At 42.5% G+C, this 244,819-nt stretch overlaps 5 protein-coding genes and 1 long non-coding RNA gene across 15 annotated transcripts; 3 read left to right on the top strand and 3 right to left on the bottom strand.

The window, feature by feature from the left end:
• Positions 1-7,928: 7,928 nt before the first annotated feature.
• LOC135524467 (gigaxonin-like) lies at positions 7,929-29,769 on the bottom strand. 3 transcript variants are annotated; one of them, XM_064952030.1, is made up of 13 exons: positions 29,298-29,769; positions 29,086-29,187; positions 28,540-28,737; positions 28,267-28,381; positions 27,643-27,993; positions 27,056-27,276; positions 25,165-25,286; positions 24,879-24,991; positions 24,343-24,492; positions 24,090-24,226; positions 10,923-11,057; positions 10,626-10,735; positions 7,929-10,427 (listed from the first exon to the last, which is right to left on the bottom strand). In XM_064952030.1, exons 3-13 carry the CDS (start codon positions 28,728-28,730, stop codon positions 10,246-10,248), a joined length of 1,827 nt encoding a protein of 608 aa, XP_064808102.1. In that variant the 5' UTR covers positions 28,731-28,737; positions 29,086-29,187; positions 29,298-29,769; the 3' UTR covers positions 7,929-10,245. The 3 variants fall into 3 exon arrangements, with proteins under 3 accessions (XP_064808102.1, XP_064808101.1, XP_064808103.1); XM_064952029.1 differs by having other exon boundaries at positions 29,086-29,769; XM_064952031.1 differs by lacking the exons at positions 29,086-29,187; positions 29,298-29,769 and adding an exon at positions 29,030-29,081.
• A 61-nt stretch (positions 29,770-29,830) lies between these two features.
• On the bottom strand, positions 29,831-33,299 carry LOC135524468 (uncharacterized). Its single transcript, XR_010452959.1, has 8 exons — positions 33,107-33,299; positions 32,491-32,542; positions 32,354-32,404; positions 31,955-31,999; positions 31,814-31,872; positions 31,641-31,699; positions 31,505-31,565; positions 29,831-31,150 (listed from the first exon to the last, which is right to left on the bottom strand). It is a non-coding gene; the product is annotated as an uncharacterized LOC135524468 (long non-coding RNA).
• A 16,703-nt stretch (positions 33,300-50,002) lies between these two features.
• kiaa0513 (KIAA0513 ortholog) lies at positions 50,003-98,836 on the bottom strand. 6 transcript variants are annotated; one of them, XM_064952022.1, is made up of 14 exons: positions 98,306-98,836; positions 90,172-90,696; positions 84,741-84,840; positions 82,863-82,936; positions 82,456-82,526; positions 81,885-82,089; positions 81,742-81,782; positions 81,450-81,531; positions 81,259-81,336; positions 80,782-80,811; positions 76,405-76,485; positions 76,176-76,270; positions 75,550-75,595; positions 50,003-50,156 (listed from the first exon to the last, which is right to left on the bottom strand). In XM_064952022.1, the coding sequence occupies exons 2-14, from the start codon at positions 90,573-90,575 to the stop codon at positions 50,024-50,026; spliced, it is 1,440 nt and encodes a 479-aa protein (XP_064808094.1). In that variant the 5' UTR covers positions 90,576-90,696; positions 98,306-98,836; the 3' UTR covers positions 50,003-50,023. The 6 variants fall into 6 exon arrangements, with proteins under 6 accessions (XP_064808094.1, XP_064808095.1, XP_064808096.1 ...); XM_064952023.1 differs by lacking the exon at positions 98,306-98,836 and adding an exon at positions 97,099-97,226; XM_064952024.1 differs by having other exon boundaries at positions 50,007-50,156; positions 81,450-81,513; positions 98,306-98,834.
• Positions 55,822-57,433, top strand: LOC135525292 (forkhead box protein O-like). The gene has a single exon (XM_064953001.1). The coding sequence runs from the start codon at positions 55,867-55,869 to the stop codon at positions 57,070-57,072; it is 1,206 nt and encodes a 401-aa protein (XP_064809073.1). The 5' UTR covers positions 55,822-55,866; the 3' UTR covers positions 57,073-57,433.
• A 9,744-nt stretch (positions 98,837-108,580) lies between the features above and the next one.
• LOC135525020 (beta-1,3-galactosyltransferase 2-like) lies at positions 108,581-111,139 on the top strand. The gene is made up of 2 exons (XM_064952801.1): positions 108,581-108,645; positions 110,089-111,139. The coding sequence occupies exons 1-2, from the start codon at positions 108,581-108,583 to the stop codon at positions 111,137-111,139; spliced, it is 1,116 nt and encodes a 371-aa protein (XP_064808873.1).
• Positions 111,140-113,625: 2,486 nt separating this feature from the next.
• Positions 113,626-217,344, top strand: zfpm1 (zinc finger protein, FOG family member 1). 3 transcript variants are annotated; one of them, XM_064952021.1, is made up of 9 exons: positions 113,626-114,052; positions 164,016-164,162; positions 169,789-169,917; positions 188,074-188,207; positions 208,468-208,573; positions 209,431-209,655; positions 210,544-210,774; positions 210,959-211,201; positions 212,338-217,344. In XM_064952021.1, exons 1-9 carry the CDS (start codon positions 114,013-114,015, stop codon positions 214,794-214,796), a joined length of 3,714 nt encoding a protein of 1,237 aa, XP_064808093.1. In that variant the 5' UTR covers positions 113,626-114,012; the 3' UTR covers positions 214,797-217,344. The 3 variants fall into 3 exon arrangements, with proteins under 3 accessions (XP_064808093.1, XP_064808092.1, XP_064808091.1); XM_064952020.1 differs by lacking the exon at positions 113,626-114,052 and adding an exon at positions 135,801-136,008 and having other exon boundaries at positions 208,471-208,573; XM_064952019.1 differs by lacking the exon at positions 113,626-114,052 and adding an exon at positions 135,801-136,008.
• Positions 217,345-244,819: the final 27,475 nt, after the last annotated feature.

Genomic DNA, 244,819 nt, shown 5'->3' with positions numbered 1-244,819 from the left:
ATCAATCATTCTACTTAATAAATGTTGCTGGAATCACAGGCGTTATGAATCATAAGAAGACCCGATAGGATACTGAGGGAAACATATGGCAATATTTAATATGAGGATATCCGCCTAATTGTCGGTAGGCTACTGTTTCAATTACAAACCGAAAACTGTTGTAGGCTACAGTTTAATTTTATTGCAAATTCTTTAGCGTTTTGATTCACATTATAATAAACATGAATCACTGACAGTTTCCCTTTAACTGTGAGCTCAATGTTGATACTTCATTCCCAGAATTGATTGATTAGCATCCACACGGTCTGTGATGGGGGACTGCACAACACATACCCATTAAAACTGTTTCAGCAATGGGTCAGAGACTCCCAGTCACATTCTTCACCCACAGTGACAGTATGTATTGATGTTTCCAGATTAAATCTAAGAAAACAGTTGTCACAAACCTACTGTATGTAACAGCCTTTGTTGACAATACAGTATGGGCATGCTGAAGGGTATACTGAGTAGGATAAGTATTGCAGAGACAGAAGAGGGACCTCTAATGCTGCGTTCATAACCAAGTGGGAAGTGGGAATTTACCACATATGACTGGCAAAAATCCACATGAACCGACCTCCAACTGGTAATTACAAGTGGGAACTCATATCATCATGAGCTCTGACGTCACCTTGCTAACAGCATTTTCGGTAGTTAAATGCAACAAAACATTTATAAAAAGCAATCTATTAATATGGTTTTTGAATGGAGTAACTTATTTACAAGCATGATAGCTGTACTTTTAATTTATGGTTTATGCAGCTTGTTGGCCATTAGCCAATCAGCGTTTCTAAATGAATTCAATGCAATGCATCCAACTGGTATTTTTACGGCATCACAACTGGTAAATTCCTACCTCCCACTTGGTTACGAACGCAGCATTGTCTTAAGTAATTGTGCTGGTTCTTTTCATTAACATTCGGAAATTATGTTTTGTTTGTGGGGAGGGACACAGCAGGTAGACCAGAGTTAAGCAATAAGGCCTGAGGAGGTGTGGTATATGGACAATACACCACGCCTAACAGCTGTTGTTACGCACAACGCAACACGGAGTGCCTTAATACAGCCCTTAGCCGTGGTATATTGGCCATGTCTCACAAACCCTAAGGAGCCTTATTGCTATTATATACTGGTTTCCAACATAATTAGAGCAGTACAACTAAATGTTTTGTCAAATCCGTGGTATACAGTCTGTTATAAACTGGGTGGTTCGAGCCCTGAATGCTGATTGGCTTACAGCCGTGGTATATCAGTCTGTATACCACATGTATGACAAAACATTTATTTTTACTGCTCTAATTACATTGGTAACCAGTTTATAAAAGCAATAAGACACCTCAGGGTTGGTGATACAAGGCCAATATACCACGGCTAAGGGCTGTATTAATGCACTCCGCGATGCCTCATGCGTAAGAACAGCCCTTAGCCATGGTATATTGGTCATATACCACACCCCCCGTGCATTATTGCTTAAATATACCATGGCTTTCAGCCAATCTGAATTCAGGGCTCAATCCACCCAGTTTATAATGTGAAATATACAGTACCTTGGACACTAAACTCATGGGTCACACTGTCAAAAACAAGCAGCTCTCCAAAGATGCACAATGCAGAAACCACTCCGCCATTTCCGGGTTGCTAAATTCTAATAGTTTGCCTAATTTCAGTTTATGACAAAAGAAGTATAGTGTAGAGAATCATTTTACCATCTAAACCGCTGTGAAATATATTTTACATAACCAAAAATATTGTATTTTCAGCGCTGTACAAAACTGAAAGTAAGATGCAAAACGAAACTTAAGAACGGGAAGCATAGAAATAGCGTACATAGAACATATCTAGCACATCTTAGATCTATAACTAACATTTCTGTAAATTTGGTCGGGGTCATCCACATATTGCTTCGTCTCTCCACTAAGGTCTAGATGCTCCCACTGGGAGCTGAACACATTTCTCTGAATGCTTTTTCAATTCCACCCACTCCCATTATGCAACTTGACCACAACATTGCAGAGATAGCACTCTTACCAATTGTGCTCCATATTTGCATCACACAATAGCAAGCCTTGGTCTGTCATGCCTGAACACTTAGTAAAGCTGAAAGTGAAAGACAATGTGACAGTTATTATGCAGTTTAGACATCTCAGATATAAGAGGAAGTTAAATAACCCCCTATGTAGTCTGTTCTTTAAATGATAAACCACATTCAAATGCAACAAACTTAAGGAGGTCCCAATACCTTAGGGCATAACAGATAGTTTCCTAATTTCTGATTAATTAATTCCTTTACAATCAGCATTAATATTTAAACATTGATTACACTCAACGTAAATCTCAAAACAGGTTTTGTCAAAGCAATGAGTGTAGAGTGCTGGTGGCTTTCTGTTATGCTTCCCTTCACATGCCACTGGTGGACATGAACAAGTCTCATCAAGTTGTCCGGCAGCACAGTCTCTCAGGTCTCAGTTTAACATTAGCTACTCATCAGTGTCCCAAGTCACAATATCTCTTGTTAAATTATGAGGACGTAATGAGAGCAGCTTGGTTTAAATTAATTAACTCCATCCTGATTATCTTCAGTAATACTGTTGTGTTAAAGGGAAACGATTTGGCAATTTTTTACAAGAAAATGAGTTCACAGCAGTCAAGTTTTAAAGATATTGGTCTTTCAAGAAGCAAAGAGTCACCATCCAAATCATCATCATTTAAAATGCACCATATGCCTGTTTTCTTTTGCTTCTTGAAAGTCCAATATCTTAACTTGACTGATGACATGAGAAACATTTTTGGACTGTATCTGACATACACACACTTCTGGAGAGGATTCTCTTGGTTAACTACTGTTTCCAAAAAAATCAACAATAACCAAAATATAATGGATAATTTGGGGAAATAACTCCTCAGTAACCCGATTATAAAAAATTAAAAAACATCCTGAATGTTACTTGATTTAAACCACTTCAAGCAGGGCTGAAGTCACAGAGGAATAACTACCCAGTTGACCACACAGAGTCATGTTTAATCCATTTTGTTAAACCAAAAGACACTCATGATTGAGCTCATTCCATGACACCTTCCTTGCTACTCCACAGAATTGAATACAAAATACAAATAGCTTTGAATTTGTGTTTCTCTCACATCCCTATTTTGGTTAACACCCACTTGATGGTACTATTGAAGAATTCCCAGAAGAACAGTGCTTAAGTGCATCAAAGTGTTTTGATAGCTACACAATGGGTGAATGTTTTGTGAAAGCACTGTTTCGACACTGAATGTGGATAGTGTTTAAACTGTGTGAGGGACACTGGAATGTTGAGTATCTCTCAGCAATACACTGTAACATGCTGCAAGTAAAGTGTTAAGTGAAGATTTTGATACAGTATAATATGTGTTCTTGGTGCTTTTCAGAGGTGTCCTGAGCTCTGTTGGCTGCATTAATAAGGCATTAAGTGTGTGTGAATGCATTCTCTCTAATACTGTATGTCTGTGAGTGCTGTAGTGTATAGGTGATGAGTTGCCCTTCTATTGAGACGGAAAGCAACAGCTGTAACTCACACAGAACAAATGGGGTCAACAGATGCCAAATTTGTCCACTGACTGAAAAGCCAGTTCAAAGGTCATCAGCCAATTACACCCAGCAATTTAAAATCCAATTTATGCTTGATCCAAAAATGTGGTCCGAGTCTCCCTAATGGAGGGTGCGACTCAATTGCAGAGCCTCCGGAGGCATAAAGCTAAAAACTAAAAACATTTCTCATAAGAAACTAGCTCCCTGGTACACAGAAAATACCCGAGCTCTGAAGCAAGCTTCCAGAAAATTGGAACGGAAATGGCGCCACACCAAACTGGAAGTCTTCCGTCTAGCTTGGAAAGACAGTACCGTGCAGTACCGAAGAGCCCTTACTGCTGCTCGATCATCCTATTTTTCTAACTTAATTGAGGACAATAAGAACAATCCAAAATTCATACGGTCGCAAAGCTAACTAAAAAGCAGCATTCCCAAAGAGAGGATGACTTTCACTTTAGCAGTGATAAATTCATGAACTTCTTTGAGGAAAAAATTATGATTATTAGAAAGCAAATTACAGACTCCTCCTTAAATCTGCGTATTCCTTCAAAGCTCAGTTGTCCTGAGTCTGCACAACTCTGCGTGGACCTAGGATCAAGAGAGACGCTCAAGTGTTTTAGTACTATATCTCTTGACACAATGATGAAAATAATCATGGCCTCTAAACCTTCAAGCTGCTTACTGGACCCTATTCCAACTAAACTACTGAAAGAGCTGCTTCCTGTGCTTGGCCCTCCTATGTTGAACATAATAAACGGCTCTCTATCCACCGGATGTGTACCAAACTCACTAAAAGTGGCAGTAATAAAGCCTCTCTTGAAAAAGCCAAACCTTGACCCAGAAAATATAAAAACTATCGGCCTATATCGAAATTCCTCTCAAAAATCTTAGAAAAGGCTGTTGCTCAGCAACTCACTGCCTTCCTGAAGACAAACAATGTATATGAAATGCTTCAGTCTGGTTTTAGACCCCATCATAGCACTGAGACGGCACTTGTGAAGGTGGTAAATGACATTTTAATGGCATCGGAAGGCTCTGCATCTGTCCTCGTGCTCCTAGACCTTAGTGCTGCTTTTGATACCATCGATCACCACATTCTTTTGGAGAGATTGGAAACCCAAATTGGTCTACACGGTCAAGTTCTGGCCTGGTTTGATCTTATCTGTCGGAAAGATATCAGTTTGTCTCTGTGGATGGTTTGTCCTCTGACAAATCAACTGTAAATTTCGGTGTTCCTCAAGGTTCCGTTTTAGGACCGCTGTTGTTTTCACTATATATTTTACCTCTTGGGGATGTTATTCGAAAACATAATGTTAACTTTCACTGCTATGCGGATGATACACAGCTGTACATTTCAATGAAACATGGTGAAGCCCCAAAATTGCCCTCGCTAGAAGCATGTGTTTCAGACATAAGGAAGTGGATGGCAGCAAACTTTCTACTTTTAAACTCGGATAAAACAGAGATGCTTGTTCTAGGTCCCAAGAAACAAAGAGATCTTCTGTTGAATCTGACAATTAATCTTAATGGTTGTACAGTCATCTCAAATAAAACTGTACTCTGACCCTGATCTCTCTTTTGAAGAACATATCAAGACCATTTCAAGGACAGCTTTTTTCCATCTACGTAACATTGCAAAAATCAGAAACTTTCTGTCCAAAAATGATGCAGAAAAATTAATCCATGCTTTTGTCACTTCTAGGTTAGACTACTGCAATGCTCTACTTTCCGGCTACCCGGATAAAGCACTAAATAAACTTCAGTTAGTGCTAAATACGGCTGCTAGAATCCTGACTAGAACCAAAAAATTTGATCATATTACTCCAGTGCTAGCCTCCCTACACTGGCTTCCTGTCAAAGCAAGGGCTGATTTCAAGGTTTTACTGCTAACCTACAAAGCATTGCATGGGCTTGCTCCTACCTATCTCTCTGATTTGGTCCTGCCGTACATACCTACACGTACGCTACGGTCACAAGACGAGGCCTCCTAATTGTCCCTAGAATTTCTAAGCAAACAGCTGGAGGCAGGGCTTTCTCCTATAGAGCTCCATTTTTATGGAACGGTCTGCCTACCCATGTCAGAACGCAAACTCGGTCTCAACCTTTAAGTCTTTACTGAAGACTCATCTCTTCAGTGGGTCATATCAAGTCTGGCCCAGGAGTGGGAAGGTGACGGAAAGGCTCTGGAGCAACGAACCACCCCTGCTGTCTCTGCCTGGCCGGTTCCCCTCTTTCCACTGGGATTCTCTGCCTCTAACCCTATGACAGGGGCTGAGTCACTGGCTTGCTGGGGCTCTCTCATTCCCTGAGGGGTGCGTCGCCTGAGTGGGTTGATTCACTGATGTGGTCACGGAGATATACTCAGCTTTGTCTCAGGATGGTAAGTTGGTGGTTGAAGATATCCCTCCAGTGGTGTGGGGGCTGTGCTTTGGCATAGTGGGTGGGGTTATATCCTTCCAGTTTGGCCCTGTACTGGGGTGTCCTCGGGTGGGGCCACAGTGTCTCCTGACCCCTCCTGTCTCAGCCTTCAGTATTTATGCTGCAGTAGTTTATGTGTCGGGGGGCTGGGGTCAGTTTGTTATATCTGGAGTACTTCTCCTGTCCAATTCGGTGTCCTGTGTGAATCTAAGTGTGCGTTCTCTAATTCTCTCCTTCTCTCTCTCGGAGGACCTGAGCCCTAGGACCATGCCCCAGGACTACCTGACATGATGACTCCTTGCTGTCCCCAGTCCACCTGGCCGTGCTGCTGCTCCAGTTTCAACTGAACCGCGGCCCTAGGACCATGCCCCAGGACTACTTGACATGATGACTCCTTGCTGTCCCCAGTCCACCTGGCCGTGCTGCTGCTCCAGTTTCAACTGTTCTGCCTTATTATTATTCGACCATGCTGGTCATTTATGAACATTTGAACATCTTGGCCATGTTCTGTTATAATCTCTACCCGGCACAGCCAGAAGAGGACTGGCCACCCCACATAGCCTGGTTCCTCTCTAGGTTTCTTCCTAGGTTTTGGCTTTTCTAGGGAGTTTTTCCTAGCCACCGTGCTTCTACACCTGCATTGCTTGCTGTTTGGGGTTTTAGGCTGGGTTTCTGTACAGCACTTTGAGATATCAGCTGATGTACGAAGGGCTATATAAATAAATTTGATTTGATTTGATTTGATAAAGATGCCAAATTGTCAGAAGGTGAATTCACCAATATGTAAGTCGCTCTGGATAAGAGCGTCTGCTAAATGACTTAAATGTAATGTAAATGTAAATGTAAATTGAGATCTGTACCGCATCGCCATGGACCTCCCAAATTTTGTAACAATGCAGAGGGCTCCAAAAGCAGTTGAAGTCAGAAGTTTACATACACTTAGGTAGGAGTCATTAAAACTTGTTTTTCAACTACTCCACAAATTTCTTGTTAACAAAAGATAGTTTTGGCAAGTTGGTTAGGACATATTTTTACGTAATTTTACCAACAATTGTTTACAGATTATAATTCACTGTATCACAATTCCAGTGGGTCAGAAGTATACATACACCAAGTTGACTGTGCATTTAAACAGCTTGGAAAATTCCAGAAAATGATGTCATGGCTTTAGAAGCTTCTGATAGTCTAATTGACATAATTGGAGTGAATTGGAGGTGCACCTGTGGATGTATTTCAAGAACAACCTTCAAACTCAGTGCCCCTTTGCTTGACATCATGGAAAAATCAATGGAAATCAGCCAAGACCTCCACAAAAATTGGAGACCTCCACAAGTCTGGTTCATCCTTGGAAGAAATGTCCAAATGCCTGAAGGTACCATGTTCATCTGTACAAACAATAGTATGCAAGTATAAACACCATGGGACCACGCAGCCGCCGTACCGCTCAGGGAGGAGACGCGTTCTGTCTCCTAGAAATTAACGTACTTTGGTGCGAAAAGTACAAATCAATCCCAGAACAACAGCAAAGGACCTTTCTGGAGGACGCTGGAGGAAACAGGTACAAAAGTATCTATATCCACAGTAAAACAAGTCCTAAATCGACATAACCTGAAAGGCCGCTCAGCAAGGAAGAAGCCACTGCTCCAAAACAGCCATAAAAAAGCCAGACTACGGTTTGCAACTGCACATGAGGACAAAGATTGGACTTTTTGGAGAAATGACCAAAAAAATAACCGTTGAAACAAAAATATAACTTATGCTTGGAGGAATAAGGGGGGAGGTTTGCATCCCGAAGAACATCATCCCAACCGTGAGGCACGGGGGTGGCTGCATCATGTTGTGGGGGTGCTTTGCTGCAGGAAGGACTGGTGCACTTCACAAAATAAATGGCATCATGAGGATGGAAAATTATATGGATATATTGAAGCAACATCAAGACATCAGTCAGGAAGTTAAAGCTTGGTTGCAAATGGGTCTTCCAAATGGACAATGACCCCAAGCATACTTCAAAAGTTGTGGCAAAGTGGCTTAAGTACAACAAAGTCAAGGTATTGGAGTGGCCATCACAAAGACCGGACCTCAATCCCATAGAAAATTTGTGGGCAGAACTGAAAAAAGCATGTGCGAGCAAGGAGGCCTACAAACCTGACTCAGTTACACCAGCTATGTCAGGAGGAATGGGCCAATATTCACCCAACTTATTGTGGAAAGCTTGTGGAATGCTACCTGAAACAATTTTAAACAAGTTAAACAATTTAAAGGCAATGCTACCAAATACGAATTGAGTGTATGGAAACTTCTGACCCACTGGGAATGTGATGAAAGAAATAAAAGCTGAAAGAATTCTCTACTATTACTCTGACATTTCACATTCTTAAAATAAAGTGGTGATCCTAACTGACCTAACACAGAGAATTTGTACTAGGATTAAATGTCAGAAATTGTGAAAAACTGTACTTGGCTAACATGTAAACTTCCGACTTCAACTGTAGCTCCGCATTTACATGATTGGTTGATGGTAGGTGGGGGCGGGAGGTCCTGTATAAACAAACGCACTTACTTGACAACAGCTCTGCGAAGCGCAAGAAGTATGGATACCTGGACTTCTACAGAGGCCGTATCACCGTAAATGCTGCATGGCCAATGCAGATGTTGGATTGACCATGCAGCAACTTTAAGAGCGACACTAGTAACTCTACATCTTTTTCTGACTCACGCTGTTTCTGGAGTGCTTGGTTGAAGAGAAACCAATGGCACTGCAGGAAAATGCTTAACTCAGCCTTACATTCATGTCATGAAGAGATTTCACTTAGGTTACAGTACCGTTTATATATACACACACAGTGCACAAAACAGTAGGAACACCTAATATTGAGTTGCACCCCCTTTTGCCTTCAGATTATCCTCAATTCATCAGGGCATAAACTACAAGGTGTGGAAAGCATTTCACAGAGACCCTGGCACATGTTGACGCCAATGCTTCCCACAGTTGTGTCAAGTTGGCTGGATGTCCTTTCGGTGGTCGACCATTCTTGATAGGCTGGAAACAGTTGAGTGTGAAAAACCCAGCAGTGTTGCAGTTCTTGACCCACTCAAACCGGTGTGCCTGGCACCTACTGCCATACCCTGTTCAAAAGCACTTAAATCCTTTGTCTTGCCCATTCACCCTCTGAATGGCACACATACACAATCCATGTCTCAAATTGTCTCAAAGCTTGAAAATCCTTCTTTAACCTGTCTCCCCCCTTCATTTACACTTATTGAAGTGGATTTAACAGGTGACATCAATAAGGGATCATAGCTTTCACCTGGTCAGTCTCTTGTGGAAAGAGCAGGTGTTCCTAATGTTTTATACACTCAGTGTATACAGTATATCACCAGTAACCATTGAAATATGTGCTATGCTCCAGCTTTTGGCATTAAGCACTATAAACTGTCTATTTAGAAAGTCTATTTTAAGTTAAGATTTTGAGTAAAGATTATTTTATAGGCCACAAGTCCCTTAGCTAAGGGAACAACTAAAACCACATGTTATTTTATAAGTCTCCTTGTGTATCTCTAGTTGTCATAGGCCAAAAACAGCATTTGTCCTTTTGTGAATCTAGTTATGCATCTGTAGTTGACATTCACTGACTCATAACAAAAAAAATACAGTGTTAGACATGGGTCTAGGTTTTCCTTAAAAATGACAGGCTAGGTGATTACAAATTACAGTACTACTAGGCGGCAGGGAGCCTAGTGGTTAAGTGAAAGGTCGCTGGTTTAAATTCCCGAGCTGGGCATTTGTAGATGTGCCCTTGAACAAGGCACTTTAATCTAATTGCTCCTGTAAGTGGCTCTGGATAAGCGTGTCTGCTAAAATGTAATTCTCCCTTTTCACCCCTTAAAAATAGTGTTACATTCTCTAAAATCCACCAAGCAGCAGCAAAAATGTAGTAAACATAAAAAGCAAATGGGGAATGTCAGTAAAATGTATTTACAAATCATTCCCACTGTTAAATTGCAATGAAATAAGGCCATGTTTAAAAAGTGATCCCTCTTCAAGCAACATCGCACATACAATAATACCCTCACGAACCCTAAGAAAGTCAGGAAAATATGCAGATAAATACTCCAAACATCCCCATTGGAGGGTCCCTTCTTCAACCTCCATTCTTATGTCCCATTGCTGTGCCCATAGCCAAAAGATGTGGAGACAATGCCACTCCTTTAGGTGCTTTCTATGACGATGGGACCCTGTGTCTAAACAGGCCCTGCTTCAGCTGCAGACGGAAGAGTTTGCAGTTAGCAATGCGCAGGGCTGCACAGCCCGTCTTGCACAGATCAGATGTCAGCATGGGCTTGGTGCGGTGCCACGTCCCCGAGCTACGACGGAATTCCCTCACATAGTCATAGGTTGTACCTACGCAGAGAGAGGAAAACATATACTGATATTGCCCTCAGGGGATTGCCAGCTGTGTACACCCTCCCCCTTTAGAGAATGTATACACACAGTAACTTGTATTTGCAAATGTTTGCCAAGTTGTTGTAATATGCTTCAGGAGTCCATTACATAACATATCATAATATTTACATTCTATTGGCACAGCTTTTAACTCACCAGTGTCTAGGTCTCCCACCACATAAATGCTGACTCCAATGGGGACAGCTCCATACACAAAGGAGGAACTGGTCTGAACACAGAGATTCTGGTCGTCCAGGTATATCCATCTGGACACAGTGTGGTTGGGCAAAAAAATAAAAAATATGATTGAAAGATGTTGATAATCTACAAACACGGTAAATATAAGGTCTCTTCGTCTTTAGGTAACAAGGATACACCCAGTCAATAACCGTTCTGGCTAAAGCATGAATTAAAACAAGGATGTATTTGATCAAAGTAAGCCCTATTATTGACCTTTTCATCTCATCATGGAAAAACTCGGACTTGCAGGTGGTCATGGTGCTGGATTCTGGATTGTCTGAGTCACGGCTCCTCACGCCTCCAAACACATAGAGCTCCTGACCCACACCACACGCCACTGAGCCAAACCTGCAGGCAGAGACATCCCCACCGTAATATCAGGTCAGGGGTCACTCATCAAAAGCATAACATTAATAACACCAACACTAAACAAATCCACCACAGGAGACTTTGTGTAACATTCATCTTCTGTGGTCTTTGAAGGGACGAAAAATATACTTCAAAAATATGAGTTCATCTGGGGACGCAGCTATGCTTCTGACCTTATTCTCAACCTCTTGGGTGGAAATACAACAGACAGAATGCAGTTATGTAATCTAACCTAATATATAGTCAGTATAATAAGTGCATGCAATTGTTCACTGTTAGTTTTTAATCACTTTGGTGCAATTTTTACAAGTATGTGGAACTGCTCCACAACTCTTAGTTCAAATAAAATGTTATTTGTCACATGCTTCGTAGACAACAGGTGAAAATGTTTACTTACGGGTCCTTTTCCAACAATGCAGAGTTAAAGATAAGATAGAAAATCAAATAATAAAAATGACGAGTAAAATTACCATGGTTATATACAGAGTAGAAAATACCATGGTTATATACAGTGCCTTGCGTAAGTATTCGGCCCCCTTGAACTTTGCGACCTTTTGCCACATTTCAGGCTTCAAACATAAAGATATAAAACTGTATTTTTTTGTGAAGAATCAACAACAAGTGGGACACAATCATGAAGTGGAACGACATTTATTGGATATTTCAAACTTTTTAACAAATCAAAAACTGAAAAATTGGCCGTGCAAAATGATTCAGCCCCCTTAAGGTAATACTTTGTAGCACCACCTTTTGCTGCGATTACATCTGTAAGTCGCTTGGGGTATGTCTCTATCAGTTTTGGATATGTTTATGAACTGATATCCATAAAAAGTGTTGTTTAAAGTTTGCCACAAGCCACCTGGGAGACACACCAAACATGTGGAAGAAGGTGCTCTGGTCAGATGAAACCAAAATTGAACTTTTTGGCAACAATGCAAAATGTTATGTTTGGCGTAAAAGCAACACAGCTCATCATCCTGAACACACCATCCCCACTGTCAAACATGGTGGTGGCAGCATCATGGTTTGGGCCTGCTTTTCTTCAGCAGGGACAGGGAAGATGGTTAAAATTGATGGGAAGATGGATGGAGCCAAATACAGGACCATTCTGGAAGAAAACCTGATGGAGTCTGCAAAAGACCTGAGACTGGGACGGAGATATGTCTTCCAACAAGACAATGATCCAAATCATAAAGCAACATCTACAATGGAATGGTTCAAAAATAAACATATCCAGGTGTTAGAATGGCCAAGTCAAAGTCCAGACCTGAATCCAATCGAGAATCTGTGGAAAGAACTGAAAACTGCTGTTCACAAATGCTCTCCATCTAACCTCACTGAGCTCGAGCTGTTTTGCAAGGAGGAATGGGAAAAAATTTCAGTCTCTCGATGTGCAAAACTGATAGAGACATACCCCAAGCGACTTACAGCTGTAATCGCAGCAAAGGGTGGTGCTACAAAGTATTAACTTAGGGGGCTGAATCATTTTGCACGCACAATTTTTCAGTTTTTGATTTGTTAAAAAAGTTTGAAATATCCAATAAATGTCGTTCCACTTCATGATTGTGTCCCACTTGTTGTTGATTCTTCACAAAAAAATACAGTTTTATATCTTTATGTTTGAAGCCTGAAATGTGGCAAAAGGTCGCAAAGTTCAAGGGGGCCGAATACTTACGCAAGGCACTGTACAGAGTAGAAAATACCATGGCTATATACAGAGTAGAAAATACCATGGTTATATACAGAGTAGAAAATACCATGGCTATATACAGAGTAGAAAATACCATGGTTACATACAGAGTAGAAAATACCATGGCTACATACAGAGTAGAAAATACCATGGCTACATACAGAGTAGAAAATACCATGGCTACATACAGAGTAGAAAATACCATGGCTACATACAGAGTAGAAAATACCATGGCTACATACAGAGTAGAAAATACCATGGCTACATACAGAGTAGAAAATACCATGGTTACATACAGAGTAGAAAATACCATGGCTATATACAGAGTAGAAAATACCATGGCTATATACAGAGTAGAAAATAACGTGGTTATATACGGAGTAGAAAATACCATTGCTTATATACAGAGTAGAAAATACCATGGTTATAGACAGAGTAGAAAATAACGTGGCTATACAGAGTAGAAAATAACGTGGCTATACAGAGTAGAAAATACCATGGCTATATACAGAGTAGAAAATAACGTGGTTATATACAGAGTAGGAAATACCATGGCTATATACAGAGTAGAAAATACCATGGCTATATACAGAGTAGAAAATACCATGGCTATATACAGAGTAGAAAATACCATGGCTATATACATAGTAGAAAATACCGTGGCTATATACAGAGTAGAAAATACCATGGTTATATACAGAGTAGAAAATACCATGGCTATATACAGAGTAGAAAATACCATGGCTATATACAGAGTAGAACATACCATGGCTATATACAGAGTAGAAAATAACATGGCTATATACAGAGTAGAACATACCATGGCTATATACAGAGTAGAAAATAACGTGGTTACATACAGAGTGTACAAAACAGAAAACACCCTCCTAATATTGAGTTGAACCCCCTTTTGCCCTCAGAACAGCTTCAATTCGTCAGAGCATGGACTCTGGTGTCGAAAGCATTCTCCAGGGATGCTGTCCCATGTTGACTCCAATGCTTCCCACAGTTGTGTCAAGTTGGCTGGATGTCCTTTGGGTGGTGGACCATTCTTGATACACACAGGAAACAGCTGAGCATGAAAAACCCAGCAGGGTTGCAGTTCCTGACACACTCAAACCTGTGCGCCTGTCACCTACGAACATACCCTGTTCAAAGGCACTTACATTTTTGTCTTGCCCATTCATCCTCTGAATGGCCCACATACATAATCCATGTCTCAAGGCATAAAAACCTGTCTTTAACCCATCTCCTCCCCTTCATCTACAGTGATTGAAGTGGATTTAACAAGTGACATCAATAAGGGATCATAGACTGACCAGGTGAAAGCTATGTGATGGAAAGAGCAGATGTTCCTAATGTTTTGTACACTCAGTATACAAGGAGTACCAGTACCGAGTCGATGTGCAGGGGTACGAAGTAATTTAAGTAGCGACGTACTGTACATATAGGTAGGGGTAAAGTGACTAGACAACAGGATAGTTAATAGACAGTTGCAGCAGCTTATGTGGTGAGTGTGAAAGTGTGTGTGTTGAGGTGTCAGTGTAAGTATGTATGAGTGTGTGGGTAGTCCAGTGTGGGTGCATTGAGTTAGTTAGTGCAAGAGAGTTAGTGCAAAAAAAGGGTCAATGCAGGTAGTCAGAGTAGCAATTTGATTAGATATTTAGCAATTGTTTAGAAGTCTTATGGCTTGGGGGGGGGGGGGGGATAGAAGCTGTTCAGAGTCCTGTTGGTTCCAGACTTTGGTGCACTGTTACCACTTTCTATGCGGCAAAAATGTATTCATGAAAATGTACAGTATCAGTCAAAAGTTTGGACACACCTACTAATTCAAGGGTTTTTCTTTATTTTTACAATTTTCTATATTGTAGACTAATAGTGAAGACATCAAATCTATGAAATACACATATGGAATCATTTAGTAAGCAACAAAAGTGTTAAACAAATCAAAATATATTTTACATTTGAGATTCTTCAAAGTAGCTGCCCTTTGCCTTGATGACAGCTTTGCACACTCTTGGCATTCTCTCAACCAGCTTCACCTGGAATGCTCTTCCAACAGTCTTGAAGGCACCCCCTGTCCGGGGGTGTCCTCGGATGGGGCCACAGTGTCTCCTGACCCCTCCTGTCTCAGCCTCCAGTATTTATGCTGCAGTAGTTTATGTGTCGGGGGGCTAGGGTCAGTTTGCTATATCTGGAGTACTTCTCCTGTCCTATTCGGGGTGTCCTGTGTGAATTTAAGTGTGCTCTCTCTATTTCTCTCGGAGAACCTGAGCCCTAGGACCATGCCTCAGGACTACCTGACATGATGACTCCTTGCTGTACCCAGTCCACCTGGCCGTGCTGCTGCTCCAGTTTCAACTGTTCTGCCTTATTATTATTCAACCATGCTGGTCATTTATGACCATTTGAACATCTTGGCCATGTTCTGTTCTATATAAGCACAGCCAGAAGAGGACTGGCCACCCCACATAGCCTGGTTCCTCTCTGGGTTTCTTCCTAGGTTTTGGCCTTTCTAGGGAGTTTTTCCTAGCCACCGTGCTTCTACACCTGCATTGCTTGCTGTTTGGAGTTTTAGGCTGGGTTTCTGTACAGCACTTTGAGATATCAGCTGATGTACGAAGGGCTATATAAATACATTTGATTTGATTCCCACATATGCTGAGCACTTGTTGGCTGCTTTTCCTTCACTCTGCGATCAAACTCATCTAAAACCATCTCAATTGGTTTGAGGTCAGGTGATTGTTGAGGCCAGTTCATCTGATGCAGCCCTTCCACTGCCTGGAGGTGTGTTAGGTCATTGTCCTGTTGAAAAACAAATGATAGTGGGTCTATGCGCAATCCAGATGGAATGGTGTATCGCTGCAGAATGCTGGAGTAGCCATGCTGGTTAAGTGTGCCTTGAATTCTAAATAAATCACAGACAGTGTCACCAGAATAGCACACCCACACCTCCTCCTCCTTGCTTCATAGTGGGAACCACACATGCCGAGATCATCCGTTCATCTTCTCTATGTCTCACAAAGACATGGCGGTTGGAACAAAAAATCTCCAATTTTGACTCATCAGACCAAAGGACAGATTTCCACCGGTCTAATATCCATTGTTTGTGTTTCTTGGCCCAAGCAAGTCTCTTCTTACTATTGGTGTCCTTTAGTAGTGGTTTCTTTGTAGCAATTTGACCATGAATGCCTGATTCACGCAGTCTCCTCTGAACAGTTGATGTTGAGATGTGTCTGTTGCTTGAACTCCGTGAAGCATTTATTTGGGCTGCAATCTGAGGTTCAGTTAACTATAATGAACTTATCCACTGCAGCAGAGGTAACTCGGAGTCTTCCTTTCCTGAGATCCAGTTTCATCATACGCTTGATGGTTTTTGTGACTGCAATTAAAGAAACGTTCAAAGTTCTTTAAAATTATCCGGACTGACTGACCTTCATGTCGTACAGTAATTATGGACTGTCATTTCTCTTTGTTTATTTAAGCTGCTCTTGCCATAATATGGACTTGGTCTTTCACCAAATAGGGCCATCTTCTGTATACCACCCCTTGTCACAACACAACTAATTGGCCCAAATGCATTAAGGAAAGAAATTCCACAAATTAACAAGGCACACCTGTTAATTGAAATGCATTCCATATAACGACCTCATGAAGCTGGATGAGAGAATGTCAAGAATGTGCAAAGCTGTCATCAGGGCAAAGCGTGGCTACTTTGAAGAATCTAAAATATATTTTGATTTGTTTAACACTTTTTTGGTTACATGATTAAATGTGTTATTTCATAATTTGTCTTCACTATTATTCTACAAAAAAAAGTAAAAATAAAGAAAAACCCTGAAATGAGTAGGAGTGTCCAAACCTTTGACTCGTTCTGTATGTCTGAAGTATAAACATAAAAAGTACGATATATACTCGAATGTACTACTATGATGACTATTGTAAACTTGCCACAGCAAGTAAAGTCCTATCTGACAAGATCAGACATGTACAGATTAGCAGGTGTTACAGCAGCTGCAGCGAAATGCTTGTGTTTCTGTCACTACAATTTCAAATAATCCAGAAAGTCCAAAACAAGAAAGAAATGCATCCCCTATACAGTAAACATGTATCCAAAAGGCCATGGACGAGGCATGGAATGATTTCAATCCAGACCTACAGTGCATGTCAGGTTTGGACTCGCCCTGCCAAAAGGGTTTTCCCCAGGTGCATGAACAATGAGGATATTTACTGCAATTTCGATGAGAGAACCTTTGGCCAAATGCTCAAGACAGGCTTGCTGCAAACTAGTGCCTGCTAAACATGATGTTTCTTTAATTTGATTACATTGCTTCTTGCCACTTTCAGTGCAGGTGGTACATAAATCCCTGAACTCCTTAGATCAGAGAAAGCCTGCAGGTCCTGATCTTCTGGATCCCTGCTTTTTATATCTGGCAGCTGATTTCATAGCTGAACCACTTACACATCTGTTCAATCTAACCCTGGAATGTAATGCTGATTTCCAGATCTTTGGAATTGTTTTGGTCCTACCACTTTTAAAAAGGGGGAGATCAAACTATTTTAAATAATTATAGGCCAATCGCAAAGCTGTCACCCCTGGTGAAAATACTTGAAACCCTTGTAAGTGAACAGCTAAGAGTTTTTATTTACTTACTCTATTTTATCAATGTACCAATCGGGCTTCAGGAAGAGGCATAGCACAGCAGCCATGAAGGTTTTAAATGATTTCACTGAAGCCCTTGACAAAAAACAGCACTGTGTCTCACTTTCTATTGATCTCTCTAAGGCTTTTGATACAGTTGATCATGCTAAGGCATAGATTATTGAGTGTAGGTCTTTCAGAGCATGCAGTTGCTTGGTTTGCCAACTATCTGTCTGATAGAACTCAGTGCACTCAATTTAATGGGCTCATGTCTGTTAAATTGTCTGTCTGATGGTGTGCCCCAAGGCTCTGTACTTGGTCCTCTCTTATTCACTATTTATATAAATAATTTAGACAAAATTGTTCAAAATGCACAACCTTTATGCTGATGATACTGTTATGCCTAGTCTCTTACAAAAGCATTCCAGAACTTGCAAACTGCTTTTTATACTGTTCAACATACCTAGTATCAATTGAAGCTTATCCTCAATACTGACAAAACTAAACTAATGGTGTTTTCTAAAGCAAGATATAGACCTCTGAACTTTTGTACCTATTATTACCTGTCAGGGCAATGAGATTGAGACTAACCTCATATAAATATCTTGGAATTTTAATTGATGACGGCCTCTTAAATTGCATATTCAACAACTTACAAAACAAATGGAAGCTGAAATTTGGATTTTATTTTCGGAATAAGGCCTGTTTTTCTTTTGAAGCCAGAAGGAGGCTAGTATCAGCTACATTTATGCCCTTACTAGACTATGGGAATATTTTATATGAATGCTTCCGCTCAGTGTTTGAGATCAATTGACGCCCTTTACCATTGCACTTTGAGAGTTATTTTAAAACTGCAAAACCCTTACGCACTACTGCACTTTGTATACCAGGGTTGGCTGGCCCTTCTAAAGTCAATCGTAGGCTCAGTCACTGGTATACTTTTATTTACAAAGCCATTTTGGGTTTACTACCTTTTTATATGGGCATTTTATTGTTCAGAAATGTGGTGGGTACTCTCTTCGGTCGCTGGACATTATCCTGCTAACTGTTCCAAAATGTCCGAACTGAATTTGTTAAAAGGGCTTTCATGTACTCTGCGCCATCATCTTGGAACACCTTGCAAAATACTTTTAAACTGGAAGAACTTTTTAAATCACTGATGAATGATCTTGAGACTGATTCCCTGACCTGTCAATGTTTTTAATTTGCCGTTTTTGATTTTGTTATACTCCTGTGAATTCTATGGTTTTTACTAGATTACTTGTAGTTTTTCATGTTTGTCTGTAATTTTTGTAATAACTTGGTGCTGCCTATCTTGGCCAGGACGCTCTTGAAAAAGAGATTGAACCTTTATTTAACCAGGAAGGGCAATCAAAATAAAATCTAAATTGTGAAAGATGATCACACATGGGATAGAAATGATGGAAATGTGATGTTCAGTTGTGCAAGTGTATTGCCTAATGTGAAAACAGTGTAATGTACTGTAATTTACAGGACTGTAGCATGCTACATTACATGTTTTGCTATTGGATTAACTGGTTGTTAAAAATAACTAAAATTGAGAAGATATCATTATGTTGTGTTTGTGATTTAACCAATGTACTCATTATATATTTCACAGTAAACTCATATTTTGGATCAATGGTTGTGTGGTGAAATTTGTCTACAAACAAAATTAATGCTTGATGAAAGGTTTTGAATGTAAGAATGGCTGCGTTACAAGTTACCAGTTTGGAGTTTCGTACTAAGAGTTTAGAAAATAGTACATAAGCAATAAAAAAAAAACTGTATTACAATGTATAAATGTGTTACTTGGAAAATAGCCTTTGGCTTCACCTCTCATCTAAATGTGGACAATAAAGTTGAATCATTTCTCAAGTAAAACATGACATGTAAAATATATACACACACACAGTGGGGTCATAAATTGACACCCTTGATAAATATTAGCAATAATGACTGTATAAAATAAATAATTTAAATACTGAGCTGTATTGTATGCAAAATAAACTGGTAAGTTATTTTTTATACTAATACAATTTCTCAAAGATAATTACTTCGTTTAACAAGTAATATTTATTTTTCTCAAAAAGGTAGGGGTCAAAATTACTGACACCCGTTTTCACCTTGCGAGGATAATGGCACTGAGCCGTTTTGTAAAATATTTTATGAGTGGTAGAACACATTGGAAGGGATCTTAAGACTATTCCTCCATACAGAATCCTTCCAGATCCTTGATATCCTTCCTCTGTACTTATGGACTGCCCTCTTCAATTCAAACCACAGGTTTTCAATGGGGTTTCAAGTCCAGAGACAGATGGCCATTGCAAAATGTTGATTTTGTGGCCAAATGAACTATTTCTTTGTAGATTTGTGTGTGTACTTGGGCAAATAGTCTTGCTGGAAGATCCATTTGCAGCCAAATTTCAGCCTCCTGGCAGAGGCAACCAGGTTTTTGCCTAAAATATCCTGGTACTGGGTAAAGTTAATGATGCCATTGACCTTAAAAAAAAGTCCCAATGCAGACATTTCTATATCAATATCAAACCATTTCTGGGTAACAATTAAATACCTTACTAACCACGTTTCCATCTACAGTTTTTATACGAGTAAAGTTATACCATATAAAATAAAATTATGACAGCTGTGATGGAAAAAGGAAGTTTCAGTACAATTTCATAGATGCAGACAGATAATTTGTTCGTTCAACAATTAGATTTTTTTGGTCTGTAAAATAAATTATGCAAGAAATGGTGATGGAAATCAAGCGCAAATAGTGATAGTGAACCATCATATCGATGTGATTTTGTAGTCACGCGATGATATGGTGTGTGCTCCTTCCACTACGACTCGGGAAACCATGCAGTTTAAATTAGGCTACAGATGAAATAAGTTAATATGAACTTCACAGGGTGGTGAAAGTGCATGGTATGAACTTGATGCTCCTTTCCAATAAATGTCGAGAATCTTATTCTAGTGACATGATGAATTGCTTGACTGCAATTTTGACAAATAAAAACAGTTTTGCACTTATCCATAATCTCGTCATGTAGACAAGCTTACCACCACTGTATCTGCGAGCTGTTGGCGAGAGTGCACATGCCAAGACCAGAGTAGGCATATTTGCTATTTAACGCAACAATTTGTGACAAAACTACTGGTAGAGTTGAAAATGCAATGGAAACACTGATCCAGTGGCAACCCGTCATTCAGGGCAGGTGGGGCAGAAAACCAATAATACATGTCACATATCAGTTTGCAAACAAGGTAAAAAAATATATATATATATATATACACATCATTGAGTTAATAGAGCAGCATACAAACATGCTCTTTTTTTTCTTTTTTTGAGTAAGGCAGCTCCAAAATGCAGGCGTTTGAGCCTAGCTCAGTGCATTCAGGGTGTTGTTGGGGCAAACAAGCAGAAAATATGGAGCATTGAGCAGTGATTGGCTCGGTGTTCTGTCACTCATGGGGACACTACGTCAGGGCCAAGTCTAAGGGTAGACCTCGAAAATTCTGCAAGCATTGCAAAGCAATCATTAGCCTGCTATTCAGTGGAATGGCTATGTGGTCTCAGGTCTAAGGGTCTCTTTTCCTAGTTTAAAATGATAAACATTCTACTTTGGCCATGCGGTCAATGAAGCATGATTTGTGCCACGCTCAAAACAACTGTTAACTCTGAAATGCAAAATCTGACTTTAGGGATTTCAAGACAACTGGGAACTCGGGAAAAACTAGCTAAGACTGGGAAAATAAGTTTTGAATTTTCATCCAACTCGGAATTGTAAATCCGGAACTCAAGCCTTTTTCTAGAGCTACGACCTGAAGATTACTGACATCGTCATGATTCAACTTTTTTTTCTTTCTTTGAGTTCCCAGTTGTCTTGAAAGCACCACAAATCCAGAGAATGGCAGACTGATAGAGTTTGATGACAAAATTTGCCCACCAAGGACCGCCGCGCCACCTTCCTGTTCAAGTGAGAACAGCATAACAATGTGAGTCCAAAAACGTCTTAAATGTTGCTGCATAAATTGTAATATGCCAGGGAGATATACTGTAGCTAAGAAAGTAATACTAGGAGTATGTTGTGCAGTAAAGCTGTTAGTAGCCCATGTGCCTCACCCTAATAATTTGGTCTATTTTCACCTCTTACTTTCACCTACTCTTCTGACTTGGTGGTGCACATATGACCCGTTTTTGAGAAATGTAATCATTGAAAATTGTAAGCGTTTTCATTGTCTGCTTATAGGCCCCCTTTATCTATCCTACGGTTCTGAATTGGTGTACAGGGAGAACTCTGTAAGAGCAGCCCATGTTCTGAATTCTGTCGCTGTACATTTCAAAAGTGCTGAACAAATAGTTATATTGACTACGTCCGTCCTAGCTTGCTCATTAGTCTTAATCGAAATTACTGATTGCCTCTTATCCGCTCGTTGTCCCATTGTGCCATAGTTTGTACAATTAATGTATTGTTTAGTGGCTTTGCTGGCATGCAGTCCACTTAATGTTTTTTTCCCCCACCAAGATTTACATGCTAAAACATCAAAGATCCACCACCATATTTTACAGTAGGTATGGGGTTATTTTCTGCTTGTGTATTCTCATTTCGGCACCAAACCCACCACTGGTGTGTGTGGCCAAAGAGCTCTATTTTAATGTCATCTGACCAAAGCACTAGTTCCAATCAAAGTGTCCATGTCGTTTAACAAACTCCAGGCATTTACATTTGTTGGATGAACATTGAGCTCTTTGACCATGCACACCAGTTGACGAAGGACATCAAGGATCTGGAAGGATTCTGTATGGAGGAATGTTCTATGTTCTCGAACTCATAAGACATTTTAGAAAAAGGGTCAGTGCTGTTATCCTCACAAAGTGAGATATTGAAAGTAATTGAAAACGGGAGAGAAAAACCTATATTACTTGTTAAACAAAATAAATTTCTCTGAGCAATTGTATTAGTATAAAATACTTTTTTTGGCATATAATATAGCTCAGTACTTACTTTATATAGTCATTTTTATCAAGGGTTTCAATTTCCAACCCCACTACATACAGTGGGGCAAGAAAGTATTTAGTCAGCCACCAATTGTGCAAGTTCTCCCACTTAAAAAGATGAGGCCTGTAATTCTCATCATAGGTACACTTCAACTATGACAAACTAAATGAAAAAAAAAACTATCCAGAAAATCACATTGTAGGATTTTTAATGAATTTATTTGCAAATTATGGTGGAAAATAAGTATTTGGTCAATAACAAAAGTTTCTCAATACTTTGTTATATACCCTTTGTTGCAATGACAGAGGTCAAACGTTTTCTGTAAGTCTTCACAAGGTTTTCACACACTGTTGCTGGTATTTTGGCCCATTCCTCCATGCAGATCTCCTCTAGAGCAGTGATGTTTTGGGGCTGTTGCTGGGCAACACAGACTTTCAACTCCATCCAAAGATTTTCTATGGGGGTGAGATCTGGAGACTGGCTAGGCCACTCCAGGACCTTGAAATGCTTCTTATGAAGCCACTCCTTCGTTGCCCGGGCGGTGTGTTTGGGATCATTGTCATGCTGAAAGACCCAGCCACATTTCATCTTCAATGCCCTTGCTGATGGAAGGAGGTTTTCACTCAAAATCTCACGATACATAGCCCCATTCATTCTTTCCTTTACACAGATTAGTCGACCTGGTCCCTTTGCAGAAAAACAGCCCCAAAGCATGATGTTTCCACCCCCATGCTTCATAGTAGGTATGGTGTTCTTTGGATGCAACTCAGCATTCTTTATCCTCCAAACACGACGAGTTGAGTTTTTACTAAAAAGTTATACTTTGGTTTCATCTGACATTCTCCCAATCTTCTTCTGGATCATCCAAATGCTCTCTAGCAAACTTCAGACGGGCCTGGACATGTACTGGCTTAAGCAGGGGGACACGTATGGCACTGCAGGATTTGAGTCCCTGGCGGCGTAGTGTGTTACTGATCGTAGGCTTTGTTACTTTGGTCCCAGCTCTCTGCAGGTCATTCACTAGGTCCACCCGTGTGGTTCTGGGATTTTTGCTCACCGTTCTTGTGATCATTTTGACCCCACGGGGTGAGATCTTGCGTGGAGCCCCAGATCGAGGGAGATTATCAGTGGTCTTGTATGTCTTCCATTTCCTAATAATTGCTCCCACAGTTGATTTCTTCAAACCAAGCTGCTTACCTATTGAAGATTCAGTCTTCCCAGCCTGGTGCATGTCTACAATTTTGTTTCTGGTGTCCTTTGACAGCTCGTTGGTCTTGGCCATAGTGGAGTTTTGAGTGTGACTGTTTGAGGTTGTGGACAGGTGTCTTTTATACTGATAACAAGTTCAAACAGGTGCCATTAATACAGGTAACGAGTGGAGGACAGAGGAGACTCTGAAAGAAGAAGTTATAGGTCTGTGAGAGCCAGAAATCTTGCTTTTTTGTAGGTGACCAAATACTTATTTTCCACCATAATGTGCAAATAAATTCATAAAAAAATCCTACAATGTGATTTTCTGGAATTGTTCTCTCATTTTGTCTGTCATAGTTGAAGTGTACCTATGATGAAAATTACAGGCCTCTCATCTTTTTAAGTGGGAGAACTTGCACAATTGGTGACTGACTAAATACTTTTTTGCCCCACTGTATACTCAAACTACTGACTTGATTATGTACCTTCTCTCTTTCAAAGGGCAGATTGCAGTCCACTGCTGGGTCTTTGGATCATAAGATTCTACTGAGTCGTACAGCTTTCCATATGACCCACCACCCATGGCATAGATTTTCTTTTTCATGGTGGCATAGCAGCCAACCTGAGGAGAGGAGAGATCGTTGGGCAAGTGGTGAGAGATTTGGAAAGGTTGCAATTTGTGAATGCGTTTGTTATACATTTCAGTTGGAAGCCAGAAATGTTCATGTCATGTCACACCTTGCGGACCATGGTCATGCTGGTTTGGGTTGTCCAGGTGTTGTAGTGAGGGTCGAACACCTCCACAGTCAGGAGCTCCATGTCCTCTTCCTCTCCTCCCAACACATAGATCATCCCATCTAGCTCAGCAACACCAAAGTTCTGCCTCGCCTGACCAAACAAAATGGCAGAAGCCTTAATAATACTGAGAAACATTGACCCCTAGTGGCATCACTTGGAACAATAACACACTTTAGGAGGGTAGAGAAGAACAAAACAAATGGCTACCATTGGGAGTATACAAGTAAAAAGGACAGATGGAACATTTGATAGATTAAATAAATTGGCATGTATGTACATACCACAATATTCACTTTAGTTCAGTGGAAAACATTTATTTTGTCTACATAACCAATTGAAGTGAGAACTTCAGATGATACCACTTGAAATGTCTATGAACCAAGCGGGTTGAATGGTGCTAATGAAAAGGTTGAAAGGATTGCAAAGAAGAAAACGTTGCCGTTTTTAATGTTGTGTGGAGTAGTACTGTAGAGTACCTGTTTCATGGAAGGAATGGGGGTCCAAGTGTTTGTGTTTGGGTCATATTTCTCTCCACTGCTCAGGACTGTCTTGGTTTCATCCATGCCACCCATCACAAAGAGATGTCCCTCTGAGAGGACAAAGAATGGGGTTAATCTATTGTTGATTACTAAGACTAGGTTGGGTTTACCTTACATGAGAATTGTTGGAGCCATCAACTAATCATTAGCTGCCATGAAGACTGCACTGTGTATAAGCATGTGCATATGTAACAGTAAAACTGTGTCTGGATCCAATACCAACCTGCTGCCAGCACCCCATGCCCTATTCGACCAATGCTCATTGGTTCCAGCTCGATCCACAGCTGGCGGTTTGGGTCATAGAGTGGACACATGCAGCGTATCATGGCTGACGGCTTCCTCGTTCTAAACAGGAACCAGATAACAGGACGTCAATTGTGGTCAGTCCTGTTGGTTTTTATCTCTGACACACTGGCTCCTTCTCTAACCTCATCCGCTGTCTGTGTCACCAGAACACCCCTTCAACTTTACTTACTTGTCTAGAGTCTCCTCAATAATATAATAATAATATAATAATATATCCCATTTAGCAGACGCTTTTGTCCAAAGCGACTTACAAGTCGGCTGGGGCCACTACTTTTACATATGGGTGGCCCCAGCGGGAATCGAACCCACGACGCTTGGCATTGCAAGCGCCATGCTCTACCGACTGAGCCACACAGGACTCAGTCGGTAGAGCACTAGGTGCTCTATCAGTAGATCAACCACACGCTATTCTCAGTTTTTCCCGTTCCTGTCCTTAATACATTCTCTTCTTGCAGATATCTAAATGTTTTGCATGAATTTCCATTACAAACTGTTTATCTATCAAGCATGTGCACAAAACCACAGCATATAGAAAAATGTGAATCCATGTGTTATGACCCTATTGTACGAGTCATATACAATGCCTTCAGAAAATATTCACACCCTTGACTTTTTCCACATTCCGTTGTGTTACAGCCTGAACTTAAAATGGATTAAATTTAGATTTTTTTTGTCACTGTCCTACACACACAATACCCCATAATGTCAAAGTATAATGATGTTTTTGGAAACGTTTATAAATTCATTTAAAATGGGAAGCTGAAATTTCAACCGCTATGTTATGGCAAGACTAAATAAGTTCAGGAGTAAAAATGTTCTTAACAAGTGACAGACAAGGAAGGTTCTCCAATGCACCCATTGGTAGATAAAAAAAAAGACATTGAATATCCCTTTGAGCATTGTGAAGTTATTAATTACACTTTACATGGTGTATCAATACACCCACTCACAACAAAGATACAGGAATCCTTCAAAACTCAGTTGGCAGAGGGGAAGGAAACCACTCAGGGATTTCACCATGAGGCCAATGGTGACTTTTAAACAGTTAAGAGATTAATGGCTGTGAAAGGAAAAAAACTGAGGACGGATCAACATTGAAGTTACTCCACAATATTAACCTAATTGACAGAGTGAAAAGGAGGAAGCCTGTACATAATACAAATATTCCAAAACATGCATCACTAAAGTAACACTGCAAAAAATGTGGCAAAGCAATTCACTTTTTTCCCTGAAAACAAAGTGTTATGAGTACCACTCTCCATATTTACAAGCATAGTGATGGCTGCATCATGTTATGAGTATGCTTATAATTGTTAAGGACTGGGGGGAGTTAATCAGGATTTAAGAAAAGAAACAGAATGGAGCTAAAGCACAGGCAAAATCCTAGAGGAAAACCTGGTTCAGTCTGCTTTCCACCAGACACTGGGAGATGAATTTGACAGAGCTTAAATAATGTTGATAAAGAATAATGGCAATCCAGGTGCGGAAAGCTCTTAGAGACTTACCCAGAAAGACTCACAGCTGTAATCGCTGCCGAAGGTGCTTCTAAAAAACGATTGACTCAGGGGTGTGAATACCTATGTAAATAAGTTATTTCTGTATTCATTTTCTATGAACTTGCTAACATTTCTAAAAATATGTTTTCACTTTGTCATTATTATGGGGTATTGTGTGTTGAATTCAGGCTGTACAAAATGTGGAATAAGTTAAGGGGTATTAATACTTTCTGAAGGCACTGTACATATTCAACAGCATAGACATTTATGTCTGGACATCGTCCCAGAGTAAGAGACTTAGAAGATACTCACACTCTCTCCTCCCCCCCTACAGTTACAATGCACTCAGAGTAGCCACGAGGTTTGAAGGCGGCTAAAAGAGCCTCGCCCTGCAGTGTTGCGCCCCCCAGTGGAGTGTTGCAGTACTCCCGGATCACCTCCCTCATCAAGGGCTCTCCTAACATCTGCTCCCTCAGGTAACCCTGGTCCAGCCCCTGGATCCACACCGATGACATCACCTCTTTCATGTGCACCTGGAGGGTGACGGGGGACACACACCAAGAAGATGTTACTCAGGGGATAAGCTAAAAGGCCAATAGTAATGCATAGGCAAAGTGTGCGAAAAACACATTCCTTCAAATTATTTAGTAGTCTTCGACCATAATTGTAGTAATTCTACAGCCATGCTTTAGGCAGACGTTTGTATCACATCCGGCCGTGACTGGGAGTCCCATAGTGCGGCGCACAATTGGCCCAGTGTCGTCTGGGTTTGGCCAGGGTAGGCCTTTATTGTAAATAAGAATTTGTTCTTAACTGACTTATCTTGTTAAATAAATAACACAAACAGACAGAAATAAGGGCAGGACCACCACCACCCTAGCAGTAGAACAGGCCCTCACCCTCCGTTCCTCCAGGTCATGGCCAAGCCAGCGCACCACAGCCTCCAGAACATGTTTCTCATTGCCCACGTTGAGCTTGTCCATCGACAGGATCTCGCACAGCCGGTCTGGAGGCAACTCCCTGAACTCCTCCGTGACGGCCACATCACAGAAATGTGTCTGAAGGAAGTCTGTGGCAGCATGGTGAACATGGTGCAGGCAGTAATGTAGAGAGAAAAGCCGGATCCCAATGCAGTTCTCTGCAGCAATGCAGCTCTCCAGGAACTGGCAGCACAGGGACTTCAGGTCTGTCAAGAGCAGCAGGTCAGCGGCCTGGACCATGTCCTGAATGGTGTCCTCACTCAGACTGATCTACACACAGACAACAAGGAGCGGGATGGAAGGAGAAGTGTAACATCAGGATTGTTCTTGGTATCATATGTTTTGGAATATTATACAATTCTAAAATAGATATGAATATGGATTCTCTCAAAAGAGTTAGGCATATAACCTACTGGACAATATCGGTACTGGCAATTTAAAAACCAGTATAAGAATCACACGTACTGGTCAATTAAGTAATCTGACCCATCCCACTTGTGTTCACTTTACTGTAGGCCTACTACAGATTTGCATACTGCTTACCTCCCCACTAAAGATGTAGTCCAAGATCTGCTTCATGATAGTGACAGAGATTCCCTGGAGCTCAATGGTGTACATGGATCCATCTTCCTTTGGAGGGTTGTAGTTCAGCTTTGTTCTATGGGATGTCAGAATACTGTATCAGAATGACAGGAAAGGGCACTGACAGTCTGCAAGCACAGAGTGGGACACACCCTTGACAGCAGGGAAACAATGTTACATAACTAGCCCTGTCAACATTTTTTTTTAAACCATGGCATGTCAAAAGCTGATTACCTGATATATGGACTAGCCGCAGCCAAAATGTTTTTCTGGACTGGAATCTTTTCCCCTTCCAGTACTAACACTGCGTCTTGAAAGCATTGTTCTATCCAGAATGAGCGAAGGGCCTTGAGAAGTTTCTGAGAGTGTTGAGGGTCCGATACCACCGAACCTGCAGCGCTAACAACTGGATCCGAGGTGGACATTGTGTACCTACAGATGAAAAACCCGTTATTATTAACACAGCTGCCCGGATGAGGGCACAGAGAATACATCAATTTAACCGGCCAGTGTTAGTTTCACACAGGATTAGCCTACGTAGGCTATGCTAACATCAGCATAATAAATGAGTTACTGTAGCAATAAGTAATGACTGAACTGAATTTTTGGCTGAATATTAAAAGTGACATCGTTACACTTGGTAGGGTCACACACATTTCAATAAAAACAGACAGTTTCGGCGACATGCATAGCTAACTAACGTTATAATAGTAACCTACTTTACCGCTAGACATAGACAAAGAACAGGGTGCGTCCCAATTCACAGTAGCATTACGTTACCTTGCATGGATCACCACAAATCAGAGGCAGACGGTGAGTGTCTGTAAAGTAGGCTTGAAGAAGCTTTCAGCAGGCTCCAATGAAAAACGTTTAATGTCCTTCCTTTTGAGCAAACCATACATTAATTGGAGCAATCACAGACCTGCGATATATATATGTTGAATCCTTCCTTTCACCTTTCAAACAGATTAGTGTGTGCACCATTAATTTACATTATATATGAAGACGTAAACCTCGAGGAAGAAAGGTTGGATACATCTTCAAAGTAATCGAACAGAGCCAAAATATACTGTATTTTGGATCAGCCCATGTTACGCCCACAAAAAAAGCACTAGTGTTTTCACACAAATGGTCCAAGCGCATGTCAGAGGCAATAATGCTGCATTCATAACCAAAAGGAAAGGTAGTAATTACCAGTGCTGAAGTCGTAAATACATTCATATGCTTTGAACGCGCTGAGAAACGCCGATTGGCTGATGGCCAACAAGCTGTGTCAAGCATTATCTAAAAGTATGTATATTATGCATGTAAACAACTGGTAGTGTTGTGTATATAGAATGTCTTGCCGTTACATTTAACTGCCAAAAATGCTGTTATTGAGGTAATTTCCTTAGTAGGTGACATGAGGTCAGCATGTGGGAGAAGTCGGAAGGATGACGCCGCATTCAAAACAACTGGGAACTCAGGAAGAATACAAGGTCAAATCATTAAGTCAGCAATTTTCACGTCAGAAAGCTATAGAAAGAGGCCCGATTTCCCCGAGTTGGGTGACCGTTCAAATTGATCTCTCCCAGCCGGAGCTAATTTGTCCCCCAGAGTTCCCAGTTGTTTTGAACTCACTAAAGTCGGAAGTCAGAGATTTCCGAGTTCCCAGTTGTTTTGAACGTGGCATGATAGACGAGTTTCCCCACTATTAATTACGAGTTGGATGCGCATCGTGTATTTTCCCAGGCGTTTGTGGTAAATACCACCTCTCACTTGGTTGTGAACGCAGCATACGAGCTGCGCATATTTCTCGGGAGTACCCCTGACTGCAGTGTGCAAATCAGAGGCCCGGCTCCATTTTTTGTAATTTTACCTTTATTTAACTAGGCAAGTCAGTTAAGAACAAATTCTTATTTTCAATGACGGCCTAGGAACAGTGGGTTAACTGCCTGTTCAGGGACAGAACGACAGATTTGTACATTGTCAGCTCGGGGATTTGAACTTGCAACCTTCCGGTCCAACACTCTAACCACTAGGCTTCCCTGCTGCCCCATACGGGCGGAGTCAAAAGTTTGACCCCACCCACGTTTTTTTGTCCATTTGAAGTTTGGCAGTCACACTGAATACAAACACACACGTTTGCACAAGGCACACGTTCAATACAAACGTAATTCATTTTTAAAGATCTTAAGAAATATTATTTAAAGTGGTACCACCAGATGTGTTGTAACACCTTTTGCTTCATGCTATATTTGAGACAAGCTACTGATATTGTTGCAGTGAACAGACTTGTTATGTCATATACTGTTAAAATTGCGTTGATAAGTGTTATAACTTTGTAATTATATTATTTCATTGAACACACACACTACCTATCCTGATGCTATTTACTTTCCTCATGAGAATGGAGACAGACTATACCATATAGACATATTGACAAGCTGAATGTGCTTTGTACATTAAGTTATACCAGCTCCAGTAAAGAGATCAGAGACTCAGGTGACTTCTACGTCATCTTTACAAAACCACATAACACAATTAAAACAGCAGACAAAAACAAGGTTTGACCACTCCTCAAAAATGGCTTCACTCCTACTCCTCAAGAGGCAAAGACAGTAATTCTTGTTGTCAACTGCCTCCACATAGAACATCTCATAATCTCTCTGTAACATGAATGGTTCCTTGAGGAGATTATTTTCCTCTTCATCCTGGCCATCATACAACCGTAGTTCTTTAAGGGTTGTAAATGCGGTCTTCCCCGTCCATCCCAATTACACTATGGAAGGAAACAATGCCTTTATATGTTGAGTTCACACCACCTTGCTGCCTCTAGGGTGCCCCTTAGAAGAACATCTGCTTCCTTGAAGAAAAAGGAAGAATAAATATTAAGAGTAGTGCCTCATTGGGTGATCAAGACAAATTACACCCCACTTTCACAATAGCACCATGCAAACAAAAACCACTATTACTAAAGGGGTGTTCAGTGATATCTATAACTACTCAACAAGTCATCACAACTATTATATCTTGCCATGCATCAAGCCTTCAGCATTACATACAGTAGACTACATAGCCAGTTCACAGCTCCCAGTTGTCTGTGCATTTTGTTTTCAGTATCATCTTGAAAGAAAACAGATTGTGGTCATTAAGTAATGTAAGGGAACCTCTAGGGATGCGTGTACAAGAATGCATCTTCCTTTAGCCAATACAGTACCTGATCCTGTAGAGCTGGATGCTGATGTGACATGCTTGGGGGGGGCATCTTCTACATCAACCTGAAATATATTGGAGGGAGGGTTTAAGACATTAAACATTGTTTAATACTATACCACTCATCATATGACACCTACCTGTAATGGTTTTTTGTTTTCGCCACCTTTTTCAATCTTTCAACCTCTCTTCTTCAGACCTTAGTGAGTGAATGACATACATTCAATGTGAAAATATATTCAGGTCAGTCTGGCTAGTGAAACAAGTGATTTTATGGATGCAAATTAAAAGTTTTCATAATGTTCAGACTTACGGCATGGGAAGGTTCTGCAGAACAAGGCACCACCGTCGCATAATTTGCTGCATGTTTTCCTTTGAAAAAGAAAATCATAGTCGGATGGGGATCCCAAAACACATATCCACTAGTGATGAGAATTTCATAATTTTTACATACCTCAGTGAAATCACACTGTGCTTCCATTGCAATGTACAGAGCATACTGTAAGTTAAGAAAGAGTAGGTTGTTAAGTTTGATAGTTATAACAACAATAATAGTAAATAATAATACCACCACCCCCAGGAATATATTTCAGGATGTAGAAGACACCCCCCCCCCCCCCCCAAGAAGTCACAGTATGTCACATCAGCATCCAGCTCTGCAGGAGTTTGATGTATGAATTGTATGTAGTGTAAAAACTGTAGGAAATATGTTTTTAAAAAGTGTCAAGAGCAATGAAGTAGTATGAGAAATAAGTGTGCTTTGCATGCTACAAGCACATAAGGTATAATATATTTTCATATGTTATAACAGAAAATAGGACTAATATAATATATTGAATAGCCAGCATCTTACCATCAAAACAAACACCCCACAGTTGTTTGAGAAACCTTGCTTTGGTAGACCCTGTGGTGTGAACAAGGTACAATTTTCAATAAAGGAATGACAATCAAATGGTCAGTTCAGTGGAATCATTTAAAGGAATATCTAACCTGATCATCCACACCAAAAAGTTCTCCAAGGTCCAAGATCTGAGCAATATTTCTGTGAACAGTGTATGTGGAAGTAAAGAAAAATTACAATTCTTTTTATGCTCCAGCATGCATACCATTTTTGAACACAGCTGGAACTGAATTAGCCCAAGTATTTTTCACATCATTATGGGTGTTGTTGGACCAGAAAATGTATTTTCGACTGCAAACACCATTTCTCACATCAATGCACTCACATGCCAAAAATATTTCCTTGGACACTGTTTCAAAGCAATGTGAATGCTTTCTTCGTAAAATAAATCATTATTGTACATATTATGTGTATGCTGTGTATCTAAGGGAATGGCATCAACGACACACATTTAGAGCCAGCCAAACACAATCAGGCATACATTGAAGAAACACAGAAAATCAACGATCAAATCGATTACATAACTGTACATGTAAAACCTGACCAAATAAGATTCCCTCATTGTGAGCAATTAGCTAGCTCACGTGCAAATGGGTGCTAATTAACTCTATGCTAACATCGGTGTGGTAGTTGGTCATATACAAATATATCACTGCACTGGTATAACATGAATATTATAAAGTGCATAATGACAGTCTCACTTACTTCCATGGTTGGTATTTTTATCCATGTAGGTTAGGTTCGATTAAGATTTGCTGACGTTGAAGCCTTCAAAGTTTACCTTGGGTGATCTTGAAAGAGACGTGAAGGGTTCGGGTTAAACGCCCACATTGAGCACGGCCCGGAACTGCACACTGCAGTCAGAGGCTTCTCTATTCATCCTGCTCATGCGCGTGGACCAGAGAAATACCCCCCCCCCCCCCCACCCCAAAAAATATATCAGAAATTCATAAAACATGTGCAAGAAATAACCGACACAAAATCAAATAAAATGTATTGGTCGTGTACAAAGCTTTATATATATTTTCGTGGTGCAGTGAGATGCTTATGTGTCTATCTCCAACAATGCAGCAATATCAATCAACAAGAAATAGAACAAAAACAATAAATATAACAAGAACAATAAATAAAGACATGTCAGAATGAGCAAAACCTGATCATTTTGATGAAATATAATTTTGATGGTTTTTGTATATACCATCGTTGTTGCAGCAGCTTGCAACAATACTGAAAAACAATATGCCCGTAGAAAAACAATAACAAAAGTACAGAAGTCCAGAGAGGCCATATGAATAAAAACAGATATTCCTTCATTATGTCAAGATCAAGACATATTTAAAGTGGGGCAAAAAAAGTATTTAGTCAGCCACCAATTGTGCAAGTTCTCCCACTTAAAAAGATGAGAGAGGCCTGTAATTTTCATCATAGGTACCCTTCAACTATGACAGACAAAATGAGAGAAAAGAATCCAGAAAATCACATTGTAGGATTTTTAATGAATTTATTTGCAAATTATGGTGGAAAATAAGTATTTGGAAAAAAAACACATTTACATTTGTTCTACCTGAGCAAGTCTGACCACAAGTCAAAGACTACTATGATGACACACCAAATGTGTTTGATGGATCCTTATTTGTCTTATTCTAACGTAATCCAAAAGTAACGGAAAGTAATCAGATTACATTACTGAGTTTGGGTAATCCAAAAGTTACATTACTGATGAAAATGTTGTAGAGGTAACTAGTAACTGTTACATTTAGAAAGTTACCTACCCAACACTTTTGGTTTAATGAGTCTATAGACAATGTATGACAGCAATCAATGCTTTGGTTTTGTTTCCCTGGCACTGTTTCCACATGCTAACATTTTAACATGCCAAATCATGGGAATGATTTTAACATTGTTCGTGCGTCTTGTCCAAATAATCTCTAAGTACAATATCTGAAAATGATTGTGAAGCTCAACAAAGTCACTTATAGATGATTTGAAGAAAATGCGCAAAAAAAATGCTAATATTTGAATTGGATTTGTGCCACAAATGCTCAAACATTATTTTATGGAAACAGTTCCAGGTAAACTAAACCAAAGCATCGATTGCAGTCATACCTTGTCCATAGACTGCTTACAGGTTAAGGAAACCAATATCTCATTTTGAAATTGCATCTTAAATTAGGAATTTAAAAAGAGAGAAGGTATAGCCTATACTTTACTTATTTAATTCTCAGACCTGCTGTTAATATACACGGCTTTTATTTAATTTATTACTATACATAAAATTATACTTCAGGTATTGTTTTATAATGGAACATATCCCTCTGCTATGCCTGATTTGTTTTAAATACAGCGTTTTAACTGTTTTATCAACAGATGAGTGAGAAAGCAGTCAACCACTGCCATAAAAGGACAACTTGGCAGGACGTCAAAGTTAACTGTATTATTTGTGCATGATGCTTTATATTATGTATTTTCCTGTTTATAAAACGGAGGAGGATTATAACAACTTTACAAGTGCACACAGCTGGCCGGTGCTTACATTACAAGTTTGAAGGTTTCAGCATCTAAACTACTGAGTTTTCCTGAGTTTGCCTTTTTCCTCGCCTCACAGATGATGATTCCTGAAATAGGCCAACCAGTTTGATCTACTGCTCTGCTAACTAGCTAGCTAAAGTGTAGTTAGTGGCTAGCAAAGACAGAGAAAGGGGAGGTAACTTTCTTCAATTAATTTCAATACAGCACATGGATTCATCATGGATTGGGCACAGAAGTTCTCTCATCGCACTGGTGAATGGTAGCTGAAAGTGTCGGCTAGAAATTATGTGCAGGAGCTTCCTGCAGGAATATGTAGTCTTGCTGAGGTCTTCTCTGTGACTCATTTCATTTTTTTTTTTAAATTGAGGGGAATATATTGATATAACTCACCTTGTCAGAGAGATAATTACACACATGCCAAGGTAAGCCTACACCAAACACATACTTAATTTGAAGTGTTTGTAAAATTCACTGTGTGAAAAATGAATGGTGGAAATGCGATTGGAACCATTTCCGTGTTTGACCACTAGGTTTTATGGGTATTATGACATGTCCACTGTGGGGGACTATAACCACCTAATCAAGGAGCCCTGTGGCTGCAATGATCTCAATACACTCGTGGGGCATTTAAGTCTTGAACGATGCCTGACAGGCAGTCCTTTTTCCCAGGCTGCGCTATCTACCAGGCTGCGTGCCACTACCAAGACCACAGCCAATCACATGCACGGAATAACGCAGCAAAAGTTAGCTAGGTAGTCTTCTGTTATCTATGCTAGTTATTAGCTTGCATAACTGATATGTATATAATTATAAGGGACACTTAATGTTTTGTGGATAATATTTCAATTTACAGTGGGTGAGCTCCATTCCTGACAGGCTGATCAGATTCAATAGCAGCATCAGAGACTTGCTTTGTAGGCTCTTTCACATGTAAGGCTCCTTGCAGACAGCCTACAAGGCAGCATGTTGACTTATCAGCCTCTGAGACTGTTATTGAATCTGATCAGCCTGCCAGGAATAGAGTGCACCCACATTTAATCGTAATCATAATGCCCTTTTTGCTAATCTACCTGCAAGCAGCTTTACCTATGAAACAGGCAACAAGCCAAAATCCTGATTTATCAGCTTTGAGGCTGAAATTTTATTTGATCAAGTCAAATCAAAATGTATTTGTCACATGCACCAAATACATCAAGTGTAGACCTTACCATGAAATGCTTACTTACAAGCACTTAATAACCAACAGTGCTGTTCAAAAAGAGTTAAGAAAATATTGAACAAATAAACAAAATAAATAAATAAAAACAAAAGAACTATAACGAGGCTATATACAGGGGGTACCGGTACCGAGTCAGTGTGCGGGGTACAGGTTAGTTGAGGTCATTTGTACATGTAGGTAAGGGTGAAGTGACTATGCATTGGTAATGAACAGCGAGTAGCAGCAGTGTACAAAACAAATAGAGGGGGGGGTCAATGTAAATAGTCTGGTGGCCATTTGATTAATTGTGCAGCAGTCTTATGGCTTGGGGGTAAAAGCTGTTAAAAGGAGCCTTTTGGTCCTAGACTTGGCGCTCCGGTACCTCCTACCGTGCGATAGAAGAGAAAACAGTCTATGACTTGGTTGACTGGAGTCTGACAATTTAATGGGCTTTCCTCTGAAACCGCCTATTATAAATAATAAATATATATATAAATATATATTATATACAGTTGAAGTCGGAAGTTTACATACACCTTAGCCAAATACATTTAAACTCAGTTTTTCACAGTTCCTGACATTTAATCCTAGTAAAAATTCCCTGTCTTAGGTCAGTTAGGATCACCACTTTATTTTAGGAATGTGAAATGTCAGAATAATGGTAGAGTGAATGATTTATTTCAGATTTTATTTATTTTATCACATTCCCAGTGGGTCAGAAGTGTACATACCAATTGCTAATATAGTGTAGCATTGCTTTTAAATTCTTCAACTTGGGTCAAACATTTCAGGTAGCCTTCCACAAGCTTCCCATAATAACTTGGGTGAATCTTGGCCCATTCCTCCTGGCAGAGCTGGTGTAACTGAGTCAGGTTTGTAGGCCTCTTTGCCACGCATTTTCAGGTCTGTCCACAAATTGTATATGGGATTGAGGTCAGGGCTTTGTGATGGCCACTCCAATACCTTGACTTTGTTGTCCTTAAGCTATTTTGCTACAACTTTGGAAGTATGCTGGGGTCATTGTCCATTTGGAAGAACCATTTGCAACCAAGCTTTAACTTCCTGACTGATGTCTTGAGATGTTGCTTCAATATATCCACATCATTTTCTTTCCTCATGATACCACCTATTTTGTGAAGTGCACCAGTCCCTCCTGCAGCAAAGCACCCCCACAACATGATGCAGCCACCCCCGTGCTTCATGGTTGGGATGGTGTTCTTCGGATTGCAAAACTCCCCGTTTTTCCTCCAAACATACTGATGGTCATTATGGCCAAACAGTTCTATTTTTCTTTCATCAGACCAGAGGACATTTCTCCAAAAAGTCTGATCTTTGTCCCCATGTGCAGTTGCAAACCGTAGTCTGGCTTTTTTAAATCGCGGTTTTTGAGCAGTGTCTTCCTCCTTGCTGAGCGGGCTTTCAGGTTATGTCGATATAGGACTCGTTTAACGATGGATATAGATACTTTTGTACCTGTTTCCTTCAGCATCTTCAGAAGGTCCTTTGCTGTTTTTCTGGGATTGATTTGCACTTTTCACACCAAAGTACTTCCATCTCGAGGAGACAGAATGAGTCTCCTTCCTGAGCGGTACGACGGCTGAGGGGTCCCATGGTGTTTATACTTTCGTACTATTGTTTGTACAGATGAACGTGGTACCTTCAGGCATTTGAAAATTGATCACAAGGATGAACCAGATTTGTGGAGGTCTACATTTTTTTTCTGAGGTCTTGGCTGATTTCTCTTGATTTTGCCATGATGTCAAGCAAAGGGGCACTGATTTTCAAGGTAGGCCTTGAAATACATCCACAGGTACACCTCCAATTGACTAAAATGATGTAAATTAGCCTATCGGAAGCTTCTAAAGCCATGACATAATTGTCTGGAATTTTCCAAGCTGTTTAAAGACACAGTCAACTTAGTGTATGTAACTTCTGACCCGCTGGAATTGTGATACAGTGAATTATAAGTGAAATAATCTATCTGTAAACAATTGTTAGAAAAATTATTTGTGTCATGCATAAAGTAGATGTCCTAACCGACTTGCCAAAACTATAGTTTGCTAACAAGACATTTGTGGAGTGTTGGAAAAACTAGTTTTAATGATTCCAACCTAAGTATATGTAAACGTTCAACTTCAACTGTAGGTCCTGGATGGCAGGAAGCTTGGCCCCAGTGATGTACTGGGCCATACGCACAACCCTCTGTAGTGCCTTGCGGTCAGATGCCAAGCAGTTGCCATACCAGGCGGTGATGCAACCGGTCAGGATGCCCTCGATGGTGCAGCTGTAGAACCTTTTGAAGATCTGTGGACCCATGCCAAATCTTTTCAGTCTCCTGAGGGGGAAAAGGTTTTGTCTTGCCCTCTTCACGACTGTCTTGGTGTGTTTGGACCATGATAGTTTGTTGGTGATGTGGACACCAAGGAACTGGAAACTCTCGACCTGCTCCACTACAGCCCCGTCGATGTTAATGGGGGCCTTTTCAGCCTGCCTTTTCCTGTAGTCCACGATCAGCTTCTTTGTCTTTGTCACTGCCAGTTCTCTGACCTCCTCCCTATATGCCGCCTCATTGGTGTCGGTGATCAGGCCCACCACTGTTGTGTCGCCAGCAAACTTAATGATGGTGTTGGAGTCGTGTCTGGCCACGCAGTCGCTGCTGAACAGGGAGTACAGGCGGGGAATAAGTACACACCCCTGAGGGGCCACAGTGTTGAGGACCACAGTGTTGAGCACTATGGTGTTGAACGCTGAGCTGAAGTCAATGAACAGCATTCTCACATATTATGTTCCATTTGTCCAGGTGGGAAAGGGCAGTATGGAGTGCAATAGAGATTGCATCATCTGAGGATCTGTTGGTGCGGTATGCGAATTTGAGTGTGTCTAGGGTATCCGGGATGATGCTGTTGATGTGAGCCAAGACCAGTCTTTCAAAGCACTTCATGGCTATGGACGTGAGTGCTACAGGGCGTTAATCATTTAGGTAGGTTACCTTCGCTTCCTTAGGCACAGGGACTATGGTGGTCTACTTGAAACATGTAGGTATTACAGACTCGGTCAAGGAGAGGTTGAAAATATCAGTGAAGACACTTGCCAGTTGGTCCGCGCATGCTTGAGTACACGTCTTGGTAATCCGTCTGGCCCCGCGGCTTTGTGAATGTTGACCTGTTTAAAGGTCTTGCTCACATCGGCTACCAAGAGCGTTATCACACAATCATCCAGAACAGCTGGTGCTCTCGTGCATGCTTCAGTGTTGCTTGCATCGAAGCGAGAATAAAAGGCTTTTAGCTCGTCTGGTAGACTCGCTGGACTGGGCAGCTCGCGACTGGGTTTCCCTTTGTAGTCCGTAATAGTTTTCAAGCCCTACCACATCCGACGAGCGTCAGAGCCGGTGTAGTACGATTCAATCTTAATCCTGTATTAATGTTTTGCTTGTTTGATGGTTCATCTGAGGGCATAGCGGGATTTCTTAAAAGCGTCCAGATTACTGTCCCGCTCCTTGAAAGCTGCAGCTCTAGCCTTTATCTCGATGCGGATGTTGCCTGTAATCCATGGCTTCTGGTTGGGATATGTACATATGGTCACTGTGGGGACGATGCCGTCGATGCACGTATTGATGAAGCCGATGACTGAGGTGGTAAACTCTTCAATGCAATTGGATGAATCCCGAAACATATTCCAGTGTGTGTTAGCAAAACAGTCCTGTAGCGTAGCATCCGCGTCATCTAACCACTTCCGTATTGAGCTGGTACTGGTACTTCCTGCTTTAGTTTTTGCTTGTATGCAGGAATCAGGAGGTTAGAATTATGGACAGATTTGCCAAATGGAGGGCGGGGGAGAGCTTTGTATGCATCTCTGTATGTGGAGTAAAGGTGATCTAGAGCCCCCGGTCACTAGAGGCGCCGCTTCTGCATGAGCATTTTCTTGTTTGCTTATGGCCTTATAGAGTTGGTTGAGTGCTGTCTTTGTGTCAGCATCGGTCTGTGGTGGTAAATCGACGGCTACGAATAATATAGATGAGTACTCGCTTGGTAGATATTGTGGTCTACAGCTTCTCATAAGGTACTCTACCTCAGGCGAGCAGTAGCTCGAGACTTCTTGAATATTAGACAATGCACACCAGTTGTTATTGACAAATAGACACACACCCTTAGGCCTCCCGAGTGGCACAGTGGTCTATGGCACTGTATCGCACGAGAGATCTTGGTTTGAGTCCAGGCTCTGTTGCAGCCGGCTGCGACCATGAGACCCATGGGGCGGTACACAATTAGCCCAGCGCCGTCCGGGTTAGGGGAGGGCTTGGCCGGCAGGGATGTTCTTGTCCCATCGCGCACTAGCAACTCCTGTGGCGGGCCGGGCGCAATGCCCACTGACACGGTCACCAGGTGTATGGTGTTTCCTCTGACACATTGGTGCGGCTGGCTTCCGGGTTTTTTAACCTTTATTTAACCAGGCAAGTCAGTTAAGAACAAATTCTTATTTTCAATGACGGCCTAGGAACAGTGGGTTAACTGCCTGTTCAGGGGCAGGTTAAGCGGGCAATGTGTCAAGAAGCAGTGCGGCTTGGCTGGGTTGTGTTTCGGAGGATGCACAGCTCTTGGCCTTCACCTCTCCAGAGTCCGTTTGGGAGTTGCAGCAATGGGACAAGACTGTAACTACCAATTGGATACCACGAAATTGGGGAGAAAAAAAACAATATAATATAAATATGTATATATATTTTAATAAAAGACACACCCCCATCCCTCGTCTTACCAGACACAGCTTCTCTGTTCTGCCGGTGCATGGAAAATCCCACCAGCTCTATATTATCGGTGTCATCTTCAGCCATGACTTGGTGAAACATAAGATATTACAGTTTTAATGTCCCGTTGGTAGGATAATCTTAATCGTAGGTCATCAATTGTATTTTCCAATGATTGTATGTTAGCCAGTAGAACAGATGGCAGTGGGAGTTTACTCACTCGTCTACGGATTCTCAGAAGGCAGCCCGACCTGCGCCCCCCTTTCCTCCATCTTTTCTTCATGCAAATGATCGGGATTTGGGCCTGTTCCCGGGAGAGCAGTATATCCTTCTCTTCAGACTTGCTAAAGGAAAAAGCTTCTTCCAGTTTGAGGTAAGTAATCACTGTTCTGATGTCCAGAAGTTATTTTCGATCATAAGAGACGGTAGCAGCAACATTATGTACAAAAACTAGTTACAAACTAACAAAATAGCCATCAACTTTGGCGCCATCAGATGCACGATAACCATCTCATCAAAGAGCCCCATGGCTGTGTTGATAACAATGTGCTTGTAGGGTATTTAAGCAAATATTATCCATAAAACATGAAGTGTCCCTTACAATTATACACATATCAGTTACGCAAGCTAAAAAAAAGCATTGATAATAAACAAGCTAGTTAGCTATCTAGGTAACACAACTACCTACCTAACTAGCTAACTAGCTTGCTCACTCACAAGACTAGCCAAGTTAGCTGCATTGCTTGCATGTGATTGGCTGTGGTCTTGGGGGTGGCACACAGCCTGGGAGACAGAGATGTCTGTCAGGCATCTTTCAGGGCTTAAATGCCCCACCAGGTCTTACTTAGCTCTTTCACAAGCTCTTAGCTCAAGGTAAGGACATTTAGCTTGCAAACATTCTAACTTATAAACTGATAATGAGCTCCAAACACAAATTAAAGCATGATGTTAGCATGAAATGTGCCATCCCTTTGCGTAGCAATAATAAAATCACTCCTATTTATAGGGTGTTTCGATTGTGTGCAAGTTGGATTGAACAGAATCTCTGAGTGTTTGTCAGGTACAGGGGAAGTGCACTAAGACCAATCCTTAGAAGTCTTGAGTAAAATCAAATACGTTTTGAGATTTTTCTTTGAATACAATTTATGTTTTTAATCTCGACATTACAACTTTTGTTATGTCTTGATCGTGAGAAAATGATATCGTGATCACGAGAAAACAACTTTTGTTATGTCTTGACCGTGAGAAAATTATATCGTGATCACAAGAAAACAACTTTTGTTATGTTGTGATCTTTTTTATTCATGTCTGTTCTGGACTTCCGTATTAAAGTGTGTGTGAATAAGTAAACTATTTAAAAATTATATAATTCACAAGTCAGGCAAAAAAAAGCACACGATTCTCTTTCTCACCATTAGGTGTTGCCAAATGTCTTTCTTTTGTTCCTGGGAAAGCCAGGTCCATAGGCCAGGGTTTGACATACTGTATGATACTATCTTTAACCAAAACCGGAACCCTTCTTGTCAGGGTTGCTCTGACCTCTTTTGGAGGATTTCAGTGATAAAATATTTATATAGTGTCTAACACTGTCCCTGTAATGCAATATTTATATAATTCAAAGGGTGACCTCTGTAGCCCATTTCTCTATCAAATGTAAATGTTTTGGTACTCAATTGATTGTTTAAAATATAAATACTTCTTATTGGTTACACTATAATTGTCTACGAGCCAACTCCCCACTAACCAAACCAAGAGTAGCGTAGGACAAGTTTTTGATGTCCACAAAACAACCTAGAAAAAATAACCTACTGTAGATAGACTATATGCTCATTGACCACATTATTTCCATTTTTGCATTTACCCCAGCTATTATAATTAAATGTTAAATATTTGTAACTTATAGCGGGCTTTATGTCTATATATTTTGTCTGGGGCGCAACTTTGGTTTTAAAGGTGGAGGGGACATAATATTCAAAATAAATGTTTATCCAGTCGGATAAACACTCCAAACACTGCTCAGAGGCGTCCTCATGGTCCTGAAGCACACCGTCGCCTCATTTTGTATCACATTCCAATGATAAAACTGGGGGGGGGACAAAAATGCAATTTCAGAATGTGGGGGGGACATATTCCCACCGTCCCTACTGAAAGTTGTGCCTCCATATTTTGTTATTGGTCAATTAACGGAATGGGCTGCAATAGCACCCTCCAATATCAGATGAGTGTATGGGATAAACACTCGAGAGAGACTACATAGCCTCAAGGTTAGAGCGTTAGACCAGTAACTGAAAGGTCACTGGTTCAGATCCCAGAGCTGACAAGGTGAAAACCTGTCACGGTGTCCTTGAGCAAGGCACTTAACCCAAATTTCTCCAGAGACACTGGACAATGGTGACCCTGGTTGTGATCCCACTCCCTGTGGGTGTCTCAGGGGGAGTTGGGATACACAAAAAAACACATTGTACAAGTGTGTAATAGGACAAATATAAGCACCCCCCATGTTATTATTATTACCTAGGCTTTAGGCTGCTTTTGGACACGATGGCCTCACAGGAGGTTGGTGGCACCTTAATTGGGGAGGACGGGCTCGTGGTAATGGCTGGAGCGGAATCAGTGGAATGGTATCAAATAAATCATATGCTTTCCATGTGTTTGATGTCATTCCATTTGCTCAATTCCAACTATTATTATCAGCCGTCCTCCCCTCAGCAGTCTCCACTGGTTGGCTGATTTCTTAATGAATCATCATCTTTGAGGCGAGGAAAAAGGACAAACTCAGGAAAACTCAGTAGTTTAGATGCTGAAACCTTCAAACTTGTAATGTAAGCACCGGCCAGCTGTGTGCACTTGTAAAGTTGTTATAATCCTCCTCCGTTTTATAAACAGGAAAACACATCATATAAAGCATCATGCACAAATAATACAGTTTACTTTGACGTCCTGCCAAGTTGTCCTTTTATGGCAGTGGTTGACTGCTTACTCACTCATCTCTTGATAAAACAGTTAAAACGCTGTATTTAAAAAAAAAATCAAACATAGCAGAGGGATAGGTTCAATTATAAAACAATACCTGAAGTATATTTTTATGTATAGTAATAAATTAAATAAAAACAGCAGGTATGGGAATTAAATAAGTAAAGTATAGGCTATACCTTCTCTCTTTTTAAATTCCTAATTTAAGATGCAAGGGGGATCTGCACAACATGAGTTAAAGGGATAGTTCACACAAATTACAAAATGAAATATTGGTTTCCTTAACCTGTAAGCAATCTATGAACAAGGTATGACAGCAATCTATGCTTTGGTTTAGTTTACCTGGCACTGTTTCCACGTACTAACATTTGAGCATTTGTGTTCAAATCATCTATAAGTGACTTTGTTGAGCTTCACAATCAATTTGAAATATTGTACGTAGGGATTAATTGGACATGACGCACGAACAATGTTAAAATCGGTCTCATGATTTGGCATGTTAAAATGTTAGCATGTGGAAACAGTGCCAGGGAAACAAAACCAACGCATTGATTGCTGTCCTACCTTGTCTATAGACTGATTAAACCAACAGTGTTGGGTAGGTAACTTTCTAAATGTAACAGTTACTAGTTACCTCTACAACATTTTAATCAGTAATGTAACTTTTGGATTACACAAACTCAGTAGTGTAATCTGATTACTTTCAGTTACTTTTGGATTACATTAGAAGAAGACAAATAAGGATCCATCAAACGCATTTGGTGTGTCATCATTGTGGTCTTTGACTTGTGGTCAGACTTGCTCAGGTAGAACAAACTTAAACTCGTGCTTTTTTCCAATGCTGATTTGAATGTCATTGACCAATGATGTATATAAACCCTGGATTGCCGATGAGAGGCTTTGAAGCCACTTGTCTGCCATATAGTCCACCACAGTAGCCATAACAACACGGAAATGGTTCCAATGGTTTTTCCCCCATTCATTTTTCACATTGTGAATTTTACAAACATTTCAAATTAACTGTGTGTTTGGTGTAGGCTTACATTGATGTGACGTTTTGATAACCGTGTAATTCTCTCTCGGACAAGGTAAGTTTGATCAATATATTCGCCTCAATTTACTCTAAAAATTTCTAAATGCTAATTAGCAATAGAAAATACCTCAGCAAGACTACAAATTCCTGCAGGAAGCTCCTGCACTTCAGCTGACATTCACCACCAGATCAGAGACCTGTACCCAATCCATGATGAATCCATGTGCTGTATTGAAATTAATTGAATAAAGTGTTAAACTTCTTGCGTCCTCTTTCTCTGTCTTAGCTAGCCACTAACTACACTTTAGCTAGCTAGTTATTAAAGCAGTAGACAAACAAAATAGCCTAGATGATTGTTTGTAAACTATGTCTACTTCAGACCTTAAGACAATTTTCAAGGATGAGCATAAGAGCTTTAAAAAGGGAGAAGACCACTATAAGTCTACTCATGTGGAGAAGTGCAGCTAAAGTGAGGGGCAACTTAACAGTTTGGTCAGGGCCAGAATGAGGGATAAAGTTTATCCTGTGTAGGTGAGTGTAGCTATTAAGTTCAGTTTGAGCATCTTAGCAACACAATGTGTTGAATACGGCTGTCAACATTTTTAATAAATTATATAATCATTAACCAGATTATCATGGATACCAGAGTGTTGTCATTAATGAGAATGAATCAAAAAATCTATTGACATTCAGAATTGATTTTGTTTAGACATACAGCCTGTATAGTAGTTTCATGATCAGAGACAAATCTTCAAAGGCAAAGTATTTATTTATTCGGAGTGGTACATGCATTCACACAATCTTGCTTTATAGAATCCTTCCCACTATATGTTTGATAAGTCAAGTGTTAAAATCCCAAGTTTGTCACGAATCCCGCCGAAGATGGTGCCTCTTCCTGTTCGGGCAGCGCTCGGCGGTCGTCGTCGCCGGCCTACTAGCTGACACCGATCCCCTTTTCTGTTTCATTTAGTTGTGTCTGATTTGTTGCACCTGTTTCATGTTTAGGTTTGGTTGTGGGCCATTTAAACCCAGTAGGCCCGTCGGCTTTTGTGCTTGTTTTTCTGTTTATGGTGTTTGATTATTCCTGTGGTTTCTTTTTTCCGATCAGTTTCGTCCTGTTTGTTTGGACTGGGACTTTACGCGCCCTTGTGTGTGTGGCGTGACCGTCTCTCTGGTTTTGTTGGAATATTAAAGATCCACATCTTTTGAACTACCCTGCTCTCTGCGCCTGACTCCTGCACTCACTACTTATTGAAGCCGTGACAAAGTTACCAATTATACATTTATGGAAAAACTGCTCTTGTTCTCTTGAAAATGACAGTTTATTAAATATTCTACATCTGTAATGTAATCAATCAAATCAAACTTTATTTATATAGCACATTTCTTACAACTAATGTGTTCAAAGTCACACATTGAAAGGCATGTGGCACATCCTTCCTCTTGCCAGGTCTCTATAGGTGACCAGGGGATTCTCTCTACCACATGAGAATGCCTCCGTGGAGCTCATACAGGTAGCCATGCAGCTATTTTGGCGGTTCACAATATCGGCCATTTGGATGTGGAATGCGAGTGGAGGAAGCCAGCCGTGCCCAACCAGGTGCCGTCAATGGAGGACCTGTACCCGGCCAAAGACTACAAGCCTCTGTCCTGAGAGCCCACAGAGGAGGATCTTCAGTGGCTAAGGAACCGTCTCTGGGGCAGGTTCAGTGGAATGGCATGTCTCCTTGAACCTGAGCCAGAACAACTGCTACCCTCCTTGTTATCCCTTTCTGTACCAGACATTGTTCAAGGGCACCTGGGGCATGCAGGCATCCTGGCTGTCATGGCGCTCTCGGTGGAGCAGTAGGAGGCTATACGGCAGGCAACAGTTGGACAGCGCATCAACCGTAACTGGCACACAATGAGGAGGAGGTCGACGGCCAGCAAGTATGAATCTGTGGTTAGGGCCAAGAGCGATACTCCATCGCTGCTAAAAAGTCTCAGTCTTTGGATGGGGTTTTGTCTGTAATGTGGGGCTCAGATAACAAAAAGGAGGGCATCAAGGCAATCAAAATGGCTTTAGGGATGCATGTGCAGGAATCAGGGCTTTGGGTCACAGGGTCTGGGATCCCGAGTGTCCCACCAGATGGTCTGGTGAACTCCACAGCAGTGATGGAGGTCAAGTGTACCTATGGTGCAAGGGACCTTACCATTGAAGAGGCAGTGAAGTCAAAGGATTTTATCCGTGAAGACCATCCTTACTGGCACCAGGTCCAAGGTCAGCTCCACATTCCTGGAATGGACACCTGCTTCTTTGTTGTGTGGAACCCCAAAGCTTACATCACACTCCCCATCGAGCATAACAGCCTCTAGCAGACTCACATTGCTCCTCCTGTCAGTACCTGTTTTCGGGAAGTGAATGGTCCAAAAATATTCCACTTAGTTCAAACACACACACAAGGCTCCCAGAATAGGTTATAATATATACAAGCTTTGCTCAAAACTTTATCATGGGCACAGTGGGAATGTACATCTTGCTGAAGGCAAGTAGCAAGTTTCAGTTTTATTCAGTAGTACAACACGATTCACATTGCATGTTATCATGGGCACATTGGGAATTTATATCTGTGATGTTTAAATTACAGTACCAGTCAAAAGTTTGGATACACCTACTCCTTCAAGGGTTTTCTTTATTTTTACAATATTATACATTGTAGAATAATAGTGAAGACATCACAACTGTGATTCCATAGCACATATGGAATCATATAGAAACCAAAAATGTGTTAAAAATACTATTTTAGATTTTAGATTCTTCAAAGTAGCCACTCTTTACCTTGATCACAGCTTTGCACACTTTTGGCATTCTCTCCACCAGCTTCATGAGGAATGCTTTTCCAACAGCCTTGAGCACTTGTTGGCTGCTTTTCCTTCACTCTGCGGTCCAACTCATCCCAAACCATCTCAAATTTTGACTTCCACCGGTGTAATGTCCATTGCTCGTGTTTCTTGACCCAAGCAAGTCTCTTATTATTATTGGTGTCCTTTAGTAGTGGTTTCTTTGCAATAATTCAATCATGAAGGCCTGATTCTGACAGTCTCCTCTGAACAGTTGATGTTGAGATATGTCTCTTACATGAACTCCGTGAAGCATTTATTTGGGCTGGAATCTGAGGTGCAGTTAACTCTAATGAATGTATCCTCTGCAGCAGAGATAACTCTGGCTCTTCCTTTCGTTCAGCCATAATATGGACTTGGTCTATCTTCTGTATACCACCCCTACCTTGTCACAACACAACTGATTGGCTCAAATGCATTAACCTCTCTAGGGTAGGGGGCAGCATTCTGAGTTTTGGATGAAAAGCATGCCCAAATTACACAGCCTGCTACTCGAGCCCAGAAGATATGCATATAACTGGTAGATTTGGATAGAAAACACTCCAACGTTTCCAAAACTGTTAAAATAGTGTCTGTGAGTATAACAGAACTGATTTAGCAGGCGAAAACCTGAGAAAAATCCATTCAGGAAGTAGTTTTCTTTGTTGGTTTTGTAGTTTCTATTCAATGCCATTACAGTATCCATTGACTTAGGACTCCATTTGCAGTTCCTATGCTCTCCACTAGATGTCAACAGTCTTTAGAAATAGTTTCAGGCTTCTATTCTTATAAATGAGGGAGTAAGACCAGTCTGAACGAGTGGACCCTAACGTGTCGAAGAGCTTTTTCAGGCGCATGTGCATTTCTTGTTTACCTTTTATATTGACGACATCATTGTCCGGTTGAAATATTATAGATCATTTAGGCTAAAAAACAACATGAGGATTGAATATAAACATCATTTGACATGTTTCTATGAACTTTACGGATACAATTTGGATTTTTTTTGGCTGATTATTTTGACTAAGTTTGAGCCTGTGGATTACTGAAGAAAACGCGCTAACAAAACGGAGGTTTTTGGATATAAAGAGACTTCATCGAACAAAAGGAACATTTATTGAGTAAATGAATGTCTTCTGATTGAAGGTAAGGGATTAATTTTATCTCTATTTCTGAGTTTTGTAACGCTTCTGCTTGGCTGGTTACTGTTTGTAATCATTTGTCAACTGGGCTATGTTCTGGGCTAGGTATGTTCTGGGCTAGGTATGCTTTCCCCGAAAAGCATTTTATAAATATGACACTGTGGTTGGTTTAACAAGAAGTTAATCTTTAAACCTATGTAAAATATGTTTTGTTTTCTGAATTTTTATAATGAGCATTTCTGTAATTGAATTTGGCACTCTGCAACCTCACTGGATGTTGGCCAGATGGGACGCTAGTATCCCACGTACCCTAGAGAGGTTAAGAAGAAAAGAAATTCCACAAATTAACAAGGCACACCTGTTTATTGAAATGCATTCCAGGTGACTACCCAATGAAACTGGTTGAGAGAATGCCAAGCGTGTGCAAAGCTGTCATCAAGGAAAAGAGTGGCTACTTTGAAGAATCTCAAATGTAAAATATATTTAGATTTGTTTAACTTTTTTTTGGTTACTACATGATTCCATATGTGTTATGTCATAGTTTTGATGTCTTCACTATTATTCTACAATGTAGAAAATAGTAAAAATAAAGAAAATCTATTTAATGAATAGGTGTGTCCAAACATTTGACAAGTACTGTATATCTTACCCCCAGAATGAAAGAGTACATCACTTCCAGCAGATCTCCTTGCTGAGCGTGGCGTTGATCGTGCACTGCTTCTCGTGGGGTGCGCCTAATGTTCCGCAGGTCAAGCCTCTTGTCTAAAACAAGGGGAAAAGGGGACATGAAGTCAGAATTTTGATGCAGCTACAAATTCAATGTTTTACACAATATTGTATCGTATTTGATGAGTTATTGACCTATCTGTCCACAGGCTCGATGTGCTGTAGTCTCCACAACTGGATGTTCATGCTCAGATCACCCCGGCACAGGATGTCCATGCATCAGATGGTCCAAAGGATGTTCTGTTGGAAAAACAAAGATATATTTAACCAATGATGGGTATTTTTCAATGCCGTATCAACATCTTTATCTGGACAGAAAATGCATTGTTTATCATAACACAAACCCCCCTTGGACAATTTGACAAGTGGTCCATCAACACTCAATCCTCATGCCTCATTGTTTGTTCTTGTTTCCCAATCATCAGTCTGGATCTTCCACTTCTGCCATGGTGGATGAGCTTCCTTTTCTGGTAAATACAGGGCCCTTTTTCTTTCCCACTGAAAAATGGCAGCTGCAGACCCAAGTGTTGTCACTGGGTTTCGGGTAGGCCCATCTGTAAGATAAAAAAAGAAAAGTTACTTTTACTAGCTAGCTAAGTTGATTACTAAAATGTTAACATCTATATTAAAATACCATAGCCCACAGACTTGACCATAGTAATGGTAAAACAGACGGGGTTTTGATCTAACAGCATCAATGTAACGGTATAATTTCAGACCGTCCCCTCGCCCATACCCGGGCGCGAACCAGGGACCCTATGCACACATCAACAACAGTCACCCACGAAGCATCGTTACCCATCGCTCCACAAAAGCCACGGCCCTTGCAGAGCAAGGGGAACCACTACTTCAAGGTTTCAGAGCAAGTGACGTCACTGATTGAAAAGCTATTTAGCGCGCACCACAGCTAACTAAGCTAGCCGTTTCACATCCGTTACATATACAACTGTACTTCTGATTCTAATTCTCAAGAGGAAAGTTAAAACCGTCAGCTGTGAAGTCACTGAAAGTGACTGACATGCAGGGATGTAACATAAGGATTTTGGGCACCGGCCAGCCGACCATTATTTCTACATTCAGGTCCTAAATCTGTGGCATGTGATGTTTGTAAATTTCACTGCTGTGTTAGGCTAGTTTGGCACATGTTCTACAAGTATTTCACTGCTGTGTCAGAAAAGTTCTAGCCTCGGGCTAGCTTAATTTATATCCCTGCTGATAAGTATAACTGACTTCATAGGTCATTTGATTTGTCATGTACAGATGGATACGATCTTTGTCCCCATGTGCAGTTGCAAACCATAGTCTGGCTTTTTTATGGCTGTTTTGGAGCAGTGGCTTCTTCCTTGCTGAGCGGCCTTTCAGGTTATGTCAATATAGGACTTGTTCTACTGTTGATATAGATACGTTTGTACCTGTTTCCTCCAGCATCTTCACAAGGTCCTTTGCTGTTGTTCTGGGATTGATTTGCACTTTTCACACCAAAGTACGTTCATCTCTAGGAGACAGAACGCATCTCCTTCCTGAGCGGAATCATGGCTGCGTGGTCCCATGGTGTTTATACTTGTGTACTATTGTTTGTACAGATGAATGTGATACCTTCAGGCGTTTGGACATTTTGGAAAACCAGACTTGTGGAGGTCTACAATTTTTTTTCTGAGGTTTTGGCTGATTTATTTGGATTTTCCCATGATGTCAAGCAAAGGGGCACTGAGTTTGAAGGTAGGCTTTGAAATTGACATCCACAGGTACACCTTCAATTGACTCAAATTATGTCAATTAGCCTATCAGAAGCTTCTAAATCCATGACATCATTTTCTGAAATTTTCCAAGCTGTTTAAAGGCACAGTCAAACTTAGTGTATGTAAACCTCTGACCCACTGGAATTGTGATACAGTGAATTATAAGTGAAATAATATATCTGTAAGCAATTGTTGGAAAAACGACTTGTGTCATGCACAAAGTAGATGTCCTAACCGACTTGCCAAAACTATAGTTTATTAACAAGACATTTTTGGAGTGGTTGAAAAACAAGTTTTAATGACTCCAACCTTAGTGTATGTAAACTTCAGACTTCAACTGTATGTCTGCCCTCCATAAAATCAGACTGGGTATCATCAATGATTTGGTTAATACCTTTAAGTATTTCTGCAAAGATGGATGCAAGTATCTTTTCATCATTGTTCATTAATGTCATTCGTCTCCGATTTTGTAACATCATAGGATTTTTGTTTGGTTTGGGGATTATAGAACTGAGGCCTTTTGTCATAGAAACAAGCAGGAACCCTAAATCAATTGCCTCCTTAAAGACATTGCATATAAATTCAACAATATCCTCATGAAAATATCTATAGAATTCCCTAATAAGGCCATCATTCACTGGAGATTATTTTTTAAATTTCATTAATTGAAACAAATGAATCACAAGACTTACAGTATTGAAGTCTTCTTTTTCTATGAATTTTGCATAGTATTTGAGTCATGAAAAGCAGACATCAAATCAAATCAAATTGTATTTGTCACATGCGCCAAATACAACAGGTGTTACATGGAAATGCTTACTTACAAGTCCTTAACCAACAATTCAGTTTAAGAAAAATACCTACAAAAATAAGAAATAAAAGTTACAAATAATTAAAGAGCAGCAGTAAAATAACAATAGCGAGGCTATATACGGTACAGAGTCAATGTATGGGGGCACCGGTTAGTCAAGGTAATATATACATGTGGGACAGGCATCACTAGTAGGACAGGCATTACTGGTGTAAAGATTACCATAGATTTCTGAAACATATTTAGAAATATCTTTGAGGTTTTCGTTTTCTTTGCAATCTATATTAAGCTTATTAGTAGAAGAAAGATTTTGATTTTTTTTCTCTAAATTGTGAAAATGTTGACATTTTTTACCTTCATCCTTTCTGATCATACAAATGCCCTTTTGCTCTCTCTTTGTACATTCAGACCCTTTCTTTATTCATCAAGGTCCTCCATAGAGATTAGAGGAAGTATTTATTGGCTCAATCTTTTAAATTCAGCAATTTATTTACCTTTCTTCATGGCTGTTTGTCTTATTTCATACTGGATTAATTCCCAATAGTTCCCATAAGATTGACATTTTCTTGTATAATATCTTTGGAATCCCATCTTAAATTATCATCTTCCAACAGCCTACTATTGAGTTTCCAAAAACTCCGATTCGGTTTTTTAACTTCAGAGCCATTCATATTTACAGATAAGAATATAACTTTATGATCAGTAAGAATGGATGATTCAATGGATAGCTTGCTTACAGTGTTATCTAATGAATTAGAAATCAACCAGAAATTAATTCATGACTGTCTGGACATGCCCTTGTTACACAAGGTGAAGTCCTTTTTATTCAATATTTAGATCTCCAAATATCAAATAATCTAAGACCAAGACATAGATTATTAAACTCAGAATTAACCATGCTGGCTCCATTAGGAGGGGGATATCTGTCACATCACATTAGTCCCCAGAATTAAAATAAATCTCCACCTAAGATAATTTGGATAACCTGAAATACACCTTTAACTATTCATCGCTTCTTCAAATTCTTCAAATAATATTGTGTTGTTTTGTTTGTTTTTGTTGAATAGATATTCCCTAATAAAACATTTCACTGTTCAAATTAACGAATGTCCAGAGTGGTGAGTCTTACTAATGATGACCTTCCCTTTAAATGTACCTCTTAAAACTGCTACACCTGCAGAGTGGTTGTTGCCATATGATAACCAGATATTGTTACCCCGTTGATTTTTCGAAAAAGCTAGATCAGAAGAACAAGTATGAGTCTCTTGTAGAAAGTATAAGTCTGCATTAAACCTTTTGCAAAACAGGAAAATAGCCTTACGTTTGAGTAAATTATGAATACCCCTGACATTAATTGAACAAAGAGATAAAGACACAAACTTCAACCAACAACCTTATGCTAATATAAGCTTTTCCTAAGGAAATGTTACTCAGAAGGATTCCCATTTTTAACCCAGTCTTTTTCATTCAAATGTTTGTGTAAACCCATTTCATGAAGCTCCCGACAAACAGTTATTGTGCTGACTTTGCTTCCAGAGGCAGTTTGGAACTCGGGAGTGAGTGTTGTAACTGAAGACAGATGATTTCTACTCGCTACGTGCTTCAGCACTTGATGGCCCCATTCTTGTGTGGCCTACCACTTTGCAGCTGAGACGTTGTTGCTCCTAGACTTTTCCACTTCACAATAACAGCACTTACAGTTGACCGGGGCAGCTCTAGCAGGGAAGAAATTTGACGAACTGACTTGTTTGAAAGGTGGCATCCTATGACGGTGTCACGTTGAAAGTCACTAAGCCCTTCAGTAATGCCCTTCCATTGCCAGTGTTTGTCTATGGAGATTGCATGGCGGTGTGCTCGATTTTATACACCTGTCAGCAACAGGTGTGGCTGAAATAGCAAAATCCACTCATTTAAAGGGGTGTCCACATATGTTTCTATATATAGTGTAACTTCATTTAGTTACACAATGTATTTGTGACAAATCATTCACTAAACCATAAATCTCAACTAAGTCCTGGAATAAATCGTGTGAAAATTGAGCAAGTTGAGACTAAACTGCTTGGAGTAACCCTGGATTTTAAACAGTCATGGTCAAAACATGTTGATACAACAATAGCTAAGATGGGGAGAAGTCTGGCCATAATACAGAGCTGCTCTGCCATTTTAACAACACTATCAACAAGGCAGGTCCTACAGGCTCTAGTTTTATCACACCTAGACTACTGTTCAGTTGTGTGGTCAGGTGGCACAAAGAGAGACCTCGTAAAATAATTACAATTGGTTTAGAACAGGGCAGCACGGCTGGCTCTTAACTGTACACAGAGAGCTAACATTAATAATATGCATGTAAATCTCTCATGGCTCAAAGTGGAAGAGAGATTGACTTCATCACTACTTGTTTTTGTAAGAAGTGTTGACATGCTGAATGCAGCGAGGTGTCTGTTTAAACTACTAGCACACAGCTCAGACACCCATGCATTCATTACCCACAAGACATGACACCAAAGGTCTCTTCACAATCCCCAAGTCAAGAACAGACTATGGGAGGTGCACAGTACTACATAGAGCCATGACTACATGGAACTATATTCTACATCAGGTAACTGATGCAAACAGTAGAATCAAATTTTTTAAAACAGCTAAAAATAGACCTTATAGAACAACAGGGATTGTGAAGAGACACACACAGGCACAGACACACGATAAGACACACACATACACATGGATGTGGTATTGTAAATATGTGATAGTGGAGTAGTGGCCTGAGAGAACAAACTAAATGTTTTGGGTAAAGTGTTATGAAATGTCATGTCATGAAATATTTTTAATTGTATATAACTGCTTTAATGTTGCAGGACCCCAGGAAGAGTAGCTGCTGTCTTGGCAGGGATCCTTAAGAAATACAAATACACAGTCATTTTTTAGGAATTTGAGGATGATTTGGCCAAACACATTTAATTATATAACAAAAAAAGTGTAGATTGTATCCACTGATATCCCTCCCTAGTTTGTTTGTTTAAGCATGACCATTATCCACATAGGCCTACCTAATTTTTGACCAAATGTTTTGTGTCAGTACTTGGGGGGTCACCCCACATGTAATCAGTTACTCAACAGTAACTTTGTAAACCAATGTGTAATTTTGTAATTTGGGTGAACTATCCCTTTAAAATAAAAAAGGTTATTTTCTTTTTATACACTTTGTTTTTATTTCAAGTAACCCACAGCAACTCCCAGAAAGAACTCGGCCGTGTTTGCTTGTACTCTCTGTGTGAGCAACTTTCAGCGTCAAGGGTGGACGTGATATTTCAAACATCAGATCAGTGCGTTTATGTATTGGGTGCCCGGACATTTTTCCAAATAAACACAGCTTGATTCAACTTGGGTGGGCAGACTTATCAACAGACTAATTCTATAAACAAATGTGGGAATAACCAAGAACACCATTGGCTGGTAGGCCTACGCAGGGGACACGCGGGGAGAGAGCTGGGGCTTTCAGCAATGAAATTTTAATTAATGTGGGTGGGCTGAGAACACAACCAGTGTTTATGATAGACAATTTATTTTCCAATGAAAAGTCAACATAAAACATGTTAAACAATTATTTAACATTGTTTGACTCATGAGGCAGAGACACTGTGGGATCCCATCATTCCAAGAGCAGTTCTCTCCACGAGCTGAAGTTCCTTGGGAAGCAGATAGCGCTCCAGCATCATGAGCCTTTACCACAGCCGAGTGCTTGGAGTGCCACCCTCGGCGCTCAATTTCCCAAATTCGTCCCTGATTTACTTGTATGGAGGCGACGGCGGTACCATTCTTCCCGCTTTGGGCTTCCTCCCAACTCGGCAGGAATCTCTGCAAAAACCTCCGTACAGCTACATTGCACTTATCGCTATGGCCATCAAGAGCACACCAGACAAGCGCGCAACGCTGAGCGGCATTTACCAGTTCATAATGGACGGCTTCCCCTATTACCATGACAACAAGCAGGGCTGGCAGAACTCAATACGCCACAACCTCTCTCTAAACGACTGTTTCATCAAGGTACCGAGAGAAAAGGGCCGTACCGGGAAAGGCAGCTACTGGACTTTGGACACAAAATGTCTAGACATGTTCGAGAACGGGAACTATAGACGGAGGAAGAGAAAACTAAAGGGCCAAGAGACTGCAGAGTACAAAACTACTTACAAGAGGAAAAGAGGTCCAGTCTCCACGAACCCGTCAGGACAGGATAGGAGGCCCATTCATAACGTTCCAGCTGATGCTCACCCGAGGATGGGTAGGCCTATGTCAGCTGGAGATTGGGCTGCGGTGGTTACGGAGGTGGAACAACAACATAGACATTTTGAGCAACGTAGTTCAGATTTAAAACATGTTCTTGGTGAGTTCAACAATGTTGGGATGCAGCAAAGTGGGTATGTCCATGGCCAAAAATGTAATGTGCAGAATCAAATCCAAACTGAATCCATGCAGGACATGTATGGCACACAATCAACTGACGCGTTACACGGTCCAAGGTGCATACCCGTCCAGGAGCACAGGGTCTGTTTGGACACAGCGCATCTGTCAGGAGCGTCTTCCCTCCATGCGAGTGAAGCAGACAACAGTAGACTAGCCTTTGATGGGAGGGAGAATGGGCCTCCTATCCTGTCCGGTTGGACGGAGAACTTGAACTCATCTATGCTGTGTAGAACAATGGAAATTATACCCACTGTCCCTGGCAGAGCAACGGACAAATCCAAAGGTTTTAGCATAGACAGTATCCTATCAAAAAAGGGAAACCAAATGCACAAAAGCAGCGTTGGTGTAACAACAGAGGCAGGCTTGTACCCCCAAAGTCACCAATTCAAGCTGATGGGATTCCCGCTTTGCCGTTACTTATCGCTCACGTGCCCTGAGAAAGTTCTACATTTTAAATAGGCAGAGTAATATGCTAAAAAAAACAGGGAACATCTGAATAATAATATAATGGGAACATCTCAATAATAAATAATATATATTGCAAGATATTACGCGCGAGTGTCAGCATTTTGATACAGTGGGGAGAGAAAATGACTTCGACAATTATCTTTTTCAGGCGCCAATAAAGACTGTGATTAAAAAATGATTGCGATTATTGTTATTATAGGCTAACTTCTCTTCCGATGTGCAGCTGCGCATAAAATACCATTCAGTTCCTCTTTCAGTTGATTTATCGTCATGAGAGAACAGTTAATAAACGCCCAAGAGTGTACGGATGTTGTTTTAGTAAATGTACATGTTTAGGAAATCTATGGTTTATATGTAGGAGCTCTGAGCTTGTCATCTGAGTGCCTGCCATTTGACTGTTGTGTGTGTTATATTCTGTGCTGCTTCTCAGATGTTGAATTTAGATGTTAAATTGGAAATAGTTTTTTAGAAGGTAGCTGAAAAAAACTTCTGTAAAATGTAATTTTTTTCCCATCTTGAATGTAAAATAAAAGTGTAATAAACTAAAAAAATACATTGCAAGTCAGCTTGATTTTATTCCATGAAAATAGACATAGGTAAATTGAAAGAAAGGACAGTACAACATAACACATTCAATCTTAGCCTATTAAACTTAAAGATCATTACAGTCATGTACTCTATTATAAACTGAGTGGTTCGAGCCCTGAATGCTGATTTGCTGAAAGCCATGGTATATCAGACCATATACCACAGGTCAGGTATGACAAAACATGTATTTTTACTGCTCTAATCACCTTGGAAACTAGTTTATAGTAGCAATAAGATGCCCCAGGGCAACTGTATCCAGGTACTCCGTGTTGTGCATAAGAACAGCTTTTAGCAGTGTTATATTGGCCATATACCACACCCCCCCGGGCCTTGTTGCTTAAATATTGTCCTGCAGCTGGTTTTCAATGTTCTTCCTCAAACAGATTTACACCTTGGAATAATAAACCAAAATTCTGAAGGGAAAAGTGAAACATTTTTAATAACCCTGCCCTGCATACTACACCAGGATTAGAGCTATGGGCACTAGTGAACATTCATTTGTTTATCAGTTAAACAAATTCCCCATTGCAAAAAGTGCTGTTAACACAAATAGTGAATCAATCAGAGCTTTGCCATCTGTTTCCTTGAGGCCACATGTGATTTACAGTGAATGAAAGTTATGGTATTGAACTGTAAAGTTTCATACTGTATAAATAAGCAGTGGGTTTGTAGGGGTTTCTATGACACCTGCATGAAATCAGTAGATTATTGACAACATAATCATGAAATATATGACAAAAAAACTCAGACTTATAAATATAGCTTACATTTATATTCCTCTGAAACCTTCACTGTAGACTTTGAGAGAGCAAATCAGGAACGCCTGTAGAAATAAATAAACTTCCCAACATTTGAGGAGAGGAACTCACAATCACAAGAATTTCCTGTGTATAGGATTATTTTGGTCAGATGTGTAAATAAAACCTCATGCTGAAAACCTCAGAGGAGAAAAAGAGTTTGCATTCCCTAGCCTGCTCAGCTCAAATGGTCATCAGCCCATTTAGGCTTCAGCTCTATGAACAAATTCTGTAGGACCTTCTGTAAGACACCGTGGCTCTGCTAAACTGACGATCATCAACAAACAAGAGCTAAGCGTCTGAAACAACATAATATTTGAAAGAATTTCTTTGATTAAATGTGCTGCACACAAAATTGATCATTTTCCTGAATTTTATGCATTTGATTAAAATATGGCAATCTTCCTTCTCAATATTATTCTAATTTAAATATTGTGACAAAGTAAATGATTGAAAACCAATTTTAGTTCACATCTAAACACACTTCTACTGGTCTGAGATACCACTCTCTAACATAATGACTTCTAAGCCTTATGATCAGCATATATTACAAATCATTTCTAGTCTCTCTAGAGCAAACTCCTCAACCAACAACTGTAACGTGTGGTGATCTTACATTTACATTTACATTTAAGTCATTTAGCAGACGCTCTTATCCAGAGCGACTTACAAATTGGTGAATTCACCTTCTGACATCCAGTGGAACAGCCACTTTACAGACAAACATAACAAGATGGCTGAATGTTCTAGTGCCACCCACTGGCTCAACTGTTCAACACTCTGGTCTCTATTTCTAAGGCACACACATAAATGATCTGTTGACCCCTCTAAGTGTTTGATTTAAAACATGATCCACACAGCACTAATATGTAGTCCTCTCATTCTTATCTATTTTCATGGGAATCTGTAAGCTCTCTGCGTCAATAACTTTTCTCTTCAATGAGATGAATGCTGTGTTCCCGGTGTGATATTTCCGATCTACTCTACTACCAACTAGACCAATTGCAATAGTGCACAATGTCAGACTGAAACACCAATGACTGTCAATTTCTTTCTCAAGACCCAAACTGTAGGTAATCAGGTAAGCTCACGGAATCGTGTGGATTCAGTAACCCCTAAAATCAACTGTTGGCTACTCTGTTTCCTCTAACCATTTGCCAGACCACCTACGAGGAAGAGACTCCATGACATCATTCCATGGGACAAGGCCGCAGTAGTCAAATGGAGGGCTGTCAGGGACGATATATGGGTGGATGAAAGGATTTTTATTGGTGAATGGTGGGGTAATGAGGCATATATCGTAATGTAGGTTTAAGGGTGTGGTTCACACTCATAGCTCTATGAATCGAAGTTGAATCTCCTCACCATAACTCGTTTGAGATTGAGTTGACAAGGCTTGATGAATCAGCGTGGGTTCAAATAAACAGTAAGAGAAATATAGCTTGTATAGGAAAGTGTCATCACTTTCATGAACAATCAGATCTCAATTTAAAAGGGTTTTAATCTACATGTTTATTATATTTGTTCACTCTCTACATATACCAACTACACTTGTCCAAATACATACTCAGCACAAGGGTATGGGCGGCCGTGATGAAGATTGATGGGCTCGCTGCAAGGAGCATTAGCTGCTAATCAAGTTATGTTTCCTGGCACACAATTGTATATGTCATTATCTGCCTCAGATATCCACAAGGCCTATGCATGCTGCTGACCATGTAGACACACATGCACGTATTCCGACATGCAAACACTGAGCATGGATTGGACACACATTCACTACAATGACACATATAAACAAACAAAACTCTGTTTTAAAAATGCTCTCAGATGACAGTTATCTTTCCATCAAAACACAAAGCAGCAATATCACAAAAATATAGACATAAAACCTTTACTCTTGAAAATTATACAGAAGGCTTACTGCAATAAAACCAACACAAATGGACCCACCTACAAAGATGGACCTACATAATAAATGGCATGATAACATCTGTGGAAGCATGAAAATATGACTTTGAAGAGAACAGCAAAACGCTTTGAAAAACATTTGATAAGACTCTTCCACTTCAGTACGTGAGGAAGCCAAAGGCTGTGTGTGAACTGCATATAGCTGCAAACCAAGTGTGTACACTTAAAGTCCTCTCTCATTAACCCTGCCTGTACTTAAACTGGGTATCAACATCCACAAAACAGTTTCAGTTTCTAGGATACTTTGGAATCTTTGGCTCTACTTCTGCAGTCCCTCTTTACCAACTATCAAGATGAACAATTTAAATAGTCACAGAATAATTTAAATTGATCTATTTTATATAATTTCTTTAAATATAATTTTAAAAACATACAATCTATCTACAGTGAAGTAGCTCAACATTTACATTACATTCAGTCATCTAGCAGACACTTCTATCCAGAGAAACCTACAGGAGCAACCAGGGTTGATTAAGTGCCCCGCCAAAGGGCACATCAACAGATCTCCCACCAAGTTGAATCAGGGACCCGAATCAGCGACCTCTCAGCCACTGGCCCAATCTCCCAACCGCCAAGCCACCAACCATCCAAGATCCCCCCACAGTTCCCCCCCAAGAGCTGCCCCTCAACCATCCAAGACCCCCTTACAAGAATTCTGTACAATAGTTTTAGCTGAAAAGCAAAGTCTTGAATCTTGTGTCGTTTTATATATAACCTCATACACCCTGTTCCATGGAATAGGTACATCAAAAATCTCCTCCCAGCTATTTCGCAATCTGTATGGCACAGCTGTCAACATCCTGGTCCTCAGATGACATTGATACACTATTTTTGTTCTTCCGCCAGTTTTGATCTTTTATATTGGGCAGACAGAGCAGTTCCCCACCTCCTCCCACTGCCACCTGCCTCCTCCATTTTTAGAGTAGTGCTGTAATCGATTGGTTGTAATCTTGGATTGAGCAGACCTTCCCATCAATTCCGATTGCTCCGTGAAAGACATAAATCTACCATTCCAATTTCCAATATAATTTAAAAACAAAATACCCCTTTCAAACATAAAAAACCTGTATTTATGGAAAAATGTTATGAACCAGCACATTTGAGTTCAACCATAATATTTGTTGCAGTACTCAAGACCAGTCTTGAGACCACATATTGAGTGTCTCGGGCTCAGAGGCGACCCGTCATTCAGGGCAGGTGGGGCAGAGCCTCATCTGTTTTGGGTCCCACCGTTGTGTGTGTGTGGTGGGTGTTTGCCTGTTTTGCATGTTATTTTTGCATTAACATGTGTTAAATCAAATCACATTTTTCACATGCTCTGAATACAACAGTTTTAGACCTTACAGTGAAATGCTTACATACAAGCCTTTAACTCTATTTATTGAACTGCATCGTTGGTTAAGAAATATTTACAAAATAAACTAAAGTAGAAAATAAAAAGTAACACAATAAAATAACAATAACGAGGCTAAATACAGGGGCTACCGGTACCCAGTCACTGTGCGGGATAATAGGTTGGTGCTCCAGTACCGCTTGCTGTGCGGTAGCAGAGAGAACAATCTATGACCTGGGTGACTGGAGTTTTTTAGTGCTTCCTCTGACACCGCCAAGTATATAAGTCCTGGATGGCAGGCAGCTTGGCCGCAGTGATGTACTGGGCCATACGCATTACCCTGTGTAGCAGCTTAGTTGGATGCCGAGCAGTTGCCATGTCAGGCGGTGATGCAACCGTTCAGGATGCTCTTGATGGTGAAGCTGTAGAACTTTTTGAGCATCTGGGGATCCATGCCGAATCTTTTCATTCTCCTAAGCGGGAAAAGTGTTGTCGTGCCTTCTTCACGACTGTCTTGGTGTGTTTGGACCATGATAGTTCTTGGTGATGTGGACACCAAGGAACTTGAAGAACTCTTTAACTCGCTCCACTACAGTCCCGTCGACGTGAATAGAGGCGTGTTCCACCGTCCTTTTCCTGTAGTCCACAATCATCTCCTTTGTCTTGCTCATGTTGAGGGAGAGGTTGTTGTCCTGGCACCACACTGCCAGGCCTCTGACCTCCTCCCTAAAGGCTGTCTCATCATTGTCGTTGATCAAGCCTACTACTGTTTTGTCGTCAGCAAACTTAATGATGGTGTTGGATTCGTGCTTGGCCACGCAGTCGTGGGTGAACAGGAAGTACAGGAGAGGACTAAGCACACACCCCTGAGGGGCCACCGTGTTGAGGATAAGTATGGCAGATGTGTTGTTGTCTACCCTTACCACCTTGGGGCCAGGATCCAGTTGCAGAGGGGGGTGTTTAGCTGCAGGGTCTTTAGCTTAGTGACAAGCTTTTTGGGCACTATGGTGTTGAACGCTGAGCTGTAGTCAATGAAAAGCATTCTCACATAGTTGTTCCTTTTGTCCAGGTGGGAAAGGGCAATGTGGAGTGCGATTGAGTTATCTGTGGATTTGTTGGGGCGGTATGCGAATTGGTGGGTCTAGGGTTTCTGGGATGATGATGTTGATGTGAGCCATGACCAGCCTATCTAAGCACTTCTTGGCTCCCGACGTGGCGGTAGTCATTTAGGCAGGTTATATTTGCTTTCTTGGGCACAGGGACTATGATGGTCTGCTTGAAACATGTAGGTATTACAGACTCGGGTAGGGAGAGGTTGAAAATGTCAGTGAAGACACTTGCCAGTTGGTCCGTGCATGCTCTGGCATGTCCTGGTAATCCGTCTGGCCCCGCAGCCAGGTGAATGTTGACCTGTTTAAAGGTCTTGCTCATATCTGCTACGGAGTGCGTAGCCGAGCTGGTGCTCTCATGCATGCTTCAGTGTTACTTGCCTCGAACGGAACATAAAAGGCATTTCGGCTTGCGTCATTGGGCTGTTCACGGCTGGGTTTCTCTTTGTGGTCCGTAATAGTTTGCAAGCCCTGTCACATCCGACGATCGTCGGAGCCGGTGTAGTAGGATTCAATCTTAGTCCTGTATTAACGTTTTGCCTGTTTGATGGTTTGTCTGAGGGTTTAGCAGGATTTCTTACAAGCGTCTGGATTAGTGTCCCGCTCCTTGAAAGTGGCAGCTCTAGCCTTTAGCTCGGTCTAGATGTTGCCTGTAATCCATGGCTTCTGGTTGGGATATGTACGTACAGCCACTGTGGAGACTACATCGTTGATTCACTTCGTTGATTCCTCAATGCCATTGGATGAATCCCAGAACAGTGTGTGCTAGAAAAACAGCCCTGTAGAGTAGCATCTGCGTCATCTGATCACTTTTGTATTGAGTGAGTCACTGGTACTTCCTGATAGTTTTTGCTTGTAAGCAGGAATCAGGAGGATAGAATTATGGTCAGATTTTCCAAATGGAGGGTGAGGGAGAGCTTTGTATGCATCTTTGTGTGTGGAGTAAAGGTGATCTAAAACAGATTTTTGCCTGCATTAAAGTCTCTGGCCACAAGGAGCATTATTTCTGGATGAGCATTTCCTTGTTTGTTTATGGTCTTATATAGCTCGTTGAGTGCGGTCTTAGTGAAAACTATAGATGAAAACTCTTTGTAGTTAGTGTGGTCTACAGCTTATTATGAGGTACTCTACCTCAAGCTAGCAATACCTCGAGACTTCCATAATATTAGACATCATGCACCAGCTGATATTGACAAATAGACACACTCCCCCACCGCTCGTCTTACCAGACGTAGCTGTTCTGTCCTGCCGATGCACGGTGTGGTGGAATTATTGTAATCAAAAGGAGAGACTTTTAGATTTCTTCACAACAATCAAACTTTATTATTTAATTATTGCAGTAATGGAGCTGGTCGGTAATCACCCCTGGAGGTGATCACTGAGTGTCACGCCCTGACCATAGAGAGCCGTTTTATTCTCTATTTTGGTTAGGTCGGGGTGTGACTAGGGTGGGTTGTTTATTTCTATGTTGGCCTGGTATGGTTCCCAATCAGAGGCAGCTGTTTATCGTTGTCTCTGATTGGGGATCATATGTAGGCAGCCATTTCCCCACTGTGTTTTGTTGGATCTTGTTTATGTGTAGTTGCCTGTGAGCACTTCGTTTCGTTCGTTCTTTATTGTTTTTGTGCATTTCATTCAATAAACATGTGGAACCCATATCACGCTGCGCTTTGGTCCGAATGTTATTATGACGATCGTGACACTGAGAACTCAACGAGCTGGTTTGAGCCACACCATTTTATTGCAAAGTCCACCTTCCTTCAGTCTACATGACAAACAACAGATGTATGGAATGGGTCCCAAGGTTAAGATTAGTATGATAGATACTTACAATTCAGAGCAGACAGTATCTCAATGTGTAGAGACCAGGGTCTGGCCCTGGACTCATCTCTTCCTGGTACCATATAGAACAGAAACATTAACTCATGCTCTGAAATGCAGTATCCCCAAAGACATCGTAATTCTCCTGCCAGTGTTATCTCCCAGAGGCCCAAATTCAGTTCACATAGACACAATAGAGTTATGAGAACCCTCTATTCTGTTGCATAAAACAACCATTTGATGCAATACAAGTATTACAACATAATCTTGTAATTTCCACCATAACGGAAAACCCAGCAAACTGTATATTATTATTATTATCTGTGTCATCGTTCAGCCACGACTCGGGGAAACACAAGATATTACAGTTTTTAATGTCATGTTGGTAAGATAGTCTCGAACGGAGATCATCCAGTTTACTCTCCAGTGATTGCACGTTGGCCAATAGAACGGATGCTAGAGGGGGGATACCCACTCGCCGACAAATTCTCACAAGGCACCCAATTTCCACCCCCTGCATTTTCATATTTTGTTTATGCGAATGAAGGGGATTTGGGCCTGGTCTTGGAGAAGCAGCATATCCTTTGTCCAGTTCGAGGTGCGCAATCGCTGTTCTGATATCCAGAAGTTATTTTTGGTCATAAGTGTCACACCCTTATCTGTTTCACCTGCCTTTGTGCTTGTCTCCACCCCCCTCCAGGTGTCGCCCATCTCCATCATTATCCCCAGTGTATTTATACCCGTGTTCTCTGTTTGTGTGTTGCCAGTTCGTCCTGACAATTCTGCCTGTCCTGATCCCGAGCCTGCCTGCTGTTCTGTACCTTATTGACTCTGCCCTGGATTACAGACCTCTGCCTGACTTTGAGCTGTTTTTTTTTTGTTGCCTGTTCGGGTCAATAAACATCTGTGACTCTAGCGGTCTGCATCTGGGTCTTATCCTGAGTTCTGATAATAAGAGATGGTAGAAGCAACATTATGTACAAAATAAGTTACAAACAATGTGAAAACACACAAATGTCACCTTACATTTTAAAAGTGCTGAACAAATTGTTATATTGACTAAATCTGTCCAAGCTCGCTCATTAATGTCTTTATTGAAATGACGGATTGCCTCTTATCCACCCATCGTCCCCTTATGCCATAGTTTGTACATCTCAATTGTCAGAAGAAACCACATTTGTTTAAGCAAGTCAGCCATTTCAGCTATGTTTTTTTAAGGCAGTAAATGAGGCTGAATGAAATGTTTCACTGCCAGACAAGGCTCCGCTGATAGCCAGGTGTACCAGTGGTAAGGTGTTGGGACTGCTGTTAAAACAGCTTTATGTAGGCCCTAACAGTTTCTCGGCACCGTTCGTCACTGTTATAGTGCAATTAATGTATTGTTTAGTGTTGCAACAATGGGTATGCAAACCAAGTATTGAAAAAGTTCAAGTCCGAAGGGTTAGCAGGCTATTTGTGATGCACAATTGTCATCATGCACTGTTTACATCAGGGACAAGACATGGATGGGCCTGGGTGGACAGAGGCCCACCAACTAGGGAACCAAGCCCTGACAGGCCCACCCAATGACCTTGATGTGATTTAAGTATTGTTGTGGATTTAGACCGTCATTTTTTTTTCTATTTTAAAAAAGTGTGATTTTGAGAGTGAAAATCTGATTAATCCATAGGAAACATTTCCTTCATTATGCAGGCCATTTGGGAACTTCTGGGCAACATTTGAGTATACACACTTCTCCAGGCACCACTACACCACTGGATAGGGGCGATGGAAATATAGCAGTCACATACAGCATGATGTTAAAAACGTCTTAAGACTAGGCGTCCCGCTAGCGGGACACCGGTAGACAAAATCCGGTGAAATTGGAGGGCGCGCAATTAAAATAAATAATCTTAATGTTAAACATTTATGAACATACAAGTATCTTATATCGCTTAAAAGCTTAAATCCTCTTCGTCTCGCACCGACAGACTGATGTTGTACCGGGACTTGATAGGTTTTGAAGAAACAAGCCTGAAACAATGAACAAAGACTTGACATCTAGTGGAAGCCATAGGAATTGCAATCTGGGAGCTGGAATTACATAGAACCCATAGCTTTCCATTCTAAGAGTCTGGGAGCTCAAAAAAAATAATTCTGGTTGGTTTTTCACCTGCCATATCAATTGTGTTAAAGTCTCATACATAATTTTCTATCCAATGCTACCAATTATATGCATATCCTAGCTTCTGGGCCTGAGTAACAGGCAGTTTACTTTGGGCATGTCAGTCAGGTGGAAATTCAGGAAAATAGAACCTAGCCCTAAGAAGTTTTTAAAGGATAAGCAGTCCATAAACTCAGACATAATAAGCCAGTCGGTCCCAATCATAAGAACACAAAAATACAAGCATTTCCCAATCAAAATGTACAACTATTAATTCCCATTGCAAAAAACATTTCATGTTTAGCACCGAAAGTAACCAGTGACCTAAAGTTTAAAGTTTAAACTACTTTGCAGATATGAAACAAACATATAATCATAATATCAGTCAAAATTATTAAATTCCCAGTTCATGCTACAAAACCAGTGTTATATGAGGTTTTAAAAATAGATTATATTTGAGCAGTGGCTGTTCAAGCTTGGCTCCCTGGGCGAACCCCCCCCCCCCCCCCCAACAAAAGCACCATTCTGCACAGCTCTTTTTTTATTCAGACATTTGGAACACCACAAATAAATAATCTTAACATTTAAAACTATATAAAATATAAAAACATATTTAAAAAAACAAGCCTTGTAAATATAAAAAAGAAGTAACAAAGACAAATAGAAACAAATTTGTGTTGACTTGGCATTTGAGCATCAATACATTACCCATCCCCCAACACTGTCAACCAAGAGTCAAGACTAAACCAATTCACCGTTGTGGTGCGCAGACTGGTTTTATAATATTCTTAACGATTTCGCACAAACCAGAAAAAAATGCAACAACATATCTGTGAAACTATATATTCACAGTATTATGAATGAATTGTGGTTTATTTGGTAGCATTTCGTAGTGTGACTGATTTTACTAATTGCATTAACACTGTACAAAGTTAGAGGTGTGCTATTTGATAGGTCTCCTCACTGGAAGCCCGAGGTAGGGGAGCGGGGGAATCTGAGGTCAACGTACCCCCGCCCCCTTCCCAGGCAGTAGCCTACCTAGCTCACAAACTAGAATCAGGGCGCCCACTCCGACAAGGTTAACTGACCTACAGTCCCACACAGTGACATGATATCATTGACGTCACGTGCAAATGAGCGATAGAAAACCGATCATGCAAATGTCAACATTAGGATTTTTTTGTGCAGGCCCCCATGCCGCCCCCAACAAGATGCCGCCTGTACCTAAATCTGCCAATGTATTTGAGTCAACTTTCCAGGCCGTACACTACGGCTTTGTTGGCAGAATAGATGGATGCAGTTCAATGCATGATTAATATAATTCACCAATACATTTCTTTGTAGTGTAAAAAATATTGCTATCAGGTTGTAAATCACAGCTGGTCTGGTACATTGTTTGCTGCCTCCATTCAGGATGCACTGTTTCGGTTTAAATGACTCAATATTCTAGACAAAACAGACAAATGTAACTAAGGCTGGGAATGTCAATACACTCAAACTAGCAAGGGCAATGATCACCTGTCATAACATGGCTAATAGGCTAGCTTATCTATTTATGTAGCAAACTAATAACACAGAGCCTAACATTAGCTGGATAGTTAGCTAGATATCTATCCAGCTAAGATTTCTGTACACCAGCGGAACCCATCCAACTTGAAGGATCTGGAGCAGTTTTGCCTTGAAGAATGGTCATAAATCCCAGTGGCAAGATATGTCTCTAAAAGTTTGGCACACCCCAAGAGACTTGCAGCTGTAATTATTGTATTGACTTTTATTTATTTTTTTGGGGGGGGGGGGGGGGTGAAGAATAGTGATGCAGTTTTCAGTTTTTTTGGTCTTATTTCTTGTTTGTTTCACAAAAATATTTTGCATCTTCAAAGTGGTAGGTCGGCATGTTGTGTAAATCAAATGATACAAACTCCTCCAAAATCCATTTTAATTCCAGGTTGTAAGGCAACAAAATAGGAAAACTGCCAAGGGGGTGAATACTTTCGCAAGCCACTATATTGCCATCGAATTTTCACAAATGCCTTACTATAAGTAATTTCCAAACATTCTAAGAAATTATGAAAATGTCCATATGTAAGTGATCACTTGTCAGATTTTAAAAGTGTAATATTCTTCCTGGGGGTGTGTATGGACAGATTGTAATAAGATATCATATTGCATCTGCAAATTAGTTTTGATAGTGTTCCTGTGTAGAAGATTCAGGAAGAATTCTGTGCATTTTGCTCCATATTCCATCCAGTTTGCTTTATTTTTGTAACAGATTACATAAAATCGTTCTTGAATAAGTTCCTCCAGTTTTTTTTCTTCCTATAAAACTTGTTTTGTATCTCTGTAGTACCGTTTTTATGCTACCCACCCTTGTTCGTCTCCTTAGACAGAAGGATTTTTCTTTACTGAAGAATATTGAATTACCTCTGAAAGGTACATTTAAAGGAATCCCACACAATACGGGGATTTTATGAACCTATATTGTATTGGGAAAATTTTGTTATTAATTATTTTGTCTTAGTTAAATTGTCTTCCAGTAGACTTTGATTACATTTCCAACATCTCCGTCCAAGTAGAAATTCTGCAGGAGTTATGTGAAGGCACATTAGATGATGGTCCGATCTCATTCAGTCTCCTATCAATACTTAATGCAAGAGAGAAAGACACAAGAAAGTACTCAAGACGACTAGCTTGATTAAGTCTCCTCCATGTATATCTAAAAAGGTCAGGGTTTTTTAGTCTCCAAATATCCACTATTTCTAATGTGTCCATAATATTTGTGATCTCCTTAAGGGCACGGTTATAGTTTGTAGTGATTTCCTTTGCGGTCTATTGAGGTACTTAACACTGTGTAATAATCTTCCACCATAATGATTTGATCGTTTGTTGCCTGTAAACTCAATAGATTACAAATATTTTAGAAGAAGAAGAAGAGTGGATCATCCAGATTTGGACCATATACAGTGGGGTAAAAAAGTATTTAGTCAGCCACCAATTGTGCAAGTTCTCCCACTTAAAAAGATGAGGCCTGTAATTTTCATCATATAGGTACACTTCAACTATGACAGACAAAATGATATTTTTTTCTCTCCAGAAAATCCCATTGTAGGATTTTTTTATGAATTTATTTGCAAATTATGGTGGAAAATAAGTATTTGGTCACCTACAAACAAGCAAGATTTCTGGCTCTCACAGACCTGTTACATCTTATTAAGAGGCTCCTCTGTCCTCCACTCGTTACCTGTATTAATGGCACATGTGAACTTTTTATCAGTATAAAAAGACACCTGTCCACAACCTCAAACAGTCACACTCCAAACTCCACTATGGCCAAGACCAAAGAGCTGTCAAAGGACACCAGAAACAAAATTGTAGACCTGCACCAGGCTGGGAAGACTGAATCTGCAATAGGTAAGCAGCTTGGTTTGAAGAAATCAACTGTGGGTGCAATTATTAGGAAATGGAAGACATACAAGACCACTGATAATCTCCCTCGATCTGGGGCTCCACGCAAGATCTCACCCCGTGGGGTCAAAATGATCACAAGAACGGTGAGCAAAAATCCCAGAACCACACCACACGGGGGGACCTAGTGAATGACCTGCTGAGAGCTGGGACCAAAGTAACAAAGCCTACCATCAGTGACACACTACGCCGCCAGGGACTCAAATCCTGGCGGCGTAAGCCAGTACATGTCCAGGCCCGTCTGAAGTTTGCTAGAGAGCATTTGGATGATCCAGAAGATTGGGAGAATGTCATATGGTCAGATGAAACCAAAATATAACTTTTTGGTAAAAACTCAACTGGTCGTGTTTGGAGGACAAAGAATGCTGAGTTGCATCCAAAGAACACCATACCTACTGTGAAGCATGGGGGTGGAAACATCATGCTTTGGGGCTGTTTTTCTGCAAAGGGACCAGGACGACTGATCCGTGTAAAGGAAAGAACAAATGGGGACATGTATCGCGAGATTTTGACTGAAAACCTCCTTCCATCAGCAAGGGCATTGAAGATGAAACGTGGCTGGGTCTTTCAGCATGACAATGATCCCAAACACACCGCCCGGGCAACGAAGGAGTGGCTTTGTAAGAAGCATATCAAGGTCCTGGAGTGGCCTAGCCAGTCACCCCCATATAAAATCTTTGGAGGGAGTTGAAAGTCCGTGTTGCCCAGCAACAGCCCCAAAACATCACTGCTCTAGAGGAGATCTGCATGGAGGAATGGGCCAAAATACCAGCAACAGTGTGTGAAAACCTTGAGAAGACTTACAGAAAACGTTTGACCTCTGTCATTGCCAACAAAGGGTATATAACAAAGTATTGAGATAAACTTTTGTTATTGACCAAATACTTATTTTCTACCATAATTTGCAAATAAATTCATAAAAAATCCTACAATGTGATTTTCTGGATTTTTTTCTCTCTCATTTTGTCTGTCATAGTTGAAGTGTACCTATGATGAAAATTACAGGCCTCATCTTTTTAAGTGGGAGAACTTGCACAATTGGTGGCTGACTAAATACTTTTTTGCCCAACTGTAAATTAATGACACAAATCTGATTTTCATCCACTTTCATATTCAAGAGTCCACCTTCCTTGCAGATCATTCCTGACTGATTTCACATTCGGATCAACATTATTGTTAATTAGTATCATCACACCCTTTGAGTTCCTTTGTCTACGACAGGAAATTATTTACCCGCCTTCATCTCATGTAGAGTGAATGTCCTGTAAACAGTATATTTAATATTCCTTTTCTTTTAGCCACGCAAATTCAGATGGTCTTTCCTTATTATCTGCTAAACCGTTACAATTACAACTAGCTATACTTATTTCATCCCTTACCATAATTAGATACTATTCTCAGTCTAAATTGACCATAATCAGTGGCTGTAAAATTACTGCCAAAAGGGGTATCATGACAGTCAAAAACAGATTTTAAAATGTCTGATGTTTAGATTTCAATAAACAGGTTCTAGCAAATTTCATGGCTGAGTGTCAATGTGTTTAACATGATATGAGTGCAGCCTTAATATTCAGGATGATAATAGTAATCCATATAGTATCAACATCATAATTACATTAAAGATCATATTCATAGAAAAACACCTCCCAGCATTTCCATAGCAATTGATGTTTCACATGATTTTGAAAGAGACCTTGCATTACTATGTTCCTGTTCCATCTTCCCATTGCTTGTTGTAAACATAGATAAACATGTAGAATAAGACAGACAAACATATTGAATTATAGAAAGTTAGACAATAGAGAGGGAGAGAAGACAGAGATCAAGTGTGTATGTATCTGTGAGTGTAAACAAGCATGTAATTGAGTGTGTGTGTGCACATATCACCTTCATTGTGTTCAGATATTTTACAGTCCCCAGAGCCATTAAATTCTACAGCCCCCTAACAAAGCCATCACCTACAGAGAAATGAACCTGGAGAAGAGCCCCCTAAGCAAGCTGGTCCTGGGGCTCTGTGGTGTCTGTTTGTGTTTTTAAACAGAGCCCCAGGACCAGCTTGCTTAGGGGAGCTCTTCTCCAGGTTAATTTCTCTGTAGAGCAACACAATTAGACACAACCAAATCATGAGAAACCAAATCATGAGGAAACTGAGCTGCACTTCCTAACCTCCTGCCAAATGTATGACCAGAGAGACACAAATTTTCCTCAGATTATACACAAAACCTCAAAGAATTCAAAAACAAATAAAATTTTGATAAACACCCATATATATTGGGTGAAATACCACAGTGTGCATTCACAGCAGCAAGATTTGTAACCCATTGCCAAAAAAAGTGCAACCAGTGAAAAACAAACACCATTGTAAATACCATTTATATTTATTTTCCCTTTTGTACTTTAACTATTTGCACATATGACATTTGAAATGTCTTCATTCTTTTGGAACTTTTGTGAGTAATGTTTACTGTTATTTTTTTATTTCACTTTTATCTATTTCACTTGCTTTGGCAATGTAAACATATGTTTCCCATGCCAATAAAGCACTTGAATTGAGAGACCCTCATTGTGTGACACCACTGACTGAGCTTTCACTGCTCATCATATTGTGTCCAATCATTGAGCAGCCATTTGGCAGTTTGGGCCAGGGTCTAAAACCCTCCCACATTGTGCTACATGTTCCCACTCTATACCCTGCTCACGTTGACTCAGTCTCACACACTGGAGTGCACAGAGACTAATCTAATCTACACATTCACACGGAGCTCTCCTTCCCAAACACCTCTAATTCAAACATCGTATACCCTCTCTCGCATGCACTCACAGACACGACTCCAAAAGCATCCACATTCAAAAATATATTTATTACAGCATCAGCTACTTGTTCTATCATAATTACACATCCATGCAAACTCAGCCACCATTGCACAACAGAAGTGGGAGGATATTACAGCTACCTGTAAGAGACTCTTTCCCCACTTATTAAAAAGAAGGGTTGGCTATATTCTCCTATGCCAAAGTTTGTTTCACCTCCAAAGACAGAAGGCTTGTCCATGACTAGGTATCAGGTGCTAGTTACAACTGGTCACATCAGACCGCCACTGCCCAGACAAACAATGTACAACACTTTTCATGAGAGATGTCTTAAAGACCAGTGATGGACCATCCGTGCATTTAACATGCAACATGAAAAGCAGGCGAAGCATGCCAAGTATTAGAGGGCTCGTCTGCATTTCAACAATACTGAAAGGCCAGAGTGCACACAGCAATACAAACACCCATGAGGGCTTGGTGCTAAACTAAAAATGCACACATCAATACAAACACCCAGGAGGGCTTGGTGCTAAACTAAAACTGCACACAGCCACAAAACAAAAAAGAGGCAAGTCATTCAGCAGTATGGAAATAAAGGTCATCACATGCAGATGCACAATATGTCTGATTGCTGAACAGACTGTCAGATCCAGACATGAAGCAGGGAGCAGCATTGCAATCCAAGGGAAATAACAGAGACAGAGCAGAACACAAGTGACACTTTGTGGCAAGAAGCTGGTCCTCTGCTAAACAGCCCACAAGAAAAGAGAGAGAGAGCAAGACAAGACGTCTCCAAGACAAGACGTAGAACTTCAACTACAAGGCATCACATGCAACTACACATCGTAACTAACACACTGGAGGAATTACCCAATAGTTTATACTAAACATTTTACACATAGCACACATATAGTTTGGTTTAGCACTTGAATGGACCAGTCCTAAGGGAGGAATTATGACGGCACTTCAGGGTCTTAATAAGGGGAAAGCTTTAGTTGCCATTGAGACAGACATCAAAACACAATGACCATAATCAGTTACATAGTCATTCACCAACAGATATGACACAAAACCAGTGATAAACAAGTCTTTGAACATAATAAAACATAGGTGAAAAAAATACAATATAAATACAAAATCAAGTGATAGACAATAGATTAATAAAAAATTATATATATATTTTTAAAAAACTTGCCAGTACTTCAATCCAGCATTGAGAAAAATGTACAATAATCCTAATTCCTATTCACATAGCTCAAATGTCAATGCTCCGAGATGTCAAGAATGATATATTTTGCTTACATCTCCCTCAAAAGCTGGATCCACACAGTAGTTTTTAAACTTTTAACTCCATTGATAAATTAAGTGCTCTGAACAAGTCACTAGGCTTCCCTCTGGTTGGCTTAAATAATGCAAACAAGACATTGACGCTCTTGCTGCACGATTCCCAACTTGCACAATTCTCGTTTCTCACTTATAAAGTGCAAGGATGCATGCCAGGCATATAGCAGACACCTCAGGTCACGGCTACTCAAGGAATAAACAGAAGGTATGGGACTGCTGCTGGAAGTCATGCTGCAGCTTCTCACCACGACACACTGCACTTTCACTAGCCATTATCTAATACCATGACAATCACTAAACACAGAGGGGCACTGAGCATGAGAATTCAACCTTATTGGAAATATGCTGACACAGTATATAGATGGTAGAATCATGAACAGGAGGATATTGTATCAAGTGGTTTTACAGATTGTTACAATTGAGACTTGCATTGATTACCATTGAAACAGAAAGGACAGTTCCCCACGGGTACATTCAAGGCACTTCGACATTGGGCAGAGAGGAAATCATAAAAGGTCACTATTGCAAACAATATAAATAATACTAATTGTAGGATATGTGCAAGGAGCAGGTTACAGTATATCTAAAATATATATACTGTATGTATACTGTAGTCAGGGGACATGAAAAAGGCTATAGAGAGCCTGGGCCGGTTACAAGGAGCTGATTATGTAAAATGGGTTAATGGATGCTGATATGGCTGAAATTGTCCAACTATACAGTAAAATAAGGACCTGAGGAAGGTACTCATTAGTGACAGTATAAAATAATGTAGTAGTGATAGGGTGAATGACCTTGTTGACAGTGCCCAGGAGAGGGTAGGTTACAGTATGTTGGTTGGTGAAGCTGGAATATTGACTATGCCGCTTCATGTTTACTATCACTGTAATAAAAGGTTTTGTGTTATTTATTGTTGCAGGTTATGGAGGCTTTACTAAAATAGGTGATTGGAGTTTACTGTACTGGATATTGATGGAATACAGTTATTGTTGAGCCTTCACAACATTGGAGAGTGAGGAGATTAGCTTCAGCTAATTACTATTGACAGTGTACTAAGTAGTCATTGAAGAACCATTCTTTGTCACTCACTCTGTGGCCATCTGCTCAATGTGGTCGCTCAACAGCTTGTACTGCTCTGTAAGAGAGAAACAGAGAGCTCTTTTCAATCAAAACCACTAAGCACGTTTTTCCAGTTATAAATACATTAGTCTCAGAAAGCCTGTCTACCCAACGGGCTCAGGAGAGGCATGACCCGCCTAACATGCGCTCCTTAAAACCCACCAGCTTAACCCGGAAGCCAGCCGCACCAATGTGTCAGAGGAAACACCATTCAACTGGCAACCGGGGTCAGCCTGCAGGCGCCCGGCCTGCCACAAGGAGTCGCTAGGGCGCGATGAGCCAAGCAAAGCCCACCGGCCAAACCCTCCCCTGACCCGACGACGCTGGGCCAATTATGCGCCTCCTTTGGGACTTCCGGTTGTGGCACAGCCCGAGAATGAACCCGGGTCTGTAGTAACACCTCTAGCACTGCGATGCAGTGCCTTAGACCGCTGCACCACTCAGGAGGCCCCAACTAATATTTGTTTTTATACGTTTAAAACAGTTTGAACAGGTGAAACAAAGTAAATTATATGAAAAGAAAGGAAGTGTGGCAGATAACCAAACGACCTATTTGATCTTATTGATGTGAGGAAGGTTGGTTCATGTAGGGGTACCTTCATTTAGGTTCCCAATAACTGCTTGCTTCTTCAGGAAGTCATTGCAGAGTTTCTTACTGAGCCCAAAAGCCAGCATGTTGTGAGTGAATGTCCTGAAAGCAGACACTAAGAGTTAACTGACCATGAGATACAGTATACAAACCATGCAGATTCCTCTCCTTCTCAGATGGAATGTTACTTAGAAGTTGTTTTTTGTCCATAGGCATGAGTATGTCACCTCACTCACCCCAGTTGGCCAAAGGCAATATTCTCGTCGACTTTAGAGCTGTCATCTTTCTCTTCCTGGGTCATATGACACCACTTCTCTCTGGAGAAAGATAAGAGCAGAGAGAAGTTAGGGGTCAAGGTCTCCAAGTTTACCTCTGACCTTTAAACCCACACCAAAACAACAAACCAGACATCATTGGAATGAGATGAAAATAGCAAAACATGTGAAAACTTTTTCGAAGGAGAACACATCAAATTAAAGCGATGGCATGCTGGATATTGCGTGTTAGATTGCGGTTCTCTCTCTGATTGGGGAACGGAGAGAAATGTCTGTCCAAAAGCTTTGGGAGGCTTTATAACCAGGGTAGTCATACATATGTACTCATATGTACAAGAAAACAGGGGACCTTTTATTTTATTTTAGCAGGGAGTCACCATTGAGAACAGTGTCTCTTTTTCAAGGGAGCCCTGCATATACAATTTAATAGAACCAAAAAATGGAATACAATATAAAAAAGTAAAATACAGCACGACACAAAGTGAACACATATACACAAAACACAATCAACTAAAACAAACACATTCTTCATTATAAAATTCCTCTGTCCACTCTCTAAACTGCCCCAGGGACACAATGGCTACTATGTGTAATGCTTTTGGGAGATTATTCCAAACATATGTAGAAGAACAACTAAAGGCTGATTTACCTAACTCTGAAGACACCAAATGAGTCTCCAGAGTTAACTAACCCTGTGAACAAGATTGATAACTTGACCTGAACAGCACCACAATATCACACACCCGTCCACTCACACTCATACATACACATAGAAGGTACAGGAGGATTTCTGAAATAAATTATACAATAAACTGAATGCTTAGCATTTGATGGGCTGCTACAGTAATTAATGGCAATACCCATGGAGAAGAACATAGCTATTAAGTGCTACAACACACCGTTCTACTTGAATGTGTCTTTCAAAACAATTGTCATTGTGGCTCAGTAAGACAGCATTCAGCGTGCAGTGGAATAATACTTGACAGTAGCACTTTGTAATAACTCCATGAAATAAAGCATTTATAATGGGTTAGTTAATCACTTATTAATCATTGCTCCATTAATAAGGTTTAATATAGGTCCTTATAAACCATTTATTAATCATTAGTTAAGTATTTTTGCATGGCCTCATCTACAGTGTGGGCTATTTATACTTTATAAATGTTGAGTGACCAGTGGAATTTCTCACCAAAAGATGGACATGCCATTGGTAGACATTCCAGCAGTACCAGTACATTCCAGCTCCTTAAGGTCTCACTAATATATATATATTTTTAAATTCAAAATCAAATAGCTAAATGATCATCGGTATGACCTTAAAACAATTCCATATGGCTTAGTAATACCTTCCATCCGGCTTAGACTCTTAAAGATATAGGGATAGTTCAGCAAAATAATGTTTTCCAATATTTGTTTCCTTGCCTTGTAAGCAGTCTATGGACGGCTCTTAAATCTCTTGTGGACAGATTCTGCATGTTAACCAAATAATGTCTGGTGAAGAGATAGAATACGTAGGATAAGGAGCTGCAGTAGTCCTGGTGTTTGGGTTTTCAGCACTGATTATTTGGACGTACCAAGATTTGGCGAAGACGGTGCTTTAACTTTGACTGCTTCGCATCGTGGTGAAATTAACAGCAAGGGGGTGGGGGCAGACAGTTTCCTTTTGTGAAGGTGGAGACTTTGCAAACCAGAACTCCCAATTTCTAACATGTATGGACCCAGAATTTTATCACGCAGTTGACCAAATTACACAGGATTTTAGTTCTAGGTTAACCGAGATTCTAAACTGGGTGGTTCGAGCCCTGAATGCTGATTGGCTGAAAGCCGTGGTATATAAGCCCATATACCATGGGTATGACAAAATATTTTTACTGCTCTAATTACGATGGTAACCAGTTTATAATAGCAATAAGGCACCGCGGGGGTTTGTGGTCTATTGCCAATATATCGCGGCTAAGGGCTGTATTCAGGCACTCTGCGTTGAGCCTAAGAACAGCCCTTAGCTGTGGTATATTGGCCATATACCACACACCCTCTGGCCTTATTGCCTAATTAACCTGCTCTAAGGGGTGACTGCAATTCATACTTTTGGTAGAAAAGTCCCTGTCAAGAAACGATTATAGCATTTTCAGACAGAAAACATTATTTTACTCAGCATAGTATATCCAAAGTTACACCTCACATTATTACAACAGTGTGACTGTTTTGGAATAACATTTTCATTATATTTTCTTAAACAACCTCCGTATTGTGTGCTTATTGTTAAACCATAGATACACTACATGGCAAAAGGATGTGGACACCCCTTCAAATTAGTGGATGCGGATATTTCAGCCACACCCATTGCTGACAGGTGTATAAAATCGAGCACACAGCCATGCAATCTCCATAGACAAATATTGGCAGTAGAATGGCCCATACCGAAGAGCTCAGTGACTTTCAACATGGCAGTCATAGGATGCCACCTTTCCAACAAGTGAGTTCGTCAAATTTCAACCCTGCTAGAGCTGCCCCGGTCAACTGTAAGTGCTGTTATTTTGAAGTGGAAATGTCTAGGAGAGAAAATGTCAAAGCCACCAAGTGGTAGGCCACACAAGCTCACAGAATGGAACCACCAAGTCCTGAAGCACATAGCGTGTAAAAATGGTCTGTCCTCGGTTGCAACACTCACTACAGAGTTCCAAACTGGCTCTGGAAGCAATGTCAGCACCAGAACTGTTCGTCTGGAGCTTCATGAATTAGGTTTCCATGGCCTAACAGCCACACACAAGCCTAAGATCGCACTCTCTGGAGTGATGAATCATGCTTCACCATCTGGCAGTCCAACGGAAGAATCTGGGTTTGGCGTATGCCAGGAAAACGCTACCTACCCCAATGCATAGTGCAAACTGTAAAGTTTGGTGGAGGAGGAATAATGGTCTGGGGCTGTTTTTCATGGTTCGGGCTAGGCCCCTTCGAAATAATGCTACAGCATACAATTACATTCTAGATAGACGATTCTGTGCTTCCAACTTTGTGGCAACAATTTGGGGAAGGCCCATTCATGTTTCAGCATGACAATGCCCCGTGCACAAAGCAAGGTCCATACAGAAATGGTTTGTTGAGATCGGTGTGGAAGAACTTAACTGGCCTGCACAGAGCTCTGACCTCAACCCCATCGAACACCTTTGTGAGGATTTGGCACGTCGACTGCGAGCCAGGCCTAATCGCCCAACATCAGCGCCCAACCTCACTAATGCTCTTGTGGTTGAATGGAAGCAAGTCTCTGCAACAATGTTCCAACATCCAGTGGGAAGTTGGGACTAACTCTATGAGATGTTTGACGAGCAGGTGTCCACATACACTACATGGCCAAAAGTATGTTCTAGGGGCCATTTTGAGACCTTAAGGAGCATCAGGTACTGCTGAATTAATCTATAATTAACTAGGTTACTAACATGTACAAATGTGAGCGTAATGATTAAACTATTTACTAATCCATTGTAAATGCTTTATTACATGGAGTTATTCTAAAGCGCTACAGACTTAACATGCACTGGTCGAGAGCAAAAAATCACGTCACATGCAACAGGCCCTACTAAAGAGAAACCCCTCATGCTGCAGATAAGAGTGAACATGTCAGCATGCAATCTGTGAAAACATAATACCTCGCCATCATGAAACAAACAACTTTTTTAAAACCCTGCTTTATGCTCGAGGCAAATGTATTCATCCATGAAATTAACCCAAACAACCAAATAACAACAACCAAACAAACAAGAAGTGCATAAGTAAGTAAACACATGCCTTTCTGATGCTCGACAAGCACGCAGTAAACTTTGTGGCACTTATGACAAGTAATGCCCGCATCATGATCAAAATTAGGAAAATTGTATGCAATCAACATAAATGTGTATTAACAAGAGAAACACACTTTTAATTAGTTGTCTAAACTAGATGGCTTTGAGCTATGGCAGACACAGAGGATACAGTGAGTGAGAGGAGAAGTTCATGCAGATATCAGTGGACAAGTCAATGGGACAGCAACTATCCTACTGCTCCAATGCTGAGCCTATTATTGAACTTCAGTACAAGGATCTGCCCTTACCCTGTTCTGCTTGTGCTCCGTGACGCACATCCTGAACAGTGCAAATTAAGCCTACGGCTCTTTCTAGATCTTCAACTCTCTTACTCTAAGTCACATTGTTGAGCATCCATCTTTTCCTTTCTCGGCTCAACCCTTTATTCGTCCTCTCTCTTTTGCCTCTTTCCCTTGTTCCTCGCTTTCACTTGTTCCTCGCTTTCCCTCCCTATCTCTCTGTCTACCAGTGTTAGGAGGAGCAGACAGATAGGACAGACCTCTCGTCTTTCTCTTCCTCATCCGTCCCCCTGCCCGGCAGCAAGGCACAAGGAGACAAAGGGTTAAAGATACATGCAAAGGTTGAGAACAAGAGCTTGGGAGAAGAAACTGGTGGCAACAGTCAGGAGCTCAACAACAGTTTGAGTGAACTACAGACTGGTATACAGTCATCCTTCCTTAAATTCCTAATTTGTGTTAATACTCATACCACATTCCCTTACCCCTCATTTATACACACAGACGAGACAAGTGTTCACAAACAAAGAGACGAACCTCCCACCTCTTGAAAATACACCCCACATTCATGCATACGTTTCATTCAATCTATCCATCTACTGCACTCTATTACACACTCCCATTTTATCCTCTGTTCGCACTACACAGGCTGTAAAAGGAGCTTTATAGTAACATCCCAGTTTAGTGATATAACAGCCGTTTCATCTTTCATCTCCCCTGCTGGTACGTCAGTATCTCACCTGGTGGTAGGTGACCTCTTCTTCCTCTCACAGTGGACCGCATCAAAGAACGCAGCGTTCCAAAACCTCAACGTATGCCTGTCCCCGGAGACACCACAACACATCTATAACACCAACCAGGTAGGACAATAATTCACTACCTCATTGTTATTGTGTGGATTTTAAATCATCTATAAACATAAATCTCATACCAAATGGGTTGCTGTTTCAGGTGTGTGTACAGGTACACCTTCTCGTTCTCTACTTTCTTCTTCTCTGGAGGCACAGAGGACACTTTAGAGGACAGGCAGAGAGAGCAACTGATAAAGGCAACCCATACTTTGAGGCAAGAGAGGAGTAAATGTGTCCAGTTGGCAGGTTGGTTATAAGAACATGTAAGGACATGGAGTTATACATCAGACTAATACAGGAACTGACTTGCTTGTATCTTAAACTTTTGATGAGTGTGTACCCTACAATCAACAAGAGATGAGATTGACGTACCTGGTGATTTGGGCTTTACCTCGACTGGACTCTCTGCCTCCCTGGGTAGAAAATAGTTGAGAGGAAAAGTGGGCAAATAAACTGACTAAAACCATTCTTAGAAGAAACATTATTGATTGGTTATTAACAGGAATACATCTCACTCATTCTTTCGAGCGGATGCTCTCAGCTTGCTCTCCAGGCCTCCAAAGAAGCCTTTGACTTCCGTTTTGGCAGCAGAGGAGTTCTTCAGGAGCCGCTCGGCTGCGTCCTTCTTGCCAGACAGCCAGGAGTTGGCCTTATTCAGGTAGGAGTCCATGGCTACAGGTGGCTGCTGCAGCAGCTCAGTGGGGGATGGCTGGGACTTACCTGAGGTGCAGAGAAGGATCCTTTTACTATACACCACCATGCTCTAATCATGTTTCCTATTGATTATGAATAGGTACTGCATAGGTGAATAGGTTAGGCGTAGAGCCTAATAGCAAATTAATAGCATAGTAATAGCATTATAATAGCATTGTATTAGCACAAATTCTAATACCCCACACATGCAGAGATGCACACCACAATAGTATGTACAGTTAGCTTAAACTGACTCTGTGGTTATGTTGCAACTACAAAAGGGTACAACCCTGACCGTTGACCCCTCCCCATTAATGTTGGGAAACTGGGAGGCCATTAAGAGAGGGGAGAATAACTCTCTCATTTGTGGTTCTAAGCAGATACACATCTCACCAGTGTGGTAGTAAGTGAAACACATGGTCATGAGGTTTTTAGCTGGACTGTAGTCATCCATCTGATAGCACCTGCAACACACACACTTATGTAATGGGGATATGATTGTGCAGATACTATTGTACAGTAAAATACACCCATTCCCTTATGTGTGACTTAGGTCTAGACAAAGAGCTTTGCACACAACACCCACATGTATTTGACCACACACACAAACGTGTTCACATATTCTCCTTCTGAGATGGAGCCGAGCCTGGAAGTTGTTGTCTTTACAAACTCTTAAAGGAATGAAGCCATTGTGTAAAACCCATCAATACAATGTAGCAGGTGTAATGATCAGTCTCCCAACAAAATAAGCACTTAACAAAATACGAAAGAGTTGAAGTGAAAGAGGGAGTCAGACTTACTCGAAAAGAACAACTGCAAAAGACTGCACCAGCCTGTAGAATGTTGCTTCACTCACACACTTGGAGTTGCAGCGCTGCAAATAAAGCCATGTGTCTTCAGTTATCATAAACTTAAAACGTGTAGCACCAGCAGCGAAGCTGTGCTGATAACTGTGCCATTACTCTGTGTCTATGTGCAGAGACACACAGTGCCTTGCGAAAGTATTCGGCCCCCTTGAACTTTGCGACCTTTTGCCACATTTCAGGCTTCAAACATAAAGATATAAAACTGTATTTTTTTGTGATGAATCAACAACAAGTGGGACACAATCATTAAGTGGAACGACATTTATTGGATATTTCAAACTTTTTTAACAAATCAAAAACTGAAAAATTGGGCGTGCAAAATTATTCAGCCCCTTTACTTTCAGTGCAGCAAACTCTCTCCAGAAGTTCAGTGAGGATCTCTGAATGATCCAATGTTGACCGAAATGACTAATGATGATAAATACAATCCACCTGTGTGTAATCAAGTCTCCGTATAAATGCACCTGCACTGTGATAGTCTCAGAGGTCCGTTAAAAGCGCAGAGAGCATCATGAAGAACAAGGAACACACCAGGCAGGTCCGAGATACTGTTGTGAAGAAGTTTAAAGCCGGATTTGGATACAAAAAGATTTCCCAAGCTTTAAACATCCCAAGGAGCACTGTGCAAGCGATAATATTGAAATGGAAGGAGTATCAGACCACTGCAAATCTACCAAGACCTGGCCGTTCCTCTAAACTTTCAGCTCATACAAGGAGACTGATCAGAGATGCAGCCAAGAGGCCATGATCACTCTGGATGAACTGCAGAGATCTACAGCTGAGGTGGGAGACTCTGTCCATAGGACAACAATCAGTCGTATATTGCACAAATCTGGCCTTTATGGAAGAGTGGCAAGAAGAAAGCCATTTCTTAAAGATCTCCATAAAAAGTGTTGTTTAAAGTTTGCCACAAGCCACCTGGGAGACACACCAAGCATGTGGAAGGTGCTCTGGTCAGATGAAACCAAAATTGAACTTTTTGGCAACAATGCAAAACGTTATGTGATCAGCGCATCACCCTGAACACAGCATCCCCACTGTCAAACATGGTGGTGGCAGCATCATGGTTTGGGCCTGCTTTTCTTCAGCAGGGACAGGGAAGATGGTTAAAATTGATGGGAAGATGGATGGAGCCAAATACAGGACCATTCTGGAAGAAAACCTGATGGAGTCTGCAAAAGACCTGAGACTGGGACGGAGATTTGTCTTCCAACAAGACAATGATCCAAATCATAAAGCAAAATCTACAATGGAATGGTTCAAAAATAAACATATCCAGGTGTTAGAATGGCCAAGTCAAAGTCCAGACCTGAATCCAATCGAGAATCTGTGGAAAGAACTGAAAACTGCTGTTCACAAATGCTCTCCATCCAACCTCACTGAGCTCGAGCTGTTTTGCAAGGAGGAATGGGAAAAAATTTCAGTCTCTCCATGTGCAAAACTGATAGAGACATACCCCAAGCGACTTACAGCTGTAATCGCAGCAAAAGGTGGCGCTACAAAGTATTAACATTTTTACATGTAAAATGTAAAAATGTAAATGTAAAATGTAAATGTAATTAACTTAAGGGGGCTGAATAATTTTGCACGCCCAATTTTTCAGTTTTTGATTTGTTAAAAAAGTATGAAATATCCAATAAATGTCGTTCCACTTCATGATTGTGTCCCACTTGTTATTGATTCTTCACAAAAAAATGTTTGATATCTTTATGTTTGAAGCCTGAAATGTGGCAAAAGGTCGCAAAGTTCAAGGGGGCCGAATACTTTCGCAAGGCACTGTACATATATCTGTGCTTACATACTGGCCCTTACCTGTGCACTGACATATCTGGCAAACCACTCCCTACCCTTGCCATTTTCTCCACTGCACAGCTCCCCAAAGCGAGCCTTCTCCTCCTGGTCAAAGTCCTCCCTGAGAGAAAAGAGGTTTATACAGACCCACCTTAAACAGTGACTGAACAAAAATAAAGCGCAACATGCAACAATTTCAAAGACTTTACTGAGTTACAGTTCATATAAGGAAATAAGTCAATTGAAATAAATTCATGAGTCCCAAATCTATAGATTTCACATGACTGTATCAAAGATACACTACAGTGCATTCGAAAAGTATTCAGGCCTCTTGCCCTTTTCCACATTTTGTTACATTACAGCCCTATTCTAATATATATATTTTTTTATTTAAATCCTCATCAATCTACTCACAATACCCCAAAATGACAAAGCAAAAACAGGTTCAGAATTTTTTTCAACTGAAATCTCACATTTACATAAGTATTCAGACCCTTTACTCAGTACTTTGTTGAAGCACCTTCGGCAGCCTTGAGTCTTCTTGGGTATGACGCTATAAGCTTGGCACACATGTATTTGGGGAGTTCCTCCCAATCTTCTCTGCAGATCCTCTCAAGCTCTGTCAGGTTGAATGGGGAGCGTTGCTGCACAGCTATTTTCAGGTCTCTCTGCCTTTATTTCTTGCGCCACCCCAGAAATAACCCCCTTGATCGGTGCCCTGCTATGAGAATCCATGCAGGAAACATTCCACTCTGATATATTTTAGAGTCTTAACACACGCTTCTTCTGCTCTGCAGACACAACAACAAAAATAAAAAATAAGACCACTTCTTATGACTTTCACTGACTCCAAACTTTGTTCCAACACATTCCAGATTTTCCTAGGAGACATTAAAAGGATTTTCCAAGTAGTATTCATCCAAAATACCTGACTCAAAAACGAGTCAAGTGGTTTCCTATTTTCCAACATCGCTTTACTTATTTGGTTTCCCTTTTTCTTCGCCACTGTTACCTACTCACTCTCACTTTCTGTACTATTAGATTCACTCGACTCACTAGCAGTTTCAAACATTGACCTCAGTTTACGCCAACGAACATCTACCCTGACATACAAAGTCAACTGTGAGACCTTATATAGATTAGGTGTGTTTTTCCAAATTATGTCCAATCAATTGAAATTACCACCGATGGACTCTTAAGTCAAGTTCTAGAAACATCTCAAGGATAATCAATGGAAACAGGATGCACCTGAGCTCAATGATCTTGAGTGATGCAGGCAGGGATCCTGAGTAGCGCAGCGGTCTAAATCAAATCAAATTATATTTGTCACATGCGCAGAATACAACAGGTGTAGAGACCTTACAGTGAAATGCTTACTTACGAGCCCTTAACTAACAATACTTTAAGATGTTTTAAGAAAAAAAATAGATAAGTAAAAAATTGAAAATAAAAGTAACAAATAATTAAACAGCAGCAGTAAAATAACAGTAGTGAGGCTATATACAGTGGGTACCGGTACAGGGTCAATGTGCGGGGGCACCGGTTAGTCAAGGTAATGTGTATGTAGAGTTAAAGTGACTATGTGTAGATAATAAACAGAGAGTAGCAGCAGCATAAAAGAGTGGTATGGGTAGCCCTTTGATTAGCTGTTCAGGAGTCTTATGGCTTGGGGATAGAAGCTATTAAGAAGCCTTTGAGAACTAGACTTGGAGCTCCGGTACCGCTTGCTGTGCGGTAGCAGAGAGAACAGTCCATGACTAGGGTGGCTGGAGTCTTTAACAATTTTTAGGGCCTTCCTCTGACACCGCCTGGTATAGAGGTCCTGGATGGCAGGAAGCTGGGCCCCAGTGATGGAGTGGGCCGTACGCACTACCCTCTGTAGTGCCTTGCGGTCGGAGGCCGAGCAGTTGCCATACCAGGCAGTGATGCTCTTATTGGTGCAGCTGTAGAACCTTTTGAGAATCTGAGGAACCATGCCAAATCTTCAATCTCCTAAGGGGGAATAGGTGTTGTCGTGCCCTCTTCACGACTGTCTTAGTGTGTTTGGACCATGATTGTTTGTTGGTGATTTGGACACCAAGGAACTTAAAGCTCTCAACCTGCTCCACCGTAGCCCCGTCGATGAGAACGGGGACCTGTTCGGGTCCTCCTTTTCCTGTAGTCCACAATCATCTCCTTTGTCTTGATCACGTTGAGGGAGAGGTTGTTGTCCTGGCACCACACGGCCAGGTCTCTGACCTCCCTATAGGCTGTCTCATAGTTGTGGTTGATCATGCCTACCACTGTTGTGTCATCGGCAAACTTGATGGTGTTGGAGTCGTGCCTGGCAGTGCAGTCATGAGTGAACAGGGAGTACAGGAGGGGACTGAGCACGCACCCCTGAGGGGCCCCCATGTTGAGGATTAGCGTGCCGGATGTGCTATTACCTACCCTTACCACCTGGGAGCGGCCCGTCAGGAAGCCCAGGATCCAGTTGCAGAGGGAGGTGTTTAGTGCTAGGGTCCTTAGCTTAGTGATGAGCTTCGAGGGCACTATGGTGTTGAATGCTGTGCTGTAGTCAATGAACAGCATTATCACATAGGTGTTCCTTTTGTCCAGGTGGGAAAGGGCAGTGTGGAGTGCAATAGAGATTGCATCATCTGTGAATCTGTTGGGGCGGTATGCAAATTGGAATGGAACTAGGGTTTCTGGGATAATGCTGTTGATGTGAGCCATGACCAGCCTTTCAAAGCACTTCATGGCTACAGACGTGAGTGCTACGTGTTGGTTGTCATTTAGGCAGGTTACCTTAGTGTTCTTGGGCACAGGGACTACTATAGGGGTCTGCTTGAAACATGTTGGTATTACAGACTCGGACAGGGAGAGGTTGAAAATGTCAGTAAAGACACTTGCCAGTTGGTCAGCACATGCTCGGAGTACACGTCTTGGCAATCCGTCTGGCCCTGCGGCCTTTTGAATGTTGACCTGTTCAAAGGTCTTACATTGGCTATGGAGAGTGTGATCACATAGTCATCCGGAACAGCTGATGCTCTCATGCATGCTTCAGTGTTATTTGCCTCAAAGTGAGCATAGAAGTAATTTAGCTGTCTGGTAGGCTCGTGTCACTGGGCAGCCCGCGGCTGTGCTTCCCTTTGTTGTCTGTAATAGTTTGTATCACAACCGGCCGTGATCGGGAGTCCCATAGGGCGGCGCACAATTGGCCAAGTGTCGTCCCGGTTGGGGGAGGGTTTGGCCGGGGTCATTGTAAATCATTGTAAATAAGAATTTGTTGTTTAAGAACTTGCCTAGTTAAATCAAATTTAAATAATACATTGAGTCTCATAGCAAAGGGTTTGAACACTTATGTAAATAAGGTATCTATTTTTTTATTTTAATACAGTTGCAAAATATATATATATTTTTTTACTTGTCTTCCATTTGTCATTGAGGTATTGTGTGTAGATTGATGAGGGAAATTTTTCTTTAATCTATTTTAGAATAAAGCTGTAAGGAAACAAAATGTGGAAAGCCAAACATTGGCAGTAGAATGGCCTTACAGAAAACCTAATTAACTTTCAATGTGGCACCGTCATAGGATGCCACCTTTCCAAAGTCAGTTCGTCAAATTTCTGCCCTGCTCGAACTGCCCAATTCAACTGTAAGTGTTGTTATTGATAAGTGGAAACGTCTAGGAGCAACAATGGCTCAGCCGTGAAGTGGTAGGCCACACAAGCTCAGACAACAGGACTGCCGAGTGCTGAAGCGTGTAAAAATGTTCTGTCCTCATTTGCAACACTCATTCCCAAGTTCTAAAATGCCTATGTAAGCAACGTCAACACAAGAACTGTTCGTCGGGAGCATAATGAAATGGGTTTCCATGGCCAAGCAGCCACACGCAAGCCTAAGATCACTATGCGCAACGCCAAACGCCGACTGGAGTGGTGTAAAGCTTGCCACCATTGGACTCTGAACTAGTGGAAACGCGTTATCTGGAGTGATGAATCACGCTTCACCATCTGGCAGTCTGACGGAAGAATCTGGGTTTGGCGGATGCAATGTGCCGAATGTAAAGTTTGGTGGAGGAGGAATAATAGTCTAGGGCTGTTTTTCATGTTTCAGCATGACAATGCCCCCGTGCAGAAAGAGAGGTCCATCCAGAAATGGTTTGTCGAGATAGGTGTGGAAGAACTTGACTGGTCTGCACAGAGCTCTGACCTTTACCCCGTCAAACAACTTTGGGATGAATTGGAACACCAACTGCGAGCCAGGCCTAATCGCCCAACATCAGTGCCCGACCTCACTAATGCTTGTGAATGGATGGAAGTAAATCTCTGCAGCAATGTTCCAACATCTTGTTCAATGCCTTCCTAGAAGAGGGGAGGCTGTTATAGTAGCAAAGGGAAAACTAACTCCATATTAATGCCCATGATTTTGGAATTAGATGTTCGACAAGCAGGTGTCTACATACTTTTGGTCATGTTGTGTACCTTTTTTTAAAAGGTAGGGGCGTGGATCAGAAAACCAGTCAGTATCTGGTGTGACCATATTTCACCTCATGCAGCGTGACATCTCTTTCACAAATGTTGATCAGGCTGTTGATTGTGGCCTGTGGAATGTTGTCCCACTGCTCTTCAATGGCTATGCGAAGTTGCTGGATATTGGCGGGAACTGGAAAATGCTGTCGTACACGTCGATCCAGAGCATCTTTAACATGCTCAAAGAGTGACATATTCAAATTGCCATTGATAAAATGCAATTGTGTTCATTGACCGTAGCTTATGCCTGCCCATACCATAACCCAACCATTGGGCACTCTGTTCACAATGTTGACTTCAGCAAACCGCTCGCCCACACAACGCCACACACGTGGTCTGAGGTTGTGAGGCTGGTTCGGCATACTGCAAAATTCTCTAAAACGATTTTGGAGGTGGCTTATGGTAGAGAAATTAACATTAATTTATCTGCCAACAGCTCTGGTGGACAGTCCTGCAGTCAGCATGCACATTTCACACTCCCTCAACACTTGAGACATCTGTGGCATTGTATTATGTGACAAAAGTGCACATTTTATTGTACCCAGCACAAGGTGCACCTGTGTAAGTAATGACCATGCTGTGTAATCGGCTACTTGATATTCCACATCTGTCAGGTGGATGGATTATCTTGGCAAAGATTAAATGCTCACTAACAGGGATGTAAACAAATTTGCGCACAACATTTTATAGAAATGTGCTTTTTGTGCTTATGGAAAATTTCTGGGAACTTTTATTTCTGCTCATGAAAAATGCGTCCAACACTTTACATGTTGCGTTTATATTTTTCAGTATTTTACACTCATACTAAACCCTCATAAAAGACCCTATCCATGTTTAAGTACCACTGTAAAATAGTTCATTCTAGCTACACATACTGTACAGGCCCTCAGGGACAGACCCACACCACCCCACATTCAGAGAATCCAGGGTGATCTTACTTTCCATGAAACACCATCTCCACGTAAGCTTTCATGAACTCCTGATTCTCCACTGCCTCTACCCCAAGCTCTGCGCTGTGATTGGACGAGGAGGATGAGTGCCGTGAGTTCCACTGCTGGGAGTGTGGGTCCATGTCATTCTCACTGTCTGCCGACTCTGTGGCATCACTGTCCCTGTCCTCTCCCCCACAATGGTGGGGGGAGCTGGGCATGGGGGCCAGGGGATCAGGCAACCGTGGCTCCAGGAGAACAATGGAGGCAGGCTCTTGGAACAGCGGCTCAGAGGGGAAAATGTCTGTATGGAGCAGCGCCCCACTAGGAGGACTTGCAAATGAGGGGGCTGTATCGTCTGAACATGAAGGGATATCAAAGTCTATGAGGTTTTCCACAGCTACCCCCTCCATTGTTGAGGACAGAGAACAGAGATGGCAGTGCTAAAGTAGACAGGAGTAGGCTCTTCAGACGCTCTCATCCACGAGGGGCGCTGTAACAGAATGGACTCAATGCCCACACACCCATTGCACACTGTGAAGAGAGGAGAGAGGGAACTGTTACTTATAACACTCATAGGCCAACTTTAACCAAATAAGACAATATAATGATGTACAGTAATGCTGTTGATATGACTGTTTGGATATGAACGGATATTGTGTTTTCCATCAGTATTGAAGCTGTCTTTAACCAGGTAGGCCAGTTCTCATTTACAACTGCGACCTGACCAAGATAAAGCAAAGCAGTGCGACAAAAAACAACACAGAGTTACACATGGGATAAACAAACGTACAGTCAATAACACAATAGAAAATCTATATACAGTGTGTGTAAATGTAGTAAGATTAAGGAGGTAAAGCAATAAATAGGCCGTAGTGGCGAAATAATTACAATTTAGCATTAAGACTGGAGTGATTGATGTGTAGATGGTGATGCGCAAGTAGAGACACCGGGGTGCAAAAGAGCAAAAAAAATAACAATATGGGGATGAGGTAGTTGGGTGGGATATTTACAGATGGGCTGTGTACAGGTGCAGTGATCGGTAAGCTGCTCTGACAACTAATGCTTATAGTTAGTGAGGGAGATAAGTCTCCAGCTTCAGTGACTTCTGCAATTTGTTCCAGTCATTGGCAGCAGAGAACTGGAAGGAAAGGCGGCCAAACGAGGTGTTGGCTTTGAGGATGACCAGTGAAATATACCTGCTGGAGCGCACACTATGGGTGGGTGTTGCTATGGTGACCAGTGAGCTGAGATAAGGCGGGGCTTTACCTAGCAGACTTATAGTTGACCTAAAGCCAGTGGGTTTGGCGACGGATATGTAGCGAGGGCCAGCCAACGAGAGCATACAGGTCGCAGTGGTGGGTAGTATATGGAGCTTTAGTGACAAAACGGATGGCACTGTGATAGACTACATCCAATTTGCTGAGTAGAGTGTTGGAGGCTATTTCTTCTGAAGTTAAGCCATTTTGCTTCTCTGTCAGAGGAACAGTTTTGCCTGCTTTTGCCCTGATCCTGGATCTGGCAGCTCTGCCAGTCTAACCCCCAGGCTGATGTCTGGTCTGATCCTGGATCTGGCAGCTCTGCCAGTCTAACCCCCTGGCTGATGTCTGGTCTGATCCTGGATCTGGCAGCTCTGCAAGTCTAACCCCCTGGCTGATGTCATCTGACTGAAAGACTGGGGATATTATTGAGATAAGGAGGACATAATATAGGATTGGGACAGTTGGACTGTAACCCAGCATTAATGAACACACACGCCGATGCACCAAACATGCCGCTTCGCTCCACAGGTAGTATCACATTTTCATTTCACTTCATTACAGTACAACGGTTTGATTTGTTTGATCGTAGCTAGCTAGCTACATAGCCGTCTTTGTATCTAAGACAATTGTGTAGTCTAGAGCGATTTTCTAGGTTAGCTAGCCAGCTATTGTCGTTCTTTTAACGTAACGTAACGTAATCAACACTGCTAGCTAGCCAGCTAGCCCCCGAATAGCAGCACTGTAGAAACTATTACACTCGACGGAACGACTTGATTAGTGTAGTGTCAACAACGCAGCCACTGCCAGCTAGCCTACTCCAGCAGTACTGTATCATTTCAATCATTTTAGTCAATAAGATTCTTGCTACGTAAGCTTAACTTTCTGAACATTCGAGACGTGTAGTCCATTTGTCATTCCAATCTCCTTTGCATTAGCGTAGCCTCTTCTGTAGCCTGTCAACTATGTGTCTATCTATCCCTGTTCTCTCCTCTCTGCACAGACCATACAAACGCTCCACACCGCGTGGCCGCGGCCACCCTAATCTGGTGGTCCCAGCGCGCACGACCCACGTGGAGTTCCAGGTCTCCGGTAGCCTCTGGAACTGCCGATCTGCGGCCAACAAGGCAGAGTTCATCTCAGCCTATGCCTCCCTCCAGTCCCTCGACTTCTTGGCACTGACGGAAACATGGATCACCACAGATAACACTGCTACTCCCACTGCTCTCTCTTCGTCCTCTCACGTGTTCTCGCACACCCCGAGAGCTTCTGGTCAGCGGGGTGGTGGCACCGGGATCCTCATCTCTCCCAAGTGGTCATTCTCTCTTTCTACCCTTACCCATCTGTCTATCGCCTCCTTTGAATTCCATGCTGTCACAGTTACCAGCCCTTTCAAGCTTAACATCCTTATCATTTATCGCCCTCCAGGTTCCCTCGGAGAGTTCATCAAGGAGCTTGATGCCTTGATAAGCTCCTTTCCTGAGGACGGCTCACCTCTCACAGTCCTGGGCGACTTTAACCTCCCCACGTCTACCTCTGACTCATTCCTCTCTGCCTCCTTCTTTCCACTCCTCTCCTCTTTTGACCTCACCCTCTCACCTTCCCCCTACTCACAAGGCAGGCAATACGCTCGACCTCATCTTTACTAGATGCTGTTCTTCCACTAACCTCATTGCAACTCCCCTCCAAGTCTCCGACCACTACCTTGTATCCTTTTCCCTCTCGCTCTCATCCAACACTTCCCACACTGCCCCTACTCGGATGGTATCGCGCCGTCCCAACCTTCGCTCTCTCTCCCCGCTACTCTCTCCTCTTCCATCCTATCATCTCTTCCCTCTGCTCATACCTTTTCCAACCTATCTCCTGATTCTGCCTCCTCAACCCTCCTCTCTTCCCTTTCTGCATCCTTTGACTCTCTATGTCCCCTATCCTCCAGGCCGGCTCGGTCCTCCCCTCCCGCTCCGTGGCTCGACGACTCATTGCGAGCTCACAGAACAGTGCTCCGGGCAGCCGAGCGGAAATGGAGGAAAACTCGCCTCCCTGCGGACCTGGCATCCTTTCACTCCCTCCTCTCTACATTGTCCTCCTCTGTCTCTGCTGCTAAAGCCACTTTCTACCACTCTAAATTCCAAGCATCTGCCTCTAACCCTAGGAAGCTCTTTGCCACCTTCTCCTCCCTCCTGAATCCTCCTCCCCCTCCCCTCCTCCCTCTCTGCAGATGACTTCGTCAACCATTTTGAAAAGAAGGTCGACGACATCCGATCCTCGTTTGCTAAGTCAAACGACACCGCTGGTTCTGCTCACACTGCCCTACCCTGTGCTCTGACCTCTTTCTCCCCTCTCTCTCCAGATGAAATCTCGCTTCTTGTGACGGGCGGCCGCCCAACAACCTGCCCGCTTGACCCTATCCCCTCCTCTCTTCTCGAGACCATTTCCGGAGACCTTCTCCCTTACCTCACCTCGCTCATCAACTCATCCCTGACCGCTGGCTACGTCCCTTCCGTCTTCAAGAGAGCGAGAGTTGCACCCCTTCTGAAAAAACCTACACTCGACCCCTCCGATGTCAACAACTACAGACCAGTATCCCTTCTTTCTTTTCTCTCCAAAACTCTTGAACGTGCCGTCCTTGGCCAGCTCTCCCACTATCTCTCTCAGAATTACCTTCTTGATCCAAATCAGTCAGGTTTCAAGACTTGTCATTCAACTGAGACTGCTCTTCTCTGTATCACGGAGGCGCTCCGCACTGCTAAAGCTAACTCTCTCTCCTCTGCTCTCATCCTTCTAGACCTATCGGCTGCCTTCGATACTGTGAACCATCAGATCCTCCTCTCCACCCTCTCCGAGTTGGGCATCTCCGGCGCGGCCCACGCTTGGATTGCGTCCTACCTGACAGGTCGCTCCTACCAGGTGGCGTGGCGAGAATCTGTCTCCGCGCCACGCGCTCTCACCACTGGTGTCCCCCAGGGCTCTGTTCTAGGCCCTCTCCTATTCTCGCTATACACCAAGTCACTTAGCTCTGTCATAACCTCACATGGTCTCTCCTATCATTGCTATGCAGACGACACACAATTAATCTTCTCCTTTCCCCCTTCTGATGACCAGGTGGCGAATCGCATCTCTGCATGTCTGGCAGACATATCAGTGTGGATGACGGATCACCACCTCAAGCTGAACCTCGGCAAGACGGAGCTGCTCTTCCTCCCGGGGAAGGACTGCCCGTTCCATGATCTCGCCATCACGGTTGACAACTCCATTGTGTCCTCCTCCCAGAGCGCTAAGAACCTTGGCGTGATCCTGGACAACACCCTGTCGTTCTCAACTAACATTATGGCGGTGGCCCGTTCCTGTAGGTTCATGCTCTACAACATCCGCAGAGTACGACCCTGCCTCACACAGGAAGCGGCGCAGGTCCTAATCCAGGCACTTGTCATCTCCCGTCTGGATTACTGCAACTCGCTGTTGGCTGGGCTCCCTGCCTGTGCCATTAAACCCCTACAACTCATCCAGAACGCCGCAGCCCGTCTGGTGTTCAACCTTCCCAAGTTCTCTCACGTCACCCCGCTCCTCCGCTCTCTCCACTGGCTTCCAGTTGAAGCTCGCATCCGCTACAAGACCATGGTGCTTGCCTACGGAGCTGTGAGGGGAACGGCACCGCAGTACCTCCAGGCTCTGATCAGGCCCTACACCCAAACAAGGGCACTGCGTTCATCCACCTCTGGCCTGCTCGCCTCCCTACCACTGAGGAAGTACAGTTCCCGCTCAGCCCAGTCAAAACTGTTCGCTGCTCTGGCCCCCCAATGGTGGAACAAACTCCCTCACGACGCCAGGACAGCGGAGTCAATCACCACCTTCCGGAGACACCTGAAACCCCACCTCTTCAAGGAATACCTAGGATAGGATAAAGTAATCCTTCTCACCCCCCCTTAAATGGTTTAGATGCACTATTGTAAAGTGGCTGTTCCACTGGATGTCAGAAGGTGAATTCACCAATTTGTAAGTCGCTCTGGATAAGAGCGTCTGCTAAATGACTTAAATGTAAATGTAAATGTTTTATAAAAGTAAGAAAATAAAGGAATATGGTCATTCATTTAGCCTGTTTTTCACACAACACACACAACACCTTTTCAGTTGTTCATGTCAAATCAATGAACTACAGCTTACTCTTTTGAAACCTGAACATGCCTCAGTTGTGAAATTTCACTCTTGACATTTTGGTGTATTAGATGTTAGCTAAAATAGGCTTTATCTGACTTGTTCACAAAATGTCAAGAGGGAAATATCCCAACTCTTTTTTTCTCTCGCAGCTTTACCACAAGGGCCGAGGTGAGCCGAGCTGAGTGAGAAAAAACAGGTTTCTCTGTTGTTGTGGTTCCCACTGCAGTACTAACGGCACGGCACGGCAGAATCACCTTCCAGATATGCCATTGGCCTATGCACTGAGCCCCCCTGGCTGCCCTCCGAGTGAGGGGGAGACCTTTAGTTGAGCTCAGGAAATCTCAGCGGTGAGTGCACAGGCTGAAGTATTTCTGGTTCCCTAGCAAGAGAACAGGCCCCCAGTCCTGCTCAACCACCCACACACTCTCCCTCAGGGGATTGAGCATAGAGGACAGGGACGGGACGCTTTTCATCACAAATGACGGGATACTGAAAAGCTTGAGTAATTAGGTCTACTGGATTTATGACTTGAGAGATGTGAGAGAGGGGTTGTAGAAAGACACTGCATTGCATTGATCCATGTGTACGATCCAGGCTGTAATGAAATTATAAACTGAACATACGTACATTTACTGTAGACAGGATCTGGCACCTAGTTCTATATTGCAGACAAACACATCTCATATTTGTATTATCAAAATTAATATCTAAGTGTATCTCTTCCATCGTCAACTAATATCTAGTTTTCAACAATCACAAGTGGTCATTACATAAAGTGTGGCATTGTTCTATTATGAGGTCTTGTTATCATGTAAAATATGCCCTTGCAAACATTCATGTGAGTGCATGACACATAAAAGCCATGTTATACTAATGTCCCCATGTTCACCCCAGGAAATATTATTCAGTAGGCTCGTCTCTCCACAACCATCATACTCTATGTGACAGACTGAGTAGAGGAAACATCTTGTCATTTCAGTGTGGATCATATTATTTTCTGATTTTCTTCCTTCAGTCCTCACTGGCATTCTAAAATTACATTTCATGGTCTGCAGGCCAGGAACTGAAGTCTTGCTTGCTTGGAGTGTCCTCCCTATAATATCTTAGCAATACATTCTAAATGCTCCTTACCCCAATGTAGGAGGGCTGTTGTCCAGTCCAGACGCCTGACTGTCCTGACTCAAACCAGACTTTGAGAGGAGGGTGAACTGGTTCAGTCATATCTAATCACAGGCATTTGAACACTTGAATGTCCATGTAGCCTGCCCCTTTCTTCCATGGGAGTGGACTAGCAACATAGATAAGACTGACTGAGTGCATAACTAAACATTTCACACCGAAGGGAATGTGGGAAAGAAAAGACTGATAAGGGAGGTTTGGAATCTTGATTCGTTTTGCCTTGCTGCTAGTGCAATGGCTGGATGCTGTATATACGATCTGACCTAACATGACATGGACACAGCTAGTTCAGAGAGAAAAAGGCGGTCTAAAATAAATGACTTAGAGGACATGCATTACTCACTCCAATTTGGTAGGCAAAATTCAGTTTTCTTTGCAAAGTAGGCATTTCACATAGCTCATTGTTCTTTTCACATGGCTGTTTGTTTCTTTGGTGCATCATCTTACAACAACTTGAATCTGAAGCAGAGAAAACACATCAGTCTTCCAAGCTCCCTTTTTTTGTCCAAGAATCAAACAAGTACGATACCCAACAAACATGTCCTGCTGAGAACCAACATCCCTATATTATTAACAAGTTTTCCCAAATAAGTCAAACCCTCCTCCCCTTCATGACCTTGATCAAACAAGGTCACTTAAATAGAGCTTCCATGGTGACAAATTAAGATAAGCTGTTAAGACCACTTGGACACGACAGCAAAGCAGGAGCCAGAAGAGACAACAGTCAGTGTGTGAATGACCATATAAATGTTAACAGGAAGTGCTCTTCCATGTGCAGTTCCAGATAAAACCAAACAAAACCAATGAGTAGCCTATTATGAGTAAGCTTCATCACGAACACCAGCCTGCTCTTACTAGTACTTTTAACTGGTGTATGAAATGTACTCTCTATAAATAAAGTTATTATACATGAGTAAAATAAAAACAAAACATTTCCAACCTGATACGGCCATGGTACTTTTATCAAAGATAGAGCTAGTGAGAGTGACACTGTATCGAAACGATGTCTAATTGTTTTGGGAAAAATGCAGTAGCTACTTTCCCATCAGTAAGGCTACATTGTTGTTATTGCCAATATGTGTGTACGAGGTAAGCTTCCAGAACAACATGCTTGATCGTAAGAACAGTCAAGTAGGTCTAGTAGCCTCTCCACAACCATCGTCCAAGTAACGTTAACTTGAAAGCATATTTTTAGGAAATAGATCGAATACTGTAAACGACACCCATTAGGTTAGGCTACAGTATGGTAGTTTACTCGTATATTTAGTGTTCAATTTTTTTAAACATGCACTTCAGAGGGATAAGCCCATGTTACGCAGCCAATAAACATCTATACGGTTGCCAGTGACTGCCAACACCACCACCACTTGACATCTCCAGCAATCTGATGATGAATGACAGACATCTAGTAGGCCTACAGTGTGAAATCGAAATAAGATTGTATACGGCTTGTCAATAAAACACACCAAATTACAAGCGTATGTCGAGAAATTGATTATATTAAAACATATGATATAATAACAGTACATTTCCTTTAAAGTTGTACGTACATGAAATGTCCTAGGTTGATGAGGGGTTTAGTCTTCCCTGTATGCGTCGGATCCTGCTCACTTCAGTAGTCAAAACAGACATGCGCAATCAAGCACGACTGTAAAGTGGGGGTGGGGAACCCAATGACGTCACTAAGTATCCCGTTCATGTCCTCTCGAAAACTCGGGCCCTCCGAGTTAAAATGTGTTAAAATGAACGTAAATTATTTGCGTAGTGCTTCTTATTGGTTGATTCTGATATTTCCTTAGTGGGAAACTCTGGAATATTATTTCCACAACAAGTAAGCAAGTCAGACATTTTCGAGTTACCGAATTTAACGTTTTTGTTGTTGTTCCTAACAGACTATGAACACGGAAGTAAATGTTTTACTTTTTTCGATATTTTTTTTACCTGAACGTCCCAACTCTGTCGTGGCCCCATTTAACTTGACGTTGAAAATGGTTAAGATAATAGTAAAGGTTCAGTAATGGTAAACGTTAGAGTACGGATATCCTAATGATCCCAGATTGAACTAACACCAACACATGTTCACGCGAAAATAAGACAATACCAATTGAGGAGCTTTTGTATGGGGGGCAATGAGATAGTGTCGAAATTGGTCAATTATAACAGTTAATTGCTTATTTGATCGAATATAAGATTCATAATGCTTAGGTTGATGCAATGTAGGCTACTGATATATGTGATAAGACATTCTGACAACCTTGTAAATAACGATTTTATACCGGAGTTGTACCATATGTTCACATGCGTATCTGCCCTATCGTTGGCTAGAATGTTCCCACCTGATCTCGCTTCCTCCCGCCTACCTTTCGCATGTAAGGACATGCGTTTCCATTGTTAGAGCGGTCAGTTGACCATCTTGTCAATATAATAGATCATTTTTGCTCTGCATCTAAACGGGAAAAGGGCCAGTAATATTTGAGCAGACTTCGTCACGATACTGATGACCAACCAATATCATTTGTGGTTATAGCGCATTTGTGGTTATTGCCCTTTCCAAGTCAACACTGTAATACTGTGAATGTAAATAATCTATAACCATTTCCATTGGCTATAGGACTTCAAATCTCTTCCTATATCATAATGGGTGTTGTTTCCAATTACGAAGAAAGACAGAAAGATGACAAGCACATGTTTTAAATTAATTCAGAGTCAGAGACTCAGAGTTAAGAGTCTTAACCTACCTACAAAAACATGTCAAAAGAATTACAGGTGCAGTGTTTAGAGGTGTAGGCTACGCTAATAAAGCTGACTTGCAGCAGCTGCCAGGCTGTGGAACTTCTGAGGGAGGAGGACAGTCATGAAGTGCAGCTTGTCCTTTTTTAGGCTCTGAGCAACCATCTACTTTAAACCCAACCCCATGTACTTTCTTCTCATACAGGGACCACTTTACCAGCCCCTCTCCTGGGGAGCTGCGGGTCACATCCAGTCACAGTTAGTACCCAGGGATCAGTGTGCTTAACAGGCCTATTCATGAAGAAAAGTAGCTCAGGACTGTACTTCTAATAGTGTGCTGGACTGTTGTGAAGATCATGAAGTTATGGATCCAAGAAATAGCTATACTGTCGTCAGTTTATATCAGTGTGCATTGCATGCAAGCAATATTGCCCCAATTTTTTACCTTTATTTAGCTAGGCAAGTCAGTTAAGAACAAATTCTTATTTTCAATGACAGCCTAGGAACAGTGGGTTAAGTGCCTTGTTTAGGGGCAGAACAACAGATTTTTACATTGTCAGCTCAGGGATTCAATCTTGCAACCTTTTGGTTGCTAGTCCAATGCTTTAACCACTAGGTTACAATATGCCATCATTTTCCTTGCACAGCTTCTCCTCCTCTTCAATGACTGTTCCTGTAAGTGGCATTTGAGGGAATATAGGGAGTGATCAGATGTTGCCGTGTTTTGAAATTAATATGATCTCTACAAGCTCTTTATTGTGACTGACTTGTTTCCATAAATAGGGACAAAACAGTTATATCAACAAATAATGATCTAGTGGCCACCTGACCAGTTTATTTGATGATGCATCTCTCTTTCTTTTATCCCTATTATTCTTATCTTGTGAAAAGATAATGTTCATATCCTCAGAGACAAAATCAATATCTCCTTATAACTTTCAGGTCATTGATAACAGTTATTAACTTGCATAATACATTGGAATTATTTTGCTGATCACAAATGGCATCAACCATGCCAATGTAACAGTAGGTTATGTAGTTCAGGTCCTGACTAACCAAATCTAGGGCCCTAGTGTAACCGATGTGAAATGGCTAGCTAGTTAGCGGTGGTGCACGGTAATAGTGTTTCAGTCGGTGACGTCACTCGCTTTGAGACCTTGAAGTAGTGGTTCCCCTTGCTCTGCAAGGGCCATGGCTTTTGTGGAGTGATGGGTAACGATGCTTCGTGGGTGTCAGTTGTTGATGTGTGCAGAGGGTCCCTGGTTTGAGCCCGGGTTCAGGCGAGGAGAGGGACGGAAGCTACACTGTTACACTAGGCAAGAACATTTTAGATGGCCCACTCTTGGTGGCAGAGACACAATTTTTCACTTTTAAACCAATTTTTTTTTTTTTTTTTTTTTTTTTTTTTTTTTTTTTTTTTTGTGGAAAAGTTTTATTAGTACAATTCCTTTAAAAACAGCTCATACATTTTTTACATAATTTATACACATAAAAACGGCAACAAAGCATAAAACACAGCATTTGAAGGTTACATTTAAATTTGTTAAAAAGTACATGTTGTTAAAACCAATGAAAACAACTATGAATAAAAGTACTTTCCTTGTAAAAACATCAAATCTGTAAAAGCCATTTAAAATGTGTACAAATGATCTAACAAAGGTAAAACATTTTTAAGACATGAAAAACATGTTAAAAAGCCACTTTGTTAAAAAGTCTGTCTTCAGTCCCTTGTACAGGAGCGGGGTGAGTCTTTATCAAGCTCACCTCATCCTGCTCTTCTGAATGGATCATCTTCCCGTCCTTCGGGGCCCAGAGGGGATCATTATGGCCAAACAGTTCTATTTTTGTTTCATCAGACCAGAGGACATTTCTCCAAAAAGTACCATCTTTGTCCCCATGTGCAGTTGCAAACCGTAGTCTGGCTTTTTTTAATCGCGGTTTTGGAACAGTGGCTTCTTCCTTGCTGAGCGGCCTTTCAGGTTATGTCGATATAGGACTCGTTTTACTGTGGATATAGATACTTTTGTACCTGTTTCCTCCAGCATCTTCACAAGGTCCTTTGCTGTTGTTCTGGGATTGATTTGCACCAAAGTACGTTCATCTCTAGGAGACAGAACACGTCTCCTTCCTGAGCGGTGTGATGGCTGCATGGTTCCATGGGGTTTATACTGGCACACTATTGTTTGTATAGACGAACGTGGTACCTTCAGGCATTTGGAAATTGCTCCAAAGGATGATACAGACTTGTGGAGGTCTACTTTTTTTCTGAGGTTAATAATATAAATAATTAAATTAAGTTACTATGATGATAATAGTCTTATCATGATACAATAACAGAACTGGTACATAAACACTGCTTCAGGAACAGGTGAGGGAACAGAAGGAGGAGTAGCACAAGATGGGTGAAAAGAACTCACCCCAGCAGGATAGAAAATGGTTCATTATTGACCTCTCTGACTGCCTATGAAAGCCCTAAGACCATTTAGGTGGATTAAAGGACTGTTCCAAAAGATAGGAGAACTTACTGTATCAAATCCAACACATGACACACCTTCACCTTCCTAAATTAGAAAAGACAGAAAAGTAATTATTATCAAAACCCTTTTTATTTCAGTAACCACTTAAACTTGAATACATATGTAGTGATACAGTGGGGAGAACAAGTATTTGATACACTGCCGATTTTGCAGGATTTCCTACTTACAAAGCATGTAGAGGTCTGTAATTTTTTATCATAGGTACACTTCAACTGTGAGAGGAATCTAAAACAAAAATCCAGAAAATCACATTGTATGATTTTTAAGTAATTAATTTGCATTTTATTGCATGACATACGTATTTCATACATCAGAAAAGCAGAACTTAATATTTGGTACAGAAACCTTTGTTTGCAATTACAGAGAACATAAGTTTCCTGTAATTCTTGACCAGGTTTGCACACACTGCATCAGGGATTTTGTCCCACTCCTCCATACAGACCTTCTCCACATCCTTCAGGTTTTGGGTCTGACGCTGGGCAATACGGACTTTCAGCTCCCTACAAAGATGTTCTATTGGGTTCAGGTCTGGAGACTGGCTAGGCCACTCCAGGACCTTGAGATGCTTCTTACGGAGCCATTGCTGAGTTGCCCTGGCTGTGTGTTTCGGTTCATTGTCATGCTGGAAGACCCAGCCACGACCCATCTTCAACGCTCTTACTGAGGGAAGGAGGTTGTTGGCCTCGATCTCGCAATACATGGCCCATCCATACTCCCCTCAATACGGTGCAGTTGTCCTGTCCCCTTTGCAGAAAAGCATCCCCAAAGAATTATGTTTCCACCTCCATGCTTCATGGTTGGGATGGTGTTCTTGGAGTTGTACTCATCCTTCTTCTTCCTCCAAACACAGCGAGTGGAGTTTAGACCAAAAAGCTCTATTTTTGGCTCATCAGACCTGTCGTGTCTTTGGCTATGCCGGATTAAGTGATATGACATGCTATTCTATAAAATCATTTCTCTGTAATTAATATTACCTGATTGAGCTAATCATGTAAATGTAATTAACTAGAGAGTCGGGGCACCACAAAATAATATTTATGGAGCTGTTATCTTCCGAATAAACTCTTAAAGACCTAGTAATATTTTACATCAATATTAATCGTCACCTTAATTCAGTCTCTTCTGAAAGTTGTAAATTCTTGGTTATCTTCACGAACCCTGGCTAACAAGTTGAATCAGCAATACAAAATTGGGTTTAATTATTTATTTACTAAATACCTAACTAATCACACAGAATTACACATACACATAATTAATCATAACTTGATTACAAATTACGTCATAAAGGAAAACATCCCTAGCGGGCAGAACAGATATGACAACTTGTTACACAAAAGAAAAGGGGCTGGGTTTGAGTGAAAGAGCGGGAAGACTGAGAAAAAAAAGGAAGAAGCTGTGCTATTGTAAATACAGTATCTTATGCATTCTAAGTTACGGCCCATTTGGAAAAGGAAAATGCAATAAATATTTACTCTGAGCTGCGCTTCAGTAGGTTGGTGGTAAATGGAAGGCCGTGTTGCCAAACCGAGTCCTTTGAAGAATGTATCTGGTGGTCAATTGGATACGTTGTAGTAACGTCGTTGTGTGATAGACAGGATACTCTGTCTGTTCCTTCCTAACCCTCATTTGCAGCTGCTGTTGCTCACTCAACATCTAGGAGGTATCACTTCTATAGTGAATAAGAGTTCAAAGTTCATACCATTTGCAACCAAAGCTCACGCTGATGTTGGCTTCGTTCTGTAGTTATTATCTGAACCATTCTGATATCGGACCGTCGTCCTCACATCCTCGGAACAGGAGGTTACATTGTCGTCAAGGCTTTATATAGGAAGGCGAGAAGGGTGTGTCTGAAAAGTTTTATAACCCATGTCTCTTCACAGGGGCGGGCCACTGATTGAGCAGAGCCCTAACCTTATGAAAACCCAATTCTCACATTTTAGAAGCTAAAATCACATTTAATTTCATCCCATCACGAATAATTTCATATTCAAACATTTAAATTGAACAATAATTCCATGTGAATCCGATAACTCTGATGTGTAGACTTTCCACTGTAGAGTTTATGTCATCTTATCATTGATGAGAATGTCTCAGATGACAACCGAACTGACATATATACATTAAGTACCACCACATATGTTCAATTGGTCAGATTACCAGAATATAGTTCATTTCCCACCACCTTCTGATGTTTCCAGAATCTCTATGTTAATTAAGGGGTTTGCAAATGTAACATCAGTAGGGTAGAGAGAGGAAAAAGGGGGGAAGAGGTATTTATGACTGTCATAAACCTACCCCCAGGCCAACGTCATGACAGACCTCATGACCTTCTCCAATTCTTCCTCTGGATCATCCAGATGGTCATTGGCAAACTTCAGACAGGCCTGGACATGCACTGCCTTGAGCAGGGGGACCTTGCGTGTGCTGCAGGATTTTAATCCATGACAGCGTAGTGTGTTACTAATGGTTTTCTTTGAGACTGTGGTCCCAGCTCTCTTCAGGTCATTGACCAGGTCCTGCCGTGTAGTTCTGGGCTTATCCCTCTCCTTCCTCATGACCATTGATGCCCCACGAGGTGAGATCTTGCATGGAGCCCCAGACCGAGGGTGATTGACCGTCATCTTGAACCTCTTCCATTTTCAAATAATTGCGCCAACAGTTGTTGCCTTCTCACCAAGCTGCTTGCCTATTGTCCTGTAGCCCATCCCAGCCTTGTGCAGGTCTACAATTTTATCCCTGATGTACTTACACAGCTCTCTGGTCTTGGCCATTGTGGAGAGGTTGGAGTCTGTTTGATTGAGTGTGTGGACAGGTGTCTTTTATACAGGTAACACGTTCAAACAGGTGCAGTTAATACAGGTAATGAGTGGAGAACAGGAGGGTTCTTAAAGAAAAACGAACAGGTCTGTGAGAGACGGAATTCTTACTGGTTGGTAGGTGATCAAATAGGTATGTCATGCAATAAAATGCTAATTAATTACTTAAAAATCATATAATGTGATTTTCTGGATTTATTTTAGATTCCGTCTCTCACAATTGAAGTGTACCTATGATAAAAATTACAGACCTCTACATGCTTTGTAAGTAGGAAAACCTGCAAAATCGGCAGTGTATCAAATACTTGTTCTCCCCACTGTATATTGAGCAGAAGTGTTTTTAATCAAGAAAAAATGACCTTGCCATTGGGAGGATCCATCCAAACTCATGGTTAGTCATTCCAAGGAGCACAGGAACCTTCTGGACCAGATTCACATCTAAAATGCAACCGGCTCAATGGTTGAAAACAGGCCTAACCTGACCTCTTGTGGCTGTTATTGTTATAACTTTACAGTAATATCTAAGGGAGATGCTACTGTATGGTACTATAGAGGCTTTCGTCTGAGGTCTAACAATTTAAACCACAGGAAATTAATAATTTGAACCATCATAGGAAGAAATGCACATGCAACATATCTTCCATATGTCTCAACTGGTAATAGCTAGTTGACCTTTTTTATTGCATTCACCAAATCCTCTTCACTTCTCATAAACTTGACAAGCTACTCATTAGTAGTGTAGAAACACTGCCAGGTTAGACATCATTATCATCACCTAGACATCACCTGGCCAGTTGTTCAAACATCACATAGCATTCCAAACTTTTATATAATTGATTGATAAACCAGTTAACAGTTTGAACGGATTCAAATGTGATTTGAATTAATGTTGGATGATTTGTGAGACAGGTACAATAACTTAGCTTGGACCAGAGGCTCTTTTGTAGTGTCACGAACCAGCTCGTACCCCGTAACAAAGTAGACAACGTGGAGATAATATATTTATTAAATAAAGTAAACTATATACAATTAACAATAGTGTCAGTAATCAGTAGTGTGAGTGAGTGGTTACATGCATACATGGTCATAATAATGGGTGTTGCAAGGTCCCAAAACAAGGTTGCAAGGTGCCTCTTTTTAACAATATGGAGGCCCTGATGCCTCCTGCAAATTCCCCTGCGATGCTGACTGACTCTGGGTCCCCACCAAAGCTCTCAATGTTCTCCTGGACCCACTTCAGATTTGCAGTGTTCTAGGAAACCCCAGTTGCCTGGTGCATGCTCATCTCCTGTGCTTTCAACAGATATGCAAAGAAATCCATGAGATACAGTGCATTCGGAAAGTATTCAGACTGCTTCACTTTTTCCACATTTTGTTACAGCTTATTCTAAAATTATGTACTTGTAACCAGTTGACGCAATACTTTTTTTTAGGTTGATCCTGAAAGTGATTTTTTTTTAAAGTGCAGAAGTGCAAAGGTTAAACCATCTGAGATGTAAGGTTGGTGTGTGCTGTTCCCATGGCTCTGCAGGCTGTTGGGCAGCCAGTCGCAGAGGACCCATAGGTGGATGGGCATAGGGTATCTTCAAATACTGCTACACCCTCTGCTCTATGTCTTTCACAATCATATACTTGCCCTGAACTTTCCTATTCTTCAGAGAGACCACTGGACTAGTCTCTGCTGGAAGCACACTAAACACAAGGGGCCTTAATCATGTAACCTGATTAAAGTCTGAGCACACAATTTTGTCGTTCTTCATAGTTTTTGTATTTAAAGGAGCCAACTAACCGTTGGAGTAAAACATCGGATGTTTCACTTTTTAAAATAAAAAAATGTAAGTGAAGTATGCTGCAACGTATGATGTTCCTGTAGTACTTTCCCCATTATTATTGTCTAGTTCAATTAAATAAATCATCTTGGTAGCTAAAGTAATCAAAATATGCATGTTATGTAATCTTTTGTAATGTACCAGTCTTTAGTATGAAATAATGAAATAAGGATTTCTTATCTATTGTGCCCAGCTAAGCACCTAAAAATACTATAGTATGGTACACGCTAAGAAGTGTTGTTTACATCATGGCTGTGTCTTTGGAAAGACAGACAGACACTCCGTTTTCATTCAAGCAAATACCCCTCCCTACACCAAGTACCTGCCCCTGAATGGCAGACACATTGATTTAACTTCTGTTTCACCAGACCCCGCCCTAACTGTCACGTCCTGACCATAGAGAGCCCTTATTTTCTATGTTAGAGTAGGTCAGGGCGTGACCTATTATTTTCTATGTGGGGTTCTAGTTTAGTTTTTCTATGTTGGTGTTTGGTATGATTCCCAATTAGAGGCAGCTGGCTATCGTTGTCTCTAATTGGGGATCATATTTAAGTAGCATTTTTTCGACCTGTGTTTTATGGGATATTGTTTGAGTTAGTGTATGTTACACCTCTTAGTTACGGTTCGTTGTTTGTTTCGTTCTTTCTTTGTTGTTTTGTGAGTTTCTAATACATAATATGTGGAAACCATATCACGCTGCAATTATTCCAACGAATGTTATTCCAACGAACGTGACAGAATATCTCATCAAACCAGGACCAAGCAGCGTGCCCAAAGAGGGAAAGATTTCTGGACATGGGAAGAAGTGATGGGTAGATACAAAACCCTTCCTTGGAGACAGACGAAAGGAGATTATGCAGGACAGCAACGATGACAGGGTTCGCGGCTACAGAAAGCCCAAGGAAAACCCCATGTTTTTGGGGGAGCACATGGAGCTGGCGGCTGAGCAGTGGGAAGAGCCAGAGACTGTCAGGGAGGCAATGGCGAAGTTGGGAGAGAGTGAGATGAGAGAGATGTTGTACAAGTATGTTCTGCTCAACATCCGACCAGAGGATCTGGTTAGCAGTCTGGTGCAACCTGTGCCGGTTCCACGCTTCTGGCCTCAAGTGCACCTCTCCAGTCCGGTACGTCATGTGTCTCCTCTTCGCACTCTCCCTGAAGTGCGTGTCCCCAGTCCGGTACGTCCTATGCCTGCTCCTCGCTCTTGCCGTGCGAAGTGTGTTAAAGTTCTGATACAATTGATTCCGGCACAGACCAGTACGTCCTGTGCCCGCTCCTCGCACCCTCCCTCAAGTGCGCCTTCCCAGTCAGGTACGTCCTGTGCCTGCTCCTCGCACTCTCCCTGAGGTACGTGTCACCAGTCCGGGGCCACCTGTGCCTGCTCCTCGCACTCTCACTGAGGTGCGTGTCACCAGTCCGGGGCCACCTGTGCCGGCCCCACGCATCAGGCCTCCAGTGCGCCTCCCCAGTCCAGGGCTTCCGGCGAAGGTCCCCGGTCTGGAACCTCCTGCGACAGTCAACGGTCCGGAATCTCCAGCTCCATGGCCGGAGTCTTCCCCTGCACCGTTGCCCAGTCTAAGCACGGCGTCCAGTCCAGCTCCCAGGCCAGAGTCTTCTTCTGCGTTGGTGCCCAGTCCAGGCACAGCGTCCAGTCCCGCTCCATGGCGGGAGCCTTCCCCTGCGCCGATGCCCAGTCCAGCCACGGCGTCCGGTCCAGCTCCATGGCCGGAGCCTTCTCCTGCGTCGGTGCTCAGTCCAGATACGGCGTCCAGTCCTGCTCCATGGCAGGAGCCTTCCTCTGCACCGATGTCCAGATCTGGTGTCCAGTCCCGCTCCATGGCAGGAGCCTTCCTTGATACCAAGGTCCAGTCCAGGCAGAGTGTTCAGCCTGGGTCCATGACTGGATCCACGGGATGAGCGGGTTCTTCGGCCCACACCAGAGCTGCCCCCGATGCTGGCGGATCCGCAGGATGAGCGGGTACTTCGCCCCGCACCAGAGCTGACACTAGACACGCCCCTAACCCTCCCTTTTGGTTTCAGGTTTTGCGGCCGGAGTCCGCACCTTTTTTTTGGGGGGGGGGGGTACTGTCACATCCTGACCATAGAGAGCCCGTATTTTCTATGTTAGAGTAGGTCAGGGCGCGACTGCGGGATTTTCTAGTTATTTTCTATGTGGGGTTCTAATTGAGTTTTTCTATGTTTCTATGTTGGTGTTTGGTCTGATTCCCAATTGGGGATCATATTTAAGTAGCATTTTTTTGACCGGTGTTTTACGGGATATTGTTTTGAGTTAGTGTATGTTACACCTCTTAGTTACGGTTCGTTGTTTGTTTTGTTCTTTCTTTGATGTATTGTGCGTTTCTAATAAATAATATGTGGAAATCATATCACGCTGCAGCTTGGTCCGATAATTATTCCAACGAACGTGACACTAACAGCCTACAGCCCAACTCACAAAACAACGGTCTTTGAACAACACGCTTAGTAAGGCTATTCAGGGATACCTAAGTTGTCAAGGGCTTTAAAAGGGCTTTAAAAGAAGGATGTAAAAACAAATAAGAACATATGTTTGCTGGAGTGAGCTTGGTCAGAGTTGGCAACTGTATTTCAAGGTGATATTGTCCAGTGATACATGAAGGGACAAATAAGTTACATTAAAGTAAGAGTCTTTGACTCTTTTGACAATAATACACCTCTTTACTTGGGTTTTGTCCTTTAGTGAAGCACTGACCTGTATCTCACTGCAGATTTGCAGTATAAGCCAGCTTTGTTCTTATAACCTTATGTCAGTTTTTTGACCAGCTGGTGTTCATAGCAATGCTCAATATCCTTTGGGGTAGTGTACTAATCCTGAATGACTTTGACTGTCTTTTTCTAGTGTTCTCTGTTGGAAATGTTACGAGACCAGATAGTGCTATTTTTAGTTGTATAGTTTATTGGCACCATGATTTAAGTATAAGGCTCTTAACTATACCCAGCGCCACTTCATGCATGCTGCCGTGCCACTATATATATAACATCACACGTAATGCTGTCTGGATTAGGATTTTGTCAGAGACTGCTGCAACATACTGTATGACCAGTATAAATCACAACAAGTTTGAAGGGCAGGCCGTGTCTGGCTGACCAGGTCAAAGAAAGCTGTTATCAATGGAACTTCAACACTTGAATATCAGTGGAACAAGTGGTAACAGGTAAATGCATTCTGACTTATATCATTGGCTTTGTGTTCTTAAAAGTCTTCACAAGACTGTCTTACAAGTAATGTATTTATAGTGGACTTAGTGATATATTGAACATGGTCTTCTATTAATATTATTATTTTTTATATCATGTTGTTCAAATAAATTAAACAATAAAAGTAAAATAATTTAGCACCTTGACCTGTTCCTCTCTTTTAAAATCTCCCCATTACTTTCAGTAAAAAAACAGAAGACAGTGGAACATGTCAATGCATGAGGTTTCTCCATCGGAGGTGTTTTGTGCTCCTCCTGGCTGTGGGGATCCTGGTGATCTTCTACGTAACCACCCTCTTCACTCTTCATATAAGCCAGACCCCACTCTGGCTGCTAGGAGGCCAGGATCTAACTCCTCTCTCTTATATCAATGGAAATAAGGGGGAGTTTTTTTCACCATACAATGTAGCATACCCACAGAAATATAAGTTTGTCCTGGATGAGCCTCATGAGTGCCAGGACCGCAGCCCCTTCCTGCTTCTGATGGTGCCAGTAGCTCCTGGTAATCTGGTAGCCCGGGAGGATATCCGGAAGACTTGGGGTAAGGAGAGCCTGGTTCTGGGACGGGCTGTGCGTCTGTTCTTCCTGTTGGGCCTGCCCAGTGGAGCGGAGGCAGAGAGGATGCAGGAGGAGGTGCTGCTTGAGAACCAGCAGTACCATGACATACTGCAGAGTGACTTCCAGGACAGCTACTTCAACCTGACCATCAAGACCATGGTGATGCTGGAGTGGCTGGCCTCTCGCTGCCCCAGCGCCTCCTTCGCCATGAAGATCGACTCTGACATGTTCCTCAATGTACACAACCTGGTCAACATGCTGATAGACCCAACTACACCAAAGCACAACTACATCACTGGGAAGTTCAGCCAAAACACACAAGTGGTGAGAGACCGCACCTCAAAGTGGTACATTCCCAATAAGGTTTACCCCAGTACCAAATTCCCTCCCTACCTTTTGGGAAATGGTTATGTATTTTCCATAGATCTTCCTGAGAAGATAGTGGAAGCATCCAAACAAGTCCGTGCCATATTTTTAGAGGATGCCTACCTGGGTATGTGTCTGAGCCATTTAGGGATTGCAGCCAGTTACCCACCTAACTCTTCCCTCTTCAAGCTTTCCATGCCCTACACTCATAATCGCTGTTACTACTCTACTGTCATCACTACCGAAATGGACCATGTGAGTGACCTGCTGCGAGTCTGGGAGGACTTACAGAGACCTGGCACCCCCTGCTAAGGACAATGAATACCTTTTAAAGCTTTGAATCCTTACCCTGCTAAGGACAATGAATACCTCTTAAAGCTTTGAATCCTTATAAGTATTAAACACACTATGTAAGCACATGCATACAAGTACTAAACAAATAAGTAGGCACACGCACACACACACACACACACACACACACACACACACACACACACACACACACACACACACACACACACACACACACACACACACACACACACACACACACACACACACACACATACACATCATGGTATCATAGTATAATTCACTCACTCTCAAACAGCTTTTTCATGTCATTCTAAAGTAGTAACATGTTATTACATAGTAATTACCACATGATATGACCAGATAATGTTGTTACAATAACAGCATTACTACACAAGTAGAGCTACGTATTGTGTAGTGTTACTGCTCGGTCTTGCAAGTATAATTTCCCATGACTGTCTTAAATTCAAATGGCAACGTGGGATGTTGTGTGTATTTTTTTAACATTTTTTATTTATTTTACCTTTATTTAACTAGGCAAGTCAGTTAAGAACAAATTCTTATTTTCAATGACGGCCTAGAAACAGTGGATTAACTGCCTGTTCAGGGGCAGAACGACAGATTTTGTACCTTGTCAGCTCGGGGATTTGAACTTGCAACTATGAAGTAAGTATCAAATTATGTTCTAAGATCTTCAAAGACAAGCATGATCTGTGTGTATCACATTATCACATGTGACAGTATAGTCTCAATTTCTGTACATCATCAAGACAAACTCATATGTGGACACAACATAACAGCTACCGTGCTGTTACACACCAGCCTTTTTCTACTGCACAAGATTTTCACTGTCACTAGATGGCAGCAGTGAATTTGACTTAAACATTTGTCTTGTGTGCTATTGTTTTGGTTGCTTGTGATTTGTACACTCAGTTGATGCCTACTTAAGATTGATATTGTTACAAATTCCTGGAATGTTTGTAAAAATATTAAACTGAATAAAAACGCTTAAACTATTGAGAATATACATTGCACACCAACAATCTATCACTTGGTTTCATTTTGGTAGTATAAATAGTGATGTGACTATTTTAAAGTGACACTCCTCAGTTTGTGCATGCCCTAAAAGAGTGAGCTAACAACAAAAATGTAAACAATGGAGCAAATGCATAACATTTTCCTATACAAATAGTAGGCTACTTGATATATACAGTCGGATACATATGTTCTCCATTAATGATATACCAGGATAGAGCAACATACATTATTTGAAGCTATATTTTCTAATGACAACATAAATCTAATCAAATCAAATTGTATTTGTCACATGCGCTGAATACAACAGGTGTAGTTGTAGACCTTACAGTGAAATGCTTAATTACAAGCCCTTAACCAACAATGCAGTTTTAATAAAAAGAAGTGTTAAGTAAAGAATATATAAGTAAAAAATCAGAGAGCAGCAGTAAAATAACAGTAGTGAGGCTATATACAGGGGGTACCGGTACAGAGTTAATGTGCGGGGGTACCGGTTAGTCGAGGTAATTGAGGTAATATGTACATGTAGGTAGAGTTAAAGTGACTATGCATAGATAATAAACAGAGAGTAGCAGCAGCGTAAAAGAGTTGAGGGGGGTGTGTGGGGGGGGGGGGGGGGTCAATGCAAATAGTCTGGGTAGCCATTGGATTAGCTGTTCAGGAGTCTTATGGCTTGGGGGTAGAAGCTGTTAAGAAGTCTTTTGGACCTAGACTTGGCGCTCCGGTACCGCTTGCCGTGCGGTAGCAGAGAGAACAGTCTATGACTAGGGTGGCTGGAGTCTGACAATTTTTAGGGCCGTCCTCTGACACCACCTGGAATAGAGGTCCTCGATGGCAGGAAGCTTGAACAATGTTCTAGGTTTTCCAGGTAAAACTTTTTATTTCCACTAAGAATTACAGGAAAACAACAGCATGCTTAGCACCCACCAGTTACCTAAGACTAATCCAATCACATTTTTAATTTGTCTTGAATTAAATTGAATTGCATAAAATTAAAAATGTTGCACATTACCTATGATATTGCATTTACATGCACCAAAGATTTCCTTATGCAAGATTTCCATGTCTTCATTTTCTCATCAATTGTCTTTCTAATTATATCATAGCTGCCTGTCATCTTTAAACTTGACGTTTTCAGGAGTCAAGTAAGTGTGGGTTAATTCCAAAAGATTAACTATCAGACTACCTTATAGTTTGCACATTATACAGATCTAATACAGCATACCAATACTGTATTATGCTGAATTTCGACCATTTTAGAAAAGTTTCGAGTCAAAACAAACGTTATCAATTAATACAAATAAAGTAGGTTGATTGAAGAATTTTGGGGCCTACAATTCACAGAAAAAAACCCACCCATAACGGACACGTTAGCCCTACGTCAGACGCAGGGGGCGTTAGAGGGGCGTGTCGGCTCTGCATATCAGCTGTAATGTTTAATGTAACGCTCGCTCTCCATTGAAAAGTGCCCGCCGGTACTCGAGTGTTGGGCGGACTAGGGAAAAACAAAGGGAAAACGAAAACAGTTATAGGCTACATTGACCTCTATCGCGGCAACATTTTATAGAATACTTATAGCGATACAACTGCAGTCACTGGCATCCCGTAGGTGACAGTTAAGACCTCACAAGGAAGAGGAGGAAGGGAAAAGAGAAGACCGCACATCTGGGAAGATATTGAAAAGTAACTAAAGCGTACTTGGCCACAGGTAGCCCTCGTGTGTCAAAGAATATCAAAGTGCAGGTCATACGGATATCTCCGGCTGGAGATCGATCAGTGTTTCAGTGCTAGTTCTTCCTAGGAAGATCACTTCAGCGGACCAAGAGCAGGAGAAAGACATGTCCCGAAGAAAGCAGAGCAAACCCCGGCAGATCAAACGTAAGGAAAATAATAAGTTCACATTGATCTTTATTAAAGGTGGTTCATTGCGAACATACTGTATATACTTTGACAGTTGGAATAGGTTTGTGACATTTAGCAGTGACCAAAATAATATTTCTATAAATGACATGCCAACTAATATAAAAATGCGATTAGGCCATGCGACTATGTTTATAATAATTTTGTGGAAATGTGCATTCTTTTTCGCCTACATTTGATGTAGGGTAGCCAACAGTTTCAATTTATAGCATACTGACTCAAATACATTTAAAATATAGGCTAGTCAACTAGCCTAATATCGAGCACATGTTATAAATGCTACTGTTTTAAATGCTACTGTTATAAATGCTTAGTAGGCCTACTAGAGCACATGTATTCAAAATAATCTATCATTTTAAATGTGATGTAAAGTACATCTCAGTGTAAGCAATGTTTTCGGCGATATCCTGCTCCACTGTCCACAGTGAGTGTGCAATCAAATATTGTTTTGAAGTAACAATGTGAACATCATGTGAACGCTATAATTGTTTTATATGTAGGTTAGGCAAAAATAAAAAATAAATGGTTTATGCAGTTTGTCACAGTGGGTTTAAACATTGGGTGTACTTAGTTAGGGCCATGTAGACAAACTTGCAGTCTCTACCCAACTTTATTTAGTTGCAATATAGGCCCCTAGGCTTAATAAAACGTTGAATTTGCTTGCTCTTTTAAAAACGTTTTGTCCATTGGCAACTGAACTGTAACAGTGGTTTCCTGTTTAATTATGTTGTGGAAACGTCACTGTTCTCTGAAAAAGGCGATGTGAACGCAGATAAACTGCGATCCGATCGCAACCGAGATAAAGATTAAAATTGGATCTTTTTTTATTTGTTTTCTGTCTGAAGCTGCACTGAGGCTGGCGTTGCATTTCCCCCGGCTTTTCAGTTCTCTTTCCAGAGATGGGGCGTCAGATAGCGCGCTTGCTGATCTCGCATTCTGATAGTGGGTTACAATTGGATCTTTTTTCATCTATCCTTTTAACTCTTTAATGCATAGGCGTTTATTTAAAAGGTCTCTCTCAAACACACACTCACTCCCTGGCTGCCTACTGCGTTTTGCTCTGGTGCCAGGCCCTCTTTCAGTTCTTCATGCAGAAGAGATGCCTTGGTCCGATAAGCACAGTAGCAATATCTTGGAGGTTGAGTTTGAAAGGGTTGCTAAAACATAAAGCAGAGAGTAACTCTTAAAACGAAAGAGAAATCACATGATAAGGTTATGCATAAAGTGCCCATAAAGATGCTTCTAGTAAAAGGCACACCATTGGGCGGTCATGCTATCTACCCAAATGGACTCTCCAACTTCCCAAATGGACTCTCTGCAACATGCCATCTTCAAAGCAGCCACTTGAAAAGGCTACATGAGAGATATAGGTTTTTAAAAGTATTTGACTAAGTATGGAAGCATTTTTGTAGGCTAGTGTTACTATGTTATTATTATGAAAAAGAAAAATCCTCTTCACATGTTATGTTATTAATGAAGAGGATGATTGTTCTGTTGGCTAGCAGTAATGTAAATAATAATAATATAAAAAAGTTATTTCCTTTACTTAATATTTTCCCATAGTGGTCTTCCAATTGATCACCCATCAGTCTCACATGGACTGTGGATATAGTCCAGACACTGGAGAGGATAAATCTAAGCTGTAAGCATATCAGGGGTGTCATGGCCTTTGTCTTTATCAGTGCTTACACCATCATGCTTCCTGGCTTCTTGATGTGACACAGAAGTCCCATGATTCTCTTGTGTCTTGGCAGACATTTTAATGTAGGAGGAGTAGTGATAAGGACTTGGAGTTTGATTACGTCTACCATATTGTTCCATAAGCATCACAAGCTTGCTTCTCTGTACTAGCCCATATTTTAATTCATTACTGTGTTGTGGTTATAGCACACTTACTGGGCGGTGGTGGCATTTGGAATGCTGGACCAAAAACAGATGTGTCCAGCATTATGGAAGCCTCAACTCAGGGTAGATATTTGTCTACGTCTTTTGTGCGTAATTCTCCCAATGGTGAAGATCTCTCAAACTGATTATCCATTCCTCCTCGATGGAAAGATATGAATGGGGCACTGGGTCCGGATCTCAGGGCTTATATTTTGGCAGTTGAGATGGAGACAGGATAAGCAGGGCGGTGATCGCTCCCCCGATAGTGTGAGACAGATGGAGGCGATTGGGATTGAGCTTGCATTATAATTACATTTGGCTGCTGCATTCTCATCTTTGTCGTGTTTGTGTTGTTGTTTGGGACTAGCTGGGTGTATCTTTTGATAAAAAAAATAAAAAAACGGGAGAAGCAGATAAGGCCAGAAATAAGGATAGCAGGCCTGATAAGGCATAGTGGAAAAAAAATCCAGGAATACAGAAATGATAGATTGTAGGTTTGAAAGCAGACAGCTCGCCCTCTCTGAGATGTGCAGGGCTGATAAGGCTGCCTGCTGATCACTGATAGATAAGCTCAGTCAGATCCACAGATACAGCAGCATTCTCTGCAGCTCTGCCCTCATGACGGGGCGGCAGGGTAGCCTAGTGGTTAGAGCGTTGGACTTTAAAGGTTGCAAGTTCGAATCTCCGAGCTGACAAGGTACAAATCTGTCATTCTGCCTCTGAACAGGCAGTTAAACCACTGTTCCTAGGCCGTCATTGAAAATAAGAATTTGTTCTTAACTGACTTGCCTAGTAAAATAAAGGTAAAATAAAAAAAATAAAAAATGACATCACTGATAAAGCTCAGAGGTCACCATGAATAATGCATGGCCGCCTATAGAAACCACAAAGTCACATCTGTAGGTTCAGACATCTCTGAATTAACATTGACCTCATCTCTTTAGACAATGGCAGTTGCTCTGAAAGTGTATTTATGCATCTAGGGGGTTTTTGAATTGAGATTTTATATAAAATAAATTAAACAGTTTGGATGTAACCCTGTTCTATTTTGAATGGAGGTCTTACATACACTTTTACCTCTATAGGTCATATTACATTTTGTTGTACTATTGAAAGATGAATCCAATCTTCCCAGGCCAGTAAAACATTATAATAATACATGGATCACACACACAGTCTCATACACACACTCGTAAACCCATACGCCCATTTATACACACACAGCGCCTTAGTGGCTTTCTCTTGTGTGTTTTTCCTTCTTTGTTCTGCTTTTAGCTCGATGTGAACTTTTGATAAGCCCTGGGGCCCGATCTCCAGTGCAGATAGAGATTGCCAAGTGCGATTAGAGTTGTTATCAGCACAGAGCAGGCAGGCTAAGACTCCACTGCAATAACAAAGCCACACGGAGGAGCAGCAAGGCCTGGACCCTGGCAATCAGTTCCACCGTTAATGTGATTAATGTTGTATAATTAGATGATAGGTGTGAATGCATTTCTCTCCCTCTTCTTCAACCTCACCCTTTTCCCCGCCCCCTGTTTTTTTCCCTAACAAGCATTGTAGTTGATTAATTTAATTAAAACTAATACCACGTATTACTCAGTGTAGATTCCATGTAAGATATCATTGAAATGTTGTGTTCGTTGATGATTATCTTGAGTGCTTTTTTGGCAAAAAATGAAGAGCACGTCTATGCCGCTAAAAGGAAAAAAATCCAGCATCAGCATAACGCTAAAAGTTGTTGATTTTACTACGAGATATTAGATGATGACGGATTACGCCAGAATTGTGATGCTTTTAAATAGTCTGTTCAGTTTGCGAACATTTAATGACTACATTTACCTCTATAGGCCATATGTTTTTTTTGTTTTGTTTTTTACAATTGAAAGATGAATCCAATTTTCCCAAGTCAGTAATAATAATGAAAATACATGGCTCACGCACACAGAGTCTCAGAAAGACACACACTCATAAACCCATACGCCCATATATACACACACAGCGCCTTGGTGGCTTTCTCTTGTGTGTTTTTCCTTCTTTCCTTCTTTCCTTCTTTCTACTTTTAGCTCGATGTGAACTTTTGTTAAGCTCTGGGGCCCAATCTCCAGAATGACATCATGGGTCCCTGATCTGTACTACACAGAGATGCATAATTATGGATATATAGCAGAGCACAGTGGAGTACTGTGCAGTACAATACAGCCCAATATTAGATCATATTTTGGGGGATTTGCTCATTTTGTTGGTGGATTCCTGTGTGTATCGGTTTCTTTTGTCGTTAGGTTATAGCCTATAGATATGATGTTGAACAGTGTTAGTGGGTGAATGGGCTGCCTGTGGGGGGAAGTTGGCAGGGTTACAGAGGAAACACTGCCTGTTTGGTGTGTGGATGAGTTATTACACCTTCCTGCTATTTACTCTGGGGACTGTTGTGTGAATTATGATGCTCTGCTCCTTGGCCCCCTCCAGCAGTTGTAAATGGTTTCACCTCTGACCTCTGAAGCAAGGACCTTGTTAAAGAGGGAATACTTGCCACCTACGTACAGTAGCCTAATATTTGTCAAACTATTTACTTTTGCAGTAATTGATACTGGGAAATTCCACGGTAACATAATTATGCTTTGACTCATTTTTTTCACTTAAAAAAATATATTCCAAACAAAAACCCTTGATTTCAAAGTTTTTCATCTGCTTATCAAGAAATCAAAGCCTTCACTTATGCCCAGTTTTTAAGATGGAAAATGGTTTCCTTCATTTCCACAAAACATAGACTCTTAGCTTTCATTTGACACCCAAATGGTTCTATGAACTTCACGTTGGTGCTCATTGGTTCTTTTACATGGAAATGCCCTGCTGTGTTTTGTCTTTGGTGTGGGGTTTGCACATACGGTCCTGTACTGTAGGTGGACTTTTACCCCAGCAACGTAAAGCAAAGAGCCTTTTCCTCAAGTACATAACAGCCGTGTCCCACCTTCCATTCTAATACTGCTGGTGCTGCTTTGTGATGTAGGGACTATGTGCACCTACACTGTAATTACACTGTACCTGCCTATGTAGCAGCCATATAAATATATAGGTATTAATAGGGACACATTGCACAATGCGACCAATGATTCTTTAGTGTCCACTGTGCAGTTGATGATGGATATTTATAGACTGTATAATTTGATTGATGGGCTGAGGTTTTGGGTGTTGTTGTAGTATGTTTACATTGGGGTCTTGATGTAGAGGTTTGTATAGAGCTGGTGTATCGATGTGTGTCCTGGATAGCCATGGGCCATGTGGCAGTGGTCAGGCAGTCGGCAGCCAGGCCGCTGGCCGGGGGACAGTGTGTTATGACAAGCCCCCCCCAGCGCTGCCGATAAGAGAGGCCATTTGCTCCTACTGTGTTCAGCGCTCTGTACTGTTCCGGGGTGTAAAAATGCCTTGGTAAACAATCCAGACTGACCTGGTTTTAAAGCTGGCAGGCGGAGGGAGCGGAGCACCACGGGAATGACTCTGCCCACAACCGTTACTGTGATATTGGACATGGAAGCATGTATTCTTGACCTGTAGAATATGGTCACGTAATTATGACTCTGCACCTCCACCTCTTATCCAGAGCGACTTACACTAGTGAGTGAATACATTTTCATACTTTTTTTCCGTACAGGTCCCCCGTGGGAACTTGGCGTTGCAAGCACCATGCTCTGTCAGATGACACACAGACAAACACACACACACACACACACACACACACACACACACACACACACACACACACACACACACACACACACACACACACACACACACACACACACACACACACACACACACTGCTAGAAAATGTGCTTTGTCCATAGTGCTTGATTGGGCTACATTAACGAGCAGCATGTGAAATTTTTTCAGTGAGCAATGGGCAGGGTGTATGAGGAGCAAAAGTGGCGATAAGAACTACTGGGCATCAGGGACAAAAGCCCAGAAAGAGGAGATGTTAGACTGGCCCTGGGGAGCCACCTTAACAGAGGTTGTCGAGACCAGCGGCCCCTCCACTGTCTGCTCTCATACACTACACTCGGGCCAGTTAGGATACAGTGGGGCAAAAAAGTATTTAGTCAACCACCAATTGTGCAAGTTCTCCCACTTAAAAAGACGAGAGGCCTGTAATTGTCATCATAGTTGAAGTGTACCTATGACAGACAAAATGAGAAAAAAATCCAGAAAATCACATTGTAGTATTTTAATGAATTTATATGCAAATTATGGCGGAAAATAAGTATTTGGTCACCTACAAACAAGCAAGATTTCCGGCTCTCACAGACCTGTAACTTCTTCTTTGAGAGGCTCCTCTGTTCTCCACTCGTTACCTGTATTAATGGCACCTGTTTGAACTTGTTATCAGTATAAAAGACACCTGTCCACAACCTCAAACAGTCACACTCCAAACTCCACTATGGCCAAGACCAAAGAGCTGTCAAAGGACACCAGAAACAAAATTGTAGACCTGCATCAGGCTGGGAAGACTGAATCTGCAATAGGTAAGCAGCTTGGTTTGAAGAAATCAACTGTGGGAGCAATTATTAGGAAATGGAAGACATACAAGACCACTGATAATCTCCCTCGATCTGGGGCTCCACGCAAGATCTCACCCCATGGGGTCAAAATGATCACAAGAACGGTGAGCAAAAATCCCAGAACCACACGGGGGGACCTAGTGAATGATCTGCAGAGAGCTGGGTCCAAAGTAGCAAAGCATACCATCAGTAACACACAACGCCGCCAGGGACTCAAATCCTGCAATGCCAGACGTGTCCCCCTGCTTAAGCCAGTACATGTCCAGGCCCGTCTGAAGTTTGCTAGAGAGCATTTGGATGATCCAGAAGAAGATTGGGAGAATGTCATATGGTCAGATGAAACCAAAATATAACTTTTTGGTAAAAACTCAACTCGTCGTGTTTGGAGGACAAAGAATGCTGAGTTGCATCCAAAGAACACCATACCTACTGTGAAGCATGGGGGTGGAAACATCATGCTTTGGGGCTGTTTTTCTGCAAAGGGACCAGGACGACTGATCTGTGTAAAGGAAAGAATGAATGGGGCCATGTATCGTGAGATTTTGAGTGAAAACCTCCTTCCATCAGCAAGGGCATTGAAGATTAAACATGGCTGGGTCTTTCAGCATGACAATGATCCCAAACACACCGCCCGGGCAATGAAGGAGTGGCTTCGTAAGAAGCATTTCAAGGTCCTGGAGTGGCCTAGCCAGTCTCCAGATCTCAACCCCATAGAATTTTTTTTTGGAGGGAGTTGAAAGCAACAGTCCAAAAACATCACTGCTCTAGAGGAGATCTGCATGGAGGAAAGGGCCAAAATACCAGCAATAGTGTGTGAAAACCTTGTGAAGACTTACAGAAAACGTTGGCCTCTGTCATTGCCAACAAAGTTTATAAAAGAAAGTATTGAGATAAACTTTTGTTATTGATCAAATACTTATTTTCCACCATAATTTGCACATAAATTCATAAAAAATGCTACAATGTGATTTTCTGGATTTTTTTTCTTCTAATTTTGTCTGTCGTAGTTGAAGTGTACCTATTATGAAAATTACAGGCCTCTCTCATCTTTTTAAGTGGGAGAACTTGCACAATTGGTGGCTGACTAAATACCTTTTTTGCCCGACTGTACATCCCAAATGGTACCATGCACTCTTAGAAAAAAAAGTTTCAAAAGTTGTTTTGGGCTGTCCCCTAGGGTTGCAAAGGGTCGGAAACTTTCCAGTAAATTTCCGTAATTTTTCAGTAAATTTTCCATGGGAAGTTAAGCCGGGGAATTTTGCTTAAATTCATCAAAAAAGTTAGCTTATAACAGTGAACCTCTTTTTGTGGGATACACATAAGGAAATTCTAGGTCTTGTGGCATATTGTGGTTAAACTATCCCCAATTCAATGGAATTGCAACCCTCTGCATGCACAGTGCATTCTTCCATCATTGTTTGAGCCAAGGACTACATGCTTTCTGTCAGGATTTGGCCAGGGTTGTTCCGGGTTTTGGTCACTAGATGCCCCCATTGTGCTTTTTGACCTTATGTTTTTTCCCTTGTTCCCCATTATTATTTGCACCTGTGCCTCGTTTTCCCTGATTGTATTTAAACCCTTAGTTTCCCTCAGTTCTGTGCTCTGTGTTTGTATGTTAGCACCCAGCCCTAGTGTTCTGTGTATTCTTGTCGATTCCGGTGGATGCTCTTGTGGAATTCTGTTTTTGTTTTTGAGTATCTCTTGAGGCTTTTTTGTGCTATTCCTACCACCTTTTGGATTTGCCATTTTTGTATTTAAGGACTTCTCCTTTTTACTTTATTAAATACACCGTCTTAAGTACTGCTGTGTCTGCCTCATCTTCTGGGTTCTGCTGACTATTCGTGGCTCAGTTGGTTAAGTGACTGTTTCTCACTCCGGAGACCCAGGTTCGTAACCGGGTCCTGACAGAAACACAGAGCCAAAAATGAACCCAGAGGCAGCCAGTTCCCAGGACCTTTTTGCCATGCTGTCCCACCACCAGGAGACTGTCCAACGCCACGAAGCCGCCCTGGTTCAGCAAGAGGCCTTAATGGCTAGACATTGTCATCTTCTGTCGGAGATGCTGACTTCCATTAAGCAAATATCTGATCGTCTTACCCCGGCAACAGTTCCCGTCCCAGTACCTCAGATTCACGTACCCATGGCAGTTAACCCCCTGGCTGAACCTCGTCTTCCACCTCCCCAACGGTTCTCAGGTGATCCAAGTGCTTGTAAAGGGTTTCTCACCCAATGTTCTCTCTCCTTTGAGCTACAACCCTCGTCGTTTCCCACCGACCGGTCTAAGATCGCTTATATCATCACCCTGCTGTCGGAAAAAGCCCTGGCCTGGGCTACTGCTGTGTGGGATGCCCATAGTTCCTGCTGTGCCAGCTACTCTGCCTTTGCTGAGGAATTCAAACGAGTGTTTCAAGGCCCAAGCAGTGGTTCTGACTCAGCCAAACAGCTCCTGACTCTCCACCAAGGTTGGTGCAGCGTGACGGACTATGCCATCCAGTTCCGCACGGTGGCAGCAGCAAGTGGCTGGAACAACGAGGCGCTCACGGTGTGCTTTCTGAAAGGCCTTTCCGACACTATCCAAGATGAACTGGCCACTCGGGAACCACCGGACAATCTCGAGTCCCTGATCAAGTTGGCCTCACGCATTGACCAGCGTCTGAGAGAGAGAGAACTCAACCGTAGACCTCTAGCCCCTATCAGTCCCAGCTCCGAGTCCCCACCTTTATCCTCGCTGGCTCCATCGGAACCCATGCAGATTGGACGCATCTCCCAGGCTGAGAGAGACCGCCGGATGAGGGAGCGACGCTGTCTATATTGCGGCAAACCGGGCCATTTCCGTTCCACGTGTCCCGGGCTCCAGGGAAACGCTCTGTCCCGTACAGACCGGGGGGAACTGTAACGGGAAACATAACCTCCTCCCATCCGTCCAACTCCCGTCTGCTCATTCCAGTCACCCTCTCCTGGGACAACCACAAGCTTCACCTTCAAGCCTTGGTAGACTCTGGAGCCGCAGGTAACTTCATGGATGGTGTCTGGGCGAAGGAGAATGGCGTTCCCTCTGAATCTCTAAGTGAACCCATGATGGAAGCCCTTTGGGATCTGGACTTGTCACTCATGTCACTACCTCCTTGCGACTTTCAGTTTCACAACACCAGGAATTGATGAACTTTCATTTGATCTCCTGTTCCGAGTTCCCTCTCGTCCTTGGATACCCCTGGCTTCACAGCCATAACCCTCACATCGACTGGTCTGTGGGCACTATCAAGCAGTGGGGTCCTACGTGCCAAGCTACTTGTATTTTCCAGAATTCCCCGAGTTCTACTCCCGAGTCTTTAGAATCCATCGACCTGACCCGAGTTCCCGAGTGTTACCATGACCTCAAACTGGTGTTTAGCAAACAGAGGGCCACAATGCTACCACCCCATAGACCTTACGATTGCCCCATCGACCTGTTTCCGGGCACTTGCCCCCCCAGGGGTCAGATCTTTTCCCTATCTCCACCCGAACGAGCTGCTATGGATACATACATCAAGGACGCTCTGGAAGCAGGCCTCATGCGTCCATCCACCTCCCCCGGCGGGAGCAGGGTTTTTCTTTGTGGCCAAGAAAGACGGTGGATTACGTCCTTGCATCGACTACCGGGGACTCAATGCCATAACCGTCCGTAACCGTTACCCGCTACCCCTTATGGCCACAGCCTTCGAGCTGCTCCAGGAAGCAGTTGTTTTCACTAAGCTTGACCTGCGGAACGCATACCATCTTGTGCGGATCAGACCTGGTGACGAGTGGAAGACCGCTTTCAACACGCCTACTGGTCACTATGAATACTTGGTGATGCCCTTCGGCCTGACCAACGCCCCAGCGGTGTTCCAAGCGCTCATAAACGATGTGCTTAGGGATATGCTTAACATATTTGTGTTCGTTTACTTGGATGACATCCTCATCTTTTCGAGCTCCCTTCAAGAACACACTAAGCATGTCAGACAAGTACTCAAACGCCTCCTGGACAGCCATCTGTACGTTAAGCCGGAAAAATGTGAATTCCATTCATCCCGAGTACAATTCCTGGGATTTGTAGTGGAACCCGGTCGAGTCCAAATGGACCCCAGGAAGGTAGGGGCGGTAGCGGATTGGCCCACCCCCAAATCCGTTAAGGAAGTTCAGCGTTTCCTGGGCTTCACAAACTTCTACCGCAAGTTCATCAAGAACTTCAGCTTGGTGGCAGCCCCTCTCTCAGCTTTAACCAAGGGTGGCAATGCAAGGTTTTTGTGGGGAAGAGAAGCTGAGACGGCCTTCCAAGGACTCAAGCAGCGCGTTCTCTCTGCTCCCATCCTGATACTACCGACTACGGATGAACCATTTGTGGTGGAGGTAGACGCATCAGAGGTTGGTGTTGGAGCTGTCCTGTCTCAGAGGGGTGAAGACAAGAAGCTTCATCCGTGCGCTTTCTTCTCACACCGGCTTACCCCGACTGAGAGGAACTACGATGTGGGGGATCGTGAACTCCTAGCGGTTAAGATGGCATTGAAGGAATGGAGACACTGGCTCGAGGGGGCTTCTCACCCGTTTCAAGTGCTTACGGATCACAAAAATCTGGAGTATATCCAGCAGGCGAAGCGGTTGAACTCTAGACAAGCTAGATGGTCTCTTTTCTTCAATCGATTCCAGTTTATCCTCACCTATCGGCCCGGGTCGAAGAATCTCAAACCGGATGCCCTGTCCCGAGTCTACGCTCCTGCCATTCGAGATGACACGGACATGCCTGTCCTTCCTGCTGCTAAGATTGTGGCTCCGATCTCGTGGCAAGTTGAGGATACCGTGAGACGTGCTCAAGCTAGCGAACCGGACCCGAAAGGAGGTCCTGCCAATCGGTTGTTTGTCCCCAAGGCAGTGAGGACTCAGGTCCTTCTGTGGGGGCACTCCTCTCGCCTCACCTGTCATCCGGGCGTAGGTCGCACCTTGGAGTTCATCCAGCGTAAGTTCTGGTGGCCTACCATAAGAGAAGACGTTGCCACTTTCGTCAATGCCTGTCCCGTGTGCTGCCAGGGCAAATCTTCTCACCTCCGCCCTCAAGGACTCCTTCACCCTTTACCTGTTCCCCACAGACCCTGGTCCCATATCTCATTGGACTTTATTACTGGACTTCCTCCATCCCATGGCAATACTATTATCCTAGTCATAATCGACAGGTTTTCAAAGGCGGCCAGGTTCGTCCCTCTGACTAAGTTACCTTCTGCCAAGGAAACGGCTGAGTTGGTAATTAATCATGTGTTCCGAGTCTTCGGCATTCCTCAAGATATGGTTTCTGACAGAGGTCCCCAGTTCGCCTCAAGGTTTTGGAAGGCCTTCTGCCAACTCATGGGGGCTTCTGCCAGTCTATCTTCAGGGTACCATCCGGAGTCCAACGGCCAAACAGAGAGGATGAATCAAGAGCTGGAAACCACCCTCCGATGTATGACTCGTGACAACCCGTCCACATGGTCATCCTTTATTGTTTGGGCCGAATACGCGCACAACACCTTGCGCTCCTCCTCCACTGGTATGTCCCCGCACGAGTGTCAGTTTGGCTATGCTCCTCCATTGTTCCCGGACCAGGAGGCAGAAGTCAGAGTGCCTTCAGCCTTGAAGTTCGTCAGACGCTGTCGGCTTATGTGGAGGAAGACCCGTCTTAATCTTATGCGTTCCTCACAGAGGTACCAACAACAAGCCAACAGACGTCGCCGTCCCGGGCCTACCCTGCGCCCGGCCAGAGAGTCTGGCTCTCCACAAGAGACTTACCTCTACGGGTGGAGTCTCGCAAGCTGTCCCAAAAATACATCGGTCCCTTCAAGGTTGCCAGGAGAGTTAACCCAGTTTCTTATCGCCTACACTTACCCAGATCCCTTAAGATTAATCCCACATTTCACATTTCATTGTTAAAACCTGTTTTTTCTCCCCTTGTCCCGGCAGACAGACCTCCCCCTCCGCCTCGTGTCATTGGAGGCCAGCCGGCTTATACCGTCCATCGGATACTGGATTCCCGCCGGGTGCAGCGGTCCTGGCAGTATCTGGTGGACTGGGAAGGCTACGGTCCCGAGGAGCGCTCCTGGGTTCCTGCCAAAGACATCCTGGACCCTGACCTCATTCGTCAGTTCAGGGCCCTCCACCCTGAGAGAGCTGGTAGGAACGTCAGGAGCCGTTCCTAGGGGGGGGGGATTCTGTCAGGATTTGGCCAGGGTTGTTCCGGGTTTTGGTCACTAGATGCCCCCATTGTGCTTTTTGACCTTATGTTTTTTCCCTTGTTCCCCATTATTATTTGCACCTGTGCCTCGTTTCCCCTGATTGTATTTAAACCCTTAGTTTCCCTCAGTTCTGTGCTCTGTGTTTGTATGTTAGCACCCAGCCCTAGTGTTCTGTGTATTCTTGTCGATTCCGGTGGATGCTCTTGTGGAATTCTGTTTTTGTTTTTGAGTATCTCTTGAGGCTTTTTTGTGCTATTCCTACCACCTTTTGGATTTGCCATTTTTGTATTTAAGGACTTCTCCTTTTTACTTTATTAAATACACCGTCTTAAGTACTGCTGTGTCTGCCTCATCTTCTGGGTTCTGCTGACTATTCGTGGCTCAGTTGGTTAAGTGACTGTTTCTCACTCCGGAGACCCAGGTTCGTAACCGGGTCCTGACACTTTCTGGTAAGTTTTGATTACAATACTGAGTGGGGTGAATATATTTTATATGACATACATGATTTTTTGTTAACTAGTAAATAGTAGCCTACAGCAAAGTGAGTTTAAATAATTTCTAACTTTTTAACAATTTTTGCTAATTCGTTTTTGCTACCATGCTAACTAAGGAGTGTTAATTAACCTGTTTCCATACATGTTTCATTTAAAAAAAAATGTATCTTACAAAGGAGTTGTTTAATCTAACTGCTTAACTATTTATCTGTACATGGAATTGTATTAGGGTTTTTTTATTTAAAAAATCTAATCTTTACAGGAAAATGCCACGGGCACCATCTGATGTGTGATACATTTCACTGCAGCTAATGTAGAATGAAAAGCTGTGTACATTTTCAAATAATGTGAAGAATGCAACAAAGATGCAGAATCATCTGGCCAAGTGCATAAAGTTCCCTCAGCGCTCACAACAAGCAACCTCTGACAAAAGTCCCTTCTATTTGAGGTGAAAATGAGGAATCAGACACCTTATTGATAGCAACAGCTCATGGTCCTCCTGGAATCCATTTTTTGGACTAAATGGAGGAACGCAGTCAGAGAAATGCTGATGAATATCTTGTTTGACCTGTACGCAGTTGCTGTGTATGCAACTGGTTCACCGCTGATGCTCACAGGCAATGTGTATTGGAAGAGATTTCTGAATGTTCTTCGACCAGCATACACCCCTCCAACCAGACATGCTTTATCTAGTCATTTGATGATTTGATGGATGCAGAGTTCAACAGAGTTCAAGTGAAGATCAAGCAAATCATAGAGAAAGTAGACTGTATTGCAATCATCAAGGGTTGAAAAATTGGTGGCCATCTGGGCAAATTTGACAACGAGCCATCCTCAACAAGGTTGGAAAGTGACAGTGAAGTTGAGGCCTCAGAGTCTGATGTTCAAGAGGTGGACATTGAGGAGGTCCAGGGAGAAGACATGGAAGCCTGTGAGGAAGACAACCAAATCTTTAGTTTCTAGACTTTAGTGTCTTTCATTTTACAGATGTATGTTGAAAATGTTTTTGGAAGATACGACGGATCATTGGGAATCATTGAATATTCCCTTTCTTTTGTTGTTCAGTGAAATCATCCCATGTGAAGAGTCAACTCATTTAATTAAAGTTCAATTCGTAACTAAATAGTTTTGTTTATTTCTATTGGAAGGATTTCATAATTTGCAATTGTCTACTTTTGATAAGGTAAAAGGTTTCTGTTTCCGTCTCCGTATGATATGGTAAATATGTCCAATGCAAAAAACATCTACATTTATTAAATCGTATTAATATTCATTTGCATATATTTCCATTTATTCCTGTTAATTCCCATATATTCCCATTAATTCCCACGGAAGTTTCCACCTCTGAATATTCTCCAAAATGTGCAACCCTACTGTCCCAATAGGATAACCCTTTTTGGTTCCAGGTAGAACCCTTTTGGGTTCCCAAAAAGCCTGGAACCAAAAAAATGATTTTAAAGGGTTCTCTTATAGGACCAGCTGAAGAACCCTTTAATGTTCTAGATAGCATGTTTTTTCTGATAGTGTATGCCTGATATAGCGCACTACAAAAGTACTGCACTATGTAGGGAATGGAGTGCCATTGTGAATGATCTTTCTCTGGTTTGCATTATGCTTGTGTAAACCATGTGTGTTCTTGCCCTGTGGCTGAAAAGGGACCTGTCAGTCAAAGACAGTTGTGTAGGCAAAGGGATTTAGATTAGAGGTAGACCAATCATGATTTTTCAACGACGATACCGATTATTGGAGGACCAATGCTTTAAATAATGCAAAAACAAAAGTGCAATATGTGCCATGAAAGAATCGTAACGTTTCAGTTCCTTGCTCAGAACATGAGAACATATGAAAGCTGGTGGTTCCTTTTAACATGAGTCTTCAATATTCCCAGGTAAGAAGTTTTAGGTTGTAGTTATCAAAGGAATTATAGGACTATTTCTCTCTATACCATTTGTATTTCATTAACCTTTGACTATTGGATGTTCTTATAGGCACTTTAGTATTGCCAGTGTAACAGTATAGCTTCTGTCCCTCTCCTCGCTCCTACCTGGGCTCGAACCAGGAACACATCGACAACAGCCACCCTCAAAGCAGCGTTACCCATGCAGAGCAAGGGGAACAACCACTCCCGAGTCTCAGAGCGAGTGACGTTTGAAACGCTATTAGCCAACTAGCTAGCCATTTCACATCGGTTACACCAGCCTAATCTCGGGAGTTGATAGGCTTGAAGTCATAAACAGCGCAATGCTTGAAGCACAACGAAGAGCTGCTGGCAAAATGCACGAAAGTGCTGTTTGAATGAATGCTAACGAGCCTGCTGGTGCCTACTGCCGCTCAGTCAGACTGCTCTATCAAATCATAGACTTAGTTATAACATAATAACACACAGAAATACGAGCCGTAGGTCATTAATATGGTCGAATCTGGAAACTATCATCTCGAAAACAAGACGTTTATTCTTTCAGTGAAATACGGAACCGTTCCGGGTGGCATCCATAAGTTACATTGCACAACCTTCAATGTTATGTCATAATTATGTAAAATTCTGGCAAATTAGGCAGTCCAAACTGTTGCATATACACTGACTCTGCGTGCAATGAACGCAAGAGAAGTGACACAATTTCACCCGGTTAATATTGCCTGCTAACCTGGATTTCTTTTAGCTAAATATGCAGGTTTAAAAATATATACTTCTGTGTATTGATTTTAAGAAAGGCATTGATGTTTATGGTTAGGTACACATTGGAGCAACAACAGTCCTTTTTCACGAATACGCACAGCATCGATTATATGCAACGCAGGACACACTAGATAAACTAGTATTGTCATCAACCAGGTGTAGTTAACTAGTGATTATGATTGATTGATTGATTGATTGTTTTTTATCAGAAGTTTAATGCTAGTTTGCAACTTACCTTGGCTTACTGCATTTGCGTAACAGGCAGGCTCCTCGTGGAATGCAATGTAATCAGGTGGTTAGAGTGTTGGACTACATCACTGTAAGGTTGCAAGATTGAATCCCCGAGCTGACAAGGTAAAAATCTGTTGTTCTGCCCCTGAACAAGGCAGTTAACCCACCGTTCCTAGGCCGTCATTGAAAATTAGAATGTGTTCTTAACTGACTTGCCTAGTTAAATAAAGATTAAATAAAGGTGAAAAAATAATTTTAAAAAATCGGCCAAATCAGTGTCCAGAAATACCGATTTCCGATTGTTATGAGAACTTGAAATCGTCCCTAATTAATCGGCCATTCCGATTAATCGGTCAACCTCTAATTTAGATACTTGTGGTAGGGGCCACAGATGGGACATAACACATTTGACATATTTAGCAGACACTCTTATCCGTGACTTACAGTAGTGAATGCATACATTTTCATATTTTTTCTACTAGTCCCCTGTGGGAATCGAACACAGTGTTGCAAGTGCCATGCACTACCAGCTGAGCCACACAGGACTAACACATCATAGAAATGTACTTTTCGGTGTTCAGGTTTCTAATGTACAGTAAGAAATGGGAACGGTTGAGTGAGCAAAGATAAGAGAAATAAGTAAAAACTTAAAAATGAGAAATAGTGATGATGGGTTAGATGGTGTCTTTGTCCACCCCACTCATTACTAGGCTTCTTCAAGTCCAGTGTCTCATTACTTCTTGTCACCCCTTCTCATTGGGAAATCATTCTGTTGTGAGGAGAGAGATGATGTAGTCCAGACATCATGCTACACACCACTCCCTTTGTTATCTTCCAATAGGCAGACATGACAAACTATCTTCCCTCTCTTAGTATCTTATTGATACTGTACGTGCACATAATGAAATACATAATTTTGCCCAGATGAAATGAGGGAACAACATGGCAGATTGAGTCAGACAGTATGACCACAACTGAAACTCCTTTCCTTTAAATAGTGTGTAAATGAAGAAGTTTCCTTCTTGACAGTTAATGAACGACAAGAGAGTACAAATGGGGAAGAGGAAGAGAGAGGAAGAGCAATCGGGTGGTTTAATGACATCCGTTGGCAATCAGATGTCTAACATCATTGCCATCCTTTTAGGACATGGACTAACCTACAGTGTCTGTTCGCAGCCAGTTCAACCTCTGTAGACTATGAAGCCACCGTGCTTCCATCTTGGCACTCCCCCACCATTGTATTTTTTTTTTAATGCTATAGAAATGCATATATTAATGTCCACATAAATTTTATTCTATTCTATTGCAGACACCTTAAAGTGGAACGGACAGCGTTTTCACTTTTCTGCAGATATGAAACAAACAGACACAAGTATAACATTCCCAGTTTATGCTACAATACCAACTATATATAAGGCTTTAAAAATAGTTTATATTTGACTCAATATTCCATGACGTACACTAAGGCATTATTGGCAGAATAGATGGATGCAGTTCAATGCTTGGTAGTCCAACAAATATTGCTATCAGGTTGTAAGTCATAGCTTTTGTTTGCTGCCTCCATTCGGGATTCAGTGTTTCAGTTTCAATGACTCAATATTTTGGAAGTAAATGGACAAATGCAACTAAGTCTGGGAATGTCAATACAATCAAACTAGCAAGGGCAATGACCACAAGTCAGCCATAACATGGCTAATAGGCTAGTGTATCTATCTATGTAGCAAGCTAAAAAAACACGGAGCCTAAGTCATGTCATGCTGTTGGAGGAGTGGGTGAGAGACTGACTTTTTCCTCTCATATCGTTTTTCTGTGGCTATACACAGCTAGAGATGCAGGTGTCATTTGGTTAGCTAGCAAGAACTTGAACGACTGTTATCCAGTTAGCCAGAGTGAATTTGCGAACTCAAGAGATATGCTATCTACTCCGATTTCAGAGCACTCTCGTCTGAGTGTGCCAGACCGCAGAATAACAAATTAATTTACGAAAGTGCAACACCCGCTGAATATGACTAATGTCAGCAAACATAGACAAAAAAAGTAATAGCTAGTCAAGAACGCTCTAGATAACATGAAAACAGCCTAACCAGCTCTGCTATGGTGAGTAAAATGGTCAGTGAGGTGTTCTCTCATTTGTTTCTAGAAGTAGCTAGCTAGAAAGCTAGCCAACTTTAGCCCGTTAGCTTGGGTGCTCGACTAACCTGTGCCCCCGCACATTGACTCTGGACCGGTACCCCCTGTATATAGCCTTGCTACTGTTATTTTATTGCTGCTCCTTAATTATGTGTTATTTTTTACTTCAGTTTATTTTAGGAAATACTTTAACATTTTTTTTCTTAAAACTGCATTGTTTGGGCTTGTAAGTAAGCATTTCACTGTAAAGTCTACACCTGTTGTATTTGGTGCATGTGACAAATACAATTTGATTTGATTTTGCTTGGTTGGGACAAGGGTGCATTGGCAGGATCGAGTTTGAGAAATCAAATCAAATCAAGCTTTATTTATACATTTATACCGCACGCGTCATCGTGCGCCATAGCGTGCATGTTGATCAGGACACGCAGGTTGAAATATCAAAACAAACTCTGAACCAACTATATTTGGTGACAGGTCGAAACGCATGAAACATTCATGGTAATTTAGCTAGCTAATTTGTCCTGGGATATAAACATTGGGTTGTTATTTTACCTGAAATACACAAAGTCCTCTAATCCGACAAATAATCCACAGATAAAAGGGTCAACCTAGTTAGTTTCGTGTCAATCTCTCCTCCTTCAGTCTTCTTCTTCTTTGGACTTTATATGGTAGTTGGCAACCAACTTTAAGGTGCGGCCGGCGACCCACCAACTGGACTGGAGTGTGGTTCACTCAGTTCATCTTTCAATCACCTACGTGGATATATGCTCCTAAAAACCAATGAGGAGATGGGAGAGGTGGGACTTGCAGCCTGTCACGTGTCACAAATAAAATCAGCAAAAACTAAATGTTCCCTCACTGTCAACTGCGTTTATTTTCAGCAAATTTAACATGGTAATGTGTCCCTGAACAAAGGGTGGGTCAAAATCAAAAGTAACAGTCAGTATCTGGTGTGGCCACCAGCTGCATTAAGTACTACAGTGCATCTCCTTCTCATGGACTGCACCAGATTTGCCAATTCTTGTTGTGAGATGTTACCGCACTCTTCCACCAAGGCACCTGCAAGTTCCCGGACATTTCTGGGGGGAATGGCCCTAGCCCTCACCCCCCGAAGATCTGGGCTCTTCGCTGGCCATGGCAGAACACTGCCATTCCTGTCTTGCAGGAAATCATGCACAGAACGAGCAGTACTGTTGGAGGCATTGTCACGCTGGAGGGTCATGTCAGGATGAGCCTACAGGAAGGGTACCACATGATTGAGGGGAGGATGTCTTCCCTGTAACGCACAGCGTTGAGAGTGCAACAACAAGCTCAGTCCAATGATACTGTGACACACCGCCCCAGACCATGACGGACCCTCCACCTCCAAATCGATCTCGCTCAAGAATACAAACCTCGGTGTAAAGCTCATTCTTTCAACAATAAATGCAAATCCGACCATCACCCCTGGTGAGACAAAACCGCAACTCATCAGAAAAGAGCACTTTTTGCCAGTACTGTCTGGTCCAGCTACGGTGGGTTTGTGCCCATGTTTAACGTTGTTGCCGGTGATGTCTGGTGAGGAACTGCCTTATAACTGGCCTACAAGCCCTCAGTCCAGCCTCTCTCAGCCTATTGCGGACAGTCTGTGCACTGATGAAGGGATTATGCGTTCCTGGTGTAACTCGGGCAGTTGTTGTTGCCATCCTGTACCTGTCCCACAGGTGTGATGTTTGGATGTACCGATCCTGTGCAGGTGCTGTTACACATGTTCTGCCACTGCGAGGACAATCAGTTGTCCGTCCTGTCTACCTGTAGCGCTGTCTTAGGCGTCTCACAGTACGGACATTGTGATTTATTGCCCTGGCCACATCTGCAGTCCTCATGCCTCCTTGCAACATGCCTTTGTCATGTTCACGCAGATGAGCAGGGACCCTGGGCATATTTCTTTTGCTGTTTTTCAGAGTCAGTAGAAAGGCCTCTTTAGTGTCCTACGTTTTCATAACTGTGACCTTAATCATCTACCGTCTGTAAGCTGCTATTGTCTTAACGACACATGTATTGGGGTGCACAATTGTGGGTTGATTTAAAAACCAATAAAAGATTCTTAAACTGTATTCTAAAACTCACAGGCAGCCAGTGCAGATACTTTAAAACCGGTGTAATGTGTTCTCCGTCTGGTCTTGGTCAGTACCTGTAATGCAGCATTCTATATGTTTTGCAGATGACCAATGTCTTTCTTGGGTGGACCAGACAGTAGAGCATTACAGTAGTCAAGCCTGCTTGTAATAAAATCATGGATGAGTCTCTCAGTATCAGCCTGAGAGAGACACGGCCACACCTTGGCAATGTTCCTCAGGTGGTAAAAAGCTATTTTGGTCACGTTCATAATGTATGACTCGAAATTGAATAGACCCCGCTCCACCTCTGGCTCACCCCACTTTGGTGGCGCCTCTGGTGCAGGGACCCTCTGGATAGATGCCCACCCAGACCCTCCGCTATAGGTTCAGGTTTTGCGGCCGGAGTCCGCACCTTTGGGGGGGTTCTGTTACGCCCTGACCTTAGAGAACCGTTTTAAGTCTCTATTTTGTTTGGTCAGGGTGTGATTTGGGTGGGCATTCTATGTTCTGATTTCTATGTTTTGTGTTTCCATGTTTTGGCCGGGACTGGGGACCCTCGTTGCGGGCCCCGGACTGGGGACCCTCGTTGCGGGCCCCGGACTGGGGACACTCGTTGCGGGCCCCGGACTGGGGTCACTCGTTGTGGGCCCCGGACTGGGGACCCTCGTTGCGGGCCCCGGACTGGGGACCCTCGCTGCGGGCCCTGGACTGGGAACCCCCGCTGCGGGTCCCAGACTGGGGACCGTCGCTGATGGCTCCGGACTGGAGGCCATCGCTGGAGGCTTCCTGCCATGGATCCTCACTGAAGCCTCCGGGCCCTGGATAATCACTGGAGGCTCCGTGCCATGGATCATCACTGGAGGATCCGTGTCATGGATCATCACTGGAGGCTTCGTGCCATGGATCATCACTGGAGGCTCGGTGCCATGGATCATCACTGGAGGCTTTGTGCCATGGATCATCACTGGAGGCTTTGTGCCATGGATCATCACTGGAGGCTTCGATCGATCCATGGAGCAGGCACAGGACTCACCAAGCTGGGGAGACACACCGGAGGCCTGGTCTGTGGAGCAGGCACAGGACTCACCGGGCTGGAGAGACACACTAGATGCCTGGTGCGTGGAGCAGGCACAGGATATACTGGGCCGTGGAGCCGCACCGGAGGTCTGGAGCGCAGAGTTGGCACAACCCGTCCTGGCTGGATGCTCACCCTAGCCCGGCACCTGCGGGGTGCTGGCACAGGATGTACTGGGCTGTGGAGACGCACCGGAGACACAGTGCGCAGAGCCGGTGCAGGATATCCCGGGCCGTAGAGACGCACTGGAGGCCAGGAGTGCTGAGCCGGCACCATCCGTCCTGGCTGGATGCCCACTCTAGCCCGGCCAATGCGGGGAGCTGGGATATAGCGCACCGGGCTGTGAACGCGCACTGGAGACATAACACGGTGCATGACCAGTAACACGCTGCCCGCGATCCCTTCCGGCCAGGATCTCCCACGTCCAGGATCCTTTGCCGTCCAGGATGTCCTCCCATGTCCAGTCCTCCTTACCACGCTGCTTGGTCCGTTTGTGGTTGGATGTTCTGTCACGATCGTCTGAAGAAGAAGTGGACCAAAGCGCAGCGTGGTAGGCGTACATTACTTTATTTATATCAATGACGCCAACAAAACAAGAAACAAAGAAACGACCGTGAAGCTTACAAGGGCTATAGTGCCACTAACAAAGATAACTTCCCACAATAACAAAAGGGAAAAAGGCTGCCTAAGTATGATTCCCAATCAGAGACAACGATAGACAGCTGTCCCTGATTGAGAACCATACCCGGCCAAAACATAGAAACACAAAACATTGAAATCAGAACATAGAATGCTCACCCAAATCACACCCTGACCAAACAAAATAGAGACATAAAAAGGCTCTCTAAGGTCAGGAAGTGACAGTCTTTCTGTGGTCAATTAGCCTATCAGAAGCTTCTAAAGCCATGACTTAATTTTCGGGAATTTCCCAAGCTGTTTAAAGGCACAGTCAACTTAGTGTACGTAAACCTCTGACCCACCGGAATTGTGATACAGTGAATTATAAGTGAAATAATCTGTCTGTAAACAATTGTTGGAAAAATTACTTGTGTCATGCCGAGAGTAGATGTCCTAACCGACTTGTCAAAACTGTAGTTTGTTTCCAAGAAATTTGTGGAGTGGTTGAAAAGCAAGTTTTAATGACTGCAACCTAAGTGTATGTAAACTTCTTACGTCAACTGTATGTTCACCAACGGGGAAAAAAAACCTATTGATCGGTTAAATAGCTCTTAAACCAATTTAGAACTGGGCCGGAAACCCTGCTATGGAGGACTTCTCCTTTTGGGGATTGCCAATATTGCCGACCGGTGGGTTCAAAGCCTTTCAATGGCCAATGCATAGCATCAGCAGTCCAGGGTTTATATACATTGGTTCTTGGTCACTGTTTTTCAAAATGTCCCTACCCTTTATTCTCCTCATTGCTCTCTTTTCTTCTCGATCCACCAGTTGTTCTTTTTTATTCACTCTATCTTTATCCCTCATTCTCTTGCAGCAGCCCCCCTTGCTATCACCCCCTTTCTCATTCTATCTCTCCCTCCTTCTCTTTCTCCCTGTCTCTGTCTCTCTCTCTGTCTCCAGTCAGACCTCTAGCCTCACTGAACCAGGTCTTGGCGGTATGATAATGTGGAAAGTTGAACTGGCCCCATTACAGCTTGGCTGATGGTAGTGTTGATAAGGCTGTTGATAATGGGTGCAGATAGCGCTGACACAGCGGTCCAATAGCCAGCCCTCTCTCCCCCATTATCATTCCTGCCCACCGATGGGCTCCCAGAGCGCTATCTGCTCTCCATTTCCACTCCTGCGACAGATAAGAATGGAAATACTGACTTCATAGCTGACTGATTAAAGTGTCTGCCTTTCTTGATAATACACAGATAAATTGTTTTTTTTCTCCCTCTTTCTATCTCTCTCATTCTCTCCCTCTCTCTTTCTCCCTCTATCTTGAAAGGGAGAAAAACCTCTCTTCTTTTAATTTCTCTTTCTATGCTGGCCTTTTTGAGAGAGAGCAGGGTAGGAAGCAGAGGAATAATAGGGAGGGATAGAGATAGGGATGGGATATAGAGAATGATGGTAGTATAATTGGGAAAGTTTGAATGTAATGTAGTGTGGAGGCCCATTATACATCTAGGTTGCATATGTACACATAATAGGGTCATGCTGTGTTAGATGTCCGAGCCCTCTATTACCAGCGAGGCCAGAGGAAGCAGTGCAGAGCGTGGGCAGCAGCCCTATCTACGACCCAATGAACTCCAATCAAATTTACAGGCTTTTCCAGGTTGAGTTTCTATCACTGCTCCAGTATGATAACAGGATGATCAGTGATGATCACTGATGGATTGACTTCCAGCATCCAAATCCTTTAACCCCATTTGCTTTTTGTCCACATTCCCTGTCCCTCCTGATGTCTTTCTCTCTCCTATTACTTTGTCTGTCTATCATTACTCCTGTCCTCTCTCTTCTCTCCTCTCCTTCCCTCATTATTTGTGTTCCATTAGGAGTGAAATTCTCCCCATGCTTCCTCTTCCTGTATTGTAATATGATGATGTCCCTCTTCCTGTTTACAGCCTCTCTGTTGTATTTGTGTGGTAGCTTTGAGTCAGATAACCTGTTCACGTAGCCGGTAACTCACATAGACAAGAGCTAGACAAGAGTTCATAGACTGCACATGGCAACAACTCACTGGCCTATCCGTCTAGTAAAAAGTCCCACCCCTCTCTCACAGTCACAGTGGAACCTGAACCCACAAGTTTGGGCCTAGTTAGAGCCTCAGAACAGGAAGTGAGTGGTTGTCTCCTTTAGGGGTGAAGAGAAGAGGTCTTCTCGGGTCCAAAAAGTTGAATGGAACCGAGGACAATCTGACCTGGACAGACCTGGTCATTAAAAAAAAGTGGGACCCGAGAACAATCACTCCCGAACCCAAATGGACCTGACAACAACCAGACCTATACCCGACCCGATTGGACCTGATAATAAATGAAAAAATGTTAAATTGGCAAGTTGCTCTTCTAGTTAACGAATAGGTATTTTATATGTTGGCTATAATTCAATAAATTCACCTTATTAGCATAAAATAAATATGCTATAGGCTATGCAGAGCTGTTGCCGGGTCCATTTGGTTCCACTCGGGTCTATCAGCTGTAGTGTCGTAGAACTGAGAACCGATGACAATCAAACTGGACCCGACCCAGACCCGAGGGGGAGAAAAAGGCTCCTTCCTGACAGACAGACAGACATAGGCTTACCTGTAGCCATTGGGAGAACACCGGCCTGGAACAACGTGCTGTTTGTTCAAGACACAGTAACTGACCTTGATAGATTACAGAGGTTTTTTTTCTGTGTGTGTCTGAGAGAAAGAAATGATAAGTTCATGTGAAATAGTTTTTTTCCTTTTCTTTGAAACATGACTTTGGTGTAGGATAGGGTGAGACTGTATCTGCTGCCAAGTGTGTACTACTCTCCCACTGGTTCAAAGGAACTGTCTTTGAATTTTTCCCACACTCCCCTGTGACCATTTCACAATAGTTAACCCTGCTGCTGATTTATTCACATTAACAGGCCTGTAAAATTGTGCATGAGGTTAAGTTTATACCAAAACCTGACTTAATTTTTAAGGGCAGTAGTCCTTTTTCAGTTAGGCCACAAAGAACGGGGAGTGGATGCGAAAAAACCCGAAACTGCGATAAAAAGCCTAGATAAGGGAATGACTGTGTTGTGTAGGAGTTGATATCAATGTTATCTATCTCTATTTTTCACTCTCCTAGCCCTTCTGTTGTTTTTTTACCCCTTTATCTCGCTCCACCAAAATGGCAGGAACAAAAAGGAGAAATAAATAAATTACCGCACAGATTATTAATGGGGAGGGTGATAAAATGTTGACGCAAAAATTAAGAAGAATATAGGGAGCTATTTTTTTAAATATATATTAAAGGATTAGCATTGTGTGAGAGCTTAGTTGGTGTGGTAGTTGTTGTGTTAGGAGATTGGACCTTGTTTAACCCTTTCCCCCTCTATGTCTTTCTGCTCAGACCAAAGCCCCGCCTCCTTATGATCCACAGAGACATAGAGAGCTGCTTGGCTTAGATAAGGCTGACACTAATAGAGAGGCAGGAACACAGTGGACAGGCCTGTGTTGCCGTAGACGACAGGTTGGCGTTGCCGTAGACGACAGCAGGTCTGGTTATTGTTAGGTTTCTGCTGAGGAGCTACTCCTCCTCTCCCTTCACAACAAAGAGGGGGAGGTCATCCCCCGACACTGCTTTACACCCTAATCACTAATTGCACATTTGACATTTTAGTCATTTACCAGACACTCTTATCCAGAGCTACTTACAGGAGTAATTAGAGTTAAGTGCCTTGCTCAAGGGCACAATGGCAGATTTTTCACCTAATCAGCTCGGGGTTCGAACCAGCATTCTTTCGGTTACTGGCCCAACGCTCTTAACAACTAGGCTACCTGCCACCCATGTTGTAATACAATAGCTCTAATTCTCAGTAGTGTTTCCCTGGTTCTTATTCTCAGTAGTGTTTTCCTGGTATTTAACTAGTCTTCTCTGGTTTCTCTTCAGGTCTCTAAATGGCCTCCGTGTAATCGTTCACTCTAATATGATATCAACCTGAATAACCAGGTGATGTGACATCCAGAAGAGCAAAGAAACAAATAGATGAATTTAAAATGAATTTCAACAGATAAGCAAATGGAAGAGAGCAGTCTCTGTCTTGGTTTAGCTCTGTCTTGATCTCTGTCTTGGTGTAGATTGCTACAGTAGGTAGACAAGTCTTTGTGTGGAGTCCTTGTGTTTCACACTTGACCCTGTTTTAAACCGTAGGTCACTTGGTGCTCCATCCCCCACCCCTGTGGCAGGGTCAGGTTTCCTCTGCTCTTTGTGCTTCTGGTCTGTGTATGTGTCTGTGCATCAGTGTGTGTGTCTTTGCAGGCAGGTGATGGTGGCCGAGTCCTGGGGCAGACAGGCTCTGTTTCAGGCCAGTTGGGAAGGCAGGAGGTGGGGTGGAGGTGTTTCTCAAATGAAATGAAATTGTATTTGTCACTAGCACAGAATACAACAGGTGTAGTAGACCTTACCATGAAATACTTACTCACGATCCCTTAACCAACAATGCAGAGTAAAAAAAAAAGTAAGTAAGAAAAATTTGCTAAATAAACAAAAGGAAAAATAGCAACACAATAAAAATAACAATAATGAGGATATATACAGGGGGTACTGGGTACCAAGTCAATGTGCAGGGCTACGCGGTAGTCTAGGTTATTGAGGTAATATGTACAGTTGAAGTCGGAAATTGGGTTGGAGTCATTAAGACTTGTTTTTCAACCTTTCCACAAATTTCTTGTTAACAAACTAAAGTTTTGGCAAGTCAGTTAGGACATCTACTTTGTGCATGACACAATACATTTGACCAACAATTGTTTACAGACCGATTATTTAACTTATAATTCACTGTATCTCAATTCCAGTGGGTCAGAAGTTTACATACACTAAGTTGACTGTGCCTTTAAACAGCTTGGAACATTCCAGAAAATTATGTCATGGCTTTAGAAGCTTCTGATAGGCTAATTGACCTCAGCAAGACCTCAGAAAACAAATTGTGGACCTCCACAAGTCTGGTTCAGCCTTGGGAGCAATTTCCAAACGCCGGAAGGTACCACGTTCATCTGTAGAAACAATAGTACGCAAGTATAAACACCATGGGACCACGTAGCCATCATACCTCAGGAAGGAGACGCGTTCTGTCTCCTAGATGAACGTACTTTGGTGTGAAAAGTGCAAATCAATCCCAGAACAACAGCAAAGGACCTTGTGAAGATGCTGGAGGAAACAGGTACAAACTTATCTATATCCACAGTAAAAACGAGTCCTATATCGACATAACCTGAAAGGCCGCTCAGCAAGGAAGATGCCACTGCCATAAAAAGCCAGACTACGGTTTTCTACTGCACATTTCTACTGCACATGGGGACAAAGATTGTACTTGTTGGAGAAATGTCCTCTGGTCTGATGAAACAAAAATAGAACTGTTTGGCCATAATGGCCATCGTTATGTTTGGAGGAAAAACGGGGAGGCTTGCAACCGAAGAAAACCATCCCAACCATGAAGCATGGGGGTGGCAGCATCATGTTGTGGGGGTGCTTTGCTGCAAGAGGGACTGGTGCACTTCACAAAAAAGATGGCATGAGGATGGAAAATTATGTGGATATATTGAAGCAACATCTCTAGACATCAGTCAGGAAGTTAAAGCTTGATCGCAAATGGGTAGCAAAATGACTTAAGGACATAAAAGTCAAGGTATTGTAGTGACCATCACAAAGCCCTGACCTCAATCCTATAGAAAATTTGTGGGCAGAACTGACGAAGCGTGTGTGAGCAAGGAGCCCTACAAACCCGAGGCCTACACCAGCTCTGTCAGGAGGAATGGGCCAAAATTCACCCAATTTATTGTGGGAAGCTTGTGGAAGGCTACCTGAAACGTTTGACCCAAGTTAAAGAATTTAAAGGCAAAGCTACCAAATACTAATTGAGTGTATGTAAACGTCTGACCCACTGGGAATGTGAGGAAATAAATAAAAGCTGAAATAAATCATTCTCTCTGCTATTATTCTGACATTTCACAGTCTTAAAATAAAGTGGTGGTCCTAACTGACCTAAAACAGGGATTTTTTTTACTAGGATTAACTGTCAGGAATTGTGTATAAACTGAGATTAAATGTATTTGGCTAAAGTGTATGTTATCTTCCGACTTCAACTGTACATGTTGGTACTGGTAAAGTGACTATGCATAGATGGTAAACAGAGAGTAGGAGCAGCGTGTGTGAGGGAATGTGAATGTGTGTATGGCGTCAATGTGTGTGTATATATATGTGTGTGTGTGTGTGTTTTGGAGTATCAGTGTAGTATGTGTGGATTTGTGGTTAGAGTCCAGTGAGTGTACATCAAGCCTGTGCAAGAGAGTCAGAGCAAAAAATAATAATAAATAATAATAAAATAAGGGAGTCAATGCAAAAAGTAGGGTATCCATTTTTATGAACTATTCAGCAGTGTTATGGCTTGGGGGTAGAAGCTGTTAAGGAGCCTTTTGGTATCAGGCTTGGCACTCTGGTACCTACAAAAGGAGGGTGGCCGGCGGGCCGCCAGTTGCCCATCCCTGTACTAGTTCATGGAATACGATATTTCTGAGTAAGATATACCTCCTTATTCTTTGCCTTTGGTTTGTTTCTCCGTCATCAATACTAAGCCCAGAGAACGTTATCCCCACACACACACGGACACACCCGTGTTTCCATTAGCCGGCTTTCGGCCGATAAACAAAATTGGTGCTGGTCAATTGTCCCGGACATCCTTTCTAAATTTAAAAGTAATCCACGAAGTAATCTAGTTTTTCAAAAGTGTCTGTAATCTGATTACAATATTTTTCTGGTAACGTAATGGATTTCTTTTGTAATCCATTACTCTCTCGCCTTAAATAAAGGTTAAATTAATTAATTAAACTCCCCATCCCTGTTTATTTCTAAACTGGTAATTGAAGCACGGTTCCCATTCCCCATTCAAGTGCAATGGTAGGCAGGCTGAAGCGCATCACACTTAACAATGTGAGATGGAAGCAGTATGCAGTTTGAAAACATATACTTAATTGTGTGAAACCTTTACTATGAAGTAAATATGAAGTAAACGTTTTACTATATTTTCATCTCTGTCACATGGAACTTCTAGCATGTGCAGTGCGCTTTTACAACTGTGTTTTCTTACCAATTGCATTATTGAACAAACATTTGTGCGTAGCCTTATTGCCGTGCGTAGCCTTATTGCCGTGCGTAGCCTTATTGCCGTGCGTAGCCTTATTGCTGTGATTAGCCTTATTGCCGTGTGTAGCCTTATTGCCGTGCGTAGCCTTATTGCCGTGTGTAGCCTTATTGCCGTGCGTAGCCTTATTGCCGTGTGTAGCCTTATTGCTGTGATTAGCCTTATTGCCGTGTGTAGCCTTATTGCCGTGCGTAGCCTTATTGCCGTGCGTAGCCTTATTGCCGTGCGTAGCCTTATTGCCGTGTGTAGCCTTATTGCCGTGTGTAGCCTTATTGCCGTGCGTAGCCTTATTGCCGTGCGTAGCCTTATTGCCGTGCGTAGCCTTATTGCCGTGCGTAGCCTTATTGCCGTGCGTAGCCTTATTGCCTTATTGCCGTGCGTAGCCTTATTGCCGTGCGTAGCCTTATTGCCGTGCGTAGCCTTATTGCCGTGCGTAGCCTTATTGCCGTGCGTAGCCTTATTGCCGTGCGTAGCCTTATTGCCGTGTGTAGCCTTATTGCCGTGCGTAGCCTTATTGCCGTGCGTAGCCTTATTGCCGTGCGTAGCCTTATTGCCGTGCGTAGCCTTATTGCCGTGCGTAGCCTTATTGCCGTGCGTAGCCTTATTGCCGTGCGTAGCCTTATTGCCGTGTGTAGCCTTATTGCCGTGCGTAGCCTTATTGCCGTGCGTAGCCTTATTGCCGTGTGTAGCCTTATTGCCGTGTGCGCATTGCTGCGCTTATAATGTGAATAAATAATAGTTTATTTAAAATTTTAAGCTAAACGTCCTGATCTGTTGCATCAGCCTCATTGCTTTGGAATAGGCTATTTCTTTCTCGCACAGAACGACAAACTGACCAATAGAATAGGTCAACTTTTGTACTATGGGGGAGAATAGATTGATATAGGCTAGTGATTTAGCTGTTTGTTACTCGTCTTGTTGGCTGAGGAAAAGTACATGTGGAGAGTTATTCAACATCTTCAACGTCTGCATCGGAATTCGGTAAGAAGGACGCGTACTGTTGCATCCTCGTTGCATGTTCCGTTAAGATGAATTACCAAAATCTAAATGTGATTTCTGTTATTCTGAGCTCCGTGGGTGAATTCCCTAATCAGTTTACACACCCAATGCATATGGGTCTGGTACATTTCTCAAATGTCCAGTAAATTAAAATACTGGCGGTCAAATGTCCACTTTTCCTTATGGAAATCCTGACTCGCACAAACACACACACAGGACCACAATGGAAACATGTCTTTTCACATGTTGTGTTTGTAATCCTCAACAATTTTTGTCAAATGTCCACTTTTCCTTATGGAAATCCTGACACACACACACACACACACACACACACACACACACACACACACACACACACACACACACACACACACACACACACACACACACACACACACACACACACACACACACACACACACACACACACACACACAGGACCACAATGGAAACATGTCTTTTGACATTTTGTGAATATAATCCTCAACAATTTTGGTACATGTATTTGTTGCATTGTGTGGTATTTGAAATGGTAAAACAAAATAAAGTCACACACACTTTCCCTTTCTCCAACTCGTCTTGTTCTTTGCCCTTTCCTCTTTGTCCTCTTGCCCCCCCCCCCTACACACACCATAGGTCCCCTCCCCAGTGAGTCTTGTCTAAGTATTAGCAGCAGCAGCAGTGTCCCCTGAAGTAAAACAATCTACTGTAATCTATCAGTGTGTTTATCAGGCCTATCTGAGAGCTGAGAAAGCCGGGGCCGGGTCCGTGGCGCCGTGCTCCCGAGCTGATAAAGTTTCAGAGTTCAGCGATGATGAATGTTAAGAAACTACACCCTAGTTAGAGAGGATGTGGACTTGGTAGAGGGAGTAAGGGACCTGGGCTGGAAAACAAAAAGCCTTGACACTAGCCATGGGTTGTGGGTCAAGCCCTTGTTTTTCCAGGAACACACTCTGTCCTGACCCTTTCCTCACTCCTGTCCTCATTTACAGTTTTTTCTACACAGGGCTCACGTTCCTATTCCCCCCCCACTCTTTAAATCTATCCTTTTCCCTTTTGGCCTATTCCCTAGTTTTCTTATTCAGTTGCATCTGTATCAAAGTTCTCATCTCTTGTGTCTCAGACATGCTTTTGCCCTCAATCCCCTGATCCCTTTGTCCTCTCTGTCCACCTGAGCTCATCAGCAGCTTCTATCTATCACCTGAGCCATCGTGTCATGTCTCAACGTCCCCCGATTACAATGCAATTGATAAGGAGACTGGAGACTCAAAAGTGCACAGTACAAATTGCCGATAAAGCATGAGTTCCTTTACAGATATTAGCTTCTGGGTATTAAAATGGGTCCCATTCTTTAACTTATAATTCCTAGAGCTGTGATATTTGATAAGGATATGTGTAAAAACCAGCACAATTGGTGTCCCTTCAGTCTTCTGACATATTCAGAAAACTGTCTTCTTAACATATATTGTTCTCTGAGGGTTCGAAGCCATCTTTTTACCTTCATCTGCCTATAAGAAGTGGCAAAAAAATGGTTGGAGTTGTTAAGAGCATAAAAGGGGGAACCATAATGATTGTAACAAAGTTCATGAGCATATAATAGCAGTTAATGCGATGCAAGGCGCGGGCAGCTTTGTTCGCCAAAGTGTTGAGCGTTTAATAGAATCTGATAGACACGAGTCCTCGGGCCCAGAGGACGAAGGGGGGACTATGTGCTCATCAAGGAACTCTGTGCTCATCAAGGGATCCGGGTGCGCTCTAAAGGAATCATTTGTCAATAATTGGCCGTGTCAGTCTCGTTAGACGTTTGATAATGCGGCGGTTCTTTGGGGCCGGCCCGTGAATATCTCAAATGAAACCACCAGGCAGCATGTGGCAGCAGATCTGGGCTCTCGATAACACCACTTCAGAAGTATTTTAGCTGAATTTACACAAAGCAAAAATAGATAAATAATGAAAAAGAAAGTGGAACATCAACTGTCAGGGAAGTGATACAGACTTTAAGAAATAATTTGGCAGGGTGAAAGATTTTCTGTCGCCTAATTGCCTTCTCAGCCATCACTCTGGTTAATTTGCTTACTCAAGCAATCGTGTGGACATGCCCTGACTTTCTCTCAGTGTGTGTGTGTCTCCCACAGCCCCTTGGTCTTCTAAGTGTTACTGTAAGCGCTTATCCCAGCACTGTGTTATCCCAAAAATGGTTTCCAAAATAGTGTATGTAGACTGTTCAGTAGGTGTGTTTGTGTCTGATCCTCCCTGTGATCACGTCACTCACCACCATATGTGATCCATTATCTAGTAAACTGAAAGGCCTGGCATGTTTCTAGAGATATTCTGGAATGGTTTATCTCACAAATATCTCAGAATGATTGACGTTTATCTGATTGGCCAAATCCTTCATGATACCTCATTTCACTGACCCTCCTGCCCAATAGCGGCAAAATGGAGATGACAGTTGTAGAGATACATGGAGATCTCCCCTTAGTTTTAGGGAAGGAGTCTCTCCCTGTATCAATTCAGTGATCTAACCGATAAACACTGTCAGGGCCTGGGCTTGTTTGCCCTCGTGCTGTACAAAGCCACAGTGACCTTTCAGTCAACTGGTCAGACTTTGCATGTATTCCCGCTATTTCCTTTTCATGCAAATGGGGACAGATGGGTTCCAGGGAGTGGGACTTATGGCCTCATTGGTATAAATAAAGGGATATTTTGGGGCCCAGGTGCAGTTTATGGGGTGTTGGTCTGCTTGCCGATATTAGTGGATGGGACTGGTTGATAGTTTGAGTTGACTGTGCTGGCTAGAACGTGGATGGGCTAGGGTCATGGTTTGTACAGTAAGGTCTTCATATCTTTGGGTTACTTTTACCCCTCAGTCCCATTAGATTAAGCTATTCTCTACAATATTGCACATACAGGAAGGTATAGGTTTAGGTATGTGCTGACTCTACATGTCAAAACTCTTGGGGCTGTAACTTGGTTATAGCAGTATGATAGTAGTATAAATGTATACATTTATAAGCGAGCTTCACCAGGGTAAAGTTTCATATTCTGAATTTCCCGCAGCTTCTCAGGTTAGGGTGTTTTTCCCCACTCTAAAACCACACTGTTTAAGTGAGTGTAATACTGGAATCCAGCATTTATTATTCATCAAAAGATAACACTTACAGTGATGAACCTGGAGAGTGGTGAGCAATGGGCTTGGCTGGGAGAAGGAAGGGGGAGGGAACGTTAATATTCCCTTTCCTCTGAGAGCGCTTCTCAAAAAAGGAGACATCTATCGCTCTCATCCCCGTGCTTTTATTTCCCGTTCAGTTCATCTTAAATTTCCATTATTCACCACAAAAAGACAAGCCAAGTCTATTCATATGACTCTGTGACACTGACAGCCCCTCCTCTCACACACACACACACACACACACACACACACACACACACACACACACACACACACACACACACACACACACACACACACACACACACACACACACACACACACACACACACACACACACACACACACAGTATTATTAATCATCCGTATCAGTTTCTCACATCTCCCATTTATTTGCTGTTTAATCACTAAAATAATATGGGGGGTTAGAGGGCCCGTTGTCATGGTGACCAAATGGAAAAGGTCAGGGTGGGTTTATCTTATCAGTGATAGAGAATGGTTACTAATTACAGATAGGTACTACCAGTATTCAGTCCACTGGGCCCTGCCTTAAAACACTATCAGCAATCCACACCGGCCTGATATTAAAATGATCTACAGTCATCCAGACAGACACACCTCGCCCTGGCACTGCACACCACGGCAGACCAGACAAGACAGAACCAGACTTTATCAGCGCTAACTAATACTCCAAACTAATGAAAAAGCCCTGTTTAATGAGCTGAGGTACTCAGCTCAGCCCGTGACTGATGAAACATGCCTTTTTCTAGGTTATGCTCTCAGCTAAGGGTGATGTCTATCCTATTAAAATGTATAAGTATATTTATGACTAATTGCAACAATAGAGGAGTCATAGTGCCCATAATTAATGATGAAACCTAGCTTTCTGAAAGGTCACCAATCATCATATTGCTATGTTAGAGAGGAATTTATATAGCTAGAGAAAATAAAACACTCAAATATTATTTTTGTTTCAGCTGTAAGCTAATAATAACCCGCCTTGTTATTTTTAAATGTGTAGTATTTAGCTTTATTGTATTTTGTACTAATAACCACATCTGTATGTAAGAAACATTTGTGTAATTAACATGAGCCTATTATACAGCTAGTTTCTACAGCTAGTTATCCATTGAGGTTATTTAGTAAATCATATAAAATATATTCAAATGTCATGCGTTTCTGGTTGCGTGTGTGTGTGTACTCGGTATGTATGCTTGTGTTTCTCTGCACTCTTCCATTTATCATCTTTGACATTTGGCTGTACTCCCCCCTATCTTCCCATCATCTGAGAAGAACACATTTTCTCCATCAGAAATCCCGTTGTGACTTTTTGCGTTTGAGGGGTGCTGATACTTCCTTTCACAACCAGGGAAGATGCATAGATGTGAGTCCATCTTCTCTGGGCTGCATTCCCTCTCCCCCTTCCCTCTCTTAACATGGATGTTATCAGAGCAGTGAGAGCAACAGTGATGCCCTGCCTCTTGAAAAGACCCCCTTTCTTTGCTGCTGCCAGCCATGCAGTGTGTTGTATTTAACAAGCTAACCCCATGCTATCTCCTCTACATCTCCTCTACATGCTCCACAGAGTTATCACACTCACACTTACAGGATCTCAGTTGATTTTCATTTTATTTTAAGCCATGTGACAGAATTGATAGATAACATTTCAACTGCCATCTGCCCCTCTGCTCCCATTCTTTTACTCCCTCTTTCCATTTCCCCCTCTCTCTCTTACCTTCTTTTTGTTGCCCTTTCAATTTCTTTTTTGTTGATCTCTAAATCGGAAATTGTTGTTAGTCAGATGTATACTGACATGGTCCTAGGATCAAGTTACAGTTGGATTTAGGGGTGTGAATACTAGTGTTACTGTATATCCTGGTTATATGCAACATCTCTATTTCCAGGGTTTTCTTCAGTTGTGTAGCTAGCAGTAGTTGCCACTGTGTCCAATGCTTTATGTCCTTTTAGGATGTACAATTAAGTCATAACAATTACAGGAGAGCCATAAATGAGTGTTGTGGATTGTCACTCGGGGCTCCTAAGTGGCGCAGCGGTCTAAGGCACTGCATCTCAGTGCTAGGGGCGTCACTACAGACCCTGGTTCGATTCCAGGCTGTGATTGGGAGGGTTGGGATTTGGCCTGGGTAGGCCATCATTGTAAATGAGAAATTGTTCTTAACTGACTTGCCTAGTTAAATAAAGGTAAAAAAAAGAAATATATATAACAGACATCTCAGAAATACAGAGTTATGACTTCTACATATGGAGTGGGTTATAAAGTAGGGGGATTTCTCAGCAGCACTATGCTGTGGTACTATGGTGGTTTTTAAGCAAGTACATTGAGTATACTACATTTAAAATGGTGTTAACTACACAAACACTGTAGATACAAGCCCGAACCATTTGGATATCCAAGTATAGATAGATCACAGTGATCCAATGGCTTGGGTAAAGTGTTTAGTGGGTATAAGCAGCTAGGCCATGAGTCGAGGCCTCTAATCATCTCCTATCAGGGCTGTATCAGTCTAGTCTAAACCCTATCCCCCACCACGTTCACTGGGGGTCACTTTCTCTCTAGCTTCACAGCAGCCACTGCATTTTTACTTGTTTTGGTGATCCAGATCTGGGCTGTGTTGTCTGTTTTCTCTGAATCGGGGATGTGTTTAGTCTCTTGCGCTAGCAGAAACATCTGTGGAAGTGTTTGTCTATCGGAGCAGTGGCGGTGGTTGTAGGGCCCTCTTGTTGGAGAGTTAAGCTGAGGCCTCAGGGTCAACGCTCGGATAAGACTGCCCGACCGAAGGCCGCAGCACTTCAGACAAAGAGAGAGGAGGGGAGAGAGACTCAGGAGGAGGAGTAGGTGCCTGGATCTCCTGCTGGTTTCTGTCAGTGTTCTGAGAGCCTTGGTGTTGGAAGAGAAAAGGGGGGAGGGGTTGAGGCTTCTCTCCTCTCTTTTCCTCTCTGCATACCATCATAATCACTCCTCCTCCCATCTTCATTCAGGCTTAAGATCAAGGAGGAGAGCAGTGAAGGATTGTAATCATCCTCCTTTTATCAAATCTCTCACATGCTTATGGGATGATTCTAACTTGACTCTAGGATTGGGCCATATTTGAGGAGACTTCTTCTACGATATGCTACTCCAAATATCACAATATCCAATAGAATAATTTTGCACCATTAATGACTAAATCATTCCAGACTGTGCCATTTGTGTTTATTTAAAATATTATAGTGGCATTCTCAACCCTACTTGACTCACTCTGATGTATTTCATTCTTTGCACCTCCTAATCAAATCAAATTAAATTGTATTTGTCATATGCGCTGAATGCAACAGGTGTAGACCTTACCGTGAAATGCTTACTTACAAGCCCTTAACCAACAATTCAGTTCAAGAAATAGAGTTAATAAAATATTTACTAAATAAACAAAAGAAGAAAAAAAATCTAATCAGTCAAAAGTTCCATGCTTGTAGTGGTGTTGCACTGTAAATCTCACAGAGAAAGACTGGCACCAAGGTAAAAGTTAGGATATGAACCACTCAGACCTGTGTAGATTCACTTAAGCATGTGCGTAATTAGTGTAAAAGGCCATTTTAGGATCCAAGTTAGGAATTTGGTCCTAAGATCGTACATCCCTTTGTGAATAAATTCCCTTTACAACCACTTGACACAAAATTCAATGAAAATGTGTGTGAAAATTCTCATCAGTGCTCAAGGACACTTCCTATATATCATGTGAGAGTCTGATAAAGAATATGCAACAATGTCATGATATTTATCCTTCCAGCCTAGTGTAAGATTGTTGTAATGTGGTTTTGGTTTTGGAAAATAACAGTCAAACTTGAGATCCACTGACCTTGTGTGTTAGTGAGAGGATAGGGACCCCTATACAACCCCCAAGTTATGCCAATAATAATGCCCATTCTGATTCTAATATACACATCTCTTTGCTCACGGCTCACGGCTCAGCAAGCTGTTATCTTGGCTTCAACATACAGACCCTCAGCTGGACGCTATAGACCCCAGAATCACTACCTACCTCACGAACAAGTTGAACCATTTTCTCAAACCTATTGTACTGTAGGTGTGTATGTTGGAAGCTCACATTAGATTTATGTCCATAATGTCTATATATCCCATCACATATCTATTGGACACACCTACTCATTCAAGGGTTTTTCTTTATTTTGACTGTTTTCTACATTGTAGAATACTGAAGACATTGAAACTATGAAATAACACATATGGAGTCATGTAGTAATTCTATATGTGTTAAACAAATCTAAATATATTTTATATTTGAGATTCTTCAAAGTAGCCACCCTTTGCCTTCGCAGTTTCTCAACAAGCTTCACCTGGAATGCTTTTCCAACAGTCTTGAAGGGGTTCCCACATATGCTGAGCACTTGTTGGCTGCTTTTCCTACAGTCTGCGGTCCAACTCATCCAAAACCATCTCAATTGGGTCGAGGTCAGGTGATTGTAGAGGCCAGGACATCTGATGCAGCACATCATCACTCTCCTTCTTGGTCAAATAGCCCATACACAGCCTGGAGGTGTGTTGGGACATTGTCCTGTTGAAAAACAAATGATAGTCCCACAAAGCGCAAACTAGATGAGATGGTGTATCACTGCAGAATGTTGTAGTAGCCATGCTGGTTAAGTTTGCTTTGAATTCTAAACAAATCACAGTGTCACCAGCAAAGCACCATCACACCTCCTCCTCCATGCTTCACTGTGGGAACCAAACATGCGGAGATCATCTGTTCACCTACTCTGCATCTCACAAAGACACAGTGATTTTGACCAAAAATCTCAAAGGACAGATTTCCACCGGTCTAATGTCCATTGTTTGTGTTTTAGGGCTCAAGCAAGTCTCTTCTTATTATTGGTGTCCTTTAGTAGTGGTTTCTTTGCAGCAATTCCTGATTCACGCAGTTTTGTCTGAACAGTTGATGTTGAGATGTGGCTGTTGCATTTATTTGGGCTGCAGTTTCTAAGGCTGGTGACTCTAATGAACTTATCCTCTGCATCAGAGGTAACTCTGGGTCTTCCTTTCCTGTGGCGGTCCTCATGAGAGTCAGTTTCATCACAGTGCTTGTTGGTTTTTGCGACTGCACTTGAAGAAACTTTCAAAGTTCTTGAAACGTTCCGCGTTGACTGACCTTCATTTCTTAAAGTAGTAATGGACTATCATTTCTCTTTGCTTATTTGAGCTGTTCTTGCCATAATATGGATTTATTAAATAGGGATATCTTTTGTATACCTCCCCTACCTTGTCACAACACAACTGATTGGCTCAAATGCATTAAGAAGGAAAGAAATTCCACAAATTAACTTTTTAACAAGGCACACCTGTTAATTGAAATGCATTACAGGTGACAACCTCATGAAGCTGGTTGAAGAATCTCAAATATATTTTGATTGGTTTAACACTTTGTTTGGTTACTACATGATTCCATATGTGTTATTGCTTCACTATTATTCTACAATGTAGAAAATAGTAAAAAATAAATCAAAACCCTTGAATGAGTAGGTGTTCTAAAACTTTTGACTGGTACTGTGTATATACACTGCTCAAAAAATAAAGGGAACACTAAAATAACACATCCTAGATCTGAATGAATGAAATATTCTTATTAAATACTCTTTTCTTCACATTGTTGAATGTGCTGACAACAAAATCACACAAAAATTATCAATGGAAATCAAATTTATCAACCCATGGAGTTCTAGATTTGGGGTCACACTCAAAATTAAAGTGGAAACCACACTACAGGCTGATGCAACTTTGATGTAATGTCCTTAAAACAAGTCAAAATGAGGCTCAGTAGTGTGTGTGGCCTCCACGTGCCTGTATGACCTCCCTATAACGCCTGGGCATGCTCCTGATGAGGTGGCGGATGGTCTCCTGAGGGATCTCCTCCCAGACCTAGACTAAAGCATCCGCCAACTCCTGGACAGTCTGTGGTGCAACGTGGCATTGGTGGATGGAGTGAGACATGATGTCCCAGATGTGCTCAATTGGATTCAGGTCTGGGGAAGGGGCGGGCCAGTCCATAGCATCAATGCCTTCCTCTTGCAAGAACTGCTGACACACTCCAGCCACATGAGGTCTAGCATTGTCTTGCATTAGGAGGAACCCAGGGCCAACCGCACCAGCATATGGTCTCACAAGGGGTCTGAGGATTTCATCTCGGTACCTAATGGCAGTCAGGCTACCTCTGGCGAGCACATGGAGGGCTGTGCGGCCCAACAAAGAAATGCCACCCCACACCATGACTGACAAACCACAAAACCGGTCATGCTGGAGGATGTTGCAGGCAGCAGAACGTTCTCCACGGCGTCTCCAGACTCTGTCACGTCTGTCAGATGTGCTCAGTGTGAACCTGCTTTCATCTGTGAAGAGCACAAGGGTGCCAGTGGTGAATTTGCCAATCTTGGTGTTCTCTGGCAAATGCCAAACGTCCTGCACAGTGTTGGGCTGTAAGCACAACCCCCACCTGTGGACGTCGGGCCCTCATACCACCCTCATGGAGTCTGTTTCTGACCGTTTGAGCAGACACATGCACATTTGTGGCCTGCTGGAGGTCATTTTGCAGGGCTCTTGCAGTGCTCCTCCTGCTCCTTCTTGCACAAAGGCGGAGGTGGCGGTCCTGCTGCTGGGTTGTTGCCCTCCTATGGCCTCCTCCACGTCTCCTTTTGTACTGGCCTGCCTCTTGGTAGCGCCTCCATGCTCTGGACACTACGCTGACAGACACAGCAAACCTTCTTGCCACAGCTCGCATTGATGTGCCATCCTGGATGAGCTGCACTACCTGAGCCACTTGTGTGGGTTGTAGACTCCGTCTCATGCTACCACTAGAGTGAAAGCACCGCCAGCATTCAAAAGTGACCAAAACATCAGCCAGGAAGCATAGGAACTGAGAAGTGGTCTGTGGTCACCACCTGCAGAACCACTCCTTTATTGTTGGTGTCTTGCTAATTGCCTATAATTTCCACCTGTTGTCTATTCCATTTGCACAACAGCATGTGACATTTATTGTCAATCAGTGTTGCTTCCTAAGTGGACAGTTTGATTTCACAGAAGTGTGATTGACTTGGAGTTACATTGTGTTGTTTAAGTGTTCCCTTCATTTTTTTGAGTAGTGTATGTTTTGTATGTACTCTGGACTCCAACATTGCTTGTCCTAGTATTTCTATAATTTCTATATTTCTTAATTCCATTCCTTTTCTTTTTTAGATTTGTGCGTATTGTTGTGTATTGTTAAATACCACTGCACTGTTGGAGCGAGGGACACAAGCATTTCGCTATACCCGCAATAACATCTGCTAAACATGTGTATGCAACCAATGACATTGTATTTGATTTGCATACAGAGAATGTTATTGCATAAGGTCCCACTATCCAGTTTCTGTTTACACACACTCAATTGTGAAAAATTTGAATTGGAGGGATGTGTGTGTGAGTTTGTCAGGGGGGGAAGAGATGGATAGGGAGCGATGCAATATGTAGTTGATTCAACCCACCTCCCCATGGATCTTGGGATGGTTGAAAAGTTAAGATTAGTTGCTATTTTCTATCTTTTATCAGAGTGCCTATCGCCTGGCTCTTGTCTGCCTGCCTGGCTTCAATAGTCCAGGGTCTCGGCTCTAGCCGCCTGGCAACTCAACTCCCCCTGGCTCTCCCCTCATGTGCTCTGCTCCGGCTGCACTCTCCGCCCAAGAGCAAATACGACCATGAAGAGGAGATAGACTGGCACACAGTTGCAGCTGCTTTTTTTCCTCGTTAGGTGAAATTATTGTCAATGTTGTTAATGGTGGTTGTGTTTATGTCTCCGTGTGTATTGTGTTGTGTGTGTGTGTGTGTGTGTGTGTGTGTGTCTATGTATTATTGGGAGAGATAGGTATCCAAAATAGACCTCCCACATACAGACAAAATGACGCAAAACCGTCTCTTAAAATGCAATTACATTTTAAACACAAGAAAATAGGCGCACATATTGTACATTGAGGATGTCTCCTTTTGACAACACACACATTCTGACACAATGTACATCTGATAATGAGTGAACAATAGGCTCAGACCTATAGGGTCCTGCGCATATAACCTTTATGGGATAGTATCACACACACACACACACACACACACACACACACACACACACACACACACACACACACACACACACACACACACACACACACACACACACACACACACACTCTTTCACACTCTTCACATACGCTGCTGCTACTCTGTTTATTATCTATACTGATTGCCCAGTCACTTTTACCCCTACCTACAGTGCCTTGCGTAAGTATTCGGCCCCCTTGAACTTTGCGACCTTTTGCCACATTTCAGGCTTCAAACATAAAGATATAAAACTGTATTTTTTGTGAAGAATCAACAACAAGTGGGACACAATCATGAAGTGGAACGACATTTATTGGATATTTCAAACTTTTTTAACAAATCAAAAACTGAAAAATTGGGCGTGCAAAATTATTCAGCCCCCTTAAGTTAATACTTTGTAGCGCCACCTTTTGCTGTGATTACAGCTGTAAGTCGCTTGGGGTATGTCTCTATCAGTTACCTTGTACCCCTGCACATTGACTTGGTACCTATACCCCTTGTATATAGCCTCGTTATTGTTTTTTGATTATGTTACTATTTCCTTTTTAATTAGCAAATTTATGACTTTTTAACTCTACATTTATTCATCCTTTATTTTACCAGGTAAATTGACTGAGAACACGTTCTCTTTTGCAGCAACGACCTGGGGAATAGTTACAGGGGAGAGGAGGGGGATGAATGAGCCAATTGTAAACTGGGGATTATTAGGTGACCGTGATGGTTTGAGGTCCAGATTGGGAATTTAGCCAGGACACCGGGGTTAACACCCCTACTCTTACGATAAGTGCCATGGAATCTTTAATGAGTCCCAATATTGTTGGGAAAGGGCTCGTATGTAAGCATTTCACAGTAAAGTCTACACCTGTTGTATTCGGCACATGTGACATACATTTAATTTGATTTGATCATGGTCTTGATAATAATGACCATCTTTCACCAGGAGAGTGTTTGATGAGGTGCCAAGTAGGAACCGTTGTGATGTGTGTCTAGGGAGGGAAAGGACATTATTCAACATGTCCTAGAGAGGGAGCATATGCTGCACTGGCAATATAAAAACCTCATTATGATAATACAATGTCATTTCTAATCCACATTTAAACCTGTTGAACATTACTGTTCGATGTTGCTGTTTTGATGACTGTTAATGTTTCAACAGTTATTGTTATTATAAGTAGATGAACAAGGACAGTCAAAGAAATGAAAACCCTGTATGGTTGAGATTAGAGGTCGACCGATTATGATTTTTCAATAACGATACCGATTATTGGAGGACCATATTATTGGAGGACCATAAATTTGTATTTATTTGTAATAATGACAATTACAACAATACTGAATGAACACTTATTTTAGCTTAATATAATACATCAATAAAATCAATTTAGCCTCAAGTAAATAATGAAACATGTTCAATTTGGTTTAAATAATGCAAAAACAAAGTGTTGGAGAAGTGCAATATGTTCCATGTAAAATATGTGCCATGTAAGAAAGCTAATGTTTCAGCTCCTTGCTCAGAACATGAGAACATATTCCCAGGTAAGAAGTTTTAGGTTGTAGTTATTATAGGAATTATAGGACTATTTCCCTCTTTACCATTTGTATTTAATTAACCTTTGACTATTGGATGTTCTTATAGGCACTTTAGTATTGCCAGTGTAACAGTGTAGCTTCCGTCCCTCTCCTCGCTCCTCCCTGGGCTCGAACCAGCAACACAACGGCAATTAGCGCTAACTAGCTAGCCATTTCTCTTCGGTTACACGAGCCTCATTTCGGGAGTTGATAGGCTTGAAGTCATAAACAGTGCAATGCTTGACGCACCATGAAGAGCTACTGGCAAAACGCACGAAAGTGCTGTTTGAATTAATGTTTTACGCGCCTGCTTCTGCCTATCACCGCTCAGTCAGATACTTGTATGCTCAGTCAGATTATATGCAACGCAGGACACGCTAGATAATATCTAGTAATATCATCAACCATGTGTAGTTAACTAGTGATTATGATTGATTGTTTTTTTATAAGATACGTTTAATGCTAGCTAGCAACTTACCTTGGTTTACTGCATTTACGTAACTCCTTGTGGAGTGCAACGAGAGAGAGACAGGTCGTTATTGTGTTCCTAGGCCGTCATTGAAAATAAGAATGTGTTCTTAACTGACTTGCCTAGTTAAATAAAGATTAAATAAAGGTGTAAAAAAAAAAGATTTCCGATTGTTATGAAAACTTGAAATCGGCCCTAATTAATCGGCCATTCCGATTAATCGGTCGACCTCTAGTTGAGATGTCACCAGGTCATTGCTAGGTCACAAAGCTAGATGTTGCTATGTTCTTGAATATGTTACATACCAGGAACCTGTTGAATTGAAGCCGTGTGAAGTTGATTGACAAATGCAAATCCTCTGATAATGATCTGTATTCTACACCCAAACATAGGTGATCAAATCTTATGTAATTTCCTTGCCATCACAGGATATTTTGTCATCGTGCCTTGGTGCACACAATGCCAGTTTGATGCCATTGATGTGGGGGAATATATCTCAAGGTATAAGGGGTAGTTGGTATAATGAGTGTCTTAAACAACTTGCTTCCCCCCCTGCTGCCCATAAAGTGTCACACAATATCGACTCAAAGAATCTTGCCGAAAATTCTGTGTTAGTGTGTAGTGTAGCTCGATGAAAAAGTCAGAATGCCATTGTGAATGTAATGCTGTATAGTGTGTATCAGTGTCTGTGTTAAGTTCATAGACAGTTTGACTCTATCAGGGCTAAAACCACCATGTTCCAACATGGAAAACAAGAGGAAGATATATTTTTGTCCAGCAGAAATATCCTCTTGAGAGGTGGGGTTATCTGATAGATTGGTGTGAAGAGGTTTTGCAAGGGTAGTTTTTCTCTCATGGGGCTATGAAGGATACACCTGCACTGGACCATCCATCACTATGGCGATGCTGGGCAGTGGGTAACTATGGTGCTATCGCTATCTACCATCACACCTGCCCTCTCATGGCCCACAGAGCAATTTCCAGGCAGGGGGAAGCTGATCCCCCCTCCTCCATGTTATTGACTACTTCCTATTTTCCTTCCCTCTTCCCCTTCTCTTTCTGTGGGTTCATTCTTCCCATCGTGTCCCACCCTGTCATCTCCCCTGGACCATTATCAGGGAGACAGCTCCTGCTCATTAAGGAGTTAATTTTCTCTGTCCTATCTCTGATTTGTATAGTGAACCTAAAGCACTGTGAATTCTTAAAATTTCTTCTGTGTTATCAAAAGGGGAATGGGGGATATTTAATCGTTTAAGTAGTCTTCCTGGGGACTCTTTTTTTTTTGCTCTTCCCAGCAATGTAAAGAAATCCTGCTGAAGCCGCCCAGCTCAGTAATTCAGTTTTTAAAGCATGAAAAAAACCCCAGACTTGATGAAATTCCACTATCAGCTCCGAACCAATATGCAAAATATCTCGCTGGAAATCAAATAGCTATTATGTTTTCATTTCCACGTCGGCGTATTTGCTTAATGAAGAGGAGACAGATCAGACCAGCAGAGAGAGTCTGCAGGAGCCGATAACCGAGAACGGCTCCCAGCTATCCGCACAGAGTGACGCTCCCAGTCACAGCGTTTTTTTCAGAGCGAGAGGGAAGGGGGGGGGGAAGGGAGAGGAAGAAAGAGGGAGAGCAAGACTATAAAAGGGAGATGGCAGGGTGAAAATGGGATAAATAGAGGGATGATGATTATAGGACGAAGAGAGGGATGTCGTAAAGGGAAAAGAGAGTGAGGGATAGAGAGAAAGTGGGAGAGAGATTTAGTTTAGGGAGGTGTAAAGGAAAATGGGGGAGTGTTTGTCAAAGCTTCTGTACCTCATTGCTCTGTCCGGGGATTTGACTGTTTGATGTTTGACGTCCTGCTGTCACGTCCACATTCGGGATCAGGCGGGCCCTGTTTGAAGTGCTCCAATGCCCTGTGCATATAAATATCATTACAACACATTATCATCATATTATAATCACACTCATTATCATAAATATTGTAATCGCTCATTCATATGATTTCACTGATGGTGTTGAGACGTTTTATGCAGATATATTTTTCTATTTAGTTGCAGGCTATAACTCTCATATCTGTCTGCATATATTTTTTATGACTGTCTGGCTGTTTTTAGTCTGGTTGTATTTAACAGTTGTGTGACAGAGTACTGCTCACAGATATGCTACTGATTTATAAAGTGAGGGAATAAAATGAGGCTCGTCACAACATCAGACCAATTCTTACATAAATATATTGTGTTGTGATATGTCTTGCCATCCAGGTCTGGTCATATTGTATATCAGTACACTTTTGATATATTTTCTATAATGGCTATGTGCCCTAATCATGGATACCAGAATATCAGAGGTACACAAGTTGTTTTGAAGTAGGTCATGTGTAATTGTATCTACGACACCACACGTCCTGCACGTGATGGTCTTGTGGGCGGATATTCTTACAGTTTTCAATGTAATGTTATCTTACTGTTGTCTAGGTTACAACTCGACCCGATTTGTATATTTAATCCTTGATACCTACATGTACCTCTGATGATTGAATATGCCTTAAAGTGCTTTTGTATAGCCATGTTTTGTATTGTATTCACACCCACTATGCCCACTAGCATATTCAGTGTGCGGGCCTTTCTGTTCTTTTCATATTTACTTTATTAGTCTAGCAGCTATGTCTTCTATGACATGAGATTCAGCCACTAAAATGTGGATGACTTATTTTCTGTTCCATAACCCCAACATTTTACATAAAACATGTGTTTATGAAAGAAAGGTAGGTAGTGTACCAACCATACTTATTTCCCATTTATGCCCATGTACAAGCATTGTAGAGTGTGTGACTGCCCACTGGCCTGTGGATTCTCTCCAGCCTCTATGTGGGCCTGGGTCTTCACTGATGGCTGTTGAGGGAGCCTAGGAGTGGTATGATCATTCTGAACCCAGTTAGAGTGGTGTGCCGGCCCCTATCCATTGCTCTAACTCTCTACACCTGTCTGTCTGCAGTCAGACCACAGTGAGTCCCTGCCACTCATCAGCTGGCAGGGCAGTGAGAATCCTCAGGCTTATCGGCTATGTCAGGGACTGTGGTGACATCAGTCACGTGGCACCTCTGGCACCCGTCACTTCACTGCACCCTGGTCTGTCATCTGTCGGTCAGTAGAGTACTTAAGCATCATTGCAGGAGATTTGGAGATCTGCAGAGGGATCAATAACGTCACCAGGATTTCACAGGTTTTGAAAAATTGATATGTTTTGCTAGATTTTTTAACATTTTCTGAGTAATCAATGAAGTCATCATTGCCTCGGATCATAGACAATTTTTTGTTGTTGTTGCTAGACATCAAATTAGAGAAATCAATCTGATCGCATGGACTGAATTCTTTGCACAGTATAACAAAAGCTGAATTCTGATCATTGAAATGGGCTTTGAACCCTCTAGGGGTTCAAGCTGGGAAGACATTATAGAACAGAAGAGGCTCCTCTTCAGCATGTGACTCAGTCAGGTAGACCAGTTTCCTCCTCAAGAGTACATACCAAAGGGGCCTCTCTTACTCTAAATATCCTCCTTTAAGGTTTTCTTCTTTCTCACAAATCTCTGATTGTCTGATACAAGTAGCGCTTCTCTTCTAGTTTTACTGTTTTGTAAGATGGTTATTAATGTAAGAGCTGGCGAGGGGTGGCGGCTGTTTAATCAGGCTTGTTGAGCATGCAGGTTTGATGTGTTGTCTCTGTGTTTAATCACCGCTGCTGAGCACACTGGTTTGATGTGGACGGCGAGTTAATAAAGCAGTATCTCCTCTGCCTTCATCAGCTCAACACTTTGTTCTGTGCTGCCTTAGAGTGGCAGATAGAGTTAGAGGCTGCTCTGAGTTCTTTCCCCTTCTCTCTCTCTTTTTCACTCATGTCCTTAAGATTACCAACTTCTGTGTCACAGATGCATGCAGGCTAGTATTTGTGTGTGTCTCTGTGAGAAAGAACACATATGACTGGCTTGAGACTTATTTCAGAATCTGGCTTAGGGCATCAGTGCAGGTCATACTACCTGTCTCTCACATGCAGGTATTCAGTGGTTCAATACTTTTTGGATTGATATTCCGGACACTTGCTCCTCAAATAATACTAAGCTACAACTCTGTGAACAACTCTGTGTGATACATTCCTGGGTTGTTTTTCCGTTAGGTAATGTACCTAATTAGATTGGTTAGAAAAGTAATTTATTTATCCCATTCTTTGATTTGTTCAGTCAAATTCTGATATCCATTTATTTAACGAGTTTTGAAGTTATAATTAGTGGTTATAACTTTGAAAAGTGCAAATAAAGTTGGATGGTACAATGCTTATCAAGTTGCCTGTACTATCCTTTCTTCCAACTATCCTGAAGAGAGAAAAATATAATATTTCTTAGTAGATAAAAGAGGCAAAAGTTAAAACTTTTTCCACACCATTTGATGTCTGAAAGCAGTGATGCGGCGATTGATTCATTAAACCAGAACAGTAATGAGGAAAGAAATCATAATTCAAACTTACATTTTAAACACGAAATATAATTGGAATTTTATACAGAGAAGTCTCTTTGTACAATTATGATTAAAGGAAAATTAATTGTATGAAAATGTTCTCACAGATACTGAAAATTATATCAACCAAAGCTCGAGCCACATAATTCAAAAAATATTGTGTTCGGGATCGATCTTTTTCCTTTCCTCTATTTTTTTTGTTAAGGTTCAAATCTAACTGTGTTAATTTTATCTGAAATTACAGTGAACCATTACAGTGAAATTAGCCTAAAGATGTTTCATTTACAAAGACAGAAACACTTTTGTCAGGCAGCAATTGTTTCCAAGCATTATCTCCGCTTCGTTTTAATTGCTTGGAAGTGAAATTAACAGAATTAGAAAAATAGCTTTTTCCTTTTTCTACAAGACTCTTTATTCACGGGTATTGTTGTCTGCTTTGTATAGATTATAGGGCTCTTTGTTCTATGAGTGTAAATATATACGCCCCCGGTCACGGCTTTAGCTTGGAACAATCCCACTTCGCTCATCACAACCTCATGGAAATTAATTTACAAACTATGGGGTAAAATCCCATTTTAATATGCAGCATTAATTTGACTAAAATGTACTTGTTTAAAATGATGCGTTGTGCCCCAATACTTAATTGTAATGCCTTGTGTATGCATTTGTTTGGTTTTTTCTCCCATGGTAATCAGTAGAAGGTTAACCATTTACACTGACTTGACAGTTCCTAATCCTCTTTATGGAATAGGTCCGTGGATTAATTTATAATCTGTCTCTCAGTGTTCTCATGGGAATAGGCTGTGAAGTTATGTCTACAGAGAGTTGTGTCATCCAATGTGATTTGAAATACTGGTGGGCTTTTTTTTATATTAGAGGGGTAGAACCTTTTCTGTGTGTTTCTCAAACACTGAGGAGAGAGCTGCACCCATTAGAAATAAGAATGAGAATGTCTGTATTTTCCCGACCCGTACCAATAGAACGAGACAATGAAGAGCAGCAAAGTGATGAAGGGGACAGGGTCTGAGGTTTTGTGTTTTCATCCTTTGTTTTATTTAGTCTGAATGACAATTAATATAATGCATATGAATTCATTTTAATTATTTTAAAACATAATATTCAAAATCTCTATTATCATGCGTTAATTTAGGCTATCCTCACAGGTCTAAAATAGCCCAGCAGTGTAATCGTGAGTAGTCAGCAGGGATTATAGAAATGCAATGTCAGGTGTGATGTGAGTTAATCATTTTATGACAGTATTAAAACCGCTTTAATGTACCAAATATAAATGTATTATCAGTGTTGTGTTCAGGGAATGGCAACATTTTCCCCACACATTCAATCTATTGCGCAGAATTTGATATCCTTAATTTTTCTGGGGCCACACCTAATTCTACGAGACCAATTTTACAAGGGACATGAAATGTAAAATGAAATAACTTCAGAGCTTTCTGTTCAGTAATCTCTACTGGATAGTGACAGCACAATATTATATTGTAATTTTATTCAATTCAAATTGATAAATCTATCGTCATGAATTTCAGGCTCCCGAGTGGCACAGCGGTCTAAGGCACTGCATCTCAGTGCAAGAGGCGTCACTACAGTCCCTGGTTTGAATCCAGGCTGTATCACATCCGGCCGTGATTGGGAGTCCCATAGGGCAGCGCACAATTGGCCCGGCATTGGCTGGGGTAGGCCATCATTGTAAATTAGAATTTGTTCTTAACTGACTAGCCTAGTTAAATGAAGGTTAAATAAAAAATTAAAAAATGAATTAGGGTATGGATTTCCTCACCTGATGTTATTATGCTGTGGGTTAGTGGTTGATGCCTTCACATAAATGAGCAAAAATGTTCAATTTAATTAAATGCTCCCTATTGTTTCTTCTGGAAGGTTCTACTGGGGACCTGGAAGGTGACGAGGACAACACACCTGATGACGTCAGCCTATCAGGCGATGAGGGTGGAGCCTCGGACCCAGAGGACTCAGCAGAATGTGACAGCTCCAGTCCACCACCATATACCCCCCTGTACATTGAAGGTGAGCTCTCCCACGTCTGTTCACCCCCCTGTTCAATGAAGGTGAGCTCTCCCATCTATGTTCACCCCCCTGTACAATGAATATGCGCTCTCTCAGCCTGGGGTAGCACTGAGAAACATACAGTTAAGAACACATTCTTATTTACAATGATGGCCTAACCATGCAACAGAACTCAGGGAGTGCCTGGTGTCGTCTTAGCTCATATCTCTGAGCTGGTAAGCTCAGATGCTGTGAACGTCATGGCTCTGTGCCAGTGTTCTCAAACATATGCCCCTCAAATTCTAGTGCCAGTGCCAGTTCCCTGGTTCCCCTCTTAAAACCTGTTATGGCTGCTGTCCCTGTACAGGGATCAACATCAGGGGAAATTTCAGAGTGACAACTAAAAATACAATTTCGTAACATTGAACATTCTTGAAAATGCAAGTGTCTTACACCCTTCAAAAGATTAGAATCTTGGTAATCAAACTACATTTTCCAATTTAAAATAGCTATTACAGAGAACAAATCCCATGCTTTTGTTTGAGAAGAGCAATCAAGAACAGAAACATTTTCTGCCATGACAGGTTTTACATATTTACATCTGAAGGTAAAATTATGACTTACATTCTGATATCTTGCTCTTATTTCTCTTCCTGAGTATCCCATTGATCAAATGAAGTGCCGTTTTCTTTGATAAAATCCATTTTTATAGCCTAAATCTAAACATTTAGTAAACTATTTGTGCCGTGAATTGCATCTCTATCATTTTTTTACGGAGCATTCAGCGTGATTCGCCCCTGTAAACAATCGTTTACATAGTCATGGTGGGTGTCAGTGCATTCCTATGGATGTTTGCAACACAGTCAAACAACGTTGTTTTTTTTGCAAGGAGAATTGACCGAAGTGAGCTGATTTGAAGACAACGATAAATGACTACCTGACGCACCAATAATTTTAACGAAGCTTCATTGATTGACTATAGTTCTGCCCAATGACCACTGATCTTCTTGAAATCTAGCTGGGTAGATAGCCAATGAGCTGAGGTAAACGCCAGTATGTAATGGTTTGGGGTTGGACCACAATTCCTTGGTTGTAATCGCACGCGCAGGGAACTCCATTTTCGCCTTGACGATCAGAGGGGTTGCTGTAAAGGCTTTTTACGCGCAGCTGTATTTCGGAAAGTTGTAGTTTCAACGATTTCATTGAAGATATCCTGGCGAATACTTCATGTAAAGCGAAGTCAAACTCTAAAGTAAAAGTGAAAGTGAGACAGATTTTTTGTTTGAGGAATCTTGGAGTGTTATCATTCAAACGAACTGAGGAGCTGTTTCTGCAAGGACAGGACATACTTCTGGACGGGTAAGTGCTAATGCCGTTTTATGAAATATAAAATATATATATATATTATATATAACAAAATATATATATATTTTTTGCAATGAAATGTGTAGTTTGTTTTTGTGTGTGTGCGTTGGTTTGTTTGGGTGTGTGTGTATATATATATATATATATATATAACAATGGCCGGAGTTGAATGGAACACCTTAGTGACTGTGCCCACTGCTCTATACAATCAATACATATCTTATTTTATGTGATGATAAAAGGCTCATACAATACAAATATTGTTTTAATGTTTTCTTTCACAGTGATAGCGACTCCGACTGGGAGCCCCCGGTGCCAAGCTGCCCGCTCTACCTGTGCCCCCAGTGGTGTTCATATGCCACAGTTCATTACTGCAGGCATGACTGTGCCTCAGAGCCAAAAGGGCATAGCATGGAGGCGTCGTTGTGTTCTGTGTCGCATGAAATGCACCACTTGTTCAGTTTGCTTCTGCTTTACATCAGAAAGAGACTGCTATGGGACATGGCACAGGTAGCAAAATATTATGACGAGGACTTCCAAGGGGTGTGTACAGTTTTAAAAAAATATCTATTTTCTAATATTTTTTAAAACATTTTTGTGTGTGTGTGTGTGTGTGTGTGTTAGAATTGCTTTTTGATATGTTGTATATAGTTATTTGCACTGCTGTATATAGTTATAGGTCATTTCACCAATTCGGCCACTAGGGTACATTTGGGCAACTTGTGTGGGACACCTGGGTGACTTCATGCTAATTGTCATGTAGCTCACCCATTCCTGAAGTTATTAGTCTGAAACCTTGCACACCTACAGTTGCCCTCTTGTGTTATCCATCAAAATTATCTCCAGCATCCTATCTGACTGTGGCTATTCTAGTACATGTGAAAGATGATACTACAACAATAAAAAACAGAAAACGTATGCCCTTTCTTTCTCTTTTCTTCCAACAGATCTGTGTTATATTCTCCTACATTCAATTAACATTTCCACAAACTTCAGAATGTTTCCATTCAAATGATACCAAGAATATGCATATCCTTGCCTCTGGGGCTGAGCTACAGGCAGTTAGATGTGGGTTTGTCTTCAGGCGGAAATTGAGAACAAAGGGTTGCAGCCATAACAGGTTAAATACCGCTTTCCAATTCTCCTCCAGGGCATCAACGCTTTTTGGAAAGTGCCCTGTTTCATTCTGTGGAGCTTTCTGTGGTGAGCTCGTCATGTCAGTTGGTTAATACAACAGTTAGACTTCTGTTATGGCACCATAATCTTGGAGATTGATAGCATCGTCTCAGTCTCGTTGTCAGTCATTTTGTACTAGTAATTCATTTTATACTTGTCTTTCTTCACTACTGTAGGTAAGACTGAGGCCTAATTGTTATGTTGACTCAAGGATTATTTCATATTTGGATTGATGATTTCAATGATTCACCCTATTAATAATTTCTTGATGAGTTGTACGTTAAAATATACATTCTGTGGTTCCTGGGTTATAAGTTATAAACTCTCTCAAATCAACTGCCAGTCCTATGTAACCACTAAACTCGTAAATTCATCATATCTCAATATCTCACTACTTGTTAGTTGTTAACCTAAACTGTACAGAATAGGTACACACCATAAATTAATGTTAAAAAATCTAATTTCACATGTCCATATGTCTAAAGCATCGACCAAGGTTTCCTTTTGACCAGATCTTGGCATCACTGCTTGGCCCCACATCTTTTCCTCAGATTTTCCACTTATCCTGTGATAGTGGAGTTTGGAGAAATATTATTTTGAGTTATTCAAGATTTCTGTATTTCTTATTTCAATCTAAAAAATTCCTGCTCTTGTGAAATTTGGGGCTGGAGTGATAAGCGTCTGTTCGTTGGCTTGGTTTGATAAACCCATGTACATTCTGTCAGGTGTTAATCAAGACTACATTAGAGATTACCCGTGTGTGTGTGTGTGTGTGTGTGTGTGTGTGTCGCCTTCAGCTTGTATACTGCAGGTGAGGATGAGAGAATTAAATGTGATTGTGTGTGTGGGCTAAGAATAAAATGTTGATTACATTTCAGAGGCAAATAGTGTGTAATTTTGTGTGTTTCTGTTTTTCTCTCGTCTTTGTCTTCTTCCCCGCAACTGAATGGAGAAAAGCGACACGTCACCTTGTTGATTTAACTCTCTCCCTGGGGTTCCTCAGTTGCCCAGTGCTGCCATTATCATCTCTCTGTAAATCAACCGTGTTTGACGAACCTGCTCTTTCAACCTGGGATCAATACCAGGTCTTTATCAGGCCAGCACTGGCTAATAAAGGCAAGGTCCCTTATCTACCATCTGGGAGAGAGAAACAGAGGCGATAACCGCCTGAGAAAAACACATTCTACCAGTAACAGGATCCGTTCTCTGTTCATTTTCTAGCCAGAAAACAAATATATTAATTCACACAGTAAAATGAACACACACACACACACACACACACACACACACACCACTCATCTGCTCAATCCATCTCTCTCTGTCATGGTGTGACTTTGCTTCCTTTCAATGTTCCTTTAATCTCTGCGTCTGATGTGGTCTTTGGTCTACAGGTGAATGCAGAAACTAACTGAAACAAGAACCCTTGTCTGAGACATTAGGCTTATCAAAATATGGTAGTCAAAAACTGGTGAGTGAGAGAGGCCAACACTACTGCTCCAAATATCTCTCTCTCTTTTCTTAGGGCCTTTGAGCTCAAGTAGCATCCCTGTTTTTGTCTCTAAGGAAACTGGTGGAGTTCAGAGCGGACAACAACGCAGTAGGGAGGGAGATGCAGAATGAATAAGAAGTTGGGGAGGACAAAGAGGAGTCTGTGTGTAGAAGTTCAGGTTGTTGGGTGACTTTGCCCTGCAGGTGTGACGGGAAGTTCTGCTTATCAGATTGATGGAGGCTGTCTCGGTTGGGTGGGGGTGGAGGAGAGGAGGAGGGGTGGGGGGCAGAGAAGGGAGGGGGGGTAGTGGTAGAGAGTGAGGGAGAGAGGGGGCGGCAGAAAAGTCTCTGTTGACTCCTCCTCGACTCAGATGATATGGGAGATAATATTGATAATATTAAACGCAATAACTGTGGTTCCAGCTCCTCTCCCCCAGCTGAGCGCTGCAGGATAAAATCAATGTGCCATTCAATGTGATTTATAGCTGAAAATAACGGGACTGTTTAGGCAGGGTGGGAGGATTGGTAGTGTGTGTGTGTGTGTGTGGGGGGGGGTCTGATGTGCTGGGAAAGGCTGAGTGTGTGTGTGTGTATATGGGGTGGAATGGAGAGGTGGACGTGGTGGGTGTTGATGGTTGATTTATTTGACGATGCAGATCTAATCTCCAACTGTTACATTAATAACAGCACCTCTGCGTCACGTGGGCTGACGTTTATGGCTGGTATCGATCGAGAGCTATCGCTGTTTATCTGAGCGGGAATGCAATGGTAAACATGCCCTTTGTGCACACGACTGAGGTGTTATCGGGGTGGGGTGATGGGGAGGGGGCAGGGGCGGGAGGGAGGGAGAGTCCCTCTGATTAAGCTGTTGGCTAATAATCAACCCATTTGGCCAGGTAAGAACACTCTGGAAGTAAAGTGTATGATACCAAAGTCAAAGAGGAGGTTGAGTTCTCCCCATACAGTGATCACTTCGATCAGAGGGAGCGATTCAGTAGTCACCTTCATCAAAGACAGACAGGGATATTGATGGCAGTGATTAGAGTGTATATTGTGTCTGTCTGTGTCTTTGTTGAAGGTGATTTGCCTTTATGAGACAGAGAGAAACAGAGAAAGAGAGGGAGAGATCACTAGACATTGTCTCTAATGAGGTTTTCTCTCTGTGGTCCATCTCCATACTGAGGTGTTGTGTTACACAGCTATGGAGGCTTTATTCTGAGGGCTTTGATCAACAGACAGGAACCGCTACTGACAAGGAAAGTCTGTATGGGGTAGATACAATGTACACACGCGCACACTCACTTGTTTTGAAGTGACATTCCATACACACACACACACACACACACACACACACACACACACACACACACACACACACACACACACACACACACACACACACACACACACACACACACACACACACACACACACACACACACACACACACAGATTAAATAAATTAAGAGGAAAATGTATAAATACTGTAGCCTCTGGATGGACATCTAGCCTCTTATGAATTGTCTTTATTTTTATAATGTCTCTAGTATGATATTATACACCAACCCTGTTGTTTGTGTGGATGTCTTATTATTCTAATGTCCTCTTCTTTAAACAGAGCCAAGGACACATGACTGCCTTAGTGCACCTGATGATGAGGATGAGGAACAGAAAGATCCAACTCACACTGAAGAAGAGGGGGAGGAGATGGAAGAGGAGGAAGACGGGCTACATTGGAGAGGTCCAGGTGAGTCAGTTTGTCCGACTGGTCTGAGACTGTGAATCCATGTCTAGTTTTGCTCACTATTTTGTCTTGTTTGTTGTTTAGAGCATGTGTTATGTGTTTTTGTGTCATAATATCGTCTTAACTAAGGGTTAGAGGTAACGGTTCACCAACCCGTGGTTCAGTACATATGGCTGTTTTGGGGTTACGGTTGGGTTGGGTTTCTATACAGCGGGAAAATGAAATGCCAGCAGTTACTGTAGTTAATTTTCATTTATAGAGAAAAATATTGGTATTCCTGATTCCATATATGATCATGAGTCATAATGCCTGATGAAATGCCTTAAATGAAAACACACGATTACTCATCAACAACCACAATGAAAAAAGTGCAATATACGTGTGAAATCAATATGTAAACATGGCTCAGACATCGTATAGGCCTATGCTACGTTTCCTTACAAAGAGAAAAATATGAGCACTTGTGACTCATAAAGGGGGCGTGTCTGTAGCATGGTACTTGTCATTTCCCACTCCAGCGTAATGTGATGGGCTGTCACTGTGAAGTAGTTCTGTAGCCCTGGAGGTTCATCCATCTGTAGTAAGCACAACACAGGGTGCGTTAGCCAATTCTTTGAAAACTTCAGCTTTGCTTATATAGAGCGGGTACTAGCTGTTTGCTGAAATGGGTGTACGGGGGAAGTTTGTAATGTGGGTCGAGCACTTTCATGAGGTGCTGAAACTCACAATTCTTCTCAACCACCGAGAATGGGTGCATATCCATGGCTATGAACATACCTATCGCTCTAGTCATTTCTCTGGCCCAGTCAGCTGCGAAGGGCTGCTTGAATGCAGAGGAGAGACGAAGTTGTGTTGTTTCTTTGAGTTTCTGTCTTGCTCCGCAGGTAGGAATACTGGGGTGATGTCGGCGTAAATTCGTCAGCATGTTTGAGGTGTTGGCAGCTGTATAGGCTATTCTCGTTGAGCAGTGGCAACATACTCTCTCTGTCCATCCCCTTTGTAATCTACTGGGAAGACAAAATGTTCCCAAACTGAAGATTTAAACGATGATGGAGAATCTTCCTCCAGGTTTATCGACCCCACCACTCTCCATTGTACAGAGCTAGTTCCCGGATGCGCCTTACAAAAGGACAGTTTGAAATGCGGCAATTAAGATGAGAATTTTGATTACAGCGTGCGCATAGGCTCTAGTTGTTTTAATGGAAGAGCCTGAAAAAAATGTCTGCTCAGATTTACTCAAGAGGCATGCAACGCAGCGAAGGCATAGCCTATATGCCTAGTGCTTTTTATTTGTTTATTTTTGATGTATTCATTCGGGTTCACAGTGCAGACAAAACACGAGGTCCCCGTACCGAACGGTTCAGTACGAATGCGTGTACCGTTACACCCCTCAACACTTTACTGTTTTGTAAAGTAAGTGTGAGTGTGTTTAAGCTGCTGTGTTATTGTGTAGATGGTGTGTTGTGTCCAGGCTGTAGCCATTAACGTGACAATGGAATTTTATTCAACTTGCAACAAAAACATGTCTTAGAGCACAAACATGGCTCAGAGAAGATAACAAGCAATTGCCATAATTTTATTTTTTTCCTCTCTCTTATCATAGCTGTTTTGTTATTTATTTTTCTTCTCTTGTGTTGTCTACAATGGGTTCAATAATGTAAGGATCCACAGGATCTATCTTTCATATTTCTTTTCAAGCTGTGCATGTGTGCTTGTGTGTGCCCATCAGTGTGTGTGTGTCCGTGTTTTAATTCTTCTAGTTGAGGATGTTTTCATTATCGTCATGTCCCAGCCTGTCCCTTTAACAGTAATTGAAGCGATATTAATTGCTGTGTGGTTGCTGGTTGATGGCAGCACAGTGATGTTAGTGTGATAGGCTTTTTCCTCACAAACTAACTGCCGGGAGAGCGAGAGAGGGGGAGCGAGTGAGAGATAGCCCTTCTATCAGTACTGAAGCAGGCGCTGTCTTTATCAGGAGCACGATTGGCAAAAGGGAAACTTTGACCGGTCTGAATTTTTCTCTTATCGTTAAGAACCCCCCCAACCCCTCTCTTCCATCCACCCCCACCACTGGTCTCTCCATCACCACTAACAACCCCCCCAACACAGACATGCACTCATTCCCTCTTGTTTTTTTCTCTCCCTCTTTTTTTCTGAATGTTAGGAGTGGAGTCATGGTGAACGTGGTCTTGTTCATACATTCGTTTAGGCTCTATCAGCTATTTCCCACAAGCCTCTGGGAGAGGAACATTTTCTTGTATGGAAAAGGCTTTTATCTCCATCTTCTTTATGAGTCTTAGCATTCCGCTCATTCCTTACTGTCACTTAGTTGAACCCTGTTTTTGGTTCAGACTGATATCTGTTTTTGTCCCCTGCCTGTCCATCTGTCTGTCCATCTGTCTGTCCATCTGGGAACAGGGGTTTCAGGTGGTTTAGACTAGAGAGCAGGGTCTGGTCAGGTCCTCACCACAGACATCCCAAGCTTCATCACACCCATCTCCCTCTCCTTCTTACTCGCTCTTTCTTCCTCCCTCTCTGCGTCTCTCTCTCTCTCTCTCTCTCTCTCTTGCTCTCCCAAGCTGTCCAACTTAACAATTTTCCTCCTCACAAATGCAGACTGTCATGCTCATGTCTGCCAGAGATTGGTGCTTACCCTCAATTTATCTGCTTTCTAGATGTTTATGTCATGGCAGCCACGCCTCATGTGGGAAATTGGATATATTCTGTCTTCAGACCCTCTCATCTCATCTCTCTCTCTCTCTCTGTCATAATGAGTCAGTGATGAACACAATCATTCATATTTTTCATACATTTACAGTGTAGAAATATTTTCCATGTCATTTCCAATCCTGGCCAAAATTAGAATGTGAATTAGAATTAGTGTGAATTAGAATTAGAGTGTGAATTAGAATTATAGTGTGAATTAGAATTAGAGTGTGAATTAGAATGTATCTGTTTACACATTATTATTTCAGCAATTCTTTATAGAAATTGTATTTCTATTTTCTTAAACCTATTTAGCTGCTTTATATTATATTGCATTGTGTCTGTGTCATTTCTACTGCCTGGACACTACATTTCAGACAAACAGAAGAAAGATTCATTGTATTGGCTGAAAATAATACAGACCAGAAAAGGAAAAGATTGTAATTCTTCTCATGCCTATGTTTGTCGACCACATTCGTTTCCTGTTATTTGAAAATAGAATTAGACAATTCCCACCAGAATTCAATCAGTATCCAACTTTCTTTCTGGAGCCAGTATATGTTTGGAGACATTGTCCTGTGTAGGGTGCCGTCTTTCGGATGGGACATTGCCCTGTGTAGGGTGCCGTCTTTCGGATGGGACATTGCCCTGTGTAGGGTGCCGTCTTTCGGATGGGACATTGCCCTGTGTAGGGTGCCGTCTTTCGGATGGGACATTGCCCTGTGTAGGGTGCCGTCTTTCGGACGGGACGTTGAACGGGTTTCATAACTCTGGTCATTAAAGATCCCATGGCACTTAATCTTAAGAGTAGGGGTGTTAACCCCGGTGTCCTGGCTAAATTCCCAGCCTGGCCGCATTCCATCATGGCCACCTAATATTCCCCAGCTTCCAATTGGCTCATTCATCCCCTCACCTCTCCCCTGTAACTATTCCCCAGGTCATTGCTGTAAATGAGAATGTGTTCTCAGTCAGCTTACCTGGTAAAATATAGTGTGATTAGTAATCTACACTTTCACCCAACTGATTGATATGAGTATTGACAATAGTTATCAAGAAGTGTTTTGAATTTCTTATTTACGTTCACTGTCATCTATCAAAACATTGCCTTTGTGGCATTTATTTATAGTGAAAATCATGAAAATCAAAAAGATGCTTTGATTATAAGCAATATTATTTTTTAAAGGTGCTTTCTAGAACCTTGGGGTTCTTCGGCTGTCCTCATAGGAGAAACATTTGAAGAACTTGGTTAGAGTTAGTACCATTTTGGGTTCCAAGGGGTTCTACATGGAACCCAAAAGGGTTCTTTCTGGAACCAAAAAGGGTTAATCTATGAGGACAGAACCCTTTTGGAACTGAGTGTAGCTCAAATATCTCTTTAATGAATGATATTCTTGCTATATTTTGACCATTGTCTTCATTCTGAAAGGAATCGTAGAGATGAGGTGTGCGTGTGTGTGTGTGTGGCATGTGTGATGCTATTTCCGTGTAATGGAGTTGGTGTGTGCAATATAGGGAGTTTGATGAGGGTGTGGTGGTGCAGAATAAAAGACAGTGGCTGGAACCCAGTGTCAGGCAGGAATAGTGTGATACGGTAAAGCTGCTTTTTCATCTAGAATATGTCCCGCTGCATGATATGCAAAATAAATTATGAAGATAAAAATATATATATTTTCAATGACCTTGCTGGCTGGAGGGTTTGATATTTTCCTCTCTGCTTCAAATTCTTGATATGCAAATCGCCGTCACAGTAATCCCTTGTGGCTCCCGGACCATCACTCTTGTCTATCCTCTACATACAGAACAGAACAGACCGAGTGTCACTGAGCTGCAGAATCAGACCCGGAGAACCGAGCAGACTGGCAAAAGCATTCCTGCCATGCTGGCATTTTACACCATCCTTATCCTGCAGAGTTATTCAAATGACCACCAATAAAACATTAGGATTATTAATAATTATCAGACAGGGTGGATTTGTTTTGATATCATTTCTTAATATAGGGGAACATGGAGAGGCATAGAATATGCATATCATCAATGGCACAAAAATGATGATAATTGATTTGGGGGAGCAGGTGGTGGAGGTGGGGCTCTGATAGGAAGGTGTGTATAGTAGGTTAGGTTCTCTGTCAGCAGAGGGGCTGAATCTGCATGTCCCTCTATAGGAGATCTCTGCAGAGGGAATTAGACAGCAGAGGGATGAGGGATGAGCTGAACTGACGTGGAAAAGGCAGAGGTTGAACTCAGATGGCTCCTGAGAGGTATACCAAAACCAAAGTATTGAATATATTTGACTCATTTTAATCGTTACTTCATTAACAATTATGACAATTATTATTATGAAGTCTGTTTTTTAATCTGGATGTAAATATGTGGATCATAAAGCAAATTCATGTACCTAACAGGAAGGTTTGGAACATGCCATATGTTTTGGAGGTAAGAGTTTGGGACGATATTTTCCTGTGACAGAGAGCTTTTTCCATCACCATTCAGAATATTAAAGTCAGTAACGTTATTTGGAAAATTTGCATTGCGTGACTTTTTTTTCTGTGGATAGATATTCATCAAGTGGATCTTATTCAAATGAGTTTTGTGTAACAGTTCGCAGTAAATAACAGTTTTACTGTTGCTTGCAGAAGGCAGTGAATGTATCAAGTGTAGCGATAAGACATTTGCATATTGTTTTTCAAAAGAATAAAACTAATAGCACTTCACCTTATGGTCTGTGTAACAGTCGTCGTATGAAGGAGAAGAGGAGGACCAATGCGCAGCGTGGTAAGTGTCTATATTGATAAGTTATTATCACGAGAACACTAAACAAAATAACAAAAGCGAATGAACGAAACAAAACAGTCCTGTCTGGTGTAGACACAGAACAGAAAACAATCACCCACGAAACACAATAGAAAACAGGCTCCCTAAATATGGTTCTCAATCAGGGACAACGATTGACAGCTGCCTCTGATTGAGAACCATACCAGGCCAAACACAGAAATAGCAAATCATAGAAAAGCTAACATAGACAACCCACCCAACTCACGCCCTGACCATACTAAAACAAAGACATAACAAAAGAACTAAGGTCAGAACGTGACAGTCTGCTTCATGGACATCAACAAAAATACCAATCACAATATCGATTATTTTTTAGGACAATAATACTTTGTGTCTTTGATCTAGAGGCTGATTCTCAGAACAAGAACACATGTTTGTTTCGGGACCAATCAAAGTGATTATTTCATGGAAGAAGAGTACTGATTGTGGTGCTACAGTTTGAATTTCTGCACATTTCTGCAAAAGTGTGGGTGTATATGAAGAGTTTATTTCCAAAACTGTATATTCCCCAATTTTTTACATTTGTGTTTTTTCATCAGAAATGATTGTTTATGGGTACCTTCGTGTGTGTGTGAAATATTACTGTTCTCAGATTGTTACTTCTTGTACAACGGGTGGGTCTAATCCTGGAAAATTAAAACTGCATTCCAGCCGGTGTCTATTCCACAAGTTACCACCAGCAAAAGCTATGACGTTGAAATGCCTATTTACTCTGTTCCAACTCACTGCATAATCCACTGTCTCATCAGCCCAGCCAGACAATTTATAAACTAGATTTCCACTACAAAAAGCATAACCTACATTATCTACATTATCTCCCATTTCTTTTAAACTAGCAATTGTTTTTCAATAGCGGAGAATTGTATAAACCTTGCGGTCTTTCGCTCTGACATTTACAACATTGTTTCAGTATTGAAATTAAATCTCCAGCTGCCTCATAATAATGAATGTGTGGGGTCAGCAGTCGGGATGAGACAGACAGGCAGGCAGCTTTTTTTCAGCCAGTCGAAATCATAAATCAGCATCATTTTTAAGGATATGTACAAAGAAATGTCAATAAAAAACAGTTAAAATTAAATGACAGGCAGCTAGTCTGCAGTCTTTCCAGCTTCAGTTTAAAGTGATTGTGGTAGCTGTGTTGTTGGCCAGCTCCTTGGAACAACAGTGTCCTGACTAGAGAGCACATATGCCAGGCGAAATGGATATATCCAAATAAATGTCACTAGAAAACCGCTTAAACAAAAGCAAAAGCAGCTACTTGCTGTTATTCTGGCTGCACTGTTTGATGTGACTGTAAGTTAGCCGTAGTTGGCTAGCTAGCAAGCAAAGGATAAGAACATTACCAGCCAGTATTGCAATGGAATATTTAAAACGAACGAATAGATACAAGTTTAGCAAAAAAAAATATATATATATATTTCACACACATCTAAAATGTATTTAAGTGAGAATGCCCTCGAAGCTGGTGATTGGAGGATATATTGGCACGGTTTGCTGGCCCTCGACATCGCCTCAGGCCTATCAACACCCGTGCCAATATATCCTCCAAACACCGGCTTCTCGGGCATTCCGACTTAAATACATTTTAGATGTGTATGAAATATATACAGTGCCTTGCGAAAGTATTCGGCCCCCTTGAACTTTTGCAACCTTTTGCCACATTTCAGGCTTCAAACATAAAGATATAAAACTGTATTTTTTGTGAAGAATCAACAACAAGTGGGACACAATCATGAAGTGGAATGACATTTATTGAATATTTCAAACTTTTTTAACAAATCAAAAACTGAAAAATTGGGCGTGCAAAATTATTCAGCCCCCTTAAGTTAATACTTTGTAGTGCCACCTTTTGCTGCGATTACATCTGTAAGTCGCTTGGGGTATGTCTCTATCAGTTTTGCACATCGAGAGACTGACATTTTTTCCCATTCCTCCTTGCAAAACAGCTCGAGCTCAGTGAGGTTAGATGGAGAGCATTTGTGAACAGCAGTTTTCAGTTCTTTCCACAGATTCTCGATTGGATTCAGGTCTGGACTTTGACTTGGCCATTCTAACACCTGGATATGTTTATTTTTGAACCATTCCATTGTAGATTTTGCTTTATGTTTTGGATCATTGTCTTGTTGGAAGACAAATCTCCGTCCCAGTCTCAGGTCTTTTGCAGACTCCATCAGGTTTTCTTCCAGAATGGTCCTGTATTTGGCTCCATCCATCTTCCCATCAATTTTAACCATCTTCCCTGTCCCTGCTGAAGAAAAGCAGGCCCAAACCATGATGCTGCCACCACCATGTTTGACAGTGGGGATGGTGTGTTCAGGGTGATGAGCTGTGTTGCTTTTACGCCAAACATAACGTTTTGTATTGTTGCCAAAAAGTTCAATTTTGGTTTCATCTGACCAGAGCACCTTCTTCCACATGTTTGGTGTGTCTCCCAGGTGGCTTGTGGCAAACTTTAAAAGACACTTTTTATGGATATCTTTAAGAAATGGCTTTCTTCTTGCCACTCTTCCATAATGGCCAGATTTGTGCAATATACGACTGATTGTTGTCCTATGGACAGAGTCTCCCACCTCAGCTGTAGATCTCTGCAGTTCATCCAGAGTGATCATGGGCCTCTTGGCTGCATCTCTGATCAGTCTTCTCCTTGTATGAGCTGAAAGTTTAGAGGGATGGCCAGGTCTTGGTAGATTTGCAGTGGTCTGATACTCCTTCCATTTCAATATTACCGCTTGCACAGTGCTCCTTGGGATGTTTAAAGCTTGGGAAATCTTTTTGTATCCAAATCCGGCTTTAAACTTCTTCACAACAGTATCTCGGACCTGCCTGGTGTGTTCCTTGTTCTTCATGATGCTCTCTGCGCTTTTAACGGACCTCTGAGACTATCACAGTGCAGGTGCATTTATACGGAGACTTGATTACACACAGGTGGATTGTATTTATCATCATTAGTCATTTAGGTCAACATTGGATCATTCAGAGATCCTCACTGAACTTCTGGAGAGAGTTTGCTGCACTGAAAGTAAAGGGGCTGAATAATTTTGCACGCCCAATTTTTCAGTTTTTGATTTGTTAAAAAAGTTTGAAATATCCAATAAATGTCGTTCCACTTCATGATTGTGTCCCACTTGTTGTTGATTCTTCACAAAAAAAATAGTTTTATATCTTTATGTTTGAAGCCTGAAATGTGGCAAAAGGTCGCAAAGTTCAAGGGGGCCGAATACTTTAGCAAGGCACTGTATTTATGTTTTTTTATTTTTTATTTTTTTGCAAAACTTTATATATCCATTGTTTAGCTGGAATGGAATGTCCGTATCCTGTACATTTTAACTCAGTGTGTGGCTATGATATTTACTTTTTGAAGAAAGAAAATTGGCTTTTTTATTTTCCCTCTGATCTGGTTGGCAGCGACTGTGGTTGTGTACAGACAGCCTGTTATCTGAGTGGGAGCAGAGGTGCCCAGCATTAGACGGTTAACTCCCGTCTCTACTGCTTGTCTGTACTGGATCTCCAGGGGTAGGGCTTTGGACTAGGCTTGAGGGGATGGGGTGAGGGAGAGTGTTTCACCCTATGGGGTAAGTTCAGGAATGTAGATATGAGGAGAATATTGATCTCTTGATATGTTCTCAAGCATCCACAGTAGAATGATGTACAGAAAGCTAATCACTCCTTGTATTTTGGTTATTGTTTCTTGTAACATTTCTATTGTAGTCAATGATTTTCTCACTCATTATCACTGGCTCACATTCTCATAGGATTGTGTCCCCTTTCTCTATGCCAATTGGACCTGTTGATGCTGTAGAAGTGTACAGTAACTGTGTTGGTTGCCTGGCCTCCTGTAGGCCTGTGTACATATTATAGAGGTTCCACACCTGTTCTGTCTCTACTGTAACCTTGGTTGGTGCGGTGGACCGTGGGACTGCTGTGGTTGAAAAGAAACTGCAACGGCAACCCAATGTGTGTCACATAAACCATTCTAGGCTGCTTGTGTTTGTGTGAGGCTGACTGTCACTCTGCCATCAAAGGCAAATGAGCTCCCTCTTTAATCTGTTCCTGTGAATAAATATGGTAGCCATTACATGTCTCACGGTGGTATAATGAGCTCACTATTTAATGATGGACCTGCTTTAGTTTATTTATCTATAATGAAGGAGCTAGCTAATCCTCAACTCCCCCCTCTATCTATGTTCCCTCTTCTCTCTCTCTCTCTCTCTCTCTCTCTCTCTCTCTCTCTCTCTTTCTCTCTCTCTCTCTCTCTCTCTGCCTTGTCTCTGTGTCACTCTGTTCCCCTCGTGATGATTGATAGGCGAGGGGTATAATCTAAAGGAACATTTCTCACTGCTGTCCCGGCCCTATCAGCCCAGCTGCTCCCATCGCCGATGTGTTAGCGCCTGCTGCCCGAGACAGTGCCATGGTGATTACGACCCTATCAGACGCCTGGCTTCTCTGCAGTGCTAGCCCACATCCTGTCCTTCATACCACGCGTTTCAGTTTGTTCTTTCCCCCTCCTGTCCTCTATCTCTCCCCTGCCAGACTCACACCAGCTTCCCACTCCAGCTCACTGCTCCATTATGTAGTGTAGGTTTTTAGATCTGATGTATGTGGTGACCCTGTCACATGTACTGTGGTGAGCTTGGAGAGGGTGACTGACTGGCCATCTTGGATTGTGGTGTAGCTATTTCTCATCTCAGTATGCTCTGATATGGATTGTTGGCTTGGTGTGCCCAAATGGAAGTATCTCTGGAATGACTGAATGTCCATACAGAACCTCCTCCACTGTGCTTCGATGAATTAGCACCAGGAAATGGGTATTTCTGACACTTTTTTCATGTTCTCCTCTCACAAAAGCTCAATTTCCTCGTACAGTAGGTTCCTCTCACATGGCTGTTAATACTGTAGAAGCAAAGTAGCCATTTTAGGAAGTGGAACAGGAGAGGACTCAATTGTCTCTCCTCCGTTACTGGTACATCCTTTTGCTTACCCATGATTACTGTATATTACAGGAAGCCACTATTATGTTTAAACATTGTTGGCTGTTTTTAGACAGACACAAACCTGCACTATCATTATATAGCACCTTAGGCCTTCTAACTTTAGCTAGTGAATCTGAACATGCGCCTTGACTGTAAAGCTACATTCTCTCATATCAACTTTTCAGGTTTCTTTCCAAGTCTACATCCTGACACAGCTATGATTGAAATGTCCTTCATGAAGCCAGAAGGAGTTGTTGAAGTAGAGTTAATGATTGAATTAATTATCGAAGTCACATACCGTACAATTAATTTTGTGGCTTTGCCCGAGTCTTTTTTTCCTCCATCTATGCGGAGAGAATGTCGAGAAACATTTTCTAATTAATTTATGTGTGATTATCAGGAGAGTTTCTTGAAGGTCTCCACTTTCAATTTATGAAAGGGTAGCAGTGGAGTTAGGGGAGGCTGGAAGAGATGGAGGCAAACACACACACACACACACACACACGCACACTCACTCACTTGCACACACATTCTCTCTTTCTTTCTCTCTCTTTAAAGGGGAGTTTTGGTACAGCTCAGGGGTAGCAGTGGAGTCTTGATCAGATCTAACCCTTCTCCCCTGTCTGTGACCCTCCAGTCATACTGCTGCCCTCGGCCCTAACAATGTTGCTCTGTTTCACAGCTCTCTCTGTTGGTACAGTACAGCCTCCTGGAGACAGAGAGGCATGGGTACACTTAGAAATAAAGGGTTTTAAAATACTTATTTGCCTGTCCCCAAAGGAGAACCCTTTTTGGTTCCAGGGGGAACCATTTTTGGTTCCAGGTAGAACCATTTTGTCTTCCAAGTAGAACCCTCTGTGGAAAGGGTTCTACCTGGAACCAAAAAGGGTTCTGCAAAGGGTTATCCTATGGGGACAGCTGAATGACCATTTGTTTGGATCTAGATAGCACCTTTTTTTCTAAGAGTAGTAAATTTAACCGAGCCACTATTTATGATGACATGGTATTCTTTACATTACCTTGGGCTCCCTGCTGGCTGTGTTTTTAGAGTGATAAAGTAGCCTATACTTAAAGCATAAGCGCTGCATATAAGAACGCTACAGTACTAGTCGTGTATCTCTATCACAGGCTCTTATCACAAATAAACGTATTCAACCACTGGGCTTCTGAACTCAAAATGAAGTTTTGCATGTGAATGTCAGCATTCTTCACATTTCAGTCTGTATTCGCAGGGACGTTTTTTCAACACTGCCTTACCAACTTTGGCCTTACACATGTTTTTCCCCATTTTGTTTTAAATGACTTGATCTTATTTAACATATTTGGATTTTGCATGCTCGGCATCTGCTCTTTCCTAGTGTATGTATTTTGCAGATAAAAGTTCAGCAGTGCAGTTAAGAGAAATTAGTTGGGTAAACAGTTGTAAATGTCAATGATAAAGTTCTGTTGAAGCTCATCTGATTAGCTTGGCGTCGCAGGTGTCTTATCTTTGCTGTGCAACAGGGTGTAAAATGGAAATTATTGCGTCCTGAGCATGAGCAATTTGTATTTTTTCAACTGAACCGATGCTGGCCCCAAGGGACTGTGTTAGACCATAATGTTTCTATATCCTGACTGGAGTAGTGGGTTTGCTTTCTTTCTCTCTATCTCCCACTCTCTCACAGACACTCATATTGTGACTGTTAGCTCTGATGGTCTCTCCAAGCCTGCACCGTAGGGCTGCTGTGTACCGGTAGCAGCCCATCTCTTTTCCTCAGTTGTGAGGTGCAGAGCAGAGAGGGGGAGCCTCCATGCTGAGTGAGTAGGGGAGAAAGCTCAGGGATTTGTCATTCAGCAGAGGTTAAACCCCAGCTATTAGTGCGGGGTCGGAGTGCGGCCCTGATAAAGACTTCCTGTTGTACTGTGTCAAAAAATCAATGGCTTCGCAGCGATGTGCTAATTTGATATCAACAATAGCCTTTTAAAAAAATCAATTAGCCCTGATAGAGGAGACGATGATGTTGGGGAATAGGGGAGATCCTGCTACAGAGGGTTGTGTAACTATTTTTTACGCATTGAGATCCAATCAGATGACTGAGTCCTTTTGAGCATGCTCGACTCCCATAGGATGGTGCAGATGATCATGCGTGTTGTTTTGCAAATGTGACGACCAGCACAACGCTAGGTTAGGTTGGCCTGTTGTAACGTTGATGATGTCATTAATTGCCCAATACCTCAAAGTTCTTGTCCACCTGAACAATTTCATAGACAATGAACTACTGCACAAATATAGGTGTGTCCAGTATGTTGAGAATGAATAGATAAGTGTAAGCTATGTATTTAACCAGGAAGTGCTACTGTATCTCTTTCTCATAACATTGTTTGGGTTATCAAGGCTGAGCTCCAGTGCCCCTACAGGACTGTACTGTAAACTACAGTTGTAGGTATTATGTTAACATGGTATAACTAACAACCCCTTTGAATGATCCATGGTGGTGTTGGTTTACTCATAGGGACATGTAAGGGGCAGAATCCCACTGTTCACTGCCATCATGTCAATCTGACAGACTTGTAAAACTACTTTCAGGTGTCTGTTAGCACGTATGTCTTTTACATAGCTTGAATGGGATGTTTATGCTGCGAAAGTTGGAATTTACCACAAAAATCCACTTGAACGGCCCTCAAACTGGTCATTCAAGTGGGAAACTTGATTATCATCCTGATCTCCCACTTCTCCCACATGCAGACCTCAATAACAGCATTTTCGGCAGTTAAATGCAACAACAAAACGTTATTTATGAAAAAGCAATCTATTAATTTGGGTTTTGAACACTATAATTTGTTTACAATCACGATAGCTGTACCTTTACTTTATGGTTTATGCAGCTTCCTGGCCATTAGCCAATTGGCATTTCTCAATGAGGTCAAAGCACGTGAATGCATACAACTTGTGTTTACTACTTCACAACTGGTAAATTCCCACCTCTTGCTTGGTTACAAACACAGCATTACCTGAAGCTTTCTTTGTTCCTCTTGAAGGATTCAGAGAGGAAGTGGATTTGCGTGAATCTGTTAAATTGCCCATGTGCCATGAGGTCACAATCCCTCAGGGTCTTAAAGAAAATAACACATCTAAATAGATTTTTTATTCAAATGTATGGCCTCGCTTTTGCAGTATTCTCCCTCCAGTACTCCCTCTTCCTCCTAAACTCCCTCTATCCCCCTCTGTCTACTCATCGGGTAATTGCATTAGTCATTTCATTAACGATAGGGTGATTGTTTTATTGTCTGCTGTTGTAAAACGGACAGGACGCCCCAGTGGCTGGTGAAGCAGCCATATTGATAAGGCTTTGTGTGGACACTGCCAGAGTGGAGCTCTATTGATAAGGCTGGCTGATAGGTCTGTGTGGACTGTGGTGCAGGATCCCTATTGATTAAGCCTGGTCCTGCCTGTGTTTTGTGGGCACTGTCTGTGGTCCGGGCTGTGGATATTCTTGAGGTCTGCTGTGTGGGGGCATAGAGATGGTTTAGAGGCAAGGAGAGGGGCCAGCATATCAAGCGGAGTGGCCAAGCAGCAGGGCAATGAACAGGGCTGTGGGGCTGTAGAGATGGTGTAGAGCCTCTACAGAGGGTCCAGTATCAGGCTGAGAGGCGAGCGCAGGGCATTGAGCAGTATTGATAAGAACCCCAGGTCATTATGGGGGTTTGTGGTGTGCGGTAGTGGTAATTAGCAGGGATTAGAACGGTAGGAGGCCCTGCGTAGCGTAGCACCGTGCTAACCTGTAGGGATTACCCATGTGCAGTGATTAAAATGGGCCTCATGATCACTCCTCAGTGGGAGGATAAAACTGATCTTGATTTTTAAGCCACCTGTTGGATGGTGTGCCCGCGCGGCTGACCGTGCGTCGGCAACTTAGAGCTGGGACCTCCCATCCAGGTTACCTCCCTGTGTTACAGTTGGCAGAGAGCGGGGAATGGGGCTTGGCTGATCATGGAAGGATGATGGAATATTTTTAGGTTCTAAACACCGACACTCAGTGTGGTCTCTGTATTTTTTCACAAAGGTAAAATCCCAGCAGACAATTTCACAATTAGGTTAATGGTGGTGTTCATGCTGATAATGCATCATGTGACCGAGGCCAGCCAATATCAGGGCAGCAGACTGGACATTGATGGAGTGTTGAGATTAGTTGGTCAGAGTGTGATCTGGCCAGGGGTGCTGGGAGATATGCCTGGACACTGGACTTCAGCCTCGCTGATGTGGACAGGAGACTTACACAAACACATCAAACGTATGGGAACCACATGTTTGACACCGTTCCCTGAATTCCATTCCCCACATTACAATGAGTCCGTCCTCCTATAGCTCCTTCCACCAGCCTCCACTTAGTAACAAACTCATAAGCTTGATTTGTTCCAATCTCCTTCTCACTACTGCTCCTTCATTTTCCCCCTCCTTCCCGCTCCTCCACTCCTCCCTCTGTCTCTATCTCCCCCTCTCTCTCCTCCACCCCTCGCTCTCTCCCTTCCCCCCTCTCCTTTCCTCCCCCTCTCTTTCTCCCACTCTTGGCTGTGGGAAAGCCATTTTTATCAGCATCTGTCTGTTGTTCTCTGGTGGGGATAGATACAGAGAAGATAGATGAGTGTTTTGACATAGAGAGTGTTAGACAAACACTCTTATCAGCCTGGCACTTTAGCCCGACCCCCGAAAGAGAAGCTGAACCATGGAGGAGGAGGGAGGGGGCACAGAGCAACAGAATCAACATGGAGGGAGAGGGACAGCAGAACGTGGTGGTAAACAGCAGGTTCCAATGGTACTGCACTGTAGAGCACCATGGCTATGGGGGCTGTGTCATAGGACAGCTTACTGTAGGTACTGGACTAAGTGAATTTCAAGATTCCTTTCCTAATCATTCCTTTTTGAGAGATGTGTTTTTGTTTAAGCTTTTGAGATCCTACCTTTGTGATCCTACTTTTGAGATTCTGCTCTGTGGGATTGTAAGGGATATGAGGGTGATAGTGAAGGGCTCTCCTCCTCAGTGGCCTGAGGCTCCCTCTGTCCAAGTCTCACACTAATGCCTTGACTCCCATGTCTTTTTCGCAGTTATCTCCTAAGAGGAAGTACAAAAGTTTGCTTGGTTTTGGCCAACTCCTGCTCAGTCCACTCTGTGCTCAAGGCAACACCACACCCCCCCTAGTGTTGGAATCATCAGAGCTCTGGCCATGACATGACATAGATTAGGGATGGGCAACTTTGATGGGACACAAAAAAATCTGTACTCATTATGAGAGGGCCGCAGTACCTCGCAGGTCTGTGTACCCACATCCATCCCCTCACATGCAGTCAACTGATTTGTGCAATCAATCAATTTTTTGCAGTTAAACTACTTTACCCACTTAAAGGTTTTTCACGCTCAGTTTCCCGTGTGTATTAAGAATGGTCCACCATCCAAAGGACATGCAGCGCAGCCAACTTGACACAACTTTGGGAATTGAGGCTGTTCTGAGGGTAAGGGGGGGGGGGGGGTGCTGATAATGCCCTTTTAGTGCAAGAGCTGTTTGAAAAGATCTCCTGACATTTCTGCCTTTTTTGGTGGGATTGAGCTTAGTTAATAGACAAATAAGAAAGAGTTCCAAACCTCTCAGCCAATAACAGCTAGTTTTCAGTTTTCTCCTCCCCACTCAGACCACTCATAAACGTCTGCATTGGACCTTTAACTACAAGCATTATACCAGTAGTCAGGGCCGGCAGTAACCTTTTGGGGGCCCTAAGCGAGATTTGTTTTGGACTCCCCCCACCTCGCGGGCAAAACATTATACTGGCCCCGTCTTGACGGCAGATATATATTTTTAAAATGTAAAGTTAATTTCCTGTAATTGTACACATTTTGCTATAAGGCGTAGAGACATTTTTTGTGCGTTCGTAAACTCAAGAACGTTGTCACGTTGTCCGTTCGTAAATTGAGAGCGTTTCACTCTCGGAGCGTTCAGAGCGCACACTGGGCGCGCTCTGGCCGAGGAGTAGGATTGATTTGAGCGTTCTGTTCTAACAACAGCAGTCAATCACCCAAGCTAGTTGGCTAACATTGGCTAGCTTGCTAGCTACTTCCAGACACAAATGAGAGAACAGTTAACTCTGACCATTTTACTCACCCAGCAGAGCGGGTTAGGCTGTTTTTATGTTATCCAAAACATTGGTGACTGCTGTGCTGCTGGCAACAATTTAATTACGCTTTTTTTTGCCAACGTTTACTGACACTGGCCATATTCAATGGGTGTTGAGCGTTTGTAAATTTGTCTGTGCTCGACCAGCTACGTCTATCGACAGTTGTCGCAGTGACATCATGAACATTCTATTGAAATGTCTACTTGCATAGGAGTGTCTTTTGTTTAGACATGTAGCTAGCTAGCTAAACAATGAACCTAAATCCAAACTCATAACATTACTAGCCTGCGTAAATCTGCAGGTAGCTAACCAACCAGGTTCAATGTTAGCCAGCTAACATTAGGCTATAACTAGCAATGCAAATGGCTCTGAGATATGAATAATATTACTACACAGATCATACATGTAACGTTAGCTAGCAAGCCAGCCAGCTAATGTTAGCTAGCTAGCAAACAGTACACTTTAACTTGACAAAATTAGAAATTTGTAATATCTGAAAATGTAGCTAGCTAGACTCTTACCCATATACATGGATGGACGCTTCACCCTCTCTGTCACGGAGGCCATGGTTGCCCTGAGTTTGAAGATGTAATCCGGAGACAGCTGTTTTATACAACACAGCCTTCTGTGTGTTCTCTTTTTGACTATGTCTGCATATTTGCAATCAAATGCCAAAGTTTTCTCCATCTCCTTAGTTGTCATACTCTAATTCCACCGTGTATTTCACTGATTTCAAAACTCGGTCCTCCAGAAAGTGGAGAGTAACACTTATGCAGTTCTACTACGTGATATCTTTCAAAGAATCCTCATTAGAAAGGGTTACCTACACATACTGACCAGCTCATATTATAGACAGATTGCGTGCTACATGGCAGACCAATCCGAACTCATCTCTCGGCATGTCCAGCCCACTCATTATCTCAGCCAATCATGGCTTGTGGGAATGTTGCTGTCTTTTACGTGGCTAAACCAACTTAATATTTGTATTTATATTTACAGATAACATACACATTTGTTATTACGGCACATGAAAGTTCACATGTTCCAGAAGGCATTTCTGCCAAAAAACGCATTTTGATAAAAAAATAAAAGTTTACATTCAAATGGCTCTCCTGTGAAGTAGTGACGCGTGACATACGCCTAGATTTCTGAAACAAGTCACATATATCTGAAAGTGACTAACAAAATGAATGGGGGCTCCCTGGAGGTCAGGGTCCCTGGGCACTAGCCCTGCATACTTGGTCAGTATTTGGCCGTGATTACTTAAGTTTAGATAGCTGGCTAGACTAACTTACCAATTAAAAAATGGTTAGCTGGCTAATTGAACAACTGTCAGTAACTGATATAACAATAGAAAACTGCTGATGCACCTTGTCTATTCTACTATTATAACTCTCAACAGTAAATTGAGACACAACTGAGTTGGTTTTGTATGGCTTTGTATCTTGTTTGCTTGTGGGACCTGGGAGACTTAGTCACTCTCTCTTCTCTTTCTTCTCTCTGTAGATGATCTGGAGCTAAGTGACGATACTGCTGGCCCCAAGGTTCTGGCCCGCAGAGACCTCACCACTGACACACTATGGGGACCATACACTGGGATCGTCCAATCAGAAGAGGCTGGAGATGACCAGGTGACAGAGGTGAGGGTTCAAAGTGCATGGAGGTAGAGGTTAATGGTCAAGGGTCAGGAAGGAGGTTGGTCAATGGATCAGTAAATTAATAAAATGCCTTATCAACCATAGATCAGTCAGTGTGTGTGCATGATTCTATTACCACATTAACAATCACTATGTAGATTTGTGTGCTTCAATGAGCAGTATTTCTGGAGTTTGACTATGGGTATGAAAAGCTAGCATAAAGTTGTTCAACAGCTGAGTCAGTCACTGAAATCATCTTTGACTGTAACAATGTTGTTAACTAACCAGCTACCTACTTAGTGCTGCACACATAATGTTTAATCTTTCAACAAACGCTAGCAAGCTACTGTAGCTTGTAGTACTAATGCTTAACTTATTATGAGTTTTCATGAAGTAGCTGCCACTGTCACGATCGTTATATAAATAATCGGACCAAGGCGCAGCGTTTGTAGAGTTCCACATATTTATTACAGTGAAACTTAAAAAACAACAAAGAATTAATGAACGTCCAGTACGTAGCGCACATAGGCACTAAACAAACCAATATCCCACCACGCAGGTGGGAAAAGGGACACACTAAGTATGATCCCCAATTAGAGGCAACGATATTCAGCTGCCTCCAATTGGGAACCATACTCACACACCAACATAGAATTAAAATAACTAGAAAAAAACCCTGGTCACGCTCTGACCTATTACACCATAGAGAACCCTGAGGGCAGCCACGAGTCATTGCAGTAGCCTGAGTCAGCTGTTGTGTTCAGCTGATCCAACAATTACGATCTTGGAGAAACATGCTGATCTACGGTGTGATTTCTAAAAACAGCCAGTTCCTCTTAATTGTGGGGCTGCATGTCTACAGCTTCAGTGTAATTTAAACAGGCTAAGCAAGCTTTTTATGTCAGTGAAGGAAGGGCTAGCTATAAGGGCTTTAAGCATGACCCAGATATAGATGGTTAGAGTCCAAGATGTTTATTAAAAATATAAAAATGGTTGTGGACAGGCAAAAGGTCAAAACCAGTTCCAGAGGTACAGAATGGCAGGCAGGCTCGAGGTCAGTGCAGACAGGAATGGAGTCCAGAAAAACAGGCAACGGTCAAAACTGGGAGGACTAGTAAAAGAGAATAGAAAAGTAGGCGCTGGTTGACTTGAACATACAAGACGAACTGGCACAGAGAGACAGGATAAATACACCAGGGAAAAACACCGGGATAAATACACCAGGGAAAATAAGCAACACCTGGAGGGGTGAAGACAATCACAAGGACAGGTGAAACAGATCAGGGCTTGACAGTACCCCCCCTCTCTAGGGACGCCACCTGGCGTCCTACCTGAGTACATACCTGGCTGACCGGGGTGTCGGCGGTGAAAATCAGCAATGAGGGTCGGGTCCAGGATGACTTTAGCCGGAACCCAGCACCTCTCCTCCGGGCCATAACCCTCCCAGTCAAACAGGTACTGGAAACCCCACCCTGTGGTCGAACCCTCAGGAGGCGTCTCACCTTCACGCTGCCTGGCCATCATTGACACGGGAGAGGGAGGGGCCTAGAAGCAGAAGACAGGAGGGCAGTGAGACAAGGGTTTAATCCTGGAAACATGAAAAGTAGGGGGAACACGGAGGGTACAGGGCAACAGCAGACGGACAGCAGTGGGACTAATGCCTCTAGTAATGGGGAAAGGACCAATGAAACGGAGGGGAAAGTTTACGTGAGTCTACCCAGAGGGGTAGGTCCCGAATGGACAGCCATACGCTCTGCTCGACAGCGAGGAGCCAGAGTCCGGTGGCGGTCCTCCAGGTACTGTCGACAAGCGGTGGTCTTGAGAAGAGCCGCCCTAGCTCTTTTCCAGGTACGCCGACAGCAGTGGATGAACATCTTGGCTGAAGGTACGTTGACCTCAACTTCTTGCTCTGGGAAGAACGGGGGCTGATTCCCCTTTTGAATGCTCCATGGGGTTAGTCCAGTAGCCGAGCAAGGGAGTGTTCCTGGCATATTCCACCCAGACCAGTTGCTGTCTCCAGGTGGTGGGGTTACTGGCAACCAGACACTGGAGTGCCGTCTCCATATCTTGATTGGCTCCCTGCGACTGGCCGTTACAGTGGTGATGAAACCCAGAGGACAGACTGGCTGACGTTTTGCACCCAATAAGAGTGCCTTCCAGAATTGGGATGAGAACCGAGGACCCCGGTCTGAGACAACGTCAACCGGGAGTCCATGGATATGGAAGACACGCTGCACCATAAGCTGGGCCGTCTCCTTGGCTGAAGGTAACTTAGGAAGAGGGATGAAATGGGAGGCCTTGGAGATTCTGTCCACCACCGTCAGAATGGTGGTATTGCCGTCTGACGGAGGAAGCCCAGTGACGAATTCCAGAGGAATATGGGACCAGGGGTGATGAGGGACAGGAAGTGGCTGTAGGAGGCCAGACGGAGCTTGCCACGGAGTCTTGCTTTGCGTGCATACCATGCATGCGGCGACGAAGGTCGATACTTCACGGACCATGGTAGGCCAGCAGAAGAGTTGATGGAGGAAAGCCAGGGTCCGATGAGTACCAGGATGACATGTAAGCCTGGAGGAGTGAGCCCATTCTAGGACCTGAGACCAGACCTCATCAGGCACAAGCAGACGGTTAGCCGGGCCCCTGCATGGTCCGATTGGGAACACTGAACCTTGCAGACCAGAGCCTCAGTTCCCCAAACATCAGAAGCCGCCAAGCAAGAGGCAGGGAGTATGGTCTCAGATTCAGAGGGGATGGCAGTGGAACTGTATAGACGGGAGAGAGCATCCTGCTTCAGGTTTTTGGACGCTGGGCGGTAGGAGATGGTGAAATTGAACCTAGTAAATAACAGAGCCCACCGGGCCTGCCAGGAATTAATGCGCTTGGCTGTGCTGAATGCTGTCTTCCACTCATCTCCTTCGCGTATCCGAACCAGGTGGTAGGCATTCCAATGATCCAGCTTGTAAAAACAAATGGTGGCTTCCTGCAGAGGTTCAAAAACCGAGGAGAGGAGTGGTAGGGAGTAACAATTCTTAATCGTAATATCATTAAGACCCCGGTAGTCAATGCACGAACGCAGGGGCTTGTCCTTCTCCACAAAGAAAAACCCTGCGCCGGCAGGAGAAGCAGACGGACGGACAGCCCCAGTAGCCAGAGACTCCTCTATGTACTCCCCCATGGCCTTGGTCTCCGGCCCAGATAGAGAATGTAGCCTACCGCGAGGTTGTGTGGTGCCTGGGGGGAGATCAATGGCACAATCATGAGGACGATGCGGGGGAAGAGAAGTAGCCCGTGCCTTGCTGAAAACTTCCAGGAGGTTGTGATAATCTGTGGGCCGGGAGATAAATCCGAGACTTGACATAAGCCCTGAGGAGCCTGTCTCGGGGAAGGCTGTGCTGCTTTGAGGCAATGGGAATGGCAAAACAGACTCCAACCCAAGATTGAACATGTGGTCCAATCAATAACGGGGTTGTGTTTTTTAAGCCAAGAAAATCCCAAAACAACTGGAACATGGGGAGACTCAATGAGAAGCAGCTGTATAGCCTCACTGTGATTTCCTGAAACTCGAAGATTAACAGGAACAGTGCTGTGGGTAACTCTGCCAATGGGGCGTCCGACCAGTGTTCTAGCGTCCATGGAAACAGAGAGAAGTTGAGTGGGAATACCTAATTCAGAAACTAGAGTAGCATCCATAAAACTCTCATCTGCCCCAGAGTCAATGAGCACCCGTAGAGATTTAGACTGGTCTCCCCACAGCAGTATAACAAAGGAGGGAGTCCGGTTAATGGGATTAAGAAGATTTCCAGTCTGGCTCACCAGAGTCCTTATGCCTACTATAGAGATGGGTCTCTTAACCTTTCTGGCGCAGGCGTTTTGCTAGCGACCCACCTCGACAACATCCGGTGAAATTGCAGAGTGCGAAATTCAAATTACAGAAATATAAATATTTAACATTCATGAATTCATGAACATTCATGAAAATAAAGCTTAACTAGGCAGGTGGTTATATAATGTCGTGCAGCCCCAAGGTACAGACAACTGTTGGAACTCAGCCTATGTGAACGTTTCTTAGGCGATAATCTAGCTCTGCCCAGTTGCATAGGTTCTGGAGTATCTGACTCACCCGTTGCTGATGATTCTCGAGGGAGCTCAGGTGGCTTCAGATCCTCTCTGAAAAATAGCCTTCGGGGACTTCCGGATTACTTCGAAGATGAGCGAGCCACTGCGGATGAACAAGTGTGACCCAGGTCAGACCTCTCACTCCTGCGTTCCCTTAGCTGCCCATCAATTTTAATGGTGAGGGCGGTGAGGGAATTGAGGTCCACCGGCAATTCCCGAGCAGCTAGCTCATCCTTTATCTCCTCAGATAGTCCATGAAGGAAGGTATCAAAAAGGGACTCCGTATTCCAGGTACTCTAGTAGTAGTCTAGTAGTTTCTGAGTGGTTGGGGGTTCTCAGAGGTGGTAGGCTGCCTATGAGCTAACTCCCTGATTTGCTCCATAACAGCCTTGAACCCCTGGTCGTGGCGTTCCGTCATGGAACGAAGCCCTTCCAGAAGGTCCTGAAGTAGCTCCTCATGCCTCCGAATGGTGGCTCCCTGCAGGGAGACAGAGTGGCGGAGCTGGTCCAGATCTGCTGGGTCTGTCAAGGCCAGTTCGCCACAAGGCGAGACCCAGATGCAGACACAGGAGACAGATGGTTAGAGTCCAAGATGTTTATTAACAATCCAAAAGGGGGAGGCAAGAGAATGGTTGTGGACAGGCAAAAGGTTAAAACCAGTTCAGAGGTACAGAATGGCAGGCAGGCTTGAGGTCAACGCAGGCAGAATGGTCAGGCAGGCGGGAATGGAGTCCAGAAAAACAGGTGGAGGTAAAAACTGAGAGTACTAGTAAACGAGAATAGAAAAGTAGAGGCACAGGAAAACCACGCTGGTTGACTTGAACATACAAGATGAACTGGCACAGAGAGACAGGAAACACAGGGATAAATACACCAGGGAAAATAAGTGACACCTGGAGGGGATGGAGACGATCACAAGGACAGGTGAAACAGATCAGGGCATGAAACTAGCTGCCTTCAGAAAGTATTTATAACCCTTGACTAAATCCACATTTTGTTGTGTTACAGCCTGAATTCAAAGTAAGTAAATATATATTTTTCTCACCCATCTACACACAATACCCCATAATGACAAAGTGAAAACATGTTTTTAGATTTTGTAGCAAATTTATTGAAAATGAAATACAGAAATATCTCAAATACTGCTGCCAAAGGAATCACCTTTAGCAGCGATTATAGCTGTGAGTTTTTCTGAATATTTCTTGAAGAGCTTTGCACACCTGGATTGTACAATATTTGCACATTATTCAAGTTGGTTGTTGACCATTGCTAGACAGACATTTTCAAGTCTTGACATAGAAATTCAAGTAGATTTAATTCAAAATTGTAACTCGGCCACAAAAGAACATTCACTGTCTACTTGGGAAACAACAGCCTTGTGTTGTAGGTTATTGTCCTGCTGAAAGGTTAATTGATCTCCCAGTGTCTGGACGCCTGCATCTTTGTAGTGGCGGGGTATATTGATACACCATCCAAAGTGTAATTAATAACTTCACCATCCTCAAAGGGATATTCAGTGTCTGCTTTTTTATGTATACCAATCTACCAATGGGTGCCCTTCTTCGCGAGGCATTAGAAAACATCCCTAGTCTTTCTGGTTGATTCTGTGTTTGAAATTCACTGCGTGACTGAGTGACCTTACCGATAATTGTATGTGTGGGGTAAAGAGATGAGGTAGTCATTCAAAAATCATGTTAAACACTATTATTGTCCATGCCACTTATTATGTGACTTGTTAAGCACATTTTGTTATTTAGGATTGCCATAACAAAGGGGTTGAATACTTATTGACTCAAGACATTTCAGCTTTTCATTTTGTATTAATTCCACTTTGACATTATTGGGTATTGTGTGTAGGCCATGGACAAAAAAAATCTATATTTAATCAATTTTAAATTCAGGCTGTAATACAACAAAATGTGGAAAAGCCATGGGGTGTTAATACTTAAGAGCATCGCAGAGAAGTGACGTCATCTAACGTGAGACACTGCCAATCACAGCAATTATGCAAATATTAGAACTCTCACTTTTGGTCTCCACAGAACACATTAGTTGTTAAGCAACAGTTTGTTTGTCCAGATGTAACCGGTCTGTCAAAAGTTGCTAGCTCATGTCTAAATTCTGAAACTAAATACATACTGCAATTCCAACCACAAAATCTTCAATGCTGACCACACAGACCGCGTTGTGTGTGTGAGCATTGCAAAATAAATGTACACGTACAGTACCTTTGGAAAGTATTCAGACCCCTTGACTTTTTCCACATTTTGTCAGGTTCCAGCCTTATTCTAAAATGAACTTAAAAAAAATGTCCTCATTAATCTACACACAATACCCCATAATGACAAAGCAAAAACAGGTTTTTAGACATTTTTTTCTAATTTATTAAAAATGAAAATGTGTGGAATGCTTATGTTACTAGCTCCTAACAATGCAGTAAAATGTCAGACAAGTACACAAATGACCCACTGCCCCCCCCCAGAAATGTCAGAATGAAAACAAGTAACAAATCAAATAGCACTGTAACAGTAATCCAAATGCCATCTATACTTATATACACCGGAATAATTTACAGTTCACAAGATATATTAAAAATGATATGTACAGCAGTATATGTTTTATTTATTTATTTAACATGTACAGTGCATTCAGAAAGTATACAGACCCCTTGACTTTTTTCCAAAATTGTTACAGCCTTATTCTAAAATGCATTCATATTTTTCTCTCGTCAATCTACACAGTACCCCATAATGACAAAGCAAAAACGGGTTTTTAGACATTTTTGCTAATTTCTTAAAAATGAAAAACGGAAATATATTACATAAGTATTCAGACCCTTTACAGTACTTTGTTGAAGCACCTTTGGCAGAGATTACAGCCTCGAGTCTTATTGGGTATGACGCTACGAGCTTGGCACACCTGTATTTGGGGAGTTTCTCCCATTCTTCTCTGCAGATCTTCTCAAGCTCTGTCAGGTTGGATGGGGAACGTTGCTGCAAAGCTATTTTCAGGTCTCTCCAGAGATGTTCGATCAAGTTCAAGTTTGGGATCTGGCTGGGCCACTCAAGGACATTCAGAGACTCGTACCAAAGCCACTCCTGCATTGTCTTGGCAGTGTGTGTCTAGGGTTGTTGTCCTGTTGGAAGGTGTATCTTCGCCCCAGTCTGAGGTCCTGAGTGCTCTGGAGCAGGTTTTCATTAAGGATCTCGCTGTACTTTGCTCTGTTCTGATCTTTGCCTCAATCCTGCCTCGATCCTGTCTCCCAGTCCCTGCTGCTGAAAAACATCCCCACATCATGATGCTGCCACCACCATGCTTCACCGTAGGAATGGTGACAGGTTTCCTCCAGATGTGACGCTTGGCATTCAGGCTAATATTGGTTTCATCAGACCAGAGAATCTTGTTTCTTATGGTCTGAGAGTCTTTAGGTGCCTTTAGGTGCCTCTTTAGGTGACTCCAAACGGGCTGTCGTGCGTTTATGAAGAAGTGGCTTCCCTATGTCCATTCTACCATAAAGGCCTGATTTGTGGAGTGCTGCAGAGATGGTTGTCCTTCTGAAATGTTCTCCCATCTCCACAGAGGAACTCTGGAGCTCTGTCAGAGTGACTATCGGGTTCTTGGTCATCTCCCTGACCAGGGCCCTTCTCCCCCGATTGCTCTTTTTGGCCGGGCGACCAGCTCTATACGAAGAGTCTTGGTGGTTCCAAACTTCTTCCATTTAAGTATGATGGAGGTACTGTGTTCTTTGGGACCTTCAATGCTGCAGAAATGCTGGTACCTTTCTCCAGATCTGTGCCTCAACACAATGCAGTCTCGGAGCTCTACGGACAATTCCTTCGAACTCATGCCTTGGTTTTTACTCTGACATGCACTGTCAGCTGTGAGAACTTATATAGACAGGTTTGTGCCTTTCTAAATCATGTCCAATCAATTGAATTTACCACAGGTGGACTTCAATCAAGTTGTAGAAACATCTCAAGGATGATCAATAGAAACAGGATGCACCTGAGATCAATTTCGAGTCACATAGCAAAGGGTCTGAATAGTTTGAAAAAACTTTATTTCTGTTTTTAAATTAGCAAAAATGTACGAAAAAAACCTTTTTTGTTTTGTCGTTATGGGGTATCGTGTGTAGATTCCTGAGTATTTCTTTGTATTCATTTTAGAATAAGACTGTAACATAACAAAATGTGGGAAAAGTCAAGGGGTCTTTCCGAAGACACTGTACATGTTATTCAGTCATTTCATCCAAACTGCTTGCGCACGTCATCGAGAAAATCAAACAGTGTTTCATTTTTTATGCTTGACGTGCTGCAAGTCCCGCCTCTTCCATCTCCTCATTGGTTTTTAGGAGTATATGCCCACGTGGGTGATTGAAAGATGAACTGAGATCCACATTCCAGTTCAGTTGGTGGTGGTAATGCACCTTAAAGTTGGTTGCCAACCGCCATATAAAGTCCACAGAAGAAGACAGAGAGATGTTTTTATTTATTTGTCCTTTATTTAAGTAGGCAAGAAGGTTAAGAACAAATTCTTATTTTCAATGACAGCCTAGAACAGGGGGTTAACTGCCTTGTTCAGGGTCAGAATGACAGATTGTTACCTTGTCAGCTTGAGGATTCGATCTTGCAACTTTTCAGGTTACGTGTCCAACGCTCTAACCACTAGGCTACCTGTCGCCCCAGATTACTAGAAACTAACTAGGTTTCCTCTTTTATCTGTGGATACATTTTCGGAGTAGAGAACACACGATTTTGTGTGACTCAAAAGGGGTCAACATTTTACCAATATCCTGAAGGACCTTGTGCATTTCAGGTAAAATACTAATTACCAAAGTGCCAAAATCAGAAGGGCTGCTACCTGAGCTATCAGATGAGGGAGTGTCATGACGCGTATGCCAGCTTAGAGTTCGCAGGCAACAACCAATCAGATGTGGGGGAGCGTGATGACCAGCTTGCATGGGCAGACGAGAGACATTCATTTATTTTATCTAGCCTATTGATCCATCAATGATTTGGCTAATTATTAGCTATAATAAAACCAACTGTTCTAAATGCAGTGTGATAATCAGATATCTTATTCAAACTCAGCTTTCAAGCTTAGTATGATATTTGCCCTTACTCATAGTTAGGCTAGTTTGTCTTAACCCAAAATATGTTTACTCCAAAGCTGCATTGTTTTTAAAATGGCATGCAGACAAACAAATGGACACATCTAGATTTAAAACACACAGTTTCACAGAACTGTTCACAGAAATTATTTCTCTGTGATATTATTTTTGTTATTTTTTAAATTTGCTGATTTTTGGCTGATTTTAGAAGAACACTTCTGAACACTTCTCTTCTCACTGCATGTTTCACTTCTTTATTTGGCACTTTACTATAGTCATTTATTTATTTAACTTAAAATATTTGAGATAAGAAAACATTTTAATTGGAATTGGGCTGCCTGAGTAAACACAGCCTTAGACTTTGACCAACAGGAGTAGGTTGATATACTTTTTCATATTTAAATTAAAATCAGGAAAGCAGATAACGTAGGTGATGTTTATTATAGTCTTGCAGTCCATCTTTTTGGTATTTTGTACCAGTTTACATCTCTTTACAAAGGCATGGTTTTCAAATATGGATGATGGCAATCTTTTAAATAATAATAATAATTGATTGGCCTTATATGGCATTTTTCTAGACACTCAAAGCTCTTTACAGTATAAGATGAAACTCACCACAATAACCCCACTTACATACTCTTGCAATAAATGCCATGGGATCTTTAGTGACCACAGAGTTGGGACACCTGTTTAAAGTCACATCTTCTTACATTTTTATTGAAGAACATTCCATTGTTAGTTAGTACTTCAACATTATTAAAATGAAATTGTTGCAAAAGTGTATGGTATAAATTACAGTTATCTATCTTTGAACTTACTACTTTCTTGTTCATTTCAGCAACACATTTCTATTTGGCTTTTGTTTGTCTGTCTTTCCCCTGGTGGCATTCATATGTCTTTGTGCCCACAATTTGAAAGGGATTGAATGAAGGACTTTTGAATGAAGGACTTTTAATCTCCCAGCTGAGTTGTTTTTACTGCCAAAGGTTGTGCATCTGTTGAAGGTCAATAATAGGATATATTACTATTAGGATGAAAGGCTTGTAGGGAAACTAACAAAGTTGCTCTATCAAATAGAATAACTCCTCTGTGCTTGGAATGGAATTCCTTATGCTAATTTGCTAGCTCAATTTAGATGAGAGTAGCAACAGTTAGCTACTGTACAAGTTACCTAAAAAATAAAAGACGACTTACACTTTTGCCCAAGACTTTTGTCCTTTCTCAATGTTATGAACTTTAGTGATGTTGCCAATTCTTGTTCCCGGATGTATTTAGTTATTTTTGGTGCTTTCAAGACAACTGGGAACTCCAAAAAACTAAACTGATCTTCAGGTCGGAAAGTCGGAGCTCTAGAAAGATGCCAGAGTTTCCGACTTGGCATTTCGAGTTGGATGACTGTTCAAAATTATTTTTCCTCGTCGGAGCTTGTAAGCCAATTGTAAGGCAGGTCCACGGGTCTTCACCAGACATCACCGGCAATAACATCGCCCTTTGGGCACAAATCCACTGTCGCTGGACCAGACAGGACTGGCAAAAAGTGCTCTTCACTGACCAGTTTTGGATTTGTCTCACCAGGGGTGATGGTCGGATTCGCGTTTATCGTCGAAGGAATGAGCTTTACGCCGAGGCCTGTACTCTGGAGTGGGATCGTTTTGGAGGTAGAGGGTCCATCATGGTCTAGGGCAGTGTGTCACAGCATCAGTGGACTGAGCTTGTTGGAGTGAGCTTGTTCATTGGAGGCCATCTCAATGCTGTGCGTTACAGGGAAGACATCCTCCTCCCTCATGTGGTATCTTTCCTGCAGGCTCATCCTGACATTACCCTCCAGCATGACAATGCCACCAGCCATACTGCTCGTTCTGTGCGTGATTTCCTGCAAGACAAGAATGGCAGTGTTCTGCCATGGCCAGCGAAGAGCCCAGATCTCAATCCCATTGAGTACGTCTGGGACCTGTTGGATCGGACGGTGAGGGCTCGGGCCATTCCCCCCAGAAATGTCCGGGAACTTGCAGGTGCCTTGGTGGAGAGTGCAGTAACATCTCACAGCAAGAACTGGCAAATCTGGTGCAGTCCATGAGGAGGAGATGTACTGTAGTACTTGTGTGCAGCTGGTGGCCACACCAGATATTGACTGTTACTTTTGATTTTGACCCCCCCCCCTTTGTTCAGGGACAACATTATTCCATTTCTGTTAATCACATGTCTGTGGAACTTGTTAAGTTTATGTCTTAGTTGTTGAATCTTGTTATGTTCATACAAATATTTACACATGTTATATGGCAGTCGGGAGGAAGCAAGATCAGGTGGGACCATTCTAGCCAATGAGAGGGCAGTATTGTGTGTAAACAATAGGCACAACTCTGATATAAAGTGTTTTTTCTCAAAGTTGGCAGGATATCACGTGTCCTACATATCAGTACACTCGTAACAACCAACGCGCTATGAAAATGATAATTAATCAAATTAGCCACACGTAGCAAATAAGCCATTCTATGTTTTGTTATCCAAATTCGACACTCTCATTGACCTCCATATAAAATCTCCTCTCTTGGTGAGGGGAAAAAACCACCACCTGCTGTAGAAGACAGTTATCCCTCTTATTTGCCTCTTCCTCTCTGATGTGACGCACACGTTTCAGTTAATTACTATAGCTCCCGCCTTGGACCAATCATTGTAATTTTGTAAATGACGGATCTCTATGGCATTCAATCATTCACTCAAGTTTCGTCAAAATCGGGCCAGTGCTGTCTGAGATATCGCTTGTGACTATCATACAAACGGACCGGCGGTTGGAGACCTATCCACAGTCCTGTATGTACTCCTCAAAGGGTTAATAAATATAGGAAGACATTACTATCACTATTGCTATGTTGTTATACCTGAATTACCATTCATGATTCTCTGAGGGACTGCTCCTCTCCTGCCTTGTCTCATCCTCATGTATCCATGAGCCTGACTGACGCATTGGTCCTGCAGCTTCTCCTTTCCTCTCCCAGCTGCATCCTAGCCAGCCCGCCCCTGTCCTTTTTTCTCCCTAGACGTCCGCTTGTCTTTTATCTCTGCATGGCGCCATCCTCCTGGACAACAAACGCCAATGATTGATTTCTGGTTGATAGGCTCTCATTTCTAAGATTTAGTTTATTATCTGAATTGCTGAGTCCAAACACACCCATCACATATATCTGTCACTTCCTCCCTTGCCCTGCTCATCTCTTTCTCATTTTCTCTATTCTATTATGTTCAAGAAGACTACATCTCAATGGAGTTTTTCGATGATTCTCAGCTTTGACCATCTCTTTTGAGTTCTCACCCTCTGTCTCACCTCCCTCACCCCTGCTATCTGTGAGTTTAAGGAGTGAGAAGACAGACCCTCAGTATCAGGAGGAGATAGTGGGTTTAATCTCACATTCCTCCTGTGTCTCCCACTGTCACTTCACTCTCCTCCTCCCACAGTTCCCCGACAGGCCGCCAACTCAGGATTCAGTAGGGGTGAGGGTTACCCTCAGTACAGTAGATCCACCGCCACGCAGCCTTTCATCTCTATATCTGCTCGTCCACAATTGTTTTCTGCTGAGTTCTCTTCTCTCCCTCTATATGTGTAGTAGAGGCACAATTAATCTGTCTGTGCCTGATTGTTGCCATCTACTGTGTGAAGATTAAACATTGACAACCTGAACAAAATTCAAAATACCCAATTTACACAGCTAACGTTTGGTTTCCTTTGCTGTCATTGAAATAGATGTGTTACCAACCAATCTGCTTGGTTAGCAATAGTATGAAACATTCTGTGTAAGGAATTAAACAAAGGGTTACCAATTTCAAAGTGTCACCTCCTCCCTGTCCCCTCCCACCTCAGACCTGTCCCAGTGGTGGTGTCATGGTGGTGGCCGTGGTGTCTCTGGAGCCTCTCATCACATCACAGGGTGATTTGGCACCACCCGCTTGGCCTCGCCTGTCCTTGCAGGCCTTCAGATCCATGCCAAACCTGCCTGCTCTGCTCTGCCTTCTCTGAGTAAATTTGCTTCTTATTTGGTCTGGCCAGATAAGCTATCAGTTTAATACGGGGCATACCCTTTAACACATGGAGACAAGTGTTCACTTTGAACACCAACACACAAAACAACACTAGCGCACTCTCACACAACAAACATAGATCCTAGCTAATATTAGGCCTGTTATTTTTTGATCCGATATAGATTTCATTCTTGATGTAGTCTTTTTTTTCATCTCTTGAGAAAGAGGCATAAAACATACCTGATATGGATGTTTGACTTTTTTACGGTGCATAATAATGTTTACTGACGATTTACGCCCTGTAGCCATGACATCTGTACCTATGAAATGCTTAGAAAAAATTATTCAAAAACAAATTCTCTCTGGTCTCTCATCCCAATTAGACTTAAACCAGTTCACCTACCATGCCTCCAGGGGTGTTGATGACAAACATTTAGAAAATAGTCTAGTGGAAATTGTATTCAATGACTTCAGTAGCACGTTTAACACAATCCAACCCCACCTACTGTTGGATAAGCTGGTGAATTTGGCTGTCAGCTCTCTACTGATCCTACTGTTGGATAAGCTGGTGAATTTGGGTGTCAACTCTCTACTGATTGTACCTTTATTTAACTAGGCAAGTCAGTTAAGAATCAGGTGAATAAATAGTTTCCTTGTGAACTGTACTCAACAAGTGAAGTTTAACTCCGCCATCTCTACATCTGGAATGGTGAATACGGGAGCCCCTCAAGGTTGCGTACTTTCACCGATACTGTACACACTGTACACAAACGATTGTCAAACCTCTTACTCAGCCCACAAATTCTTTAAATATGCAGATGGCACCGCTGTTGTGGGTTTCCTCCACCCAGACCAAGTCTCTCTTCAAGGTTTTGACAGAGAAACTGCAGAATTTATCCAGTGGTGTGCAGATAATTTTCTTGAAATAAATGTTAATAAAACAAAAGAGATGGAAATTGATTTCAGAAGGAACAAAACTCCACTACACCCAACGAAGATCAATGGGGAATCAGTCGATAGAGTGACCACATAAAAGTACCTGGGAATCTAAATAGACAATAAATGGATATTCAATGACTGTGCCTTTGCAAAGATAAAGAAATTGCAACAGAGAATGTTTTTTTACGCAAGCTGAACCATTTTAATGTTGAACGCCATATCTTACAAATGTTCTATAAATCTGTCCAGTAGAGTGTGCTGTCCTTTGGAAACATGCGAGTGCAGGACCAAGTCAATCTTCTGCACTTTATCAAGACGGCGGGAAGGAAAATTGGTATAAACCAAGAATCAGCCACCAACTTGTACACAAAACTCATCCTCCTAAAACTTGAAAGCATTTTAGAGGACAGTACTCACCCACTTCACTCAAAATTCAGTTACAGCAGCACCCAGACAAGGGGAAAGAGATCTCTTCAAAATAAAATTCAAACAGATTGATATGGGGACTCTTTTATTCCAACAGCCATTAGACTGTATAAAAAAAAGTCTGTTGATCCCACGAGTATACAGTATATCACACTTTCACTTTAAATGTGTAGCTATAGCACTTTGAATTATTTTGTGTAGTTTCTGTGTTTTCCTTTTTTAAGCACATGACCAAATTAATTTCCCCCTGATGGGATAATAAAGTTGATCTGAATCTAATCAGGTTGCTTTAGATTCCTGGGAGTTTTTAGTTCAGTGAACATGCCCTCATCTCATGGCAACTGAGGTCAAATGTGTCACCTCCCTCCTGATTGGATCACACACAGATCTGATAATAATAAGTTTCTTATGATTGGATCACAAATTGATCAGATTAGGACGTTTTTTTATTCTGACTGAAGGCAAAAGATACATCATGAGACGCAAAACAAGCCCCCTGTTATGTAGTGATGATTTGTTGGTAGCAAAAAAGTTACAATAACTTCAGAATAACAATGCTTAAACAAAGGAAAGAGTTTAGTTCAACCTCAGTTTGATTGATACTCATCCAAACCAGCTACCGCAAGAGCAACTTAACTTACATATTGCTTTAGTTCCCCTCTCTTCCCCCTCCTGTCTTTCACGGAAATGAAGCCTAGAGGCAGGATCCTAGAAGGAGTATAGAGTTCAAAGCATTATCACGCGTGGAACGTCTTTTCATCATGTTTTAGAAACAAGCGTTCGCACTAATCCCCCAATAATCTCTCCAGGAGAACTCCAGCGATAAGGCGCGCCACCCACGGCTTTCAAACACACTTTTGGGGAGTCTCTATCTCCCTCTCACTGCTCTGCTGTTCCATAGGAAGGACAAGTGAAGGTGACCACCCTCTCAATCTCTCTCTTTCGCTCTCTCTAACAGTGTTTGTTTACCTCTTGGTAAATCTCTCCAGTTGATCTGAAATGATCAACAGAGGACCATCTACAGCACCCTACTGCACTCCAACCCTCAAATTAGATCTGAATTAAAACGATCGCTCCAGAAGACCAAAATCTGTAATTTAGCACTTGTCGCCCTGTTGATCGCTCCTGAAAGTCTCTGATAATAAAGTGCACTGAACTATCTTGATTCTTGATGGCAGACTTGTTGAGAGCATTTCCATGTTTGATTTAATTGGCAACAAGGCCCTAAGGTTGTGCTACAGGCCTGAGAGTTCACATAGAGCTCACAGGAGGACCAGGGAAACGTTATACTAAACCCATCATCAGACACTTCCTCACCAATCTAAATGTCTGTTCCTATGTCTTCCTGCCTCTGACATTCTCTGAGAAGTTGTGCAATAGTGAGAGGTAGGGACCAGGTGACCAAAGAAGTGGACTGAGTAGAGGCAAATGGAGAGGCAAAGGGGAGAAAGAGAAATGATAGGAATGAGCATTGGAAAAAGCCAGCAAAAGAAAGAAGGCAGTGCCAGAGTGGAAGAGAGAGGGAACGGAAAGAGGTGGGAATGGAGAGATGGAGGTGATGGGGAGGGGTGCTCATTCTCATCACTCAGTCCCTGTGACTGGGATGGTATCTGCATCTCGCTGTCATCAGCGTTGACTTCTGCGGGGTGGAGAGTAGAGGAGAGAGGAGAGAGGGAAAACCTTCCTCTATCTCTGAGGCTTATCTCCGGCAGTTCAGGAGCCCGCTTTCCAAGAGTGCCTCATTTTCAAATCTCTTATCTCGCCCGTTTTAAGTATCGCAAGTTTTATATTTTACATGTCATTTGCATGCTGCTCATCAACCTTTTCTTAGAGGTGTCTGCAGATATGTGTGGATGTGTGAGCGGTGTGTTTTTCTATGTTAGCTTGTTGTATATGATACATGTTTTTAGTACACTGAGCTCATGTATTAATACACACGTGTATTTGTGTAGAGAAATCTAGTGTGTGTGTGTGTGTGTGTGTGTGTGTGTGTGTGTGTGTGTGTGTGTGTGTGTGTGTGTGTGTGTGTGTGTGTGTGTGTGTGTGTGTATGGTGCGTGTGTGTTCGTACCCGTGTGTGTGTTAATTAGTGTGCGTGTGTGTGTTGAGAGAGAGTGTGTGTGAGAGGCGGATGAGAGTAGGTTTCTGATGTTTATCTTTCTTCCTTTTCTTCTCTGTATTTTTGGAGGATTCACAGTGACCTCTTTGTTTGGGACAGTGAGTACCCCCTCCATTCCCCCCTTTTGGGAAAGAAAACATTTCCTGTAAGGGAGAGATTGACAGAGAAGGGCAGACAGAGGGGTAGGAATGAGAAAGAGAGAGGGATGAGAGAGAGCTTGATTAGCCATACAGTACTGTAGAGAGGGAAGGATGGGAAGATTAAGAGGTAAATGGGAGGAGGGGGTGAAAGAGAGCGAGAGGAAGAAAGAGTATGAATGAAGACCAAGCCAACCGCAATGGTCAAAAGGCCTATGATGGAACTCGGTGGAAGTCAATTGAACAGGCCAGGAAAGAAGAGACACTATTCTACCTTCCTGTTCTTTTCTTCTCAGTCTGTCCAGCTGTTTCTGTTTCATACAGTACATTCAAAAACCCTTGGATGACATCATTATCCAGGATGCACATATTGAAATTGAAGATTGACCAATCAATCCATTGGTTTTCTCAGTTTCTCATGGGTCCTCAGAGAACAGTCTTCTAAAGTTGCTTTAATCAACAGGGAATATTAATCAAATTATGGTAGAAATTATGTATGTATGTATGTATGTATGTATGTATGTATGTATGTATGTATGTATGTATGTATGTATGTATGTATGTATGTATGTATGTATGTATGTAAACCGTAAAAATCTACGTAGTACACACACTGTTTGATAGTGGTATGAAGGCTAAATCTACTGGAGGATGGGTAGGCATTTTATTATTTCCTCTGCTTTAATTGACCTGTATATAAAGCTGAATTGATCTGAGTCGGGGTTAGACTTGGGGTTAGTGCATGGAAAGGTTTCTCCCTTCATTTCCACCTCCAGAGGAGAGCGTTTGGGGAGAGAGAAAATTACATTTTCATTTTATACTCAGCAATGACCAGGCTACAGAATGAACGAATAGAGAAATGAAATCAGTCGAGCATCATTTGCATTCAAGTTTTATCGGCGTGAGAGGAGGGCGTTTTTGGGAGTGATAAGGAGAGGGCGTCGCAGACTGCGTTGGGGGTGGGGGGTGAGGTGCATGTGCACGTAGGCTTTGTGTGTGTGTGTGTGTGTGTTGAAGGTGGATATGGGGAGGCTGGAGGGTGTGTGTGGGGGTGGGTTAATATCAGACCAAATAATTAGATTCGCTATCGTCTCGGCGGCAGCAGTGCGGGGATCAGGCAGATTAAAGCCCGGCTGGGCTGATTAATATTCATGAGGGACGAGGGTCCGGACGAGGGGGCTTAGACTGCGCCTCAAAGACTCCCTCACTGAGGGGCTTAAAGCGCTCTCAAAGTGCCTGGGTCCTAGGGAGACCGCCAGGGTGAACACAGGCAGTGCTGAGCAACATTAACTTCTCCTCTTAGTCTTTTAGTTCTCCTCCTAATACCCCTCCCTCGCTCTCTCCCTGTTCCTTGGGAAATGTGTTTCAATCAGTGGGGCTGGCCACTATGAATTGTGGGATAGTTTACGGCAGTAGTGGTGGAGTGGGCTGCCTAGTAGGTGGATGTGTTGTGTTCAGAGGTAAGAACTTGCCATTTGATGATGTTTAATTTGATACTGTGCTTGTTGAAAATGTCCTCCAGGCCAGAGAAATGTGATACTAGAGGCTTCTCTGCTCCTCTTAACTCAACCATCTTTAGTGGCCATGGCCTCTGTTGGCTTTGTTAATTACACATCCTAATCAAACTGTAATCTTTCCGCATGCCTTTTAGTTTTCATTATCTGTGTTGGTTCCAGACAGCATTTAAAGTCCCAGTGCAGCCAGGGCCCAAAGCCTGATCAGAGTCAGCTAAATCATCATCTCCACCTCATCTTCGCTCTGGTCGTCTCTGAGAATATCTCAGAGAGAGATGGAGGTAGATAAAGATGCTTGGATAGAGATTATTATTATTATTTTTGTGCATTTGTTCATACTGTCCAAAGACCCTCTTCAATCTGTTGTATGGCTCTATTTTTCTGTCTCATACACTTTCCTTCAAAGTCGGACCACACTGGCCTTTTCTTCAGTGAATACCAAAGCATCATGATAGATAGATTTGTGATAAATTAGTCTGAAACAAATTAGCAGCACTTATAGCTCAGACGGCTCCAGCATTGGGTTCCAAATTAAAACAAAAGAAGCCGTATCTCTACATCAGCGCAAGTTCCCCATGAAATACAATACGCAGCGTCTTTAGGCTAGAACAGACTGATTCAGAAATAAACTACACTTTCCTCCCTCGCCTCCCAACTTGCCCCATACAGTATATACTCCTTTACACAAAAACATTTCCTTTACACAAAAAACGTTCCCCTCATATTCTCTCTAAATGTTCCAGTCAATGTGGTACCATGTTGGAATATGTGTACCCCTGTAGCAAGCAGATTGACTGACTGACTAACTGGCCGTAGTTCTCCTGAAGCAGTCTGTCAGGGCTGATGCATGACTGCTTCCACCTAGTGGAGCCAGAGTGTTCTGTATGTCCTCATGCCTCCATGCAGTGGTAGCACCTATAGGCCTTGTGCATCTATACTGAAGTCGTGAAGCTCAACCTAATGCTACTGTGTTTTATTCCATACTCTCATAAATGTATTATTGAACCTCACAAAGACTACATTTTACTGGGACTGCTGTAAGTTATTTGGTTATGAATGCACAATGCTTATCTGTGCCATAACACACAGAAGTACGTAGATGCGTGTGGGTAAGTGTCTCATGTAGACACACGATGTCTGTGGGAGTGATTGTCAGGTGGAATGCTCTGTGAACTTCAGCTGAACAAAGACAAGATTGTGCAGAGGATGGCACAGGTGTGTGTTTCTCTCTGGTGTGCCCTACTCTGGCTACAGCCTCACTTACACATGTGCCACCACTGACACACATTCTTCAGCACTCACACTCATACACACACACACACACCGCGGGATTATGACCTCCCTCTATTCACAATCCTTTTGTCCCATCATGTATTGAGAGAAGTTCCTGAGAGGGCGTCCGGGTGAATAGGAGCACTACGACCTCATCGGATCTCCTTCCTTACCTTTTCTTCTCCTTTCTCCTGGGGTCTCTCTGTTCCTTCCCTCTTTCTCACTGCTGCTATTTATAGCTCTTTTCTGTGAGTCTTTGTTCAGCCCGTGCCCCTTCCTGTCCCTCTATGCTTCTGATTGGCCGTGTTAAGGGGCTTCCCCTTCCCACTGAAAAATATGAGTCCTTTTATTGCACACTATGGTCAATGTGCTTTAAAACAGTACATTCAGAGGACGTTGTCTTGATTAATTCATTGTTAAACCTCACTGTTCAGTACAGTAGGTCTTTGCCATCAAATGTAAAGAGGAGTATATTTCTATATATAAAAGGTTCGTCTGAATAGACTTGGCAATTTATGTGAGAATCAGAAGATATGTGATGTTAGATGATAATTGTCATTTGACCCTGTTTTTCCAGAACAAGTCTGACAGCCTCTGTATGTTTATTTGTATGTCAGCAGATCTCCAGGCTGATGCTGGTGTGTGAAGACGATAACGGCTGGCTCAGTAGAGTCCCGCTAACCTCCGATGCCACAGCTGCCAACTGTACCATCTACAGTCAAGGTAGTTAACCAACAGACCTGATCCCAGAAATGCCAAACCATCAACACAGCCCACATACATATAATGCACCATTAACACTGTTACATTCTAGTCATTTAGCAGACACTCTTAAGCGAAGCAACTTACAATCAGAGATCTCTTATCAGAGTGACCCCATAAAGACACCATACACAGATCTTTTCACCTGCTATAGATTAGTATACATTCCATAGATATCATACTGTATGATACCATGTATGTAGTTCTAGTACAGGCCCCAGGTGTGATGTGTGTAGTCATAGTACAGGCCCCAGGTGTGATGTGTAGTAGTTCTTGTACAGGCCCCAGGTGTGATGTGTGTAGTTCTTGTACAGGCCCCAGGTGTGATGTGTGTAGTTCTTGTACAGGCCCCAGGTGTGATGTGTGTAGTTCTAGTACAGGCCCCAGGTGTGATGTGTGTAGTTCTGATGTGTGTGATGTGTGTAGTTCTTGTACAGGCCCCAGGTGTGATGTGTGTAGTTCTTGTACAGGCCCCAGGTGTGATGTGTGTAGTTCTAGTACAGGCCCCAGGTGTGATGTGTGTAGTTCTAGTACAGGCCCCAGGTGTGATGTGTGTAGTTCTAGTACAGGCCCCAGGTGTGATGTGTGTAGTTCTTGTACAGGCCCCAGGTGTGATGTGTGTAGTTCTTGTACAGGCCCCAGGTGTGATGTGTGTAGTTCTAGTACAGGCCCCAGGTGTGATGTGTGTAGTTCTAGTACAGGCCCCAGGTGTGATGTGTGTAGTTCTAGTACAGGCCCCGGTGTGATGTGTGTAGTTCTTGTACAGGCCCCAGGTTTAATTTGAGTTGTGCGGCCCTCTCACTCTCTCTTTTCTCCAGGTGAGGAGCTGTATTGTAAGGTGACCCAGGACATCTCCACAGGTGACAGTCTGTTGGCCACACTGTCTCTCTCCTCCGTGAAGCAGCTGTCCTCGTCTCAGACCCAGGATGTGGTGGTGAAGGAGGAGCCTACAGGTGTCTACCCAGCTTCTCTCCACTCTGAGATACAGCTCCTCCCCCAGCAGGCTGGGATGGCAGCCATCTTGGCCACGGCAGTTGTCAACAGTGAGTGTCTGCTTGCCAAGAATAATGTGGGTGTGTATTTGTGTGCGCACTGCATGCGAATGTGCATGCATGTATTTGTGTTCTTCGTGCCGTTTAGTCATTAGATGCGTAGACAAACCCTACATGTGTACAGTTATACACTTTCCATGTAAACAACAGACACTGAGGGACTCAATGAAGACCAACAGTTCACCATGCCACATTTCCTCATTCACCCAGTACACCAGAAGGTGGCAGTGTAACTCCTCTGCACTGCCTTGTCTCAGAGGTAGACTACATGGTAATTGCGTTCACGCTCCTTCATTAAGTCCCTTATTGGCAGTGTAGTGTTGTCGGCAGCAGGAGCAGGCATGGACATTCTGTGATGAGTGCATGATTAATCACCATATCAAGCTAAAGGGTAAAACATGATCATCCGTATCCCCGCTTCCTGCTGTCGGAGCACTCTCCTGAGGACTGTTGGTAATTATGGATGTTATCAAAAATAGCCTGTAACACCAGCCCTGACACCAGATCAGTATGATTACCCCGCACGGGTGGGCGCTCGCTCCCACAACCTCTGTGCTCTCGTTGCCTTGGAGACCCCGGAGCAATATCGAGTGCTTGCTCGTTCCGCCACTGAATCGATCATGTGACTGGTGTAAAACAGGTGTGTGTGGTGATGTGTGTATACACATGGATGAACATCATGTGTACATGAAAGTGTATCTACTGAATGTAACATTTTAACGCGTAATCAGTGAAACGTTAAACATGCAATCTTTAAAAAGAATGAACATACGCTGCTCTCTTTCTTGCATTGTTTTTAATTATGTATGACAGATTTGATAAATGATTGGTTGTTGTAGGGATAGAGTTTACAGTTGTGTTTGTGTTTGATTGGTCCAGAGGACATCTTCCCGTGTAAGGACTGTGGGATCTGGTACCGCAGTGAGAGGAACCTCCAGGCCCACCTCATGTACTACTGTGCCAGCCGGCAGAAGCAGCAGGCCTCCTCCTCCCCCCCACTGGACAAATCCAAGGAGTCCTACCCCAACGAACGTGTCTGTCCCTTCCCACAATGCAACAAGAGCTGCCCGAGCGCCAGCTCCCTGGAGATCCACATGCGGACACACAGTGGTGAGACCTGTCACAATACATTCCTTTAGCTCTTTCTCATAGCAGACCAAGGATCAAGTGAGAATATGCGTGAATATTCCTCTTTTAATAATAGCTTGTAACAGACCTCTTTCTTCAGCTGTTATTAGGGGAAGACAGTCAATTTAGTTCAAATATTAAAGATATACATGTCCTGTGCCTGTAGGTGAGCGTCCTTTCGTGTGTCTGATCTGCCTGTCAGCCTTCACCACTAAAGCCAACTGTGAGCGTCACCTGAAGGTACACACGGACACGCAGAACGGAGTCTGTCACGGTTGTGGCTTCGTCTCCACCACGAGGGACATTCTCTACAGCCACCTGGTCACAAGTCACATGGTGTGTCAGCCCGGCTCATGCAGTGAAGTGTACTCCCCCGGCCCAGGCCTGCCCAAACTGCCTCTGTCCACAGGTAAACACACAGACAGACTGGATCATGTTGTTTACTATCCCAGTGAGAGGATAATAGCCCTGCCTTTACTTCAGAACAGCAACTACATAGAGGACTACATCAAGCTTGTGACTCTACAAGCTTGTTGGATGCGTTTGCAGGTTGTTTTGGTTGTGTTTCAGATTATTTTGTGCCCAATAGAAATGAATGGTAAATCATGTATTGTGCCCGTTTGGAGTCACTTTTATTGTAAATAAAAATAGAATAAGTTTCTGAACATATGGGTGCCCACTTTGATTGCAGATAATCAAAAATTAATTGTGAATAATCATGATTGAGAAAATTACAGATGCACAAAGCTCATACCCCCCCCCCAAAAAAAAAAATGCTAACCACCCCTGTTATTGGTAACGGTGGGATGTTAGCATGTTTTGGGGTTATGATATTTGTGTATCTGTAAATTTCTCATTCATATGATTTTCTGTACTCATGGTAGGATCCACATGAATGTATTCATATATATATATATATATATATACAGCTGTATTCTTATTCTTGTGGTCCTGTATGGCTCCTTTGGTAGAGCATGTTGATTACACCCCCAGGGTTGTGGGTTTGATTCCCGAGGGCACCCATTTGTAAAATGTATGCACACATTACTAAGTCGTTTTGGATAAAAGCGCCTGTTAAATGGCATATATCATTATTATTCTATTACATCCAACACATTTGTAGACTCACACGCTCGATGTTGTCATTGAGTGCTAGGAATATGGGATCAAATACTACACTTTTAACTAAATGTAATAAGCTATAAGTGAATTTGTCCAAATACTTATAACACCTTCAGATGGGGGGACTAGATACATAAAGTGCATTCATTTCTAAAAGTAAAACCGATGTGAAAATACCCTCAAATAAAAGGTGACTTTGTGTACAGTCACCTTATAAAAGATTTGATCTCAAATTCAAAATGCTGGAGTATAGAGCCAAATTAAAAGTTGTAGCTTCACTGTCCAAATAAATACATTTGGGAGTGTATGCATATGAGGATTTGGTCCTATAGGCTATAGTGCATAACCACCAGTGATTTCATGTCATGTTTAATAGTAGGAAACACATTTCTAATAATATGTCTCTGTCACTCTCTGTGGCAGGTCTAAGTCCTGGAGACTCCGGTGTTGTGTTGAAATGTCAGGTATGTGGCCACATCACAGACTCGCCTGCTCAGCTCCAGCAGCACGTTCGCACACACCTGGAGGTGAGGGTCCCGGCCGAGAGGAGCCCCACACCCCGCCAGACCACCCCCTCCTCGGCCGACCACCCTGAGCACCTTGATAGGGAGCCCCCCGCCTGCGTACCCCACCCTGACTCCTCCAGCCCTGGGGCCAATGGGAGCTCAGCCACCCCGCGAGGCTACAGCCCACCTGACCAGCTCCCCACAGACATCAGGATTAAAGAGGAGCCGCATTCGGACTCTGAGAATGAGAGGCAGGAGGAGGAGATGGAGGGGGAGCGGGTGGAGAAGAGCCGTGGACACAGAGGTACAAGCTCCTCTCAGACCTCCACCTCCCCTAGGAGTCCCTCTGCTGTGGCTGTGAAGGCAGAGCCAGCCAGCCCCACCCCTGGCTCCAGCCCTGCCCACCTGGGAGGAGCTGGCTCAGTGCTCCCTGGAGAAGATGTGTTCCTACCCCAGTACATGTTCAGCCAGGAACCAGCCATCCTTCCCCAGGCCTCAGAGATACTGGCTAAGATGTCTGAGATGGTCCACAGCCGGCTGAAGCAGGGCCAGGTCCCCCCTGGGGCAGCGCCAGCCTTCTACCCCGCTGGCACTACAACCACTGTCCAGAAGGGGGCCACCTGCTTCGAATGTGACATCAACTTCAACAACATCAACAACTTCTATGTTCACAAGAGGCTGTACTGCTCCAGCAGGCACCAGCAGGGAGACGTGGCTGGCCCAGTGAAGGAGGCGGCGTCGGGGGCCACAGTCCCATCAGTTGGACACGGTTCATCCCCTCAGGCTGGATCAGGTAGTCGGGCAGCCTCAGCCTCCCCCAGTGACTCAGATCCTGTTCCAGGCAGCACCGCCACACAGGGCAAGCTGGTGGAGGTGAAGAGTGAGAACCCTGGGGTGAAGGAGGCTGTGTCCTCTTCTTCCTCTGAGGGGGAGGGTGGAGGAGGAGGAGGCCGGGCCAGCGAGTGCAGCCAGAGTCCCAGCGGCTCAGCAGAGGACCAGGAGGACGACCCCACCAGAACCTTCTGTCAGGCCTGCAACATCCACTTTAGCCGCCATGAGAACTACACAGTCCACAAACGCTTCTACTGCGCATCGCGCCACGATCCGTCCAACCAGCGGTCAACCGCCGGCAAAGCTACCTTCCTGCCTCAGCCCATCCGAACACGCAAGAGGAAGAAGATGTATGAGATCCACATGGCTCGGACTGAGGCCCTGGCCAACGCTGCTGCTGCCTCTCTCTCTGCCCCTGGCCTGAGCATAGCTGTGAAGCAGGAGGCTGCTGCGTCAGTGGAGAGGGTCCTGGAGTCCCCAGTCCCAGCCCTATCTCTGGGCCTGCGTCCAGCCACCTCCCGTAGTACCAGCCCTGACAGAGATGGCCCCATTGACCTGAGCAAGAGGCCCCGTCTAAGGGAGGCCCCGCGGGGCAGCAGCATCCCCTCTCTGCCCCTCACTGACTACCACAAGTGTACCGCCTGCAGCATTAGCTTCAACAGCATTGAGAACTACCTGGCCCACAAGACCTACTACTGCCCAGCCACCACCCTGCAGCCCCACACTCTGGAGACGCTCCACAGGCTGAAGAGACCAGCATCCATCTCCCCCAAGAGCAGGGCCCTGGAGCGATCAGACGTCCACTCTGAGGCCAAAGGGCTACTCACAGAGAAGGCTCCTCGGGGGGTCTCGCTTAGCCCTCACCTCTCTGCCTTACCTGGCTCTGGCTCTGAGGCTACATCACCTTACAGTGTCCCTGCCGCCAAAGGCCCAGGCTCTCCCTCTGTGGTCTGCCCCTACTGCCCTCCCAATAGGGCGGTGACCTGTGACCTGGTGGAGCACTTCAGATCCATGCATGGCCTGGTCCTGAGCCTGGAGGGCCAGCCAGCCATCATCAGCCCTAGCCTGAGCCCTAGGGATGGGACCCCTGCCACCCCGCCCAAGCTGGTCCTCCGATCCTGCAGGGACAGCATTAATGGCCGGATCAGAAGGGACACTGTCTCCCCATCCTCTCCCCTGGTGAACGGTAGCCCCCTGGGACACCATGCCGAGGGTGGCAGCTCCCCCAAGGCAGTCCCTCCAGCTGTGTCTCCCACCAGGTCCCTCCCCCTGACTGTGTCCCCTGTACCTGAGGTGCTGAGAGAGGTGGGGGTTCTGAATCACCAGGTTGCTGTCACCCTGCTCCCAGACAAGCCGTCCCTCACACTGGGTCTCCCACTCCCTGTTCCGGCCCCTCCCACACCCAAGACCCTCCTGATCCCCCCTGTGCAGAACGGTAACACCCGCTTCTGCCGGCTGTGCAATATCAAGTTCAGCAGCCTGTCCACGTTCATAGCCCACAAAAAGTACTACTGTTCCTCCCACAGCGCTGAGCACGTCAAGTGAATGGAGCCCCAGTCTGTGTCCCCTCCAAGGCCCAAACCCAGCTATCCATTCTTGTCAGTGCCACCAAGGCATGGCACCATCTCTGGACTGTATGTGTTTGAAAGTGTGACTGTTACTCGCCAGGCACTGGGTCGCTTCTCGCTCCCGGTATTGTTACTATGTTAACATATTTCTCCTTATGGGTCAAAGTTTCTATTACACTAAGAGCTGAGATGCGCTACCTGCACACACAGTTGTGCCCACGTATCCCTTCCCACCCACCTCAATAACTGAAACCCAGCCCTCTTTCTCACCTCTCGGGTCCACAGAATGTTGAAAATGTGACTTTAGAGTCAACATTTAGTCTCATGAGCAAGTTTAATTGAATTGTTTGTATTACAGTCATCTTTATTTGATTATGATTGTTTGGAGCATTTCTTGCTGATGATGAAACTCGCTTTTCCTGAGCTGTTGATGCTCTAGATCAGTCAGTGAGTGGGGACAACTATTGTCCCCCAGGGCCCTCTAGTGGAGCTGACTATCTCCACTCTTTTATTTCTACTTGCCTGTGCATAGTGTATGATGTTTTCAAATAATTCTTTATGCTTTTGTTTGAACACTGGCTGTTTTGCTAACGAGAAAGCTAAAGCATTTTAGCTGAATTACAGAAATGAGTATCACATGGTTAGCCTACCAATTACAGAGGAAATATTTGCAAATGGATAGATTTGGTTTTCCTACACCACAATTGCATTCTCTTAATGGAAGGAAAACATGTGAACTATTTATCTTTGAGTCCTCACTGATTTAATGTCGACAGAAATCTACCTAGCGTCTGAAAATATTTGTATTTTTTATTTGTATATTTTTCATACTGTTCAAAGGAACTGTTTCAATCTCGGCGTGTAAAGGTGTTTTTGTAAGTGTAGATATGTAATATCTTTCACAGTAATCACTGGGATGATACTGAACCATATTTTCCTTATTGTCAGCATTTCTTTCTTCTGCTCTTTATTCATCGGGAAAGGTTCAAACTTTTCTGTTTTCCTCCAGTATTTGGTCATTAGGTACAGCCTATTTTGCCAGATAAACGATTTGATGTAAGTTTTAAACTGGTATTATTATTGGGTAGAAGGAAGGTGATTGGACCTGAGTACCAGGATGAAGACACAGCACTTCCTCTATGCCTCCCCCTCCCCTCTCCCATCAGACCTGGCCCTTAACCCACCAACCCCCTACTGTATCATTATATCCCTACTCTGCAGCTGCTGCTTTACCACCATCTGACTTATGTGATGCTTGAATTAGACATGGGATCAGTTTAAATCAATGTGGATTTATTGACACCTCTTAGAGCAGTGGTATTCAAAGTCGGGGGAATTGGCATTTTTTTTTGGGGGGGGGGGCGACAAAAAATTATGAGTATTGTATGGGACAATATACAAATATGTTTGAGAACGACAATTAGAAAAATAAAACTGTTGATTAAATGTATTTTATTGGTTTCTTTTCATTTTGATAAGAGATGAAAATGCAATGAAAAAATGCAATTGTTGTTTGTTGATGTAAAGATACAATTTTCCAGATTTTAAGGCTGTGTCATTAGATTTGGGGTGGGGTCGCAAGAATTCTGGCAGAAAGATTTGGGACCTTGATGAAAAAGTCTGAATATCACTGTCTTGGAGTGTGTGCTCATTCTGTTTTGTTTTTCCAGTAATGAAGTTTAAAAAAAGTTAAAAACGGGAGGTGTAAGAGAGAGATAGACAGGGACAGCAGACGTATTTCACAGATTGTTGAGAGACGTACACAGTAGATGGCTCCTAAAACTGTCATGTGTAAAACACAAACACACATGCATCCTTGGTTTACAAAGTGGTGTTGAATAGACCTGCGAAATGCAATCTTTCCTTTGTCAGAACTTGCTATACTGGCACAGCCTTACCGTAGGACTGAGTTAGTTTGTTCTGTGCTCCACTATCCTCACTAATGATGATTTGAATGGATCTGTATGTTACTTGTGATGTCCCCTTTCCTTCCCTGTGTTATACAGGCAGATGTTTCTCTGCTCTAAAAACTGGAAAACAAAATGGTGGTGAAAATGAAAGTTGAGTATTTTTGCTCGGTTGTGGTTTTGAACAGTGCTGTATCAGTCATATCTTACCCAAGAGTGTTTACAATTGCATTGCTTCCTCTTTTCTCAAAGAGATTAGCATTTTCAACAAGTCACAAATCGCGGAAATCAATGCTGAAAACCATTTTGAATCCCATTTATATTGCACTGTGTTGTTCAAATGTGCTGAATGTTTTCGTTTTAGAGGCTTTTTTTGTAAGTATTTATGTTTTTACAGCACTTTTCCTCTTCTAAACTAATTCCTTGAAGGACTTGCTGATCAATTTCAACCTTTTCACGTGAACTAAAATTAATTAAAACATTTTGTGAATGATTACAAATGTCAATAATGGAAAGTAATAATGAATGTCAGACTTTTCTTCTTTGTTTTGTCAGTTCCACTACACACTTGTCCAAACTATGCATGGGAAATAAACGTCCTGAGAGACATTAAACAGTTTCAAACTTCTATCTTCTTTCACATTGACCTGGTCCACCTACAATTGACCTCTTCTCATTTGATCTCTCTTGGCTTTTATAATGCTTTCCACAATAGATTTCAGGTCACACAAATCATTTATCTTTTTATATAAATTATTGTGTGCATGTGAGCCTCAGGACTCGATGAATCATCTCCACAGTGCCGACATGCTTTTTCTCGCGGAATGATTTAATTATATTTCCTGTTGAAGAAATGTATTATCCCCAAAGTCTCAAGGCTATGCCTATTTAGTACTAACGATGCATTCAGGCTCTACTATTCTTCTTTTATAACTAACAGAACGTAGGTTGTGGACATACTGAAATCTTTCATTGAATTTGTCTCTCTACTTATCCATTTCCCACAGTGAGTTTGAAATCTGTTGAAATTGAACATTTTCACCACAACAAATGTTTACTCTAAATTATGGAAAAAGAACATTAACATCCAGAGCAGCATCCATGTAATTTTTCAGAAAGCTTGTCGATTCCTGGGGTCAGTATCGACTACAGTCAGTATTGATGGCCAATCAGCAAAAAGCTCCTATAAGCAACAAGATGGGCTATTTGCTAAACATTGTCACATCAGATGGATAGATTGTGCAAGTCAATTGTTACCAGCATGAATCACCAGTGTTATTAGGTGAGCGGCACTCTTGTGTGAATCTAATTCTGTCTTATTGACCTTTTAAAGCCAAATGCCACACTCAGAGCCTGTATTATTATGTTATTTTTTTCTGGGTAAAAACTCTTGTTTGACAGTTCCCAATACCACAGAGTGGAGCAATGACCACTTATCACAGTACACACACTCTTTAGAGTGATTGCTTCATATTGTTGACTGATTCTAAGCAATCAGACCAAGTCGTTCTGTATCTCTGAATTGGTCTATAATCAAGCTCTTAGACTGAATGTTTACACCTGTGCTCACTGCTTTGAAAGTTCTTAACACACTGTCATGACTATTCAACCCGGTCTCAGAGCATTAAGTATTATTCTGTACGTAAATCCGAGAAACTCAATATAGTATGATATGCCACATTTCATTTGGTACATATTAATTTGTGGATGTCGATCACCCTTTTCATATTATATGTTACGAATTACAATTAGTTTGATATGTAACCGAAAGGTTGCAAGATCGAATCCCCGAGCTGACATGGTAAAAATCCGTCGTTCTGCCCCTGTTCCTAGGCCGTCATTGAAAATAAGCATTTGTTCTTAATGGACTTGGCTAGTTAAATAAAGATAATACAATATATATATATAAGGGTTAAGATTAGGGTTAAGTTTAGGAGTTAGGTTAAAGCAACATTTCCCAAACTCTCCTCAGGAGCCCACGTGCTGCACGTTTTGGTTTTTGCCCTAACACTACACAGCTGATTTCAAATTTTCAAAGTTTGATGATTAGTTGACTATTTGAATAAGTTTTGTAGTGCTAGGGCAAAAACCAAAACGCCCACCCTGACCAACCACTCTACTTTTGTTCTGTCTTCTGTAACCATACCATATCATCATATCAGTAACATATCATACTAATTTGAGCATCCCAGATTTACATTGACTATGTTACGTCTAGTCTATGAGACCAGGTTGGACTATTGCCATGGTAATTTCTGTATTTGGACTACTTGTTCTATTTTTGTTTGCATGGTAATGATATAAATGACAGTATTCATTATGAAGCACATTCTTTTGTGCATGCATGCACATGTGTTTCTGTGGACACCGGTCTATGACTCTGTGGGTGCATGTTAGTGTGTTTGTGGAACGTGATTTTGTGTGTGTGTCAGTGGCGGTTGGTGCCTTTTAAGATTAGGGCAGGATGTTATTTTTTTATGTGCAAGACCTTATTTCTATTACAGCATATTGGATTGCTTTTATTCATATTCCAGTCAGCCAGCTCAATGTAACACCGAGAGGTTTAGTCTACTACATGATACTCAAATTTTCCCTATACCCATCACGAGGTTGCTACAACCTAGCCTACAAATTAACGTTTATAACGTAGGTGCACAGGTCGAGAGACAAATTGGAGTAATCAAGGTGACAGACAGTGATACATTTAATACCACCTTGCAAACTCTTACCTGCATCTACAGTAGCTGATCTGGACACAATCATTAGTCCCAAGTCCCAACTGGTGCAAAATATTCCGTTTTGCAACTAAAACAAATGCAGGTAGGTCCATTCCCATTTAGTTCTGATTGCTTCTGTTTAATAAACGTTTTTCAACAATTGGCAGAATGAAAACTCCCTTATCACCTGCACACAGAGTTTACTTTCATAGCAACCGCATACAGCATTGTCACTTCGCTCGTTGTATAATTCCTTCTTGCATCTACGTGCTCTCCTCCTTTCACCTCATAACACAACAGCTGTCTGTGACCAGGCAGAAAAAAAATCTCCAATCTTCATACCATAACCGCGAACCACTACATTGTTCGTCGTCACCATATTAGCTAACATCATAGCTAGTCAACATAGCTAACTTCTAGAATTATTGTGTTAGTAAACCCACAATTCAATCCATGTGTACAATCACACAGTAGAGTGCACAGCAAACAGTTTTGCTGTGGTAATACATTTATAAAACTGAACCTTCCCAGTTGCGGTGTTGGATAGTCTTAGCCAGCTAGCTAACATAAATCTAATTCCTCTCTGTTAGAGTCAGGTTGTTGAGTAAGCTAAATTAGCTAGCTAGCTAAAGTAAGTGAAAGGTAAACTAAGAAGAATAAAAAATATATAGCTGGTTCTATCTCACTCTCTGCTACTTCTCCTTAATTTCTGAAAAAATGAATATGTTAAACGGTTCAACTATTGTCTTTCTCTCTCTTTGAGTCAACTACTCACCACACTTTATGCACTGCAGTATTAGTTAGCTGTAGCCTATGCTTTCAATACAAGTATCACGTTTTAGGGGAGACCCAGATGCAGACGATGTCAAAGTAACAAATGTTTATTACTAGAACAGGGGGCCGGCAAAATGACAGGTCAATGGCAGGCAGAGGTCAGTAATCCAGATCAGAGTCCAATATGTACAGAACGGCAGGTAGGCTCAGGGCAGGCAGAATGGTAAAAACCGGGAAACCAGGAACTAGAAACCAACAGGAGCATGGGGAAAATTGCTGGTTCTGTAGGCTTGACAAACAAAACGAACTGGCAATAGACAAACAGAGAGCACAGGTATAAATGGGTATACTGGTATATACTGGGGAAGATGGGTGACACCTGGAGGGGGGTGGAGACAAGCACAAAGACAGGTGAAACAGATCAGGGTGTGACACCTAGATTAACCTAGAGTGTAAATCAGGGTGTGACACCTAGACACAATTACACTAGAGCTAACATTAACATAAAACACTGGTGACCCACTGGTATCCTTAGTCGAAATACAGCATCAGTGGAGGAAAGTGACCCTCTACTCCTCCCCCTTGGCTTGTCTCATCCTGAGTGAGTGGTTTGGTGGTAGGGTTACTGACCTTTATTTCGCAAAGTCCTTTTAACACCCCACAGTCCACACCTCAGCGCCCCTCAGCCAGTGTTTCAGCCTTTTGCTTACAGGTCACCTCCCCTCCAGCCCTGGCCCACATCCTCACCTCACTTCTCTGTCTGACAAGCTCCACGTCAAGACAGGCAGGATAAAAATAAAACTGTTTTTTCACAAAACATTGAAAAGAAAGGGACTGGTATGTGACTCAAATTCTATACTGCCCCCTTCTGGGCACTTGTGATAGAGGACAGATATTAGACAGACCCATTGTGGATTTTTCTGTGGATGTAAAGTGACGGAGACGTTAATCTCGTCCCCAGCCGGCTCTCTTTGTCAAACCTCTCTCTCTCTCTGTCTATAAGAGGTAGCCTTGGGACAAAGTTATGTAGACGTCGAAGTGGAATCCAGGGGAAATGATTTAGTCAATATCTGCTTTTGCGTGTTTGATAGACTCCGCAAGCTAAATATGTTGTATATTTCAGTGATGTAGTATTGTGGAGAAATGTTGTTATGACTTGTGAGGAATGTAGCTACTTCTGCTTCTGGCTCAAATCAAAGTTGATTGGTTGTGTACACAGTTTAGTAGGTGTTATAGCGGATGCAGCGAATGCTTATGTTACTAGCTCTTAACAATGCAGTAAAATGTCAAGCAAGTACACAAATGACTCACCCCCCCCCCCCACAAAAAAAACCTACAGAAATGTCAGAATGCAAACAATTAACAACCCAAATAGCACTGTAACAGTAATCCAAATGCCATCTATACTTATACCAACTGGATTAATTTACAGTTCACAAGATATATTAAGAATGATATGTACAACAGTATATGTTTTATTTATTAATTTAACATGTGCAGTGCATTCAGAAAGTATTCAGACACCTTGAATTTTTCCAAATTTTGTTCCAGCCTTATTCTAAAATGTATTCATATTTTTTTCTCATCAACCTACACACAATACCCCATAATGACAAAACAAAACAGGTTTTTAGAAATGTTTTGCAAATGTATTAAAAATTCAAAACTAAAATATCACATTTACATAAGTATTCAGACCATTTACTCAGTACTTTGTTGAAGCACCTTTGGCAGCGATTACAGCCTTGAGTCTTCTTGGAGATGACGCTACAAGCTTGGCACGCCTGCATTTGGGGAGTTTCTCCCATTCTTCTCTGCAGATCTTCTCAAGCTCCGTCAGGTCGGATGGGGAGCGTTGCTGCACATCTATTTTCAGGTCTCTCCAGAGATGTTTGATCAGATTTAAGTCTGGGCTCTGGCTGCGCCACTCAAGGACATTCAGAGACTTGTTCCGAAGCCACTCCTGTGTTGTCTTGGCTGTGTGCTTAGAGTCGTCCTGTTGGAATGTGAATCTTTGCCCCAGTCTGAGGTCTGGTGCAGGTTTTCATCAAGGATCTCTCTGCACTTTGCTTAGTTTGTCTTTCCCTCGATCCTGACTAGTCTCCCAGTCCCTGCCGCTGAAAAACATACCCACATCATGATGCTGCCACCACCACCAAGTTTCACAGTAGGGAAGTGCCTGGTTTCCTCCAGACATGATGCTTGGCATTCAGGCCAAAGAGTTAAATCTTGGTTTCATCAGACCAGAGAATCGTGTTTCTCATGATCAGGGTCCTTTGATGCCTTTTGGCAAACTCCAAGCGGGCTGTCTTGATGTGTCTTTTTATTGAGGAGAGGCTTCCATCTGGCCACTCTACCCTAAAGGTCTGATATGTCCGATTGGTGGAGTGCTGCAGAGATAGTTGTCCTTCTGGAAGGTTCTCCCTTCTCCACAGAGGAACTCTGGAGCTCTGTCAGAATGACCATTGGGTTCTTGGTTACCTCCCTGACCAAGGCCCTTCTCCCCCGATTGCTCAGTTTGGCCGGGCGGCCAGCTCTAACAAGAGTATTGGTGGTTCCAAACTTATTCCATTTAAGAATGATGGAGGCCACTGTGTTTTTGGGGACCTTCAATGCTGCAGAAATGTTTTGGTACCCTTCCCCAGATCTGTGCCTCGACACAATCCTGTCTCTGAGCTCTACGGACAGTTCCTTCGACTTCATGGCTTGATTTTAGCTCTGACATGCACTGTCAGCTGTGGGACCTTATATAGACAGGTGTGTGCCTTTCCAAATCATGTCCAATCAATTGGGTTTTACCACATCTGCCAATATATTGTCTGTCCAGTATCCAAATGACCTTTACGCAGAACTTCCTATAGAGTTAATCGCTTTCCTTAACATGTTGAAGCTGGCAATTAAGGAGAATGAGGCTCAATTGTTGATGTAGAACTATTGTATTTTAAGCACTCCCCCCTTCTGCCCAGTTTCCATGATGTTGCTACGGCAATCAAGTTGTTTTTACCATCACTGTAACTATCGCTTCTGTGGAGACATGGTTTTCATAAAGAACTACATAAGAAGCATTCGGCTCTCGGTCTGATACAACCTTTTGAACACCTCAGTAACCTCCACTCATTGCACTGGCGCCGTCATAGCCTTGACCATGGCATTTGTTTGCCGATATCCCCCTTATACTTTCAATCAGTTTAATTTGTTATTTTTCAAGACTTGGGGCACTTTTTCAGTCACATTCAATAAAACCCAAGAAACAAACACGAGGCTCCCGAGTACTCATGGAAATTTAAAAGGTTCATGAAGGAATTACTTTTTGGTGGGTTACTGTCAACATGATTAATTAAATGTAAAAAAAATAGACTGATGATGGACTAATGGCCCCCAGAGCTTGTGGGCCCCCTGCCTTGCAGGGGCTGCAGGGGTGTTCAATGCGCCAGTGTCTCTATCATTTCCTAAGGATGTTTCCACTGTGCTTTCAGTCACAGGGAATCTGGGGTGATAGAGGGAGAATCAAAGTCCAATGGAAAGGCAGATCTCCAAAGGTTGACAATGAACCTGTGTCTAATTGAAGGTGTTTCACATTGACTCAATTCAGTACTGCACTGTTACCTATCCTTCATTCTCTCATTGCTATGTTTGGATACTAGCCATCTCCCATGTGACAAAGAGTGGGCAGTGGACACAATGTACTGTGTATATATCTCAGAAGTCAAGATGTAAAAGAAAACCATTTCTGAGGTCAAGTTGTAAAGGAGGCCATTGAACAACTCATTATAGAACTCTGCCGTCTTGCAATTCAATCTGGGTGAAAGTAAAAGTACCCACATCTCTGATGCCATCTCTGAACATCATCAGTAATGACCAGACGACAGCATGTTCCTCTCCACTGGCTGGAGGAGGGAAGATGAGCAGAAATGGAGAGACATGAGAGAAGTGGAATGTTAAAAAAAGCCATGGATAGATCATTTGATTCACATTTGGAGTCATAAGGGTCACTGAAGAAATCTCTAATAAGTTCAAATCACTCCATGATTCTGCTGTTAGGTGAAGAGGTGCGGATGAAGAGGAAAGAAGGGTGGGGGCTGAGGGGGTTGAAACGTTAACATTAATCAATATGCCTTCTCCTCGAATTGTTATTTTTAATGATGATGCTCTGGTGCTCCAGTCAGTGCTCCCGCTGAGTGAGATATCTTAAGCTGTCTTAGAGCTGAAGTGAAGAGTAACTGGGGTCATTCAGTTTCCCCAGTCTCTGGTATTAAGCATCTGGCTAAAAGACTACTGTAGCTCTGTTGGCATAACTTTTGTAGTTAACTTTGACAACTTTTGGAAACAGAAGATGCTCAACAGGAATAATAGTCCATCCAAATCATCTTGGTGCCTGGACCCTGTCCTCGCATTTCAAGGCCGCATTGAGACAATGACTTATCTGTGACCCAAGCCCTGCTCAGATAATCCATACCATTGTGCCGCTGAGCTGTTGTAGTGCTGCTGCAAATGTATATTTTTCCAGGGGGGTTGTCAGTCAATGTAAGTAACCCAATTTATGTTCCTCTGTCAATCCGACAGCTACTGTCAGCAGTAGTCATGTTCCTCTGAACATGAATTATACTGTTAGCGCTGAGACGGTTTGCCCTACTAGGAAGCCCACTGAGCAGTTCATCTCTGCACTATCATCTCAAGTATAAATATCACTGTCATGTCTACCTCTGATAAACCTCCCAATAAAGCAATAAAAACTATTAAGGAACCAAGAAAAGCGCAAAAATAGCCCACATTAACATATGTAGCGTAAGAAATAGGGTTCAAGAAATCGATAGCTTGCTTGAAACAGAAAGCATTCATATACTGACTATCTCTGAAAACCACTTAGATAATTAATTTGATGATACAGTGGTAGGAATACAGTTGAAGTTGGAAGTTTACATAAACCTGAGCCAAATACATTTAAATTCAGTTTTTCACAATTCCTGACATGTAATCCTAGTAAAAATTCCCTGTCTTAGGTCAGTTAGGATCACCATTTTATTTTAAGAATGTGAAATGTCTGAATAATAATAGAGAGAATTAGTATTTGGTAGCATTGCCTTTAAATTGGTTAACTTGGATCAAATGTTTCGGGTAGCCTTCCACAAGCTTCCCACAATAAGTTGGGTGAATTTTGGCCCATTCCTCCTGACAGAGCTGGTGTAACTGAGTCAGGTTTGTAGGTCTCCTTGCTCACACACGCTTTTCAGTTCTGCCCACACATTTTCTATAGGACTGAGGTCAGGGCTTTGTGATGTCCACTCCAATACCCTGACTGTGTTGTCCTTAAGCCATTTTGCCACAACTTTGGAAGGATGCTTGTGGTCATTGTCCATTTGGAAGTTCCATTTGCGACCAAGCTTTAACTTCCTGACTGATGTCTTGAGATGTTGCTTCAATATATCCACATCATTGTCCTACCTCATGATGCCATCAATTTTGTGAAGTGCACCAGTCCCTCCTGCAACAAAGCACATGATGCTGCCACCCCTGTGCTTCATGGTTGGGATGGTGTTCTTCGGCTTGCAAGTCAGATCTTTGTCCCCATGTGCAGTTGCAAACCGTAGTCTGGCTTTTTTAAGGCGGTCTTGGAGCAGTGGCTTCTTCCTTGCTGAGCAGCCTTTCAGGTTACGTCAATATAGGACTAATTTTACTGTGGATATTGATGCTTCTGTACCGGTTTCCTCCAACATCTTCACAAGGTCTTCTGCTGTTGTTCTGGGATTGATTTGCACTTTTTTCACCAAAGTACTTTATTCTCTAGGAGACAGAAGGTGTCTCCTTCCTGTGCGGTATGGCGGCTGAGGGGTCCCATGGTGTTTATACTTGCATACTATTGTTTGTACAGATGAACGTAGTACTTTCAGGCATTTGGAAATTGCACCAAGGATGAACTAGACTTGTGGAGGTCTACAATTGTTTTCTGAGGTCTTGATTTGATTGATTTTGATTTTATTTGGATCTCTTTCAGTCCCCATTTGGACTAATCTTCCAAGAGTCCTTAAACATTAAAATACAATTTATAATATGAACACATTTCCACATATAACACACTATTACAAACATACATAATATACTAACATAATGACCCAATAAATACTCAATATAAAAAAATATTGATTCTTCATCTACTATAGTCCCACAACATGTCTATGTATTATATTTAAATCGGTTTAAAATAATGTTTAAATGTATATATTCAAAGGTTTCTGGTTTGCTCAGTTAATTCATTCCATTTCTTTATTGCTCTAAATCGAAATGTTATTTTGCCTATTTATTTATTATTATTTTTTGTATCTGGACAACGCATAGATGGTGGACAATCTATTCCTAGTATTTACGTAATGTCTGTCTCTTACCAACTGAATACCGTTGTGAATAGAACTTGGCCGTTTTAAATTATATATATTATGAAATAAAATAAGCATGTTCCTTTCAATTATCTTATCGATTGATGACCAACCAAGAACATTGCGCATGACTGCAACAGAAGAACCATATCTCCACCTTAAAAGAATCCTTGCTGCTTTGTTCTGTGCATTCTGCAGCCTCCTAACTTCACTTGATGCATTTCCCCAGACCACAGAACAGTAGTTCACCTGACTCTCAATTAATGCTTGTGTTATTTGCTGAAGAATTTGTCCTGGTAAATATTTAGCTATCCTTCTGGTCTTCGATGATTTATTTTGATTTTCCCATGATGTCAAGCAAAGAGGCACTGAGTTTGAAGGTAGGCCTTGAAATACATCCACAGGTACTGTCAGGACCCGGTTACGAACCTGGGTCTCCGGAGTGAGAAACAGTCACTTAACCAACTGAGCCACGAATAGTCAGCAGAACCCAGAAGATGAGGCAGACACAGCAGTACTTAAGATGGTGTATTTAATAAAGTAAAAAGGAGAAGTCCTTAAATACAAAAATGGCAAATCCAAAAGGTGGTAGGAATAGCACAAAAAAGCCTCAAGAGATACTCAAAAACAAAAACAGAATTCCACAAGAGCATCCACCGGAATCGACAAGAATACACAGAACACTAGGGCTGGGTGCTAACATACAAACACAGAGCACAGAACTGAGGGAAACTAAGGGTTTAAATACAATCAGGGGAAACGAGGCACAGGTGCAAATAATAATGGGGAACAAGGGAAAAAAACATAAGGTCAAAAAGCACAATGGGGGCATCTAGTGACCAAAACCCGGAACAACCCTGGCCAAATCCTGACAGGTACACCTCCAATTGTCTCAAATTATGTCAATTAGCCTATCTGAAGCTTCTAAAGCCATGACATTTTCTGGAATTTTCCAAGCTGTTTAAAGGCACAGTCAACTTATGGTATGTAAACTTCTGAGCCACTGGAATTGTGATACAGTGAAATTACAAGTGAAATAATCTGTCTGTAAACAATTGTTGGAAAAAGGACTTGTGTCATGCACAAAGTAGATGTTCTAACCGACTTGCCAAAATTATAGTTTGTTGTTGTGGAGTGGTTGAAAAACAAGTTTTAATGACTTCAACCTAAGTGTATATAAACTTCCGACTTCAACTGTCTATGGTTATAACATCTACAGAAGAGACAGGAGTGTCATTGGGGAGGTGTTGCTGTTTATAATCATATTCATATTCTTGACTGAAATATTGACTTGTTTTCAGCAGGCTGTCCTCTCAAGAAAAAGCTTCAAATTGTAACCAGTGCCTGCAACCTGGTTCAGGTTATCAAATCAAATTAATTTATATAGCCCTTCTTACATCAGCTGATATCTCAAAGTGCTGTACAGAAACCCAGCCTAAAACCCCAAACAGCAAGCAATCCATGTGTAAAAGCACGGTGGCTAGGAAAAACTCCCTAGAAAGGCCAAAACCTAAGAAGAAACCTAGAGAGAAACCAGGCTATGTGGCCAGTCCTCTTCTGGCTGTGCCGGGTGGAGATTATAACAGAGCATGGCCAAGATGTTCAAATGTTTATAAATGACCAGCATGGTCAAACAATAATAATCACAGAAGTTGTCGAGGGTGCGACAAGTCAGCACCTCAGGAGTAAATGTCAGTTGGCTTTTCATAGCCGATCATTAAGAGTATTTCTACCGCTCCTGCTGTCTCTAGAGAGTTGAAAACAGCAGGTCTGGGACAGGTAGCACATCCAGTGAACAGGTCAGGGTTCAATAGCCGCAGGCAGAACAGTTGAAACTGGAGCAGCAGCACAGCCAGGTGGACTGGGGACAGCAAGGAGTCATCATGCCAGGTAGTCCTGAGGCATGACCCTAGGGCTCAGGTCCTCCGAGAGAGAGAAAGAAAAAGAGAAAGAGAGAATAAGAGAGAGCATACTTACATTCACACAGGACACAGGATAAGACAGGAGAAGTACTCCAGATATAACAGGCTGACCCTAGCCCCCTGCAGCATAAGTACTGCAGCAACTACTGCAGCATAAATACTGGAGGCTGAGACAGGAGGTGTCAGGAGACACTGTGGCACCATCCGATGATATCCCCGGACCAAACAGGTAGGATATAACCTCACACACTTTGCCAAAGCACAGCGCCCACACCACTAGAGGGATATCTTCAACCACCAACTTACCATCCTGAGACAAGGAAGAGTATAGCCCACAAAGATCTCCACCACGGCACAACCCAAGGGGCCAACCCAGACAGGAAGATCACGTCAGTGACTCAACCCACTCAAGTGACGCACCCCTCCTAGGGACAGCATGGAAGAGCACCAGTAAGCCAGTGACTCAGCCCCTGTAATAGGGTTAGAGGCCAGGCAGAGACAGCAAGGGCGGTTTGTTGCTCCAGAGCCTTTCTGTTCACCTTCACACTCCTGGGCCAGACTACACTCAATCATATGACCTACTGAAGAGATGAGTCTTCAGTAAAGACTTAAAGGTTGAGACCGAGTCTGCATCTCTCACATGGATAGACAGACCATTCCATAAAAATGGAGCTCTATAGGAGAAAGCCCTGTCCCAGGTGTTTGCTTAGAAATTCTAGGGACAATTAGGAGGCTTGCGTCTTGTGACCGTAGTGTATGTGTAGATATGTACGGCAGGACCAAATCAGAAAGATAGGTAGGATCAAGCCCATGTAATGCTTTGTAGGTTAGCAGTAAAACCTTGAAATCAGTCCTTGCCTTAACAGGAAGCCAGTGTAGGGAGGCTAGCACTGGAGTAATATGATCCATTTTTTTGGTTCTAGTCATGATTCTAGCAGCCGTATTGAGCACTAACTGAAGTTTATTTATTGCTTCATCCGGGTAGCCGGAAAGTAGAGCATTGCAGTAGTCTAACCTTGATGTAACAAAATAATGGATTCATTTTTTTGCATCATTTTTGGACAGAAAGTTTCTGATTTTTGCAAATGTTACCAAGATGGAAAAAAGCTGTCCTTGAAACAGTCTTGATATGTTCGTCAAAAGAGAGTTCAGGGTCCAGAGTATTTTATTTTTATTTTTTATTTCACCTTTATTTAACCATGTAGGCTAGTTGAGAACAAGTTCTCATTTACAACTGCGACGTGGCCAAGATAAAGCATAGCAGTGTGAACAGACAACACAGAGTTACACATGGAGTAAACAATTAACAAGTCAATAACACAGTAGAAAAAAAGGGGAGTCTATATACATTGTGTGCAAAAGGCATGAGGAGGTAGGCGAATAATTACAATTTTGCAGATTAACACTGGAGTGATAAATGATCAGATGGTCATGTACAGGTAGAGATACTGGTGTGCAAAATAGCAGAAAAGTAAATAAATATAAGCAGTATGGGGATGAGGTAGGTCAAATTGGGTGGGCTATTTACCAATAGACTATGTACAGCTGCAGCGATCGGTTAGCTGCTCAGATAGCAGATGTTTGAAGTTGGTGAGGGAGATAAAAGTCTCCCAACTTCAGTGATTTTTGCAATTCGTTCCAGTCACAGGCAGCAGAGAACTGGAACGAAAGGCGGCCAAATGAGGTGTTGGCTTTAGGGATGATCAGTGAGATACACCTGCTGGAGCGTGTGCTACGGGTGGGTGTTGCCATCGTGACCAGTGAACTGAGATAAGGCGGAGCTTTACCTAGCATGGACTTGTAGATGACCTGGAGCCAGTGGGTCTGGCAACGAATATGTAGCGAGGGCCAGCCGACTAGAGCATACAGGTCGCAGTGGTGGGTGGTATAAGGTGCTTTAGTAACAATACGGTTGGCACGGTGATAAACTGCGTTCAGTTTGCTGGGTAGAGTATTGGAAGCTATTTTGTAGATGAAATCACCGAAGTCGAGGATCGGTAGGATAGTCAGTTTTACTAGGGTAAGTTTGGCGGCGTGAGTGAAGGAGGTTTTGTTGCGGAATAGAAAGCCGACTCTAGATTTGATTTTAGATTGGAGATGTTTGATATGAGTCTGGAAGGAGAGTTTACAGTCTAGCCAGACACCTAGGTACTTATAGATGTCCACATATTCTAGTTCGAAACCATCCAGGGTGGTGATGCTAGTCGGGCGTGCGGGTGCAGGCAGCGAACGGTTGAAAAGCATGCATTTGGTTTTACTAGCGTTTAAGAGCAGTTGGAGGCCACGGAAGGAGTGTTGTATGGCATTAAAGCTCGTTTGGAGATTAGATAGCACAGTGTCCAAGGAAGGGCCGGAAGTATACAGAATGGTGTCGTCTGCGTAGAGGTGGATCAGGGAATCTCCCGCAGCAAGAGCAACATCATTGATATATACAGAGAAGAGTCGGCCTGAGAATTGAACCCTGTGGCCGAGGTCCTTCACATTTTTACTTGAGATGACTGTACAACCATCAATATTTATTGTCAGATTCAACAGAAGATCTCTTTGTTTCTTGGGACCTAGAACAAGCATCTCTGTTTTGTCCGAGTTTAAAAGTAGAACGTTTGCAGCCATCCACTTCCTTATGTCTTAAACACAGGCTTCTAGCGAGGGCAATTTTGGGGCTTTGCCATGTTTCATTGAAATGTACAGTTGTGTGTCATCCACATAGCAGTGAAAGTTAACATTATGTTTTCGAATGACTACCCCAAGAGGTAAAATATATAGTGAAAACAATAGTGGTCCTAAAACGGAACCTTGAGGAACACCGTCATTTACAGTTGATTTGTCAGAGGACAAACCATCCACAGAGACAAACTGATATCTTTCTGACAGATAAGATCTAAACCAGGCCAGAACTTGTCCGTGTAGACCAATTTGGGTTTCCAATCTCTCCAAAAGAATGTGGTAATCGATGATATCAAAAGCAGCACTAAGGTCTAGGAGCACAAGGACAGACGCAGAGCCTCGGTCTGACGCCATTTACCACCTTCACATGTGCAGTCTCAGTGCTATGATGGGGTCTAAAACCAGACTGAAGCATTTCGCATACATTGTTTGTCTTCAGGAAGGCAGTCAGTTGCTGCGCAACAGCTTTTTCTAAAATGTTTGAGAGGAATGGAAGATTCAATATAGGCCGATATTCTTTTTCTGGGTCAAGGTTGGCTTTTTCAAGAGAGGCTTTATTACTGCCACTTTTAGTGAGTTTGGTACACATCCGGTGGATAGAGAGACTTTTATTATATTCAACATAGAAGGGCCAAGCACAGGAAGCAGCTCTTTCAGTAGTTTAGTTGGAATAGGGTCCAGTATGCAGCTTTAAGTTTTAGAGGCCATGATTATTTTCATCATTGATTCAAGAGATATAGTACTAAAACACTTGAGTGTCTCTCTTGATCCTAGGTCCTGGCAGAGTTGTGCAGACTCAGGACAACTGAGTTTTGGAGGAATACGCAGATTTAAAGAGGATTATGTAATTTGCTTTCTAATGATCATGATCTTTTCCTCAAAGAAGTTCATGAATTTATTACAGCTGAAGTGAAAGCCATCTTCTCTTGGGGAATGCTGCTTTTTAGTTAGCTTTGCGGCAGTATCAAAAATACATTTCGGATTGTTCTTATTTTCCTCAATTAAGTAGGAAAAATAAGATGATCGAACAGCAGTGAGGGCTCTTCGATACTGCACGGTTCTGTCTTTCCAAGCTAGTCGGAAGACTTCCAGTTTGGTGTGGTGCCATTTCCGTTCCAATTTTCTGGAAGCTTGCTTCAGGGCTCGGGTATTTTCTGTATACCAGGGAGCTAGTTTTTTATGACAAATGTTTTTAGTTTTTAGGGGTGCAACTGCATCTAGTGTATAGCGCAAGGTTAAATTGAGTTCCTCAGTTAGGTGGTTAAGTGATTTTTTTCCTCTGACGTCCTTGGGTAGGCAGAGGGAGTCTGGAAGAGCATCAAGGAATCTTTGGATTGTTTATAGCACAACTTTTGATGCTCCTTGGTTGGAGTCTGAGCAGATTATTTGTTGCGATTGCAAACGTAATAAAATGATGGTCCGATAGTCCAGGATTATGAGGAAAAACTTTAAGATCCACTACATGTATTCCATGGGACACAACTACTGTAGGTCCAGAATATGACTGTGACAGTGAGTTGGTCCAGAGACATGTTGGACAAAACCCACTGAGTCGATGATGGCTCCGAAAGCCTTTTGGAGTGGGTCTGTGGACTTTTCCATGTTTATATATATTATATTATATGAGTCCTAGGAAGAGGGCCAATTATCTACAAATTCTATCTTTTGGGAGGGGCAGAAAACTGTTTTCAACCAGCAATTGAGTTGTGAGACTGCTGTAGAGCTCATCACTCCCCCTAACTGGGAGGGGCCAGAGACAATTACTTGATGCCGACACATCTTTCTAGTTGATTTACAAGCAGAAGCTATGTTGCGCTTGGTGACCTCTGATTGTTTCATCCTAACATCGTTTGTGTCGACGTCGATAACAATATCTCTATACTCTCTACACTTGCCAGTTTTAGCTTTAGCCAGCACCATCTTCAGATTAACCTTAACGTCGGTAGCCCTGCCCCCTGGTAAACAATGTATGATCGCTGGATGATTCGTTTGAAGTCTAATACTGCGGGTAATGGAGTCGCCAATGACTAGGGTTTTCAATTTGTCAGGGCTAATGGTGGGAGGCTTCGGCATCTCAGACCCCGTAACAGGAGGAGTAGAGAGAGAGAAGGCTCGGCCTCAGACTCCGACTTGTTACTTAATGGGAAAAACCGGTTGAAAGTTTCTTTCGGCTGAATGAGCGACACCTGTTGAGCATTCCTACAGCATTTCCTTCCAGAAGCCATGAGAAAGTTGTACGGCTGCGGGGACCGTGTCGAGGGGACTCGTACTAACGTTACTATCTGTACTTACTGGTGGGACAGACGCTGTTTCATCCTTTCCTACACTGAAATGACCCTTGCCTAACGATTGGGTCTGAAGCTGGCCTTGCAGCACAGCTATCCTCGCCGTAAGGCGATCGTTCTCCTGTATATTATGAGTACAGCGACTGCAATTAGAAGGCATCATGTTAATGGTACTACTTAGCTTCGGCTGTTGGAGGTCCTGACGAACCATGTCCAGATAAAGCGTCCGGAGTGAAAAAGTTGAATGAAAAAAAAAGTTGAGTGAGGGAAAAACTAAAAATATAAACAATAATTAAAAAGTAAAAACCGTAAAGTTGTCAGGTAGTAAAGTAAGGTTGGCAACAAAACACACAGCAACACGTAAACAAGTCTGCAAGTTGTGACCGGAAATGAATTTACAAACAGCACAGGAATGAAATCATGCACATGTATTGATCATATCTAATGCTGCAGAAATCTGCTCTAAAGCAGTATCCACATCCATCAAATGTAGTGATCACAATATAGAAGCCATTTCTGGGAAAAACAAAGTTCCAAAGGCTGGGCCTAATATTGCTCATTGTAAAAGATATCATATTGTACAAGAGGTTTTGTACTAATTCCTATGTTGAAGATGTGAAGAATATTTGCTGGTCTGTGATGTGTAGTGTTTATTCCAATTAGGGATGGATCGAAATGTACATAATGGGTACCTGGAGGAAATTTCATTCCAGGGGAGGGTTTAGTATTTTTTTTTATTTTGTATCTTGTCCAGGGGAAGGTCATGTCATTCATAATAGATGAAATTTAAATATTTCTCTGTAAAAAAAAAAGAGTTGCTTATAAGGCTATTTATTGACGTGTGCCGGATGCCGTCCCTCATCTCTGATTCTCCACTGGGCCCGCAATATCAAGTGTGCCTGTAGGCTATTTATTGTGGTCTCAATCAAACGATTCATACCCTAAAGGCTACGAAGTGCATGCTCTGAGAAGCACAGAGTAAAGTCATATTTCTAAGATAGCTGCTGGGATGGTGTAAATAGAACTATGCTGCATTACACACTGCAATGGATATTCCAACCCTGAGGCCCGGCCTGCTATGCTCTTGGAACAGGCACCCGATTCCCGACCCGAGTCAAGCGGGAATATAATTGCTTTTCTCACTATGCTTATTCTGACCTTGAATTTAAGCATGAAAATAGCTTGCTATTCACCCACTATTCATTTGAGGTGGAGTTTGAATAAATGTATGTGTGGCAGAGGTGCCTCTACAGATATGCCATAATTCCCCACCTTTATGGGCGAGGAAACCATGAATAAGGTCGAGCGAACCTGCTGGTTCCAAGTGGAAAAAGCATATACTTAATTTTTTCCAATAGAAATAACAGTATTCTCCATGCACTGTAATCTATAAACTGATAAGAACCATCAATAATAGCTAGGTAAACGAGCAATCTGTTTGGAGAAGGGGATTGTAAATTCACAATTGTTTTAGATGATTTTTCCTTATGACCCCTGGAGACGAATGTGAAACCAGCCATATGGAGGTAAATTGAAAATCATATTCCACAGTAAAATAGGATCGGCTGTAAATAGTTGTGCCATTATTCTGAATTTTAATTGTGTGCCTGCATAACTTGCGAGGATGAAATTTGGAGAGACAAGCTGTTGGCTTCTGTAGGACTAAACCTGCAAGTTGATGTAGCCTATGTGCTTTAGAATGTTTTTATTATATGCCAGGGCTTTTCTGTTTTATTTTACAATTTGTATCATGTTAAACATTACTAATATTCACATGCATATATTTTTGCATCATTCGATTCCACTCCTTTTACCTTTTTCTCCTGACACAACCTTGTACGTTGTTCCTGAGGGCCGTTAGCGTTAGTGGATCATATTAGGTTACGTTGTGCAATAATTTGGGACACGTTGCCTATTTGAATTATTGCGGAACTCAGACCACAGGTTGCAGGTTAAACCTGGAGTCTGGTGCAGGGTTCACGACAACTGGACCATTGTCATACAGTTACGTATATGAATCAAACCACTGTATATTTTATTCAATATATTTTGTGTGTAAAGGCTCTCCAAGCAGGTGTTTTTTATTATTTATTCATACTTTCCTAAGCCTAAAATGTGCCTAAATAATCCAACATAAGAGTACCAGTTGGTGCAGAAACGGAGATAAATATGCATAGATGGCTTTCTTTCATTGATCCCTATGTTCTGACCACGTTCTCTCGGTGTATTCTGTTGAAAATGTACACCGTATTTAAATGGATGGCTTAAAATACACTACATGACCAAAAGTATGTAGACACCTGCAGGTCGAACATCTCATTCCAAAATCATGGGTATTAATATGGAGTTTGTCCCCCCTTAGCTGCTATAACAGCCTCCACCCTTCTGGGAAGGCTTTCCAGTAGATGTTGGTAAATTACTGTGGGGACTTGCTTCCATTCAGCCACAACAACATTAGGGCACTGATGTTGGGGGATTAGGCCTCGCTCGGTCCAATTCATCCCAAGGTTTTTGTTGGGGTTGAGGTCAGGACTCTGTGTACTCCAGTCAAGTTCTTCCACACCGATCTCGACAACTTATTTCTGTATGGACCTCGCTTTGTGCACAGGGGTATTGTCATGCTGAAACAGGAAAGGGCCTTCCCCAAACTGTTGCCACAAAGTTGGAAGCACAGAATCATCTAGAATGTCATTGTACGCTGTAGCGCTAAGATTTCCCTTCACTGGAACTAAGGGGCCTATCCCGAACCATGAAAAACACCCCCATTTTGGAACTCGGTAGTGAGTGTTGCAACCAAGCTTGTGTGGCCTACCACTTTGCGGGCTGAGCCGTTGTTGCTCCTAGATGTTTCCACTTCACAATAACAGCACTTACTGTTGACCAGGGCAGCTCTAGCAGGTCAGACATTTGTTGAACTGACTTAATGGGAAGATGGCATCCTATGACTGTGCCAAATTGAAAGTCACTGAGCTTTTCAGTAAGGCCATTTTACTGCCAATGTTTGTCTATGGAGATTGCATGGCGGCGTGCTCGATTTTATAAACCTCTCAGCAACGGGTGTGGCTGAAATAGCTGAATCCACTAATTTGAAGGGGTTTCCACATACATTTGTATCTGTTGGCCAGCAAATGGGTGGGTTTTCAGTGGTTGAATGAAATGTATTCAGACCGCGCAAGGTAGCCACACCTGCAGAGCATTTTACGTGACTGAAAAAGGAACCCTTTTGTATGCTGCGTAACCAATGGCTGTGCTGTGTAGGCCTAAGGTGGCAGTTCAGGAGGAGAGTCAAAAGCTTCTTCAGAAAATAATTGTTGATTAAGCCTAGACCATGTTGTGTGCAGACTAACCTATAGATAGCAGTTTGAGTTCAGTTTGAGACTAAACACTTGTTATAAACAAATGTGGAAATTGAGCAAGTTTCGGAGCCTAAACTGCTTGGTGTAACCCTGGATTATAACCCGTCTTGGTCAAAACATATTGATGAAACGGTAACTAAGATGAGAAGAGGTCTGCTCTGGACTACTGCCCAGTCACATGGTCAAGTGCCACAAAGAGGTACATAGGCAAATTACAGTTGGCCCAGAACAGAGCAGCATGGCTGGCCCGTCAATGTACACGGAGGGCATCAATGACATGCATGTCAATCTCTCCTGGCTCAAAGTAGAGGAGAGATTGACTGCATCAATACTTGTTTTGTGAGAGGTATTGACATGTTGAAAGCACAGAGTTGTCTGTTCAAACGACTAGCACACAGCTCAGACACCCATGCATACCCCAAAAGACATACCACAAGGGGTCCCTTCACAGTCCCCAAGTCCAGAACAGAATCCGGGAAACACAGAGTACTATACAGAGACATGAATGTCGAACACTATTCCACATCAAGTAACTCATGTAAATAGTCAAATCCAATTTTAAAAAACTGATACAACTACAGATCAAATCAAATCAAAATGTACAACAGGTGACGATGCATAGATAATAAACAGCAAGTAGCAGCAGTGTAAAAACAAAGGGGGGGGGGGGGTCAATGTAAATAGTCCGGGTTGCCATTTGATTAATTGACGAGCAGCCTTATGGCTTGGGGGTAGAAGCTGTTAAGGAGCCTTTTGGTCCTAGACTTAGCACTCCGGTGATGTGGACACCAAGGAACTTGAAACTCTTGACCCGCTCCACCTCAGCCCCGTCAATGCTAATGGGAGCCTGTTCAGCCCTCCTTTTCCTATAGTCCATGATCAGCTCCTTTGTCTTGATCACATTGAGGGAGAGGTTGTTGTCCTGGCACCACACTGCCAGGTCTCCGACCTCCTCCCTATAGGCTGTCTCGTCGTTGTCAGTGATCAGTCCTACCACTGTTGTGTTGTCAGCAAACCTAATGATGGTGTTGGAGTCGTGCTTGGTCACGAAGTCATGAGTGAATAGGGAGTACAGGAGGGGACAAAGCATGTATCCCTGAGGGGCCCCAGTGTTAAGGATCAGCGTGGTAGATGTGTTTTTGCCTACCCTTACCACCTGGGGGCAGCCCGTCAGGAAGTCCAGGATCCAGATGCAGAGGGAGGTGTTTAGTCCCAGAGTCCTTAGCTTAGTGATGTGCTTTGTGGGCACTATGGTGTTGAACGCTGAGCTATAGTCAATGAACTTGCATTCTCACATAGGTGTTCCTTTTGTCCAGGTAGGAAAGGGCAGTGTGGAGTATGATTGAGATTGCTTTATCTGTTGGGGCTATATACAAATTGGAATTGGTCTAGGCTTTCAGGCATCATGGTGTTGATGTGAGCCATGATCAGCCTTTCAAACACCAATGTGAGTGCTACGGTGTGGTAATAATTTTGGCAGGTTACCTTAGCTTTCTTGGACACAGAGAATATGGTGGTTTGGTTGAAACATGCAGGTATTTCAGACTCGGTCAGGGAGAGGTTGAAAATGTCAGTGAAGACACTTACCAGTTGGTCCGCGTGTGCTTTGAGTACATGTCCTTGTAATCCGTCTGGACACCTTATGGAACAACACGGACTGTGAAGAGACACACACCAGGCGTTGGAACATAAATTATTTTGCAACAGAACTACTATTATTGTTGTTGTTCCGGTTCACTGTTCCGACCAGCAAAATAAAGTTCTAAACTGGTTCAAACCCCCAAAAAGTAATGGCTTATATTGTTTCTTTCTTTCAATACATTTAACCTGTTAAATTGTCGATAAGTTAGCAAATAATATGTTGGATTCACGTCTCCAACTCAACCAAAAATAAAAGTTAAAGAATGGGATTTCAACCAGTGGCTCAGATGGAACTATCGAAGATCCTTTAAATGTTGGTATTTGGTTGTGTTGTCAACCTAATGTAACGGATGTGAAACGGCTAGCTAGTTAGTGGTGGTGCGCGCTAAATAGCGTTTCAATCGGTGAAGTCACTTGCTCTGAGACCTTGAAGTAGTGGTTCCACGGCTTTTGTGGAGCGATGGGTAACGATGCTTCGTGAGTGACTGTTGTTGATGTGTGCAGAGGGTCCCTGGTTTGCGCCCGGGTATACAGGCATAAAGGCCCTAACATTCAACCTTAAAATGATTGTACAATCCCATGGCCACATTTTTAGGTTATTGACTTGCACCATGTCTTTTTAATGTAATCTAAACTGCAATCCAGGCCATTTGGTTCTGCTATTAGATGACGCACAGTGATAACACATTCATCTGTTGAATAGATTTTGTAATTATTTTAATTATTTCGCCACTATGGCCTATTCATTGCCTTACCTCCCTTATCCTACCTCATTTGCACACACTGTATATAGACTTTTTTCTATTGTAATTTGACTGTATGTTTGTTTATTCCATGTGTAACTCGGTGTCATTGTATGTGTCGAACTGCTTTGCTTTATCTTGGCCAGGTCGCAGTTATAAATAAGAACTTGTTCTCAACTAGCCTACCTGGTTAAATAAAGGTGAAAGAAAAATGAAAGAAAAAAATAAACAAAATGTCTGTGCTTTTAATGGTTGAAAGTAATTGACATTTGGTGACAACTAAACAAAAAATATGACATTGTTTTTCCATTGAAATTTGGTTGTGCTTTTAGATGGTTGAAAGCATAATGATAAGACATTGGAAATTCAACTAACTCATTTTGAGAGGGTGAATATACAGTAGGTTGTAATCTCATTGATCAACATCTCAACCAAATATTACCCAACTATCCATGTTGAAATGATGTGGTGTGCCCAGTGCGCATTCACATATATCTGTAACCTTCACAGACCTCATCGCCCCCATGTGTGAGTAACCTGCTGTGACGCATTTATGGTTTGAATCATTTCTCTGCCTCAACAGTGTTAGACATCTTCATTATTCACCAAGGACAGGAGGAGGAAGATATATTTTTTATATATATATATATATATATATATATATATATAGGTTAAAAAAATACTTTGTACAGATGGAGGTGGTCCAGACACATGTGTGTGCATCTGTGATTCATAGTCTTCTTTGTTTGTGGAGCCCTGTGCATCGTCACACTTTGGTTTTGGCCATGAACAAAAAGTCATTAGAGCTAGCGAGAGAGAGAGATTTGAGAGATGAGAAGAGAGATAAATCAGCGAGAGAGGGAGAGATGATGAGGGTCTCCTGCCAAATGAATGTTCCCTGCTACCTGTGTTCACTGACCTTTGACACTCAGACAGAGAGGAGAGGCATGTATGGACATTTGCTATGGCCCTCTTGGCCCATGACATACTCCTAATGAATGATACAGTACCATAGTATTTGAGAGGTTCTCTACTCACACATGAAATGAAAGAGAGCTGAAAGAATGCTGAGGGAACATACACTGAGTATAGCAAACATTAGGAACACCTTCGTATTGATTTAAATTCACTGAGAATAGACTCAACAAGGTGTTGAAAGCGTTTCACAGGGATGTTGACTCCAATGCATCCCACTGTTGATTTAAGTTGGCTGGATGTCCTTTGGGTGGTGGGCCATTCTTGACACACATGGGAAACTGTTGAGCCTGAAAAACCCAGCAGCGTTGCAGTTCTTGACACAAAGCAGTGTGGCACCTACTACCATACCCCGTTCAAAGGCACTCCTGACACCTACTACCATACCCCGTTCAAAGACACTCCTGACACCTACTACCATACCCCGTTCAAAGACACTCCTGACACCTACTACCATACCCCGTTCAAAGGCACTCCTGACACCTACTACCATACCCCGTTCAAAGGCACTCCTGACACCTACTACCATACCCCGTTCAAAGGCACTCCTGACACCTACTACCATACCCCGTTCAAAGACACTCCTGACACCTACTACCATACCCCGTTCAAAGGCACTCCTGACACCTACTACCATACCCCGTTCAAAGACACTCCTGACACCTACTACCATACCCCGTTCAAAGACACTCCTGACACCTACTACCATACCCCGTTCAAAGACACTCCTGACACCTACTACCATACCCCGTTCAAAGGCACTTAAATATTTTTCTTTCTCATTCACCATCTGAATGGCACACATACACAATCCATGTCTCAACTGTGCCAAGGCTTAAAAAAACGTTCTTTAACCTGTCTCTTCCCCTTCATCTACACTGATTGAAGTGGTTTTATCAAGTGACATCAATAAGGAATCATAGCTTTCACCTAGATTAACCTGGTCAGTCTATGTCATGGAAAGAACAGGTTTTCTTAATGTTTTGTACACTCAGTGTACACGCATAATGAAACAGAATTGCAGACTGAAATATATCAACCCCAGACCAATAGGGGAGGGGATGACTCAGGACACACATAGTGTCACGTGTGCTTCTACGAGGGTAAAAGCTGTTGTTGGTGGTGTGTGTGTAAGTGGTTGTGTATTGTGAAAGCACTCTACGGAGTGCAATACCTATCGTAAGTATTCATTTTAATGTGTTACAAGTCTTTTTTAAGATTAATGAAAAATAAACACTAATATCTTGTTTAGATAAGCATTCACTCCTGAGTCAAAATATGTTAGAAACACTTCTGGGAGCAATTACAAGTGTGTTTTATTGGGTAAGTTTCACAAGAGCTTTGCACTTCTCTATTGTGTAATATTTGCCCATTATTACATTTTCAAGTCATGCCATAGATCTTCAAGCACATTTAAGTCAAAAATGTAACTTGGCCACACAGGACCATTCATTGTCTTCTTGGTAAGCAACTCCAATGTAGATTTGGCCATGTGATGTAGGTTATTGTCCTGCTGAAAGGTGAATTCCTTTCCCAAAGTCTAGTGGAAAGCAGACTGAAATAGGTTTTCCTCTAGGATTTTGCATGTGCTTAGCTTCATCCCATTTCTTTTTATCCTGAAAAACTCCCATTTGTCACATCTACTCCCACTCCTCCCCTCCAGCGTTTGATGTTGCGGTTTACTAACCACCGGTCCTGGGAACCATCATTATGTGCACCTAGCTTTCATAATTACGTTCACCTGCGCTTCATTATTAATTACACCTGGACTCCATTACCTCACTCATTACCTCCCCTATATCTGGCACTCCCTTAGGTTCCTTCCCTAGGCGGTATTGTTTCTGTTGGTCATGTTTAGATGCTACACTTATGTTGTAGCATGCCATGTTATTTGCTATATTAAACATTCCACCTGCTTCTCGACTCCCCAAATGGAAGCAGCAGGAAATCAGATGATGAGCAAGAATACTTACTTTGTTAACACCACGACCAGCTGGCACAACTGGGGACGGCTATGGAAGAGATTCAACATCTCAAACATACTTGAGAGGTGCTGCCTTCAACTAACGGAGGACACTATCACCAGTCGACCCAGCCCATTCAGCAACCTGCCCTGGTCAGCGACGCCCATCTGTCCCGCCTGGAAATGCACCCCATCTACTGCAGTTCTCCCTCTTCTACTTTTCGCACCAGATGGGAACTCCTACAACAGAGGTCCAAGGTTGCCACGGTTATTTCTCTACTGACTGGGCGGGCATTGGAATGGGCCTCGGCCGTCCGGGAGAGAGGAGCTGGATTCGGGTGAGGGGTTCATGGCTTGATTCAGAGGTGTCTTCGATCATCCACGGGCGGTAGGTAGCCTAGAGGCTAGAGCGTTGGGCCAGTAACCGAAAGGTTTCTGGCTCGAATCCCCAAGCTGACAAGGTAAAAATCTGTCCTTCTGCCCCTGAACAAGGCAGTAAACCAACTGTTCCCCGGTTGGCTGTCATTGTAAATAAGAATTTGTTCTTAACTCACTTACCTAGTTGAAGTTTAGATGAATTTAAGAAATCCACCGGGGGTGAGTGCCTACTCCAGCTATGGCAGGAGGACCAGGCGGCTGCTGAGTACGTGCTCTCCTTCCGAACAGTCGCAGCATCCAGTGGCTGGAATGAGCCGGCGCTTCGTACTCTATTCAGAAGAGGACTGCGTGAGGAGGTTCAGATGGAACTGGCCTGTTGAGACAACCTCTCCTTAGACCCACTCATCGCATTGGCCATCTATCTGGATAACCTTCGGGCGCATCGGTAGTCTCATTGCTTCTATCCCTCTGTGAACACTGGATCTGAGCCTGAACCCATGGCATTCGGGATCACGCACCTCCCTGCGACGCAGACAGCTCTGTCTCTATTGTGGTCAAGGATGGCTCCAGTGATGTCCGGTACGTCCCAACTCGGGATCCACTAGAGCAGAGGGACAGTCACTTGAGCTTCCACCTCCGGAGGCAGGGGTGAGTATTCCATCTTCATCACTTTCTGCCAAACCCTTTTTGGTGTAGCTCGCACTAGTTGACTGTCCATGTACTGCTTCTACAGCATTAGTGGATTCCGGTGCTGCAGGGAACTTTATTGACCAGACCCTTGCCGCCTCTTTCAACATAGTCCTCATACCCGCTTTCTTCTCCCAGTTGACACCCTAGATAAATCGGCCATTAGGTTCAGAGACCATCACACGCATCACAAAACCACTCACCCTCACTGTGGAGTCCATCAGGTAGTGGACCTCACCCAGCATGCGCCAGCAGGGAAACTGATGCCCCATCCCATGCATCAGCATCCCTGATCTCATATTATCCTTTGTCACTGATCTCCCCTCTGACAGTTTCATTCCTCTCTGGTCTCCCTACTGCTCTACAGGTCGCTGAGGCACTATTCCAACAGGTCTTCTGGAATTATGGCGGAGGACATCTCCAACCGTGGGCCCCAATTCACATCACGGGTATGGAGAGGCTTTATGGAGAAGCTCGGCGTCACGGTCCGCCTCACCAACGGGTATAGGCCTCAGTCCAACGGGCCGGTGGAGAGGATGAACCAGGAGCTGGGGAGGTTCCTGAGGAGTCCCTGTCAGGACCGGCAGGGAGAGTCGGCCCGATACGTTACATCACTCCTCCAACGGGCTGACTGCCTACCAGTGTGTTCTGTGTTTTCATGCGGCTCTGGCTTCGTGGACCCTGGGCTACACAGACGCTCCTCCGGTTGTTGAGTGGTTCAGGTGTGCAGAAATGTGGCGCGAGGCTCACGTGAGACTTCAGCACGCCGTCCACTGTCAGGCAGACTGACACGCAGTGAGACTCCCGTGTTCCATCCTGGGGATTGCGTCTGGCTCTCTACCAGGAACCTCCCACTCTGCCTGCAAGAGCCTGAGACCCCTGTTTTTGGGCCATTCAAGGTTCTCCGGCGGGTCAACGAGGTGACGCATAGGTTACAGCTTCCCAGTGATTACCGTAGCTCACCTTTTCATGTCTCCCTTCTCAGGCCGGTGGTGTCTGGCCCCTTGGCTGATGCTGTCCCCCCCGGACCTCGAGGGAGCTCCCGCCTATGCCGTCAGATCTCCCAAAGTCATGGGGGTCGGCTCCAGTACCTGGTGAACTGGCAGGGGTATGGCCCAGAGGAGCCATGTGTTCCGGTGGAGGACATTATGGATCCCAACATCTGTGATTTTTATCTTTGCTGACCGGCCCACTCCTCGGGTCGTTCCTCTGGCCTGTGGCTGGAGCTGTGAGTCGGGTACTGTCATGTCTGTCATGGGTACTGTCTCTCTAAAAACAAGTCTCTCACCGTTGCTGCTTGTTATAGACCACCCTCTGCCCCCAGCTGTGCTCTGGACACCATATGTGAACTGATTGCCCCCATCTATCTTCCGAGCTCGTGCTGCTAGGCGACCTAAACTGGAACATGCTTAACACCCCAACCATCCTACAATCTAAACTTGATGCCCTCAATCTCACACAAATTATCAATGAACCTACCAGGTACCTCCCCAAAGCCTGAAACACGGGCACCCTCATAGATATCATCCTAACCAACTTGCCCTCTAAATACACCTCTGCTGTCTTCAACCAAGATCTCAGCGATCACTGCCTCATTGCCTGCATCCGTAATGG

The sequence above is a fragment of the Oncorhynchus masou genome, chromosome 31 (assembly GCF_036934945.1).
Source record: "Oncorhynchus masou masou isolate Uvic2021 chromosome 31, UVic_Omas_1.1, whole genome shotgun sequence".
Classification (NCBI taxonomy): domain Eukaryota; kingdom Metazoa; phylum Chordata; class Actinopteri; order Salmoniformes; family Salmonidae; genus Oncorhynchus; species Oncorhynchus masou.
The sequence above is the reverse complement of the archived record's forward strand: the minus strand, read 5'-3'. Positions and strand labels throughout refer to the sequence as shown.

What these genes read in the sequence shown, in the direction of transcription:
- LOC135525020 (XM_064952801.1), top strand. Translation starts at nt 108,581, where the DNA reads ATGAGCGGGTTCTTCGGCCCACACCAGAGCTGCCCCCGATGCTGGCGG. An exon ending in CGGATCCGCAGGATGAGCGG is followed by an intron (nt 108,646 to 110,088) that starts GTACTTCGCCCC and finishes CATTACTTTCAG; the next exon opens with TAAAAAAACAGAAGACAGTG.
- LOC135525292 (XM_064953001.1), top strand. Translation starts at nt 55,867, where the DNA reads ATGAGCCTTTACCACAGCCGAGTGCTTGGAGTGCCACCCTCGGCGCTC.
- kiaa0513 (XM_064952022.1), bottom strand. Translation starts at nt 90,575, where the DNA reads ATGGAGGGGGTAGCTGTGGAAAACCTCATAGACTTTGATATCCCTTCA. An exon ending in TTTCACTTACTACCACACTG is followed by an intron (nt 82,090 to 82,455) that starts GTGAGATGTGTA and finishes TCTGCACCTCAG; the next exon opens with GTAAGTCCCAGCCATCCCCC. An exon ending in CTGAAACAGCAACCCATTTG is followed by an intron (nt 81,337 to 81,449) that starts GTATGAGATTTA and finishes CTCCGGGGACAG; the next exon opens with GCATACGTTGAGGTTTTGGA.
- zfpm1 (XM_064952019.1), top strand. Translation starts at nt 135,915, where the DNA reads ATGTCCAGTCCTCCTTACCACGCTGCTTGGTCCGTTTGTGGTTGGATG. An exon ending in GTGGACCAAAGCGCAGCGTG is followed by an intron (nt 136,009 to 164,015) that starts GTAGGCGTACAT and finishes TTCTTCTGGAAG; the next exon opens with GTTCTACTGGGGACCTGGAA. An exon ending in TACCCCCCTGTACATTGAAG is followed by an intron (nt 164,163 to 169,788) that starts GTGAGCTCTCCC and finishes TTCTTTAAACAG; the next exon opens with AGCCAAGGACACATGACTGC.
- LOC135524467 (XM_064952029.1), bottom strand. Translation starts at nt 28,730, where the DNA reads ATGTCCACCTCGGATCCAGTTGTTAGCGCTGCAGGTTCGGTGGTATCG. An exon ending in GTAGGGGGGGAGGAGAGAGT is followed by an intron (nt 25,287 to 27,055) that starts GTGAGTATCTTC and finishes GTTCCTGTTTAG; the next exon opens with AACGAGGAAGCCGTCAGCCA. An exon ending in TGCCCTTTGAAAGAGAGAAG is followed by an intron (nt 11,058 to 24,089) that starts GTACATAATCAA and finishes CTCTGCCTGCAG; the next exon opens with GTTTGGCTCAGTGGCGTGTG.